General features: G+C 37.7%; 2 protein-coding genes and 2 long non-coding RNA genes across 11 annotated transcripts; 3 read left to right on the top strand and 1 right to left on the bottom strand.

The window, feature by feature from the left end:
• Positions 1-1852: 1852 nt before the first annotated feature.
• LOC113098428 (receptor-type tyrosine-protein phosphatase epsilon) lies at positions 1853-21647 on the top strand. Of its 3 annotated transcripts, none has more exons than XM_026263495.1 (21): positions 1853-1969; positions 12718-12895; positions 13766-13837; positions 14148-14244; positions 15788-15861; positions 16003-16136; positions 16259-16349; positions 16523-16599; positions 16803-16839; positions 16956-17053; positions 17215-17334; positions 17548-17711; positions 18485-18620; positions 18707-18856; positions 18995-19088; positions 19242-19318; positions 19571-19705; positions 19810-19935; positions 20026-20177; positions 20315-20450; positions 20619-21647. In XM_026263495.1, exons 3-21 carry the CDS (start codon positions 13768-13770, stop codon positions 20691-20693), a joined length of 2043 nt encoding a protein of 680 aa, XP_026119280.1. In that variant the 5' UTR covers positions 1853-1969; positions 12718-12895; positions 13766-13767; the 3' UTR covers positions 20694-21647. The 3 variants fall into 3 exon arrangements, with proteins under 3 accessions (XP_026119280.1, XP_026119279.1, XP_026119282.1); XM_026263494.1 differs by having other exon boundaries at positions 12702-12895; XM_026263497.1 differs by lacking the exons at positions 1853-1969; positions 12718-12895; positions 13766-13837; positions 14148-14244 and adding an exon at positions 15590-15712.
• A 514-nt stretch (positions 21648-22161) lies between these two features.
• LOC113098444 (uncharacterized) lies at positions 22162-27477 on the top strand. 3 transcript variants are annotated; one of them, XR_003289026.1, is made up of 8 exons: positions 22162-22464; positions 22982-23035; positions 23197-23242; positions 23389-23462; positions 23566-23609; positions 23747-23826; positions 23933-24072; positions 24805-27477. It is a non-coding gene; the product is annotated as an uncharacterized LOC113098444 (long non-coding RNA). The 3 variants fall into 3 exon arrangements; XR_003289025.1 differs by having other exon boundaries at positions 23389-23609; XR_003289024.1 differs by having other exon boundaries at positions 23389-23826.
• A 60-nt stretch (positions 27478-27537) lies between these two features.
• Positions 27538-229591, bottom strand: ush2a (Usher syndrome 2A (autosomal recessive, mild)). The gene is made up of 73 exons (XM_026263516.1): positions 229207-229591; positions 227477-228129; positions 225889-226054; positions 216266-216401; positions 214471-214534; positions 214035-214329; positions 211330-211514; positions 209029-209250; positions 207092-207185; positions 203565-203760; positions 202503-202633; positions 200519-200714; positions 197407-198054; positions 193285-193468; positions 191133-191296; positions 189881-190039; positions 187691-188188; positions 186016-186294; positions 184762-184931; positions 183147-183291; positions 176059-176289; positions 162911-163041; positions 159698-159824; positions 159145-159246; positions 158878-159066; positions 158646-158776; positions 158064-158340; positions 157508-157711; positions 155363-155443; positions 153230-153415; positions 150029-150142; positions 148643-148804; positions 145048-145207; positions 140642-140804; positions 139626-139773; positions 137494-137645; positions 136499-136646; positions 131439-131627; positions 125103-125250; positions 121626-121768; positions 113186-113814; positions 109939-110267; positions 108728-108850; positions 107963-108126; positions 107610-107819; positions 103555-103757; positions 103090-103202; positions 100523-100721; positions 98887-99055; positions 98514-98735; positions 90051-90274; positions 88741-88993; positions 77709-77906; positions 76687-76841; positions 75265-75463; positions 68802-68909; positions 68350-68533; positions 64363-64520; positions 62030-62188; positions 61762-61924; positions 48520-48874; positions 38363-38590; positions 36764-38283; positions 35547-35868; positions 32586-32792; positions 32219-32457; positions 31802-32019; positions 31489-31665; positions 31292-31375; positions 30515-30750; positions 29382-29447; positions 28612-28821; positions 27538-27734 (listed from the first exon to the last, which is right to left on the bottom strand). The coding sequence occupies exons 2-73, from the start codon at positions 228007-228009 to the stop codon at positions 27645-27647; spliced, it is 15765 nt and encodes a 5254-aa protein (XP_026119301.1). The 5' UTR covers positions 228010-228129; positions 229207-229591; the 3' UTR covers positions 27538-27644.
• LOC113098442 (uncharacterized) lies at positions 78339-83738 on the top strand. Of its 4 annotated transcripts, none has more exons than XR_003289020.1 (4): positions 78339-78407; positions 79325-79481; positions 79660-79729; positions 83246-83738. It is a non-coding gene; the product is annotated as an uncharacterized LOC113098442 (long non-coding RNA). The 4 variants fall into 4 exon arrangements; XR_003289022.1 differs by lacking the exon at positions 78339-78407 and adding an exon at positions 78604-79030; XR_003289021.1 differs by lacking the exon at positions 78339-78407 and adding an exon at positions 78604-79138.
• Positions 229592-237508: the final 7917 nt, after the last annotated feature.

Genomic DNA, 237508 nt, shown 5'->3' with positions numbered 1-237508 from the left:
ATAATAGCTAATAAACTTTCCTCTCTGTGGATTTTATTTAAAATTAATCTTTTCATGTTGACCTTCTTGAAATATTATTGTGCTTTATTTACCAAAATTATTCTAATTTAAAATAGTTTGAAACCAACATACAATTCATGAGATGAAAATTATGCACAGCTAATGAAATAATGATATCATCGTTGTATGGTATGGCAATGCTTGTCAAAGTAACATCATTAGAAATGACATGAACTCAAATTTAATAGAAAAAAAATGGATCTATAGATTTGAAATTGAACAAACAGTAATGTATTCAGTAATAACATAGTTATGACTCTGACTAGTTATCTTTCTTCACCAAAAAGTCTGTTAGACAGACTGTATAAATCAGCAATATTATGATCTGCTAAATGAGTTTGCTGCAGGGCCAGTATTGTACCGAATTCTGTGACCCACCAAATTATATGACAAGTAGGTGCTATATTGAGCTAATCCAATGTACTCCCTCGCTACAGTGCCTACTAGATCACAGAATTTGGTGTAACAGTGGCTAATTAACTAAAGTCTCGCTCAGACATAAGTCGTTCTTTCCAAGAAAACTGAATTTTTAACCGGAATAAACTAGAATATATTGAAACAAATTAGGTTAATATTTCAGCAGGGTTACCAACAGGTATGTGTATTGTTAGGGGTAGGTCAGGACGATAATAAGGCTAAATGTATAGCCTACAATTAAACAACTAATTACTTAAAAAGAATACAAATACAGAGGGAGTCCATGTTTTGGGAGTTCATTTTTAGTCCATTTTGAGATTTTAAAAGAAAATCTGCTTAATAATTATGCAGACCTAAATATAAAAAAAATTTCACTTCCAGCCTTCATGAATAATAATATATAAATTCTAAATGATTAAATACAAAATTAATAGTAGTCATTAAGACTGATGTCGTATGGAATTGGTAAAATGTTCTAGGAAAAAAAAAATATGATCAGAATATCAACTTGCATAATATCTATGCATGCATAGTAGTTTACTCTTGTGGTAATGCAAGGAATGTTATGATTGGTTGTCAAGGCAATACATTTTGGTCCAAAAATAGCGAAAACTACGACTTTATTCAGCATTGTCTTCTCTTCTGTGTCTGTTGTGAGAGAGAGAGAGTTCAAAATACAACAGTGTAGTGATATCCGTTTCACGAACTAATGTTTCGATGTAACCGGATCTTTTTGAACCAGTTCAAATAATTCATCAGAATACTTACTCCTGCTCACTCACGCCAAAAAACTCCCCGCTCAAGCTCGCTGTCTCTGCAAGATTAACGATGGCAGTTTGCACGCGCACAGCCACTTAGAAGATTTACACCTGTCAGACAGGTTGCTGACGTCGTCAAGCTTCGTTTGAGTCTGCGCGTCAGAAACGGAAGTGCTAAAAAACGCTAAAAATGGGCTTCACTTGTCTCAATTGAGTTCCAATGGGTTCGCTGTGTCCATTTCTTTTACTGTCTATGTAGGATGCAGCCTTCAAGTCCCCCCCGCCCCCCTCCCCCAAATATACCCACTGTCCAACTGCAAACAATATTACTATTTTATCTATTTTGTCTATTTTTTTTCTGATTTCTACATAAAATATATTTTACAGTTTTAAAAATGATATTTTTACAAATCTAAAATGCATTCATGTCTTTCTTTTTTTCAATAAAATATTTCGCTGTCTGTCCAGCGTCTAAAATATCCACATTATTTGCAATGTTCCATATCTAGAGTAGGCTACCTTTACATGTAGTAGACCGATGACTGAGTTGGGAAAATATTTTCACCACAAATGAGAGTGACGCACTGACGGCGCATCATCATCATCATCATCATCATCACACTGCACCGGCGCTCGAGGAGGAGGGACCACTATCTGCACAGCATCCTCAACACCCATCAGCACTGAACGCTGGATTTTTACTGACACTTTACATGGACCGGGACATCACACTGGTAATACTAGCTACAATTGCATCTATCAGTTGCTCTGTTAAAAGGATTTTTTTTAACGGTCTCAATCACGGTCGTGATGATGATGAATTCGAAATAATACATTCTCTCAATATCGCCCATTTTGTCGTTTACTCGAATTAACGTGTTTATCAAACCATTTTGCTTTTTTATCTAAATGGTTAGGCTACTCTGCATGCAATTACTCTAGATTTATTAATTGCAAGATTTTTTTCTTAAGGAACACGCGTCAGTGGGTTGTGTTTCAAAATCTAGTGAGCTACCAGTCTAGACAGCATTTAGCGTGGAGCAATGTTTTTTCAGTCTCGTACCGCACCTGTGTTACCCAAAAATGTTACACACGCCTATGTTGCTCAAAAATATTGTCCAGGCAGCTCGTTTACAGATATTAACCTTAAATGGTTTCTGTATTCTAGGAGACACACGTGACTAAAATATACAATACAAAATTATAAATTTACAAAATTAATCTGAAAGTAACATGACAGAATGTTGATATCCTTACGTGATTTTCATATTTCAAAATGGAAAATAAAAGCAATATTTTTAAGAGCACCACAAAACGTGAGTACTCTTATGCTGGAAATTATTAGTTTACAAATTCTATGTTTAATTTTAAATGTAATTATTTAATGTTCCTGCACATGTGATAAACAGTGAATGAGAAAATTGTTACTGCATTATTGGTTCAACATACTGTTTTTATACTAATGATATATGGATGAAAACAGCTGACTGACCTCTTCCTCACTTATTCTTTCATGCATATATTAATAGGACATAAAAAGCTGTATAAGGTAATTCTCATGAGTCTGTTTGTGTGGATGTGACGTTTGGAAAAAGAGGCCGATAGATTTTGCCCTGAGGGTCAGACAGAGTGCAATTGGTATACTCATCTCCATTCTTTCCACAAATGCTTTAGAGACACTGTAAAATATGTTTAGATGTGGAAACATGTAAATTAAAAAGTTTTTATTTAAGTCCAAAATATTATTTTATATGACAAAATCAACCAAATTCCATTCAAAAGTAGTTATTAAGGCTAAGGTCAAGAGTAATAGCTCTATACAACTAGACTTTTTATACTGTAATCATTTATACTGTACGTTTGCTTCAGCACCCAGATTAAGTATTATACATAATGTGGTGAGCCACTGGACTACACATACTAAAGCAAACTAAAATACATTCATAATATAAACATTAAAATGTAATGATATTACTATAAACAGTCAAGTCAAGTTGAGCTTTATTGTCATTCTGCTATATATGTGGACATACAGTGGAACGAAATGTCATGTCTCACAGGACTGCGGTGCTACATAAATACAGACATACAACAATGTAAAACAGTATAAACCTATTCACAAACTAACTTACTGACAGATTTTAACTATAAATATACTATATATAAATGTTTACCTATACATTAACTAAAATAAATATGTGCAAAGAGAAACATTGTAAGTCAAGCAGCTGGCTGTGGAACAGTGCAAGATGATTTGTAATGCATGAGCATCTAAACAGTCTTTTTTGGGAATATGTACACACAGCAATGTGTGTGAAAAGTGTCTAGTGCACATAGAGGAGAGGGTTGGGAGGAATAGGTGAGATGTTACAGGAGGTAGGGGGTTTGTGTGGGGTTTCAGAGGAGGGCGGGGTGATTTGAGTTCATGGCTCTCACAGCCTGGGGGAAAAAGCTGTTGAGCAGTCTGGTGGGGCGGGCTTTGATGCTCCGATACAGCCTTCCTGATGGTAGTAGCTGGAAGAGACTGTGGGATGGATGGGTGGGGGGCGGCTCCTTCACGATACTGTTGTCTTTGCTGGAGCATCCTGTAAGGAAAATATCCAGGATGGAGGGGAGAGGAGCACAGATGATTTTTGCAGCTGTGCTCACTGTCCGCTGGAGGGTCTTGTGGTCTGCTGCACTACAGTTCTGGTCAGCACGCTTTCTTTGGTGCCCCTGTAGAATGTGGTGAGGATGGGTGGAGGGAGACTTGCTCTTTTCAGCTGGCAGAGAAAGTGTAGGTGCTGTTGGCCATCTTGGAGAGTGACATGGTGTTGGTGGTCCCGGTGAGATCCTCTGTGATTTGCACCCCCAGGAATTTAGTGCTGCTGACTCTCTCCACAGTCAAGCTGTCGATGGTCAGGTCAACAGAGTTTCTCCTAAAGTCCATCACAACATCCCTTGTCTTACTCACATTGAGGGACAGGTTGTTAGTGCCACACCATTCAGCCAGCTGTGCCACTTCCTCTCTGTAGTGCGTTTCATCGCTGTTGCTGATGAGACCTACCACAGCTGTGTCATCCGCAAACTTGATGAACATGGCAGTGCAGTCGTGGGTCAGCAGCTTGAAGAGCAGCGGGCTGAGAACACAGCCTTGTGGAGCACCTGTGCTCAGTGTGGTAGTGCTCGAGGTGTTGTGGCCGACATGGACTGACTGAGGTCTTCCAATTAGAAAGTCCAGGATCCAATTACAAAGGGAGGCATTAGGGCCCAGCAAGTTTAGTTTATTAATGAGCTGTTGTGGAATTGAAGTGATAATGAAATGATAAGCTGAAGTCAATGAACAGCATTCTAACATAGGAGTCTTTATTCTCTTGGTGGGTAAGAGCCAGGTGGAGGCTGGAGGAAATTGCATCGTCTGTAGATCGGTTTGGACGGTATTCAAACTGGAGTGGATCAAATGTGTTGGGTAGGGTGGTTTTGATGTTGTGCATGACTAACCTCTCAAAGCACTTCATCATGATTGGAGTCAGTGCTATGGGACGGTAGTCGTTTAGATAGTACACAGGCGATTTCTTTGGTATCGTCATGATTGCTGTGGATTTGAGACATGCGGGGATGACTGCCTGGCTCAACGAGCTGTTGAAGATATCTGTTATGACATCTGTCAGCTGTACAGCACAGTCTTTCAGTACATGGCTAGGTATGTTGTTGGGACCCGCGGCCTTGCATGGGTTAATCCTAGATAGAGTCTTCCTTACATCGGCTGGAGACAGACAGAGCACCTGGTCGTTGGGGAGGTGTGGGCAGTTTTGCTGCATGTCAAACCATGAATAATAGAGGTTGAGTGTATCCGGGAGGGATGTGTCGTCATCACAGGCCTGTGGCAAGGGCTTGTAGTCAGTGATGGTCTGAATGGCTTGCCACAGGCTCCATGTGTCTCTGCTGTCTGTGAAGTGATTGATTTTTATTTTGAGCATATGACTGTTTTGCATTTTTGATGCCACATGACAGATTGGCTCTTGCTGCTTTGAGGGCTGCTTTGTCTTCTGATCTGAATGCTTCATCTCTGGTCTTTAGCAGCCCACGAACCTCTGCTGTCATCCACGGCTTCTGGTTTGCAAGTGTGGTGATTGTCTTGGTGACTGTCATATCATCAGTGCACTTTTTGATCCAAGCAGTTACTGTGTACTCCTGCAGTTCTGTGTGGTTGTTGTAGGTGGCTGCCTCTTCAGCAAAAGCGCAATTAGTTGTAATAGAACACCCTTTGATATAAACAACATTTCTCCATCCTCACTTTCAAAAGTAAAATTTTATAACTTACATTCAAGACCCTATCAAAATAGACCTGCAAACCATTTTCAGGTCACTACCCACCAGCTGAGAACCACTGTGATCTACAGGCTATTTTCAACTGCACATCCACTACATAGTTTTCCAAATTATTAATTGGTAACCATTTTTGCAAACATCTTCAGTCACAAAACTTTCCATGATCCCTCTCTTGCATTTGAATATTTTCCAGCTTTTAGCCTTTTTATCTCTCAAAGATTAGAGCAAAGTGGTTTTAAGATTAAGCATTCCATAGAAAGCATACTGTGTAATTGAATCCTAATATTGCAATAAATAAATGTTTAGAATAGCATATCTCACAAAAGCATTTTTTTGAAGTTTATGTATTATGTATAACAATGGTGTGATGTGACCTTGTTTCCGGTAGAGAGAGAGAGAGAGAGAGAGAGAGAGTGAGAGCACAGCCGACAGGATTAAAGCAACATGCACTTAAATGCAGATTAATTTCATAATTACTTGTGCACAGCACTCTAATCTAAAAATGTAAGATGTTGGTAAACACTTTGGTTTTAAGAGACTAGTAACTGACAAGGCCAAGAGGTCAGTATAAATGAAATGGCAGATTTAAAATACTTAATGGACTCTAATTCATTATCAGTTCTCGTTCCATAATGTGAACTCAGGTTGTAGATATTTCACAAGAAACAAATGCCTCTGACCTTTTCCACTAAACTGATTATGTTTCAGGTCTCTCATCGATTTAATCTAATTATAGGACATTTGGTTGCATGTGAGTAATACGAAGTTGTTACAAATCATTTTGCTTCTAGAGAATCAGCTAATATTATGGATTTTCGGTCTATATCGGTTCAGGAGTTATCCATTACTGATGTGGTAAACCACATTTGTGAAGGTTAAGTGAACCTTAGATATCATTTATAGGCTATAAGTCACAGACTGATAATGCACATAAAAAATTAATAGAAAGTAGAATCTCTCATAGCTTGTGCAAGAGGCTTTTTACTATGCATTTGCAATTGTTCTGCATTAAATGCATCTCTCGAACTTGAAAAATAAACAGTGGTAGTCACGTTCTTGCATAGAGGTCAGTTATAGTGCTGAGTCAGCCTTCTGTGTGCTGGTCAGCATCTCTCCATGCGCAGCTACCACCTCCATCCAGTCTGTTTCCTACATGGTTACTTGGACATACAATAATGTCAATCCACTGTTCATGACTGTACAACTGCTGAATATAACAATTCATAATTATGAATAAAAACGAACACACTGATTTCCAGGATGTGCTCTGAATGCACTAGTGACAAATTACACACTAAAAGGTTCTGGCTGTAGTTTTGGAATATTGTAACACTATTCGAATATGATGTTATTTTGTAATGTCTTGAAAAGCAGAACATCTCAGTGACCATTTACACAACGTTTTCAGCCAAAAATAGGAAACTTTTTTATGATTTTGGCCTGTTTGTTTATACGACAACTGTGTTTTGGGGTTTGAAAACCCATATTTTCAAATTAAAATAAAATAAAATAAAATGAAATTAATGCATTTAGCAGACGCTTTTGTCCAAAGCGACTTACAGTGCATTCAGGCTATCTATTTTTACCTATCACAGGTTTTAAAGTGCAAGTTGAAAACGCCACAGTTATTGTTTCCGACATTTGCACTACCTGTTGATTCTAAAGGCAAGCGTGAACAAACATACACAACAATGGCAAAGTATACGGTACTGTTGTTGCTGCTCAACAGTGGAGACGCATTATATACAACACATAATCGTCACTTCCCTACAGGTACTGTTTACTAACAAGGTGACAGCGCCAACTACAGGCCTGATATAGGTCATATAGCATTTTAGATGTTTTCACGAATATGTGTAAATATGAATCGTTTTGAAATCTTTGTCGTACATACGTGAAACCTTTTAGAAACGCAAGGGAAAAACTTTTCAGTTTTTGACTACATTGTTGTCGTGTAAATGTAGCCTTAATGGATTTTAAGCAACAATCAGTTAAAGGGAGTAATGGGAGGCTACATCCTGAATATAGATTTAAAGCCCCCCATTAATACTGGAAGTTTATTGGATTTGAAAGCTAAAATCTCTTCCTGTTTTGTACTCAAAAGTTCTGGTTAGTGAATAAAGGAGGAGCTAATTGCGTCTCTTAGAGACAGAAAAGTGTGTTCTGCTTTCTTCTATGAATGATTGGCAAAATGTGTGTCTGAGATGTATGTAAAATACATACACGCATACATACATAATGCTAACAAAGAAAAGCAAAGGCTGGATTATATTAATGTAACAGGCACTTTATTCAGTGGTGCTCTCTCACATTGTTCTTTATTCAAACTATAAGCACCAACAATATGCATTCAATTTCCATATGAAAGATCTGCAGAGTGCAGCAACATACATTTCTCAAGGTCACAGCATGTGTTGACAGTTAGATCAGGTTTTACTGCTTGAGATGCTGCTTGTTCCTTGTGGTGTCAGAATGTTGTTTCATCTTTCAGGTGACTGTTTCAATTGGTGTTGCCTGCATGATTTTTTAATGAGAATTTGTCATGAAGGCCATGGACTCATATTAACAACAGCTTCCAGATTGCCACAGTTATGGAAGCCTCTTTGTTGACTGAGCAGTGCAATCCAGTCCACAGTAAGCTCTTATTGTCACGGTGCAGGGTGCCGTCTTAGCTTCCCCTGTGGTCTGTGTTGTCCTGTCTGTTCACAGACATCCCAACCTGCAAAAAGTAATTTCAGGGAGGTATCCCGAAGAGTATAAATAAGCTAAAACAAAATAAATAAAATGAAACAAACCAAATAAAAGGGACTCAGCATATCTGAAGTGTTATTAAATGTTTATACAGTTTTTTAGCCTGGGCATTCTCAACCTTTATGAGACAGTTTTGGAACAGCAAAAGTTCATTGTTTCTAGATAGACATAACTGATTAATTTTGTATGGGAGAAGCGATAAAAGCCCGCCCACACTGACAATTGATTGGTTGATTTGCAGAAACAGGCAAATCAGGATTCTCTCTGTCTGACATGCGCTTCGCACACACGCACATTAGCACACACACGCAAGGTCTCTCGCTCCCTCTCCCTCTCTGCCTTGCATGCGCTACACGGTTTGAAACACAGTATCTGTTTCGCATGCGCGCTTTTGCTCACTCTGTCTAGATTCTGGGAGATTTTAACTAATTTGCGGGTCTCAGGGAGCCGCTTTCAATATGCTGGAGACTCCCGGAACTTCCGGGAGACTTGGGATGTCTGTGTTCAGTAGCTCGTGGTCTGGGCAATCAGTGCTGATCATGGCGGGGTTGTGCAGATCACGAGCTGATTCTTCCCCACCTGTCGCTTGTTCCCCCACTCCCTTATATGTCTCTGCTTTTCTGTCTGTGGTCGTGAGTAGATTGTTTTGTCTTTGCCCATGTTTTGCATCATTCTCAGTATCAGTCTCACCTTCTGTTCTTGTGTCAAAGGATCCGTAATTCGGAGATCCGGCAGCGCGAGTGGTCCGCAGTGTGCCGGCCAGCTCGGAGATCTCTGTGTGCGCCAGAGCTTTTAATTATTGTTTATGTTATTTAATGTTTTGTGGCGAGAATAAAGATTCTCCTTTTTCTTTACTCTGCATCTGAGTCCTCTGTCCAGTACGCACCCGTGACTCTTATATGAAGACCATGAAAAAATAAAGAATAGTTGAATGTCTCAAATAAGTTTGCCAGGTGACTTTACATTTGCTTTTGTTAAATGAGAATTTATGGCCATCCAGAAATGAATAAAAGTCACCTTAATGGATAAAATTGACTGTAACTGTCACACCCCTGGACTCATTATGTGTGTTTTTGCCCCTGTGACCCAGTTTCTGTCTTCCATGGTTGGTTAATTTGATTCCAAGTGTGTCTAGTTTCTTCCCCATGTGTTCCATGTCCCCATTAATTTAGTCATTCCTCTCATCTGTGTTTCTCTAATTATCTTATGTAAGGTCCTAGTCTGTTTTTGTCGTGTCTACAAGTCGGTATGTGTGTCTTCCTTCTGTGTTCCATGTTGGAATTACCCGTGTTGGATTAATAAAGATTCTCTGGATTATTCTCGACTCCGTGTTCCTTTCCGCACAGTAGCGTGACAGAAGACCCGACCAAAAAAGTTAAAATTGTATGTCTGCCCTCCGTTTGTTTTCCTTTCATGGATCCCTTCATTCGCCCCGAATTCCTCTTCCTCTTGCTGTTGCAGGAAGGAAGTTCTCTCAAGGTCCATACAAGGCAGTTCCTGTTGCTAGCTAAAATCGCCAGCTACCTGGACGACACGCTCTGCACTTTCTATAATGCTAGCCTGAATGCCAAGTGCAGAGCGTTGTCGTCTGAAGATGGTCTTCGGGAGGAATTTGCCACCTTTTGTGGAGTGAACTCTGGTGAGAAACAGGTCGCAACTTACCATCTGTCCCATGGAGGATTAATAAAGATTCTCTTGATTATTCTCGACATGTTCCTTCCGGCACAGTAGTGTGACAGAATACCCGACCAAAACAGTTTAAATTGTGTGTCTCCCCTCCATTTGTTTTCTGTTTTTGCTTTCCATTTTTTTATTTCCATTGTGGATCCCTTCCTTCGCCCCAAATTCCTCCTGCTGGAGCAGGAAGGAAGTTCTCTCAAGGACCATACGAGGCAGTTCCTGTTGCTAACTAACATCATCAGTTACCTTTCTTCCGGCACAGTAGCATGACAGCAACCAGATTAGGGCTGGTTACAGTCAAAAAAATTCAAATAAATTGGATTTCGAATACTTGTTGAATTTGTTGAAAATCCACACGTTTTATAATTGCAAAAAAATAAATAAAATCCAAACATTTTTGCATTCGATTTCTAGGTCTGCGTCAGCCATTAGTGGTGCACGAATGTACGTGTCATTTAATTTTAATGCTTTTGTTAGCCTTCCAGTTGAACCCACTAGATGCGACGCTACCACGTTGTTCATTCAATATATTGCGGGAATCGAGAGCATCAGTGTGGAGATGTTGTTTACATCAAAAATGAAACCAAGACGTTCACACAGAACGCATATTTATCACATTTTCTAGAGGGACATTAAATCAGCATTGCACTTGCGTCTCGCACAAAAGAGTGGCATGTTTAGAAAGCCATGAAACATTTATGTAAGCTCAACTTTTAAAAAAACATGACTCAAGAATTGATGGCGGTTTTTCCCAAGCGGCAAACTCCTGCTCTCTCTCATGAAGTCCATAGGGAAGTGACTTAGGGTGCTTTCACACCTGCCTCATTTAGTTCAGTTGAATCGTACCAGAGTTTGTTTCCCCCTTTGGTGCGGTTCGTTTCGGCAGGTGAGAAAGCAGCAATCGCACTCAGGTGCGCACCAAAAGCGGACCAAACAAGTGTACAGAGACCTGCTTGAAGAGGTGGTCTCGGTACGCTTTCAAACGAACTCTGGAGCGGTTCGTTTGTGGTGAGAATGTGATCCGACCTTGAACAGACCCAGCTGCAAAAAGTACTGATCATTTTTGGACTAAACCAGCTGCCGTAGTCAGCTGCGTTGTGCATTATGTGATGAGGAAGTGTTTGTTGACAATTTGCACTTTAGCATGGCAGCTCGTGGACCAGTGATCCTCAAATCTGGCTCGCAAGATCCAGTTTCCTGCAGAGTTTAGCTCCGACTCCAATTAAACACACCTGCCTGTGATTTTCTAATGATCCTGAAGACACTGATTAGCAAACTCATGCATGTTTGATTAGGGTTAGAGCTAAACTTCGCAGGAAAGTGGATCTCGCGAGCCAGATTTGAGGATCACTGTCGTGGACAAACTTGGAGTAGTGAGGAGGGGCGGAGCTTCATAGAAATTTGGTCAGATGACCATGAGCATGTCAGAGTTAAAAAGAATTAATGCACGCCTCAGCTTGACTTTACGAGCGATTTCCGCTCGCTGATTGCAGTGCATTAGAACATTATTTTCAAGCCTCATCCACGCTTCATTATAGAAATAAATTTTTTGCATTTTTTGGTGTATACAAATAATGTATTAGATAACGGCCTGGGACAAAACCAGCTTGCACAGTCGTGTTGTCTCCATGTTGTTTGCTGGCTTTTACTGAGCTAGGTGGGCATGGCTTTAGCAACCAGCTCCCGCCTTTTTGCCCATTTTCGATTATCCGGGAGTGACTCGCTGTGATGTGCTGCCAAAATGGCGACAACCGCCTCCACCCATTTTTGGCTTCAAAAATGCTCTTGGTTTTTTCCCATTCCCCTGTATCCAATGTTATTAAATTAAGAAGGTAGCTTAGTCTTTGTGATTGGTTTCGGTTTTGTATTAAACTATAAATATGGTGCTTATTTTGAACATTATGCACTTTTTTTTACAGAGATATTCACGTTATTTTATTACACTTTGAAGAAATGTGCATTATATTTGTTGAGAGAAGTCAAAAGCTTTCCCCCCAACTGAAATTATGACTTTTAAATTCAAATATGATTTGAATTTTGATAATATTTAAAATCACACCATATATATAGTAAATTAACCTTAATGTACGCATGTAATATATGGCTAGACACTGTCATTATTCACAATAAATGAACGTAAAAATAAAGTTTGGCTTTCAGTGCTGTTATTGCCTGAGTAACTGACACTTGGTTTTGATTGACAATGTTCTTGATTTGATTTTCTTTCATGTGATCCAGTCAGGGCGCAGGGATGACCAAAATGACTGACCTAGTTTTACACAGTATATTATGAACAGGGTTGTTGCTCAATATTTATGGGTGGCTTTATCTCATATTTATAAAAATATATATATACACACACACACACACAATTGCAAAATAATACAATCTAAATTATATTGATAAATGGCAATTCAGCATCATTCGTTAAAAGCAGTATAGGTATATCAGACTATAAATAATAGTCTACAAGGTCTATGGATAAGGTTAGCCATTCTTGAACACAGATTGACAGAGTTTTTCAATAGGAGTAGATCTTCTCAAACTGATTTCTGGGTGGCAAATCTCCAGGCACAATTCTAATGAAGAGATTTAAAGTGGATTTTTTTGCTTCTCTCTCTCCACAACCCCTTCTGGCACTGCCTGTTCTCTACACATTTTATGAGGTTTTTAAAAAAAGACAGTTCACTCTCCTAATGTATCCTTATCCCTTGTTCCTTCCAGGCAGTGGCTATCTAAGGATAGCCCACCAGGAGAGGACAATGAAAAAACCTGGACTCATATATTATTGAAGGACAGAAGTGCCTTGACAGATATCATGACTCCTGGAGACCTTCTGGAATAGAATCATAATTAATATCTCCTCTCTTGAAAGCTATGGACTGAGAAGTTGCCACAGAGTGAGATATTTCACATTTGTGAGTATACCTGTAAGGCTGCATTAATCTTTCATGTTTTCTTATCTAATCTCTATAGACAGAGTTCATAAATGTTTAGTGGCAGGTAGATTTTCCGCTCCATCTTTTGAAAGGATTTATATGTGAAATCTCTCTGTGTTGGCATTGAAAAAGTCACAGGGGATCAATCATGTGACAGATTTTCTGAGTGGGGTGATTTCTCACAGACTGGACATCTATAAAAAGTTGTCTTATCAAACCACATTTATTTCTATTTAAATTATTTTTTAGGGAAAAAATATATATATTTGGGTCCAAACGTTTAAGACCACAGCTAGCCCTCTATACAAATGATCAATGCCATAAATTTGATTATTGTCCTAGAATTAAAGTAGAATCGGAAATGCTTCTTATTCATTAAACATTGTGACTTTGTTTTATTTTTATTTTTTCAAATATTTTCAAATCATGTTGTCTTTTGAACCCCACTGCATTTAATCATAAGTTTATTATATACTATATGTCACATAGAAATTATAATTTTTGAGATGTATTTCCATACAATACATTTTTAGATATAAAAGCGTGACCATATTTGGGGTAAAATGTCTTGTCCTAGTTTTCTCAGTTGCTGCTGGTTGTGCGCGGTAGATGGTACCATATCTCCAGAGACTGTAACTCTCTGGACCGTTAATTGAAAGTAATTTTAGATTTGTTCATGCAGAGTGAAGATTTTTACTTAATGGCATGCGAAAAAGATAGATGGTTTTAATATAGGTTAATTGAATCTTTTGTGAATCTTTTGCTCATTTGAGTGTGTTGCAGTTATATAATCTATTATCTGGAAACTCCAATAGCTGTCTGTCTGTTGTTTTCTCTTTTTACCTGCAGCCATGATGGTCCTGTTTCTAGTTTCAGCAGCTCTCATTTCAAACAGTTCCTCTCATGGAAACCTGACCACAGGTATATCATCTCCAGATATCTGTTTTTCATTCAAAATGATTTACTGTATAAACAGGCAGACACATAATCTGTACCCATAGAAATTTCCAAAGAATGTCTGGAATTGGAACGTGAAAATGCTTGCATCTGCCAAATTGAGTGAAGTTATATCCAGTTTATATAACTTGTTATGCAGTTGTGATCCATGGCCATGTTATCCAGTTTAAATTCATTTTGCAGAATTTTTCCTTCTTGAACAAATCCTGCAGATTCCATCAAGCCTGTGGAGAATCTTTCTTCGCTCACTTCCATTGTCTTTCTCTCTGTTCAGAGTCTCCACAGCCTCAGGGCTCACATGTCTTAGCCTCAGGTCTCGTCACCTCTCTCCTGCTCATCATCTTTCTTCTCCTCATCGCCTATATTCTGAGGTAAGAAAACACTCATACCCAAAAACATTCTATCTGCAACAAATAACACCTTATACATTATATGCAGAGATACAGTGGAATATATATATGAGTGAACAGCCCTTTTTTGACCCCCACTGTACTCAGCTCTAGGTTTTTATAAGTCTGGCCTGTAGTGTTGCCAACTGCTGTACTTCCATTCCTTTATTAAACCTTTTAGAGCAGCTAGGCCTGTACAAATATCTGTCTGTAGGCATCTAACGTCCCACTCTCTTTACATGAAAAGCATTCATTTGTCTAAGCCAGAAATATCTGTGGTGGAGCAAAGCTTAAATCATTCTCACAACATCAGCTCAGCAGTTACAAATGAAATAATAATCATACCGCTCATAGATTTATTTTCTCTAGGGCTCCTCTACTACTTGTTTGAAGTACTAACAAAAACTCTCACCCCTCATTGTTTCTTACCTGCACAACTAACTCTTGGTCCCCTCCAGTGTTCTTCTAGAGCTGTATGTAAAGTGCCAATGACCTCCGTACTGGATAGTTTCAAACCTATCCTGTCATGTAGACCACACAAATATTAAGCAGCACAACAATAAGAAATCTATTTGCAAAGATAGTGCAAATACTTTAATACCCTCCATCTGGAATATTTACATTATTATATTATTTTTGCCAAAAACATGAATGTCCAGTACATGTTAGTTTTTATCTTGTACCATTTCCTGGATGTGATATACTCAAACATGCCATTTGTAATACATTATATTTTATATTATATTACATTATTTGCTAGAGATGACGTATGCCATTTCTGGGCATTCAAATATAACTGCAAACATAATTGCGGGGGCCAGTCGCATTAAACCTAGCTTCTATGTTAAGACTTAAGAACTAGTCTGCCCAACTAGCATTTACCAAGGCGTAATGATGTGTATTTTTTGGATTGATATTACACCAGTCTACATTTTTTTATGTAACTGACTTCAAGGATGACAAGCCAAATTATATGACTAACTTGTAAGACTAGTCTAAGCATTTTCAAATCAGGTTTCTGTACACTCCCGCTGTCCACCATTGGTCGGTACAACAGAGAGCCCTATTCCAATCTCACACCACTGGTTGTGATCAAACAAACAAAGCAATGTTTTGAAAGATAGAGCATTAGAGGCACAGTGTTTACCCATTTTTTAGGGAGTCAGCCTACTTATAGCTTATAGTTGTTGCTGCCTTTTCAACTGAGAGAGAATAACATTTTTAACATAATAAAATAGCACACTTCACCTTTAAGAGTATGTGTATGCGTATGTGCGTGCGTGTGTGTGTGTGTGTTTATGACCCTGCTGTGTTGCTCAAGCAGCAGCTGCATGACTAGTGAAATGTGAAAGCAGTTGTGATGGTGTGTGTCACAGACTCATTCTCTCTCAGCTGCTTTGAGGAATCAGAGCACCAAACAATCTCCCATGAGAAAGAACTTTAGATTTTGGTGTGTATTGTGAACCTTGTAATTTGTACTTTTTGTTTCATCTCTCTGTTTATGTCTAACTTCAAAATCTCTCAGGTTTAGAGAGCAAAGGAAGGATCTTGTCACCTCGGTTGACAAAAAGTTGGCAAATGGCTTTTCGGAAGATCAAGGTAAGTTTTGATTTGTCTGATTCTTTGCTGTCATTTTTGTTTTAAGCCTATATTTTTAGAACAAAGCTTTTAGAGGGCATCTGCTTGAGAGATAGACAACCGTCTCTTTCAGTCTGTGTGTTTTTCTTCCCTCTCTGTCAGAACAAACGGTGGTGCTCCTCCCCAGATCACCCTCTCCATCAAAGCGTTATTTCCCCATTCCTCTGGACTCCCTGGAGGAAGAGTTTCGCCTACGCTTGGCAGATGATGGCAAACTGTTCAGAGAGGAATTTAATGTAAGAGCCTAGACGCACAAAAACTTCATAATTCTCCACATGCACCTTAACTCTTAACTAACTAAATTTAGTATTCTTATACTTACGTATTGTTACTTTCTTCTGCTGCTTCTCTTATACAGTCTTTGCCATGCGGTTTTGGCTGTGGTACCTTTGAAGAGGCGAGCAGAGAGGAGAACAGAGAAAAGAACAGATATCCCAATATTCTGCCCTGTAAGCATTCCTCACTCTTTCATGAGCACTTACAAACTTTACAAACAATGTGACAGCGGTAGTTTTGTGTCATTGAGGTTTGGTATAATTTTGTAATAGGGACTGTTAGGATTTGAATGGAGGAAGTTGGTCCCTAGAGTTTAACAAAAAGCATCTCTTTATTTCCTTCTCAGATGACCACTCAAGAGTGCTGCTTTCACACATAGATGGATATATGGGCTCGGATTACATAAACGCCTCTTATATAGATGTGAGTACTTTCTCCATGCTTTTGAAAAATAATAATAATAATAATAACCCTTCCTCTGATCTAATACTTTATGTAAAATATTATTATAAGACTTTAATACCTTATATATATCACCTTACATAATGCAAATAATACCTTATATCTTGACATTGTACATTTTACTTTCCTGAGTCTCAGGATTGATTCATTAATCTTTTCTATAGGGCTACAGAGAAAAAAACAAATTTATTGCAGCTCAAGGTATGCACAAATATGTTCCCTCTTTCCATTAATAATAAGTAAACATTCTAACATTTGAAAGGACCTTTCATGTATCAATTTTTTTTTTAATGTTTCTGAATATTTTGTTTTTTCAGGCCCAAAACCAGAGACAGTGGGAGATTTCTGGAGGATGGTTTGGGAGCACAAATCTGCCACTATAGTCATGTTGACCAACACAAGAGAGAGAAAAGAGGTAAGAGGAGACATCACAAAGTAACAACGGAGACTAGGTTGATAAGTGTTTAACATGCAGCAAGTTGGAAAAAAGGAACATTAAAAAGAAATTGAAACAAAACACTACTAATAAATTGCATTAATCGAATATTTGGTTAAATATCTGTGTGTGAAATGCAGGAAAAGTGCTATCAGTACTGGCCTGAGCAGGGCTGCTGGATCTACGGCTGTGTGAGGGTGGCAATGGAGGATGTCACAGTGTTGGTGGACTACACAATCAGGAAGTTCTGTGTGCAGCACGTGAGTGGTCATTTCCCTTAGAAACATTACAGCATCAGTAAACAAATGCTCTGTAAGCTATACTGATATACCAGTACACTAATTCTCTTGACTGGTCTGTAATTTAGCATCCAAGAATATTTTACACTCTTGTGGAATCAGCCAGGCCATTAAACTGAGTATTTGCTGTGCTATTTCTACGTGTTTTGAATGCAAACTGGTATGATTTTGCAGCATGCTGCTGATGGCTGCAGAGCTCCAAGGTTGGTCACTCAGCTGCATTTCACCAGTTGGCCTGATTTTGGCGTACCCCTCTCCCCTATTGGCATGCTTAAGTTCCTCAAAAAAGTCAAGACTGTGAACCCTGCCCACGCTGGACCAATCATAGTGCACTGTAGGTAAGACTGCTGCCAATTCTTCATATATTGCCTACAGACTAAAGGGTTATTCACAGAGATTGAATTTTCCATTTCCCTGTACTACTTTTCCACTGTTTTTCTATGTAGATGGATGAGTTGACCATCTTGTGTCTTGTGTCTCGCACATGATGTAGTTAGGTTAAAAGTAATTTAAAAGTTAAACTTTAAAGACCTTTTGTTTTTCCCATTCCATTGCCTCTGTCTCACATGTTTCAAAGCCAAAACAAGTTAGGTGTGATAACCCCTTAGAAAAGGAATGTTTATAACAGAAAAGTGCTATATACAACAGTCAATTCAATCTATAGGGATGCCTTTGAGCATGCTTGTGAGTTAAGGGCTACTTGTTGGACAAAGCAATTGAAATGGTGAACATTTCAACTATAAAACAGTCAAGTATGCAGAAACAACCACCAACACACGGTGTCTTAAGGCTCAGCTGTTAAACGGCCCCCTCATGTGGGATTGTTAACACCTCAGCCAGAACCACAGAATGTTCTACTTGTTAAAGTGTGAAAAGTGTCTCATTGAAGTGAAATGGCAAACTCTTTTTCTGGTATGATATACAGCAAAAACCTGCAATGTTCACAGCATTATGAATGTTAATATAAAATTGATCCCATGTTTAATTGAACTGAGATAATTATCTAACCCAAAATAGTAATTCAAATGGAAAAACCCTGCACGTTTTACTACATTATCTCATTATCCCTCATTTCATGCCCTACTTCACGTTTCATTTTCTCTCTGTATAGCGCTGGGGTCGGCAGGACTGGGACGTTCATTGTGATTGACGCAATGATGGATATGATGCATGCTGAAGCGAGAGTCGACGTGTCCGGCTTTGTGTCCAAAATAAGAAAGCAGCGCTGTCAGCTCATTCAAACAGATGTAAAGCAATTTCTGCAGTCCCTCTGCTGTGTTTTGACTCATTTGAGCAGTGACTAGCCACTGATATTCCTCTCTTTCGCTCCCAGATGCAGTATTCGTTCATTTACCAGGCACTTTTGGAGCATTACCTGTATGGTGACACAGAGTTAGACATTGCTTCTTTAGAAGGCCACCTCCACAAACTCCACAACACACACACACAAATGGACCGAGTGGGTCTGGAGGAAGAGTTCAGAGTAAGATCCACATCAGTTACACTTATCATAGGATTTGCTGAGCAATAGTATGGAATTATCTCATGATTTACTATGAACATACAATGACAAAAATGAAGTGTTCTTTTTAACACATTGTTTTGTTTGGACTCTCCTCAGAAACTGACTAATGTCCGCATAATGAAAGAGAACATGAGAACCGGAAATCTGCCTGCCAACATGAGAAAGAACCGAGTACTGCAGATCATCCCATGTGAGAAGAGAGATATATATTTTTCTAAAAAGATTAATCTCTTTCTTTCTTTCTTTCTTTCTTTCTTTCTTTCTTTCTTTCTTTCTTTCTTTCTTTCTTTCTTTCTTTCTTTCTTTCTTTCTTTCTGTAATCATTAACCTGTCTTATTACCAGATGACTTCAACAGGGTAATATTATCAATGAAAAGAGGGCAAGAATTCACAGACTACATTAATGCATCTTTTTTAGATGTAAGTATATGTTTCATAATTTTTTTACATATTGCCTATAATAACAAAAACAATAAAATAGTATTACTATTGGTTATATTTACACATTAGTATAAGTTTTATATTATTATAAGACCAAATGCCTAGGATAAAAACTATAAAGAACATGCTATTTGTTCAGTACTTGTTTTGCATATGTATTTTTATATATTTATTGCTAATTAAACAGAACATTGGGAAATGCACTCATACTACTATGGTTTACCTTTGCAGGGTTATAGGCAGAAGGATTACTTCATAGCAACTCAGGCACCTTTGGCTCACACTGTGCAGGACTTCTGGCGCATGGTATGGGAGTGGAAGTGCCACTCTATTGTCATGCTTACTGAGCTGAAAGAGAGAGAACAGGTACACTGTAATAATTTTTAATATTTATGCATTAATCAACATAAAGAAAATTTCTCTGTCTGAAGAATTCACCACTCGTTCCTTTCAAATAATTCTCACTTTAGGAGAAGTGTGTACGTTACTGGCCAGGAGAGGGAAGTGTTTCATTCGGAGAGTATGTACTGGAGCTGAAGAGAGAAACACTTTGTGAGACTTTCAGCATTCGAGACATGCTGCTGTCTTATGCATCAGTGAGTTAAACGTAGAGTCCATCAAACGCTCCACTTAGGAGCTTTATCCTTTATTTTGCTCACATTGATGCGAAATTGGGCTGTTTGCAGGAAAAACAGACCCGTCTAGTCAGACAGTTCCACTTCCACGGTTGGCCAGAGATTGGAATCCCATCAGACGGAAAGGGAATGATTGACATTATTGCTGCAGTGCAGAAACAACAGCAACAATCTGGAAACAACCCAATAGTGGTGCATTGCAGGTACACATACACTCTTTATTGCTCCCACACTTACACACACACACTTAGTCTGTCATACTGTTCAACGAAAAAAAAAAATTTTTATATATATAAAGTTTGTAAAAAGTATGTTTTTTGGGGGGGCGGGGTGACATCAGTGCTGGTGCCGGTCGGACTGGAACCTTCATTGCCCTCAGTAACATCTTAGAGCGGGTGAAAGCCGAGGGGTTACTGGACGTATTCCAGACCGTGAAGAGTTTACGCACTCAGAGACCACATATGGTCCAAACTGTGGTAAGAATGTGAAACACTATGCATAGTTCATATAGATCTGATGGCTTCACTATTTTATTATAATATGGAAAATAGCAGTAATAATAAAATCATATAGAATGAGTAGTTATTTTGGTTTTTGACTGTCGTTGTGTGAATTATGATGTAACGTATCATTTGTCTTTTCAGGAACAATATGACTTCTGCTACAGAGTTGTGCAAGATTTTGTTGACATCTACTCTGACTATGCTAATTTCAAATGAGTGCAGCTTACCAACACACATTTATATTATATTTAAACTGAAGAATTTTACTGTGGCTTAGTGACCTCCATGCACTTGACATTTTCCTATCCTTGTTATATGCAGTACGATAATATTTTGGAAATAACCAGACTCCAGTGGCTTAACCACGTCAAGTCTTTTTTTAATTCAGTTTTTGTTACATTTGATTAAGTGTTCAGTATGATTTTTTCCTTTTAAATATGACCATACTATTTAATTTGTACATTGACAAATTTTGTTTTCTACAAAATAATTTTTTCTTTAAAAATTGTGTCCACAAAATTGTAGAGCATTCCATTTTCAGTATTCATTCCTTCTATTTATCCTCCAGCTTGCTTCCCAGAAAAATTCTGCATGGTTATTTGTGTGTACCAGTGTACTAAAACGAATTAAGTAACTTTCAAATTTGAATTGTATGGCAATTCTTGGCCAGACTCTAATTTGCATCAGCCCTGATAATTCACTTATGCTATACTTGCTCTTCACCTCAATGTCACCTTCACAACCTGACTGAGATCCAACCACTTTATGAACTTTTAGCAGTCTTTAAAGATTCTGTGATGATAATGCTGTTTATTCCTATGACTTTCCAAGCCAATAAAATACTCAAGAGGTTAAAACTGTGACAGAGATACATATATCGATTAAAGCATTAAAAAATTCAAAGGAAGTAATAAATCCACAATGATATAAGGTTGAGGAATAAAACCATAAACGGGTTTAGTGACATCTGTGAAACAACAACGGAATAGTTTTCTTTCAGTTTTCCCTTGTGTGATTTTGTCAGCTTGTTTGAACAAGGTCAGGTAGAAAGAAAAAATAACTCATCTTTGCTGTCCCTACAGTGACAGGGTGAGAAATGAGAAAATGAGGAAAGACATGCCTTAATACTGAATAACACCGTTTTCTGCAATAAATGTTTCAATACTTGTGCCTGGGTGTGTGCGTGTAAATTATTTTACTATAAAAAGTTAATATAAGCAGCTTTTACTAGTTTTGCAGGTTGTAATAAATACCACTTTGCATTTGATATTGTTAATGCACAACAGGTTTGTAGTGCACACTATGTAGTACATCAGCTGTACTGTAAATTAGAAATGCTTACAGCAATTTTTCCCTCTAATAAAAACTATTTACCCATTAAGAAATGATAAATAGGCTACATGAAACATGTTTAATGTTCACTCACACAAGATGGAAGACTCTTCATCTAGTTTTTTTGTGTCTTTTTAAATGTCTTTTTAATTTAATGTCTTTTAATAATTACATTTTAAGTGTTGCTAATTTCTTTATTTGTAAAAACGTAGTAATTAGCAAAATAATAATAACAATAATAAAAGTGAGTGCACCTTTAAGACTGTAGATGTGAGAAATACATCTTTCTCAAGACACGCACCCAAACACTGGGCTTGGTCTGCGTCCTGTGATGATGATGAGGCCACGGCGTTCTAGCATCGCTCAATGGCGTCCCATACCCCAAAGGCTACAGAAAAAAGCCTTTGATAGTTGAAGGCCGTGTTTTGAGTTGTGTATTAAAGCTATGAATATGGAGAACACTGTGTACGAACAGGTCCATCAACGTCCTTCTCGTGACGCATAATTTATGGATGGCTGGGTCCCTAGGAAGATTAAAGAGAATTTTGAGGACTCCAGCTGGATCGATGCACCAACAGAAGATGTCTGGAATTAATGGGAACAGTTCAACATCTGGAATGGGTGACATCATCCATCTGAATGTCGGAGGAACGAGGTATGCTGACGTCATGACTTCTTAACATGAACTCGGAGTCAAAACTGTTTTATTTGAGATCAAAGGCTTTGTGACTGTGCGGCAGATTTATAATGTTATAATGTAACGGTAACAGTATGTGTTCGTTAATCATTTTGAGCTCAGCCTAACGTACATATTACCATAACTGTTAATATGTTACTTTAATGCGAGCAAGAATATTGAGTTCCTGGTTTCATGCCCAGGTTCACATGTTCTACAAGTTGTCATAATAAAACCACTAAAATCCCATAATAGTTAAATCTATATAAACAAAAGAAGAAATATCCTAGATGTTCAAGCAATTTCTACAAAAATAGCATAGTTATTTGCTACTATAAATAAAATGTTATACTTTAAATAAATGACAATGACATTGAACGCTCCTTACTGTAACAATAACTGTAAACTGTAAATAACTGTTAAATGCTCACCCAATGAAATAAAAATGAGAAGTGATTGTATCTAAAATCTTATCTACATATTTACATATTTTCAGATTTAGCATGTCAAGACAGACTCTGACCTGGATTCCTGACTCTTTCTTCTCAAGGTAAGATAAGATGTCTGAAGCAGCAACACCACACAGAGATCTTCTTTGTATGCATATTTTTTATAAACCTCTATCCATTCTTCTTGAATAATCAAACTAATGCAGTTGTTGTGTTATAGACATTACATAGCTTTGTTGGTGTAAATGTGATTTGTGCCCAGTTTACTAAGTGGAAGGATATCAACACTACGGGATGAAACTGGAGCTGTGAGTAGAAGTCCTAAAAAACAACTATACCATTTATTATGGATTGTTTGTAAAAAAAAAAAAAAAAATTTTTTTTAAGTTTTCAGATGCATTCAATTTTACTAATTTTATCCAGCTCTGAATTAGATCTTTTTTTTCCCTGTAAGATATTCATTGACAGAGACCCAACAGCATTTGCACCCATTTTAAACTTTCTTTGAACTAAAGAATTAGACTTGAGGTAAGATACATCATATGCTGAATTGTTATTCATCACATATCCCTGAAATAAATAGTTTGACTTGTGTCATATTCCTACTTTCTCTGACGGGGGTTAACATTAGTATCCTGCGCCATGAGGCTGAGTTCTATGGTATTACACCCTTAGGTATGGTACAACTGGAGTGAATATATTTATAAAAAACAGTTGACAGTAAAACCATATGTGAGTGAATTAGGAGCAGCAGATAATTTAAGCATGTGTAATTTTTACCTTCCGTTTCTGTTTGTCATCGATATGGTTAGTCGACGCTTGCTGCTTTGTGAAGAACTGGAGCGATCATCATGTGGAAGTGTGTTGTTTCATGGCTACCTCCCTCCACCAGGTAGGGTGAGAGTAGATCTGTTGAAGAAAGAGAAGAAAGAGTGAGCGTTTCATCCTCTGTGTCAAGTATAACACATCAAAATGAGCCTGTTATTTTTGTCCTTCAGCTCTCCCAGCGCGGAGCAGTGTAGCTGGTGGCAGCCTGCAGCTGTTGCTGGTCCCAGCGACGCAGAAGGGGGTTACCCATGTTCCTGCCCTCAGTCTTCTCTCCCTGGACCCTCTGGGGCAGATGGACCTCAAAGACTAGGTGAGTAAAAGATGTGTATAATATACTGTTTTATATGTATATATATATAAATGCCATCTGAAATTTTCATCTAAAATTGGGATTTTTATCAGGCTCCTATATTTATGTTCAGTTATTTCACTTTAATAGTCTGGCAAAGGACCTGCAGATTGGCATTAAAGTAAAATGACTCAACCTAAGCATAGTAGCTTGATAAAAATCCTAATTTTAGATGCAAATTTCAGATGGCATTTAGAGGCTTTTCAAACAGCACAGGTCTTCCTTTTAACCATTTTATTGCATTTTGATGCATTTATATATCACAGAGTTCACATCACAGATACAATAATCAATGACAGGGGAAAAGAAAGCAGTTGAATAAATGATTTCAAAAGTGAAGCGTTTCAGAATGTAGATGTGAAGGTTTGGCAGGATGCCAGCTGGCAGCTTAAAAAAAAAGAAACCTCACTCACTGTGGACAGAAGGGAAATACACAACATAAATGTCAGTTTCACAGGTCTGTTAATCGGTTGAAAAATGTATTAAGCTTTCGTCAGACAGATGAAACTTCCACAATATGGACCTAATCCTATCGCCATTGATTTTTTCATGCTTAAATATGAGATACATTTACTTTTCATTCCTTTGAGAAAATTAACAAAGAGGAACTACATTAATTATTCAGCCAGTTAGACTTTAGCTTGTTACACATGTGCCTTTACTAAACATTTGTATTGTTTTTGTCCATTGAAGGGATGGTCCACCCTAAAATGGAAGCATAAAGAAAATTTGAAAGAAGAATTTACTCACCCTCAAGTCATCTAAAACCCACAGGACTTTCTTTTGTGGATCAGGAAAGGAAAAGTTTAACAGGATGTTTTGCTGCTCTCTTCCATACGATGAAAGTGGATTTAATACTTTATATTCAGAGCTGAGTAATAGAATTAAATGCGTTACTATTGATAATATTTTCTTGATAATCCTTCTTGACATTTGCTTTCATTGTATAGTAAAGATCAGTTTGGCTACTTATGTGTTTAATGAAAGAAAAAAAAAATGATAGTGGTCGAAAGACTTCATATTTTGGGTGGATTATTGTTTAAATGGTTTGCTATTCTCTTGTAAATGAAGTTGCTTTTTAAAAAAGTAGATTAGCATGCTGATGCTGGGGGCCACTAACAGTATCTTCAAAACACTGCGATGCACTTTATTGTCTGTTCTTATGTTCATCCGTTACATTGAATGAACTGAACAGATGAACTTCATTGATCAGGTTCGACTAGACTGTCGTGAAGGCGGCAGGAATCAGCAGCCTTTCACAAACTCTTTCTAAATCCTTTCAGACGGGCTGCGCTCTCTGAACTTTCAGCATGCATCTGCAGGGGAGATTTACTTGCTCTATCCGTTTTTGGGATTTATTCAGTGCCTTTTGCTAATTTGGATAGATACTGCTGTGAGAAATCGAAACAGATTTAACTTCTTTTTTATCTGTCTTTCTGATTCAAGTGAAGCGGATTCTGCTTTACTGAAAAATAAATTCAATGAAAACTATATATTTTACAGACAGTTGCCAGATTTAAAGGTAATATAGGATTAAAATTTGAAAAAAAATATGAATGGATATATCATGGATTATATTATATCCTGGATTATATCCTGCCAGAGAAAATGTAAATGGAATCCTTTAACAAAGTACTTCTATATAATGGAAATGAGATCTCATTAATGCTATGCAATCAGTGTTAGCGCTGACATGGCCTGAAACTGAATAATGAAAAACAAAAACTGCATGGAGCTAGAAAAATTCATTCTGATAAATATAATAATACAAATAATAACCCCTTGGAAGATCTTCATGTTTCAGTTATGTTGCATAAAATACTTCCAATTGACTTTTTAAAATGTCCTTTGCTATGACTGGTTCGCTCCCAGTTATAGTGATCTTGGAATCAAAATACGCATATTAATGAAATGCATATTAATTAATCAGCTACTTCTGTCATTTATTTGCTCTCTGAGATGTTTCAGTGTTGGGTAATATTTAGTATTATTCGTTATGCTTGCTTTCAGAAATACTGTCACAACCTGATGTGTGTTTTCAGTCTGGTTGGTTACTGGATGATTTCCTCTCCAGACAAGAGACCATACCATTTCAATATACGTAATAGTTGTGTTTTATCTAACAAAGACGTTCTGCTGCACAGATCATGATTCAGCTACAAGAGAAAAGTTTGTTACATGAAACATGGGAGGGAAAAAAAGAATATTGTACATGCAGTAAATATTGGTACTCAGCTTCTGGACATTTCCAGTGGCACAATAAAACAGAGCAGTGTCTCAGACTATTTCATTTTTTATTTATTTTTTATTATTAAGCATGGAAACATCAGCATTACAAACACAACTTTTACATTTCACAACTCTCTATAGCAACAATTGTCCATAACCACACAAACCTCTGATTAATCTTAGAGTGAGCTCTGTTTAATGGAGAAAAAATATATCATTAAAAATAAATTATTGCAACAATAAATAATACTGACAATTGAAGTTCACATAAAACTTAGTTTTTTAGGATAGTGCTGTTTAATTTTTTTCCCATTTTTTCTATGTGAAATAAAAATGCATGTATAATTACATATATATTCACACTTAACAGGTTTAAAACAACCTCAGATAAAAAAACAAAACACATCCACATGTAACAATGATGCAAATATTTGGAGTTGAACATTCAAGACACTTGATCCATTGGCATCATCACAAATGTGTTCACACTATTGCTCAGTCTAGCAGGCACAGCACAACATTAGCTAACATTTCCATTAATACAGACAGTCTAGGAGATGTCTAATGGATTGAATATCTTCCTCATTCATGTGTCTGTAGAGACAGAAGAGATAGACTTCCTCTCTATGTTGGCATGAATAATTTGGAGACTCAGTTCATTAATACTTTATGATTGTGCTAATATTTCATAGCTACACAGTCCACAGCCCAGTCATAAGACTCCATTTAAAGCTAGAATAATACAGTGCTATTTTCAGAACAGTTTGCTTCCTCTCTGCATCAGTGCTAACACATATTACAGCAAAAGATAATCTATGTCCGATAATAACATGGACACATATGAAATGTGACTAAACTAAACACTATTTTAAAAAAGTCAAGAGAAGTATATGCTGCTTATCCTGTACCGTAAGCCTTCACGTCCTCTAAAGAACTGATTAGGTATATGCAGCATTATTATTATTATTTTTTTTTTTTCAGGTGGCACCAGTGGAATATCTGCTGATAAATGACCATTACATCTCTAGCTAGTAATAAAAAACAAAACAAATCCAGCATTGTGAAATACAGCTAATTTCTCAATACATTCCACTGCAATGTTTTGTCATGGTCAAACAAACCAAACGAAGGTGATCTCCAAACCAGTTATTTTATATTTGATATATATATATATATATATATATATATATATATATATATATATATATATATATATATATATATATATATTCACTTTTAAGACATAAGACATTGGGAAAAAACTATATTACCAGGAATGTTTTCCACAGTTGTAGGTGTGTGTTTTACAAGTGAGTGTCTGTAAACATGGTTTGCTGCTCCTTCACTGAGCTGCAGCTTTTAATCGTCTCCCCAAACTCCTCATCCCCCACATACTGCAAAAAAAATCAAACCAAAAAACAGTTATCATCAGCTACGATAATTCCTTCACCGGACGACTCTTGGTATACATCAGGAATATTTATAAAAGGTACATGTAAATGTACAGAAGTTGTTTGCAAAATTTGCACTTTTAACATGATTGTGGTTTGTCATTTGTGGCATTCTCGAGTTATATTTTACTAAATATTTTTGTAAAATGACCACTGTCCATGAAAACTATTTTCCCACACTAACATTTTGAAGGTTTTTATGTTCACCAAGGCTGCATTTAATTAATCAAAAATACAGTTATGAAATATGATTACAGTTTAAAATAAGGGGATTTCCATTTTAAAATGGAAATCTTATTTCTGTAATGCAAAACTGATTTTTCAGCAGTCATTCTCCAGTCTTCAGTGTCACATCATCCTTCAGAAATCATTCTAATATGCTGATTTGCTGCTTGGGAAATACTTCTTTTTATAATAAATATTGAATAAAAAGTGTAACTTAATATTTTTATTAAATCTGTTTTACAAGATTCTAGTATATGAATAGAGTTCAAAAGAGCAGCATTTATTGGAAATCGATTTTTTGTAACAATGTTAAATCTTGACTGTGATTTTGATCAGCTGCATCCTTGCAGAATAAAAATATAATAATAAAAATAAAACTCTTGAACAGTAGTGTACACATCTATTGAATTACTCTGTATAATGCAATATTTTATTGTAAATAAACATCATATCCATTTATTTATAAGTAGAACCTCTTTAAGGGTAATACAAGACCTCTCTACATCACTTGTTATTATTTTTACTCACTGTAATGACTGTCTGACTGTACACTACCCCTTATGACAAAAACTGTACATCATCATCATCATCTCACCATGCCGCTGTCAGTGCCGTGCAGGTCAGCGTCCCATGCTCCACCGCCCAGAGATTTCTTATCCTGCGTGTCGATCAGCTGACTAACACTGCGATGCAAGGAATTCTGGGAAAAGGCATGGCTGAGCTGGCTGTGGCTGGGAACACGCAGTACTGACATGCTGGCCTGATAGCTGTGGTTGCTGGTGCCGATCTTAGTGTCAGTCAAACCCTGATCATGAAAACACACGTGATATCAATATAAAGCACAAATACACCCATAACTGCACACTCACATGCAGCAGAGACAGTCACTTCCAACTGATGAGCAAACTTCAACAACAAGCCACTGAATGAGAAGAGTTGTGCATTAATACATACTGCAACCATATACTGCATGCAGTGCCACTCAACAGCAAAACAAAACCCAAAGCATAATGGAGAGTGAATGCAATCTATAGTACGTTTTGAATATTTTTTTAATTAAATGAAGAGGGTGTTGAAAGTACAAATAGGCAAAAGGAAACAAAAGACATTTGTGTCTGTAGCACAAAAACGTAAACATCAGTATTTGTAATTAGAATAAGAAACAGTAATAGTGACAAAGTGGAAAGTACCACTAATGAGGAAAGGGGCAAAACATGCCAATGCAGCAGGCCATAATCTATTCTGAAATACATCCCAGAGAGCCTGTACCTCCGTGTGCATGGCAAAACGCTTTAGTGTTATACTGCAGGAGGAGTCCGGTATATTGTCAAACTGGGAAGAGAAGAAAGAGAGGAGTGGGCTTACCATGGGTGCATCAGGCTGAAGCAGAGCAGTAGAAGCATGGTTAGAGCAGAGTTCAGAGGAAGGTCTCTGGAGCAGCAAGAACAGCGCAGGACAGAGAGAGTTAAAAAGACACAGCAGATTTAAAGAGAAAGGCCACAATTTAAAGGGATAGTTCAGCCCAAAATCCAAATTGGCTGAAAATGGTGTCATTCTCAGGCCATCCAAGATGTAGATGAGTTTGTTTCTTTATCAGAACAGATTTGAAGAAATTTAGCATTATATCAGTTCACGGTTAATTGATGGACTGGAGCCGTGTGGATTACTTGTGGATTATTGTGATGCTTTTATCAGCTGTTTGGACTCTCGTTCTGATGGCACCCATTCACTGCAGAGGATCCACTGGTGAGCAAGTGATGAAATGCAATGAAATTTCTCCAGATCTGTACTGATGAAGAAAAGAACACTCATCTACATCTTGATGGATCCCTAAGGGATTTTAAACACATTTTCAATCTTGGGTGAACTATTCCTTTAAATGTTGGAAGTGTTTATCTGGCTCTTAGCAACCAGACAGCAGCCAAGGCTCAATTTATTTGATTAAACTTTACAGAAAAAAACATTGAAATATTATTACAATTTGCTGAATTTTCAGCATCATTACTCCAGTCTTCTGTGATCCTTCAGAAATCTTTCTAATATGCTGATTTAGTGCAAAAGAAACATTTCTTACTATTATTAATTTTGAAATTTTTGTGAATCTTTTGTAACTATAAATGTTTCATATTTCAAAAAAAAAAAAGAAAAAAAGAAAATTACTGACCAAATACTTTTGAATGCAAGTGTAAAAATTATAAGAGTAATATGCTAATCTGAACATAGTCATTGTTTTTATAACTATGACATTGCCATACAATTGCAGTAGGAAGAGCAGTGTTATATCTCCCTCTTCTGGGCATCTGAAGGAAGTGCATGTTGCAGCTTTGAGTGCAAACATTTGGGCAAGCATAATTAAAAACATCATTAAAAAAATCATATTTTGAATTTCACCTCTACAATCTAACATACACCTTTGCAAAATTATTAGAAACTGGTAGAATGTTAAAGCATGATTACCAGACCTAGTGAATTTCCATTAGAAAAGAATGTTCTCTCACCAGATAGGTGTCATTAGGTGGATACTTGGTACTTCTCCTCTGAAGGGGCATTATTGGAGGTCTCTCCCTGATGAAGGGGGGCTTGCTGAGGGCTCTTCTCAGCACCAGACCCATTATCAGAGCCAGCAGCAGCAGCCCCAGGAACGCCATGAGAATGATGAACCACAACTCTGTATAGAACTTGTATCCAGCTCCATACAAACCTGTTTTACCTCCAGAACTCGACTCCACAGCATCTGTGGGGAAAAGATAAGATGCTCAGATAAGAACACAAAGAATGGCTAAAAACATTACAGAATATTTAGTCTCAAATGGAAAGAGTTTATCAACTACTCCACAGCTAAGATAGTTCTCTTTTATTCATAATTAATAACTGTTTTATTATTAAGAGTAAATTGAGATATGGATTCAAGTAACTCACAACCTTTTTACATTCTTCCATTAATAAAATATTATAATGTGCACCACATATGATTCATAAAGAATATATATTTAGAAATTTTCCATATTGCATGGGAATGATCTATTTTTACATAGCATATCTTCAACGTTTCACCACATGAAGGTCTGGAGCTTTGAAAGTAGTTCTAATGCTTACAACGAGACAATGCTACATCCACAGATTTAGCTGTATTCATCCAGTGTGACTTAAAGCATTTGTTACATTGAAAAACCAATGGTGTGAACAGCACTTCGAAGAAGATTAGGAGTTGCAACACTGATATTGGAATGTGCTCAGAAAGAGAGATGACACTGCCAAGGCTGGAGTAAACGTACCTACACCGGTGGCTGTGTTGTATTTAATGACAGGAGAGCTGGCACTGCCGCTGTCTGTGGTGCAGGTAACTTGAAATGCAAAGGCTGAGGAGAAAAGCGACAGATATGATGAGAGAAGGGCCCAATGGAAGAGAACCAGTGAGCTTCACAATAAGACAGGCCCAGCCAGAGGTCAAAGTACAACCATATGGGCATACTTTTATCAGAGGTGCGTGGGATGTGCAGAGAGCTGTGGAAGCCGCTGTAGATGCGCAGGTTGTTCTCGGTTAGGCTGTATTCCCTCAGAGGCCCATTCAAAGAGAAAGAGGCGCTCCAGTCCACAAACACTGTGGTAATGTTACTGTACACCACAAATGGCTCTTTATATTGAGGAGCTACAAAGAAACCGCAAGAGAGGGGTTTGATTTAGGTGCCATCATTTCTTTAAAGAATGTTAGTAAAAGGAATGACTTTCTAATTGGTTAGCAAAATATAATCAGAGACATACAAGAGTCCCAAGAGAGCCCTTACATTCTTTGAGCGTGGTGATGGAGATCCAGTCGGACGCAGTGCTGCCCATGTTATTGTACGACACTACACACAGCTCATAGTTGGCATAGGGCTGTAGGCCAGTGATGTTGAAGCTCTGCCTCATTCCAAAGAACTTGATCTCCACAGGGCCGACGACACAGGTTACAGGGACAGGCTGCAGCGGCTGAGGACAGGACGATCGCACGTGGAGCTCACAGCTACAGAGATGAAAGTGAAAGGGACAAATATGTGTGCTACAGTACTACCTTAACCACCGCCATTCAAACCTTTGGGGTCAGTATGATTTATTTTAAAATAAATGAACAATTTTATATAAATAATTATATATAATTCATTTATATTAAGTTATCTGCTTATCACATTATGCAAAATACATATTTTCTGAGAGATCTGCACCTTTCAATGATGCCATTGGGCTGAAGAGGCATGTCCCACTCCACCAGAGCTGAGCGGGAGGTGAGGGCGACTAGACGTGGCAGGGGCTGCTGGTCTGGGGCAGAGGCCTGGGTGCGGAGCTCACTCAAGGGACCTCGGCTGCAGCACAGGAAACAGGTGCAGGCCTCCACACCTACAGAATACACAGTGAAGGGCCTGAGACCGTGGAGAGTTTGCTGGTGGGACGTCCCCTCAGACAGCTGCAGGCACACATATGAAAGCGTTAGTTCCAGTTTTCTACTATAAATTCTAATAATCTAAATCCTCAGTTGCTTATATGTAGTTGGTATATGTATATGTAAGAATACATATATTGTACTTGATGTACCAGCTGGTATGAGTCTTTGTTTTGTGCGAAGACTCTGTAGAGGCTGATAATGCCATTTGGCTTGGTGGGTGGGCTGATATCCACCACAGCTGAGGTGGCGTGGATGTGCAAGAATTTAGGTGGGCTTAACCCCTCTGGAGGAGCTGGACCTGTGCGACCTTGAGCCCAGGGGCTACCAGCACGACCTGCTGAGTTTACAGCCCACACCTAGATGATGCAAATTAAACAATACACAAAGTCAGGTTTTTAATTATATATATATATATATATATATATGTGTATATATGTATATGTTTATATATATATATATATATATATATATATATATATGTAGCATCATTTTTTTTCTGTGCTGTCTAACTCACTACCTTTTTTTTGAGACCCACTGGTATAGATATGCACGAGAAAGAAAGGAAATGTAGTGTGCAAAGCTACAGGTGTAAGTGTACCAAGACACCTGTGGTCCTTCTCACATCTGCAGGGCAGATACAAGACTTGATCTGATACCGACACTGGCTCTGAAATGACCCAGCAGACAGAATATAGACTCGGCACCATCCTCCTCTTAAAGTGGAGTCACCTTCACCTGATGAACCCACCTGGCGCCTTCTGCAAAAGGAAACTACCCATTCAACTACTTCGAGGAGTCAGTAGTCTTGCACTTTCAAAGCCCTGCTGTCATTAATAGCCAAAACATCAGCATCCATATTACAGCCTGAATCTACATGAAAATTAAATTTCACCTTCATCGAGGAGTAAATGAACACATGGAAAGGTTGAAGTAATCTTATTTACTAGACGAGCTATTTGTATAATTACACAGAAAGAGTAGGTAAAGGTCAGCCGGGGTCGATATTCGCATGAGTAAGTAATTTGTAGATCGTCAGTTACAATAGCAGCGGCAGATGGATGTTCCTGAGGATAGGGTTAAATTAGCCTCAATAATAGGCCAATTACACCGTGATCAATCCAGATGATAGATCTGAGTGGCAATACACACGGACTGCACGAGGCACCAGCCGATTTCACATTCCCATCCAAACCCGTTCCACTGCCAAAGTGACGACTAGACGTGTCGAAGCGCAAAGGGGGTGACAGAGGTATTTCAGGTTGACAGAAGAGAAAGAGGGCGGTCATGAAAACATCCTCTTGTCACCCAAAGAGAGAAAAGGTCACGTTGGCAGTAAGACAGTGAGCATGAAAGAGTGACAGTTGGCTTGTGCCGAAAGTGTCGTTATGAATGAGCACAGGACAAAGAAATGTGATAACCTTAATTTCTCACTGATAAATCATGCCGATTGCCGGATAGGAATTTTGAGAAAAGAGATATGGGCCGCTACGTTTTAAAGTGGAGTCAGCCAGGACATCCTCATGCCCTTGTATGCGGTGCAGACTTTTTATCGCCACCGAAGTACTTGCATACAGAGCTGTAATTAACACGGGAAAATAAAACTATTTCTTGAGCGAGCTCTAATGGATGTGGGTGTACACCACTAGGACTGAATCTGCCCGGAGACAGGTCCTCATTGGCTGTGGCCACGCCCCCAGACATGGACACGGGGCCAAGAGTTCCCTTTTCTGTTATGAGCACTAGGCTAATTAAGATTTGACATAAAAGTGTCAATAAAATATGTAGCCTCTTAACATGGGATGGGTTTGATTTCACAGGGACACATGCCCTTGTGTGAGAACGAGTAAAATGAAACACACTGAATGGTCAACAAACGTCATTTATACTTTTAAATAAGCAGATATAGAGATAAGTTCAATCCTGTATAGTTAGCAACCTCCTCGGGGAAAGCCAATAGGTATTAAAAGGTCTTTTCAATACTCGTACATTTGGGAGGCCTAACAACTAATTCAGTGGCTTTGATCGTAATCATCAGCATTCAGCCAGGCCCAGATTAATGGCCCTGTCGCTTGTCCGTCATCACTCAGCTCCGCCCGCCAGCTGTCATAAATTACCGCTCATAAATAAGATGGAACAATCAGGCAAACTCTATCAATTTAGTCCTGATCAGCCCACGCCTCTCAGGCCTGACAGTCAAATGCTAATGTTGTTTTGCTCCAAAGGCTAGGCTGTCAACTAAGAAAGGTCTCGTAAGGCGATGGCGATGTGATGAATATAGTGAGTTAGATAATGCCTGTATGTGATCAGAGTAGAGCAGAACGTTAAACAAAACAGCAACAGATAATCATGCTAATTAATATATTCCTCGAGGACAAGTTTATATGGCAAATTTAATCATGTTTATTTGCATGATTATGCTAAAATATTATGTATCGTAAGAATAAAGTAGGCTTGAGGGATGGTTTTATATTTAGGATGCATCATGCAATAGACTGACTTGCAGCAGTGTTTCTAGTGTTAACTAAAACTATTAAAAATAGTTTTTGTCAATTAAAATAGATCTGAAATAAAATAAATTACATAAATATTAAATGAAAAATGTAAAAATCTTAAATGAAAATGCTGTCTTGGCAACTAAATGGAAATAAAGCAGGTTTAAGATACTAAAAAAGTACTAAAATAAACTATATATATAAAAAATAATAATAAAAAGCTAAACAGAACTAGTTAAAAAAAATTAAAATGTCAAATACACCTAATAAAATGACTAAAACTCTAATTGAAAATATCAAGCTAAAAGCCTTATTAAAATCCTAATAAATACTATAATATAATATAAATCATACAATGTAGTATTTATAATAATGTATAAATAACACTGACTTAAAGCACCAACCTAGCAACCATTCAGAACACTTTAGCAAATGTTTGTCAACCCTTTGTCAACTATCCACAAGCTTACATACAAGAGTCTGTATAAAAAGTCTGTTCATTCTTTGTGTAATATAATAATTTAGGTATAAAAATCAAATCAAATTCACCAATGACAGTTGATTCTGAAATAAGGAGTGTAAAATACATCTGAATGAAAGAAGAGACAGCGGTGTGACCTGGTATTCGTAGGATGTGTAGGGCAGGAGTTTGTCATCATGGCAGGAGGTTGAGGAGTTGCGGTAGACCAGTGTTGTTACAGATCGGCTTTCCTTATCTAAAGCGTGTTTTCGGTATAGCTCGTAGTGCAAAAGTTTCCCATTTGGCTCAGCAGGAGGAGACCAGGACAGCAGAAAGACTGTCTGTATGCCCTTAGGGTTAGTTTGCAGCTCCAGCAGCGGGGCAGGTTGTCCAGCAGGAGGCGACTCAAGGGTCTGTATAGAAGACCAGTCACCAGCAGCGCAGCCTAACAGGGTGCAGGCCTCCACTCTTACCTCATACCTACAAATAAATATCAAATAAATAATATTTAAAAACAAAGAATAACAATAGGTAAAAAAAAAAATATTGATATGGCATATATGTAAATCAATAATACATTACGGCAACTATATAAATAATAATAAAACACTTTTCCGCCTCAAAATATCAATGTACAATGCTTTTTTTTTTTACCCCATTTTTATCAATTGCATTTTTTTCTTCTTTTATTGGATTTTGAATATTTACGAATATAAACAATGTTTGTGCTTAACCTAGTAAAACGCGCTGTTGTTTATCAATAGTATACACAACGGACAGTTTCCTCCTTCAGAAGGTCACCAGCAATGGAATGAAGGAGGAAAGGGAGAGAAGAGAGGAGAGCAGGAGAATAAAGGCAAGGTCGTCTGAAAGAGGCAATGAGTGGCGAGTTGATAATGTTGATGAACCGTTATCATCACCCCACTTATCTAGATTTTCACTTCAACATACGTACACAGCTCCAGACTTTAGTCATCCCTCATCTGAGCCTCCTCCATCTGACCGTCTTTGTCCATGCCAAGGATGGAAACATTAGAAAAGGCTCAAGGTTGACTCCCTCGCCCTCTAAGACTCTCTCTCTCCTTTTCTTCCTTCTCTCATTTGGTTTTATCAATGTATCTGTCTTTAGCGCAGCAGCAGAAAAAGTCTAACCAGCTAATTGAGATAAAGATTTGCAGCTAGATGTATTTAACATGTATTAATTAAAAACAATGGCTACTTACAATTGTATTTAAAGATGCTTTAAGTAATCTGTTAGTTGTTTATTTATCTATCTTCAGCCACGAATGCTAGGGTTTGCCTTACAATATACCATGCATGCCTGAATTCCCTTCCCCCGAGTAAACAGTGTTATTGCTGCTTGTTTGTATTTTACCTGGAGTAGGGCTTTAATGCAGTAAGGGAGAAACTTTGGCTCTGAAACGCACTGTGGTGTGAAGCGAAAATGAAGTGTTTCACATCGGGCTCAGCTGGGTCCCGTTTGTAAAGCGAGTAGTTGATGATGACCCCGTTAGGTCGTGCAGGGGGGTCCCACTGCACCATAATGCTGAATGGCCCCAGAGCCTGCAGTCTGGGGGGAGCCACACCAGAGGGCGCCGAAGGCTGCGTCCTGGCCACAGTTGGCAGACTGGTAGTGGCTCCTTGACTGTTATTGGCAGTGATGGTGTAGCTGTATGTGATGCTTGGAAGTAAGGTGAAGTCATGGTAACGGGTGTCCATGCCAGTGTAAATGAGGCTCCCATTTCGACAGAGCTCGTATCCTATGATTACTCCATTGGGCTGGGTGGGCTCTCTCCATGTGACCTCAACCGATTCAGGGCCCGTGACTTTTAGAGATGGAGCGGGCATCCCTGTGGGTGGTGCTTCTCTTGTCAGTACTGAAGTAGGCGAACTGGTAGTGCAACCGCCATTGGTGCAAGCCATCAAGATTAGGATGTAGGAAACATGTGGCTGTAGATCCAAAACCTGTGCACTTAACCTTTTCCCTCGGTAGACCTCCTCATCTTCAATTTTGAGAATATACACCACAATCTCACCATTCTGGATGGATGGAACAGACCATGACACATTAAGTGAATAGGAAGTGACATTAGACACCCTAGGTGGCTCTACGTTGTCAGGGGGGGCTTCTAAAGTCCTGATCTGCGTAGGCTCACTGGTAACACACCCAGCAACGGTGCAGGCAATAACTGCGTAACTATAGAGAGTGTATGCAGTTAAATCCACATCAGTGTAGTTGAACACACTTGAGTCGAAGCTGAAATGGAAACCAACGTTGTCCCTCTGAATCCTGTAGGTCAGAAGAACACCATTGGGCTCCAAAGGAGGCGACCAAGCTATGAAGACTTCATTAGGCTTGCCCTCAACATGACTGACAGCCGGAGGAGCCAATCCTCTAGGAGGAGCTTGTTTGGTTTGAACTGTGAGCCACGGGCTATTAGTATATCCTGCCGCATTTGATACGCGCACTCGAAACTTGTACCTGCTCCAGGGCAGAAGGCCAGACATATTATAGGAGAAGCTGTTAGCCTGGGTGTCATTCTGGATGAACACAATCTTGGCTCTCATTGAGTCATCTTCATCATTCCGTACCCTACCGTCCTCTAGACTTACAGCCAGAACCTGGTACTGCAGGATCCTGCCGTTGGGGTGGGCAGGTGGAGACCAGCAGAGCTCCAGGCTGCGGGATTGGACCTGCTGTACCGTAGGAGCCGGTTGAGAGGACGGGGCGGCCTCCTCGGTGGTTATGCGTTGAGGTGCAGTCCTTGTACAGCCCGCTTCGGTGCAAGCTTCGAGAACGAGCGTGTACACAGTGTAGGGTTCCAGACGGCGGAACAGGAACTGACGTGCAAGCCCACTGAACTCCAAGTTTTCCTCATTGAAGATATTGTACATCTGTGGAAATAAATATGTTACATGATGGCAGATTTTGGAGAGTGATATTGCAATGTTACCATCATTGAGAGGAGCATACTTTGATGACTCCATTTGGAGAGGCCGGTTCAGCCCAGTGTAGTAGCAGCGCTCGGCCATGTTCTCTCTTCTCCACGCTGAAGTTAGCCAGGCCACTTGGAGAGGCTTCAAGGGTCTGAACAGTGGTCCAAGGACTAGACACCTGACCTGCTCCGTTAACAGCTTCTACACGCACATTATATGTGGTGTATGGCTCCAACCCAAACACATGAGCCTGAAAAATGTTACCCTACAACACAAAAGACACAAATATAGTTAGCATATGTTATATACAGTGAGTATAGAAAAGCATCAACCTCCTTTAATATAATCAAATTTTGTTGCTTTGCAGCCTGAAATGAAGAAGATGGACAGTTTTCGTTTTATCCAGCTGTATTTACTCAGAGCAACTTATAACATACAAGTCAAAGACCAACATGTCAGGAAAAAAAAAAAAAACCAACACTGGATCACTGAGTTGGAAAAAGGATCAACCCTCTCCTAAAAATGACTTGTAAAGTGAAAGTGACATTCAGCCAAGTATGGTAACTCTCATACTCAGAAGTTGTGCTCTGCTTTTAACCCATCCAAAGTGAACACACACCGTGAACACACACACAGAACAGTGGGCAGCCATTTATGCTGCAGCAGCCGGGGTGCAGTTGGGGGTTCAGTGCCTTGCTCAAGGGCACCTAAGTAGTGGTATTGAAGGTGGAGTGTACATGCACTCCCCCCATCTACAATTCCTGCCTGCCCAAGACTCGAACTCACAACCCTTTGATAGCGAATCCTACTCTCTAACCACTAGGCCACGACTTCCCCAAAACTCAAATCAGGTGTAGCTAATGACCTTCTCAATGGCACACAAAGCTATTTGACTTTCAACTGTGATCATTTTGATTAGCTCAGCCTGAAAAGAGCTTTCCTGGAGCATTTAAATCCATGGCAGTGCAAATGAAGCAAACAATCAACTATGGGTGGCAAGGCACTGTCAAAATGGTTGGCAGGGCTCTGTGGACAAGCACAACTTTATCCCAGTGATTATTTTCTATACCCACAGTACATAGCCATATTAGCATTATTATTGATCAAATTAAGTAATAAACAAAAAATAAACTTAATTATAGAATCTTTTTAATGCATTATTATCTACATAATACATCAAGTAATGTATATATCAATAAATGCATTTTATACATTTTTCATGAATGCAGTACTCATGAATAGATCAAGATACAAAGGTGGACAAAACAAAACAAAATCTTTTAAAATCACTATAAAAAGCCTAATCTGAAATGATACTTAAACAAAGGAATGCAACACTGTCAGCAGCATCCATGGCAAATTTTAGCTTTTTAAATAGATGTTTGCTTTTTAAACAGCAGAATTATTCATTCCTTGAAAATAAAATTTCTTTTGACCAGAAAAAAACAGCACATAATTTTCACCATCAGAAATAAAACTACAGACCCATCTCTACTATCCCCATGCAGATATTTACAATCCAGTCCATTACATCGCTGGGAGGCATCGAAGCATTTAAAACACTACCTTTTTATGTGGTTGAAAAATTGAGAACATTTGGACTATAAACCAGCAAACATATGCACACTGTCAATAGAGACAGCTGCTTCATTTCACTTTATTTCAGTACAGAGACCTATATCCTGCCCCTAGATGGCAATGCTATCAAACACTTTCCTAAACACAGGCACCCAGACATTAACAAGCGGGCGCTCCCTCATCCAGGATACTCAAGGCAGCCATTAAAAAGCAACTAAGAGAATTTATTTTTGTTATAGATTTCCAAATAAATGTTTATGGCACAGATTCCTAAAATGAAAAGTGTTTAAGTTTTGATTAAGAGAATTGGTTATGCTGCCTTTTGGGATCCACCATACATCAAATTCTCAACATTACAGAATTATCTTATTTCTTTCATTTCTTAGTCAGGTATGATATAAAACACACTTTAAATTCAAAATAATACAACTTGCTGTAATTGAGGCAGAAAGAGGCCTCACTGTTTTAAACATTAAAGAGGTTTCAGAGTCAGAAGCATATTTAGCGTTAGCTCAGGGAATCAGTCATTTGTAAAGGGGAAAGAAGTCTTTTAAAGCCCCTTTTCTTTCCTCTTTTCCTCTTTCAAATGAGCACAGGTCTCCCTTGTCTCATGAGCTGCGCACATATGTGTTATTTCCTGTGACAGCGCTGGGGGCTGCTTGGGCCAGGGGATGATTTTAATTAAGAATAACCATGTGGATTTGTCACAACAATTATGCTGATTAGATGAAAGTGAAGATCCCTGACCCTTCAAAGGTGTGGTACTGCTTCATTTGCATACAGCAGACATACTGTCCCGGCCTGCCACTGCTGACTTCAGCCTGAGCTGGATTTTATTAGTATCACGCTAAACAGCTTCAGGGTCCTGGAAATGCCTCATCAAAAAACATCAAATGGAGCCTTTGGTCGTGTTTTAAGTAACCCACACTCAAACTCTGTCAGAAATGTATGAGAATTTTTGGCAGATAAAATGATGCACTGATGCATTTGGTTGTAAGCATTCATCTCTGAATATCCCTGAATGTCTAACATTTATTTTTTCATACACACAAAGATGACTGAATAAAATGCAAATTCTTCTCTACACTGACATTTTATAACCAACTAAAGGAAAGAAATTCATGGTGCACATTCCCTGTGCTATTAACAGACTGTTCATCCAGTAATTAAAATTCTGTCTTCTGTGGAACACAAAAGGAGGTATTTTAAAGAATGTTTCAAATTTTGTCCACACATTGAAAGTCAATGGGATCCAAATAACAATAAACTCCACTGACTTTCATTGAATGAACAAATGTAATTTCAATCTTTTGTGTTATGCAGAACAAAAGGAAGTCATACAAGAAGTTGTGAGTAAATTATGACAACATTTTCAGTTTTGGTGAACTATCCCTTTAATACTAAAACCGCCCCATTGCTCTCATTCCTTCCAGCACCTTAGTTTAACTGTTGAGAAAGTCTACAGACTTCAGCGCATTTCAAAGAATTTTTCCATTTGTTCTGCCATACTAACAACTGACAACCAGTTCCTGAGATGCCTTGACACTATTGATTATTTGTGGTTTAGATGTAAAGTCCTGTTCAAGCCAAACCTCAATCAGATGGAGGGCTCTTGAATCACAGAGCTGTTCTGGTGTCTGATGAAGGAAACCCCTCATGTGCAAACGCACACATACAGAAACAGATGAAAGTACCGTTTACCTCCTCTGAATGTGGCTGAGTGTGTATGACAATCAGGACTGTGAATGATGGAAGCTGTTTTCAGAAAATAAAAGCACACACAGTCAAGTATGCCACTAACTTAAGCTCTCCAAATAAGAAATTAGATTTAACAGGCTCTCTCAGAGTGTTTGCTTAGTACTACAATTTGAAAGCAGATTCTAGACAATGTAATGGCAGACTAAAGCTTTTTCAGTATACCGTTTGGTTAACTGTCCATTCAATATCTTCTATATTACAGAATAAAATAAATAATTCATTATTTAAAAATAAAACATATTATAAAAATAAAAAAAATTATATTATTTAAATATTTTGTATATATTATATCAAAAGTTTAAGTGACACCTATTGACATTTTTTAATCTTTCTGCTACACAAATAAAATACTCAGAAGTGTGTCAACAGCCTGGTCTGAAACTATGAATGCGATTAAAGTTCGTGAAAGCTCAGAGGAATCCACCAATCAGAACCCACAGACAGTCGGATAGCTCCCCTATGTGTGTCCTTTCAGCAAATGAGTACAGGTTCAACCAGGGCCCAAACGAGCTGCTCGCGGTTCTGCTCGGATCATTCTGCTCCACTTCAACAGTGTGTATACAGAGAGTCTACACAAAGACATGGTCCAATGCGCCATCATCATGTTTATGCACTCTTCAATGTGTTCTTAATGATAAACTAACAGATTGTAAACATGCTGCCGAAGTTTCAACCCCTTCTTTTTTTCTGTGCATTTTTTAAACAATGTCCTTCATGTTAGAGTGGTAATAGGCAGCAGAAGGACATCATTAGAGCCATGGTTAAACTGTAATTTACACCATTAGGAAGGCAGGAGCAATTTTTATTGCCTAGTAAATTTCAGCTCTGAAATATTTGGACCATATGGCTCAATTTGTGTAATAACCTTAATTTCGTGCACCCTTCAGGTCCGCCTGCATCTCCGCTTGCCACTCCGACAGAGTCAGGCTTCTGTGCGCAAAAGGCAAAGCGTCTATAGAGCGGCGGTGGAGATTAATAAGGTGTCACGTCCTGTTTGGGTGAAGGCATTGGAACAGCAGCCAGATGGTATCTCTGCAAATGACTGTCAGGGGTCCTGATCTAATCAATAGGATGTATTAATACATATCCCATCGCTGGGGTTCTCCTGGGGATGCTGAGCAACATCTGGAAAGATCAGGAGGGGGTTAGAGAGAGAGAGTAAGAGAGGCAGAGAGAGTGGTGGAAGCTACGAACAGAAAGCAGAGGAAAAAGGCGATAGCTTTAGGGGGAAGAGAAAGTGTGAAAGCAGAAAAAAAAAAAAAAAAAAAGGAAGGAAGAGAGCAAGGGATGGAACAGGTCTGGTGCTGGCTGTGACTGGGCCTGCCTAATCTCTCATGTAGGCTTGATAAGTGTTCGGTAATGAGGGGCGTCTGCACACATGGTGAGGGAGGAAGCTTTTGGCGGCTCAGACCGCCTGTGCTCCGTAGCCTCATTCAGTCCCGCCACCATGATGTCCAAATTAATCACATGCACTGGCACGAGGTACGGCACACGGCACAGCCAGGGATCAATAGCAGCCCCACCCACCCACCAAAAAAACAAAACAAAGGGGATGGCCATGCTTAGACCACAAAAGACCACAAGCTCTACTCTCTGCTAAAGCGCTACTCAGAAGCATCACACCATCTGCTCCACGATCTGACTCGCCTCCACATACTATGTGTCTAAGCAATGGTTTCTAAATCAAAATCAAATACGAAACATCTAGCACAAACTCTTTGGATTGATTTGTTAACTACAGCATGTTTACCTGACAGGATTTAACAATATGTATAACGACCCATATGTTTTTGCGTTTGCATTTGGTTTTAAGACATATTTTTGAAAAGTACTGTTTATATATATATATATATTAGTGCTGTCAATCGATTAAAAAAAATTAACTAATTAATCGCAATTAAAAGACTGAAACTTTTTGGATATGTAAATGTAAAATGTAAATAATTAATGTAAACTCAAGACAAAGAAACTATTTAAATTCAAAATATGATTGTTTATTGGAATTTTTGTTTAACTTGTAACACAGATTTTCTCATGTAAACAACATACCTGCAATAAACCATCAATATCCTCCAAATTAACTGTTGGCTTGAAAGCCATATTTATTACAGAAATAAAAGCACAGGCATGTAAGTACCATTTGAATTTCAAAACAATCAATGCCAATAAAAAACAAAAATGATTTCTGTTATGTTGAATTCTAAGTGGACTGCAAAAAAAATCCAAAGTATAGTCATTGCCAGTGCTTTAAGTGGGCCAGTACACACTGGTACTCAGTACCGCCACTTCCAAATATAGCTCTTGAGCGTACTGCCACCTCTCCGTGCGCCCAGAACGTGCTTGTAGCGTACCAGTACGCTCATCTGGACATCTGTTTTAATAGAGGTTTTAATCTTTTACCTGCCCTGCCGATTTTCAGAGCGCCCTTCACAATGCAAGCTTCCTAATTCATCCCACCCAGAGCAGAAACTACATTACCCATTCACCCTTAAGTTATACAAGTGAATAGCGCATGTGTCGCTTTTCCCACTGTTAAGTGTCAACAACTCAACGTGGCCGGAGAAGGTGTGTGAAACTCGTTGTGAGTTATACTAAAGCAAAATCTTGAGTATTTATTGTCTGATAAACATTAAAAACTGTCTGCGGAGGCTGAGTCGTCCTGCAGCCCCCCGCTGGCTGTTCATTGGCTGCAGCATCTTTTTTCTAAGTTCTAAAAAAATACCGTAGACGGCAAGGCACAAATTTAGATATTCATTTATCTAATTAATCTATAGCCTATGCACAAAGACAATATGATCTTTTTGTCCCCTTTTTGATTTAAAGCTTGATGAAGAGACAGAGCGCAAATTGCTGCAGCTGAGGAGGACAGTGATGCACGCGCACAGGAGTGAAGTTCGCGGCACTGTGTACAAAAAATACTCCGCTACACAATTATTTCCTTATTTTCGTTTAAGCTTATTAACGTTAGCGTTACAGAAAGGTCTGATTTACGCACTGTTACAGTCATTGTTGTTTTTTTTTTTTTTTAAACAATGACATTTGAGTTCATGATTTTAATGTTGCTGTTTCTTGTGGCAGATTGAAGAGTAATCCGGCAGAGTTTTATACTGAAATTTTCCGTCTAAAAGTCCTTCCTTGGTCTTATCCATATTTCTTTGCACGTTGAACACACATGGAAATAAACTGGAACCTGGAACTGGAAATAAACCACAACTGGAAATAAAAAAAAACTGCAACCGCGTTAATTGCGTTATTTTTTTTTAACGCGTTAAATATTTCAAATTAATCGAATGCGTTAACGCGCTAATTTTGACAGCACTAATATATATATATATTAGGGCTGGGCAAGTTGTAACCATCTTTTCAGAATCGAGGGGGACAGAAATATATATACATATATATAAATGTGTGTGTTTGTGTCTGTAAACATTACAATATAATATAAAACATTACAATATAACATTTCTGTGATCTATACAGCCTACCAGCCAACAGTTTGTGAACAGTAAGATTTTTAATGTTTTTAAAGAAGTCTCTTCTACTCATCAAGCCTGCATTTATTTGATCCAAGGTACAACAAAAGCAGTAATATTGTGAAATATTTTTTAATAATTCAAATAACTTTTCTATTTGAATATATGGTCAAATTTAATTTATTCCTGGGATCAAATTACCAGCATCATTCATTACTCCAGTCTTCAGTGTCACATCCTTCAGAAATCATTCTGATAATGCTGATTTGCTGATTATCAATATTGGAAACATATAAGTAAACATTTTCAGTATTTTTTCGATGAAAAGAAGGATCCAAAGATTAGCCTTTATGTGAAATAAAAAGCTTTTGTAACATCATACACCATATTCAAAAGCTTACAGTCAGTATTTTTTTTTTTCTTTTTGAAAATAAATTACCGGTATAGAAATACTTATTTAGCAAGGATTCTTTAAATTGATCAGAAGTGATGATAAATACATCATTTTACAAAAGATTATTATTTGAGACAAAATTTGTTTTATTTTGTATAAAAAAACCTGAAAAAAATCTACTCAGCTGTTTTCAACATTATCATGTTTTTGTTTGTTTTTTTTGCAGCAAGTTTCTGAAGGATTGTGTGACTGGAGTAATGATTTTACTGTTTTGCTGTACTTTGTGATCAAATAAATGAAGCTTGGTGAACAGAAGAGACTTCTTAAAAAAAAAAACATTAACATGCTTCTGTTCAAAAACTTTTGACTTTAGGCAACTTTAATTTTTCTTTAATTTCTAGCTTTTAACTGGCTTAGAAATCTATAACTGCTGGACAATAACAAATAATATTGATTTGTTTATATAGTACAAACACTTTTTTTATCACATAATAAGGCAGAATATTTTCTATACTGTAATAAATGATATGTCAATCAGCACTGCATTGTTCATATACTTTATCACCTGCTGAAGATGAGTAGTAAAACCACATAATGTTGCAAGCATATATTAATGTCTTTGTGTTTCCAAAAGTGTCTGTTTTTCTGTGAAAACAACCTCTATGTGAACACATTTGACCAAAAAAGTGCGGGGGATGGATTTCCGTGATATTAAAAGTGGGGGGCAATCTACGCCCCTGATTATCTTTTTATATATATATAATATAATAAATATTAATATATATATATATATATATATATATATATATATATATATATATATATATATATATATATATATATATATATATATATATAATACATATTAATCTATTAGTTATTTAGTTCATAGCTTCATAAAATGTAATATAATAACTAAAAATAAATTGATATAATATTCTTACTATAATACATTGCTTGTTGAGGATTTTTGTCAGATTTATAAGTGCATGTACTAGCAGCAATGACAAGTATTTTTTTCTCTGCATAATCCTTCATTCTCAGACATGAAAACAACTTTACTCCACCAGAGAACATTAACCTGTAGCCACTCAACAGTTGGCAACAGCTGAATCAATATGATGCCCCACTGCAGGCCAAATATTGACATGGCAGCGGACAGCTGATATAGCACAAAGTCAGTGTCCAAAAAAAGATTTTGCAGGATCGATGGATTATAAATGTAGCCGTGAGAAATAGAAATTGCACTAATGCCCACATGGCAGCTGTTATGCGATTGGGCAGTGTTTTCAGCAGATGACCATGGAAAAACACAGAGCAGTATGGGTGAATGAACCTTTATATTGTAAACTCCTTAATTTACATTACAAACAATTAGCCTGGTTCTATCTTCTAAAAATCCAAAACTGAATATACTAGTGCGATTTCTCAAGCAGCTTCAATAAGTAACGAAACATAATATTTATTCCCAAAATGCATTCTTATAAAATTTACATTATACATTAAATACTTTATAAAAATAAATGTTTTAATCATAAGTTCTATAAAAATGAAAAAAAAAAAAATTGCTAAATGATAAATTTGCATCAGCCATTAGATGGCAAGGGTCATAACTCAAGAGGCCTGAGGACACGTGGAAAATTAATTACAAGCTGATTAACTGCTATCTGACGTCACACTTCACCACTGAAGCCGACCTCTGGAGGTCAAGAAAACCTGAAAGGACTGCCAAGAGAATAGAAGTGGAACTGTAAATTACTCTGGGAGAAAAGAGGGGTGCTGATAAAAGGCCTATCCTGGACGACGTTCATTAATTGCTATCAAAATAATTAATTTGTCTATTAAGCAGGCATCTATCTGGTGCTCTGTGGGAGAAGCTGAACCCCTCAGTGGGTCCTGGATTCTTTCCCCTATGGTGTTGTTGCTATCAGGGGGCAAGCTGGCTCTGTTCACACTTGTTTTAAACAGGAGCTCAAGCTGAAGCCTTTAATTTGGCCATGATGCAGTCGGGAGCATCTGCGAGGAAAGCAGCACATTATTTTTCCTCGGTGTCAAACATGAATAACAGCGGCTACTTTTATAGGTGAAGACATCAGCGGATGAGGAATCTGTTTAAACATGCGAGCAATGGGCTGATTGCTGATTAATGATCTCAGACAGATGCTGATTCTGGAGACTGGAAATTTCAGGAGCTGAAGCTGAACATAGAACTAAAAGCAGTTGCAGACAAAAACACAACAAAGGTTTAACGCATACTCAAAGTAGGCTCAAAATAACTCTAAATTATAAATCTAACCATACTTAACTTTAAAATGAACTATAATTTCAGTTCAAGATTGCAGGATTTTCCTTGCATTTTGTCAAGCATTTGAAATGTTTATGAATTTACTGTTCAAAGGTTTAGTCTGTAATATCTTTTTTTTTATTATTTTAAGCTTACATTACACTTATCAAAACTGCATTTACATGATCAAAACTATACTATAACAGCAATATTGTAAAGCATTATTGCAATTTAAGATAAATGTAATCTATTTTAATATCTTTAAAAAAGTTTTTTTGTCATCCTAGAATGACAAAGCAGTAATTTAAATAAAAAAAAAAAAACTTTGAAACAATAGTCTATACAATTTATTCATTAAATATTGTATGTTAATATTTGTTCTGTGTAATATATTGTTTTGTGTTTCATTATTAATACACTTTACTGAAGAGTGTACAATAGGTAGATGTGACAAAATGACTACAGCTTTTAATGTGTTTAATATCTCTTTGTGTTCTTTGATGTTATTTCTGTTGTTTCTTTAATTCTGGTTTCTGTCTAATAATGGGGAAAAAAGTGTTGCCTTTTTATTAATTTGATAGATTGGTGTAAAATCTTTTTTTGAGGGTGCTATTTCATGGAACATTACTCAATCGTCTTGCTTCTTTGCAGATTCATTTATAACTTCTCACAGAATGTATCAAATTGATGGGAGAAATGATTGTTACCAGAACTGTAAGAGCAGTAACAGTTGTGGAGTTGAACGTAGGATCATTGGGTAGTTTCTGGTACACCACTCTGTACTTGGAGATCACTCCGTTGGGGATGCTAGGCTGGGTCCAGGTCAGCAGAAGAGAGTAGGCACTGGCAGGACGGGCCGAGGGTGCGTCCATTCCCTGCGGTTCTGCCTCTAGAGTTCGGACGGAGGACCAGGAACTGGAGGCAGAGCCTTTAGAGTTGTCTGCGGTGACTTTGTATTCATATTCACTGAACGGTAGAAGGGAATCTGAGGCATCGATGAATTCTAGGGGACCTTCTGCCCAGATGAACACCAGCAACTCCTCCTGAGTTCCAGTTGGCCGTCTGGAAGAGACAGAATTATGATAACATGAAAAAACTGAAATCCTTCATATAATGAAAGACAGGAAAAACATGACAAAAGACACAAAGTATCTTCTTTAAAGACCTTTCAAATGTCGTTGCAGTTAAAAATGAGGCCGCAAAACAAACAAGGGGGGGGGGGGGGTGCAGAGGAAGGATGCAGAGATGAGGAAGAGCACACAGAGAAGCATGAGGAGCAGGGGAAGAACACTGGGCTTTGCTCAAGCTTCGTTAATTCCTCCACATTAGAGGCCTGGCTTCCATGCTGCTGAAGAAAATGACATTCACTCCTCTAATGTGGCCCCTGCCGGCCCCACTCGCACCGTAACTGCCTAATCTCACCCACTGCATTAAAATAAAGCCAAACAGAGTCTGGCAGGGGAGAGGAACGTCTCACACCATGGCGCTAAACTACAGCACACAGCTGCAATCAGCTGTCTTTTCCACACACAAACAGACACTGCATCTGGAACACTTGTTGTCTTTTTTTCATCCACTTTTTTACCATTGGTTAAAAAATTTAGGTAAAGTTATTTATCTTCTTTATATATATATATATATATATATATATATATATATATATATATATATATATATATATATATATATATATTATATATATATATATATATATTAAGACTTCCCACTATGAATTTTTCAAATTAAATGGCAAATGTTTGCTGCTGTTCCTTTTAACAGACATCCACTTCATATCTAAAATGAGAATCAGGACTTCTTCACTTACACAATGCTTTAAAATACTTAAAAATACAAACTTTCAGCCACTCTTTCATAACTCCAGGCACGTGCACAGGTGGGGCTCAACCTGTGCAGAGCACATGCCCCCTTTCCCCTTACACTCTGAAGTGAACCTTTTTTGTGGTGTTTTTTTTCTTCTTTTTTTTATGCCTCTCAATACATCAATGCTATTAATCACCCTTTATGTCCGTCTGTTTTTAAAATATTTAGCTAATGAAACATCAAATACAGCTTCTGACTAAAATCTTGTTGGACCCGCTCAGACTGTCAGTAAAACCTCGTAACTCCACCCCCTCTGTCTTGATTGAATTAACTGAAGCTCCCGTGCCCGGCACAGCAGCTGAACGAAGTCTTGCAATGGTAAATATCTTCTTGTTTGAATAATGTGGCGAGTGGGGCGGGGCCGAGAGGCGTGGGAACGAGGGGTGGGGCGCAGGTGTAGCTCATCTCCAATCACTACACCTGGCCTCACTCCTCGTTCCCACGCCTCTCGGCCCCGCCCCACTCACCACAAATAAGTACAGTGTTTTATTTACATAATAAACACTATGTCTTTAAAGGCTCACATCTGAGGTATTTGAGGTCTGAGACAGGTGGGACTGGAGAGAGAGGGCTAGCATTTGCCATAGTCATAGCCAATAGCCTAACAGTTACACTAGAATAGCCGGTGCATAAAGACAGCAGCCTAGCAATTCATCTTTAATTAAATGAGATTTTGGCCTAACGGATTTTCCAACTGGAAAAACGGAGCACCCATACAGCTACAACAAGCTTTGTAACATGGTGATTAAAATGTGTTTTAATGACGAATTAAATGCTCATTGTTATTAATAGGAAATAAATCTAAAGCTTTTGAGACTATTATTTTATTATTTTAATTATATATATTATTTCATTTAATTTGTCATTAAGATGTGACCATTTAAAAAAAAAAAAAAAAAAAAGGTTTGTGCATGGCCCTGTATAACACTAGGATTCATTGGACAGAAATGTAGGGCAGCTGGTGTTACACACAGCCAGGAAGAGTTTTCCAACATTTTAAAATGAAATATCTATCCTATCTATCCTATACTTCCTTCCATATGAGGTCAAAAATCCAGAGACATTTTAGTTGATTAGTTCCAATTCAATCTATTTGCATATCAATAAATCAAACTCTTTTATTTAAAAAAAATCAACAAGAATTTGATTTATCATGATATGACCCATTTCAGAAGTCCAGCATCTTGAGGCTGTAACAATATAAGGAGTTATAACCTCATAAATGCTTTTATTGTCTCACCAGCATCTGCAGCAACTGAATGCATGCAATATGAACATAATGTATTCATAGGAACTGATTTACAATAATTCTGTACAGCAGCCAAGGACTATCCCAGGTGGGATTCTCCTGTGTAATATAAGTTAAACGCGTGGAGGACAAACATCCCTGAGGAGGGGACACTCACTTCACAATCTCAGATAACCTCCAGTGAGCTGAATACATACACAATAGCACATTAAACCGATTACATTTAGCGCAGTGCTGATCACCGGTATTAAGATGAGCAGATAAAATAATACACCAAGTCCTTTAAGCCACGAGTGAATTCTCTGCCCCCTGAATGTGATGTATTTGCCAGAGTTTATCCCGCTTCCAAATCAGGGCTAAGATGAAATCCAGTCATGCGTTTGTCAGAATGTACCGGCATCTGTGACTATGCTAATGGTATTTTCCTAAGATTTATGCAGGCTTAGGCTGATCTGACCGTGCATATGAATGACACTGGTCAACAAGCCACATCGCCCTTGACTAAAATCTTACCCTGTTGCTAACACACACACAATCATACTTGCATAGAAGCTGTGAACACTGTTTTTGCTGCCATCCAAGAGTGAAAACATTGGGAAGACATCTCATTATATGGTCTAATCCGATCATTGTCTGGAATCTGAATGGTTTAAATTGGCCTTCACAATGTGCAGCAATAAAGGTTCAAACACGGCTGGCTGTGTTGTTTGTGAACATAAGGGCAATGATGGCAGCGTAATGATAGAGTTAGCTACTCCCTGGCGCATCACTCTCCGTTCTCCTTGAAGAATTCTCCTGTAACAGCAGAGTAAAGCATTCTGATGTGATCGTGCCATGTCAGTCTTAGCTTTATTTCCTCTGTGCGGGGTGCAAGCATCATGACATTCTGTTTCATATTGCTCTCAAACTGTTCTGAATGTGCCTGGAATATTCAAAGTCAGCAGGGCAATGTCATCTTCCATTCAGAGCTGCCGATCAGCTTCTCTCTCTCCCTCTTGTTTGCGCTCAGATACCTCAGTCACTGATATCCACATAAGCACTCCACACTCCATTCAGCATTTTCCTGCTGTCAGTTAGACAGGAAGTAGAGAGGAAATGTTGAAAAGTGTAACCAGCAGTGATTGGCCTGTTCACCTCAAGGTCACAGCATAATTACCGTTTCTGTTCGACTACGTTTCTGGCTTTCCTTTCAAACATTCCCTGACATAGACTCACATGCACATACACATTTATCCCCATGCAAGCTCTGCTCTGACATTAGTCTGACAGCATCTCTGTATGGAAGTGCATTTGCAGAGATTGAGAGAGAAGTGTTAATAAATAGTATTGGGTTTCATGTCCACAGAGCCAAAATGCGTCTTTAAATGTCCCTATGCTGATGGAACCAACTTTATTCAAGTACCGACAACTAGATGTCATGCTAATATAGCATACTTTGAATATTCTATTCTTATTCTGATGATTCTTGATTTCCATCAAATTTTTAATGATTAGTCTGTTTTTCCCCCTCATTGACATTTCTGTAGCTCAAAAAGTACAGCATGGTACTAGCGCCAAAGTTATGGGATCAATTGCCAGACAATGTGTGAATGGAAATGCTGAATTATCAGTGAACATTTCTGTGCCAAATGTCTCTTTCCAAATGTCTTGTACAAAGCTTTCGAACCTAGTGGTTCATGATGGAACTGCAGGGGACTTAAAAAAGATTGTGACAGAAACAGCAATGCTAAAGAAAATTCTAATAATATATATGTAACCTCTGTGTTATGTCTTCTGCCTAATATACTCTCTCGGACACCGTCAGGTTTGTGGTAACAGCAGGTTTATTCCACATCTGCATTTATGACAAAGGAAAACAGTGTTGAGTAGTCATCTCATGTGGATAAACAGCGCATGATCTCAAGGGAAATCCTCCATTACTTTTTGGATTACCCATATGTACTACTCTTAAAGCTCTTCACAAAATTAAAATACAGTTTGACATATTGATATCCCTCTTAATCTTGCAAGGAGGAAAACAACAAAATGTAATTACACAGATTTCCTACAGTTACCTTTACATTTTATGTTAACAGTCACTTATGTGTAAACAATCATGTAACTTCGTTACAATTCAACATACTGGAGGCAGACAAACAGCATAAAATACCTCAATCATATGTTCAAACATTACAACACTTTCTATCAACATATGGTCACATACCTGCATTTATGACAAAGGAAAACAGTGTTGAGTAGTCATCTCATGTGGATAAACAGCGCATGATCTTTTTGGAAAGACGGCATCATTTTAAAGTTAGCTTGCTATACTTGAGCTTTTAAAGTGAGTTAACACTGTTTAGTCCACGGACATTCATAGACCCGTTACCTCAAGGGAAATCCTCCATTACTTTGAGGATTACCCATAATCCTTCGTCATTACTAGCGTTCGCTGCAGGTACACTTTGTGACAGTAGGTGGCACCATACTCACATTTAGTAGGATTTAACCTGAACCTTTTTAACTATGTTACATACACCCCCCTTAAATCCTGCTAAATTGGGTACAAAACAACAACAAAAAAACAAAATATAAAATATTAGATACCAACAGTTGTGTTGCATTAGGAGCAAATGTGTTTCAAGTCAGTTAGAAACTCTCCACCTGGGAGAAAGTCAGAAAGGGGGTAGCTAAGCCCCATACCAACAAAGACACAAAAGATGCCGTGTACACCTCTCATATTGTAAACATTGCTCCTTAGCAGATTATTGTCAACTACTTCAGATAAACTAGTGTGAACACTCTTAAGAAATATACATACACAACAAGCAATCTATCCAGAAAGCATGTTCCTCACAAAAGAAAACAAAGAATCAACTGTTGAAGCTGAGTCATCTACAACCTGTTCATTCATTTCACAAATGAGTCTAGCTGGGGGCTTAACAAGTCTACCTGCCCTAGTGCAGAGTGGAGGTGGCTGTTTGCAAACTACGTGGTCCTGTGCTGATGCACCTGGCTGTGCGTCACTAGCATGGTCAGGGGAGGGGACACAATGAGCTCTTTCCACTGAGGACGGGGAGGGTTCTACCTCGGACACCACACATTCTACAGAGGGTCTAGGGGAAAGTGGTTGCGGAGCAGATATTGATGGAACAGATGTTTGTAAAATCCCACTCACAGCATGTGGGACTATATTCACTTCAGTCTCTGGGAGAGAGGCACTCACAGCTACAACAGGTGAGCAATTGGAATGGCTGACTGTAGCATCCTCATTATTAGTCTCATCCATTTGCAGTAACCACTCAAGTGTCTTTGTCTCACTGTCCTGCACGTCAACAGGAACCACAGGGACACTTTGTGCACTACCATTATCTGATGAGCAGCTTGACTCCAAAATGTCGTGACCTCCTGCTGGGAGGAAATTCACCGGGAGTAGGAAGTTTCTGTGAACAACTTTTTCTCTGGATGTGACTGGGTCACTGATACGGTACACGTTGATTCCAGGTTTCACAGACTTAACTTCAAAAACTGTGGATTCCCACTTGTCTGCTATTTTCCTCCTCCCTTTCTCACCACGATTTGCAAGCAAGACTCTGTCACCAACAGTGAGGGGAGACCCTTTTGCTTTGCGGTTGTAGTTCTTTGCCTGTCGAGCCTGCTCCGTCCGACTGTTTTCACAGGCAATGCGTGCAGCTTCAGACAGGTCACGTTTCAAGTTAGAGACAAATTCACGATGGCTAACGACAGCATCGCTAAGGAGGGTGTGCTGGAACAAAACATCAACAGGTAGACGTGGAATCCTCCCAAACATTAGAAAGAAGGGCGCAAAACCTGTCGTCTCATGCTCCGTGCAATTATAGCAGAATGTCAGCATCTGAAGCATCTGTGGCCACCTGGCTTTGGAATGGGCAGGCAGGGACCTTATCATGTTCCCAAGAGTCCTGTTGTATCGCTCGACAACTCCATTCCCCATAGGATGGTACGGTGTGGTATGTGATTTCTGGATACCAGCCATCTCCAGGAGCTCTTTAATGAGTCGGCTCTCAAAATTGGCTCCCTGGTCCGAATGAATGCGCTTTGGGAAGCCATATATGCAAAAGAAGTCATTCCACAGACGACGGGCCACCTGCTTCGCTGACTGATTCTTGCAGGGGAATGCATGTGACAGCTTCGAAAAGTGATCCGTAACAACCAGAACATCTACACACTTCTTGTCCGACTGCTCAGCAGTCCAAAAGTCGATACACACAAGCTCCATCGGCTCAGAGGTGCAAATGCTTTCAAGAGGAGCACGGTCATTGGGCTCTGGGGTCTTCCCAACCACACAGCGAAAGCAGTTCCTCACATGGCTGATGATGTCATGTTCCATCCCTGTCCAAAAGAACCTCTGCCTGGCGAGAGAGAGTGTGCGAGCCTGTCCCTGATGACCAGCTGAATCGTGGAGGCCAGAAAGAACCTGAGCCTTGAGGGAGTCTGGAACAACAAACTGGTGGATCGCCATGTTCATTTGCCTGTCTTTCTTTACTTTGTACAACATACCGTTTTTGATGGAGAGCTTGGCCCAGTGTCTCAACATTTTCATCACCCCACGAGACTCACTGGCACGTTCACGTCTAGTGGGCCTCCTGTGACGCTGGATGTAATAGAGAACTCTGCCCAAGACATCATCCTGTTCTTGGAGATTAACCAGTTCACTCCTTGGTAGGGAGGCATTCTGATCGATACTGACAAGCTGAGGAATAACTGGTCCCGTGCCTCTCACTCGGCTAACACCTCCGGAGTCATGCGCTTCTAGCACAGCTGAAACTTCCTGCAGGGAGAGGGACCCCTGAGGAGGCAGCGGGGTGACAACAGCATCATCTTTGGACTGATCAACAACTAACTGGCAGTTAGCAGCAGTATATCTAAATGCATCTTGTACTGTATCATCCATCATTCCACCCACTTGGTTCAGCAATGAGGCATAAGGTTCACTTACAAGACGATGGCCTATGCATGACTGTACAAATGGCTCCCTGCTTAGTGCGTCTGCAACCACATTCTTGGGGCCAGGCACATAGCGCAGATCAAAACTGTATGCTGCGAGTTTTGAGACCCATCTCTGTTCACATGCATCCAACCTAGGCTTAGTTAAGATGTATGTTAACGGATTATTATCCGTCCAGACTGTGAAACGTCGTCCTTTCAGCCAGTGGCTAAACTTGTCGCAGACCGCCCATTTAAGAGCGAGAAACTCCAGCCGATGTGCTGGATAGTTCAGCTGGGAGTGCGATAGAGTCTTGCTGGCGAACGCCACTGGTCTGGCAACAGCACCATCGGGAGGCAACTGTGAGAGGACGGCTCCCAGGCCATCAAAGGAGGCATCAACAGCGAGGATGAATGGTGCATTAAAATCTGGATGGGCCAAGGTGACACTATGCACAAGCTCATGTTTCAAAGTTTTGAATGCTTCCCTGCACTCAACAGTCCAGTCAGCTGGAGACAGTCTAACATTGCCCTTCTTGAATTTTGGTTTATGGGCTCTACCTCTTTTGTGTGGTGTAGCAGGCTCAGCAACAAGGCTGAACAGTGGCTTAGCCTTAGCAGAACATCCCTCGATGAAATGGTGGTAGTAGAGAACCATTCCCAAGAAAGATCTGATTTTCTTAGCACTTGGTGTCTCCATATCAGATTCCATCAGATCTGTTTCCTGCACATCATTTATAGCTTGCACTTTACTCGGGTCTGTCTTAACACCATCTCCACATATGATGTGTCCCAAGAACTTAACAGACCGGCGAAGGAAGTAGCACTTCTTAGGTGAGAGCTTCAAGTTGTTGGCAGCAAGACGTGAGAAAACCATCTGCAGACGCTCAAGTGCAATATGTTCAGATGGCGCATAGACCATAAGGTCATCTAGATAACATAGCAGACTTGTAAAGTTCTCATCACCAAAGATGGACATCATCATTCGCATAAAGGTAGCAGGACTGTTAGTCAGGCCCTGGGGCATCCTATTATATTCATGGAGGCCAAATGGGGAGGAAAATGCTGTGTATTTTTTGTCGTCTTCATGCATTCTGATGTTATAGAATCCTGACGTGAGGTCCATTGTTGAAAAGAACACATTGCCACCAAGTGCAGCGAGAGCATCTGTCTGATGAGGCAAAGGATGTGCATCTTTCACTGTTCTTGCATTCAACCACCTGAAGTCATTACAGATGCGAAGATCACCACTTGGCTTGACAACCAGGACGAGAGGAGATGAATACTCGCTCTGAGATTTACGGATTATCCCCAATTCCTCCATTTCATTTAGAGCAGTCCGAAGCTTATCATAATGGCATGGTGGAACCCGCCTATATGGAAGTCTGAAGGGCTTGTCATCCACTAGGCGGATTCTGTGTACAAAATCTGTTGCCTCACCACAGTCCATTTTGTGCCTCGAAAATATGGACTCATACTGCTCAATGATCTGCAGCAGTTTATCCTTCCACTCAGAGGAGACTTCACAAGAAGAGAGGTTCAAATCCTCCAAGCCCATGTCAGTCAAAGTTTGTGATATTTCATTCTCTGACCTAGGTGAAGGTGATGAGCTCTGTGTGAACTGTGCACTGGATTGGATGCGATCTGGCTCAGGAAATTCCTGCACAGAAAGACAGGATGACACATCTGCAACTTTTGCATTCTTTTTAAGGGTGAGTGGCTTTTCAGTAGGATTGACTATTTTGACTGGAACCCAGCCATCTCCCCATAATGAGGTGACAACTCTCCCCACCAGAATTTGAGCAGGCCTGGCTTTGGACTGAGTGGGTTCGATGATGACTGTACTTCCCACAGCAGAAACATCAGATTCACGGAGTTTAGCCCACACCAAATGTTCAGACATCGGTTGTAGTGCGACACATCTCTTGAGCCTTGCCGTGCCAACTTTAAGCGGCATTGCACCACATCTGTCTGAGGAAGACAACAGAGATATCAATTGTGTAAAGTTATTAGCATGGGCACTACTTACTGGGGACGTGATCATTTGGCTCCCAACAGTGTCTTTCATCTGTGAAATGAGCCACTTGATGGCGTTACTGCCAAGGATCATGTCATCGGTTTGGCCTGGCACAACTAGAACAGGAATTATCACTTTATAGCCATAAACTGATGCAGTGAGGTCATACATGGCGGAAGGTGTGACCAGGTGACCCCCACAACCAACAATAACAAAGTCCTCAGCAGTTTTCTCTCCAATGTTAGGAATAGACTGTGAAAGTTTTTTGTTGGCTGTTTCACTTAGAGTGCACGCCATAGAGCCACTATCCACAAGTGCTCTAAGAACATGACCACTATCAGTAGACACCTCTGTGTAGAATAGGCTGTCAGTTTTTGAGAGTCTTTGCAGGCCTTGCACAATCAGTGTTTTTTCAGGTGGCACTATGCTGCTATAGGTGAGACACAATCTTTCATAATCATTAATGTCTGTCAAATCCAAGGTGGGAGGCTCATTCAATTGATCTGCGCTGTCCTCCCCTGTGCGCAGATCATTCAGTTTCCCTGCTGAAAATGTTGAGGAGGACGTCTACCCTCCGGGCAGTTGCGTCTTGAATGGCCAGGTAAGTGACACAGGAAACACAGTCTGTTCTCCTGACAGTGTGTGAGGGCAGAGTGTGAGCTGTCATTACATATGGAACATGGCACGTCTCTTAAGCCCTCAATCTGTGGAAGTCTCCTGTTAGTGTAGGGCTTTTTATTGGCTTGAGCATAACCTTGTCCCTGAAGCAACACTTTCTCTAACATTCCAATCAACCTCTCTAGAGTGGAGGTGTCTTGACTTATAGCAGGTTTCTGTTCTGGGATGTCTGAAACTAATGGAGTGTTAGGGCTTACCTCGACTTTATTCATGCTGATTTGTCTACTCCTTTCAGTAGAAGACCTGAGTCCCTTCTCTAGGTGGTATTCATCTAGCACTTCCTGAACCTCACGGGCTGACCACTTATCAATCGTCTTTGATCTAAAGGTAAGAGCTAAATCTCTACTGGGGCAGTGTCTGATGAACATACGTGTGACTTCAACACTAGGGTTGTCAAACGTTTTACCCTGCTCTCTAAGGCAGCTAGCAGCATCATCAGCAGCTCTGTTCAGTCTAAGCCAGTACTCATAAGGGTCCTCTTGGTCATTTGGCAAGGTAGAATAAAAGTCAGCTAGGGGCATTGAGGAGAAATGGCTTGAGCCAAAATGTTTGCGCAGGAGCCCGTAGATGGCCTGTGGGTTATTATGGACATCAATTTCACCATTTCTTATCCCAAATCTCACAACATCCTTTGCTCTGCCTCTCAGGTGGACAATGATTTCCTCAGCTTGATTTTCCAGCTGAACATTGCTTTTTCTTATGTAATTCTTCATTAACTCCTCCCATTCATCGACAGCCAGTGCATCTGAACTCTCTCCTCGGAAAACGGGTGGGTCTTTGACTTCTCTCCGAGTGATCAACTGGACTTGAGATAGATCTAGCGTGTTAATGGGGGGAGGTGCTTTTGTATTGTACGTTTCCTCAGGACTTGCATGCACAGTAGCTGTAGGGCTAGATGTGTTGAGGTGTGACATAATGCTATCAGCTAGCTGCTTCCCTATCTGCTGCACAATGGTGCTCATTTGGTCAACCAGTCTCACATCATCAGAGGGAGGTTCAGGAACTGATGTACTAGTGCACTGTGGTGATTGTAAATCAATCATAGGCTGATTTTCAGGTGCCACTATATCCCTATGTCTAAAAGGACTGTGGACAGAATCCTCACCAAAATATGTCCTATGCCCCCCTAGACTGTCACCCAGTGAGAATGGAACAGGTGTGCTATGTAGTCCTCTACCTCTACCAATACCTAAAGGAGTCATTTCAGAGGTAGTAAATTTACTAAAACTCATACTGGAACCCTTACTTAAACAAAATGACAGTTTGAAGTAAATATGGCTGTTAATAACTAAATAAACCTGCCAGTCAAATACACTGATGGAGGAAGTGCAGTTCCACAACGATGCAGCGATAAGAAGACATCAGTCCCGGTCCGGCGTAGTCATGGACGAGTCACGGCACCAATGTAACCTCTGTGTTATGTCTTCTGCCTAATATACTCTCTCGGACACCGTCAGGTTTGTGGTAACAGCAGGTTTATTCCACATCTGCATTTATGACAAAGGAAAACAGTGTTGAGTAGTCATCTCATGTGGATAAACAGCGCATGATCTCAAGGGAAATCCTCCATTACTTTTTGGATTACCCATATGTACTACTCTTAAAGCTCTTCACAAAATTAAAATACAGTTTGACATATTGATATCCCTCTTAATCTTGCAAGGAGGAAAACAACAAAATGTAATTACACAGATTTCCTACAGTTACCTTTACATTTTATGTTAACAGTCACTTATGTGTAAACAATCATGTAACTTCGTTACAATTCAACATACTGGAGGCAGACAAACAGCATAAAATACCTCAATCATATGTTCAAACATTACAACACTTTCTATCAACATATGGTCACATACCTGCATTTATGACAAAGGAAAACAGTGTTGAGTAGTCATCTCATGTGGATAAACAGCGCATGATCTTTTTGGAAAGACGGCATCATTTTAAAGTTAGCTTGCTATACTTGAGCTTTTAAAGTGAGTTAACACTGTTTAGTCCACGGACATTCATAGACCCGTTACCTCAAGGGAAATCCTCCATTACTTTGAGGATTACCCATAATCCTTCGTCATTACTAGCGTTCGCTGCAGGTACACTTTGTGACAGTAGGTGGCACCATACTCACATTTAGTAGGATTTAACCTGAACCTTTTTAACTATGTTACATATATATATATATATATATATATATATATATATATATATATATATATATATATATATATATATATATATATATATATATATATATATATATATATATAAAATGATTAAAAATCTATTTAATTTTTTAATACATCATTGTAATATTTAAAATAAAACATTAATATTAAATTATATTCTGATTTATACAAAAATAAGTCATTAAATGTTTCATTATATGTCATTATATTTATTTATACCATGGACTGTCTGAATACACAGCTCTGATTAGGTCTGATTCATCTTCAATTCCGTATATTAATATGTTGCTTTCATTGATGCATACACACAAAGAGAGAGAGAGAGAGAGAGAGAGAGAGAGAGAGAGAGAGAGAGAGAGAGAGAAAGAGAGAGTTGACAGTGTGTGTGAATTACCTACATCTGCATTTCTCTCTACAAACATTGAAGCTGTGTTAATTTACACACAAAAACTGTCATTTCTCTCTCTCTCCCTCTCTCTCGATCGATAATTAATTCAAATAAATGCTATAATACATTCCAATAAATGTGGGCTTACTGCACTAATTTATATCTTTGTCTCATTTGAATGGGGCAAAATGATAGAGCTAACGAGCCATAACTGACGAAAATAACTCCCTTCTGGTCAAATATTGTGCTGCAAACATCATTAATAGTATTAAGATGTTAATGCTGGCAAATGACCATAGTATAAGCTTTGTGTCGCCTGGTTCTTGGCCTCCAATGCATTATCCCATACTTAGATGTTGCAATTTTCACAATCAGGGGGTGATACAGTAAGTAAATATTTAGGCTGTACAGATTAAGTTTACAAAATGACCCTGTTCTAGGAAACAGACAACAATGGGTACTGAGGTACAATTCTACAGCCTATCAGACAAACATCCTGATGACCGAGTGTGTAGAATGATGAAATCAGTCTTATGTTGTGCAGTGAGCAGTATGGTATGAGATGCCAGGATGTTTGGTTGTTCGTATGTGAGATTGAGTGCTCTGTACCTGTATATGAAGTAGCTAGTGATGAGGCCATTGGGTTTGTTTGGTGGACTCCAGCGGACCTCGATAATGGCCGCACCGGCAGCTGTGAGAACTGGAGGGTCCTGAGCTAACGGAGCAGCTTCCGGGGTCCGAACAGACACCCCCTGTCCTACACCACAACCATCTGCAAATATTTAAATTAAACCATTTGATACATAGTTAAAATCACAACTAATACAACATATTTAAACAGAGAGGAAGGACAAATTGTAAATATGTTTCTTGGTACCTGGCTGACAGGCCTGTATTTGAATGTGGTAAATGGTGTAGGGGTCCAATCCTTGCAGTAACAGGAAGTGCTCTGGTCCAGCAGGGCGGATGAGGGGCCGCTCAGTGCCCGCATTGAGCAGGACATTATATTCCAAAAGGGCACTTGAATTATATACACCTTCAAGGAAAACAGAAATATAAAGTATATTTACTTGTTTTTACCAACTGATATCCAATCTCATCTCATTATAAGCAGAAAAATGATAGTTGAAATTTGAAACCAGGGTTGCCAGGTTTTCACAGCAAAACCCGCCCAGTTGCTACTCAAAACTAGCCCAAAATGAGCCCAATCACTTTTCAGGGGCGATAAAATATATATATTTTTTTTGCTGGGGTTCCCCAGGTAAAAATGTCATTGCAGGGTTAATATCATGTTATTGGGGTCGCTTCAACTCGTGGACATAAAAAACATCATGTGGCAACACTGTAAAAGTAGCCCAATTCCGTTGGAAAACCGCAGACTTCGCAACACAAATGCAACCATTTACTAAACCAATAACTAAACTGACATGCTAACTGAAAAGATTAGTGCCAATCCACCAAGAAAACAACACACACTCAGCTCACCCAGTCCACAATCACAATATACGAAGAGCCGTATGTACTCGTAATACAGTGCAAGTACTGACATACAGCGGATCTGACACTTTAGGAAGCTTCGCCCTTGATTCAAGATCCTACTGGGCAAGTAAGCACTTCCCCCGTTCCGTGTATCCCACCACTGTCCAAAACACACAGACACGCACACAGTCTTCAGTAATGCGTTTGAACTAAAGAATGTAGAGTCCCGGCATCCACGCTTTGTTAATATTCCCATCACTAGCGTCTTTCATAATTTACGGCAACTGGAGGCTGATAGGTTATTCAACATTTATGAGACCCAAGATGTATTCAGAATGGGCTGATTATCTTTACAAATGAAAAAGTTAAATTATTCAACTTCCTTCATTGCGTCTCCCTGAGCAGATGTAGTCTTTTGCCTTAGACGCAAAAACCCGCTGGAATTAGACGGCGCTTTGATCAAAGCTTCCTGCCTGAGAAGTTCAATCGCACAGGTCCCTAAGTTCTATTATTTACAACTAATCACTGACTTTGGAGTTTTTGCACTTTCCACATGAATGAGACTCTAATAAGAAATAATGGCACAAAGGAAAAGAAAAGGAACATGCTATCAGATCTGATCCATCAAGCACAGGTGCAGCTTTAAACCGTGCCCGTTTCTGCATTCGGACTTAACCAAGCGTGAGATATTGTAGTTTGAAGCCATAGATTTTTTGCTCGCCTCTCTTGGAATGTAAAGTCAATAAAAGATCTGGTGTATGTAAATGTTTTCTTTGGGTATCAGGGCTGTTTAAGGGCTCTTATGGTGTAATTGAGGTTGTTTAGGGGGATCCTCTCAAAGGAGAAAGGCATAATGGGGCAATAATAGCAAAAGATGGACCATCTGAGGCAGACAATCAGGACCGCTTGAATGTAGTCTGTGAAATCACTCTTGAGTGTGTGAATATGCACGCACACGCTTTAACATTCACTCACCCACCCACTCATACCTTCTTGAGGGAAAACAAATAAAGAGCATGCAAATTCACTTTGGACACATGACCAGGTGAACACATACACAGCTCTGACATGCAAAGGGTAGATGCTGCACATATGTGCTCTCTTGCATATACGTGCAGCGGGTGGGCTGGATAGATGCTGCAAGCACGTATAAGAGCAGTCTGGGGTGCTTGAGTCTTTGAACTACCTCATCTAATACCACAGGGTGAAAGAGAAGGAGAGAGAGAATTTGCATTTGCTCTCCATGTGGGAGAATGTTCAGTCCACATGCACATCGGCATGTGCAGAAGTTCCTGAAATATTATTAATCTTCATTGCTCAAAATTTGAAGGAATATTAGCTGTGGGTATAGCACTGTTTTATAAACGTTTTACAAAATAACCAAGGGATTTTTAACAATACCTTTTATGATGTGGAATGAATGGGACAGGATTGGACAGTGATGGGAGAACACGCAGGTGAAGGGCAAGCGCATCTCAAACAACTCTCCCCTAAATCACACTAGGTAGTAAAAGCTGTCACTTAGGTTTGAATGTTAATTGATTGGTGGGACCCATCTACGTCCGTCCCGCCCTGATGCATGTACACTACGATCATGTTAAATTACACACACCGCCACTCGTAAATCCCTGCTTGTGTGCCTTCACTCTCGCAGGCCAGAGCAGGGATAAATCAGCCTTGCATGAGTGCGAAATAGAGAGGCTACATAGCGCATTAGCTTGTAAACATTACCTGGGGGTGACCAGGCAACAAAGACGGAGCGAGGGCCACGGAGGCTGACATTATACGGAGGAGGAATCCTTTCCGGGGAGGAGATGGGGGTCTGAATGACGTATCTATCACTGAGAGTGCTCCCGCCGCTGGTGTTGGCCTCCAGCTCGTACACATATCTGTGAAGCCAAGAAGGATAGGAGAAAATAAGTCAACTGCAAAACTAAATTATGCTATTAGCTTAAAAGTCTCCTGTCACAGAAGTTAAATTTGCCTCTGTTTCAACGATTCTCCATTTCAGGTGGGAGACAATGCCACGGTTAATTATTCATTGTGTGTGAGAGAGGCGGGTGCATTGACTCTGCCATTAAGCCATGTCTTTCACAGAGGATGTGCGTCTTTCATTGGAGTCCTCAGAATTGATGCATGAATGCCGGTGTAACAAACCAAATTTTATTTCAAATCATGAATGCAAGCTAAAAATAATCGCACAGCTAGTCCAGAATGATGCGCTGAAAAAAACAAAAAGCTGCTTGATTGTGTGAGTGGTGTTTTATACATCACTACACTATTTAACACTCTGTTCTGCATGCAAAATTTTGCCAAAATTTTACGGATGTTAATAAAAAATAGTTAGCAACTGTAAAGACTGTAAAATAAACTGGCAGTTTTTCAAACAAAATGAATTTAAAAGACAACTTTTCAAAGAAGGTTTCACTAAAACGACTAAAATATAAACACACAAACCTATCTAAAACTAGTCAGCTACAGACCATCATGAAATGTACAGTTTTGTTTTTCATGTAAATAGAGAAAAGAAAAGGCTCAGATGACTGAGCCATAGAATTCTGCTTTTACATTATACTTGATTCATTTGGAAAAATATGGATCAATATGGTGTGATACTATTTAACAGATGACATTGTTAATGCAATGCTGATCAGCCCCTCCACTGTGATCTGTGACAGGCCTGACAGATGCTCTGAAGAGACATGCATATGTATAGAAAAGTGTGTGTGTGTGTATGCGCATGTATTAACGCCTGATGTTGGTTATAAAAACACTCTGCAGAAGGCTCTTTTAAGACATACATGACTTCACAAGACAGATTTGCCTTTTAAACAGAGATGGGTGTCAGTGCAAAGGTGTGCATTAGCAATGTATGTGGGTCACGTTGAACATTAAAGGCTTTTAATTTGCCATAAACTCCATAGCCAGCCATCAATACCTCCACATGAACTATTGTTCCAGCACTATCCATTTAAAAAAAAGTCACATCAGTTATTATATACCGTGCTCATCATGTGTAATAAAAGCATTAGCTAAATGAATCAGAGGACACACACATGAAGCGTCTCACCAGTGAACAGCTGTGCATGTTGTGTATGTTGCATATTTTAAGTCAAATAAACATGATGAGGCGAATTTAAAGAAGGTGGCGAGCAGCTAACCTGTTTCCCCTGAGGGAGAAAGGTTAATATTTCACTTGTCAGAGAGACTTTCTACGATGGCGAGGTAAGTGACAGCTAATCAACATTGTCATAAATAATCGATGAGCAGGAGTGTTGGCAGACCACCCATAGCCCCCCCCCCCCCCGCTTAACTGTTTCCCACATCAGCCTATAGCCTCTCCGGATAATGAACCGCTCGTCTGGCTCTGTAACACTCCTTACTGGGCTAAATTGGAAGAAGAAAGGGAAAGGGAAGAGCACGGGAAAAGGGAATGCCTTTTGGCAGGTCCTCTGGAATTATGGCAAATTAAACGTCATGGCTATCCTCGACTCCATTTGGAGATACAGTATAAACAAAAGCAGCAGAGGTACAGTGAGAGTGGGGTCAGGTGAATGAATGACCTGTCCAAACTGTCCAGTCAGAAGACACATGGTTTTGAGTTTAAATCAGTGTAGAAGATATAGATTTACACGCTGAAAAAGGTTTATATATTCTTTCTCTCTCTCTCTCTCTCTCTCTCTCTCTCTCTCTCTCTCTCTCTATATATATATATATATATATATATATATATATATATATATATATATATATATATATATATTTATATATGTGTGTGTGAGAGAATGCAGTGAACAATCTACGAATCACTGATGGTAAAATAATGAAACAAACAGATTTATCCTGCCTTAAGCTGCTTATGAGACTGAACCATTGCAAATATTTACACAACATATTGCACAAACTAACCAATTATTTTGCACACACAGGGTCCCTGTGTGCATTTTTTGATTACACACCAACCAATAGATTACACAGATGCTAAGCTCGAATATATTCGTGAATAACGAGGCAGTAACAAAACAGCTAAATTTCTACAACATCAAGATTTTTAAAATCATAATTAAGTTGAACATTGAGCAGATTTTTTCTTTCTTATTCAACACATACATTTTTGTTTAAAACTACAATTTAAATTTACAGATAAAATGTGTCTACAAAACTGATTACAAATACAAAATTTGATATTTAAATATTATAACTAATAAATAGATTTTAATTATTTAAATACTACTATTTATATGATTTAATTACAATGTCCTACTTTAATTATATTAAAAAAAAAATGTAATCAAATAATAATAAATTATTATATAACTGTGTTGTAATAACTATAAAGGGCTCCAAACAAAAACAAAAATAATAGAGTAAGAAGCCATTGGCTTCTATAAGGAAAAAAAACGTTGGCGAAAAATTATTTTAGTAGGTGCCACACAATAAACGTGTTTTATTTATTTTATTATTATTATTATTATTTTAAATTTTAACATTTCAAACATACTGTATTGTGTTTATGTCTCATCTTTTCTTGTAGGGCTGTGCAAAAAATCAAATGCTATTTTCATGCACATCTCATCAGTAAATAAGCTCCTGTAATTTGAAGTAAATCTCCAGCACGTGCATTCAGATCAGGGTTGCCAGGTTTTCACAACAAATCCTGCCCAGTTGCTTCTCAAAACTAGTCCAAAACCAGGAGGTTCCATGATAAAAATTGCTTCCCGGGGTTACAATATAAGTTTTTTAGCAGGGTTGCCTTTGTAAAATTTGCATTTTAGGTGCGAACAACCACAGACTTTATTAGTATTTCAATCCATCTTGATTTGTAAAAGCAGGCGCCAGTGGTGACCTCAGCAAAAACTTAATTAACAATTTAGTTTGGAACCCCGCTATATATATATATATATATATATATATATATATATATATATATATATATATATATATATATATATATATATATATATATATATATATATATATATATATATATATTCACGCTAAAATGAAAATTGTCATAATTTGTTCAAGATTTTCCAAATTCAGTCCTTGATTCAAATTCCTCATAAGCTTAATTGATTTAATCTAAAGAGAGAAGAATTAATTATTATTTTAATTTGAAAACTTCCTATAAAATAGCTACCAAAATACATTTTGGTTACTACAGTTGGGGTAAAACTATTGACTAAAAGTTGACAAAAATGCAATGACTTTTCGTCAACTAAAACTAGACTAAAACCATGAAAGACTCAAATGACTAAAATGTGACTAAGACTATAAAGCATTTTCGTCTCAAGACTAAAGACTAAGACTAAGACTAAAGAAAAAATGCCTGCCAAAATTAACACTGATTGAGAGAGACATTTTACTTTTTTCAATTATATAATAATATTTAATTATTAATAAGTGTACGAAAAAAAGGAGAAAAATTCTATAACAGTCTGTCTCATTATCCATAAACAGCAGAAAAGCTGTGTTGCTGTCCTATCCTGAGTCACAAGGGGAACGTGATCAGTGTGACTTTCCAAGCCAACACTGCTGCTCATTAGCAAGCCTTGCTGCTCACTCCTCTTAAAAACTTCTAATGATTTGGTATCATAGCAGCTCTGTTACTGAAGAGCTCTGTTGTTGTAGTGTCCAGGATTCTTTAAGTCACATAGGATTAAATGTCATCGATAATCAAGTGCTAATGGCTTGTTAAAGATCGCTGATAGATAGAACCTGGTGTTGGGCTGAAGGCCAGTGTCTATGTAGCTCATGTTTCCTGTGTCCCCGGTGAAGACGACCACTCCGTCACGCAGCAGCCGATATCGAGAGAGCATGCCATTGGGTTTGAGAGGTTGGCTCCAGTGGAGCTCCACTGCTGAGGAGTTCACCTGGATATGCCTGGGCACTGTCCACACGTCTAGAGAGAGAGAGAGAGGATGACAGAGGGAGAGGGAGAAAAAAAAGAGGACAGGAATGGGCAAGTGTTGATAAAACGGCAGAATTATTTTTCATCATTTGATACATATAGAGCTGTTGAGAAGGCTTATTGTGAAAAGATATATATATATATAACAATGATTATGCATTGAGAAATCAAAAGAACTAAGGTTCTGAAATGTTTTTACTGTGAGATGACATGAGATGAGTGAGCGTGAGTGTAAGTGTGTATGTGCCTGTGCATTAACCTGCTGGTGCATCTTCCAGTGTGCGGCCCATAGATGGCTGACTTGCTCTGCAGCCGGCTGCAGTGCATGCAACAACAATGAAGCTGTAGTTGGTGTGAGGCTCCAGACCTGCAAAAAGTCATACAGGCAATAAACAGTATTGCCTTTAAACTCCACACAGAATAAATACATCCTCAATTACTGTATATATCCATAGGTGCTAATTCATTTATTATTAAACATACAACAATATAATTTATTATTATTAATATATTATTTTTATTATTTCCTTTATTTAACCAGGAAAAGATATTTCAATCTTAGACCTGGTCAAAACGTTACATACTATTAAATATGAATATAATGATATATATGTAATACTTATATTTTCACACATATAATTTCTTTATAAATATAAAAAAACTAACAATGCTAATTTAGCTGATTTAAATGTATAACACCTCTTATTAAATGTACTTCACAAGACAAGAATATTCATTCCATAATATTCTTGGACTGTTTAATGTAATATTTTAACCAGTGGAGTAATGAACTGCTAAATGTATAAATAACATATAAATGTATAAAGCTTTTTGTTTAATTAAAAGCAGTGTATACATGCTATTGTTATTATAATTTGACAAAAAATAGAAATAATTTCTAATTAAAATGAGAAATATTAGGCTTATTATAACTGAATGAATGAATAATTAATACAAAACGTTTGAGTAATTTGGTGTCTAACACAGCACCTGTGACAAAGATGCAGCTTCAGCAGTCAGAACTCTAGATCTGGTTCTAATCCTAAAGCACTTTAAATCCCGCTCTAATCCTGAACTCTGTGCACCCCGTAAAGCCGTGCCTGTGTCCATATAGCACTGCCTCCACATCTGGAGGAACGCACGCTCCTGCTTAGCATGCATGACAGCCTACTCTCATTTAACCCAAACACAGATCAATGTTAAGAACGTTGAGCTGTGTTTGGGTTAAGTAAAGAATTCTGTTGAGCATGCTAAACACAGGGGACAACTGCTGAATGCTGCCTTTAAAGCTTCACTTTACACATCGCCATGCAAAACATGTCCAGGTGTGTATTCTAGAAGAGCTAGGTTATTAAAGTGTTAGGGGTAAGTTATTAAAACATTAGGTGTTCAGAGGGGTTGAAGGCATTTGCAATGCGTAAATCCAACCTAATTGAGAGATCAATCTACTTGGGAAAATAATAGGAAGATTAAGTTATTCAGAAAAATCTTTTGAATGATTAGTCAGAATTAATCTTAGGAAGGTTAGCTTTAGAAATAATATTAGTAAATGCATTAATATTGCAATTTATTATTACTATTCCTACTACTACTACTACTATTATTATAGGTAGGAAAGGTGACACTAAATTTATTTAATTTAATATTTTACATGATAATACTATTTTTATGGACTCAAATCTGCATTTAAAGGAATCATATGTTGTCTAATCACAAGCAGGAATTCATAATTATTAGTATGCATGCATATTATTCAAATAAATAATAAACAATAATAATAATAATAAAATAAATATAAAAATCCATTAACAACGTCACTCTCAGTAAGATTTTGAATTCTCATGCAAACTGAAGGGGGCACTCTTAGCCTATTAAAGACATATGCACCTTTAATCAAAATGGCAAATAAATAAATATATAAATAAACAGGAGTTAAAAAATATATATTTATATTTAGCTCTAACCCATCTAAGCACACAGCGGCCCATTTGTAGCACATGGCTAACACAAAGTGAAACAATGTCGTAACTGTCATCCAAATTGCTCTATACAGCAACGCGAGGAAGTGTGAGGTAATAAATGATATAAAAAGGTATTTTATCGACAAGCTGCCATTTACTGTTTGCATGGAGGATATGAGAAGATGATAGGTGCAATCCATGAACGTGGAGATCTGATGAGAAAAGGCCTGCAATGCTTACTCACTTTACCTGCCACATTGATAAAACCTCTGAATAATTAAGTGCCCACTTCCTGTCTACAATTACTTAATGTTTTTTCTTCTGTCTGGAGGGGATTATGAAGTGATCTGTGGGCTCCACGTGTCGGCCAAGCTAGGAGACTGCCCCTGATGCCTTTTATAGGATCAGTTTCCTCTCGCTCACACATAATTTAGGAGGCAGAGGTTCTTCTCTTCTATCAGGACTCGGGCAGACCTCTCTGAACCCTGAAAAAGCAGCTGCGCACAGGAGACAGATAAGCCAGGTAGAGGGAACTCGGGATGATGCTGGTGCTTGTTAAAAACCAACTAGTGACTTCATACATTTACATAAGATGGTTGCTTATTAAATCTCTCTGCTTTTAACTGTGTAAATTACGTTATAATGCTTAGAATACTTTTCTAGCATTACACTTTATTAAGATTCACTGAAGATTTGCACTCTAGTGGGAAATATAAATATAAATGCTAGTACTACTGTATATTAATAAATTATTAATTATTTTGCAAATGTCCAATTGATCGCATGGCTTGCAACAGAATTTATATAATTGAGAGCAATCATACACATCAGTTAATGAAAAGCTATACATATTTTATTGGAGATTTGATAGTTAATTTAACAGAAGCTAATATGCAATGAATACACAATATTATAGAGTTTCACAGGCATGTATAATTTAGATTATTTTTAATAAATGTTTTATGCAAATACTTAAAGCACTGCAATTTCGTTCATATTTATAAAAATAAATAAATCAGATTTTTCTTGCTCTATTTAAGGCATTTCAGGTGTAATATACAATCTTAATTATAACATCTAAGTAATCCAAATTATATTAAATCCATTAGGTTAGGACAACCCTAACACTTTTTGTTTTTAGTCATTTCGTTTTCCTTATTAAAAACATAATCAACAACAACATTCAAAAGGTATATATATATTATGTATATATATATATATATATATATATATATATACCTTTTTACTAATGCTTTAATTATTGATGTCTTTAACTTATTCGTTCTCAATTCATAACAATAATAAAGGGGACAGGAACTCTCTTTGTCACTAGGAGTGCTGTCATATGAAAGGACCGGCTCTCACAGTGTGTGTGAACGTGTGCACAGGTCCTGTAGCTACAAAAGGGCAGCAAAGAAATGTTTAAACGTGATCATTTTCAATTCCTTGCCTCACACATCTTCAGTCAATTTCAGTCTTTGATAGCATGGGCAGATGTGAACTCACACATATAACAATCGCAATGCAACTTGCTTTGAAATCAAAGTTTTAGTATTAGTTGTTTCAAAGGTACCACATAGAAAAAAGCTAAATCTCTAATCCAGTGAGTCTAACGTGGCGGCTTTGTTGCCACAGCGAAAACAAGCAGGAATCTTGTGCTTTGGTGTGTGTGTTTGTGTGTTTAATCATGTCAAGTGAGGGAGGGTAAGAAGTTTGGAGGTTTTAAGGAGCACAGAGGTGCTTCCCAGCAGCAGTCTGTGCTGAAACACAGACGCCCCGGCCGGTCGAGTTAGCACGCACCACAAAACACTGGTAGGATTTACCAGATCCGCGCAGAGGGACATGAAAGTCTCAACGTGGCTTTAGAGCCTTTTCAAAAAGGAAACCCCGAGCAAAGGCATTTGCAGCCCCTGCCAGCGAATCACATCCCAGCCAGCAGGTCTGCCTACTCCTGCCATCACCCCCAGCCAAGTCTTAAACACGCCACACTGCCAGCCAGCCAAATCTGCCATCGGATCCCCTCCCTCCCCGTTCACCCCAGGATCCAGGACTGGCTGATTCATTTGGTGCGCTCCTTCACTGCCAACTTCAGGGCCTTCAGAGGAACAGAGAGAATTACGAAGCCCCTTACCACCGCTGCTTGCTGCAATATCTTTGGTCGACAGCGAGTTGAAGAGGAGCTCCAGCCATCTGAAGGTCCCTGCTGTTTTCAAGCTTATTTACAAAAGATGTGGTGCTTCCCAGCAGGCCTTCTAGAGTGCACAGACAGACTGTCAGTGGCTGAGCACAGCTTAAGGCAGGGAGGTCTGTGCTTGTGCTCGGAGAGGAAAAGTAAGAACTACAGGGCAGGAGATTCCTTGCTGTTTAAACATCACTTGCTTTCGGTAAAACTCAGCCTACGAGATGTTTACACAGACTACATAGAATGGTCTCAAAAACAAAACACATACAATATATTGACTTAAATGAGCCTGATTTTCTCCGGGATGAAGCGAGGATGTCATTCTCTCTGGCGTTATCGGATGTTCCCAGAGTCAGCTACTCTACGTCTCAGAGAAGCGGCTCCCTGCATCCGATTCATTCAGATTAATCCTGACTGGAAAGATATCAGATGCTCTTCAAAATGATCTGGCGACTCAGGTTTGATTATCATGTCAGTGATAGTCTCGACAGGCTGGAGAGAGAAACATTCTCTTTTTTTCTCTCTGCATGAAATATGCGTTTCATATGGTCTGTAGAGACAGACACTTATGCCACAAATGTGTTATCTGAACAAAAGCCTGTTCAAAAAGATTAAAAAAAAATCTATAAATTAAAAGAGAAATATATAATAATAATTATTATTACCACTGCTATTATTTTTGCTGCCAACTGATTATCTACCGATTATAATAAATAATAATATTAACAGCAGTTGCGCATATTAATATTTGCTAAAAAAGCCTCAAAACATTACATCATTATAGCAGAAATTATAAAAAAAATGCCTGTGTATGTGTGAATTATTCTAATCATCATCATTATTATCATTAAGAAATAATAATAATAATGCCTCCAAATGATTACCTGAATTTTACCTGAATTGAATTTCATTATATATTAATTATAATAAACTATATTAATGCATGCATTGATATTTGATGAGAAAATTCTCTAAAACCTCTAAAGATTACATTATTGTTGTATAATTAGTGGCTATGTTAAGATGTGTACAAAAATGTAAAACAAAAACAAAAAAGGATTATTATATTAATATTATGATAATAATAAAATAAATAATACAAACTTTTAGTACAAAAACAGATAAAACAGATAATGCTCAAAGAAAACGTAAATCTTCCTTGGAACGATATTTGTGAGCACTTCATCTAAATCCCTCTCTCTGTGTGTGCTGTCCATTGCCATGTGCTGGGCTGTGCAGAGTCAGGCGGCACTGAAAGGGGGAATGCGCCATGCGTGTACCCTTGCGGTGGAGATGGATGGCTCAGGGCCAGGGACACTGCTCCTCTCCCAGGCAGATAAAAGAAGCCCCACAAATCAGCGGAGGCCTCAGGAATGATGGGCAGGCCGGCTGCTCATTGCGGGAATCAGGTGTAAATTCAGTCATTAGATTGCTTCCAGAAACAGCATGCATAAATAAAGGCAGGGCATGTGGAGGAGACACGGCAGATCCTCACTCTCTTACTCTCACTGCTGCTGCCGTCAGGGCCAGCATGGGGCGGCATGTAGGGGGCAGCTGCTCTCCGCTGCTAAACTGATTCATCACTTGCTCTCTGACACTCCTCTTTATTTCTCTCTGTTGCATTCAGTACTTTCGATACCTCATTATGTTAAAGTTCAACATAACACTGATTGTTGCTGCTTAATAGTCTATAAGTAAAAGATACAAGCTTTTCTTCGATGTTAATCGGTTTTACAGTTCAAAATATACTCTGCCATTACTTAACACAATATATAGAGATATTCATTATTTATAATTCACCACATGAAATTTTTATATTATTTATATTATGGTCCTAAAACAATTGATAGAAATACACACACACACACACACACACACACACACACAGACACACGCACACACACACACACACACGCACACACACACACACACACACACACACACACACACACACACACACACACACACACACACACACACACACACACACACACACACACATGTATATATATACAGATCATAAAAATAATCAATCAAATGTAACTACTGTTTATATATAAAACAAACAAAATAATATTATATATTATTACACTACAATTTTTTTTTTTGAGTTATGCCTCTTATGCTCACAAAAGCTGTATTTATTTGATCAGAAGTCCAGTAAAAACTGAAAAACTTTACGGTTAAAATATATATATATTTTTCTTTTTTAATATATTTTAAAATGAAATGTATTATTGTGATGGTACAACTGAATATTCAGCATTCATTACTCCAGGCTTCAGTGTCACACGATCCTTCAGAAATCCTTCTAATATGCTGATTTGGTGCTCAAAGACCATTTCTTATTATTATGAGTGTTAAAAACAGTTGCTTACAGTTACAGTTACATTTTTGTGATTTTTTTGTTTTTTTTTAATTCTTTGATAAATAGAAAGTTCAAGAGAACAGCATTGTAATTTAAAAGCATAAGTCACATTAGACCTTTTTTCATGCAGACTTGCTTAATCTTTTTTCTTAAAAAAAAACAAGACAAACACACTGACCTCAAACTTAAAAAAGAAGTGTATTTGTAATACCTGTGACATTAAAAGCCATCTCCCCTTCTGTATGTGTGTGGATGACTCCAACGGTGCTCTGATTGATGCGGTACTCCCGGATGATACCGTTCGGTTTGGCTGGAACTACCCAGCTGATCCTTAGGGCCCTGGGCCCCAGCGTGCTCACCACCGGAGCAGCGATTCCCTCTGGCTCCCCCTGGACAGTCACTGCCACAACCTGCACACACACCAAAAAGAATTACAGAGCAATTTGCCCTAATGGATGCTTGGATATCCTGCTCTAATAGATTGTCACTAGTGGTTTCAACTCTTGTCTTTAGGAGTGGCAGACTATTAGGAAAGGGCTGCGAGAAGTGGTTAAGGTGTTGTTTTTTTCGGCTACGTATAGGCTGGCCCGGCACTGTTCTGATGTGCTTGTGAGCCTGCAGAGTGTCTAGAAAGATTAAATCAAGTTCCTCATTCCCACCGACAGAGCTGGCTGAGCAGGGTCCAGCTGAGTGGCAACAGGGTGCCCCGTGGTAATTGCTCCCTTATATTGGGTTGGACAATTATTGCAGCTGTTTGGGCAATGCTTGCAGGTGTACGAGTTAATCCTGCTCCACTTAAAAATGAATGTGCAAGGGAGAGAAAGAAAGAAGTACTGGATCATTGGTGGCCAATTGGTCTGCCGGGCAAGACCCCGAAGGTGTGTGGAAAGAAAAATGGACCTAACGTCGCTCTGGCAGGTTCTTTTTTACTTTGCCTCTAGCAGATCTGTGTGGTTATTGATAATCAGATCCTAAATTAGACATAAAAATAGAAGATAGACAGGTTAATTTGCTCTTTCATCAGCTGAGCCACTGATAGCTATTACAAGGAGACAACAATTATGGCAGGAAGTCTGTTGCTCTGTTTCCATTACACTGGCATTAGAAATCCTGTTTACTTGGCCCTAGCGACATAATATCAGAATGAAAGGGGGGAGTAAGACTCCTGCAATCCTTTACAAGCATTTTGTAGCTCTTAGACAATGCTCGTAATACTTGCAGGCAGGACTATAACAAAGACGAAGGACAACAGGAAAATATGCAGTGATTATTATATGCATATAATGGTGCACCATTTTTCCACTTGAAAAGTACCTTCAACAATAATGTTCAAAGTCATTTATACTCATAACAGATGTTAAAATATTATCTGCTGTCTCCGTTTAATGAACAGAAAACAAAAAGTCATTTGTAGAATTTCACAAAAAGTGTAACACTGTCTCTTTGGTGGTATGGCTTATTTGGTCAACAGATGGTAGGTTGTGTCTGGGAAACCTGTATGAAAATAGTCAGTATTGTTGCAATACCATTTGGCACCAGCAGAAGAACAGAACTAATACACTTTACTGTTGTACTGTACATGATTTTATGTCTACAAGGATTAAGATGAGAGGCAGATGAGAAACAGACTCACTTTTGGGCTGTCTGTGCAGCCGGCGGCAGTACAAGCTCTGAGCTGGTACACGTACTCCTGAAAAGGCCGGATGCCTCCCGCATCAGTGAAGCTATGATCAGTGCCACGGTAGCGCTCCTGTCCATCACGCAGGATTACATAGTGACTTATCTCACCTATGATAGTACAAAGAAAAAAACACAGGGTCAAAAAGTAGCTTCAACAGTTATTCCACTCAATATAATAGTGAAACCGGTGGACTAACTTTCAAAAGAATGACAGATTGGGTGGCAAGCCGTTTGATTAGCACACAGAGTGAAGTCCTAATGAGCAATCAGCTTGTTTCTTTACATATTAAGTGGCACAGAAGTTCCCTAAAATGGAGCTTGTTATTCTCACTTAGTGTTTATGCACATGTGAATATCTTCATAAATTATTCTACCGAGCTATGCAGATTACGCTTAATAACAGGCAGGTCTTCAGAGGAGAGATGACAAAACAATCAGCTAGTTCCACTCTTTCATATCATTCCAGCCTGAAGAAAAAGCGTGTTTCCAGTTTGCTGAGGGAAAAACGAGTAAATCTTCTAAGAGTCACGACTTCAGGTATGGATTACCTAAACTGTTTCACTCCGTGATTAATCATTTACATAACCAAACCTTCTACTGAATAAACATATGACCATATTAGCATGACAGCAAATAACCACAAAAATTGTGTGCTCTGATTTGAGGGAGAAAAATAAGGCCAAAAATAAGGTTATTAATTCAAAAAGTTTGTAACAGTGTCAATAGGACCTCAAATCAATCTCATAAATTAAATGTATATTTATAGTATATATTAAAATATATTGTAAATAAAATATATATCTTTATGAGATTAGGAGAGATTGGTTTCATCAGGACCTCAAATCATTCTTAAATTCATTTATATATAATATTACATTGTAAAAAAATTCATATGTTTAAAGGACAACAGATTGGTTTTACTCTGCAATATAGAGATGTAATATAAGTCAAGCACCACCTTTTTGATATAATTACCATTGGGTTTGTTTGGGGCTGACCATTCAAGCTGGATGATGTCATCCCGCAGACCCATATGGCTCCAGTGAGGAGGAGACACAACCCAGGGAGCATCTTCTTTAGTAGTGACACGAGAGGAGGGACTGAACCCACGGCCAAAGCTGTTCCAGGCACCAATCCTATACTCATAACTGGTGTAAGGGTCCAGTTCAGTGTCTGCAATGACACACCAGAAAACACACAGTCACCAGAAAACACACACATTCCTCTGAATTCCCATGAAACCTGTTGACAGCACCACAGGAGAGTTTCTATAGAGTCTCATTCCTCACACTAAAAGGACTAAAGTTTAAAGAGTACACAGAGACCCTGCATTTACTGTAATGCTCTTTGTTATCAGAAGTACAGTGGTTTGTTGTAAACGAGTGTTTGGGGAGTCATGGGTGTAAATCTCTTTCATCAGACACACTCAAAAAAATGATTTTTGCTCTTTGTTCAATTTAATTAATTAAAATGAGCACATACAACATAACTCTTTGTAAAAATGGTGTCAACTTAATTATATTTAACAGAAACAATGTAATTTTCAAAAAATTAGGTTTACAAAATTTTTTTTAATTGAGTCAACAAGAATATTTTTTGTTCGTCTTAACCGGATGCACGTCACCAACGGAAACGGATGCAGATGGATTGCTCAGCAGCGAACATGTGAGTTGGGTAAGTGGCCTTTTTTTCTTATCACCGTCCATCTAATTTTATTTATTTAACAAACTAATTAAAATATGCTTTCTTAATATCTTGTTGCATACCATAAAGTTATTTTTCTATAAGCACTGTATGAATATAGCTCTTAAATGTGTCGTTTGTAGCTGATGTTAGGTTTCTGGATTCAGCACGTGGTGCAGACTTTCTTTTTTTACTAAAAGTATCAAATAACGTTAAAATGAAGAATCGCGGAACAAGAGAGAACAGAAAACCCTTCAGTACCATGAATTAATGTATAAAACCAGGGCCATAAGACACGCCCGATAAGTAGAAATTGCCAAATTGTCCCCTAGGATTTTAAATTCTTACTCTGCATTCAGCTGTTGTTAGGGTGACAAAGTTTCAAATGTATATTTTAGGTCTTCCTCATCTATATTTAATTTATTGCTCGTCATTGTTAAAACGATTGAGATGCCAATCAAAGCGCACAGCAGCCAATCCAAGGCTTTAGATTAGTCACGCTTGTTAAGTTCACGTGCTCGTGACTGAATTCACCGCGTTCACGGAGTCTCTCGTCTTAAACAACAAATAGTGTTTTAGCGACGTAAGTATTACATTTCGCTGCTTCAGTAATTGTAAGTGGAGTTTTTGCATTTCTTCTGCTAGCTAGATTATGGTCATGGACCGACATTATGTCTGTGTAGTCAGCTAATAACGTTTTGTTTCTCCAAGCGCTTGTATGTGTAAGTTAATGTTATTCTGTTACTTGCGATTAATATATCAAGAGGAATAATCGAAAATTATTTCTGTCATAAATAAGTTGTCACCCTGACCGTGTACTAAATATTTTGTTTTCTTTGTAGCATTTTAACCTTTTTTGTCTTTGCTGAATTGCCCATAAACAAGACCTCTGTAACTTATGTCTTCAGATAAATGATGAATTTCATCGGATCACAACCCTTCCTTTACACTCCAAAATTCATGTCCAAACTGGATCTGTTCTCTGATGATCTGCTAAAAGTGTTAACCAAAAAGGGTGGAGTGTTTAGAAAAAAGATTCAAGATGTGATGCTGTCAATGTCTCAGGTAGTATTTTTATTTTATTTATTTTCAGTTTTTTTTATATATTGCTTTTTAATACAAGCTATTGATATAGTGCTCTGTAATGCATAATGGCTCAGAGATGTGTATTGGAGGGTGTCATGTATGAATATCAGAAACTTGAAAAATGTTTTGTCTGTTTTCATATAATGCCACCATGGAGACCAAGCAAGAGTGCATTCTCAAGGGGCTATGCATCTACCTGAATGAAGATGAATATGATGGAGTATTTGGTGAGTTCTTTTTCGTTACAAACAGTTATCACAAGTAATAACAAACTTGACCTTGCAAAAGACGTGACATGAACTGCGCCTAATTTTTTCAATTTAAAAGCAGAGACACTTTCTTATATATATATATATATATATATATATATATATACACACACACATACATTTGTATGTTTAAATATCAAAAGACATTCCCCATCAAAACTGCTGATGGGTAAAGAGTTAATGTACATTTTTTAATTTTAAAATATTGAGTAAATTGTAAAGCTCAGATATGAATTAAATGACTGATGTTAACTTCTCTTTAAACCTTTGTACTCCACACAGCCACTGGTTTAGGTTTACGTGATATCATCCTGTTTGATAAGCACAGTTCTTGATAGTCAATTCGATTCACCTTTATTTAAATAGCACTCTACACAATACACATTGTCAAAGCAGCATAATTAAACAGGAAAATAGTTTGTCGGTAATGCAAGAGGACAATAACAAACAGACAGTTTTTGTTTTGTTTTTTAAGAAAAAGTCAGTTCATTGATTATTCAGTGATGTCATCATCCAGTTCAACTCTCTTCCAATAGTGTCTATGCAATCAGTCAAGCATCCCCATTCGCCAAAGGTGGCAGTGGCAAGGAACCAAAACTTAAAGGGATGGTTCACTTTCAAATTAAATTTTGGTATGTTTTAGCTTACCTCAAGGACTTCCAAGATGTAGGTGTCTTTGTTTCCGCAGTATTTCCCATTTTTATATTTTTAGGTCAAACTGTTCTTGTCTGTGACCAATATAATGGAGGTCTATGGTCACCACCTCAAAGAGCATAAACAGAGAAGTCCAAATTAAACAATTCCCCACCGTAAGTACACATTGATGACCTAAGACACGAAACGAGCGGTTTGTGTAAGAAAACAAACAGTATTTATATCATTTTTACCTTTTGTACACAACCACGTCCAACTGATGTGAGGGCGCGAGTGCTTCCTGTTGTGTGACGTGTGCGCGCTCTGGCTTAGTCTGCGCAAGCACGGAAAGCACACTCATTGTTTACGCTTACTGTTTATGGTTTACACAGAGATTTCCTTACACTGTGAAGATGTAAACATTTATACGTACAGGAAATTGCAATGGAAGATGATTTCAATACATCAACAGACAACGTTGAATTTGTCACAGCCATATTTGAACCAGAATACACAGATAAAGTACTCGGGAGCGATCATGGAATCATCCGCTGCGGCAGCACGTCTTCAAGCCTCAGAGACCGAGATCTCTTAAAAATTGGTGGTGTTTTAGTAGCAAGTGTTGAGAGATGCCGACAGAAGTGGACAAGGACATTGACAGTATTGCATCACACACCTGCCTGACTGATGATACTTGATTTTCTTCGCTGTTGAGCTGCAGCGTTTTGCACATTCTGTTTAGTTTGCCACGTATAAACTGGAGGCGACGTCCAATGCCAGAGGGACCCAATGGCACACTGTCAATAGAGTGAGTAATGTGTTGTTTATTATAATTGCAACGATTATAGGGTGCATAATAAACAAATTAATAATTACAGTTACTGCATTATATTTCAGACAATGCAGATTGGTGGTGTATTGTGTGGTAAACCGTAAACAAGTGATGTACACGCGCGATAGATTGCTTCCGGCGCTTTCCGCGCTTGCGCAGACTAAGCCAGAGCGTGCGCACGTCACGTCAGGAAGCACTCGTGCACTCAGATCAGTTGGACGTGGTTGTGTACAGGAGACAAAACCAAAATAAATAGTTCATTTTCTTACACAAACCGTTTGTTTCATGTCTTAGGTCATCAATGTGTACTTACGGTGGGGAATTGTTTAATTTGGACTCCTCTGTGCATGCTCTTTGAGGTGGTGACCATAGACCTCCATTATATTAGTCACAGACAAGAACAGTTTGACCTAAAAATATCAAAATGTAAACTACTATGGAAACAAAAAACACCTACATCTTGGATGCCCTTGAGGTAAGCTAAAACATACCTAAATATAATTTGAAAGTGAACTATCCCTTTAATTAGTGACAGAAATGGAAAATAAACTTTGGGAGAAACTTTACTTAATCTGGGTGCCAGTTCTCCTCTGGCCTGATGAAAACAGCAGTTTAATTCCAGGCTTCATGGGGAAGTTGTGGCCTAATGGTTAGAGAGGCGTACTTGCAATCTAAGCATTGTGAGTTCTAGTCTCGGGCCGGCAGGAATTGTGGGTGGGGGGAGTGCATGTACAGTTCTCTCTCCACCTTCAATACCATGACTTAGATGCCCTTGAGCAAGGCTCTGAACCCCCAACTGCTCCCCGGGCGCCGCAGCATAAATGATGAACACTGCTCCGGGTGTGTGTGTGTGTGTTCACTGCTGTCTGTGTGCACCTTGGATGGGTTAAAAGCAGAGCACGAATTCTGAGTATGGGTCACCATACTTGGCCGTATGTCACGTCACACTTAAAAAAATAGATAAATAAATAAATAAATAAATATATATATATATATATATATATATATATATATATATATACCTTTAACATACAAAGTAATTACATTCCGTTTGTTCAGTAATTTATATATTTTACAATGCGCTCGTTTAGGTTAATGGCATTGCATCCATGTATGTTGGTTTGAAAATAAAGTGACTAATGATTTTATAGATGAAATTAAAGTACACAAACCTGTATTTTGGCAAAGATTTGCACCAATTTGGTGGTGCCAAGGACTGCGCTGTTCTTAAGAAAATTGAAAAAAAAGCTTGTACTCAGTAACTCAACTGTTTTCAGAGAATGAGGGAAGGGTGTGCTGTCAGCAGTTGTTTTAATTGTGCCCAGTTTTGGTTAAAGATAAGTAATATTGATTTGAAATTAGTATTGGTAGCATTTTATAATAATGGTCCATTAGTTAACTGCATTAGTTAACATGATCTAAGCAAGAACAATCCTTCTACAGCATTTATGAATCTTAGCTGATGTTAATTTCAACATTTACTAATGCATTATTCAAATCAAAAGTTGTGCTTGTTAACATTAGTTAATACACTGTGAATTAGCATGAACTAACAATGAATAACTGTATTTTCATTAAGATTAACAAAGATGAATAAATACAGTAATGTATTGTTCATTGTTTGTTCATGTTACTTACTGAATTAACTAACATTAACTAATGGACATCATTCTAAAGTGTTACCGAAGTATCAATGGCTCTTGAGAATATCTGGTATTTTATAAATGTAATTTGTTAATGTCATCTAAATTAATTAAAAATTTTGAACAGTCACTGAGTGATAGAGATTTTAAGGAAGCATAGTTATTCATTGTTGTGATATTGACAAAGGCACTGTATTATTTTCCATTATAAAGTGGAACACAGTCTGCCAAAGGTGTTGAGTTGGGTTGTGATCTGGTGACCCAACACCATAGCAATGTTTTAAGATGGCTCGTGACTGTATGAATGTGCTGTGGAAGTAGAGTTGTTCACTAAAAATAACTTTTTTTTTTTTTTTTTTTTCAAAGGATGATGACCCTGCAAGAACCGAAGCGGACATAAAGAAGACCTTTTAGGGATTCTGTGATGTAAAGCATGAATTTGCTGATGCAACAGAAGACCCTGAAGATATCTGCATTGTGCTGGAAGATGTGGAGGTGCTTTCTGGTTTAGGTAATGTAGCATTGGCTACAGCCATGCTACTTGGACTAATATACTCTTTAAATCTTACTCATCCACAGGAGATCCATTACACTTTTAAGGTGCTCCAAAAATGATTCTCGAGCTGAACTTGTGTAAATTGTCTGCCAAAGCACAGGCGCAGAAAACAAAACTCTTCACTTAGGTGTGTGGTGTTTGAGGATCCCTTTGTGAATGCTGTGTTTTATTTCCTTGTATGCTCATGTGATTTTGTTGTATCTGAATTTTTGCACGATGAGCAGAGGTGATTACGTCTCTCAATCACATTTAATATCATGTTTAAGAAAACAAAATAAAATAACATTTTGTTATATTCTTATATGCTCATGTTTTATTTGCATTGTCTTTTTTTTACTTAATGAGCATGTTTAATTGCCATATTTGCAGTTTTAAGCAAGAAGACACTCAAGGTTAAATGTGCTCATGTTTTAAATAAAGGTTTTTACTAAATGGATTGACTTTTAACATATTGACTTTCTTCACAGTAGACTATAGGTATACAGTAAAAAGGTTTTAATGTAATAGAACACAATTATTTCACTTTCATTTGGAAGTAACTGTAGAATCAAGTTAGATAAGTGTAATGATTTAAATTGTTTCTAGTATGCAGTACAAAAATGTTTGTAGTTGACATTGCATTGTTAGATATAGTAGACATGACCAAATTGAATGTAGTTAACATGGCATTATTTTATATAGTAGGCATGACAAAATTCAGAGTAGTTAACCTGACACAACTTTCTCTATTTGGCATGGCTAAACTTTATCTAGTAGAATGGACCAATTTTCTTCTTGTTGTCTTGACTAAAATAATTTAAGTTTACACAACAAGATTACAACAAATAATTTCAAACTAATTCGATATTGTTTGGAAAATGTAATTCAATTTCGTGGAAAAGTTTACTCAAATTTTTTTAAGTTCATTCAACAACTTTTTTTTTTGAGTGCAGGTTGAGGCACTTATAGGAGTGACAGGATGACAAATTACCCTTCTAAAAGGACAAGACACAGTCTTAAAGTTGATCGAATGAAATTATTATTATTACGCACACACACACAAACATTATTATTTATTTTATTTTGTAAATATAATAATAGTAATACTACTACTCCTACTACTACTACTACTACTACTACTAATAATTACATTTAACCAAACAAACTTGTTTACAAAAAATAAAAAATCAACATATATAAAATTCTACTTAATTACACAAAACTAAAATTGTATATACAAGTACAGAAGTAAATAAATAAGTACAATTGCTAAATTATGTGCATTTGCTTGTACATTAAGAAATACCAATTTGCTAATTTTCTTTTCTTTTGTAAATACAAAACATACTACTTCTACTAACTAATGACTAATTAAAGGGGTTCAATTAAATTTCAGTTGAATTAGAACTGGATTAAGCCAGAATTAATCTTAATGGAGGAAGTTAGTACAAAATAAAATTTGCAACCCTTCTGTAATTTTAAATATTTTCAACAACAAAAAATGTATGGTAATCTATCAGTAACCGGTTATCTGCAGAATTTTAAAGCTCAATTCTAAGACTTTTAAAGACCTTCAAAAATAAAATGAATACCATATGAGTGGTGTAAGGCAATGTCTATGCTAACATATTAAACTGTAAAATGACCGAAAAAAGCATGATTTACAGTTTAGGTACAAGTTTTCTCAAAAATACATTTTTATAAAATGATAAACTTCACATTTCAAAACTAACAATTATTATATTAATTTAAATAATTATCAATCATTATATTAATTAAATAACACATAAATATATTTTACTGTCTTAATTGTTGAGATTTTTATAATGAATTATCTTCTTGTCGAACCCTTGGTTCACATTTACAACTCTGCGTCTTTGCAGTGTAAAAACATGGGTTGATTTTCACATTGGTCTGAACAAAAACAACAGGCGGACTTATTGAAAATGAAAATTAATTGTCTTAAAGCAATTCTTGTGTTTCCATCCTCAAATTTAAGACCTCTTGTAATCATAATCAAGACTTTATTGTACCATTTAAGACGTTTTAATGCCTTAAATTTAATACAACAGACTTTTTAAGGGCCTGCGAAAACCCTGTGTAAAGGCCCTGATATACTTCAAATGAAATCGAAGAACAAACTGATATGACTTCATTTCAAATGATATCAGGCCAAAACATTTGTTTCGCAGTTCGAAACAGCTGACCAAAGTGAACTTTCTGGTGGAATTTGTTTTAGCTCCTAAACACCTTTGAGCTTTCATTGGTCCATGGCAGTTATGCAATCGGTGGGTGTGTCCTGAAACTCCACCTTCTTTAATGTGTGATCAACCCCCCCCTACCCCCCCCCCCCCCCGGTTTGTTTCTCATTCAATGGAGGTCAGGCAAGAAAACACTTCTCCAAGTCACTAGCAACATAAACACACTGAAGTGTCGAATAACTGAGCTGTCACAGATATAGCCGCACATGTATGATTGCTCGTGAACTGACTTTCAGAGAGATATGCAAATAGCGACACAGAGAAACATCCAAGAGGAGTTTTCCAAAGCCATGAAAAGAATTAAAGGAAAGAGTAAAGATATAAGGTAGCAAGTACCAAATACATGTCTTTCAAATAAATGTTAGACCATACTGCTGCTGTTGTTCTTTCAAGTCGAGTCATGTTTACATTAATCTAAACCTCGCCTCCAGCAGCGCAGGGGGGTTGGAATGTTTGAAAACATTATACCGTCGCTCAGCTTTATCAAACTTCTTTTTGCCCCCAGACGAAAAATGAAAACGAACTTCATTTGAAGTATGTCAGGGACTCAAGGAACTGATTGGATTCTATAGTGAGTGTTTTATTCTAGAATGCAGCAAGTTGGATTTTGGAGGAGGGTGTTGTAAAAACAAAAAAAAAACAAAAAAAACAACTCCATTTGGATGTAAAACATTTTTATACCATAGAATGGTCACAACACAATAGGCACAAAATGATAGATTTAATCAGGGTTATTTTTGATTTCATGCCGGTGTTTGCTACACAAAGTCAGGAGGAAGTGAAATCGTTCATATTTGTGTGGCTGGCAAATCAATGCTTGTGCAGCATTTGTCCGAGAGCACTCAGTGTCATCTTTATCCGGGATGCGGGTATGGGGGCGTGAGAAACATCTGGAGGAATGCAAGGCCACGACAGGTTTATACGCTTCTGCCCAGATGGTGGCACAGCACTGACTAGAATCACTCTCCTCGTGCCAGCCTGCCCCCTCAACTCCGGCATTAGTCTTGATTAAACAGACGTAACTAACTAAATAAATAACTCCTTAGATGAGGTTCAGCCAGTGAGAGGGGCCAGCATTCCCCCTTGAAAAATAAATAAGTGTGTGAGTTAAGGGTGTGCTCTAAACACCCTTAGGGCCCTATTTTAATGATCTAAACACAAAGTGTAAAGCGCACGGTGCAGGTGCACTCAGGGCGTGTCCAAATCCACTTTTGCTATTTTAACAATGAACGGTCCGTGTGCCGAGGCACATTATTTGGAAAGGGTTGTCCCTATTCTCTTAATAAGTAATGGCCGTAACGTTCATCACCCATTCCTTTAAGAGAGAGATAAGCTCACGCCATGGCGTATTGCTATTTACATGGCGGAATTTGTTGGCGGAAAAGCTGAACTCTTCTCAAGTGAAGAAACCGATCTGCTCGTGCGCGAAGTTAAAATGTGCAAGCAGATCATTTACGGGACAAGCAGGAATCCACCAAAGCTTCCCGAGGTGAAGGCAACGTGGGATGAAGTAGCAGTGCATGCTTTGAAATAGCTCCGCACGGTGAGTCAGTTAATATATGCGTGTCTGTATTGGCACGATTGTTCATTTAATTAGCCAATTTCATTTATAATTATAAGTAGTAATAGGCTGAATTGAAAATAGGTAGTCTAATTAAAAATAATACACGCAATGACTATCCATCACTAAATTTTTATATTTATGTAGCCTACACAATAATTTTGTTTTACAACTGTAATCCTTTTGTTTTTAATATTTGGCATGTTTGTGTGATGTGCATCCCTGTGTATAATAAGCAAAGCCAACGTGCTCCGTGGACCCGCCCAGAGGTGCATTTTTTACCAACGCGCTCTTTAAAAACCAAAACAATATTGCACCATTGACTTTAGACTTTATACCAGGTTTGAGTTGGTCTATGGCGCAGTCTATTTTCAGCTCCTTAAAATAGCAATGCTCCAGCAGTGCGCCTGAAAACACCTCTTTTTTAGACCAGCATGCCAATGGGCGCATAAATGGGCGCAAATGCATTTGCTAATTAAACGAGGTGGCGCTAGACCGGAAAATGCTAACGCCTCCAACTGAAACTAGCAAACACACTTGCACTGCGCCTTGTGTCGCATTGTGCTGGGTATATGATAGGGCATTTAAAGTTTTAATGATGAGTTTGAAATAGCAGGTGAGATTTATGACTCAAAACAATTAATACACACTAAAGCATCTGGTCTTGTGACCACATAAAATGTGCAGATGTTTACAGTGTGAGGAACATCCCTGACAATTTGACTGACAATTTCCTTTTTTTGTGTGTGAATTAACCATTCAGTTTGATGTCTTAACATAAAAGAGCATGTTGGGGATATACCATTTCTTTTTATTGGATACATTTATTTCTCATTTACAGGGCTGTTGCTTAAATTCACAGGGCTCTGGAAAAAAGCGAACTGTCTCTCCTCTGGGACCAAGAAGGCTGTTCACAGAATGGGCCTCCTTCACCCCCTTCCTCTTGATGATGGCCCTACTTTTATATTATTATATATTATTTATTTATTATCATTATTATGCGACCCTGGACTAGCCAAAGGAATAGCCAAAAAAACATTGTATGGGTCAAAATTATACATTTTTCTTCTATGCCAAAAATCATTAAGATATTAAGTAAAGATTATTTTCCATGAAGATATTTTATAATTGTCCTACCCTAAATATTTCAAAACTTAATTTTTGATTAGTAATATGCATTACTGAGAATTCATTTGGACAGCTTAAAATTGAATTTTCTCACTATTTAGATTTTTTTTGCACCCTCAGATTCAAGATTTTCAAATAGTTTTATCTAGGCCAAATATAGTCCTATCCTAATAAACCATACATCAATGGAAAGATTATTTATTCAGCTCTCAATTAAAAAAAATTACACTTAAGACCGGTTTTGTGGTTTAGGTTCAAATATATATATATATATATATATATATATATATATATATATATATATATATATATACATGTGAAAAGAAAAAAAAAAAACACTGCGTGTAAACGGATGCAAACTTGTTGACCTATTTACCTGTGAAACTGTATCGGTTTGCCATTCCACTGTATATCATCTCCTCTGAGGATGGGCAGAGCTGGCTGTGAGTGGCGGTAGAAGGAGCTTCTCTTTGGGTGGCAGCAACAGCAGAGGGAGATAAAACGTGCATAGGGACCAGTTCACCTGGTACCCATGTACAGACGGACTGTGCCGGTCTAAAATCACACAAGCCACAGTACGCTCCTGCAGCCACCGACACAGGACACACCGTACCGGGGCGGCATTTTTCCTAAAGGATACATCCGCACACACACTCTCATTAGTGACAACAGTCATCAGACAACTGTTGTGTGTCAAAGTACCACTGCCTGCAGTTGTGTATGGAGTCCTCTGTCTCAATAAATAGCACGGATGCCCATTAATGACATAATTACAAGCTAATGACCGCCATCCCAGTTTTCTTTTCTTGGTCTCTTTCTTTTCCTTGTGAGCTCAAGCTGGGTGCGTGATGAGTTGTGTTACAGCGAGCAAATCTGATTAATGAAGTGTGACTGTGAGTGTCTACTTCCTGAGGAGAGGAGCAGATACATCACTGCTCTGTGCCTCATATTTCCAACTTACACTTCACATCATGACGACTTGAGTTTAAAACTCTACTACTTTACTAAAACACCTATCCAGCAACAGCATTTAACCTGATAATTTATCAGCACTAAATCTAACAGCTAAATATATTTTTTATAAATCATCCCGTTTACATTTTTCTAGTCTCCTCTCACAGTCTCTTTGCTGATTTTCTGATGAACACTGAATATAAAAGTCTGGATCAGGCAGCTCTAATCTGATTGGGTGGCATCATGCAATTTCCAGGATTAAGGCCAAACTAATTTTTTATAAAATTTGTGCTTAAAAGATACTGAATTACTACAATGAACACGTTTGAAGATTGTATAGCCATTTGATTTGTCAAAAGGTTTGCCATGTTAGTGGCATCAGAGTTTGGTTTAAAAAACTTGAGCTACTTCCCTCTATTATAGTGGGATCAATGATTTCTGATAAACCCGTGCCTAAACATCAAAAAATAATAAAGAAAATACAACAAAATAAAGAAAATATATCAGTGGCAGTTCTTAGCTAAAAAGTGGACCAGACATTTTATCAAAAGTCTAGCTACACTGTACTAATCTCTCCATAATCTGTTTTGGCAAATTATGGCTAAAACAATGCCATAATCTGAGAAACTGGCGTGACACTACATAACAGTCTCCACTATGTCTTCCTTCTAAAGAGCTATTGCTGAACGAGCATACAGTGAATATGTCGCTCTGAGTGAAAGGGTTAATTACCGGGATGAGGATGCTGGCCGGGGCTCTGTCAGCACACACAGATGTGAGCGGATTGAAGCCCACTCCATTACAACACTCTTCCTCCTGATCAATCACCTCTGACCAGCAGCACTTCAGCGACGCCATCCTGTTCTCCACCACATGGACTTTAGACTCTCCGCCGGGACCCGTGCAGCACCAGGAAGTAGATGTGTTGATGTAGTGCTCTCCACAGCAGATGAATCCTATGTACAACAAATTCATACACATGAAAAATGTTGACATAAACTGCTTTTTAAGAAGGAAGAGAACCCTAATCATCAAAATCCGTTATAGTAGTGCTGTAAAGTTATGAATTGCAGTTTAGAACAATGTTTGAATGGCACTTAGAATTTATTCAGACTTCATCCTTGTACTTCACTTCAGCACTGTTGCCACAGGGAATCTAATAACGAATAATGCATGTGAAACATCTTTGACATATAAACATGACTGTAGTCAGCACATTTCTTTTTAATGCAACATGTGGCCATAACAGTTCATGGGAGCTGTATGCACAGCTGACATGTAAAAGTTGCAGACAGCCATACTGCATGAGGAATCAGCTTCACCTGGCGATTTTTGCCACTGTCTCCTCCATCAGCACTCAGCACCCATATCTGCATTCTCTCCTATTACCCATAAAAGCATCACAGCATTCTATGAGGCCTGACACAACATACACACACCAGTATTGCAAATACAGCTATGTTTGAGGGGGAATAAAATATGTGCATTACACCACCATTCAAAAATTTGGGGCCCGAACGGATTTCTGTTTTTTTAAGCAAATAATTTTACTATACTGTTATGTGTTTTGTGGATTCTTGGATGCACAAAAAGTCCAAACGGACAGCATTTATTTAAATATAAATCTTTTGTAATATTCTGTTCATCCAAGAATCCCCCAAAATAAAAATGTAACACAGTTTCCACAAGAATATTAATCAGCTTTCAATATTGATTATAATAAAAAATGTTTCTTGAAAAATCTGCTTTGCCATTAAAGGAATTAATTACATTTTAAAATACCTTAAAATACAATATTTTTAATTGTAATAATATTTCACAATATAACTATTTTTACTCAATTTTTTTTATAAAAAATAATGCAGCCTTTGTGAGCAGAAGAGACTTACTGACCCCATATTTTTGAACGCTAGCACACATTGACGGTCAGATTACTTAGAATACATATTAAGCAATATACATTTTGAGAAAGGTTTGCATTAATATGCAAGATATAAAACTGTATTTTCAGGCATATGCCAGGAACTGTAATAGGACCAAGAAAATGAAACTGTTCGAACACACCATAGCATTAGAGATCGTGACAGAGAGAAGAAAGAATAGATATTTTCTGAAAAGCTGTTTAATATTCTTCTAAGAGGAAGTGACTCCTGGTTTATTTCCTTGGGTAAACCATCACTACTTTAAAGGGGGGGTGAAATGCTATTTTATGCATACTGAGTTTTTACACTGTTAAAGAGTTGGATTCCCATGCTAAACATGGACAAAGTTTCAAAAATTAATATGTACGTTTGAAGGAGTATTTTGGAACAAAAATACTCCTTCCGGTTTGTCACAAGTTTCGGAAAGTTTTTTTCGAGTATGGCTCTGTGTGACGTTAGATGTAGCGGAATTTCCTTATATGGGTCCTAAGGCACTTCTGCCGGAAGAGCGCGCGCTCCCGTATAGCAGAGCACTGAGAGGCTGAGCACAGACATTCATTCACTGATCAGAGCGAGAGCGTCGCGAAATGTCACAGAAGTGTGTTTTTGGTTGCCAGGGCAAGACAACCCTGCACAGATTACCAAAAGAGAAACAGCATTAAGGGACCAGTGGATGGAGTTTATTTTTACAGAGCATCAACGGAGTTGTGCAAGTGTTTTTGTTTGTTCCCTGCATTTCGAAGATGCTTGTTTTACAAACAAGGCCCAGTTTGAAGCCGGGTTTGCACATCGTTTATTTCATAAGCATAATGCAGTCGCAACGAAAAAGGGTCACGATCGTGTGTTGGAACCGCAGGTGGTGAGTAAAACTGCTTCAAATATCTCTGTGTTGTTAACTTAGCTATCGGCGCGTAAGCACATCAAGTAAACAACATGCGATGTTGTCATCAAACTGCACTTTCCACATGTACAGCTTAAAACAAAAAAAAGACAACATAACGTGGAACTTAGCCATTTTCCAAAACCGCTAAGCAAATATATGCCACATAGAGACGTCGTTTGCTGATGCTGCTCTTGTTAAATTTCAGCCTCTGGATCTGTGTCACAGCTTCCAAACGCTCTCAATGCAAAAGCCTACTGGCGCTCGTGATTCTCTAGCTCCGCCCACAGATCACGCCCCCAGCCTTTCGTGTTTTTCCGGGAAAAATCGGTACAGACTATCTTTCTCTTATGAATATAATAAAACTAAAGACTTTTTGGAGTTATGAAGGATGCAGTACTACTCTATAGGTACTCAAGATTAACAGGATATTGAGTGAAAATGAGCATTTCACCCCCCCTTTAATTACCATCAAGCCCCAGTATGATAAATTGCTAATTGTTTAATACTCTAATCAGCGTTCATTCTTTGCACAGATAAACTGTGACAGCGGCATTAATTTAAATAGTAATTTCACTTAACAGCCAAAATGGTGCAGCAGATTTTTATGTAACATTTTCTAGAGGCAGCATCCATCACAGCTCTGCAGTGACATAAAGATGTCTGACGTGCTCTAACTCACTTAGGGACAGCAGATGTTGCAGCGCTGCGTTTGGTGGCAATTCCCAGGGTGCATTACTACTGCTCCAATGACTTGCAAATAAACAGCTCAACAAATTTTCCAAAATAGCTCTGCCATCCCATCCCTGCCCTGCTGCATTTTTCATGATATTTCATTTAAAGACCAGTGAACTTTGACTCCCTGACCTCTTGTCCTTCTATTTTGTTTCCCGCACTTGACCTTGGCCTGTCAGCCAAAACAATTCATTTTCCTTCATCTCCACCTTTGTTCCGCTATGAATAGGAACATGAGGGAAAGCCACTGCCCCTGTAAATCTAGTGTAGGCACGGCACAAAAACATGAGCCCCCTTTTAGCTCATGCTTTGTTTTTTCAAGCACCGCAAAATGATTTAGCTAATCTTCAGATTTATGATGGATTTGCATACATTCATTAGAGTGCGAGTGAACGCAGACGAGCATAAGGTGCTTAGGGTGTGTGAATTAAGGTTCATTCACTTAATGACAAGTAAATATTTAGCATGCAATGAGCAACTGATTAAAATGTGTGCTGTAGCTTTGGATAGTAAAACTAAAACTTTGAACAAACAAAAGCCCTTTGAAAAAACAATAATGGCTGAGCACATTCAAAGTCATACTCAGAGCAAATTAACTTCATGCTCTAGCTTTACATAATGAACATTACAATTGTTTAAAGAAAATGTGCTTTTTTGCTTTTTTTATCTTTTTTTTTTTTTTTTAAATGATCAATTGCAAGCATTTTTAACTAATTTGTCAGTTGCATTCTACATGCTACAGTATGTATTTATCCTGGTCTAATAAAATATACTTTATCCACTGGAGAAAAAAAATTTCAAGTCAGTTTAAAAAACATTGTTCCCTTGCTGTTTTATTAATTTATTTATTCCAAGCATTCCTGAGGGAGAGGTGAAAGGATAGCACATTAAACTGACTTTCTTCATTTCATCCACTGGCTATGGTTGCATGTGACAAAAAGTGCTTGGGCAGCATTAATATTTTCACTGCTCTTTGGGGTATCTGAAAGGAGGAACAAAAGGTAGAGATTCAAGTTTGAACATAAAACTTTTAATGCATATGACAGAAATGCAACAAATGGTACTTTTGAATATTACTTGGTTGCTATAGAATGTGTATTTGCATTCCACTGCACTGCCTTTCCATTGTTTTTCTATTTGTATTTGGATGTATTTGACCATGTGCAAGATTTTTTTTAAAGTAGTGTTCTGTACACTAGATGCTTAGTTTAAAAGTTCAACTTTAAAAAAAAACAAGTCTCTAGACCTTGTGTTTTTCATTCCACTGCCCTGCATCTTGAGTTATTTTTTTAAATGCAAAAAACAAACAAACAAAAAAAAAACAGCCACAACTCAATTTACAAGGTTCTATATATTAACATATTTAATTTTAATTTCTATCCATCCATCCAAATGAATATTTGAAAAACATTTATCATTAACAATTAATGATCATGACTGTCAGAACCGTCACCATCAGTGGTCTGACGCCACTATTCCTAAACCAAACAAACAAACAAAAAAAACACTACTTTTTTTCAACTACTGATTAGTAGTTGAGCCATGCAGAATGCTTTAATTGCTCAAGGATATTAGCTGAGATTATTAGGCATAATTAAAGTAAGAAAAGCTATCATCATAACTGCTGAAATAAAAAAAATGGTCTTAATCAGTATGATCTCCAATCCATCTCAGCAAAAAACATCCAGACATGTGTGCTCAGAATGATTCCCTTTTTGGCATTCACGTCTTGTCATTTGCAAGACAGTTTTGGCAGAACCATATGTGGACATATGAGCCATGATGAAGCAGTAACAAATACAACACAGACACTGATGCATTCAGCCACCGGGATCATTTCCACTCGCAATCGCTCATGTCCTTGGGAACATATTTAATAATTGCACATTTTGACATCATCACAGCTATTTCCACACCCACTCTTATGATCCTTGTCTTTCTCACACACATACACAGCTCTAAAGCTTTTAACACTTAAATGGCATAAAATATTCAGATATAACCTTGACTGTGATACAGGCACTGTGCTTTTAAGCAAAGCTCTGTACATAAGCAGGTATTAAAAGAGCTCTCCGTATGACACCAAGCCTCCAGATGCAGAAAACCCTGTAATCCAAATCTAAACTTTAAACAGGACAGCGGGACATTCACAGAAATACCCTGCATTACTCAAGGCTATTGTCTAAACTGTTTCTCGTGTCTCAAATGGAACTGGATTGGATTTCGACAGTTTAAAGGCTTTCGTAACTTGTCATGGTGGATGATGAAATGTTTCACAGTTCACCTTCAAACAGATGTCTTTGTTTCTGGAACTGTGTGAAATCTTGCGTATAATTTGGGTTATAATTAAGCAGCATTGATAAAAATGAATGATTGTAATGTGTTCTATTTGGTTATGATGTTTTCTAAGCCTGTGTCAAGAGAGTAGGAAAACTGTTAGAAAGTTTGATAAAATTTCATTGCTTCACTCAAAAATGTGCAACGATTCTACAATTTTTCATATATTAAAAATTTTAAAATAAATAGTTATTTCATGAAACATACAATATCTAAATGATCAGAAAAATATTTAATAAAAAATTCATGCAGAATGTAATATACCAGTAACAAATAATATTTATGATATCTAACATTTTATTATAATACATTATTTATCACAATATACTGTGATACAATAATATTTATTTTGAATGTAAACAATGGCAATTATACTATAAAATTTGGTTTAAAAAAAACCTCTGTAATCATACATCAAAAAGCAAAATACTATAAATTTTGTATGGCACATAATGCTGTTTTAATTGATTTATTGATCGAGTGATTTTTTTCCTTTAGTGATTTACACACCGAGCCCAAAAGGTGACATTGTTAATTTTCTTTTGTAATTTGACTAATAGCATTTCTTTTGAGACTGGTTAAGGGATTGTTTTTTTTTTTTTTCACAGGCAGCTTTTCAAACAGCTGATGGCTGTCTCTAACAATTCCATCTCCGCTGTGCCGGAGCGCTGCGAGTCCTGACAGGCTAGAGTGTAATGTGTGACAGATCGCACTTTGGGGACCCAGTAATCACATTTCCATCGGCCATCAGCTGGATCTCAGTGGGACATCCTCAGAAAACCGCCTGTGATTCTATTTCCACAATCTGGAGAAGCACGCGCAGCTTAAACACAATGTCACGGCATTTCTAAACAACAGAGTTCAGAAACACAAATAGAAAAACAGACAAATTTCTCTCTGACAACTCACTCTTGAGACAGGCCTAAATATATATAGGATCTAGATTTAAAAATCTATTCAAAATGAACTATAATTTCCAACTGTTACTCCGGGTCACATGATCCTTCAGAAATCATTCTGATATACTGATTTAGTACTCAAGAAACAGTTGAACAGTATAATTTCTGTGGAAAATCTGGGATTTTTTTGTACTCTTTCATTAATAGAAAGTTAAAAAGAATAGCCTTTATTTGAAATTGAAATGTTTTGTTATATATAGTTTTTGTGATATTATATATAATATGCCTGCACTTATACTTTTAACTAATTTAATGTGTCCTTGCTGAATAAAAGTATAGATTCCTTTTAGAAAACAATAATCTCAAAACAAAAAAAAGTATTTTGCTGTTGTTGGGATCTTATACAAGCAGTTAGAGAACAGAGGTCATGCGTTACAGTGATTTAGGGGAGTTAGACACTTCACTTCATGGTAAACAATGGTAACTAGTTTAACTAGCAACACAGTTGGTAAAATTCCATTTCCAAGACTTGGTCTCACATTTGATTTATGATCACCATTAAAAAAGAAAAAAATAAGCAGCCAGATTCCTAATAAACCTAATTAAGCCCCTATTAGGCTTTCCCCAAAATCTGCAGCACATTTCAGCTTTTACTCACATAACATCCTCCTTAGCCAATAGAAGAGGATGGCAGCTCATGGCATATGCTGCGTTATCTGTCCATTAGCTTATATTTGCAGAGACACTCACGGCCGCTAAAGGAGACAGAACCTTGAGGGAGTCGGGGTGTCTTTATCAAGGTTAAGTAGCTCATTCAATAATAGAGCAGGCTGACAGAGTGAGGAGCCAGCGAGGAGCTCGCGGCGTGAGCCCCCAGCTCTGCACACCAGCCGTGTGGCTACCAGGAAAATGGCCTTTAGTTATCCTAACGGTACGATCCATCATAACATATGCTCTCCCCAGGATCCACTCTTTAATGAGCGATGACTTCTTCATCTGCCTTATTTCAGTAAGATGAACCAAAGGAAGAGAAAATCAAGTGAGGTAATGTGAGCGAGCAGTGTGGCGCGGCTTGTTTTAATCTAGAGGAAAATGTTTTTTCTAGCTTCTGAAATAACTCCAGGTATGTAGTGTAACGAATGAAGTGATACAGTTCCCTAGAAAAGGGGGACAGCTTTGAAAAACTGTATATCAAGGGCAGGGTGATTAACCAAAGCTTGAAAATGATTACTGGACCCAATCCCAGGATGCTAGCGAAGCCACCGAACGACTTAGAAAGTGTGTTTGTTTGATAAATCCACTGGTGCCACTGACCTCATGGTGGCCATTAGTTCTGTTGCATCCTGGGAGCCTGCTGTGGACTTGGCACTGCTCTGGTTATTGCTCAGATAGACTCAGCTCCATCATCCAGCCTGACAAAGATGGCTGACACCAGGGCCAGTGCCCATCCAGCCCATCTGTGCCCAGGTGCCCACTTTAGCAGGGCACTGCAGGGGAGTCTGGGTGACCCTAAGAGGGTTCAGCTCCTCTGACACCCACCACACTGTGTCATTAGAAAGTCACTAAGGAGTGAGGGCTAAACTTAGCCACAATGACGTGGCCATACATGCTTTGGCCCATTTAAAGTTAGTGCCACACTTTTGGTTTTGCAGAAGGAGAAGATTTTAAGGCAGCCCTAACAGTATAATTCTGCTCTCTGACAAGCCGCTGGGATAAATGGATTGCATTATTATAAGTGTGATGTGTGAAATGCAATTGATACTTTATGTCATCAATAGTGGTTCACTTCTGTGCTGGACTGCGACTGCTGATCAGACATGGCTGATTGCTTTTAAAATATCAGGACCGGAACCAACTTTTCTCTAAAATGCACTACTGTTCAGAGTTTTTGGATCAGTAATATATATATATTTTTTGAAAGAGTGAAAAAAAGAAACCCTTTTATTCAGCCTATTCAAAAACTGATCAAAAGTGACATTACAGACATTAATAACATAACAATAGATTTCAGTTTGAAATGCTGTTCCTCTGAGCTTTCTATTAATCAATGAACCCTGAACTAAATGTAATAATAACAAGAAATGTTTCTTGAGCAGCAAAAATGAGCCTTTTAGAATGATTTTTGAAGGATCATGTGACAATGAACACTGGAGTAATGGCTTCTGAAAATTCAGCTTTGTATCACAGGATAAAAAAAAAAAAAAAACATTTTAAAATATATTAAAATAGAAAACAGTTGTTTCATACTGTAATAATAGTTCACAATATTATGGTTTTATTGTGTTTTTGATTAAATAAACGCAGCCTTGGTGAGCATAAGAGACTTTACTGACCCCAAACTTTAACGGTAATCTAAAATAAACTGCAGTTGTGACTAAAAAAACAAAAACACTGTTCGACAAGCATGTTTCTCCAAGCTGACCTGATACATGTTTATGGGGCGTCCCCTGGTGATCATCCCCACAGCACACCGTCTCTCTTGGGACTAACTGTCCTCCACAGCACTGGGAGTTAAAGCCATCATAAAGACGCCCCCCACAGCAGATCTGACCAGCTCCAGACATGAAGGGACTCCCACCACAGCATGAGTCCCCAAGACCAACAGATACACGCCGTTCCACAAAGTCCGGACAACAGACCTCTCCTGCAAAACACATAGAGAACAATCAACTACTCTATGTGATATAAAACAAAAGAATGTTAAAAAAATTAAGAAGAAATACTGAGATTGATATTTTTATTCAGCCTAACTTGAATTCACCTTTGGCTGTGTTAATGCTGAATGCAGTGCATACCTGGTGGAACTAGTATGTAATATCCTCCACAGCACTGGTGTTGAGGCATAGGCTGGAAAAACTGACCTCCACAACACAAACTCCCAGAATCCTCTAAAGCTGGAACATAACGCTCTTCACAACACTGATGAGACTGATTTAGGCTGTGAACAGTCCCTGCACAGCATACCTGCAACATTAAAACACGTATAAAAATAAATGCAATTTAAATACATTGTCCATACAATGGATTGCTCTTCAAGACCATTAGGAATTTAAGAGATGGCAATGCCTCAGCTCTGAGGGCCCACAGAGGCACATGTGAGCGCAGGTAGAAATCCAGCCCATCTTTTCGCTCCACAGCAGCGGGCTATATTTAGCCAGACTCCGCTGCCTTCTTTGGCGAGAAATCAGGGCAGGATAGATTCTCTATAGCGCTGAAATGATACTCTTGTGGAGTCTGAAAAATCTGTAAAGCCCTGAGCAACTGACATTGTCCTTACCTTCTGGCCCAGCTTCCAGTAGAAAAATGGCATAGAGTAAATACCTTCTCTGATGTGCCTTTGAGAGAGGTCTTAACTTTTAAACCTACTTGAACCTGGTCCGTCAAACCCCTGAGAATTACAACCACTACATGTATAGGCAGTGCAAAATGAAAGCTTGCACATAAAGTATGTAATTGTCCTTAAAAGACAATTTCTGACAGAGTTAAAGGCTTCTGACAAGGTATCTAAGTAAAAAAAAAAAATCCATCGGTTGTTTATTGGATGGATGCAGATATGTATGAAAGCTTGCAGTACACTGTAAGAACGGGGCAGGGATTAAATGATTGGAAAAGTCTGGAATACATCACCAGATATAAGTGATGCATTGATGAATCTTTCACAAGTCCAATAAACATACATTAGGACATATATAGTGTGAATTTTCAATTCATGCTGACTTTAAATGTTTAATTTAATTTATTATATAGGTTGATTTAACATTTTGATTAGAGTATTGGGATATAGTGTTGGACAATGAGGGGCCTTCAATTAAAAAGTGTTCAGATCCACTGGACCAGCTTAAATTGCCCAGGCAATAGGAAAATGACCTATTGCAGAATGTTTAAATCTGTTAACTTTTCTACCCTTTTTATAATTAAAATAACACATTAAATGTACATCTTTAATTATAGCTGATATTTTAAATTAGTACTAATAAAGAATTAAACAAAAACCCCTTTCACAAGGTGTTAAACTGGACAATGCTGAATTCAAGACAAGCTCCATTAACACATTATCACAATAGTGTGTCATGTTGCCTCTGTGAAACTCATTTTTCTATTATACTGCTTTACAGCTTCGAGAGCTCTTGTCCTTATCGGAGTTGTGCTCTTTTTTTGTGCTTGTCTCTAGTGTATTACTGTCCGATTTAAGCTGGTGGAGACGTATGGCCTGTGTTTGCTTGCCAAGTTGGCTGTGTTTCAATAACACCAGGATGGCAGCAATTGCAAAAGACAAGATAATCTTTTAACTGAAAACAATCACAGGGACTGTGCTTCATATATAAGTACCAGCCACTCCAACTGATTCATCACTGTTTCTTCATGGAATACTCTACTATCAAGACTAATGATCCAAGTATAACAGTTTAATTGAGGTTAGTGAGTAGTTACCTGTGTCTCAGGCTTATAACAGGTCTTGCCGCAGAAGTCTTGTTCTGCAAGGCACTCCAGGTACGAGCAGTGAGCCTGAGGAGCAAACACCTGCTGGGTCTGCAGCTCCTCGCACCGCTGCAGAGTCCTCCGCCACACGTCATATCCTCCCAGAATGCCATTGGGCTTACCAGGTGATGTCCATTCTAGTTTAACTGATCTAAAACATACAGAATACAGACACAGCACAGATATTACACCTTCACAAATACTGCTTGTCACTAGACTGTCAGTCTGGTTTTAGTTCATACTCTGTTTTGTTCCGTCACTGTCAAGGAGAAAGCATGTAATATAATAGAAAAATGGTGATAATTGCCTCGTTATATAATGCTTTCTACAACTTGATATACTAGAGCCAAATAGATGTGCTGTTCAGTATGAGTTATGATATGTGTCATCTTTTCTTTTTCTGATGTAGTTCTTGTATTGATTTTCCTCTCCACTCATCATGCGGCAGAGCTGGCTTTCCACAGAAAGGAACAATCTTTGTTCACTACTGCTTACTTTGAGATATTGGATAAAATATTGAGACCTTTATTGTGTCAATAAAATATTAAGTTGCATTACAAGAATTTTACTGTTTCACATTTTGTAATATTTAGTAATAGCAACACATTTATTTACTAATCACATATTATCTTGTATTTTAAGGTATGATTATGAAGTTTTAAATGACAAATACTAGGAATCCTGCTGGTTTATTAGCATTATTTAATAAATGACTAAATAAGAAACAAGCAAGCAAGTAAATCCAAAACAAAAAAATTACATTGGTATCCGCAGCTTGGTATCTAAAAGAACTGCAGACAGGGAAGGACCAGTTTTTGGACAAAAAAAAACAAAAAAACATTTGCTTCTGGCGGCACACTGCACAGTGCAAACAGGAAGGAAAATCCAAAAAGCCATTAAACAAGCCTTATTTCTTTCTTAACTGTTGCCATAACCTTATGGAAATGTGCTTTTGTTTTCATCATCTTTTCATCTCCTCTCCACACATGATAATATCCATACCGCTCTGTGATGTGGCTTCCTTTGCTTTTTGCTCATCACTTTTATGTTGTGCAAATCTCCTGTCACACACGCACGGTGTAGAGAATGACATAATTACGGTTTGCAATGGATCTCTCTCCTCTCCTCTGCTGCCTCCCTGATGAGGAAGCTAATTGATAGTGAAAGCCTCTGACGACTTAAAGCTGACAGACCTTAGTGTCTGATTAGGAATTCATGAAATACAACAAGGCTTCCTCTTTTAAAGTACAGACAGAAAATAGTTTGGAGATTACTGTGGGCTTCAAAAAAAAAAAAAAAATCATGATTACTCTTTTTCTTGATGGGTCAGGGATGAGGAAGCAGCTTTCCCTTTAACAAATGCGTAAGTATTATATTACAAAGGGTGCCACTGCTGTCCACAGTTAATCCCTCACGGAGAGAAATAACTGGAATTCATATTGGGCTGCAGCAGTGGGTTAGCCATCGATTGCAGCACTTGTCATATTTCGATCAAAGCTTAATCCAGCCGCCGATTCCTGTCCCCAGCCCCCACATATAGCACCAGAGACAGAATTAATGAATTAGCTATTGATTAAACTCCACTCGAGCAAATCTAGCGTGGCAAATAAATGAACTGTTTGGGGCATGTGTAGGCCACGGCCAGCCATGTCGGGCCAATCGATCAGTAGTTAGTATTCTACGGGGAGTGAGTACAGCACACTGGTCATATGGCATGAGGGTGGGAGACAACACGGCAGGAAATGTGTGAATTATGGCTTATTATGGCACACAGAGCCCTAGTGCCGTCAAGTGCTTACACTGTGTTACACTGTAGTATGTGTAAGGTTGTCTTATATTGTGATTTCAAGCTGCTGAAGTCATCAAACGTTCACTAATCTCCAGTTAGCAAAAGTTCAACAGACAGTAGACAACAGTAAAACATATGAAAACTATATATCCCACTTTATTTCCCAGTGCAAAACTGTAGATATATAGGAGATATATATAGGAAAAATATGTTTTGAAATTATTCATAATGATTTTATAAAATAATTGAAGGAACAATTAGGGATGCCAAATGTTCCTTCAATTATTTTATAATGAGATGAGAAATATATATCTAAAGAAAGTTTGAAATGTCAACATTAAAATGAACCAATTCAAATAAAAAATAAATACTCTATGTTATCTGTATGAAAGGCTCATTTCTCTCTAAATGTGCAGCCACTGTACTGTGGAGATGGCGAGTCCACTTCATCTTTGCAGCCGACACACTGCATTTACATTTAGTCATTTTGCAGATGCTTTTATCCAAAGCGACTTACTATTGAGGCATACATAAAGTGATTCTTCTTAAAAAGGCAAACTTTGAAAAATTTTTCTTGCTTCTTCTTGCTATTTTTCCCAACAGTCATTACTTTTGCCGGTGATTTGGGCCAAACTTTATTCATTTTGTAAATATACTATATAAATGGTTTAATTCCCCACCCCCTGTATATATTTAATTAATTAAATGAATAAATCGACTACTGACTCACCTAGAGCTAAGCAGCTGAATCTGAGGTTTGGCGATTTCAGTCGGTGTGTCCTCCACAGTGGTCACCTGAGTGCTGTTACTCTCCACACACGCGTACACGGTACACACCTCCAACTAAACACAGAACAGCAGACCCACTGCACAGGTTAAATCCAAAACAAAGTGAGGTCCAAAATCTGAGACCATTTTACGAATGTTTTTTTTTTTTTATGTTGTTTTTTTTACAAAAAAAAAATTGATATCAGCACAAAAAATAAGTAAAATGATTTGTGCATTATTACAGAAACATAATGATCCGTTTAGGATGTCAAATCCTTGTTTATTTCACGGAATCACTTTTATATACTTACCCATGTTAAATCCAAAACCTTTAGATCCTAGATTTTCAATGTGGTCTCAGACTTTTGAACTTTTAATATGTGCTAAATAAAACGATGTATTTGTGTGTTTTGATAGAAGGCCAGACCTGAATACTGTGTACAGTGAATGGCAAGAGTCCTCCCACTTCCAGTGATCCAGTTGCATTGCTAGTGGACTCATAGAGATGGCCATCAAGATAGATGGAGTACTTTGTGACCACACCATTTGGAACAAGAGGAGCCGTCCATAGCACCCTCACTGCTGTGCTGTTTAGGACCACCACCTCTGGAGGAAAGACTCCTTCAGGTTCTGCAATACAGAGAGAAAGCCACACTAAATCACTCAGAAAGATGGACTGGGGCCCACATGAAAACATAGGGTCACAACCGCAGAGCTCAATCCTCAAGATTTGTCTCTTTAACCTCTGCCCAAGATGAAGCTCAGGAAAGGCTTGAGGTCCTCAAGTCTGCAGTAGTCTCTACAAAGAATACAACAACATCTACAGAAAAATGCCTGGAGAAAAAGCAGTTTTTCATTCTTTTTTCTCTTTTTTTCCCCAGACCAAGATCATGCCAGCAGTAGCATAAACACAAAGCATATTCTACTCTGAAAAGGCTTTGGGCAGCACATTTATTTCTGCCTTAGAAAAAGAGCATGAAAGAGAAACAGAAAGAAAGGGATAAACAAAAAAGAACAGGTATTTTCTTAAAGCTGATCTGTGTATTTTTATTTTATTTTTTTTATTTAAAATATTATCCTCTCCTAGCTTAAAGTATTGAGATAAGTGACAGAATAAGTACACTTTTCATATAGAAATCATACAATTTTAATGCTGTATAAATTATAAGAGAAATTCCCCTTTGACGGTAGGAAATGTAAAAAAAAAAAAAATCTTCATGGAACATGATCTTTACTTAGTATTCTAAGGATTTTTGGCAAAAAAAAAAAAAAAAAAACTATAATTTCGACCTATACAATATTTTTTTGGTTATTTCTATGAATATACCCCATCGACATAAGACTTTTTGAATTTTTTTTTTTTTTTTTGAAAACATAAGTTTTGTGGTCCAGGGTCACACAGTATATATGTATATGTATATATAACTATCCCTCAGTTGTCTAATTCAAATAATAACCAATAATAAAGCAGCAGAACACGTGTGTCGGTTTGATGTGTGTTCCTGAGTGCACTCATGTGTATAAATAATGTAATTTTATATGTACATCAGGGAATGCTGACAGCATTACATCAGGAAGGGCTGGCAGAATGAGAAAAGGCTGAGTGTGACTCTTTCACTTTCCCTCTTGCTTTCGGGGGTTCCCGCAGATGGTTTGTGGGCAAATTGAATCAGTCCTGGAGAAGCGCGCAGGGATTGGAGTGCTGCACCAGGGGCAGAGGGGGTTAACTGGGCCAGTCTGGGGGATACTCTCTACAGCTTGAACCATTTTCATCTGCTTTTTCACTTTCCCCCTCCCTTCCTTTCCCATGACAAATCACACTGAGATACAAAAGAAGACCAGAGAGCAAATTTTTCAGCTCGATGTGACTCTAGTAAACAGCTATTGTGACAACTTTGTAAGGCTCTTCTGAAAGAATGTAAAAAGGGAATGATTGATAAAGCTTTCTTTTCTGAGGCTAGTGAAGTTAGTTTGTGAAAGAGAGCTGAAAGACATGAGTGTAGTGCTAATGACAGCTGAGAGATCAAATATCTCCGCAGCGGCTTTGAACAAGCCATTGGCTGACATGACGGGCTGGGGAATGAATTCGATACAGAGGAGGGGTCCTGACACTTCCCCTCTCACTAAAGAATATAACTGCTGTTCTTCCTACTCAAAGCCTCAAAAAGTCTCCCTTCAGAAGATATCCTGTTCACACAAAGGTCCACAAGTGAAGTCAACGTTAAAGTGCTTGGACCTTTACAGCAGATCTTACTGTAGGTTTGTGAGGGCCAGATACATGTTTTGGTATTGGCAACAACTAACAGTAACCTAAATACCTTTGGTCATGCAATAATGGGTGATATGTCACTTAAAAGGATGGTCAAACAATGGTTCATACAGGCCTTTTTGTGTATAAAATTTTAGTTCAGGAATGTGGAATGAAATAAAAGCAGAATCTAAAAAAAGGTTAAGATACTGCAAAATACATAAGATGTGAGTGCAATGATCAAATGTCCATCTAGTTTATGTATTTAAAGTTAATAAATTATAAAATAAAAATAAAAGAATGAATGAATGCATGAAACTGTGTGAATGGACCCTAACATTTCTCTTAATGAACTAAAATTCAAGTAAGGATTGTTACTAATCAATCAAATATTTCATCAGACACTCAATCAATCAATCAATCAATCAATCAAAGAAGTGTTGGAGAAGCTACAAGTTACTCACATTTTAATACAGTCAAACAACAAACGAAATATTCTTTTTAATAGTAGTTAGGTGCACTAACTATATCAAAGCTCCTGAAATACAGTATATCAATAAATCTCTCATACAATTTTTAAGAGCAGAACTAAAAGTACCTTAATAAAGGGAAAGTTTGAATAGATACAGTTACACTAAATTAAATCAAATAAAAATAAAAGCACCCTAATATACAGTATAACAAAAAAAAAAACAAACAAAAAAAAAAAACGCAATGAACAACACTATTTAGTATTAAATATTTCTTAAAAAGCAAATAAAACTGTAAAATCAAGTGCAATAACTCAGATGAATCAAATGAATCGGTCAATCATTTGTCAAATGGGTTCACTTTCAGGAACTGTCTGAGCTAAACAACTTCCCAACATGCTACTTGAGACACAGGAGAGCTGAGAGCACATTTGGTCATTGTCTCAATTATTAAGCAGCTACATTGAAAAAATTGGAAAAAGTAACTTATTACTTGAAAAGGCTAGACTGTTTAGAACGCAGCTTTTAAAAAATACTTAGTGCCCGCTTGTTGCTCCCCATCATTGACCAAAAGAGCAATGAGAAATACTGGTATGTGACTGATATCAGTGCTCTCCTGAAGCGTCTCTTTCCATGGGATTTCTGCTGCTGTATTATTAATGCAAGACTTTGCATGGACAACCTCGTCTCCATTCCAGTTTTTAATTAGCGGGCTCTTAACATATACACTAACATGCAGCATAGTGTGATCTTTTAACTTCAACTGCTTTTAATAAGCTGACCTTTAGGTTGTGCAATAATTAAGCTACCACTATTAGCTCTTTGGTAAATGACTTATAACCTTTATTTAGGAGCAAATGCTATTCTAATGTTCTTAATTATACTGATAGGAGACAGAGATAGAAGTTGAGGTATGTTATGGAAAACCAGTTGTTTAGTTTTTAGTGTGTAAAGCACAATTTAACTAACACTGCAGTGTGGGTCTCTGTGTGTGTGTGTGTGTGTGTGCATGCATAAGAGGTTTGCTGAGCTTTCATCTGTTTCCTGTGCTATCACTGCATCAGTATATTAACTGTGTAAGAGGACAGCTTAATGACTATTGATTATAGCACAGAGGTCAAGATATCAAAATTTTGGTAAAGGAAAATATTAAATCAATCAGTTCTTCTCCTCATCCGTTTTTTTATCTCTGAGAGCAGGGGCTTCTGGAATGATATGAGAGAGGCAGGCTGACAGAAATCACAGGAATATTTGAAGTGTTGACAGGAAAACCATAATTAGCCAATATCTTCAATCCAAATTTCATCCAGTGAAACATATAGAGATGGTTGTGGTCTAGTAAACATATTTTAGTTAAACCACTTTTCTAAATATAATCTAAGATGCTTTGCAAACTTTTACATTATTTGCGTAGATGCAGAAAACATGATTGTACATATAAATTAAAAGAGTCTAGACGCCACCTGGTCTTTTTGTTCTAGAATGTGGCGAATATATTTTGATTCCATTCACATATCAAGAAATGTATTTTTGCAACTGAATCACTTCAATACAGACTTTGACTGCCTACACGTACTTAAAGGGCAAACAAGAGTATTATAAACGGTTCAACCAGTACATGCACTTAACAATAAATACATTTAATACTTTGTTTTATGCTAAAGATTCAGTCAAAACAGGTAGGTTAAACAACAAATCTGGGGCCCTGTGGCTTGGCAGTCAAAAAAGATGTGTGTATCAAACATCTATGTAGAAAACACTCACCTCCATCTGTAGTAGTGCAGCTGACCTCAGGACTGGTGATGTTGTGAGCGCCATTGGATACAGTCAAGGAGACCTTGTACTCTGTGCTGGGCTGCAGGTCAAAGATGACCACAGAGGTCGCAGCGGGGTCAAGTGTAAGAGTCTGCCTGTGCTGGGTGGACAGAACCATAAGGATGTAGTCCTCCACACTTCCCTGCAAATCTTGCAGAGCTGGGAACATAAAATAAAGAGAGAGAAACAGGACGCACTAAAGGTCAAATCTCAGAAACAAGTTGTCTTAACAGATTCTTTCCTGAAATGTATTATCGGTCAAGGGTCAGGATGAGTTTAATATAGAGATTCTAGCCTCTTACTGGGGGTGGACCAGTTGACCAGGATCGCTGTATGATTGAGAACTTGGACGGATATGCTGGTGGGGGTGAGGGGTTGCCCAGCCAGTGTGACCCCTGTGGCAACCTCCCCTGAAGCGTGGCCAACATCATTGTGAACCAGAAGTTTGTATTCGTACCATGTGTACCTGTAACACATTTCAAATCATTATGCACAAGGACATTTTTTGGAGCCATAATCACAGAATCTTATAATATAGAAATATATAATTATTTATACCATTACATGTACATATTAAATAATTTATACTGTATGAAACTGTATTTAAAAATATTTTTAATGTATTCATATATTTAAAAAAATATGAAAAATACTTAAATACATTTGATTATGATAACTATTCTAAATATATCCACTGAAAAGTGTGTTTATACGAATGAGACTGTATAATACTAACAAAAGCTGTGATAATACTGCATTAAATGTCAAGTATTTAAATATGCTGCTTAAAGTCAAGCTCAAAGTTAAATGAAGTCAGACATGAATCTAAATGACAGAACCTGTGATACATTTGGGGAAACATGAGAAACATTTGGGGGTTTTATGTTGGAGTTATTTCAGCGTACACACAAGGAGTGCCAGAGAAAGATTAACCGAAAACAATTTAATTCTATGGAATATTTGCTCAAAGTATCTTTGAAAAGCATTAAAAAGATGGCATCGGTGCACAAAAACAGTTTTGTACACAAAGGCAAAGTTTGCATTAAAGCTAATTTCAGTAATCTCACCTGCTAAGGCCTTTATCTTCATGAAACAATTTGGTTCCTGCGTAAACATTGTACCACAGATTCAAATCTTCGGGGGGACGGGAGGCCAGGGGCTGCTGGGTTTTCCGTCTCAACAGCTCAAATCTGAGGGCAGCGGAAACAGCCAGATAATCAGAGCCCGCTCTACTCCCACAATCCTCCTGCCATTTCACCCGCACCGCTGTTTCGCTGGGTTTGTGCTTTTGTCTTTTCTCTCTCTCTCTTTCTTTCTCCCTCAACAGTAATGCTAATTTCGCCTGTAATCAGGAGAGCTCAGCTTAATGTGCGCTTTATAAGCCTAGTTAAACAAACAGAGCAGCAGCGGGAAAAGTAGTCATGAATTCTAATCATCCGCCGTGAACAGACCTTTATTTACCACCTAATCAGCTCAAAACAGACTAAAATATACAGTGAGAAAGAACAAGAACTTTTACGTTGTGCCTCACTCTTCACAACCTAGGGAGACTTATTCCTAATTATTATTAAGACATTTTAGAAATTCCTTTACCATATGAATTACAATTTTGGTTACAATTGAATTTACTGAAGAATGTAAACATCCATTTTATCATCCTTTTCATCCATACCTATATACATCAAATATAAATAAATAAATAGCTAGCTAGCTAGTTTGACTGACTGATTATACTTTGAGGAATGTAAACATCAATTTTAACATACCGTATTTTCCGGACTATAAGTCGCACATGAGTATAAGTCGCATCAGTCCAAAAATAGGTCATGATGAGGAAAAAAACATACATAAGTCGCACTGGACTATAAATCTTATTTATTTAGAACCAAGAACCAAGAGAAAACATTACCGTCTACAGCCACGAGAGGGTGCTCTATGTTTTCAGTGTAGACAGGAGCACTGAGCAGCATAGAGCGCCCTCTCGCAGCTAGAGATGGTAATGTTTTCTTTCTTGGTTCATTTCTCTCGGCTCATATCAAATTAATTTTGATAAATAAGTCGCACCTGACTATAAGTCGCAGGACCAGCCAAACTATAAAAAAAAGTTTGAATTATAGTCCGGAAAATACGGTACATTTTTATAACCATATCAAATATAGTAGTTATACTACTAATTATTACACATACACAAATAACAAGTAATGAATTCAATAAGTAACAATACTTAAATTTGTCAAGTAACTAATATGTTGTACATCGATTGAACATTCATATGTACCTTATGTTGGGCCCATTCGGCCTTGATGGGAGTTGCCATGAAACAGCTAGGAAAGATTCACTGATGGCTACTACTGACAGGGATGGCAGACCTTCTGGGATTGTGGGTAATGTAGTAACCAGCGTTGGAGAGCTCTCAGTGCAGCCTCCAACATGGCCTCCACCTCCTGAGCAGGCGAGGACGGTGATGCTGTAGTTGGTGTAGGGCAGCAGATTGGTAACTGTATGGTTGAGTACAGATGTATTAGTGTGTGAGATGCGTGGATCAGGCATGCGGATCTCATACCGCTCAACTTCTCCATTGGGCATGAGTGGAGCGGTCCATGTAACCTGCAGTATGCACAGGACACATACGAACCTGTCAGTATCACTGAAGAATTTGACATCAGAATCTAATGGTGTTGTTGTGGTCATGTTTTTATAAACTAAAATGGTTTTACAAACATGTCTAAGGCGGCAGAGAAGGGCCAGAGTCCAGTGCAATATCACAACACATCATCTCAGGCTTTTATATCGATGAATTTGAGGAACCGACGTCATGTGATGAAGCGAAGGCACCCTGACTTTGACCCAAGACAGAATATTCCTTTCATTACATTTAAAAGAGGCCTCAGCCCCTTGGAGATCATAATGAAATCCTAATGGAATTGCATAGGAAATGCTGCTTGTTGCTGCTATATACTGTCTCTGGATCAAGGGAGGCATCAGCATTTGGCGGACACATTAAACATATTGTGCATGCCTGGGGAGAGGAGATGAAATGGTAGATTGGCTAAATGTTAGAGTTACGATTAATTATGACAGAAAAGTTATAATAATGGATATTAAAAGGTTAAGCAGGAGTGATCCAACCTAATTTTAAGTTTAACTTTCAACCCGCAGGTCCCGCTTTTATGAAATTATTTGGTCCGCCCCAGCCTGCCCTGCAAATAAAGTAAAATTTCTTTACCCACCCCAACCCGACCCATGGGGTCCGCAGGTTATGAGATGATCTGCGCATCAGGGACATCACGCAAGTTAAGTTCCATAAATGGATTTTTTTTTTTTTTGCCTTTTTAATGACCCGCCCCAACCCGCCCAGGAGATAAAGTGACAATTTCTATACCCGACCCGTAGGGTCCATGGGTTGAGACGACCCGCGCACAACTATCACCTACTGATGCAGCACTGTAAAGCATCATAGTCACAATCCCGACAAAATAAAAAAGAGAGAAATGTTAATAAAATTTAATTAATTTAAAAATGTATCAGTAAAAGTATTGATAAAAGTAGTTTTGTGTAATTAAAAATAATTAATTTTATCTGATTTGTTTTATGATTTGTTATGTAGTGTAACGCCTGTTAGCTTAGCAACATGCTACATTTGTTGAACTCCACCGCACATTGAGTCTCCTGTGCGAATCAGCTCCATGATGGGGGTCAACTCAGTGCTGCCTTAGAAGACAGCTGCCTATGCAGGAAGCATCTCACTGAAATGAAATCATCCTAACAAAGGTGTTTGCCATGAGCATCACAGAGACTGCTTGCATCTCAACAGGAATTTAATATAGCGTATGCTAATGTGAACAGGTTTTTTTTTTTTTTTTTGGCTTGTTTTTTGTTGTTTACATGTAGAAGCGTTCTCATCCAGTTACATACAAATGCAGCAGTTAACAAATTAATTAAATAATAATGGCATTACAATACACTAAACCGGGGGTTAGGGGAAAATGAATAATTCAAGTAAGTTTATGCAAATGCCGCCTTTGTTTGAAGTGGTAAGCATTTCTGTCCATGTTTCTTGGCACTAGCACACAACAAATAACAGAGAGAAAGAGAGGGGGTTATTTACACACTGCAGGATCTAAGCTGCAAAGCTTGTTTGGTTACATAAACGGCCCTTAAATCCAACCTGTAAACCAGCCAAAAGACTGCAAGCTACCTAGCCCTCTTGAGTATTGTGTCTGTTGAATTACAGGGATGTCGATGCAGTTTGCCTTGAAACACTCAAATCTCCTTTGTCAAAGAGTTATTAAGGTCTGGCATGCTTTGTGTATCCTACATAAACAAAATAAAGAAGTAAAATCTTTAAAGTGTTAGCTAGATGACCAAGGGCAAATTCATGAGGGGTTTCCACAATACTCTGACAGACTTAAATGGTTGGTCCTTAATGATCAGCTCTGAAATTTCCCGGAAACCATGCATATCATTGTTCTCATAGCATGAAGGTGTCACTGGAAAAATGATGGATGCTCTGAGGAAGAAATACAGTAGCTTCTCACTAACAATTACAACAGAGATCTCATTTGCACCTTATTGGTGAAAAACTTTTTGAAAATAGTTGTGCTGATTAATATTTAAGTCAAAACTGTGATAGATTTTTCCTTTTAAGATTGTTTGATAAAAAGTTAAAAAGATCAGCATTTAGTTGATTTTCTTTTTTGTAACATTATAAATGTTTTTAATAATACTTTTGATCAATTGAATGTGTCCTTTTAACCTTGTTATTGGACCTCACTAATTAACAATAATCAATATTATTTTGTAAAATATATATATTTTTTGTGATTTTTTTCTCTCTAGCCTAAAGTACTGTATATGAGTCAGTTCTGAACAATTGTCTTAATCAATTAACTATTATAACTTAACTTGTAAACAAGATTGTGATCATTTTGTTAATATTTTTGATAGTCAAATTAAAAATAAATATTTCAAAAGGTTTATTTAAAATTATTGTCACACTTTTTTTTTTTTTTGCAAACATAATCTCCTTTAACCCTTAAATGCATACCTTGTGTGTTAAGCGACCCAGGACAACATTCACTAACCTCAACCTTCTTAGTATTCCTTAGTTTATTCATTATAAACAATATCAAAAGAAAAAAATAATACAATATACAAGAACGTCTGCTGTCTGATAAATTTTTTGCAAAAAGTGTTTAGAGTCGCTAGCAGCCTAAGGTATGTAATAGTGTAATTATATTTTTCTGGGGCAACAATAATTAAATAACTGATGATTATAAACTTAAAAAGTGCAATTCACCCATCACTGTTTGTTAGACAATATTTTTTTTTTTAAGTTTTAAAAGATAACGAAATGTGTTTCATTTTGTTCTTTTGTTATTGCTATTAAAATATCACGAGAACTGTATGCTATTGCAGCAGTTAGAGATCCATTTGTGTTTGATATGTATGAATATGTAATAATGATTGGGAAAACATCCTTGCATTTAAGGGTTAAGTAACATGCAAACTGACTTTCCATGTACCTGTACTGACTCTGGTCCCAAAACCAGCACATGAGGCGACTGCAGTCCTGCAGGCCTTGATGGTCTAGTGGTCACTTTCTCCCACTCACTGCTATTAGATCCACCCAGTCTTGTGTGCGCCACAATGCGGTACTCATAAGTGGTCCAGGGGCTGAGTGTAGCAGAGCTGTCTAGGTAAGTGAGTGTCTGGTTGGGCTGCAATGTGGCCACAGTAGAAATCTGTTGTGTGCCAGTGACTCTCCTCTCAATGGTGTAGCCGTCCAGTTCACCGTTGGCATGACGTGGTGGGGCCCAGGACAAGAGCACTGACGTGGGGGTGTCTGAGTAAAGCTGTGGGGGTGGGACGTCCTCTGGGGGAGCTGGCGGGGTGCGTGTGGTGTGGGACTCAGAGGAAAGAGTGCAGCCGGCTGCTGTGCAGGCCTCCACCACTATGGTGTACTGCTGATAGGGTGTAAGCTGAGAAAGAGTCTGGCTGGTGCTGTTTCCTAGCACACTGACACTTAACTGGTGGTTTTGGTAGATGTTATAATGGGTGATGATGCCGTTGGGCTGGGACGGAGGAGACCAGGAGACAGAAGCACTTCTGGGTTGGATGTCAGAGAGTAAGGGAGGGTCAATAGATCCAGGCCCTGAAGAAAGATAATTAATATTAAATAATTAACATAATTAATATGCAATAATTAAAATGATTTAATTAGTTGTGAAAAACTCATTATTTTTGTGGTTATTGCTACTAAAGGTGCATAAAACACACACACATGAAGGATGTAATTTAGTAAATAAGATGAAAATTATTCTACTTAATGTTCTTATTATACTGTAAAGTAATAGAATCTTTATTTATGTACAAAAAACTCAGCTAAAATTTCAAAAAAATAAATATTAATAATTATGAATAACTATGATGGAATATTAATCACACAAATTATTCTTATTTTCAATAATGATCAATACATCTATCAAATCTGTAGATATAACAAATATTTTAACATGTAAAAATATTGTTATTATTATTATTGTTATTGAATGCAATCAATACATAATATAATCATTCTGAATGCATTACATTTACCAGTAAACTTTCAAGATATATCATATATCTCCATTTACCCATATATCCATTAATCTATCCATCACTACATATATCTTAATTTTGCAATTGATTTTGGCTTTAAATGATCTGAACCCAAGGAATGATGAGCCTAGTCAATCTCCATGATCTAGAGAGATGCAGCTTCTCTCTGACAGCACAAGGACACCGTCTGATTGGCGCAGCCTGATTGTCTGGATTAAAATGTAGAGCAGGCAATGTGCAAATCAGTTCATTTGCTAAAGAGGACAGAGTCAGCCGCTGCATATAGCAAGCAAATCTGAAATTATATTTATGGATTTATTCGTGTGGCGATGTGGCTAAGGGATATCAGCAATGTGCGAGGCAAACCTCTTAAGGGTCTGTAGTGAATTGAAGGAAATCACTTGAATTTCTAGCCCAGTCATTTTCTCTGAGTCGTTACAACAACAGAAGCCATGGCAACACTAACATCAAGAAAACCTTCATGGATCTTCAGCCCAGCACAGGTCGAGTCATTTTAATAATTACACATCCACATACCAAAACACATGCCAGCATCCCCATGCACTGCTTCCCTCTTTTACTTCTGATGGCTTGTGCCAGTATCTCCTTGGCTATGACTGGTATAAAACAGTAAGAAGTTTTGAACTTAATTTCAATTAAACAGAATATTAAGTGATGTGTACAGGAACCTTCACACCACATGCCTTGCACAGTGTTTGAAAAGATTTTTTATATTCCCAACCCTGATATATGGAATAGAAATGTTGTCATCATTTACTCACCTACTTGTTCTGATCCTTTGTAACATACAGAGACACACAAAATATATTTTCAAGAATGTTTGGGTCTAAACAACATTGGATCCCATTGACTTTCATTGTATAAAAATAAAATAAAAAATACAATAAATAAATAATAATAGTAATACAAATATATATCAAAACATAATCTTTTGTGCTGATGCATTCTTAGCATCATGCCAATGGCAAATGCAGCATTTCATTTGAACACAGCTGAGGCATAAAACCAAAGCTTACCCGAACATCTTTTGCTGCTTTGCAAGCACTGGTATTTCCTTCAGGAAATGCAAATAGAGAAAATACTATTTTGATGATTTGTCCTTATTTGCTGTGTGGAGCACTGCTATTGGGTTTCAGAATAATGCTGATCCAAAATGTCACATTGGTTTATTGCATTTTTTGTGCTCATTCTGTGAGGCCTGATATATGGATGCAGATTTACATTACAGTAATTTTCCATACCATTTTTCTGACAGAACTGTTAGGAAACTCCAGAAAAAAATGGAAGAATGATAAGTAAAAGAGCTTGAACATTTGCTGAAATGAAAGGAGTTAGGGGGATATATGAGCAGTGGTAATTGAAGAGAAGTTGTTTTGTTGCGTTTTAAGTGTCTCCTGTCTGCTCTGTAGCTTGGGCAGTCTGATTTATATTTGGGCCCTATGAAAGCTCATTTGAAGGTAATGTTTTCCTCCTTCATTTACATCCCACGGTAGCACGGTAATGGCGTAACGGCAAGGGCATGTGGATCAAGGTGACTGGCTCTCTCTCTGCCGTGCTGGGCTGCTGATGTCTCCCCACAGATGGCCCACTTTCCACCTCCCATCACCATCACCTCCCAACTGACTCACTATGTATAGAGCAGACATAACCGAATACATGTATGCTTTCTCTCCCCAAAGCTCAGCGGCCACCACAACAAACATCAAGATAATGACTAAATGACAAAAAAAAATGACATCACACAGAATAAGCACACAGATGAAGCAAATTCACTACACAGTTGTACAACTTTTGAATGTTAAGCATAAAACCCTGCATCTAATTCACTAAGCACCCAAAATTCACTTAAACAGATGCTAAACACACTAAAACAGCATAAGACTCATTTGTGTACACTTCCATTAAAAAGTTCGGGGTCAGAAAGATTTCTTTCTAATCATCGAAGAATGCTGGAAAAATACATCATGGTTTTCACAACAATATTAAGCAGCATAACTGTTCTAAACCTAAATAATAATAATAATAATAATAATAATAATAATAATAAAAATAATAATAATCATAATAATAATGTTTTTGAGCACCAAATCAGAATATTAGAACGACTTCTGAATTATCATGTGAAGTAGTCTTCACATAAGTAGGTGGCTACTGAAAATTCTGCAATTCATAAAATGTTCAAAAATATAATAAAATAGAAACATTTTAAATTCTAAAAATGTACTAATAAAAGTAATAAATATTACTGTATTTTTAAACAAATAAATGCAGTCCTGGAAAGAGTAAGAAGCTTCTTGAAAAAAAAAAAAAAAAAACATTACAACAATCTAAAATCGATCCCAAATTTTGAATGGTAGTGAATATTTTCTATTCATCATGTCAAACAGATATTTATCAAATGAATGAAATGGTGGCGAACAGTACAATTTTCAGCATTTTTAAAAGCAGATTTAGGTGTCTGGAATGAAATGGAGTGATAAAGGAGCGATAAAGTATGACAAATTCTGAAGTATGCTGCATCTTCCATACCAAAACATTCAGAACTGTCCTGCTTGCACCATGAAAATTGTGTTCAGAAAATGTTTTTGTTCTACTAACTGATCTGCATAATTCGTACACTAAAACAACACAATCAGTTGGTGTAAATTAACAGTGCTTTCTTCCGGAGCAATTCATTTTCACAAATGTTTTATAAACCCAAGTGTGTTCAATATGTAGTACAAGTAAATTCACTACGATTAACTAAATAAACCGACCTTTACCATAATAACTCTGATTACGGAATGACGTCAAGAGATAAAGAGGTTTAATTCTCATTAGTCATGCCTAACCCTATACTCAACCTTCATCCATTTTCACCTCACACAGCCGGCCGCTGCTTATGAGTCCGACTCAGATTTCTCCATTCATCTAGTAGCTGTTATTTTTGGGGGTAATTTTTATTGTGTCTGTGAATGGGCCCTGCTGATTTCGCTCCCTCTCCCTCCTGATAAATAAACAATGCACAGATCTGACCTTTGGGTTAACAGGTTTTTATGCTTGCTCTACTCAGCACTCTAACTGATTCAATTACCACAAAGGTTCAGGAGCATCCATGAATACTGAAAACGCTCACGGCCGCTGCCACTGCAAAACGCCTGCATAGGTGCTCGCCTGCAAATCCAATGTGGATCTCAGGAGAAATTCCTTAATTGTAAATAATTTTACCACATGAGACAATCAAGTCTCCTTGAATGTGAACCACCCCTCCTTACTTCATCCCTGGCCAGCCTTCCTTCCTCGGCTTAGCTACCCGGCCTTTCGGTCTGCAGAGGCAAAGTGTTATTTAAGCTTTACTGGTCTGCGTTAAATTCCGCAATTTGAAGGGCTGTTAAGTTTTTCAATTGAAATTTCATTTAAGATGCAGGTGCTTTTGATTTTATTGATGCTTTACTGCTCTCAGGGTACAAGCAAGAACACAGTGCAATAACAGCAGTCGGCCTCAATCAGGCATCAGCAACAGCTGTAATCTCAGGACATTTGGAATACTTAGAGAGGCCTTTCCTGGGCCACTATAAATCGCTACAGCAGAAGGGAAAACAAGAGCACGGGCCGTCAAGCCTTAAATCACATTTATAAGGATTTGGTTAGCATAATAATAACACAATCAAGTGACAAGGCAAGGAGGGAGGGACCGGGGAACGTGAAGGAGAGGATTATTTTTAGCATTGTAGAGGTCCTTGTGACAGTATGATAGCTTTGAAGGTTAGCGTGGCTGATGTCAACTAGGACGGATGCTACTTTCAAGAAGCAATTTCCTTTTAGTGTAAAGGAGATTGAAAAGATGAAAAGGGGGAAAAATACTCTTTATGAAAGAATAAGTTTGATTTTGAACTAAAATTTGATGAAGTGTTCACTATTGTCAGTAACTTATTTCAAGGTGAACTGTACGGCAATTGTTGTTCTACCCACATTTTTCTAACTACAAATGGGTGATAATCATGGACTGTATAAAAACATGGACGTAGTGACCGTGACGTCACCCGTAGAATCCTAAAGATAGTTTTTGAAGCCTAAAGTGTGTAGAGCGAGCGGTCGCCATCTTGGCAGCGCGTCACCGCTTCATCGAAAATGGGCAAAAGGGCGGGAGCTGGTCGCTGAAGCCATGCCCACCTAGCGCGACGGCTGTGACAGCAGTGGCAATCCACCTGTCACTCAAGTGGCCACGCCCTTAATTATGCAGAACTTTAAGGCTTAATATAATTTAAACGGATGAGTTATAAAAAAATTCACCCCCTCACAGTTGTCATGAAGGGCAAAATTAGCTATATAGACCAAAATCTTTTTTTTGCACCAGGCTGAAAACATGTTTTTTGCTGCTGTAAAGTTGGACATTTTAACATGGGGAGTCTATGGGATTGACTCTCTTTTGCAGCCAGCCTCAAGCGGCCAGTCGATGAATTGCAGTTTTAGTCACTTCCTTATTGGCTTCTCTAGAGAGAGCGGGAGGTTGCCGCTCGATGATAATTAAAGGAATAGTTCAACCAAAAAAAAAAATAATAATATATATATATATATATATATATATATATATATATTTATAAAAAATTGCTTAAAAATACTCACTTTTAGGCTATCCAAGATTTAGAAAAGAGTGTTTCCTTATTGAAACAAATTTGGAGAAAATTACCATTACATAATTTCTTTACCAATGGATCGTCTGTAGTGAATGGGTTCCGTCAGAATTTCCAAACAGGTGACAGGCACTGTAATATCTTAAACGACTCTAGTCTATTAATTACATCTAAAAACAAAATAGAAACACTACAAAAAGAGAGGTAGTCGTCTGCAAAAAGACCAAAGGTGGTTTCAGTTATTATTATTATTTGCCAAAAATGTAAAAGTTAAAATGTACAGCTCATTTATACAACAGATTCACAAGGAAAAAAATGGGGGCACAAAAAATGCCCCTCTAAATTCTTTTATGTATATGTCACTCCAGCACACAGACACATGAGCTTTAGCACAGGCAGAGAAGACAGAGGAAAGAGCTCTTCTACATGGCAAAGTTTATGTTCACAGAACCGCCTGTCAAGTCTAAGGGGTGAAAATTCATGGATTGAATTACATTAAAAAGATGGTTATAAAATCTTAATGGAATGATAAAAAGGAGAGGAATGAGGGCCTTTTGAATACTTAAAATGCTCATACATCTTCACTAAGGAGATTTCTAGTGGTGTTCTGACATACTGCAGCACAAAAGGAGCCAAACAGACAAATCAGACAAATGTTTCCGCCATAGCTCCATCAGTCTCATGCACTTGACCCTTGAAATTGACATTTCAAACTTTCCAGATACCTCTAGTTTAAAATTGATGTCACAAAATAAGTCTCATCATGTCTGAAATTAAAGAAATAGAAAAATAACAATAATAGAAAATCAATGTTAAATCAAAATAAAATGGCAAAAGATGTACATGTATTTATCAGACACTATTTGTGATCGCTTACATAAATACAGAATGTGCGTGTTTTGTAGGGCAGCTCGTGCACACAGCCTAGTGTGTGCTGCTGTGAACATTTCACACAGAGGTGGAGAACTCTCTCTAGAGCAGATTTCTAAATTAGAGATGAAGACGTGTGGACAGACTGGGGTCCTATCAAAAAAGAAAGACGTAAAAAAAAAAAAAAAATTATATATATATATATATATATATATATATATATATATATATATATATATATATATATATATATATATATATATATATATATATATATATATATATATACGACATAAGTTTCTCTCCTCCTATTTCACCTTGCCCATCCTTTCCTCTTCCTTTATCATGCAGCCGGCCACATTATTTTGAAGAATCTCCTCAATTCTTTCCTGCTGTTAATTTAGTGTGGCTTTGCCGGGTACTATTTCACATTGATGGGGCAGCTGATATGATGAGTGAGAGTGTTTATTAGCAGAGCCAGGAGCCACTAAAACTCACACTTTTCCCATAATCCCGCCACAGAGTGCCGAATATGCCATACTGAGGCTCTTCGCAGCCCATTTTGGAAAAGAAATAAAGGGCTTTTCTCTTTAACAATAACAATCATTTCTCTCCTGCTTGGTAATGCCCACCTGTTCTCAAAGTCATCACCCCTGCCGCGAAGAAAGAGATGTGTAAACAGAGCTGGAGTGAAGGGCTCATTTCTGCTGCCAGAAACATGCAGATGGAAAGTGAGGAGGAGGATGGTTTTGATTTATATAGCATGCTGATGGGGATTTGACATGTCGCTTGTTTGGGATTAAAGCGACTTTTAGAAGAGCTACTAATAAGGTGCATGCTGGGTCATCGCAGTTTTGGCATATGGTAAAGTACATACGTGAAACCACCAGTTTCCTTTGTTGCAATGCTCAACAAAATACAGTATTTAAGTATTTAAATGTTTTTATTATTAAAATATTCGATATGAAAATATTTATTTATAATTTTTTAATAAAATATCAAAGCATTTAGCTTTTTAGGTAGCACTTTATAAAGTGATACTGTCTATCACATAATATCTTAATCAAAAACCTTTTAATCATCTTTAATCTAAGCATAACAATATACGATTAAAAACATCATAGCCGCTAAAACAAGCTTTACTAAGCAAAAGCTTAAGCTTAGTTTTCATTCATCTCTATTTAAACTACTTGGACATATTCTTCATGGCTCAACAGTGCAGATAATACAGAGATTCTTAAATGCATGACTCTTAGTGAAGAATACAACCTATGAAAGGAAATACTAAACATAAAGAATACTAATTACAAGTTGCTAAATAAAATATACAGACACATAGTGCAAAACAAATAGACCAAAGCAGCAAGACAAGAAATTGAACAAAAAGTCTCAATGAGGCTGAGAATGTTACTCAGCTCATGTAGTTCTGCTCCCAAACAGAGGGAAAACACTTCCCAAAAGCGGAAATTGTGAAGTGCTGCAGGGCATTGTGGGGAGGGGGATGTCTCTAAGCTTGATCATGAAGAGGTGGTGGTCCATAATACAGTGCAATCTGAGGGTATGCGAATACTGGCTCAGTAATTATAATGCATGTGCTAATAGGGTGAAGTATAATTAATGTATAACTTAGCAGAGAGTGTCTGTTATGATCCTTAATATGATTCTATTACAGTAATCAGTCCAAAATGACACCGGCAAGGTCATGTAGAAGAGGCGTACCCTTTAACTAGTGATCTCTGTCCACTGCCCCCCCACCTGCTCTTTCTATGGGAGAAGCCTCACAGAGGAACCGCCTGACATGTGTGCTTAATGATTTTCTGTTGTGTTTGTGGGCATTGTGTGTGTCAGTTGTGGAACTCACTGTCTTGTGCAGTAAGAAAAGAGACCCATGAGCTGCTGGTTTCTCCATGGCTGTTGGACACCAGCAGTCTGAAGTGATACTCGGTAAAGGGTTCAAGATCCTCAACTGTGTGACTAAATACAGTTGTCTCATCGTCCATTAACCTAAAGATAGAAATAAATGTACACAGAACACATTACATTACATACTACTGCCCAAAAAGTTTTTTTTTAAAGTCTCATATGCCAAGGCTGCATTTATTTGATCAAAAATACAAATAAAAAAGTAATTTAAATGACTGTTTTATACTTGATTCATTTTAAATGTAATTTATTCTTATGGTGGCAAAAGTTAATTTTTCAGCAGCCATTACTCCAGTCCTCTGTGGGTAACACTTTAGAATAGTGTTTCTTACTTACTAAATAACTAATAAGGAATTATTGAAGAACTAACAGGTGATTATTAATTAACACTTAACTCACTACTGCTAACTACTAAGAAAGATGTGTTAACTAATCAGTATGTAATATAATTTTATGATTATGTTAAGTAACAGTTAGCTAATCAGTAACTAATATATTCTGTGATACCTCCTGAAGAACTACTATTAATTATCTACTAGTTAAGGTTCAAGAAAAATAACTATGAAATAACTACTACTGAACAGTTATAAGCAAAAAAAAAAAAAAAAAAACACTATAATAATCAGGCTGTGTCCCATAAATCAAGTACTTGCGTAAAAGTACAGATACAGTGGCAACTTTGTACAGCCCACTTATTAGCCTATAATGGAAATTAAATATGGATTTTGTTTGCTTCTAAATGTTTAACTTTTGATTATGAAATGTTTGTTAAATTAGTTAAAATGTGGGCAGTATACATGTTAAAATGGAATAAAATATGCCGTATTAAGAAATGTTCTCATCTGAAATAAACAGATTAGAGTATTTTACAAAGTTTATGATTACTTTTATAGCTTGTTTTTAGTCAAAATGATGTAGTTTATTATTATTTACTAATAGGTTAACTTTAGAAATCTGTAAGTCCTGCAAAATTATCTGATAATTCTTTATTAATTACTAATGGGTTCCCTATGTTTTCACTTTAGAATAGGCCTAATGTTTCAGGTTCAAAAGAAGTCCTGCAGAATTATTTCATAATTAATTATTAATTACTAAAGGGTTCCCTATGTTTTCACTTTAGAATACTGTTTCAGATTCTAGGTAATTCTTCAGGAATTATCTGATAATTCTTAATTAATTACTAATGGGTTCCCAATATTTTCACTTTAGAATAGGTCTAATGTTTCAGGTTCAAAATAAGTCCTGCATAACTATTTGATAACTAATTATTAATTACCAATGGGTTCACTATGTTTTCACTTTAGAATACTGTTTCAAATTCTAAGTAATTATTGAGGAATTATCTAATGATTTTTTTATTAATTACTAATGGGTTCCCAAAATTTCCACTTTAGAATAGGCCTAATGTTTCAGGTTCAAAAGAAGTCCTGCAGAATTATTTGATAATTAATTATGAATTACTTATGGGTTCCCAATATTTTCACTTTAGAATAGGCCTAATGTTTCAGGTTCAAAATAAGTCCTGTATAATTATTTTATAATTCTTTATTAATTACAAATTGGATACCTGTATTTTCACTTTTCCTCAGGCTTTGCCTTACATACAGAAATTTAATTAATGGTAATGTGGTATATGCTGATGAGGCACACATTCAGTACTGTATATAAAATATAAAAACTAAGTTATCACAAGGCACTGGAGTCATGGTGGGGTTCCTATTGGAAGCTGATTTCTTACAAAACACACTCACAAAACAATATACTACACAGGTAAAACCTCTATAAAATGTATTGCATTTATTAATATTGCATTCACATACTACTACTATTGATAATAACATTTACATGAAAGGGTCACAATTCAATGTAATTGTGTAAAAATGTTCATTAGTAGTTACTTCATAGTTATTTTTCTTGAACCCTAACTAGTAGACAATTAATAGAAGTTCTTCAGGAGGTATGACAGAATACATTAGTTATTGATTAGCTAACTGTTACTTAACATAATCATAAAATTATATTACATACTGATTAATTAACACATCTTCCTTAGTAGTTAGCAGTAGTGAGTTAAGTGTTAATGAATAATCACCTGTTAGTTCTTCAATAATTCCTTATTAGTAATGTAGTAAGTAATAAACAGTATTCTAAAGTGTTACCCCTCTGTGTCATATGAGTCTTAATTCTAAATCATTTCAATATGCTGATTTGTGCTCAAGTGTTGTATCAGTGTTGAAAGCAGTTGTGCTGCTTAAAATTTTTTTCGGAAACCGTGACACATTGTTAAAGGATTCTTTGTTTCTTTGGATTCCATATTAACTAGTTGTTTATTAGCTTATTAGGACATTACTAGAGTATTGGCTGTTTATTAGTACTATATCACTTAATCCTACCCAATACCTAAACTTTAACAGTTTACCTTACGGACTATTCATAATTCATGATTAGGAGTTTCCTGAGGTAAAAGTTGAAGTTAATAGTTAGTTAATGGTGAGAATTGATCCCCAGTGTCCAAAAAGTGATTTTTTTTAGCTGTTTTTGTTGATAAAGACTTCATTTTAAATGTTTATATTAGCTAAAGCTAACTTTGACAACTCTTAGTAGTACACAAGCTTATAGATTCAAACCTAATAGGGGTTTTAAAATGATTAACATATCTTTTCTGTTAAGTGCTTTGCAAATCAAATCAAAAGTGATCTTAAGATTGAATGAGCTCATCAACTTCTATGGTTAGAATATGACATTATTCTGGTGAAAATGCAAGTGGGCATTTGTATTGAACTGAAATGAGAAATAGATATAATCATGCTCATTAAATGCCTTACAAGTCCTGCTGATAGGAACAAATCTTTGCTGGTTTTTTAAGCAGCATCAGCTTCCACAGAGCCCCACGATCAAATTTACCATGGAGTATAATAAATAAATCACATGAACAATGAAATACATTTCAAAACAATCCCAGGAAATGAGAGTGATGTATAATACATGCGCCTAGTCATTTATTTATTACAACAAAATGAGAATTCCCCTATTTCTGATTAAATTGCAATTTATTGTCAGGGAGCATGTAATGCATATATATTAGATAAATCATTTGTTTCTTTTTTTTCTTTTTACAGAAGCAGATTTTTTTTTTTCCCATAACGACAGCCCTGGTCTAGGCCTACTATTTGATATTCCTGTACATCTGCTCTACAACAGTCTAACCAGTACTTTCTTCTCTTTAGATCAAATACTGATAGATGTATCCTGTTTTCCAGATTCACTGCCTTTTGTATTATCAGTTCAAAAGAACTATTGTTCACTGATGATTGCATGTTTGCAGTAGTAGTGATGACCTATATGTGTTTGTAGTGTGGAAAAGTGCATGTGTACACCGTGAAAGGTCTTCATGGCTTTGTTGCTCTGAGCTTACTGGTGAACTTGTGGGGAAGCTGAAGTCCTCATCTGGAGCTGGTAGCGCAGAGGTCCGGGAGCGTTGTGACGGGCTGGAGCAGCCCAAGCCACCTGCAGCGAGGTGGGGGTGGCAGATGCCAGCCTGGGGGGCAGGAGGCCATCTGGAGCTGTATGTGGAGAGGATGCAAAGGTGAAGTGGAGCAGAGAAAAGACCTGCACAGTGCAGCATATGCTAAGGAAAATGGGTAGAAACATTGTTGGGGATGGGAGCATTTTAGGGCTGTGAGACTTTGAAAAAGCCCAGCTTACTGTATATAGTACATCACATGCTGTGTTATGAGCTCTCACAATGGCACAACCTACTGTATGCCCTGAGAGGTTCTCCAGAAAGCTTTTAAAGGATTTTAAATTTAAAAGATTAAATATTCTGCTGGAGAAGAATCATGTAGCCATCTATAATATTACAGTTTGGAGAGAGAGAGAGAGAATTAATCTGTTTTTAAAGAGAGAGTCAAGAGACGGTGGAGAATGGCACCTGTGTAATGGTGCGGTCAGCTCTCTGCGCCTCTGATTTACAAGGACTTCCTGGTCCCTTCTAAGCCTCCTCGCCTCACTTCAAACCCAACGCACCATCAACTATGCAGATAATGCTCCGGCTTCTATTTACTGTGACATCATCTGCTCTCAACACAATCTCACTGGTCAGGGCTTACTTACACACATACCCTTATGCACACATATTCAAACAATATCTGAGTTTGACAATATTGATACTTTACATTAAGTATTAATACTGAGTTGTTTATATGAAAAATTGTTAGATAAAAAAATTGACAGTCAAATAGAACATAATATAATATTTCGTTTTAAATGTTTAAAAAAATGGTACAATAATAAAAATAAATACATAAAAGTAATACTAAATAATAATTAGTAATAAGTAACTGCAATGTGGATCTAATTATTTGCTAATTTCTATCGTCAAGACATCGAGACTATATTACTAAATTGCCTGGAAGCACATGAAAACATCTCACCAGTCAAGAAAGCCAACATCTTGAATCTGTGTCTTTTCTTAGTGCTTAGTGAGGACTCCAGGCAAATATCATCTATTCTGAGGAGCTATCTAGTCAGCATCAGCTTCAGTAATACAGCACTCCAATGCTCCAAGTGAAGTCCTCTCCATAAGTGAAGTCTCCTTCTCAATCAACCCTCCTCTTGTCCAGCCACAAAAACTCAATAACTGTTGATTATTTAAGTCATTTCAGCCACGCTGAACTAGAATCACCTCAATAGAATCCAAATTATAATTGAATACGCCCGTGGTGGTCGAAGCACTAAAAGAAAAAGAAAAAAGTTTATGAGAGCGATACTGAATTCCTGGTTCCGTGGTCTCTGGTGTACAGGGAACAGACTAAATGAGATCAACTCATTGACATTACGGCAAGAAAAAAAGATGTTAATACTTTGATTGATGAGCGATGGAACTGCCAATTATGTCAATAAAGAGTATGGATACGCCAAGCTGTTGTGTTCAAAGCTTGACGTCCCCATGCGTCATTAAGGAGGACAGGGTGACAGTCTTGACTGAACGGTGAAGGAAGAGATGATGCGGATGTCTGAACCCAACGCTACATAGGCTGGCATGCGGGAACAGGGATGTGGCTTGAGCTCAGCAGGGGTCAGTCTCATCACTCAAGTCAGCGCTCCTAAATTAGTTTTACTGCCAAGCTGCAATTTTCATAATGTCCATGTGGCTTGTATTAGGAAAGAAAAAGCTCGGCAGAGGGACGCTGCTGCTTTGAGAAGAGTGGATAGGGCTTTGCTGGACAGACTCGGGGATAAAAGCCATTTCACTCTTTGTCTCCATCTGCCTTTGCTGCTATGGCTTTTGGGCAGGAATAAACAGCGAATGCCCAGCCAACCAGTCATCAAAATAATGATGATGATGAGCATATGGAGAGGTCTACAGATTGCCGAAGCTCAGAGATGCTAATACTACTTCATATATTTTGGACCTGAACACCAACACACAGCTCCAATGGTGTAACGCTGACTGAAGAGGTTGGCATATTGTGAATTTATCAAGAGACCACCAACTGCACACAAATATTGATAAACAGTGACAAAAATTCTTATTTGTTAGATTCTGTCTCATGTAAAGCATACTTCTAATGTGTCAGTGAAGTTTCAGCACAAAATACCCCACAGATATTTTATTACATTGTCAAATTTGCCCCTCCTTTGGTTTGAACAAAAACACGCTGTTTTCTTGTGTGTGCCTTTAAATTCAAATGAGCTGCAGCTGCTGCCGCCCCCTTTCCAGAAGAGGGCGGAGCATAAATAGCCAAAATGTCAAAATATATTTATGATATATGCAGACAGTGATTGTTCTCCGTTTGTAAATTTGTACATCTAAAAACAACATTTAAGTGGCACAGACAATATTAAGCCTAAATAGGTGCTATAGCAGTGGTTCTCTACCCATGGCCCGTTCAAATGCAGCCTATCATGCTGAACACGAATAAAAGTTTTACAATTAATTTCAGTTTTTACATGAATTAAAAAAAAATAATAAACTAATATATGCGATAATGTTTTTGTTATGTAAAATAATTTAGTTTTTCATATATTATTTTCAGACATGAGCAGACCTGTACACACGTAATTTGTTACGCATTTAACGAACACTTACAAGACAGCACTTTGGCAGAATTCATTCAAATAGTCATCAGCAGCCATTAGTTTGGTAAAATTGAGCATCAGAATAGACAAATTTGTTATTAAGGGAGAAAAATGAAATGTGGAAAATGCCAGCGAAGGAACCCATACAGACAAGAATAGTGACAGTATCAGGAGTAAAGGTAGGAGAGTATTGGACTTTTGGTTTGCCCCGCCACTCACTGCTCAGGCAAAAGGAAACACTCATTCTACATAGCAATCACCCTTAATCATAAAACATCTCTGGGGAAAACCTCAGATTATTAATTTCGAAAGTGCTTTCCATTTTTGCATCAAATAGGATACATGTGGCACCATTTTCTACAATATTGTGCGTCAAGTCACACTTCCGTGCATGTCTTACAGAATGCAACTTACAATCGGAACTTCATTGAGCTGTTACTCCTTTCGGCTGAAAAAACAAATCTTAGAAAACTTGGCTTTATTCAGTGTATGCAAAAACGCTGGTGTTAACCTGCATGTTCTGCACAGTGAGGAATGAACAACATGTTCAAAGCATTTGATTTCTTCTCTAAAGTTTGTAGAGAGAGAGAAAAATAGAAAGAGACAGGAGAGTCTAATGAGAGTAAGACACCCCATTGACAAAAGAGTTAATTCCTCACAGCCCTATTTCATCAAACAGTCAGTATAAAGCGTCTTTGTTTCACCTCCCTCCTTTCTCAGGTATATCAAAAGTGTCACTAATCATTTTAAACTATGCACTTTTATGTTTCGTCTGTATCCTAAGCCTTCTACTCCGTCTGTTCTTTGATATAACAAGGACAGTTTGAGACAAGTCTTCAGTTCAGCTAAGACAAACCAAAAGATCTACCGAAAGAAGTTGAGGGAAACGTGTGGTATTTAAAATTTATACTTTTTGTGTCTTTGTTTTGAACTTGAACAATTTGGCAGAACTTTAACTTGGTGTGCTGCTGTTTTTTTCACAGGGCCCTAGAAGAGCGATTGGTCTGTATTTAAAGGCTGGGCATTAACATGGAGTGGCGTTTACAGGTCAGCCTCATCATCTAAGAACATGCAAGGCCATGTCCCATTCCCCCGAATCAATCCTCAATCCATACACATCCCTCTGGGAATGAGCGTTCCGTTCACCTCCGTGAGAGATGAGACAACGGTGGAGCTCTGGGGTTTCAAATGCTGATGTTTGTTCATGAAACGTGTCCCAGCAACTTCATTTTCTTTTCCCTAAAGGAAAATTATCTTCCTTTCAGGTACAGACAGAATGATAATTGTCACAGAACGTTTAAACAAAGCAAAGGGGGTTATCAAGTTGAAAGACATGTCTTGTCAGTCTCTTGGATCATGAAAAAGGTGTGTGTGTGTGTATGTGTGTGTGTGTGTGGGAGGATATATAGGTCATGGGGAATTTCGAGTTGCCTGGGTCTGGTCATATTACTTTTACATACGAGTCAAATGGGATCCAAGTGATTGTCTAACGATTCCTCAGGTAAAACAAATATTAGAGCGGTTTCAATAGCTTTAAAAGGGATAGAAAGATCTAAAATAGAAATAAGAAAGCTTTGAAAAAAATTAAAATACTTTAGCCATTGTGTGTGTGTTTTTTATCCAAATTTAATCCACATTTCTTTTATCCTCACCTTTTGAAATTTTTTATGAAATCGAATAAAAATACATAAATCTCTCAATGGCTTACGTTTAGAAATGTTTACTGAACACTTTATAATGACACAAATTAATTCTTCAAAATTCAATTGTAATCATGTTAAGAAAATACTTACCGCTAAATTATAGTATTTTTAATAAGCGTTATTCAAGAAAATTTGGCAACATTACTTTGTGCAACCTTTATTTGAAAACATGCTGTTAAATTCTCTACCAATATCTCTTTTTTAAGTTAATCCTACTTTATTTTTTTTCAGTGTAGGACTAAGCATTTATATACTGTTGTCATGTTGCACCTGGTTATGACGTGGTAAAACATGAAAGGGAAATATCAAAAATGAATTAAAAAGATGTAAAGTTTGCACTGAATAGTCACCCCCATCTGAAGAAACACTGGTCCACTGACCCCTCTTTTCCAGGTGTTGGGAATAAGGCAGAAATCAGTAAATTGCCTTTTTTATCTCCTCCATGGTATTTTACCCTTCCCTTAAACACATATAACCCAGTGCAGGTTACATGCTTCCCAACAGCCATTCTCTGTAAAAATCAGCTTAATAAGTTCCCACACCATTAAGTAAAAGGAAGGATAGACTAAGGCCTATTTAACCAGTGAGTTGTTACCTTTCATTTGTCTGAGAAGGTCGTAAAAAATAACATTCTGGAACCGTAGAAGTTTAATTAAAATCAACAACAATTTAACAGTGGGAATGTGTGGCCCCTTAGTGTGGCAATAAACTTATAGTGGCTACACTTGTGTGCATACGCTCTTATCTGCCATTGCCATAGATAGGAAATGGCATGTCTTTAGATCACCAGCAGCGAGCATTGTTCTCTGTCAGCCAGCAGATTTCCAATGTCTCCCTGCTGGCTCCATACAAAGCAGTGTTACAGGGCCCAGAAGATTCAGCCTGATCAAACAGCTCGCTCTCCATCCATGTGGAGGCATGTGATTAAACATTAGTGCAGAGAGACTTTAGCTCTGTGTCAGATATGATGAGCCAGGGCTGAAGTTTACAGGCTGTCTGTTAAGGAAGAACATGGCAATATCATGGAAATAGAGCGAAATTGTATATGTGAAAAAAATGAAAATAAAAAACACACATTTTACTTATGAAAGTACCAAGTTTTGGAAGGAAAAAAAAAATCAATATCAGATGATTGCATCATATTGGTTTGTGTACAAAATGTCAGTGAGTTACTGCATATTGATTTACAACTAACTCCGCTAATCATAATCTTGTCAGCTTTCTGGCAGATGTTGATGTTTCAGCCAGTTGACTTTATGAGATTTCTGAGGATCATTTAGATTTCATAACTTCCAACCTATTCCTATTTCATTACCTAATAATTGTATTTTCTCACCTAAAAAAGGGCCACATTTCTAAAGACAAAGTGCACTATTTGTCACATGCTGTAGATACATTAAGCTGTGCTTATTCAAATGAAACAGGTTCAAGTCTGGCCTGCAACATGGCCTGATTTCATTACTGCTTTCTCTTCCTAAGGATTTATAGCCATGTCCTATTTACACTCTATATTTAATAAAGCAAGCACCCTTTCTACCCCAAATAAATGAAATAATAATAATAATAATAATAATAATAATAATAATAATAATAATAATAATAATAATAATAATAATAATAATAATAATTAACATTCAGTAAAAGCAGATTATTAATTTTTCATTAAAAATAATTAATTAATTAGAAAATTATCAGGGAATGCATGAACTGATGAAATGTGTATCTTGAATAAAATAGCAAAATGTAAAAGCAACTTTGGATAAAAGTCTCTGGTAAAAAAATAAAAATAAATAAGCAAATAAAAAAAACAGACAACTAAATATTTGTGTACTGCAATAATTCTCTGCGGGTAAGCTAAGATCAAACCTATATAGCAAGAGAACATAATCTTCATGTGCTGCATGTCAATGTCAAATACAACAAATGTAAATGGTGTTCTATTACAGAAAGCTGTGTTTGGTACTGACCTCCTGGTGGGAGAGAGACACTGGTGGGAGAGCTCTCCACACAGCCCTGACTGTTACAGGCTTTCACCAGCACTGTGTAGTTAGAATAAGGCAGCAGTCCTTCTATAGACACCCACTGGCCCTCTTTACCAGTGCTTAGCAGCTCTCTCGTCTCTGTGTCTGGTGTTTCAAAACTGCTGAAGTTCTGACCTGAAACACACAGAGATGCAATTTAACATCCACATAAAGCCCCATCAAAGGATCAGAGCCACGCTGACCTGAAGACGTCTTCAGGAACTTGGATGATAATCACTTTGTCGATAAGCTTCTAAATACAGATCCAATTTTCTTGGATCATCGACAATGAGGTGTCAGCATGATACATGCCCATTTGGCTCACAGATCAAACTTATCCTATAAATTCGAGGAACCTTATTTTCTTAAAAAATACTTTTAAGCACATTGACCCTTTTTAGACTGAGAAGATGCTGGACAGTCTGTTGCACTCTCTCTCCGTGTGTGTGTGTGAACCGCAGTGCCCTGCTGACACAGGGAAGCCCAGACTTTGGCTGTATGGGTCTTAATCCAGAAATGGGGATTGATTGCGCTTCCAGCCCAGACATTGATTCAACACACAGGAAGCTGGATCCACAGGAAAAAAAAACAACAACACAGCAGCTAAAATAGAAATAGATTTTTATAAATAATGGCACAAAACAATAGTGAGTGAGCATATTGTCAATCTGGTAAAAGCCTAATAAAGAGCTGTATTAAAATCAGGAAACAAATAAAATCCATTAAAGATAACCGAGATGCTCACATACTTACTTAGCTGTAATAAGCATTATCGAAATAAAACACAGAAAAAGGAATCAGAAATTTTCCAAAGTGAAATGTGTTTGTATTACAAATTCACAACATGAAAAAGACTTACGGACACAGGGACATCTGTAAGTGTGAAACTTTTTTTGTATTTAAATTTTTTAATCTTTTGGTTATCCTACTTAATCTGCACACACAACACAGGTCAGGTTAAATTTTAGTTTATTCATCCAAAAACATGGCTCTAAAAGATAAGGCACCAGAATTTAAGTTTACAGTTCATTACCGCTCATTGGCTGTAATGCTTTCAGTCAGGCCCATTCATGTGTTCACATTAACCAAGAGGTCAAGAGCCAAGCCTCCAAGTCCCCAGCCACCACCACTTACTGTAATGCAATCGACCGCAGGATATACGGCCCTGCTTGCAAATTAAAAGGGAATTAATTCCCCTAAGTTCTCACCTCTCACCAGATAGACTTCTACCATCACACAAGAGGAAGAAGGGAGACGTGTGTGCAGGCCGAGTCCATAACCTTCACCCTTTCCCCATCTAAAGAGGCTTGAAATGCAACGTCATGAAGAAATCAATTGGCATGAAGTGCCCCAACGACTTGAAGCCTACAAATGCATCTCTCCTAAGTGTTTAGCAGACATTTTACATTACTGTGCAGTGCAAGTGGAAGAAGAAAAACACACCCAGTGCTTGTAAAAATTACCTGTTTAAGCAAAACTAAACACACTTAATTAATTTATCTGAGCTCTATGCCCTTAATGAATCATTCTCTGTCCTCTACTACAGTACGCCTAGCTTTTTTTTTTTTGTTAAATCTTATAACTGCTTCCAATTTACTTATTCCGCTTTTGGCGGTTTATAAAATGAACTGCCACAACAGCATCTGTCTCATTTTTTAAGGGCAAGAGCTTTTCCCCCATTTTCAGCTATATGCCGCCAACATACACTTCATTTCCAAAAAGAGATAAATGGAAGGGTTTGGAGACTAAAGAATATATAACGGTTAAAAAGTCACTTTTTCCCTGAAGCTCTACATAAATCACAGGAGTAGTCAATATTTAATAATGCTAGCCTCGGTCCACAGTCCCTTGATCACCCCTGTCATGTGTAATAGCCCCCACTCCGATTCTTTTGACATAAAAGCTTGGCTTTACTGCAATACTAACATGTAGAGGGGTCATTACTGATCGACATTTCCCTTAATCTGTGATAGCCAGGCAGCCGCCGATAAATTCTCCAGCAATCCACTGAGAGAAATCGCTTAAACTTCTCTTCTGCCACAAAAGACAGAAAGCTAGAGAGAGTGAGACGCCTGTGGATCTGACCCTGCTAGCCTGGTGCGAACAAACCCTCCCTCACGAATAACACACTCTGCAATAATACAAAAATAAACTGTGCTGAACCCTCCAGAGCCTCAGAGCCAACGATATAATCAAAGAAAAACCATAAAAATACTACTTCACACTCAATGTAAGCTATCATCTCTATCATAGAAACAGTGACAAGAAATGTACACGTATCACGCATGGCACGACAAAGGGAAAACAAGAGTTTGGTTGGAAGAGTCCACTGACGGTGATCTCGCTCTCTCAAATCAATCTCCCTGCACACCATAATCTTGCTCTCTCTGCTCAGAAGAATACTTCAAAGCTCTTGCAAAATTGAGAGAGGGGACGTGGCTGCCTTTGTGAGAGGTCACTTCCATCTGCTTGTACTAGGAGATTACAATCTTGAGTCCGTAAGCTGCTCGTCCTGCTTGTCAGATAGTTACTTTTAAGGCTGGCTGGGCTGCACACTACCTCAGACTGGCCTGCAGGCTGAGAGGATCCATAGCAAACCGCTGTTTACTCATTCAAATGACCAGCAGAAGTAGACAAAGCAAGGCCTGTGTCTAGCAAAGTCTAATATACAGTTTCCTCAAATAGTAGCATGTTTGAAAATGTCTTCATACTTTAGGCACCACTGAACAATCGAGTTTTATTAATTTAATCTCAGAGTTTTATTAATTGTGCCTGATCATTAAAGACTTCATTTATAACTGAATGCATGCCATTAATTTATTAATGAGAATTAATACTAATGATTTAAGGAAGAAAAAAAAAATGTTTAGAGCTGCATCCGCATTTAATCAGAGACTATATAAGGAGGTGTATTACTGTAAGTTACATATTCAGCAGTATGTAAGTCAATGACACAAAGAATAAGAAAAAAACGACAGCTGAACAATAAATCTCTGACCAATTTAATTCCTATTTATCCATACGAGCAGCAGAAGTGTATACACAGTAAGGCAGCGTCCATCAAAGCAGCCGGCTGATTGCTTTGTAAGCAATCTCCAGCAAATATTAACGACCAGGTGAGCTCAGCTTAATTAGATGCTGACGGAGTAATATGGCAGTCTGTAAATTAACCTCTGTTTCTGTATTTTTATTTATTTTTTAATTTTTTTACAAACAAGCACATTATGGGTTATAATTTGCTGATGGTGGATTATGTGGTATAAAAATGTCAATGTATTCATTTAAGTAGGCTATAGTGAAACACACACCCGGTAACATGCACACACAGATCTGTTGGAAGGATTAAATGTGTCAAATCGGTAAACTGTACAGATGAACTCTTGATTAATAGAGAGAGACAATCTATTCTACTGGCCTGGCAGACAAGAAGAAGTGCTGACACATAGAGGTGCAGGTCAGTCATTTCATCTTAGACTGGCTGGACTTTGACCAGGAATACACAACGTTTTGGATGCCTACCAGCAGGATATGTGAAAGAAAGAATGGGGGACACGGGGTTCAGCATTACACTCAATTCACCCACATACTGACAGTATATGAATGCAAATTGAATCTTAAAAATAGATAAAACCAGCCCTATGGGGCTATAAAGGAAAAAGGTTGAGTTGGCTGTACACACACTGTATAATGTATTATACTGTACAAACTGTATATTCTATGGCCCTACACCAACCCTACACCTAACCCTAACAGGAAACTTTGTGCATTTTTACTTTCTCAAAAAACTCATTCTGTATGATTTATAAGCGTTTTGAAAAATGGGGAAATGGGTTGTGTCCTCATAAGTCACCCTCTCCTTGTGTCATACCCATGTCATTATACAGAGTTGTGTCCTGATATGTCACAACACACACACACACACGCACACACGCACACACACGCACACACCCACACACACACGCACACACACACACACACACACACACACACACACACACACACACACACACACACACACACACACACACACACACACACACACACATATATAAAATCATTGTTATATGATATTATCTGTTCAAAACAGTTGTTCTCCAATGAGTCATTGTTTTTAGGATTTTTTGAAGAATAAAAGGTTAAAAAGAACAGAATTTACTTGAAATACATAATGTCTTTAATGCCACTTTTGATCAAATTAATGCATCCTTGGCTGCTGAGAAACAGTATTAAATTATTAAAAAAAAAACACACACACATACACACACACACACACACACACATCTTGCTTACCCAACTTTTGAACATTCACGTATATTAATGGTATTTTTTTGGCCTCATGATACTTGCATGTGCACCAGAGCTCAGTATGCACTAACCATATTAGATGACAGTCCTAATAATGCTATATAGCCAATGACATTTTGAATGCATGTTCAATATGTACTGTACAATGTAAGTGCACACTCGTAATGTGTTTGACAAGCATTTGCATCTGCATTTCAGTACCTCTACAGAACCGAACTGATTCATGAGCTTGACAGATTCACATAGAGAATGTGTGTTTGCACCCCTCACCCTCTCATTACGGCAAACGTTTATCCTCTAACTAACATAAGAGAAACTCCAACAGAGATCAGATTGGCAAGCAGAGGGAGATTGTTTTAAGGGTGCCATTACACTTTTAACCAAACCTGTTTAAAGAAGAATGAGAGGAGAAGAGTGTGTTTTGAGCATGGGTGTCCTCCTGTAGCCCTATTGGTCCACGATAGCACCCAGCAGCCACCTCGTGCAAAATGGAGGCTGACCACAATTAATTTTAGCCCATTACCATGTGTTTGCTAAGGTTCGCTGACCTTATAGCATTTTTGTTTGGAAATAAACAAAAGGAAAACAGTAGAAGCCAATACAAGGAGCAGAGGAAGCATGCAGTGAAGCAGTGTTGCGTTTACTCAAAGGAACTAAGGGAGGATGTGGAGGTGTGAAGGGAGAAGTTAAGTTTGATTTACCTGGCCCAGTGAATAGAACTGTGTAGGTCAGGTTTCCGTTGGGTTTAGCTGGGGCCTCCCACTTGACTCGCACTGAGTGTGGAGTCTCACTGAGGACATACAGGGACATGTGACCAGCGGGAGGCATCTCTAAAGTCCTGCCTTCCACCTGACAACAGAAATAAGATACTGTCCACTTAAAACTAGAAGTAAGCATTTAGTTTTACTTAAAGACAACATGAAATCTAAAGGATTCAAGGAATGTATGTTGAGAATTTTTATTGTAATTACAAAACACGCCACATGAGATGGAACGAAATTTAGCACTGATGTCCGGTTAAACCCACTCACACATAAATACACATGCAATATCCAGACACACACACACACACACACACACACATAAACACTAGAACCTGAAATTTAGCAGCATAGCAAAATAAACCAATATTACTTACGAACATGGCAAATTTAGTACAAGCATTATTTCTATGAAAAGTATTATTATAAACTGTTTCTATTTATCAGTGCATGTTAGTCCAAAAACAGTTTGTCTTTGTTCAATCAAATATAATTAATAATTAATAAGTCACAATTCACATTGTCTGAGCTGAAATTTCTTAAACTCACTTAAAATACATAATTTGAGACAGTTCAAAGAGGCATTACTTTAATAAAAATTCTCAGCCTGCACTATTTTTCCCCACCATCTGTCCGCTGATGATCAGACACTTTGTGGCTCAACACTACAGCCACTCAACCTCTCACTGCTTGCTCCAACTTTTGCCGTGTCTGCAGAACCGGCTATTTGACTAAATATTGCACACATATTGGAAAAATGCCCAAATATGGCCCATCAAAGCAGTAACCAGCCCAGAGTGGCATTTATATCAAATGTCAAGCGTGAGCAGAAGGTGCTTTATTGAACAGGCTGAATCGATCACCTTTATGATGTTGAGCTGCCATCTGACATGCAGAGGAGGCATTAACATAATGTAAATGTGGTGGACTCTCACCAGGGGTCCCAGAGCGCAGCCCTGAGCCGTGCAGGCCTGCACACGGAAGCTGTGGAGGCTCCATGGGGACAGATCACTGACCTCCAAGCCCATAAGGGACGAATTCTGCACCAGCATGCCATCCATCCAAAGACCATAGCTGCTAATCACACCTGTGTGGAGGAAATGAATACACATTTAGTATGTGGGCAAGAGCTATGTGATAGCGTAAGCGGGAATAGAGGTTATGCTTGACATGTAAACCTCTCGTATAATCAACAATGCAATAGATGTCTCTACAGTAGCAAAATAATTGTTGACTGCAGTCAACATTTCAAACATAAATAAAATTAAGGATATAACCTAAACATCAACCAAAATAAGATTATAAAGAAATTAATTAATGCCTGAAAATCAATAAGAACATGCAGCATTCACTGTACTTCTGCTGAAGACTAAAATTGCCCCTCTATCACAAACCCTTTTTCCAGGACACGTTTTTATACCCAAACACTGTTTGCTCCACTGATTTCCTCACATGCCCCTGATGTAAACTGGCCATTTTGTTTAAAGCCCTCTGTTAAAGCCGACCATTAGTGAAAGAGTGCTGTAAAACATGTAAACACAACCGTATACTGCTCCTGCTCTCTTTATAGCTGCTCACGGGACACACCCCTCAAGATGGACCGGTCAGTTAAAAGGTTCAAGAAGGACAACTCAGCTTGGCCCAATCCACAGAGAAATAATTAACTCTTTTATTAAAAGAGCTTTAATTAACTTGAATATTAAATAAATACTTAATATTTGTGCATTTTTATTGTGCATTTATTTTGCAATAGTTCTATAATAATACACTGAGTAGGTCTTGAGATGCAAAATACAGTCCATTAAATTATAAAAGCTATGCATTTTCTGTAATCAGTGCATATAAAAAAATCAATTTCATCTATATTTTTCAGATAGTGTATGTAATTTAAAAATAAGATTTACAGTCATTAATCTGTTTATTTTAATAAGTTTTAATTGTAAAGATTTATTTTTTAATTCAGTATTTGAAAATGTGAAAATTTTAACCATTCCTCAAAATATACAATGTTTAAAAAAGTATTAATTTAAATAAACAATTTAACTACATACTCTGTATTGTTTAATCAATTGTGTCCTATTTAATTGTTTCATATATATATTCGTCCCCTTGGAATTATGAGATTCTATCTGACATTTTTGTCAAAATTGCATTATTAATTGTTATTGTGACAAATGATTTATATTATGTGATAGATTTTTTTTTAATGTTGTATACATTATGGGATTTTTATTTAAAAAACAATAAGGTTCTATTTACACAGTCGAATGGAATGAGAAAACGTTGAAGTTCAATATCTCAAAACTACTCTGAATGCAGATATATATATCAATTTGATTACAGTTATAATTATAGTTTACACTAAATTATAGTTTATATCCACACAAGACTAAAGGGTATGAAATTCCTGAAAAAGATAATATATCATATTAGAATATATCACACCATATTAGAGGCCCTTTAACTGTCTTATCCCACCCTTGACCTAAAAAAATATTATATATATATATATATATATATATATATATATATATATATATATATATATATATATATATATATATATATATATAATCGTTTATATATGAAATATTTAGTTCATTCACTAAATAACCCTTGATGGATAAACAAAAAATAGTAAACTATTATAAATACATACATACTTGATAGATATAGATACAATAGATGTTAATTTAATGGGAATTAACATTCACTGAAATGCAAAAAGTGTAGGACTGAATTCCAGAAGCACATCTCCTAATCTGCATCTGCTCTCAAAAGCAGGGGCGGCAGTGGTGTCCCTCATCCAGTGTTCAGGCCTGCAGCTGCGCTAAAGCTGCAGTTCACAGCATCAGTCAAAAGGGAGCACTTTTCATCCACTTAAAACGCAGCACCCTCTTTTCCTTTGTCATGCGCGTGCCCAGTCGCACCGCCACACAAAGTGCTAATTTTTTCCTGTCCCCTTCTCTGTGTGCTAACCCATCATTAAACCTGAAGCACCCTTAACTAAATGGTCATTTGGAATATGAATTCACCTTTGCTGGGCATTAGTTTTAACCCCACTCACCGTTGGGCTTTCGAGGGGGGTTCCAGGACACATTGAGGGAATATGGGGAGAGTGACAGGATGTTGGGGGCAGGCACTTCCTCTGGTGAACTCTCTTCAGTGTGGGCGACGCTGGGGTCACTGAGGGTGCATCCACCTCCCGTGCAAGCCTGCAGGTCAAGAGACAAACTTTTCATCAGTTATACATAAAACATAAACATGATTTAAAAAGATTTAAAAAGATTCTAAGCACATTTTATCAAGGGAATTCTGAGATATTCCCTTAAACTATAAGCTCTAAAGATGTGGAAAAATAAAAATGTACAAAGTTGACCAGTTGATATGCTGTCTACTCTAAATCAGTGTAAATATATAAGCAACAGGCAGTAAGAAACTTTAAAGTCTGTAGGCTGATGTAAACACATTTTACCATGTTCAAATCAATTAAAAATAAATAAATAAATAAATAAATAAAATAAAATCCCCAAATTAATACAGAAAATAATATATAATATAAAAAAATAACTTAATAAATAATTAGCAGATTACATCTGGGCTTGTGTATAAATAATACACAAATAATTATTTCAAAATGACTTTCATATTATTAAAATATAATTATAAAATAATAATAATTCCAACAAAATAAAAAGTAATGAGAAAGAAAAATCAAAGCAATGTAAGTTTCTTAAACTGGCATACAAATAATACAAACTTTGTCAAAAAAAAATTATATTCTGTTAACTTTATTATAATACAAGTTTCTTAACACAATTAAGAAATCAATAAAAAAAAGAAATACAAAATTAAAATGAAACAAGAAAGCAAAGTTGTAATCTGAATCAGAGTCATGAAGGTGCTGATGTGGCACACAATGATCCTTTTGCACTATATTCAGTATGACTATTTTAAAAAGGCACAACTTGATAAATTTACCAAGGACAACATAAACCGAAAGTCACAGTGATATGATATTCTGCATTCTGAGCTCTCCTTTACTCATTTAGGTGTGTGTAAGGTGAAACTGAGCGTACGCACTGCTATCTGAAACAGGTAGATTGATCCAGGGACGAGGTTCCGCACTGTATAATCCTCAAAAAGCTCAGAGCTGTTATAGACGACGACCGGCTCTTCTCCTACGGCAGACTGGTACAGCATGTAGAACTCCAGCAGGCCGTTCACCTCCACCGGAGCAGCCCACCTGAAGAACACCAGAGACAAAACACTGAGTCTGATATCCTGTCACATGACCCCTGCACTTCCCTTGTGAGAGCTGCATGTACACCCAGAAGCAGCAGCAGTCGTAGGAAAAACCAGTAGACCACTCAGAACAGACAGAGCCTGATAAACCTGATCATGACAACTTTGTCCGAGGATGTGCGGACAGAAATAGGAAAGCCTTGTGGGTGAGCGTTTCACTCTCTAGCTTGACTTTCTAAGGCTAAATTTAGAACAGAGGACACTGCTATCTACCGAGGAATCTGAAAGACAGGATCACACAGGACAACTGAGAGGAGAAATGAAAAACTTAGAGAGAAAGAGTCCTTCATCTTTGTGCGTGTTGTTCACTAAACATATTTTGGCTGTTTGATTGTTTTTTACTTTCATGCTGTGTTTCAGATACATCTTCTGATTTGGTGATTAATAAAGTACAATTTTATAAATTGTCTTCTATTAGGTAACAGGGCAGACAGATTTATTAGCCCATTTTTTCCTCTTCTGGAAAAAATATTGGGGGGTTATATAATTTATTTTACTTTATATTACTTTAGAGTGGGAAAATTATGTAAAGGTTAGTAGATTGGCAACAACCTAGGAACAACTCACATTTAAATATAACTAAAATCTAAACAAACACAGAAAGATAAAGACAATGTAGTAGCATTTTATTCCTATATATTTCACATTAATTCATATATATAAAAAAAATAAAAACACAAGACAAGGACAGACCTAAGGGTGGAAAAACACAAAGACATCATTTACGTTACTTGATTTGCATTGGTGTTTTTAGTAAAACTACTTTTAGCATAGTAAAACTGTGAATAAACTGTATAAGCATTTATTGTCAAGATAAGATTCTATTTATTTATTTATTTTACACGTATATGGGGAGCACAAATAGCACCCATTTTGTAAAATGACCTTTATATCTCTGTCAGAATTGTCCCTGTTAAAGGTAATGGTGTCAAATCTAAGACAGAGCTTAAATCATTGTTGTTTTAAGAGGGAAATAGGACAGTAACCTCCTGTGTAATGGGAAGAATCATCAAGCAACTAAGTACAATGAGTTTGACCTGATGTTTCTCCGACCCTCCTTGTTTCCTTAATTTAGTGCGAAGCTCACAAGGGCCTCTTGGTCCACACGGAGCAAACACACCCACAGGTGACCTTATTCATTATTGTGATTAATTGAGTTTAGGCATAAATTAAATAGCATTTTAAAAGGCAAACGACAACAGCCATTAAGATGTTTCAATGCATAATTGATAAGCAGTTGGTTATAGTATTAATAACATGACATTTTAATCAATTATAATACTTGAACAACAAAAAAATATATATAATTTTTGCAAGACTTGGGAGTATATTGCACTTCGGTTATAGCATCACAAAGAAAACACTGAACTATGAACTGCATAATTTTGGTACAGAACCACCTAAACATTTGCAACGGTTGAAAATCTTGTTTTGAACGTCACTGTAAAGGTGGTGAGAAGTTAACATCATACTGAGAGCAAATTTCTAATTTATTCAAGGTGCTGTATAGTTTCTGCTGATATTCTGTTTGTGCATGTCCTGCAGTCCGGGGTCTTGCAAGCTTTCTCAAAGGCAAATCGCAACACAACAAAAGAGTATTGAACACGTATGATCCTTCACCCTCTCCTATTACGATTCTGCTAACAAGGCAATACCTTTCAAAGGCATTGTATCTACAATTAGACCCTGAGAGAAAAAAAAAAGAGAGAGGGAGAGAGATATCATCTGTAATGTCAAATTACAATGCTGCCTTTCTACCCCCCCCCCCCCAAACTCTCTCCTTCTCTCTCTCGCTCGCTTTCTTTCTCCCTCTATCATCATTGCAGCTCCTCGTCCTTTTCAAATTGAAATATCCAATGGAAATAAAGCAATAACCATTTCCCCCTCTTGGCGGGTGAAGACAATCATTAAAGTGAGTTTCCCTCAGAGGCGCTGCCGTCAGGATCGAGCAGATACATAATCAAGTTATGAAAATCGGTGATGAGACAAAGTGGGTCATATACATCTTTTTAATTAAATGGCTTACAGAGATCACAAGCTCTCCGCTGCCATTAATACAGAGGTAGTAGGAGAATAAAAAAAAAGGCTTGTGTATTTTTTTTCTTCTTCAATGCCTGAAACGAGTATAATTGAATGAAAGCTGTTGAGGAAGACTGCTACTCAGCCGAAGACAAGAGAGAGATTGAATGTTGTGATCCAGGTGGTCAAGGCTTTGCTGGTTAACTCGTTAATAATATATTTTATATTCTATTTTAATATAATTTATTCCAGTGATGGCTAAACTGAGTGTCACATGATCCTTCAGAAATGATTCTAATTAATTAACAAATTAATTAACCTCAGTAATCAAACTAATTAATCAAAAAATATTTTATTATTATCAATGTAACAGTTTTTTATCTGAGCACTAAACTTTTGAACTAAAGTGTAAATAAATAATACTTTATGTATTTATTTAAATATATTTATTTTTAATATGTTATTTGTAAATAGCAAATAATGAATTACGTTATAAAATGCATTACATTTTTATTAAACACATATTGTATATTGTAATATATAAAAGTAGAGGTGTTACCAGTTCCCAATTCATTTTGAAACCCTAGATTCTTTATAAAAGCACATCTCAGGATAGTTGCTTGTAAAGGGTTTGGGACTGGGCGGATGCCAATCACAACTGTGATAACATAATTTATCATATTTACATCTCAGCTGACTGGTCAAAACATCCTGAGCACAGTTAAGCAAAGATGGCAGATTTGAAATCGCATGCTTTCGGGGAGAATGCCATTGAGATTAATAGGAATGCTAAAGGATAGCTCTCTCTCTCTCTCTCTCTCTCTCTCTCTCTCTCTCTCTCTCTCTATCTCCAGGTACTGTATTACTAGTAAAGGTGTAGTGCTGGGAGTAAGTTAATTGCAGCTTTCTGATGGAAGTAAACTGGTGGTGAATTTTGCCATGGTGTAGGTGACAGCTCAAATATAAATTCTCCTCGTGGCCTTCTCCTTCTCGCTCTCTCCCCACCTTTGATCATTCAGTAAAGTGATGACATTTTCTTTGTACCGGAGCGCTTCTGTCATCTTTCTTGGCTTAAAACAAAGTGTACATAAGTTCAGTTTTCCCAGTGCTCCTTAACTCTCTTTCAGTTCTCTCTCGCTCTTCGTCCCCTCGTGTTGTTGTGTGGCATGGTGCCCTCTCCGGATAGTTCTTAAGTGATGGCGCAGGGCAGCTGAAGATGAACCTCTAAAGGCTTTCAGATAGATTGCTATAGGCCCAGGGTGCAGGCTGCTGGGAAGAATCTTGTGCAGACTCTCTTTTTTTCTTCTTCTTCTCTCTCTAAGTCAAGCGGTAGGGGTCAAACGCTGGAGAGATTTCTGCATGCTAAACAGGCTGGAAGAAGGTCGGACTGGGCATTTTCATGCAGTCCAATGAGATGGTCCAGTGTGGGGGCAGGAGTTGAGAATTAGCCCCTAAATCAAGGTCTGCTACGCTGCTCCGTTCCCCTGGTTGCTCAACTGCAACCAGAGGACACACAAAGACAATAAGGACAAATAGCCTATGGCATGACTGGCGGAAGGGGCGTACTTTATGATTATATGGAAAACACTCAGCTGATTAATGTACCCATGCTGTGGATAGGGACAACTTCTCAAATTTGACATACGGGTTGGTCAGATAAATCGCCCCTACTGTGAAATTTTTTGTGTGAGCACTTTTCTTTTTAAACAGGGGTTACATTGTATCTACAGAGGGTTATGATTTGACATGCAGAGCTCAGTTTTAGTATAATTGTGAGGAATAACAAGATCTGAGATGTGTTTCGTCCCCTTACAGAGGACCAAATGTCCGTCACCTCATTAGCGTATCTCTTTGATAAAACATTGTCATATGAAAGGTGAGAACGACCACCTTCACTCCCGTTCATGGCTCGTTAGTGTGCACCAGTGTGTTTTGTCCAAGGACAGACCTTGTGAGGGTGAAACGTTTATTATTATTTATTTATTTATTTTAAAGAGTTTAACTGCATTGTTTCTAAAATAAAATCCCTAAAATGCTTTTAAAATCATGATTTAAAAACTTTACAAATTCAGACAAAACAAACCTTTATTTAATTATTAAAAAGATATATAATAATATTCACTGAAAATGTATATATATATATATATATATATTTTCATACTCACTGTACGTGGATACTGCGGGCGTCCAGTGTGGTCAGGATGGGTGGCTCTACATGCGTGGGGGGTAACTGACCTGTGAAAAGGGTAACCTGGGAACTGTTGGTGCATCCCGCCTCAGTACAAGCACTCAACATCAACTTATGAGGAGTGAAAACACCAACACCTGGACAGAGGAAAAAAAAAAAACCTTCAGTATCGCTTCAGAAAATGATTAAAGACTATATAAATCATTTTACAAAACATAAAAATAAAAGGCTGAGAATGCAACATATCATCATATTTCATGATGCTTATTCCACAGAGAAAATGACCTGCAATTGTAAACAAGTTGTCGTTTCGTTATCTTTAGCTGACATCTGTATCCCAGCTCTCTGAATTTTGTCACTAACCTTTCTATTTGGTCACTAACCTACACTATACTTCATGTAATTCTAATATGACCTGAAACTGTGATCTAATCTCTGGTACTGGAGTATTTTTACATGTTTGGGTTCTTTATGTTGTTTTGATGATCAGTGAGCTCCTGGTTCTCCCTTCCTCACACACAGCAGCCCCTGCTTCCACATGACTGGAATCATGTGTTAATCATTTGTACTTGGAACAAAGTCGCAAACACTGCCTGAGAGTGGTTCGTTTCAAAAACTCCTCTTGACAGGAAGGAGGATCTCTCCTTGAAGCGCTTGAAAGCAGTTTACTGTCAAGGAAGGAGGAATAAAAGAGGTGAGATATTCCAAAATCACAGCAGGGGGCAGCTTGGAAGCTGAGCCAAGATATCCTGAAAGAAATTGGAATCCCCGGGTTTGCGTGTGGCGGGGTGAAGGGGAGAGGACAGCAGCCACAGCAATGCAGCGCTCCATAGCTTCTTATCACATCAGACATCTGCCTTTACAACGACCCACAATAAATACAGGACACCCCACAGAGCAGACTGAAAATAACATCCTGCCACACAATGTGTCTTATGAGAAATGCTCTCTCAAAGCCTTCGGTACATTTTCTTCTTTGGTTTGGGGTTGTAATACATATGTAGTCAGGCATATCTGTAGCCATTCAGGAGAGAAGGTCGGGCTGATCAAAAAGAAGGAGATGTAAACGGAGACCCCGGTGCGGTGCTACTGAAGACTTCATGGCTCTTTACACAGACTTAATGTGATATGAGCTCAGGTATTTCTCTCGGAGAGTGGACTGAGGACATTGACTTCAGTGTGACCCTTGTTTATGTTGGTTTGTACGGGACCAGCAGAAACTAGACAAAGTTGAGTAAAAAGAGAGCTCACATTGTGACAACATCAAAACTGGTTAGGTGCTGCAATAAAATTATATTTGGATACAGATCCCCAATGATTATACTCAGGCAAGCTGTAATTTTCAATCTGGATGTGGAATAAGACCCTGGTCTCACTGATTTGTTGGTACCATTATGAAAACCATGATTTTTTTACTTTAAAAACAAGCTGATTATTGTTTTGAAGCCATGAAATGTTTGGTTTTGATCACTCTTTCTAATGAAGATGTATAAGAAAATCTTGGATTTTTTTTTTTTTTTTTTACTAAAACTTTATTAATTGTACTTGTGTCACACGTTTGATGTTAGATTCTCTTTCATATATCTTTATCTTTATAATATATACACACAACATATTATAATTTTATTACATTTAAATCAGAAGTTTCTGTAATTTTAACAGGATGCAATGTTTTAGCATGAGACAAAAAAAAAAAAAAAACTCCATGTTGTTAAACTTAAACTGAAGTCATATTACACTGTAAAAAAATATTTTTTGAAGTTGTAAAAAAAAATGTTTTATAAGACAATTAATACTATATGTAATATATAATACTCTACTTCAAAATGTAATGTTTAAGTGTTACTTGCCCTTTCTTTTTAGTTGTTTGTGAAATTTACTAGCAAAATCTGAGTGAAAAAAGCTTTTGCACCATTTTTTTTAAATATGTCACTTTCTAAAGGATGATGCCATTAATGCATGCTTACAAAATATTACAAACTACTTTTTTCATTACAAAATATTTCAGATAAACGCTGTTCTTCTGAGCTTTCTATACATCAAATAATCCTGACAAAATAAATGTATCTTGGGTTCCACTAAAATAATAAGCAGCACAACTGTTGTAATAATTGATAAGAAGTGCTACACTTTATTTTAAGGTGTCCTTGTTACATAATTACTGTATACAATTAAGTACTTAGAAATATTAATTAACAACATTTGCTTATAAGGTCTTGAGTGTACTTTCTTGAGCACCAAATCAGGATATTAAAATTCAGCTTTGACATCACAAGAAAAAAAATATACATTTAATTAAAATGTATATATTATAATTGAAAACAGTTATGTTTAGAATAAGTATATATAAAGGAAATTATGTATACACAAGTCACAAGGTTTTTTAGATGCTTGAGAACTCCTTTCAGTCCAGTAGTGGAAGTGCCTTTGTCTATGAGTGAGAGTGTGTGTGAGGGAAGGAGGGGGCTGACATTCTGAATGATTCATCTCAGTGAGAATATACTTGTCCTGAGTGTAAATTGGCCTTTTGGGGGCTCCATATCATTTAGGCATGCTTCTCACCCTGGGTCAAACGGCGGCTGGAGCATTGGAGCCTTTTAATAAAACATCTCACAATATTCCTGCACTACCGCCAAGAGCAGGGGCTACTGCTACTCGCAAAAAGAGCACACAGGGAATAGAAAAAAGAAAACAAACAACAAACAATGGCAGGCTGTTGCCCCTGACTCTACTGGCAAGATGAAATACAGTAATACAAGTGACGCTCTTTAGAGCAGAGCATCTGCTTCACCTATTCACTGCAGGATTTGATTAAATCAAGAGGAACATGGACAGCTATTCCTCTAGTTCAAGTCTGGCCAATGGGTCCACCATGTGGTCTGAATGTTTTTTTTTTCTTTCTTTCATAAAAAGGTAACAAGATTTAATCTCTGCATTCCATTTGCTTTTCATTTCTGTTCTATTCTCTTTTATTTCTAATCATAATTGGTAAACACTGAATTAAAGCACGAATGATGAGTTGATTAAAGTGTACATATCACATGGATACAGGATACACATTATTTGCGAACTAATTTCCATAAAAAAAATAAGAAATAAAAAAAATGGATAATAGACAATTGGTTGTGACCGTATTCTGTATTTCTGCAACTTGAATTGGCATGACCAGGTGAACAAGAGTTTGAACTAGGGCAGTACACAGAGGCTAACCAATCATAAGAGAGGTCATTTACATATACTGTGTACAATACCATGTCTTAATGGTACAGTAACAATCCGTTCAGTTCTAGGGGTCAAAAAGAGCATGCTTGGTTGTGTAAAATTACATTTGAATAGTTTTTGGCTCAATAAACCTCTAACATTGACATTTTTCTTTTTTTTGTGGTATTCAGTATTATGGCACAAATGCTAATTATATGGTTTAGCTTGTAATGAACCCAGAACATTCCTTTAATGAATGAGTAAAGGTCCCAAATCTAGTTAATGCATACTTGACCCTGATTGAACACTTGCCATTCAAGCAATGGATACCAGATATCATAGGCAAGTCTTGCATTTCAAGTCTTGCTTACCTGTGATATTGAAGCTGGTTAAGTTGCCTTGGTACACAAAAGTATTGTCTTTGTAGAGGATATATTGGATGATGATACCATTGGGTTTGAGTGGAGGGTCCCAGTGGACAGACAGACAGTTGGGGTAAGAGATCGCAGAAGGTGAAGGAACCTCCTCCGGAGCTATTAAAAATAAGACATTAATAAAATGATCAAACAGTTAATTACACATGTTAGTAGAGACAGCAAAAATAAAATAGGATAAAAATATTATTGTATGATTATTATATATTCAACAGGTTAAATCAATACTACTACTACTAATAATATATATTTTCATATTTTACAAGGTTTTGCACTGACAGAGAAATACTGCCTCAACGAGCAATTTAGGTCAAACATGTTCTGATCAAGAGTAAGATGAGAATAAAGTTGAATCTGTAAGAGGTATTAAAATAATGTTAAAAATTTCCCTCATGGAGAATCGATACTGTAATTTGAGTTATTAATCAAGTCCACATCAGATCGATTTTTTCACTCCACGATGACCCTTAATGTCATACTATCCTTTAAACAAGGCAATTTATCCCAACTTAGATAAAAAAAAAAAAAATATATATATATATCTACATTTTTCAACCTCTGTACTCACTGCTAAAAGAGAGAAATCAGCTCTTTTTCTACAATCATACAGAAAAAAAGAATTGCTGCTGACAATTAATCTGTTTTTGTTCTTGCTGTTTCATGTAGGAAAAAATCTCTTGTTCAACAGACATTAAATTTTTTCCCTCTCTGACTGAGGAAGAAGGTTCTTTGTCTTGCCTGTGTGGTCAGATGTGAAGGCAATAAAGAATGAGCCTGAGCGAGAGGAATGATGTTTTCCGTGGTGAGCTCATGCCACAGGAGCAAGCCTCACCAGATTGAACGAGATTGGTGGAAATAGGCCACTTGTCTCTCGATTTCATACTTTTCGGCTCCACAATCAATTCTTTTTAGCCCAAACTGTCTTTAGATTTACTCCTCTGCTTGAGTGAAATGAAGAAGCTTTCAATAATCTTTCAGATGCCGTACATTAAGACACGGCTCTCGCATGAACAATGTAACAGCAATTAAAAAGCCCATTAATCTGCATTACAGCTATTACAAATGCATGTCATTAAAGGGGAAAGAGTTCAATGCCGCACTTACCCCTGTTCCTAAAACCACTCTCTCCGAAAACGGGAATAAGAACGAGACGGGGAAATAAAAAAATAAATAAGATGGCGCAATTACAGCCTGGCATTGCACTTTGTCATCAAATTAGTTTGGAGTTTTCAAGCAAATGGCTCGGCACTATTTGAGTCCCTCTCGTCACTTTTATTATTCATCAAAGAAATGTGGGAGTCAGGACCTTTTAAATGACTTTACCCTCTTGTGGAGTGCTGAAGCCGATGGCAAACGGGCTCTCGCTGCACCCGGCCTGAGTGCATGCCGTTAGGGTAATACTGTAGCTGCTAAAAGGAGCCAAGCCACTTAAAGTGCCTGTGAAAGAAGAGAGGAAGAGAACGTTTCAGAGAGCAAGAGGTAAATGTCATTCTTTTTGCATCCATATTTCAAAAAGTGGGCCTCCCCAACTCCGCTTCCTTAATGCAATGGCTTTTCAAACACAGCGTAATATAACCATCACTTCTGATAATAGGTCTGGATTTAAAAAGGTCTTTATTATCAAACAGTAATATCTCCTATTAATCAGATGGATGGAAAGTGATATTGCCTTTGCTATTCAGGATATGGGACACTAATGATGTTATTTAATGGATAAAGTGGCTGATGCTATTTAAAGGGGGTTTCTTGCACGCTATGAAAGTCACTATCCAGCTGTGCTGTGATCGATATACCTCTGAATTTAATTAATCGCTCAGGACTTTTACCACTTAGTGATTGTTTCTGAAGATGTTAAAGACGTGACCTCAGTTCAGCAATGTTTGTTCGGAGCTGGATGACTGCTGGTCTGTTTTGATAGGATCACAGACATCCAATCAAATTATATTCTGACACATGTTCACTTGGAAGTCAGTCAAATTAGTCACTCATTCTCAACAGACAGAAGCAAAAACTACCTAAAGTAAAAGAAAATATGAGCCATATTACATTAACGTTTTCTGTCAGTCACAATTAGTTATGCACTTTGAAATGTTAGTTACAGAGTGCATGAAACCATCTAAATTCGATTGACATTTAAAAACCAAACATTCAGACTATAAATATTGAATAAACAACAGTTCTGTAATTATTTATGAATCAGAACAGATGACCTCAGCAAGTACTGCTTTTAATTAATTTGTAGACTTTAAAATTGGATGTTTTTATTTTTTTGTCATCAAAAATAAAGGCAGGATCCTTTAATGGAGTGTATGAGTGAATCTTTGGCTAGCTTCCACTGTATCCATGTAGCAGACAGATCTTGGAAGAGTTGGAAGGTAAACACCCCAGCCGAGCTATAACTGGCAAGGTAGTGTAATTTTTTTTTTTTTTTTGTCAGACGTCTTTTAATTCAATTAAGAGCCTGACCTGCTACTCCTCGTTACCCACTCATTTGCTTTCGGAGTTTTTATCTGCCTGTGTAATTCTGCTTTTGGTGTCACGGCTATCATAAATTAGTGCAGCTTTGGCTTGTACAGGTTGAAGCGTGCCAAGAACAAGGCAAAAAAAAAAGGTCTTCTTGTTACGCTTTGCCCAGAGACAGAGTATAGCCATGGTGATTGGTCATCTGAGAACGTAATCGTTGTTTCAAGATCCTCATTTGCTCTTTGCAGTAATTTCAAGTAACCAAGCAGATTTTCAGTCTATAAACTTGCAATGTCACATAGGGAACACTGCCGTGACTACAGACTGTCTGGAGCATTAAAGTGACAGTCCACCCAAAAATGTGATGTATATCTGCTTACCCCCAGGGCATCCAAGATGTAGGTGACTTAGTTTCTTCAGTAGAATGCAAATTAAGATTTTAAACACAAACTGTTGCAGTCTGTCAGTCTTAAAATGGAGGTAAATGGGAATCACAGCTAAAACATACAATAATAATAAAAAAAGCAAACATAAACAAAAGCAAATTAAACCCTGCGGCTTTTGATGATACATTGATGTGTAAAGACACAAAATGATCTGTCTGTGCAAGAAACTGAACAGTATTTATTTATTTATTTATTATTATTTTTTTTTACCTCTGATTCACGCAATGTGCAAACTGTTCAAACTCTCCTTTCCTCTCCTTACTCCATTACCGCCACCTCAATGTTCTACTTGAGAGATAGGTGGCGGTAATAAAGTCTGCGATCCACCATAAAGCAAGAAGAAGAAAACGCCTTACGCGCCTGGTTGAGAACATGCTCAGAAGGATGTGCTCAGGAGATTTCTGAATAAATACTGTTAAGTTTCTTGCACAGATTTATCATTTTGTGTCTTTACACATCAATGTATCACCTCGAGCCGCAGGGTTTAATTTGGTTTTGATTGGGTATGTTTTTTTGTTTTTGTTTTATTGTATGTTTTAGTCATGATTCCCATTCACATCCATTATAAGACTGACAGACTGCAAAGGTTTGTGTTAAGAATCTCAGTTTGTGTTACTAGGTGGTCGGCAGATAAACATCAAATTTTAATTTTTGGGTGAACTACCCCTTTAATAAATTTAGCTTTTAAAGGGATACTTCACCAAAACAACAATAATTTCATTATTTAAATAACCTGTCATTATAAACTTGTATGACTTTATGCCATCCAAAAACACAAACAAATGATATTCAGCAGGCTGCTCTCTTCTATACAATGAAAGTGAATGGAGACCAGTGACTGTCATGCTCTAAAAAGAACAAAAAAAGTTCTGAAGTCCATAAAACTTGTGCACTTTATTCTGAGTCTTCTGAAGCCACATGACGTTCCTCACTGTGAGCAAACTAAAATTAAACACTTTTTTTACTTTTTCACTGAAAATATTGATATATAGTCCTGGTCAAAGTTGATTTAAATTGTATAAAACAGCTTGGACATTCTTTCACCCCTTGTTAAAAAGTGTGCATGATTATCTTTAAAATTTGGAAGGTTTCGAAAGATATGGGGCTGAAACAAAAAGATTGTAGTGAATGTTACAGACATAATTCACCATTGTTAAGTGTAGTTCTGTACACTGTGTTCTGCATAACTGTTCAGGGATCGTGGTCCCTTTAAATGATCAGAATGCATGATGACGTAACACGCCGGTCAGCGCCATTATTCTGTTATTCTGTTTTTGCTTAGAAATAAACGACACACGCATTCGTGTGCTCAAAGTGAGAAGTTGTCTCTTGCAAATTACTGCAATTTCCACAAGATGATATTTCCATTTTTGGATACATTATTCCTATAAAGTGTTTTCGAAATTTTGCACAGGTTATAAAATAATAGCAAATTCAAAATCAAATGGTTATTTTCCCTTCAAATTCATGACATCATTAAGAATTAACCTGATCACTTCATGTTAAGTATGCTTTCAAGCTATTAAAATGGCCCTGGGGTAACTGAGACCCCTAACCAAACATGAGGGTTAAAAGGTGTCAAAGCCAAGCTCCAGGTGGATGGTATGAACCTTACCTGTCAGGTGCTGAGAGTCGGGGAAGGTGGCGCTGATGGGGGGCGAGGAGGGACGGTCCCGGCTGTATGCTTTCAGTACGTACTTCTCAATTACACCTCTGACCTCCGCCGGCTCCTCCCAGCTCACCTCCACGCTGGAACCATTTACACTCCCAACTCTGGAGGGAGGCAGCACACTTTGTGGAACTGTATAGGAAATAATAGGTGAGAGAGACATGTGGAGAAGCAAAGCAGGAAAAAGAGAGAGCAAAAGAGGCAAAGTAAGGGGGAGGAGAGGAATGAGAGTGTGAGAATCCAGTTGGGAAGGAAAGAAAGTGTGTGTCAGGCCAAAGAAAAGCAGCACACACATTCCTCACTTTTAATGGACACAGTAAATCATATCTAACTATTAGCATAAATACAATTTATTAGAGTTATAACTTTTTCAGCATTGATTTAATATGACTGTACATGCAGCATTCATTCTGGGCTACGTTTCATGCCCATCAAGCAATGGCTTGCTTTCTCTCCAGGATTCCCATTTTAGGAGGTATAAATAAAACAGTCAAACATATGCAGAAATGCAACAAGCATCATTTACGATGCGTCACAGACTACAGAATCTCTTTAACCCTCATTAATACAGTCAAAACAAGCCAGACAGCAGATGTGCGTGATACAGTGTGATCACTGAAATGCTGTTCTGACCTATAATGCGGTGTGTACACATTTAAGTAGGAAATCTTTGTGATTCATGATCTACAAATGTGAACTGTGAAAGTGAAAGTAAATGTGCAACTATACAGAGAGTGGAAATTTAAAATTAAATCAAAATTTACCCTATTTACTTTCTTAATGGGTATGTTACTTCAAAGAAAATACATATCTTCTTAATCTTTATTCAAAATGCATTAAATTACATAAATGAAATGGGTGGCAAATGGCAATTTACTTTGACTTTAAGGTGCATTGTAGTAAATGTCAAATACATGTATGTCATAAAAAAACACACATTTATAATCATTTAACGTGTTTATACATAAACTGAAGCCATATTTCATAGCCCAATGTAGCTTGCAAAGTCTACTGTTTTATATGCGCATAAGTAATATGCATGATTAAATAAAATATTTAACCATCATTTGACATATCTGAGCCTTTTTGTCTCAAGGACACCACCACTTCTCTCTCCCTCTTTCCCAGACAGCATCTTCATCTGTAATAAGGCAGTGTGTGATGCACGCTCTTACCAAGAACTTCGCGATAAGCTAATCTTCAAGCACATCTCATCTCCTTGACTGCTACATATATTGTGCAGATAAGAATAAAATGGGTTGGCCTTAAAACTATGACACAAACAAATAGCAGTATGGAGCCTGTAGTACTGGCTAAGTTGTAGGCCTTTTTTGTCTCAGTTGAAGGAGTAAGAGTGTTTGTGCTCAGTATAAATTACTGTAAAGTACAAATAGTAGCCAGACTTTAATGTTTTGGGACCATAAACTGTACTTTATGTATTTACCTAAATACATATAACATTACTGTAAATTATCGTTCAAAAGATTGGCGTCGATAAGATTGTTTTAAGTTTCTGTAAGAAGTCTCTTATGTTCACCAGGTCTGAATATATTGTATTTGTTTACAAATACAGTAAAAGCAGTAATACTGTGAAATATTATTTTTACAATTTAAAATAACTTTACTATTTGAATCCTTTTTTAATGCAATTTATTCCTGTGATGGCAAAGCTGAATTTTCAGCAACCATTACTCCCGTCTTCAAGTGTCACATGATCCTTCAGAAATCATTATAATATGCTGATTTGGATTCATTATCAATGTTGATTATGTGAATATATTTTTTAAGGCAAGTGCGTACATCAGACCATAGGATTTTTCCAGTGAGAACCAAAGCCTAACTGCTGACATTTGACTGCCTATTGCAGGCATAGGCAACTCCAGTCCTGGAGGGCCACTATCCTGCAGAGTTTAGCTTTAGCCCTCATAAAAACTCACCTGACTGTATCTATCTAGTAACCCCGAAAACACTGATTGCCTTGTTCAGGTGTGTTTAATTAGGGTTGGAGCTAAACTCTGCAGGATAGTGGCCCTCCAGGACCGGAGTTGGCTATCCCTGGCCTATTGGCATCTGTCCTACCTGTCTCTCCACTGCGCCCCCGCTGCCATGGCCCGGCTGTCCAACCTCCTTCTCCTGATGCCATTACTCTGTACAAATACTCTGTACACAAAGAGAAAAAACTATTTAAAAAGAAATGTGCTTTCTCTATACTAATCAGTATATATATATATATATATATATATATATATATATATATATATACATATGTGTGTGTGTGTGTGTCTGTGGTGATGTAATCAGCCATCATAGGGTTAATTCCTAAATATGGTGTTCCGTGAGTATAACAAAAGACACGACAGACACCTAAGGGGTGGTGCTATTCCGGGTCATGATGTCATCATGGGGCGCCAGTTTAGGTTCAGGAGCGTGGTTGAACACGGAGTGAACGCTTATTATGGCGAATCGTTTTATTAGCATGTCCTTGAGTGCACTCTGCAGTTTGAGTTATTTACCGCTGTGGTACAAGGCATGGAAATGTTGCAGAAGGCTTAGTAGACTTTGGAGGCTTTGAAGACTCAGTCGGCCCGTGCTACTTCCTGTAACCCTTATCTGTGTGTCACACTGAACGACTACGGGTGGATTGGATGGTGTTTCACTTACAGGTCATTGTTCGAACTGTGCAGTTTTGTGAACTGGTATGTGAATTCTAATTTGACAGTGTGTCGGTCTCCACCTGGTGCAAGGCGACGTCCGAGTTGATTAAGACACGCGTCGGTGTACAGCCTGCCAGGATACATCTAAATTGGTACTGTGACGCTGTTCCTCGGTTGGTGGACTGCGGATGGGGGTGGGATAATCTTACAGTGACGAACATCTATGGGTGTCACCCCTTATGTTTGGATGTTATGAATAATGTTTGGGTTTTGTACTTTTCTGTTTGTGATTTTTGGTTTATCTGTTTGTCAAGAAGTAAAATAAAGACAGGCATCTTTTGGTCAGCGTGATTTTATGCTTCATTGTGTTTTTGTCTTTCCCTTCATAATCTGGGGTACCCATGGTTCCTGTAGCCTTCTGGGTGTGGTGGTGGCTTGATTGATAGTTTGTAGTGTTCACAATGGGTGGAGTGTTGTGAGAGAGCACGAGTGGTAGCTGTGATCTGATAGTCAGGATACATTTTCTGAAGTGGTAAGTGTTTGTGTGATGTGTGACTTATACTATTTTTCTTTTATGATTTATTATTACTGATCGTGTCGTATTTTATTAAATGGTGTTCTTCGGAATAAACTGTTTTGTATTATCATTGTTGTCTGTTGTCTGACTACGTATCTGCGTGCTTTGTGTATCTGGACAATCTGTGTGTTCCCAGATTTTTCGGGTGCGTAGTCGGACTTAACCTAAAATATAGCAGTAATGCCACATTCTAGTGACTGTGGGGGCCATTTTAGTACAGTGAAATCATTGTCATGTTCAAGAAACCAATTTGAAATGATTCAAGCTTTGTGACATGGTGCATTATACTGCTGGAAGTAGCCATCAGAGGATGGGTAGATGGTGGTCATAAAGGGATGGACATGGTCAGAAACAATGCTCAGGTAGGCCGTGGCATTTAAACGATGCCCAATTGGCACTAAGTGTGCCAAGAAAAAACATCCCCCACACCATTACACCACCACCACCAGCCTGCACAGTGGTAACAAGGCATGATGGATCCATGTTCTCATTCTGTTTACGCCAAATTCTGACTCTACCATCAGAATGTCTCAACAGAAATCGAGACTCAACAGGCTCATGGATTTTTTCACTGAATGTTAATACGTAACCCCGATCACAGTAAGTCTATTGTGGGAACACAAACTGTTTCTTGCTTCATCTCCATTACTCTTAAGAGAGGTGACTCGGCTACATTTGTCTGTGTGTATTATCTAAATGCAGTTCTCAACAGTTTTGCTGATGAAGGGGAGAGCAGTTGCTGTTCTAGATATGACCTCTCCGTGCCCCTGGTGTCGCGTCTGCACCCATTGCTGGGCTGGACATTTTCTGTTGTTCTTCTGTTTGGTCTTTACAATAACAAACCCCAAGCAGAAAGGACAAATCAGGCCAAACATTCGCCTGAGAGAGACACAAGACAGGCAACGTGAGGCCAAAATAGCTGCGGGTCAATGAGGCTTGGCTACCGTGCTGGTGGGGATGTGCTTGCGAAAAGGGGTCGGATGCTGCTTTTACCCGTGAAGGGCTGCAGTGTCAGGTCCTCTGCACTCCTGTCTCTGCCCGTGTACACCAGAATGGAGTCATTTCCCCTGCAGTTAACGCTGGTGTCAGCTGACAGGCATCCATCCAGATTGACTCTGACAGCACTGCTGGACACGGCCGCCAAGCTTACGACAGGCCCACGTGCGAATCTAACATCCCTGATGCAGCCGCCAAAACCTGCAGCGTAGCACAGAAGAGGATGAAAGAGAGACAGAGACAGAAGAGACAAAGGGAGAAAGATATTTAAGTTACATTCTGAATTGGCCGGATTTAGTAAACTCCTGATAGATTGAGTACATTTTGAGAAAGATTTTATCAGATCTATATATTTTGAAAACCACCATAATTCTGTAACTATAATGACTCAAATAGTTTACTGCAGAAATAATAATGAACAATCCAAGATTGAAAACAGAGCTTGCACTCAAGTCAGAGAAATATATCAGAGGGCACTTCCAACTTTATTTTTTTGGTTATTTATAGACGTTTTCAGAATAATAAACCTTCAAATAAACAGCAAGTAACTCACTGTGCAGAAGGCTGTGTTTGTTCAGGGCTGGGTGCTTCACTCCTGGTGGGACTCCCCCTAGATAGAGTGGAGAGCTGATGGTCAGAGGGCCACCTATGCCCTTCCTGTCCTGTTCATATACGCCATTGAGGCCAGCACTCGCTAACAGGCCTCTCTTCAGCACATTTAAAGTGTTCCAGCCCCCATCACAGTAGGACAGGCCAACCCATACGCTCAACTCTGCCGTCTGTTCACCCCAACGCAACACCCAGAAAAGAACTCCACCCTGCAGCTCCGCCTGGATGTCATGAGGACACAAACAACAGTTACAAGGATGTTTTGGGACATTGCACAAATGTATTTCTGTATATATTGTTGATTAAATTATTTAATTTCACTAAATCAGATATCATACTGAGGTGGTACCTCAACAGCAAGAAAAGTGCCATAACTAGTTAGAAATCATGAAATCTAAATGTATACAATTTAAATACATTTAATATGATTTTTTTTTATTGCAGAATTTTGGTTATTAATTATTAATAATATATATTAAGTGCAAGTAGACTGATATCCTTAATGTTTAGATTTAAGCAAACTTACCAAAATGAAATCTTTCCCATCTATATCATAAGCGAACAACAGCATTGCATTAAGCTGATCAGTTTTGAACTCAAATGATATTTCAAAATAATCTCCTCCAGCGAATATTTCAGGCTTGACCTTCAGAAAACCTGAATATTAAAAAAGATGAAAGAAATACACTCTTAGAAAATTTCTACATCAACATTACAAATTATCAGACCGTGTTAAAGAAGACTAAAGCAGGGCATACCATGTCCTAGGAAGTACGCCCCATCTTCAGAGACAGCAGGACAGCCCTCCCAACTTTCATAGGTCTCATGTTTTTCAAGTGCTGAGTCCCAGTCCAGAGGCTCCCATGCATCAGTAGTGCCACTGGATTTCTGCACCATCACGTCTCTCAAACACCCAGCAAACCCCTGCTGCACCAGCTTTGCTTGACCTGTATACACATAACAAGCCCTTGCAACTCTTTGTAGATACACTGACACTGTCAATCAGATTTTAGGAAATAAACTACCAGTGTCTTCTCTAAGAATGGTAAAATTCTCTGGAATCCCTCCTATGAAGACACCCGTGTTCTGACCAATGATGGTGTTCCCACTTGTGGCTGATGCTGATCCTGTTGGAGGAAAAAAAAAATCTTTTGATACTGTTCCTGGATGGTCTAATAATCAGAGCAGGGCACAGCAGTATTCTAACAACTTTACTGTTATATTCTAATGGTTTCAGTTGGTGCTCCAGTGCAGATAAAGTCATATTACTCCAAAAGAGTGACTGAGATTAAGCAATCCTCCCTCAAGTTGGAAAAATCCCCTGAGACCGCTTTGAGACAGGAAGCGGGAGACTCCGCTTCACACCTCTAGTCTTAATTGAAATGCAAGTTCAGGAAAGGAGAGGCTTCTTTGGCCTAATTATTCTAATCACACAATGAATGGCAACAATTAACCTTGATAATTCCTTTGCTTGAAATCTGTTCAAGTGGGGGGCTTTACAGGCACTGAATAACCGAACAGGACAGAAATGAGGGTGTGTGGCTGGCCTATGAATATCATATGCGTTTGCGTCATTACCGCTGTATTGATTGTCGACAATGATTTTTCCCATGGCCTGTTTCCTGGTAGCAATCAGATGGTGCCACTGGTTATCATTATAGCGTCTACCTCCATCGTTGTGAGGGCTGAGGGCCACGGCTGAGGCCTAGAATCAAACGCTGAGGGTTAATCACTCGCTCATCATGAACACATCAAAACACAACACACACACACACACACAAGTAAACATTCAACTCCACAGTCAGCATTAAAACGAGTTTCAAGCTCAATAAAAGTGCAGTGTCACTAGATGTAACAGGTAGGCACATTTAGTTGATAAATATTGTCACACTGACATATACCTAAAGCTAACTTTGACCATTGACGCTGCAATATCTGAGATTACAGAGGAGAAGTTGGAAAACCAGCACCAGAATCTCTCTTGGCACAGAACTATAGCCGCTGAGGAATTCTGCCCGGAGATAGGACATTCCCCAAAGCAGTAAATTTCAGGGGCTGGCACCATCAACATAAGATGGGGTTATTGTCCTGCTAAAATATGACATCATTCAGGTTCATACACTTAACAGCCTGACTGAGTGCTCTCCAGTGAAAGCACCGAGACACAAAGTATCGCATCTCCTCTTTGTGATGAAGATTTAATGATCAAATCAATATCTGTGTGGATGCTGAGGGAAGTCAGCCCTGTGATATGCTTACTGCAGAGAGCAGGAGAGAGAGAGAGAGAGAGAGAGAGAAGGAGGAGAAGAAACAGCTTTAGGGAGAAGTCAGGACAGAGACAACACTGCATTCCTATCCCTCCTCCCTTTGAAAGTATTCAGTGGAGCTTCTTTACGATGGGAGATCAATTCTGCCACAGCAACTAAAAGCCTTTCTGAATAAAATCGTCTGCCAGCAGTTTAACAGTTAACTTTAATTATTCCTGACCAAAGTGTGTTGTCTGAATTAATGTTTAATTTAGATTTTTTTTTAAATGCAATAAAATCATATCAGTCGTGTTAAGTGAGAGGCAGACCTGTTCAATGAAAAAAATGCATTGAGGGGGGAAAAGTAGTATTACCAATTTTCATAATTTGTTTCTTCTTCTTCTTCCTATTATTATTATTATTGTTTTATTTTTAGCATTATCGTCACTTTTTATTTTTAATACCCCTTTTTTTCATCCTGTGAAAGTCAACCTGTGGCCCCATTGGACATTGCTGATAACCCTCAGTGAGCCCCAGAACCACTTCTTTAAAATGATCAGATTCACAACAGAAATTATACAGTCAATACTTTTGAAGATACTGAAAATTCTCCCTTTAACTATAAAAACTAATGGTCAATGGAAAACAGTGAGCAAGGCACAAAGAAATTACGTACTAACACTCCAAAAAGTTAATTAAATATCTGTTCGACAACTGTCCTATGGAAGCTGCTATAGGTTTTGGTGATGTAGTGTGAGCCATTAACATAGTGAGCAGCGTACTCTTGCTTAATAGCCCTTGAGTTTGTTTAAGATGAAATGGGCGCTGTCCATGTTACTAATGCAACTAATCATGCCCATGGGCTTTTAAGAGACGTTCTCTCCTCACTGTGCCTGGAAACCACTCATCAGTCGCGTATATCTGAGACATTGGGAAAAAACAGCATAATTTGTGACAGCCTTTACAGGAACTAAATACGCTTTCATAAGACAGTGTTTCATAAAATGCTCATTAATTTCATCATTAGAAAGAGTGTGTGGGGAAGCATACCAGTTCCCTGTGTCATGCTCAATTAGCATCCCATGGTGCTAATCCCATTAGAATTGTTGAATTCGTTAATGGGGGAACTAATGGGCATGCTATCAGGGGACATTAATTGGGCATGACACCACGTTTAGTTATAATTATCAAAATGTGTTTACGAATGCAAAACCGGCAATATTCAGCAATGGCACTTATTGGTGGGGAGAGTTTCTCGGACACTAATGTGAAATCATCTTTCATGATTGCTTTCATCATCAGAGCAATAGACTCAACCCTGCATGCTAGTTCTGCAGTGTGCATAATTAGCATGCTATTGCTATTCCCACTCATTGTCTGTGGTTAACAAGTTAATTGGTCCCAAACAGTCTTTTAGCTGAAAAACTTGATAGTTCTTCCATCAAAATGCACAAATTTCTGTCTAAAGCAGGTATCAAAGTAGATATAAAAATTCTGACTGATATGATGTTGTCCATTATTTATGTTATTACAAGGGATGGGTAAATCAATTCTGCAGTACTGATATATTGATACTCACAAGCTACTTATAGCAGTATAACGGTATAAAAGTATAACAGTTTCCAAAGCTACTTATAGCAGTATAAAAGTATAAAAGTATAACAGTTTACACAAAAGCAACTTATTTGGTGTAAATGCCTTGAAAATATCAATATTAAAACGTGGGTTTCTGCATCACTTTAAAATGTTTTCTGTAGCACTTTATTTTACAGTCCTGTTTCCCATGTACATACTATGTACTTATTATAGTAATTACAATAACTATGTAATAACTAGGTACTAACCCTAACCCTAACCCTAACCCTTACCCCATGTAGTTACATTGAATTACCAAAACTTTCTTAGATAAATACACTGTAAGTACACTATAAGTACATGTTACTACACATACTGTAAAATAAAGTGCAACCATGTTTTCAGTAATTTTGTTTAATGATTGTGCCCAAACACCATAGACATTCTTTCTTTCTTTCTTTCTGTCTTTCTCTTTCTTTCTTTCTTTTTAATACCCATTTAAGAAATTATTAGAATTTGTTTCAGTATTTTTGAAATTGTAACAGAAAGAATCAGTATTATAATAAGGTTTGGTATAGTCAATCCCTAATTAATACCACAAAATAAATCGCAATATTACATTTAAACTAAATTAAAATCAGTCATTGTAAATGTACTGTGCAATGTGAAAAATTATTTGCTAAATAATTGCTTAAGACTACATTTATCAGTGATAATACATTTTTAGAGTCTTTAAACTTTGACTGAAAATGTAATCTAACTATAAAATGCGAACATGAGCATGCACTATTAAATATTAAATATCAACTGATATCATTAAATGAAATCGCTAATGTCAGCCGATAAACAATACAGTACTGATATATAATACATGCCTGCCTGATGTAGAGGTCGGGATCTATTACATTTGAAGGTTTGAAGCCTTTTTGTAGCATAAACAAACACACAGCGGTTCATGACAATGATGTACCTGAGGGTCAAAGAGGAAGTATGGACGGCCGTTGTGTATTTGCAGAGCGACATACTCCTCCTGTTCTCCAGGGGAAACTGCAAATAGCAATAGCCCCTCCTCGAGGCGTGTCCGGAAACTCAGCTGCAGGCCTGGAGAGACAGTCAATGCATGTTGCATATTAATCAACTGCTTTAATCGACAAAGTACTGTACAAAAAACATTGTAAAGCTGCATAAAAGCATGTCAAAATGCATAAACACAGCAAAAATTACATTTATAAGAATGCAAGAGCAAAAGCCAAGATAAAAATGCCTAGAAGTGTGAGAAACTGTTCTATAAGATTTTAGTGTGAATGTGTTTGAGTGTGTAATGCCTGTGAGAACAAAACATTGAGTGGTGCCTGAGCAGATCTACCCTCTAAAGACTTTATCCTAACCACATTTCACCATCTGACCTAAAATCAGACATAAAAAAACACCTTTGAAGTGATATCCCTCTTCAAAATAAATTAATTAAAATGTTGAGGACTGTGACTACAAACCCACTCAAATACAGACTGCTTAGATGAAAAAGATTACACTTAATCTATCTTTGAATCTCCGGTGGATTGAAGGGGTTGTAAGTCTGGCTGACCTCATGTAGAGCAGCAAGATGTTTCTTCAGGCTTCAGATATATAAAACTGATACAAGGATTATACCATCCGAATATCAACCCTACAGGACTGACTCTATATGCTGGATTCAACTGGTAAAACTATTATATATTACATTATATAGGACATATGAAATGATTAAAGTGACAGTGAAGACATAAGACAATGTTGCAAAAGATTTCTACTTCAAATAAGCGCATATTGTTTGTATTTTAAATGCATCAAAGAATCCTGAAAAAAAGTATAACAGTTTCCACAAAAATATAGAGCTGTTTTTGTCATTTTTACCATTTCTGGCATTTATAACAATATTGATAATGTTTCTTGAGCACCAAATAAGAATATCTAAACAATTTCAATTTCTTAGAACAATTTCTGTCTAAAAAAGACAACAGTAGTGTGTATGTATATATATATATATATATATATATATATATATATATATATATATATATATATATATATATATATATATATATATATATATATATATAAAAATGTGCCAAAAGTCACAAAAAAATTATTTACATGTATAAACTGCATAGTGTTACAATTCCTTACATATATATAGCACTTTTCTGGGCACTAAAAGCACTTTATATAGAAGAGGGGAATCTCCTCAACCACCATCAGTATTACAAGTGTGGTGGGTAGAAATATGTTATTTATATACTGTACATACCTTATATTGGCAAAAATAAAATGTGTATAATTTTTTTAAACCCTCATTAAAAATGTATTTGAAATGTGAATGTCTGAATTATTATACTATTTTTATTCAATCACATATTTACCATGAGAAATATATGGTTGACTTTATCATGGGGATAGAACACTTTAATCTAGCCCTCAAGAAGGTGTTAAGAACACAGAGAGATCTTGTCTCATGCTGACCAGACAGTCTCAGTCCTCGCAGGGAAGAACCTGGATCAGAAGTTATAGTTTCAGCAGAGCAGATCTCTCTGGGGTGATCAGCTATGTTTTTGACAAGTACTTCATATCCATCAGAACGTCTGGTCCATTACAGGAGAGGGAACATGGAGGCTAAAGGGACATCTGTGGGATTTGAGATCCCAGAGGAGCAGTGTGGTGCTGTACGCACTGACAGGCTGGTCCAGAAAAGCTGTGGTCATGTGCAGGGCTGGTCTGAGGGAGCTGATGAGGAATGAGATTCACCACTGTGGGTCTCAAGACTAACGCTAAGACATGGGAAAAACGTGAAGCACTTTTACATGAGGACTGCATCAGCACTTTAGGACACAGGGTAATGTACCCACCAAATATGGAGACTATACATATAGGCTAGTGACAAATGGTCAAAAAGTGCTTTAGTTTTCGAGATACCCCTACCGGAGGTAGAACTAAACCCAACAATGTTTTTCTTAATCTCTAAGGTCTCCCATAAATGAAATGGATTCTTGGCTAAAAATATTTTACTGCTAAGATTGTTAAATTAACAGATATTGTTATACACCACAAAACCAATAAAGGACTAAAATTTAGCCTGTCCGTATGGGAGTTAAGGTATATAAACTAATGCAGATCAATCACACAAGCTCTGAGAGCTTTGAAACTTGACATGTTTGTAGTCAGGAAGTTGATTTAACTACTAGAAAAGACTGGATGTGAATATCTTGATGTATGGAATAAATAGACACATGTAAACACATATCTAAAATAAGCGGACATGCACAAATTTAATATCTATGCAGAATGTTTTCATTTACTTTGTGTTTGCTTTGCCTGGCATTATCATAGAAACACATATGATGGCTTGTTGGAAAGGTGGGGTTGTACTGAATCCAGCAATACCAAATATGTAAATATATGATAAAAGAGAAGTGTTCTGTCACTCAATGTATGAGGTGTCCAAAATGAATGAAAATGGAACACTGACATAATTGAATCCAAACCCATTCATTATCAGTGGTGAGAAGAATGTTGAGAAATTCAAATATAAGAGACATCAAAAAATATTAAATATGGCACCTTGTACTATATGGAAACAAAGATTGAAATCAAAAGATAACACCTTACCATAGCACAAACAGGAGACCAGGAGTTTTAACTTTTAATTTTTTTTTTTTTTTTTTTTTAATTTTTTTTTAACTTTTTAATAAAACTATAACTTAACTTCACACAATACAACTTAAATTATTAATATGTAAATATATAATAAAAGAGAAGTGTTCTGTCACTCAATGTATGAGGTGTCCAAAATGAAAGAACGATGGACAAAATAGCCTCAAGTCCAAATCACATTAACAGTGGTAAGAGAAATGTTGACAAATTCATGGTTACTGCAAAGTAACTTACATTAGTTAAGTGCTGATCTATATTTATGATACATTTAATAATGATACATTTCATAAGGCACAGTATACTATACAATTCATATGAACCACAGATCCAATTGAATCAGGTTAACACTGGAATGGAACACCTTTATTAAAATATCGTCACTGACGGGCAGAATCCTCGCATGTCCAAATTTTGTCTATTTCATATTATTTCACAATTCAATGCTATTGGTCAAACCCCACGTGGTAAACAATCTAAAGTGTTGAAAATAGATTGAGAGCAAATCTCTTAACTCCATTGGACACTTCAACTGTCTGAGAATCCTCGTAACGCCACCTCTTCTTCACTCCGCGGCAGGAACTTCCACACCATTTTGTGTCCTCAGGATTTAAAGTCGCAACGATTGAGAAATCCTCATCGAGCAACACATAAAGCAAGCCTTAACTCTGATTTTATCTATTTTAAACTATGATATCAGTTATTGATGTATTTTAAATGTCTACTTATTACTAGGCACGGCAAGGCAAGTTTATTTATCTAGCACATTTCATACACAATGGTAATTCAAAGTGCTTTACATAAAATAAAGTAAAATAATCATGAAGAAAAATAATAAAAATAAAGACAAGCAATTTTAAAACTTTTAAAATTATGAAAAACACTACTTAACTAAAATGAATTTAAAAACAGTTAGAAAATGATTTTACATAAAAAAAGTGAAAATATAGTGCAATCAGTTCAGACATTGCACAGTGCTCATTTAATAAATGCACAGCTAAACAGATGAGTTTTGAGTCTAGATTTAAATGTGACTAGTGTTTTAGCACATCTGATCTCTTCTGGAAGCTGATTCCAACTGCGGGCAGCATAGTAACTAAAGGCAGACTCACCTTGTTTTGTGTGAACCCTTGGTATTTCTAACTGACTTGATCCTAGTGATCTGAGTGCTCTGTTAGGTTTATATTCAGTGAACATATCTGCAATATATTTCGGTCCTAGGTCATTTAGTGACTTATATACGAGTAAAAGTACTTTAAAATCAATCCTATATTTAACTGGAAGCCAATGTAAGGACCTGAGGACTGGTGTGATATGCTCAGATTTTCTGGTTCTAGTCAGAATCCTGGCATTGCATGAGTGTGTTCTGCATGAGCTGCAGCTGTCTAATGCTCTTTTTGGGAAGGCCAGTGAGGAGCCCATTACAATAGTCCACCCTGCTGGTGATAAAGGCATGAACAAGTTTCTCCATGTCTTGGCTGGAAACAAAACCTCTAATTCTTGCAATGTTTTTGAGATGATAGTATGCTGATTTAGTTACTGCTTTGACATGACTACTGAAACTAAGGTCTGTCTCCAGAATCACACCAAGATTCCTGACTTGATTTTTAGTTGTTTGACCCCTAGAGTCAAGGTATGCATTCACCTTGAACACTTCATGTTTGTTTCCAAATGCAATGACTTCAGTTTTTTCCTTGTTTAGCTGAAGAAAGCTCTGGCACATCCAACTATTAATTTTATCAATGCATTGGCAAAGGGAGTCAATAGGCGGATCTTTTGTGACGTCATTGTTTATGTTTGTCGCGTTGCATCATGGGAATCGTGTGGCAGGAAACACCGCTAGATACCTGTAATTTGATTGTTTTGCACGTTTGGAGGAGGATTTAGAGAAGAGGATGGTTCACTCTTGCTGTGTGGTCGATTGTACGGTTAGTTGGGGGCCTGATAAAAAGTTTTTTCGAATTCCCTCCGAAAAGGATAGCGAAAAATGAAAGAAATGGTTGCGTGCAATTAGGCGATTGAACCTGGACGTTCCGAAGAAAGCCTGCAGCTTCTGATCGAGTTTGTGAGGCACATTTTGTTCATGGTAAGTCTTGGTGACTATGTATTTATAGAAGATTGAATAAAAATAAATAAAACTGAGTCAAATCAACCGAGTCATATGTTTTCGCTTTCTGATTCAGGTGTCCCAAACCGCAATCCACAGCACCCAGACTATGTTCCTCACATCATTCTGTAGCTGTGCTTTGCTGCAAGCCTCACTAGTACATGCAGCATTTGTAAGTCCTATCCTGACAGCTGCTTCTACTTTAAACATTAAAGCTGCTACACGACTGCATGTTTCTCCAAGACTGGATTTGAAAGAAGGAGAAATGTGTAAGCTGTGATATACAATTTTTCACCATTAGTACAGACGCCATTGAAAGTCTCACACTGAAAACAATTGAATTGGTACAACAGTCACTACATTTTCAGTAAATAAATAAGTAAATAAGAACACTGATCAATGAAGACTTACCCGGCTTTGCAGTCACAGTGAGCAGTGATTATTTCGCCGTTCTCTTTGGCGATCACCCACGGGAGATGCGAATCATGCTGTGACTCTGCTTGGCCAGGTCTAACCTCTGCTTTTAGCACGATCACTGCTTTCTGTTTGGCAGAAAAGATTGGCCCAACTTTACGAGAAACAAAATAATCATAGGCCTTCAGACTTTTGAAAGCCTTTAATCTTTCATGAGTGAAGGGTCCAGGGGTTTCTATTAAATAAGAATAAATGTCTCCCCAGCAGATTGGTGGCCAAGACACGGGCGAGTCGGACCAACGTTTTTTGTCATCCCAGATTTCATATGGGCTTTCAATAGCTTCGATTTTGTCACCAATACAAATTTTGAGCTTCTCTCCAAACCTCCTCCGGTCTTCAGATGTGAAAGTGCTTATTTATTGAGGATTTTGCCCGCTAAAGGCCATTCACACCAAGCACGATAACTATAAAGATAACGATAAAGATATAGTTCTAAAAATCGTTCTCAATATTAAAGAATAGCAGAGTCCACACCATAACTATAACAATAAAGAAACGATATCGTTGGAATCACTTTCAGAATGATTTTCCCCCCTGATGAACGATAAAACATTGCCAACCAATCAGAATCAATCCTGCTGTAATGAGCTCGAGAATTTAAAGCAGCAGACGTGCCGGTAAATCTGGGTATCATCAGCATAGCTGTGATAGGCAATTTGGTTCTTTCTCATTATTTGACTTAGTGGAAGCATATACAGCCTAAACAAGAGCGGTGCAAGAATTGACCCTTGTGGCACTCCACATCTCATGGACGTCCACTTAGACTTATGCTCTCCTAGACTCACATAATAGCCTCTCCCATCTAAGTATGACCTGAACCATTTGAGTACCATCCCAGAAAGCCCAACCCAGTTTTCCAGTCTCTGTAGAAGTATGTTATGATCGACAGTACTAGGGTTATTATTACTAGGCTTATTATACATGTGCATTGAAGTTTTAAAATGTATCTAATTTCTAATTCTACTTGTATTGAATTAAATGTTTTGGATACCAGCATTAAATTATTGTTTTTATTATTATTTTACTGACTCAAAGTTGGCACTGTGCATGTAAAATGCCCCAAGTAGGCCAACAGGTTTTATTTATGGGAGAAAAAAGGTCTGTCTACTGGCGCCAAGTAAGCCTATCTTTGCATAACTCTTTTTCATTTCTTAGAATAACGAATGAAAATCGTTAGGTTAGATACATTTGAGTAGGCTTGTTTTGTTAAAAATCCATAGCTGTAATGCTTCGGTAATGGTCCACACAGCTGTAAGGCTCCACACAGCTCACGCTGAAAAGCGACGCAGTGCCTTACTCGGAGACTGGCCCCATTCTCTCTTGCACGGCTGCTTCGCTATCATCATCGGATGCCTATCAGAATCCGGGAGTTAAGACCGCAGTTTGAGCCAGTGGCTTGAATTGATATAGCTCAGGCCCTGGCCCTGTGTCCTCAGACACCTCGGCATCCTCCACTTCAGGTGAAGGTGGGGGAGAAAAGTCCTCTACTTCAAATGAACGCTCTGTAGCAAAACTACTTGCGTCACTAGAGTCACTCTCCATTTTAGCGACTCTAACAGCAGCTGTCAATTAATCTGTCACTGAGGGTCTCAGGTTCACGCCCCACCGGCTCAGCCCTGCCCTTGGTTTGTCCCCTCTATCTCCGCTGGGCTCTGCCCACTTTTCAGCATTTTTCAAATATTGCCAGTGGGTGGAGTCAGGCTCTGACCAGGGGTTTAGTTACCCCTTAAAGCCTTATCTCTTGTCAAAAGGCTCGACACGACCGCAGACTTTGATGAACACTGCTGGCAGCAGCGACGTCTGTGTCTGTATCATTCTTATCAATGAGTGCATAACCTCGTATCTCCCCACTCCCAAGTCATAAAAACTCGTATCTCAGATTAAACATGATTTTGTCCCACCCTCTTTGTTTTTTGATGATGGAAGCATAAAGAAGACAACAGCAGCTGCCAAGTGTAAAAGAACCATCAGCATATATCATTGATGGCATGGATCTTCTTCAAATGCTCAATGATTCAGCCTTTCAAACGTACAATGACCTGGGTGAGTGTGTCTGTAAAAGATCGCAACTTTAATGGGAAAGGAAGGTAACAGCTGTGTCGTTATAGTTTTTGATAGATATGACCACCAACACTCAATCAAAGATCTTGAAAGACAAAGAAGAGGCACCAAGATGGGCATCCTAGCACCAACCTGGATGAGCTGAGGTGTCAGCAGCAAATCTACCCCCAACAGAAGATGGCTTCCAGCAACATGTGCTGAGAGACGTGTACCAAACAGCAGTGTGGCATCACAGCCACCTGGCCAAAACTCTTCTCTGGAACCCAGTTGGTAGAGGATGGAGGCTCAGAGAAGGTGGCTGCATTTAATCTGTGATGTTCCAGAAGGCACCAGCACCTAAAGGAGTTAGAGACCTCACCCACCTCTACTGTAAAAACGAAAACTGCACCGAAGCCACCAAATGCCAGTGTCTTTCTGTGGGCTTGACCTGCACAGGGTTTTGCTCTTGCCCTGACTGTCCAAATATGACCCACTTTGTCACTGATGACAATGTGGATGAGTGGTGTGTTGCAGTTGTAACATCATGGGGAGTTGACCCCATAATGTTTCAAGAGGGTCTGGCTGTAGGCTTGTACTTGCACTCTCAGACTTGCACACTCAGACATTTGCACTTCCGCTAGTGACATCACTTGCAGTCTTTATTTTTTATTTTGTTTATTTTTTTTATTACTTTTCGTTTGAATTTCCCAACATTTTATAAAGCCAGGTTGTGAAGACAAGAAAAAAGAAACTAAATTACAATGTCACTTGCAATTGCTACTTGAACTCTCCGCTACCTGTGACTTCACTTGCAGTCAACACAAATCGTGCATGTTGCCAATGGAGACAAGACGCTGTGGTGGTGATTAAATTATTAAAACTAATTTAGTACTATAACGTACAGTGTCCTGCAAGAAAAAGACAAGATCGGCAAATCCATGGCCAGAACACCAGAATATGAACATTTGCACAAAGTCTCTAGCTAAGCGTAGAAAAAAACACTTAACATGGCTTAATATATTAAGATGCTATTAAAATATCAAATTAAATGTACAGTTCATTAATATAAGGAATATGTATATAGTATTTTCCTCACATACCGCAAAATGTGGCATAATGGACATAGATGAGAAAGGCCAAACTCATGCTTCTCTACTTTATTAAAATACATAACTAATATGTACAGGCAAGCAGGTGAGCCCAGAATAAACGCAACACGCAAAGTTTCACATTAAGCATTTTTCCATATAGAATAAACTGTCTACAACTTGTTTATGTCACTGTCTTTGTCCATTAACCTACATTATGTGTTTTATTTATAATGATTTTCTATAGGAGGAAAATGTTTAATGTACAATTTAACGCACTGCGTTCTGTACTCGTCTTCTTGCCTGTACGGAGTTGATCCTTTTAAAATCACTTAATGCATAATGCCCGTTCATATTTGCTGGTCTGTATATACTTAGAGTCAACAACAAGACATATAGGCTAGCCTAGGCCTACTAAATTGTCTTTATCATCTTAGTCTGTTATTAGGCCACATTAAGCGTTATGTTGTATGGGAGGACAAAGTTTGCACATTGTGTTCATAGCCATCTGCTTGACTTGCAGTACATTGAATAATAACTATATATCGAATTTGATCTTTTTATTGAACTTAATGTGTCTGAATACATTATGCCATATTAAGTGTTAGGTTTTTTCTACAGGAGGAAAACGCTTAACAAAAGACTTTGTGCATTGCGTTCATATTCTGCTGTTCTGTGGCCAAGGTCTGTGCTTGTCTTTTTCTTGCAGGACCCTGTACGTTATAGTACTAAATTAGTTTTAATCGTTTAATCACAACCACAGCGTCTTGTCTCCAGTGGCAACATGCACGATTTGTGTTGATTGCAAGTGATGTCACAGGTAGCAGAGAGTGCAAGTAGCGATTGCAATTGACATTGTAATTTAGTTTATTTTTTCTTGTCTTCGCCACATGGCAACTGTTATAAAATGTTGGGAAATTCAAAAAAAAAGTTATCAATAAATAGAACAAAATAAAAAATAAAGACTGCAAGTGACGTCGCTAGCAGAAGCAGTGTCTGAGAGTGCAAGTCTGCAGCCAGACCCTTCTCCAACGGTTCCCAAAAGCAGTTGATGTTCCAAATGGTTGCTGCTAGAAAATAAACTAAACAGCCTGAGAAGACAGGGCTCATTTCCCCGAAGAGTGTTTGTTTCTTTAGTTAGATTGCCATTTGTTTTATTTAAGACAGTAATTTAGGTTGTATTGTGTGAAGTTAAGTTATAGTTTTATTAAAAAGTTCATTAAGTTAAAACTCCTGGTCTCCTGTTTGTGCTATGGTAAGGTGTTATCTTTTGATTTCAATCTTTGTTTCCATATAGTACAAGGTGCCATATTTAATATTTTTTGATGTCTCTTATATTTGAATTTCTCAACATTCTTCTCACCACTGATAATGAATGGGTTTGGATTCAATTATGTCAGTGTTCCATTTCATTCATTTTGGACACCTCATACATTGAGTGACAGAACACTTCTCTTTTATCATATATTTACATATTTGGTATTGCTGGATTCAGTACAACCCCACCTTTCCAACAAGCCATCATATGTGTTTCTATGATAATGCCAGGCAAAGCAAACACAAAGTAAATGAAAACATTCTGCATAGATATTGAATTTGTGCATGTCCGCTTATTTTAGATATGTGTTTACATGTGTCTATTTATTCCATACATCAAGATATTCACATCCAGTCTTTTCTAGTAGTTAAATCAACTTCCTGACTACAAACATGTCAAGTTTCAAAGCTCTCAGAGCTTGTGTGATTGATCTGCATTAGTTTATATACCTTAACTCCCATACGGACAGGCTATATTTTAGTCCTTTATTGGTTTTTGTGGTGTATAACAATATCTGTTAATTTAACAATCTTAGCAGTAAAATATTTTTAGCCAAGAATCCATTTCATATATGGGAGACCTTAGAGATGAGGAAAAACATTGTTGGGTTTAGTTCTACCTCCGGTAGGGGTATCTCGAAAATTCAGGGGCATTGTCACTAGCCTAATATTACTATCATTATTCCAAATTCTACGTTTATTGAATTATTTTGTGTGAACAATAAAAAAAAAAAAAAAAAAAAAAAATGAAGCAACAATATATTTGGCAGCTGGTGGATAATGGGAATTGATGGGAACATGTTCATCCCAAAATATTTGCATCTTCCCCAAAAAAAAAAAAAAAACATTATATCAGCTATAAGTAAAACAAACATGGCTATTTTGATTTAATCTGCTTAGTACGTAACCTAAATTACTTCAGTCATGTTAGTATTATTGCGGCATTAATCAAGTTGTTGCGTATTAATGAGTTTTCAGGAAATGCTAATTACTGTCATAGATTCTGCAGCACCCCATTAGATATACAAATTACAGAATTAAAGAGCCAGGGCTTTTCATGATTAATCTTTAAATGGGGAAAACTAATGATGTCTGTACATACAGTAGTTTCCCTCTGCTTTCCACTGACTGAAGCCATTTGACAATCAATCCAATTAATTAAGGAACATAATTTGTATCATTTAACATTTTGTGCTACAATAGCATGTAGTCTTTGAAAATTGCTTCATTGCTCCCATTTTGGGAAACTGTACATTTATTCACAGCCAATGGAGAAATGAAAATAGACGGACTTGAAAAGAAAGAAATAAGTAAAATATATGAATACTACAGACAATGGGCAAACCAGACAAGCCTGAAATAAAGTAAAATAAAATAAAATAAAATGTTCTGATATGATTTTCACTGGTACTTTAACGCACACACATTTTACATAAACAGAAAAAAGAACACAATATATGCAGCTATATTTCACTGACGATCAAAACTCAAGTCAATTCACCTCAACTTTATTACATTTTTAATTTAATTTTACTAAAGTCATTTCAAGCATAAGATTAGATGACCATTGATTTTGCTTTATTTATTGCTTTGGCTATACATTTCAATACTGTACAAAGTATTTGTCCCTGAGCATGCTATCTGTTCATCGCTTTTTGCTGTTGTCATTATGCCTCATTTCAGCCATTGAGCTTTTCGGTCCGATGTATCCAGTTCTCGAAGTTCAATAAACAAGCAGCTTATTTTCAGCAGGGACATCTTTGTGTTTTGGGGTAGTGCATCACAGAAATCAACAACACAAGCATTTGAAATAAAACTGGAAATAAAATCAGATGAACTAAAGGTGTGGAAAGTGTAAAAAGAAAAGTTGGCTAAAAGGGGTGTTGACGTTCTGGTTTGTTCTTTGAGTTCCCTCATTAGTTGGTAGCCATTTATAATCCCAGCAGGCCCAAGGACGAGCTCACCACTTTGACTGCGGCCATTGATCAATTAGGGAGTGAGCTGAACTCAACTCAGGGCTTGATTTATAAAGATTTATCCGTTTGTCATTATTTAAGGGAAAAAAACTGGAAATTGCAGTGCTAAATGTTAATAGAGTTAGAGGGGGAAATGGCCATTTATTTCCTGAAATTGCAAGGTCACAAAGGGTCACCCATTTATATGCACGCTCTTTAAGGAGGCAATTTAATGTCCCCAACTTCTTAGGGAGGATCTACTAATTGCCTCGTTTTATTATAAATAAAGTCAAATTTACAAGATATCTTACAGAAAAGTGCTCGTGACATGACATGGTTTCATGTTCGTTTGTGGATTAGGCAGCACAGAGAGACTGGGGAATGGAGAAGTGAAAATGGCATAAACCTTGCATAAAGCACTTCTACACTGCACATTCTCACCAGTGAATCACTTTTCATGCTAAAGAATTTACCACATAGCACAAAAAAACTAAAAAAACAACAACTCATAAACTTTATTCTCATGTCATTCAGAAGAGGTCATCTGTTGTTTGCCTCCTCTGTCACATCACACCGACCATTCTGATAACGTAAAGCAATGCCTTCCGAGCTTTTAACGCAATTAAAGCGCAAGTAATCTAAACAAATGGCAAGCTGAAGGATTTTTGCATTAGTAGATGAACCGGAACCTGTATTAATTTGAAACTCAATTCCCCAATTATGTTTGTAAACAAAAGTATAATTGCCCTTTGTCTAATCATGGAAGTCATTAATACATCAGTATGGAGAAGAGTGAGGAAAGCAGTGAGTGATGAATTAAGAATGTTTAGGGTGTAGCGATGGGGTTGGGGTGGACACATGCTTTCGGAGTGGAAAGAAAAGTTAGCTTGGAACCATCACAAATCAATACAAATGCAATACAAGATTCAAGATCAAGTTTACATTTAGTCATAATGGTAATAATTGCTCATGCTGTTTTAAACTACATAACTGTTCATTAGCACCAGCTTGAAACATGCTGCCAATTAAGGCACTTGTATGATTCCACATTATAATGGGCACACATAAAGGTGATTGTACTCTATTTGTCCCTGGAAGTCTTATGTTGAATTATTAGTGTAGCAATCAACATTTATTGAATTATTTTCTGCCAGCTGATCATATTCAATAATAATTGTTTAAGTTCAACAACAATTTATGTATTATTTGACAATAATTTTCATAAATTTCAAATCACATCAACAAATTTCCACATTTAACTTTGTTTGGTGAAATGTCAAGTTTGAAATTGAATGTTTGAACGTGGGCAAAAATCGTGCATAATTTTTTTTTCTGAGTGAATATCTGAACTCTCCTGAAAATACACCATATTATGTAAATAAAATGGGTACTGATCTGCATTTCATGATCAATCATGCATTTTGAGGCACATAAAGACGTTGAGATCCCGTACCTGTGAAGTCAGTGTTGACAGGCAAAGCAGAGCTGGGAAACCTGAAGTAGCCATTCCCTGTAAAGCGTCTCCCCCTTATAACCCGACCCTGGGTGTCAGACAAAGACACATCCGTCCGCTCCACATGGTACAGAGGTGGAGGCCCGTTGAGTTCCGCAGGGGCATCCCAGGAAACCTTCATCACTGTCATATTCAGCGGCCTTAATGTAGGGGTGCTCAGACCTGCAGGAGCTATCATAACAGAAAAGAGGAAAGTATATAGAGATATGAGAAAGAAAAAAGAGATGTGCATTTATAGTCATCGTTCAGTTTCATGCATGCTGCTGTAATGATCTAATGGGGCTCTCATGTAGGCTGAGAGGAGGTAAATTACTTCGGCCTGACACATCCTCTGTGCATTTAGCCCACTCTGCCTGTCAGGACGTCCACACCAGCAGTGCTAATAAAAACCCTCCATAGGGAATGGACGTGTTGTCTTCCAAGGCCCATCACGGCACACAAGTCATAAATTATACTCAATCAATAGCTCTTGGGTCTATATAATTGAAACTCTGATATCATTTCAAATCCCTCCCGCTGATTTAATAGGATTTGTGTGAAGTCTCGCTGGACATTTATCATTTTTCCTTAAAACATAAGGCTGTAAAAATGAAGTGTGACTGACATGGCTTCATGTGCCCTTAAGTACTACAAAGTAAGTGATTATTCATGAAGAGTCTCCAGGTGGTGGAAACTCGTTAAAGGGACAGTTCACCCAACAATGAAGATAATTCTGTCATCATTTACACAATCAGCAATTTGTGAATAAATTGTTCCTTTAATAGCATCTTTTTAATTAATCAATTATTACAGTTCAGGAAACTTGGCCACAAAGGTTTGAGATGACATGAGGGCAAGTAAATGATAGCAGAGTTTTCATTATTGAGTTTTAATATTTCTCCAGTAAAATTCTAAACAAAATTAAAACACAGTAGCGCAGCTTGGTAAAGAAATTTATATTTTTCAAATCAGTGTATTTAATGTTGTGACATGGCTCACAGGCTCAGCAAAAAGGTTAATATTGTCTTCATCATATTATTGACTAAGTCAAAGACAGACATGTCTAGAACCAATTACAGCCTGGCTTGAGTGTTTTCTGTATTTATACAACCTGACATTTTCCGTGGAACTAAAATACTTATTTCTGTAACAGGAAAATTATTGATTTATGCATAATTGTCTAACTCTCTCAGATTGGGGGGTGGATACATGCACACCATATTTCGAATCAATGAAGTGTACAGGCGGGGTACACTTGCTCAGCTTGTCTTTATGGATGTAATATACATAAAACATTACCATCAACTCTTGATTAGCTGTTCACATTTCAACAAGATCAATAATGGCAGTGTGCTTCTTGTTTAAAATGCTACAGGCTTATGTCCTCATCAGAGAGGGCAAGTACTCTCAAATGAGAATTATGGTTCCTTTTATATAGAAAAAGGAGAAGCCTTTTGGAGGAATTAATGAATATTCGAACTTTTTTTAGCAGTCTAATGTAAAATATATGTGTGTGTGTGTGTGTGTGTGTGTGTGTGTGTGTGTGTGTTATTTTACATTAGACTGCTAAAAAGAATTTCAACAAATATTCATTATATATATATATATATATATATATAGATAGATAGATAGATAGATAGATAGATAGATAGATAGATAGATAGATAGATAGATAGATAGAGAGAGATAGATAGACAGAGAGAGAATAAGAAAATTCTCTTAAAATGAATCTGACAGCTCTATAAATTGTGGATTTTATGCATTTGAACCAATCACTGCAGCTTGCCAACCAACAATTAAATGGATTGTGTACAGTGATTTTGAATAGTTACTCTCTTGCTATGCTGATCTGTGTCACATACTGCCTTGTTGATTAATGTTATTTTCATTGATTATATGGAACCAAAACCTTGACGGTTAACAGGAGCAAAATATCAAATATTGTGTTTGCTGAGATCTTTCTGGTCTGTTTAATGAAAACTGATATTGCAGTGCATAGCAAAGCTAAATAAAAAAACAAATATTGCCTTAAATAATGTGAAATTAAAGACAAAATCTGAAACAAACTGTTTATTTTGACTACTGTGTTCTATATCAATGAGAAATATACATTTACAGATGAACCGTTCTGCTATGAAGTTGGTGAGTGGGTATAGAAAAGAATCACCACCTTTTAAAACAATCACATTTTATTTTACAGCCTGATATGAAGACGTTCACAGTTTTTGTTTTATCCAGCTGTATTTACTCAGTGCAGCTTATAACATCGAAACGAAACATACACCAACTAGGTCAAAAAAAAAAAAAAAAAAAAAAAAATTTCACCGAGTTGGAAAAAGGACCACCCCCTCGTATCAGTATTTCATCAAACCACCTTTTGCTTTAATTACAGCCTATAGTCTGTTGGTATATGTCTCTATTAACTTAGCACATCTAGACATTGCAATATTTGCCCACTCTTAAGTTCGGTTAAATTTGCTGGTGACCGTTTGTGGACTGCAGTTTTCAAGTCTGCGCTCTGACTAGGCCATGCAAGGACATTCAACTTTTTTACGAACGATTGTGTGGTCAGTTTTGCTGTGTGCTTTGAGGCATTGTCATGTTGGAAGGTAAGCCTTCTTCCTATTGACAACTTTCTGGCAGAGGGCAGCAGATTCTCCTCAAGAATTTGATGGTCTTTTTCAATGACCACTCTTTGTCATAAATTCCTGCAACTGCTTCAGAGTTGCTGTAGGCCTCTTGGTTGCCTCTCTGACCAGTTTCCTCCTGGTTCTTTCATCCAGTTTGGAGTGACGTTCTGATCCAGGGATGGTCTGTGTTGTGCCAAATACCTTCCACTTCTTGAAAATAGACTTCACTGTGCTTCTAATCATTGATTAAGTCTTTAAACATTTCTGTATCCTTCTCCTGACTTGTGCCTGAACTTGTGCCTGACCACAACTTTATCCCGGAGTTCTTTTGACAGTGCCTTGCCACCCCAAGGACTAAAATGTTCCAAGAAAGCTCTTTTCATGCTGAGCTGATCAAACTGATCACGGCTGATCGCATCTGAAAGTCAAATGGCTTTGTGTGCCATTGAGAATATGAGTAGCTACACCTGATTAAGTTTACGATTAATTTTTAGGAGAGGGGTGATCCTTTTTCCAGCTCAGTGATTCTTTTTTTGTTTTGTTTTTGTTACATCTTTCATCTGGATGCTATAAGTTACACTGAGTAAATGCAGCTGGATAAAACAAAAACTGTGTCCGTCTTTATTTCAAGCTGCAAAGCAACAAAATGTGATTATTTTTAAGAAGGGGTGATGCTTTTCTATTCTCACTGTATAAATAACTTAAGTGTCTTGTTCATTTGAGTGGTGTGCTATTTTAAAGCAATTTGATGTCATTCCACTCAGAGAAAGCAGATGCTGACTTCTCAGTTTGAACAGATGGTAATTCTGTCTAATAGTGCATTGATGTAATAGTGATGTGCATTGTGTATACAGACAGTCATAAAACGGAGGTAAGGCTCAAATAAATTGCAATCATCAACATTAAATCCTGGCAGAGAAGTGGGTGAAAACAAGGCTTGAGGGAGACATAGTCTTGAGTGGTCCAGACAACAGGTTGTGCTGTGTTAGTCAGCGTGCTGTTTGTTCAGACATACAGGAGGTGTGCAAGGGCATTAAAGGTACAAGATATTGTAAGATATTTGCAGTAAAATATCCAAAAACTACTAGGCTAGTGTTATATATTTTGTCCAGCTGATAACTAACAATATCTCTCATTTATTGAACATAATTTCCGTTTACCGTCTGCCGCTGGTTCTGTTGACAAGGACAGCTTCCGTAAAGGTAAGCGTATGGGCTAACCAAACGACCCAAGAAAAGTTTAGGACAATATCAATATCGGTGTTGCATTTTCTAAATGGAGAGAGCTTCGCGAAAAAACTTCAACTAGAAAGAGATGCAGATCTCGCTAGTGCTTTACTCGACAGGTAAGTTGTTTTGATCCGTATCTTTACAGAAAACGTATGCTATTATAACGGTCAACAAGATTAGTATTATGGTGCATACATGGCAAATGCAGGGTCATCGCGTCTCTAGACCCATGCGAGGAAGTGTCTGATCCATAGTCTGTTCACGTCTTTGCATTGACTTTGTATGTAATCTACTCGCGCAAATCGTTGAACTCGCGGTTGCTATGTATGCCAATTATTGTGTTAGAAGACAACAAATCCCATCATTCCACGCTTCCTCTTAGCATCTTCAAACCACGCGATTGTTATTGTTTTGGTAGTGCGCCTTTTAGTGGCAGGTCCTACAACATGTACCTTTAAGAGCAGCTTGTGTGGAAGCAGAATTGTAATGAATTACAAATTTATCTTAAGTGGTCATAAAATGAGCTTTCATATGAAAAAAAAAAAAAAAAAAAAGCAGCACAATTGTATTAAAACACACACATACAATGAAACGGAAGCACAATTCCATTCAAACATCAACAAAAATCAAAGCAAATATTTATGTCCTTAAGTATAACAACTGATACCCTATGCTGACGAAAACACTTCAGTAATAACCATATAAATGGAAGCAAAGCATTAAAACTCTCCAACCATGTAGAAGAGCCGATGACATCGGCAGCTCCATCGGCTGCAGCATTCTGAGCTGACCATATGTTACAGCGGCGCTGCAAGCCTGACCGATTCATGCCCATCACATTCCACTCTATCAATTAAAGGCCCTTGAAGGCTGCATGATTTGTGCCCCTGTTATTAAACCCTGCTAATTCATCCTACTTACATATTCCTTATAAATCTCCGGGAGTGTGCAGTGATTCATGGCAATCGGGGAGAGCGCTACGGCACATTTTTCTCCTTGTAATTAACAGTAAATTGTTTTTACTGCCGCACAATGAATTTCTCAGCTTGGGCCACAAATGAAGTAGTACCAAACGGAGTGAAGAATCCTGACTGAGGGGTTGGTTTAACTCATTAAGTCATCACGTGAGCTGATGTATAGGCAAAATAAAGGCAAAGGAGAAAAACTGAAGTGGGAAATGAGGCTGGGCATTGTCAGGATGTATATTGCCATCCTGTACAATTAAGAAAAGGACAAATCTCCAAAGGCTAGCTGAGAATACATATACAGGGTAAGATGAGCCAGTTTCATGTATTTTATAAATCATATTCTAATACAAGGGTTTTTAACTGCCTAATACAAGATTTTGCATAACGCAGTGGTTCCCAACCTTTTTCAACTCACTGCCCATACAGCCAAACACATATGTTTGCACGGCCCACTGCAAAAGAAAAAACGAACTCACCCCACTATTGTTGGATTAATAACTTAGTACTCAGAAGCTAGATTGTTAACTGTATTAATTGAATAAACTACGGCTGTGCGATATGGGCAAAAAAATAAAATAAAATAAAAAATAAAAAACCTATGCGATTTCTTTGATCAATTTTGCGTTTTTTATTTCAATTATGATTTTTCCAAAGAGAGCTCGAATAGTGAAAGCATATTTACAGTTTAATATTTATTTTTTGTTATTTAATTATATATATGAAATTATGTTATGACTTAGACATTTTTACATACATTAACAATATTATTATTTCTTTTAAAAGTAATTGGCGGCCCACCTGCAATACCATCGAAAACCACTGGCCTAACGTTTAATCTATGTGTTATGCTGCAGGATGCTTGTAAATGCACACTATTTATGCATTTACAAATTCAGTAATTCAATTCAGTTTATATCACCTATCATTGCTAAACATATGAAGTTGACTGTAATACTGATAAGCGTTTGATCTTAAAGGGTTAGTTCATCCAAAAATGAAAATTATGTCATTAATGTCTCACCTTTGTGTCGTTCCAAACCTGTAAGACCTCCGTTCATCTTCGGAACACTGTTTAAGATATTTTAGATTTAGTCAGAGAGCTTTCTGTCCCTCCCTTGAAAGTGTATGTACGGTATACTGTCCATGTCCAGAAAGCTAAGAAAAACATCTTCAAAGTAGTCCATGTGACATTAGAGGGTCAGTTAGAATTTGTTGAAGCATCGAAAATACATTTTTTAACATTGTCTCCTCTTCCAGGTCTGTTGTGAGTGTGACTGCTGTGACAGTTGACGTATGACACTGCTGACTTATAATTTAATTTTTTGGGTGAACTAACCCTTAAGAACTGTTTTTAAACAATGTATTTTGTACATTTTTGTTACTGTGTAAAATCTGGATCCTCAAAGCAAAAAATTGAATTATATTTTATATATGAGTAAAAGATAAAATCTATAGACACTATATAAAAGGTGGCAGCAAGAGTGAGAAAAAAAGAGCCAGAAAGAGAAAAAAAAACAGACAGAGAGAAAGAAAAAAAGCCTGATAAAAAATAAAATGGTGTTCTTGATGAAACACTTGCAGAAATTGGGCAAGGAATGAACCTTCCTTTCTCTGACTGGATGGCTGTTCAAAATTCATCAATTTTAAAGTAAGAAAATAATAGCGATAACCTGAGAGTGAATCTAAAATAGCTTTAGTTTGTATTCCTTTGAGATAAAATACTTCCTCTCTCAATTGAGAGCAGGGCAGACCATATGTGCTCCAGTTCACTGATGGGTTTACATACACAATTAAAGGTGGTCTGTCCCGGCCTTCACTGAGGGAGACCTATTCAACAAACTGACTATGAGCAATGACAGACACTTTCCATTAAAAGCACTTCATTAATATTAACATAAGAATTAACACCTTTTCAGATTTTTCTCCTTTTAACGACAACATATATCAGAGGACTCAAAGCGTAATTGGATGTTGAGCGCTCACACACACATACTGTGTGTGTACACCATTATAAACCGTTAATTTTTTTAAAGTAGAACAGTTGAGATTAGTTCATATAGTCTTGTATCAGGGGGGATGTAGCATTGCTGAAAGATCATTTTAAATCAAACAGTCAACATCTGAACATAAATAAGAATGAAGGAAATCCGCTGCAAAGATTCAGAACGGAGACCTGTGACCTGTATGGTACACCAGATGAAGATTATAGGAATGGTACTGACCGGAAGGCAGAGTCCGGCCTGATGCAGGTGGACTGCTCACACAGCCCTGTCTGTTGCACACAGTTACAGTAAAACTGTACTCCTCATAGGCCTTCAGTCCTCCTGCTGTGTAACTCCGCTCCTGTGCTGATCCACTGTACAGCACCTTAAACATACAAACACACATACAACACTGAGTATAGTTTCAAATATATAGAAATAGATATAGATAAACACAGCACTAACATTTGCAAGCACACAATTACACACTTACTGTAAAAATGACCTGAAACAGTATTTAGGCACTTAAACGAAGACCCAACGTCTATTTGTTAACATTTCAACCATGGTGCTCAATGAAATACTTCAGAGAGTTCATGTAATGTGCTTTTATTGTTTTACACCATAAATCATTATAATTCATACTGTAGTTTCACTTCCAAAAAAACTATACATTTGATTATATTTTACGTATAATGTGATGAATTACATAAAATGTGATGTTAAATCAATTTACAATTTTACATATTCTGACTTTAGCATTTCCATAGCATTTTTCCTTTAAAATGTATTTGTTTTTAGGTAAGCTATTTATTTAAAAGGACAAACTTTTGAGTGGTGATGTACAGTACAAGCATTGGTGAATATACTGTTTGCACCTTTTCACTGACATTTTATCAGAATAAACTATAAGACACCGTTTGAAACATCAGTTTGCTAAATAAATTGGTTTTCCCAATTGTCCAAAGTAAATAGAGGAAGAATCTAGAAAAGCATGTTTGATTATTTCCTCATATTGCTCAGCTGTATAATAAGGCAGAATAACCCAATGTAGCATTTAGAAAAGATGTTTTGAAAACAGCGGAATAGTACTTAGTACATGCAAGGATCATCATACCTATCATACCAATGGGAGTTCTTACAACCGCTAATAAGAAGTAGACATGTAGACATGCACTGCACAGAACACACTTTCAGAACTTTCAATACCTGCCTGACCTGACATATTTATTAAAAACGTTCATATCTGCAGGTTACTGACTGAAAACATCACCAATGCTAACATACACTTATCCAACTAATTAAAATCTAAGATAATGAAATCCAATTAAAAAGAGGATTGTTCAGGAAAAGTAATAAAAAAAAAAAACATCCTTGAAACATTTGCCACAAAGACAGGAAAGACGATCCTGATATGGAAAACAGTGCTTTAAATACAGACTAAGTTGGGGGAGATGGCACTACTTTAACCTTTAAAGGTTTGCTACCCGAACGAAGAAAAAAACACAACAAAGATTCACATGAGTAATAGAGGAGACCTTTTTGGACAGTTTAGCCCACGCCACATGCATACTGGGACACAAGGCACAAGTTATGAAAATATAAATCTGGAAAAAAAATGAAGGTTACTGGGGACAAAAAAATACCCCCTTTTCATTTCAGTGGAAACATATTAATGAAAGTGAGAAAAAAAGTTGAAAAACTGGAGCAATAGGAAGTCTTCTGTGTGATGCATGAAGCAAAGAACAAGACAATATAGCCACAGATGCTTCAAAGCTGTGCGCCAACACAGAATTGATTCTGGCAGTGGCCCTTTTCTATCAAGAAAAAAAGTTGAATGTGCTGAAATGGATACCTGTGTTACTATAGGTGGAGCATATGGGTTGGACATTTGTTCTTGGTAAAGGTTGACTCTGTACTCAGTCACTTCGCCCCTGACGTCTTTGTCCTGTGGCATCTCCCAGCTCACTCTGAGTGAGGACGAGGACACAGGGGACACGTGAGGAGGGGGCATGTACTCGGGCACTGTGGAGCAGCACAAATAATTCATCAAAACAACAAATCCTTTTCAGAATTTCAGAATTTTTGTCTTGTTATCCAGCAAATGAATCCATTGGAGATAAGAATTTTATTTATGTAGAGAATATTGCAATTAGGTTTCTTAATTTAGTTTTTAGTCTTTTTTTTTACCTAACAAGAACTAATAAACAAATAAATAATAATAGTTGAGATATATATATATATATATATATATATATATATATATATATTTATTACCCTAACCAGCTACTATACAAAATGGAAAAAGAAAATTACAAACAAACAAATAAACATGGGAAAAATACTGATAAAATATAATTACATTTTTTTCATTTAGGATAAAAGCACAATGTATACATCTTAATTTCTTTATTTCTAAACTGACAAACTGATTCTACAGAGCTCTACACTGACTTCTTTCAAACAGCTGTTGGGTTGTCCTCTTAACACAACCTTTGACAGGTGAAATCCGCAAGCTCAAGTGCATCTCGTCAAACGAAAACATGGCGAGAAATAAAAACAGTAAACTACATCTCCCTCCATGTGTCAAAACATAGAGAGGAAGTTGACAGAAACACTAAATGGAACTTCAGCTGTCTTCTCTTTAAATGAAATAGAAAGCCTGGGTAAGCTCCTTCCTGTGAAGCACTTGTGGTGAAAATTTATCCCACATAAACAATCCCTCACATGTTTATGCTAATTCCCAGTTTCCGTTTTTCAGGAACTGTCATTCTACGCCGTAACACTAACCACCGATTCTTTGTCTGCTTAATAAGCATCTCCTCAAAATCAATTCTCCAGGACTCCCATCTAAATAAAGACAGAAGATACAGCATTTTTTCTGTGGAATGGAGCTGCATTTGTGGACTATGAAATGCAATACTTGTTTATTTCAAATTGTTTTGAATGTTGTTCTAGATAATTTGCAACCAAACCAAAGTGATTTTTAAAATTGAATACAAAGTTTTGTAGAATTTTATCGTTACGATCAGCATAGCTTGTAAAAAAAGAAAAAAGAAAAAAACCTTTAAATGGTTTTCTTTGATAATACTAAGTTAGTTCAACTGACCTCCTTCTGCAGTTCGGCCCATGGCCCACTCTGACAGGGTACTGCCGGCCATGTTAACTGTGAGCACTCTGAAGCGGTAGGTGGAAAAGGATTCTAGATTGGACACAACCGTACTGTTCTCAGGTGGGTTTAGAGCGTTCTCATTGGCCGAGCTCAACGACCGCCGCGGGTTCTGCCATCCACTACTGAGGAAAACTCTTTGCTCTGGACCGTAACTGGTGGCGTTTCTCTGCGACTCATTCTGCAGCTGCATAAAAAGCTCATACCTGATAATTATGCCTGGAGAGAGAAAGAAAGAGATGCATGAGACATACATTTGCCAATACCTTCTTCCGCAATTCCGTATTAAGCCTCATACAGAAGCAGATGATATTGAGCTGTAAGACTGGCCATTGACAATACACAATTACAGCTTATGCATGAAATTATTTAGAAAAGAGAGGCAGAAAGAGAGAATCAGATAGACACAATTAAACGGAGAGGAAATTCATTGAGAGAATCCTCTAAGGGCACTTTATAATGGTCCATGTTAATGAGCTAATTTGGCATAAAGCATGATAACTGGCATTAAAAGTCATTGATATACAGAGGGCTACTTTGCGACGCTCTCAATGGCGCGAGGCACAATACATAATTGTATGCAGCAATCAACTGTTTTAAATGTGAAATGTTTCTTTGCGGTGCGCAGCTCCTTCAGTTTATATTGCGAAATGAAGCGTGAACTGAGCCTTAATCAAGCCTCTTGGTTGTAGATTAAGGTTCGGGAGGAATTAATTTTCATCCCGGCTGAGATCAAATGGCATCTCTATTATAGTATTTCTCATTATTGTAATGATCCTGCTGGAGACAGCTAAAAAGGAAGATACAGCAGAGTGGAAGAGCATTTCATCTCTGCCGTATGCATTTAAGAATCTCTGTTAAATAAAATCATGTCGGACAATATTACTACTCCCTCCAAATAAAAAATGCGAGATAAATTTGGGGACTGATCAGAATATTTAAATAAAAAAGACAACGTTACTTTCAACAAGTTAACATCCTAGTACAGTATCAGCATGGAGTTAGGAAGTCAAAAGCTGATTATTTTAATTTATTTAAGTTCTTTCAGCTTATTAGATCTGTGGTAAGACAAAAACTGATACAAAATGGAAAAAATGACCACAAAAATATGTAAAAATCTGGGGTAGCTATCACTACAAGAACATATACCCTATTAATATTTTAAACGGTTTGGATATTCCGGTGGTTCCTCATCAAACAAGGGAGTCGCAGGATTACTTAAAATTATTTAATTAAAATGTAAAAAAGAAAAAAGAAAAAAAGAATTATGTGTAAATTGAATATTGATCTCTTTTTTATTTTCTCCTCCAAGACTATTGTGTTATTAAAGTACAAAATGTTCTTAAAACCTATGGAATGAAAAATAAATGTTATCAGTTAATTTAACATATTGACTATATCCAGTTTCAAAAAAAGTTTGAAAACATACTACAGCAGCACATACCAAGATATTTAGAATATTATCATAGCTTACATGAGTGGCCCAAAGATATTGTGTTAGATTTCATTATCTTTTTTCAAAGTGTCCCTAGCAAAAATATAATCTAAAATAGCAAAAAATGTTATCAATATAATGTATATATTTTTTTTTGTTAAATGAAAAATGTGTCAATACCATTAGGTAACACTGGCGGTTCCCAGTCCACTTGGAGTTGAGAGGCCCCTAAGGTTGTGATTGCGGGTGCAGGCTGCTGCTGAGGAGGTATTTGAGCGGTAAGTATGATCAGATTCTCGCTGCGAGCGCAGCCTCCGTTAGTGCAAGCCTGCAGACTGAAGTTGTATCCAGTGAAAGGTTGCAGCTCCTCAGCGGTAGCCTCTGTTTGAAGTCCTGTGTAGTGGATCCTCTCTTCTCCAGTCAGATCCTGTATCGAGCTCAAGGTAAAGCTCTCCACTGGACCAGTGGTGTTCAAAGGCTCTGTCCAGTTAAAGGAGGCGCTGGTGGGCTTGGCTCGACCCACAAGGGATAATTGGAGTTCCTCTTGCTCAGGTACACCAGACAGGGTGCGTAAGCTGACCGTGGCACTGCTGGTGTTAGCACGGATATTGCTTGTGATGAGCTGGTAAGAATATGTCGTGTAAGGAGACAAATCAGCATCTGTGTAATGCATAGTTCCTGTATGAGAAAGAGAACAACAAAGTTATCAAACGAATTGTGCTAATGATGACAATATGTTAATTGTCAATTAAATAACAATAATGTTCAAAATTTGGAGGTCAGTAAAATTTAAAAAATATATATATTTATTCTCACTAAAGTTGCATTTATTTGAAAAAAATAAATAATACAGTAAAAAATAATATTGTGTAAAAATATTACAATAAAAAAAACAGTTTAAATGTTTTAAAATGCAATTCATTCTCACTGTAATATGCTGAGTTGATGCTCATGAAACATTTATTTTTATTATCAATGTTGAAAAAAGCTGATGCTTAATATTTTGTGGAAACTACTTTTTCAGGATCCATTGATGAATACTTCAAACAAACAATTATTTGTAACAGAAATTTTTGAAATGTCTATACTCTCACTTTTGAATTTAATGCATTCTTGCTGAATATTAATTTTATATTCAATTTAAGGTATTCATTTTAATTTAAACCACAACCAGTGTATGTGTAGTGTATGTTCACAAAATAATAACAATAATAAAATAAAAACTTTTAATGCTCATGTGCCACATTCTTAGAAATGTACTCTTTGCAGGGGCGTCATGCACTCATTATTTTTGAGGGGGCACAAGTTTGGGGGGGGGGGGGGGGTCATCATGTGACACCTACATTAGCACTTATGTTTTATTAATTAATTTTATTTATTTATTTATCATGAAATATCTTGATTCTCACCTTTATAGATTATGTTGATCTATGATGGTCAAAGTAACCAAATATTGTAATCTATTAACTATGCATAAAAACCTGTCTGTTTACTTAATTAACAGATATGAGTGTCATGCCATAACATATACAACTTTTTAATACGACTTTATATTTTATATTTTATGTGTTTAATTTAGTTTATATTTAATGTGAATTTAACTTTGACAGTTAATGTAAATAAAAGCATTTAAATTAGGCTACTAATCATAACACTTTAATTGTACGGAAAGATAGCAAAGAACATTTACATTATCAAAGAACCTTTTGACAGTCTAGTTAGAGCACTCCCAAAAATTCGTATTAAAATCACTGAAGCTGTTTGAACGCAGATCAGAATTGAGCAGAGGATGATATGACTCGCTGAACGTTTTCTTTTTAAATATAGAAAATATTGATCGCTATTTTTTGTCTTTGGGAAGTTGCATTCAAAATCCACTTGGCTCACAAATGGGCATGACGCCTCTGACTCTTTGTATTTATGTTTATTATTGTATAGTTTTGAAAAACTTTCATACGTTTATTTTCTCAAGTTTCAGTTTAATTACTTTTTTTTATGTCATGAGGTGTCATCAAGTAATAAGTAATTTCTCCACACTTTAAAAGTGAGTGTACACATTTTTGTCATAATTTTTAAATATGTAATTTCTTTTAAAAAAATATCATTAATAAAAAAATAAAAAAAATCATTATGTTTTTTGGGAATTGCACCACATGATATTTTTCAGCTTGGACTAATCTTTCCTTCTTATAAAAAAGTCAAATTTACACAGTAATATGGGTCTGCGTGACTCATTTCTATGACATCATTTCTTCCACCACTATTATTATGTCGCATTGTTTAGGACATCATAGTTTCATTTAATTCCAGAACCCAATCATATTTTATATACTCAGACAAAGATATTATGGATGCACCATAAACACTAACCAAATGGGTGCTGGCTGTGGCTGATGTGGATGATCTCTGAGTTTCGAAGCAGTGTGTACATCAGTTCATTACTGTTGGGGGAGTCAGGGGCTCTCCAGGTCAAATCTATAGCCGTGGAGTTCAGAACCTGGCCAAGAGGAGGAGGCTGCTGTTGGGGATCTGAACAGGAGAGGGAGAGTGTAAGCCGATACATATTGATAATAAATCTGCATTGCGAAACAGAATTAAAGAGGTGGAAGACACAAGGTTAAAGATTCAAAGCTGCAAGCTAACAAGGAAACTGTACTATGGATATACTAGAGCAACAATCATTTGTTACATGTAAAACATGCTAACTTAATAAAAAAAAACACTGAACTGGAGGGGTACATTAGGGTTTTTAAGAGTCTCTATGAGGTTAAGTGCTGTATGTTCTAAACACATACAAACCCATAAACAGGTCACCTTACAGAAAAAATGCTAAATGTTTATAACGTAGATATGCAACTGAACCCAGGAATGGCATAAGATCATGAGAAAGATATACATCTATATTAAAATGAAATGCTCAGCTAAAACATAATGATGCAACATGATTAAATTTGAGTGTCAGCTCCTGGGCAAGTATTTTGAATAAAGGATGTAATAAATTCCACAGTCCAGCGTAAATACCACAGCAATTGAGTGACGCCGGTGAGTTCTGACCTTAGGTATGCCTCTCTTGCAATAAACTTACAAAGCAATTTGACTATATTGGGAAAATCTGCATTTAAATTAAAGTTACTACAATAAAGTGATGTGATGTGATCTACAAGAGGCGTTTTCCTGTTTTCGAGCCAAATGAAGCATTCAAATAAAGCTCCTCAAAATTATATGATTTCATTTTTCTTTTCTATGTTAAAATATTTCCTAATGAAACTGAAGGCTGTGATACATCAAGGTGCTTGTCTTTTTATAAGCTGATAATCTTTCATTTATGCCAAATTTTGATATCATGGAATCAGGCTGATAAATACATTTACATTATACTTCAATTTAGTCATTTAGCAGATGCTTTTATCCAAAGCAATTATAAATGGAGACAATAGAAGCAATCAAAACCAACAAAAGGGCAATAATATGTCTATATATATATATATATATATATATATATATATATATATATATATATATATATATAAATGAAATATAAATAAAATGCTGTAATAAAAATAAAAGCTAATTAAAATATATAAAATAATGTTACTATTCATACATATATATTGATTCAAACCTTTACTGCAGCCCAGGTAGTTGTTTGGATCCATGTGACTGGCTCCCTCCACACAGATGTCACATTTATCTCCAGTCACATACAGTTTGCACAAACACTGCCCCGTCTCTGGGTGGCACGTGCCATTGAATCCCCCGACAGGATCACATCCACAAGGCTCACACCTAGACACATGCAGATCACAAGAGACACGAAAACCATTTTAATAAGATAAAAACAGTATCAGTTCTTGTGACATTGTCCATGTCTTTAGAGTACATGAAATTAGGTAATTAACCAAAAGTAACAAGTCCCGTTCTATTTATAAAAAGCTGTGAACCTTTCTGACTGGCTAAGATGCGAAGAGTTTCAAATATTGAATGTATACGTGCGTGTGTTACTGTTAAGGATGGCGGGGAGGGGCACTTTGACTAAATGGAGGCATTTACAGATAAACCTGTCAGTAACACATTTGGGAAGGGTGTAAGGGATGGAGGAGGAAATGCCCTGAGGGGCCAGCAGTGGGTGATGTGGGGGCCGAACACCTGACACCCTCGAAAACAGCTGATAAAAGCCATAGACTCTTAATGAGCTGAAAATTTGTTCTGTCAACTAGAGGGGCGTTTTGGGCTAAGCCACCCGTTTCCCAATGTGGTTCGACCTTGACTCCTCGGAAAGACACAGGACTTTTTTTTCTCTTCGTCATGCAAAAAGGAAGCCAACTGTGTTATCAAATTCTGTGATCAGTACCAATATTGCTAAGTCCCACATGTTTACATTCTCCATATTTGAAATATTCCTATAGCTTGCAGCTATCAAAGTAAATGACTCCAGATTGCGCCTCAATGTTTGTCTAGAACAGGTGTTGCAAATAGAGCTGGAAAGTTTGCCGACAATGAATTAAACAAGTGACTAGCAACAGAAAAAAAAACAACCTTAAATAGATATGATTATGACCTATACTTCTGTAAAATGAAACTTGCTTTCTCCACCCAATGTTAAATGATTAGCCAAGCACCCCTTTCCATGTAGCCTATGCCTGTCATTTGCTATGATGGCTAATCTTCCCTAACCATATTGTGGGTTTTTAACTATTAGGTGGTCCGCAGTGAACGACCCAATATAAGAAAACAAAATAAGATGCATCGTCTTATTGATTCCGGGGCAGACAAATGAGTTTATAATATTTAGATAAAGAAATCTTTATTGTGTAGGATCTCATGATGCAGTTCAAGCTTCCCCTCTAATTAGTTTAAATAGTTCATTTTTCATCCTTACTGGGTGAACGAGTGCAGCTGAATGGATTGTGTATGCAGTGATCTATCAAAACTCATATGGATTAACAATTTGTGATGTCCAGTAGCACTGTTGTTGATGCATTGAAAACACACGCTCATGCTATTTGCATCTCAGCAGCCAACAATTAATGCTCTCCCTGCCTACTGCGCATCTCAATATAATTTTTTTTTTGAGGGGGGGAATGCTTAAAAGGTAAACAGTGGTTGACATGGGAAGCGTTGATGACATCCCCCACTGTATATTTTATTCACCCAGCGTGGCTGGAGTAGTTAAATATTTCATGCAGGCCTTCAGGAAGGTCATTCAATGAGACTTCAACCAAACCAAGACTTAAATATAAAAATCATCAAAAGAAAATCTGCCGTGTGTAGGAAAGGGGGGAAAGAAGAAAAGAAAAATAATTATCCCATCCACTGACTCCTGAGAATGCCAAGTTTTCCATCCCCAACTTAGGCCATATGTTCAAGCTGGGGAGCTGCTTTGGAGTATATCATTAAGACAGCTAACATATGATGTATTTACAACCTAATTGATGTATCCACAAATCAACTATGCAGAGAGTATTAAAATGCAGCCTTGTTTAGAGGCGGGAGACTTTAATGGCTAATTTGACCTTTTTTGGCTCTGTCTGAACCCGTGGGCCAGTAAGCAGCTAACTGGCTCAAATCACCATGAAAAGTGATGAGCATGATTTTTTAATTGGGCTTTATTCACTAGTGTTCAGTCTCGGTGATGGGAGGGAGGTCTGGAGTAATTTTCGACTGTGATTTACACTGTTCTTTTTTACTTGATGATATATCTTGCTGAATGGTTATAAATAAAAACGTCTTTCTTGAACATGTGAGAGATAGAGGTGTTAGACTATAGCACTGACCTGCCAACACTTGTATTAAAGCCAAAGAAGAGATCCTGGCACTGATCACATCTGCGACCGGTCAGTGATGCGTGAGCACACACACACTGCCCTGAGTGGGCAGCACACACCTGCCCCACCGCTCCAACCGAGTGACATTCACACACTTCACACTCGCTGAGCCCCGCCTCAGACAGGAAGAAACCTGCAATGACACATGATGCGAGGAAACACAAACAGACTCATTATGCATTTTATTGTTAGCCCTCTGATTTACTTCCTCTTTTGCTATTACCACAATAAATAAATAAATAAATAAATAAATAAAGTAAAATAAAATAAATCAATCCCTTAAAATTTTAAATAAGTATTTTAGCATACCTTTAAAAAGGATTATTACGGAAATAACATACTTTAAAATAATATACTTAAACGTGAACTGAATGCAGTGTTTACGGATACTTAATTTCATGTTATTAGCAATTAAGAGAAAATATATTTTAGTTTAAATATATATTACATGCAATTAGTTGAACTTAAAAGTGCTTTTTTAGCCCACCTAAATAAGATTTAAATATTTTACATCTTTGTTTGTAATTTCAAAATACATGTCACAATCTGTGCTGGGAGGAGCGCGGAACAAGAAGCAAGGAGATGAGGAGTACATAAACAGTCTTTAATCCTTGCAAAGATGGGAATTACACAATTTCCAACAAGTAGAACCAACAAAAAGGAGGACTGAACAAACCGGAACTTAAATACAAGGGATAATTACTAAACACAGGTGTCAAGGAATAATAATCAAACTAAACGAGAACAGGAACATAACCGAATAAGGAAAAACAGAAACAGGTAAAGACGGCACAGAACAGTCCATAATCCTGACATATCGCCCCCTTCCCGGAAGGTGTGTCCTCACACTGTAGAAGGGTGGGGTGGGGGTGTGGGGGGGACTAAGGAGGCGGATCAGGAGAAGGATGGAAACAGGGAAGGGGCTGGCAGACAGAGTCCAGGGAGGAGACAATGGAGTGAGGAGCCAGGGAGGAGACAGGAGTGGCTTTGAGCAGGACAAGAAAAGCTGAACCCAGGCCTGTCACTGAACCTGACTCCAGGGCGGCGGAGCAGGCAATGGAGGAGCCCGAGGCAGAGAGCCGATGAGCCTGGGCAACAGGTCCTAGGTGGAGCAGATGATGCCGGCGACTGACATGAAGATGTGGATCCGGGACGCCACGGTGGAGTTGGAGCAACAGAGGACTGAGGAGGAGCTGAGGGGATGAAGGAGCCTGATGGAGTCGGATGGACAAGGTGAAACCAGAGTCGTAAGATGGTCGACGCCAGGCCGAGGCAGAGCTGGAGGGATGAGGGAGCCATGGTGGAGCCAACTAGTCCACAGGCCAAGGCGGAGTCCAGGGCTTAGAGGCTAGAGGCGGAGTGAAGGGAAACTCCAGGCAGGGCAATGCTGGACGATCGCAGTCTCACGGAGCTCAGACCACATAGATGGTGTGCTGAGGGCAAGCAGAGGGGATGCAAGATGACAGCAAAGGAGGAGGCAGGAGTGGGTGAGAAAGCAGGCATTTCTGAGAAGTTCCATATTGTAGTTCCGCAGAAGAAAGTCAAACAGTTTTGGAACAATGTGAGGGTGAGTGAATGATGAATTCAAATTTGGGTGAACTGTCCCTTTAAGGGAATAAGTACAGTACAGTATCATCTTTTTCTGTGAGAAAAGGAGCTGTTAAGATATTATGCCTAACATCTTCTTAGAGTTACTTAAGTAGTAGTGATGCGGGTCCCGCTTTTATGAAATTATTTGGCCCGCCCCGGCCCGCCCCAGCCCGCCCCGCAAATAAAGTAAAATTTCTTGACCCGCCCCGCCCCATGCATCAGGGACATCATGGAAGTTACGTTGCTACTTAGACCTTAGTATCGTAACCTTATATATATCAATATATATAAGCTATAGTTAATTGCACTATGATGGTTAGTTCGTGAACAAATCTTTTAGGTGAACGAATCGTTCTCATTTACGTAATCCACTGACCATAGACAGTAAAAGACTCATTTCTGTTCAATGAAGTTCCTCCCACAGCAGCGCGCAAGCGCGGCGCTATTAGCAGTGCATGCGCAGCTCGTGAACAGCTCTGTTAACTGTTTCATCCTGTCAAAAAGAGTTACTCAAGATGTGACAGACCATGTGATTTGTTGAATGTAGTGAACAAATGCGTTCTTCTTGTTCGTGAACGAGTTGAATGAACTGATACATCTCGTTCGTGAATGAAATGAGAGTATACAGGGTCAGTGAGCCAAGCATGTAAATCTTGATCAGCAATCAGCAGACACAAAGCGCAGTTATTGATGCATATACGCTTGTTTTCATATTTGGAATACAGAAAATAACTCCATGTTTAATTCCTTAATCTGACAAATTTATTTTGACTATTTATTTAATGCGACCATGCACACACTAACAAAGCCAAATCAGTTTTTGTCACAAGTAAATACGTTCGTTGACTTAAGACATAACACATAAGACACTCTTTTTCGCCAACTGCTGGCGTATTTGTGTAATATGAAGAAATGGTCACTGAACGAATCAGTGAATGAATCATTTTGGTGAACGAACTAAAAATCAATGAATTTCCACCACTAAATTCCATGAAACAAATGGATAAAAAAAATGTTTGTTTTTAGTGAACCGCCCCAACCCGCCCAGCAATAAAGTGCCAATTTCTTAACCCGCTCTGCCCCGACCTGTGGGTTACTCGCGGGGCCCGCGGGTTATGAGACGACCCGCGCATCACTATCAAGTAGGTATTCTTTTTGGGTGAAATGTTCCTTTAAAAGTGTCCTGGTCCACTTTCCGTCTATATCTTCTTAACAATAAAGTACAAGTTGAATCTCAAGGGCTCCGTCAGGCTTCTGCGAGCATCAATCAGACAGGGGGCGCTGAGTTTGAGATGTTTCAATCACAGTCTGCTTCCCCTCCAGTGAAATACGACAGAGTGGCTGCGTGAGGGGAGCCGGGGGAGGGCCTGCAGAAACACAGTCATCAGTCCCCCACCCTCCTCCACATGGATCTACCCATGCTCCCTGTGCTTTCAATTTACTCCTGCCAGCCCCACTCTCTGTACAGATGCTTTATGTGCCGATATGGGTGGCTGAGACTTTGGTGAGCAGCAGGTATGCCTGCGTTATTTCATCATGTGTGGGGAGGCACAAGCTAGGGGAGGGGTGGCCGTACATCCTTGTCTGATTACCGTGTGAGCCAAGCACCCTTATATGCATAGGCTCATTTGTGGATGTTGGGCAGCATTTATTAAATGACACTAGCATACAGATGACCTCAAGCTTATACACATATACTAATATGCACAAAATTTCAAATGTAAATCATGTGGTCTCTAGCAGGTCTAGACTAAGTTGTTTTATTAACAGGGTTTAAGAGTTGTGTTCAACTTTTTTGATGAACAATACAGTATTAGGATAGGATCAACTATCAAAATTACAAATTGGGACATGTCTTTACAGTACTCTATAGGAGTAGCAGCTTGGCTTGGCGTGCAAAAGTGCAAGTTGGTTTAACATTTAACAGTGAGGGTTAATCTTTATTATGAAGACAAAGGACCAAATGGTACAGCTCTGACTCTTGAGCCCCTGGCAGTGCACTTCTAGCACTTACTATGCTGCAAAGAATAAGGCAAGTGCAAACATTTCCACCCCCTGAAGTACACTTGAGTCATGAGGCCAGTGCTGGCCCAACAGCCACTGAGGGGGTTGATTGAGGGTACATGAAGAATGGCCTGTAGCTATGCTAGTTAAACAACTTCGGCCAAAGTGACTGCCAAACACACTCAATTCCCAGGCACGATCTAAAAAAAAAGGAATAACAAAATAATGCAGCAGCTTGCAGAGCCAAGAACAAAATGCAAGGGAGTCATTAGTTAAGAAAAGGAAGAGAGTGTTTGTAATTCAAAGATGTTTACGCAGATACTTCAAATGCGATGCGCAATGGATAGGAATCATAGTAAACAACTAAAGTAATGACTTCACTGGCATTGCCAACACAGTATAATGAGTTTACAATTACACCGTCTACCTTGTAAATACACACATCACATAGTTTCACACCAGAATGAAACGACCAACCTGGTTTACAGGTTCCACAGTCTCGGCTGTAGCGTGTGGGCAGGCAGAGACATTGACCGCTAACAGGGTTGCAGACGGTTGCAGGCATGGTGCCCATGTGATCACAATGACATGGTTGACATCCATGCGTGGTGTTGGCAGAACTCAGGTTGTAAGTGTGAGATGAGCATCGATTACAACGTAGTCCCTCCACGTTGTTTTTGCACATGCATTGGCCTGTGGTCTTGTCACACACATCTGAGCCATTCACCGTGCCTCTGAGCTCACACTGGCAAGGCACACAGCCCAACGAGTTGCTGCTGTCCAGAGTGTGGTAACCATCCCGGCACATGTCGCACCGTTGGCCCTCTATGTTAGGTTTGCACCTACACTGTCCAGTTACCGCATCACAGGAGGTACCAGAAACGGATCCGTTTGGACTGCAGTCGCAGGGCAGGCAGACTCCACTACCATTCAGACTGTAGAAGTGAGGGATGCAGGTGTCACAGAGGAGGCCTCGTACGCCATCTTTGCACTCACACTGGCCGGTGAAAGGATTGCAGAACTGGTGTAGAGAACCTCGTGGGTCACAACCACAGGGAATGCAGCCATCAGGATCTGTGCGATTGAGGAATTTGAAGCCGTAGTTACAACGGTCACAGGTTAGACCTAAGTATAAAAAGAGGAGACCACTATCAGTGCTATTCCAAACCAGGACCCCAGGAGGTACTTAAGCAGGTTTCAGGAGCTTATTTCAGGAGAATTAGCTTTGTTAAATTTATTGAACAAAATTAAATCTTTACATTTTAAAAAGATAAGAGCTGTGGCCATTGCCAATGATTTTCCATTTCCTTTTTATACTTCAGTATTTTATTTTATTTTTTTTATGGTTATGGTATGGTAATTATTACCAGGATTCCATTTCATTAAACCCTGCATTGTACGTAACCATTTTTTGCCAAAATAATTTATGTAATTGCAAATTTCAAATAAAGATATTTACTCAATTTCACAATAACAATTCAAAGGCCTACATTTACCTTCCATTACCTTCCATTTCTGAAAGAAAACGTGGTGTAAAAATGTGAAAGCCATTTTACGTGGATAACCCTATATATATGTGTGTGTGTGCATATGTATTTTCTTTTTTTCAGATTGTAACATTTCATTTATCTTTGTTCAGCTAAAGCTACTGAAAACCATCCACAAACCAGTGAGATGATTTGGTCTTGGCCTTTACATCATAACCCACATTTAATAACACACTGTAGTACTGTACATAGTAAACAGCTACAACAAAAAAAAAAAATCTGTGAAATATTACACAAGGAATAAAAAACTAAATTGGTAATGTCATCATTAAGTGAGCTCTTTTCCCAATGATGAATGACTTACCTCGGGCATAGCACTTAAATAAATTAAAATACCTAAGAAAGGCAATGGGAGGAAAAAAAGTAAAAAATAACCGAGGCTAAAAAAGAATTACAGCTCATTTGGAGATCCTAAAAAGTGGTCTACATGGAATCAAATCATATCAAGTTTTTTAAAATGTGTGCGGTGCTTATTTGAATATGCCATACATATTCCTGACAGGTAATCTATTCCTAATGTTGCTGAGCAGAGCCTACAGGGCAAACCGTACTCAAGTACTGAGAACTCCACATTCCTTAACTGCTATGTACTCCGCAACAGAGCTCCACATTAATGAATTTAGATATGAATATATTGGTCCCTACCCACAGTTAAACCTCATTACAACATTATGTTAAATTTACAATGTGACACAGATGAATACCCCAATAATATCACGCCAAAGGTGTCGCAATTTGTCATTGTGTGCATTGCTGGTGGATGTTGGAAAATCTGTGTAACTCTTGAAACGCAATGGTAACTGTGCCATCCAACTGTGAATATAAGAAGAAAATAATTATTAAATCTAACAAAAAGTACAGGTAAGTACAGTTTGATCAACTGAATAACTGTGTATTTGGTATATATATATATATATATATATATATATATATATATATATATATATATATATATATATATATATATATATATATATAATTTTTTTTTTTTTTACATATTTGACTGCCACTTGGTGCACCCATGGAGTGGAATGTGTATAAGTGCAGCCCACATTTTATCAGTAATGCTTTTCTGCATAATATTCCCATACATTAAAATTTCAAATCACATTGTGTAAACAGAGTCATTTGGAAGCTTGATAAATCTTGTCCTTATGAAGCTGTGACTGGCCTCAAACACACGGGAGGTAATAAATTGCCTTAATCTCTAACATCTAATTTCTGAAAAATACCTGTGGGAACTACAAATGAAGAAGCAACTCTTGTAAGAAGTGTGAAAAATAAGGAAGACAGCAGCAGTTTATTATAATCAACTTGGCATTGAATTACAAAATTAAAATGAGGTGGCCCTTGATATCCTAGCTTTGCAATGCACATGATCTTCTAAGTAACATCATTTTGCATTTCTTAAGAAAACTGTCCAAAGAAAAATGGAACAGATTTATCGCAAAGGACCTAGAATGCCTGGAAAAGCTGGAAGAAAAATTATTTTGGCTTCTACTCACAATACATTAGCGGGGAGAAAAAGGGCTTTGCCAAAAACTAAATAAAAATAAACAATGAATAAATATTAGATTTAATAATTTAATTTAAATACACAACACAGCAGGGTGATCACTGTATGTTTCATATGTTTTAATTTTAGAAATTAAAAAGTGCAAACAAGAAGAATTTGTTTTTATTTTGATTCATTTCTAATATAAAACGGCATTTAAACTTTAATATATTTAATAATTTAAAACATACTGCAAGACAACATAGAATTTTCTTTTTGAGTTGATTATGTTGATAAAAATGAAGACCATGGGTTTTTTTATTAGTTTATCTACATAGAGACAGTACAAAATACATGATTCCAGCCATACTCATTTATGTATGTATTTATTTTTTACTCTGTACAGCGTATCAACTTTGTGGAAATTAACAGGGAGAGACAGAGAGAAAGGTTGAGAGACAGAAAAAGAAGTTTGAAAGAGAGAAAGAGAAGAATGGGAGAAGAAAGCGAAAGAGCGATGGAGGGCGCCATGCTGCTTGATACGTACCGATTACGTTTGCCTTGCACTGGCATTGACCTGAGTCCTGGTGACAGGTAATATCTGGCTGCACGGTCCCGGCGGTATTGCAGTTACAGGCATGGCAGCCATCAGCCAACGCCGACTGCAGCTTGTAGAATCCGTGTTGGCACTGATTGCACTGTATGCCAGACACATGTCGCTTGCACTTACACTGCCCCCCGATCTGCAGAGGAAGGAGAGCGTCACGTGACTGTGCTCCAATTAGTCAAATTGAGGAGGCCAGTGTGAGTGTGTGTGAGTCATGGACCGGCAGCTCTGCTCTGTCTCTACCCCACACCCCGATGATCCCCATTGCTGGCTGCTGGGAAGCTTTTCATCTCCATTACAGAGAATGGAGTGGCTTGGGATGAGGGGGAAGAGGTCACAACACCTGAGCTCAAAAGCCGCCATTGTGCAGTGTGGTCTCTTTTTTTGGGATGGACTGGAAGTACCAGCTGTTGTTTGGATGTAAAGAGGAAATATTTGATACTACTAACATGAAAAGCTACCGTGATCCTTGTGGTAAAGTTCAAAATGTCAGAACTTCGGGAAAAGAGACTACATATCCCAAATGACTCAAAGCTTAAAGGGAGAGTTAAACCAAAAAATTGTATTTTGTCATTATTTACTCACCCTCAAGTTGTTCCAAATTTGTGGAAGGGTTTTTATTTTTTTTTTTTTTTTTTATTTTTTTCTCTCCCCATTGACTTCCATGGTATATTTCGGTACTGGAAGTTAATGAAAAACAGCAACTGTCTGATTACCAACATTCTTCCAAACTATCTTATTCAATTGAAGAAAGTAACTCAGGTTTGGAAAATTTTGAGGGAGAGTAAATGATGACAGGCTTTAAATTTTTGGGTGAACTATCCCTCAAAGTGCCGATTCAAAAGTTAACAAAACTATATAATATAATATAATATAATATAATATAATATAATATAATATAATATAATATAATATAATATAATATAATATAATATAATATAATATAATATAATATAATATAATATAGCAGTCGTAGTAGTAAAAATGTAATTAAAATATGACAAACATTCAGTGTTTCAAGAGTTCATTCATAATATTTACTGGAATAAACTAAAGCTTTTTGCATTACTTATTGGAAAAAAAAAAAAAATCTGCATCAGAAAAATACTATCAAATATTGAATCATTTATCAATAATGTTAATAGGATAAAACATAAGATCCAAAAATTCCAACCATGAACCAAGAAGGCTCAATCTCTACCCAGCACCAAACAGAAACAACCCAACCTACAGTGTGAAGTCATTACCATATGTGAGAAAATAATCATTATGATAATTTAAATAGTGTATCAATCCAACATGGGGCTGACCCAACCATTGATTCTGAATTTGTCATTCACTACATCTGTGGACATGGATTTGTTCCTCCAGAATGGCTTTCATGTAGCTAAGATAAAGGAAAAGGTGGGGGAGAATTCTCCCGAGAGAGTCTCTCATCACGACACTTTTACATACTCCCTACCGATCAAACCACTGATAAATGCAGTTGTGAATACTAAAGTCCTCAGCCAATATATCAATGCAACCCTCTCGAGAGGGACTGGCCAATATCGTTATCCGAATCTACAATTCTCAGGTCCATTACAAAGCTGGGGATCAAAGCCTCAGATGTTGCCGTTGCATATGCAGAGAGTTTGCCTTGATGCCTTGAAATTCAGAAATGTATCTAATGTCTCAAATATATAGATCAGAAAATAAAAAATAATTTCTGCATGGTGTGTTAACATGGGATTTAAGTTCTATTAACTATTGTAGAAATTAAATTAATCAAAATATTTCATATACACATTCGCAAATACCAGGAGTTAAACTTGGTGAATAATGGGGTTCGTTATCTGCTTTGCTTTCTGTGGGTTTTTATTTATGAGAAATGTATACATTTTTTTGTGGATGAATGTGTATGTGTGTGTAAGTCTACACTTACTGGCTCACATTCTAAACTGCCATTGACGGTCCCAGCGCTGTGGCACTCACATGGTTTGCACACGTCCTTGGCCCACAGGAGTGCACCCACCTCCCTGTAGAACAGACTCCGACACCGCTCACAGTTCCTGCCTTTAAACCCAAAGAGAGTGAGTCTGCGTGTGCTTGTAGAAGGAAATAGGTGGGGGATGTCAACCTATTAAAATTCAATCATATCATAGGGCTATGATTTCAAATTAAAAAACTGCAGTCTTGGAAGAGGTCTGGAGCGAGATGTGTAATTTTCTAAGGTGTCCATTTTAATGTCCTCTTTCATCCCTACCTGCCACTGTGCCTGATGCCCGGCATATGAAACAATGAACCTGTTAGCATGGCCTGATTTACTTCATTAAATGTCCATCTGTTTTCGCTCTGATGCATTATTTCGATTTTTTTCTGCTCTGCTTTTTGATGCTTCCATTATATCACTACTATTTCTCCAGCTGTTGTAATGAAAATATCTGGGTTTCTGTTAGATATGGCATATTGGAACACTACAAAATGATTGTATAAATCATGAGACAGAAATAAGTCTTAGAGGTTGACCAACATGTGTTTTTCAATAATCGACTGGGATATTTAAAGAGCAAGACGACTGATAACCAATGCATACTGATAATCTATACATATGTTGAAACTTTTTTTTTTCTTTTTACAAAATATTTACTTAAATTTTACGTATCTTTTTGTCAAATATTTGAAACATTTGAGATATGAAACCCCTATGGAAAATAATTCTATTTTACATTTTTTTAATAATTGTTTTTAAAGTGTAATAAATTATGAGTGTAACGAGAAAGAGGTTCAACTGAAAACTTACATTTTATTTTACTTCTTTTATACAATTTTTTTTTTCTAATTTACTGCAGAAAATTCTAAAAACCTTTAGGTTTCACTACATTTGCAAATGTAATTTTACATTTCAGATTTTCACTGTTTCACGAATAGAAACATTACAATACAGTCACACTCTAAGTCTGAGAAAAAGAGAGAATAAAAAAAAAAAAACTTGAAATGCTGTTACCTGTGGTATGATGTGTACAGTTATCACACACCCCTCCTCCTCCTCTAAAGTGATCTTCAGGGTGAGGATCCAAGCTGGAATTGTAGTGGCAGGAAGAGGCGTGGCCATAGCACTGGCATGGGCGACAGTTGTACGCCTGTACCTGATCTCCAGCTTTGAACGGCTTGTCATTGAAGAGAGGAGAGCAGCTCTCGCACTGTTACAGAGAGTGAAAGATCAGAACACATCTAAATATACATTTATCAGCAATATCCAGAAGCACATCAGGGTTCAATTATAAAGTCCCAACAGTCACAAATTACACAATATTTCCAAAGACAGAGTAAACTCAGCTCATTCATTATAAGTGACTTTCAGCAACTGAACTATTTTAATAAGACACTTTCAATTAACTAATATCTCATGATAGAAAGAGGACGATGTATTTCATTTTTGTGAACAGTCATTACAAATTACTGAAAAAATGGGAGGCATCAAATGAAATGATAACAAATTTATTATAAAAAGCAAAGGATTCCCCAGGGACTGCTCAAGCTGTGGCTAAGGTTCTCTGTGTCAGACTGCTGTTTGGGCAGCCGTAGTGGGCCGTGAGCCCAGAGGGAATTGCAAATTCAGCAAGCTGGCTGCTGGAAGAGCCAGACACAGACCACCCGCCACTACAGCCCTCTATGCCAATGAGGGATCTGACAACATGCCACAGGGATTTGGAGTTTTACACATTGCGGAATGCAGTTTCAGAGAGAGCATCTGTAAGTGCAACAGTTTTGCAAAACTAAAGTATAAATAAGCCTATAAAAACACATCCCAGATTTAAATAGGGATTAAGAGAGAATGCATTTTTCCTTAGGATTCAAACAGGGATGAATTTAGAAGCCACCTAACACTTGCTCTTCCACCATACATTAACGTCATCATTTTTATCCGCTTTGGAAATCGCCACTGTTTATTTTGTGTCACCATACTTACTCGTGTAACTACTCATGTAACCGTCTTTACCTTAAATGTACATGTTAAAAATACAGTTTTTTATATATTTACTGTATAGTCACTCTAGAAAAAAAAGAAGGGATTGCAATGAGGCTGGTTACACAACTTTAAATCATTAATTATAGTGGAAAGGACACTAACATCTCATAATGCTGATGTGATTATGAATATATGTGACGGAGTTAAATTTTCTTGAGAAAACACCCTTCCACGATTGTTTATATACCTGGTAAATGAATTAGAAGCTATTAAACAAAACCAAAAACTACAAATAAATGAATCAATACATTAAGAATTATTATGAATAATAGTAATATTATTGATATTATCAATTTTATTTTATATTATGGTGACAGCATATACATTCAACAGATACATACACTAAATACAGCTAATTAAACTACACATAATTCTACAAATTCTATAGTAAAGTTCTAAAAACAGCGATGAACATCGACAATGTTTAGCTAAATATTTACCTACTAACACAGACATAAAATGTCTCACAGCATCCCAAATAATCATATAATCATTTTAATCATTCTAAAATCGTTTCTTTCAGGTGGTTCAGGTGAATCAAATGGTTCACAAAAGGTGGACATTAACGTTCAAACAAGGGTATTTATTAAAATGAATGCTACATATGAAGAGTGACACCACTTTTACCCAGCTACACTCCTCTCCATGCCGGTAATAGATTCTGACCTCAGTGGCCTAAAAGACACACTCTTACACAGAGACAGAATATGAAGATGGAAGATTTGCTAATAGACATCCTCTGAATGGCTGGCTTCTGAGGGCTGAATGCTGTGGAATGTGGCTGAGGCATTCACAGGACACACTGAAATGTTCTCTGTGGAATGTGAATGACATGCATGTCCCACGTCACAAACATCCAACACTCCAACACTGCCTTCCCCACTCAGTGACAATCAGTTCAGTCAATGTGCACTGAACACAAGAAGTGAGACACCAGCAACACTTTTACAGGCTCTGGCTGGAATATTACGAGGAAGCAAACATTTGTAGTAGGGCAAGCCTAGATCTGTGCCGGAGTAAGCAAACACAGCAGATAGCTCCGGGGCAGGGGGCAGTCCCTCCTCGAAGCCAGGTGTTTGGGTCTAGGGGCGTTTAAGGCAGTGAGACAACTCATGTTTATCATATTTACACACAAACTTTTCAGCATGTACGTGTTAGATGTAGCTCTTGTTTGTTTCGGTGAAAACAACAACAGTAGCAGCGGTAGAGAGAGTGTGTCGTGTCTGGCCCTGAATAATGCATGGCATCTGGTGAATAATTTAAATCACCAAACATCAGGTCTAAAAGTTTAATCCTGGGACTTGCTCCCAATGTTCAGAATTTTATGCAGCAGTCTGGACAGTGAGCGATTCCAGAGAAGATGGAGAATACTGTAAAGACTACTGGCTTTTATTTTGCCATGAGCAGTTCTTCAGATATAAGAAGTTTAAACCCAACTACGTTTTTCAGTAGAGTGACAGTTACTGCTACAAACAATGTGGCTTGTTTTGCCAACAAAGGTCTGTCTAAGGCAATCAAATGTTACAAATTTGCTTTTAATGTCATATTGTATTGCACACACAGCTTTGCTGAAGCTATAAATCAAATTTTATCTCCTAAATGGTCTTTTTATTTCAAATTTAGTGTAAGAAGGTCTGCTTCAGTCTAGTAATTAAGTTCACTCTAAATGGACCCGTCTATTGAATTAGTTTGTCTAAATGGTCCTGTATATCATATGTAGTACAGTAACGTCTGACACATTTTAGTGAATCTGTTTGCCTAAAAAGGCCCTCTATCTCTAGAAATCTGATTCAGTTTAGTGAACCGGTTTACCCCAAAATTCTCCTAAATGTGGTGTCGTAAAAAGTTGGATTCATTCAATTGCATTCTTTCAAACGCATCACTGAAAATTCTAGTAAATCACTCTAAACTCCATTCTCCCTCATGTATGTAGTGTGAGAAGGTCTGATTCATTACAGTTAATCAGTTAGGACTCACTGAACCTAACTCTAATATTTAGCAGCAGAAAATCAGAGAATCAGTTGCTCTCTGGTTAATGAAAATGTATACACCATATATATATATAGTATTATATCTCAAGGAACATGGGCATTTCTGAAAAGTGTGAGTACTGTAGTCTTAGGTCATCAAATCTTTCCTTGAGATATAATTATATAATTATAACCTATAATTATAACCTTTCTGGACTCATCACCAAGACACCCAGGGGCTGATGGGACAAGACGATTAGAGGATTGCTACCCACAAAACCACTTCCTTCTCTTCTTCCTTTTCCTTTTTTCTACTACTTCTAGCTCTTTTCATAGGGAAACCGGAGATAAGGGTGAATGATCTTTTTGTCTCTTGTTTTCCTCTTCCTCCTCCTCCTGTCTTACAGCTTTTTTTTTTTTCTCTCATTCCATTAAAGCCTATTTTTGAGAGTGCTGTTCATTAAAGAGGACTCTTGCACGTCATTAAAGGGAAGTGGTTAATTAAAAGGGGACCTCCCCTGCGGGACTCACATTAGCTCCATGTGTGTGGCTCTCTGGGAGGCAGGCGCAGCGGTACGGACTCACACTAGTGTCACAGCTGTCTGCATGGCCATGGCACTCACACCTACGGGGACAAAGACACACAATTAGAAGTCACGTCCTCCTGGAGAACCTTTACTGATGTTCTTCTCATACGGTTCACAAGTTAAAGTCTGATTCTGGATTTACATTAATACAGTAAACGGAAATTCAAGGCAGGACATTATTTTAACATGACAATCCTTCTTCATTTCTTCTTTTTTTGGAAACAGCATTCAGTGACCATTTTAGGACATATTAAGAAAAATCTCTATGACATATCTCTATCTATGACATGAAATTAGTCTGATGTCAAATGAGTTGCAGGAAGTGTAACCTCGAAATTATTTAAAATATACATATATTATAAAGAGAATTTCTATTGTTAATTTTAACTTAAATGTACCATTTTCTGTTCCATTTTAAGGCCTCTTGAAAACACACAGCAGTTTTCAACAAATCAACAGGGTCAGCAAATTCAACGGCATCTGAAAAAATCTTTCTCTTCTCTTTTCACATTCTCTAGATCTCTCTGTCAGTCTTTCATTCCTTCATTCTCTCTGTGCTTGGTTAATAGGACGTTGGCATTCAACATTTATAAATGCCAGTGGAAATATCATCGGCGTGTCGTAATGTACAACAGCAGACCTGACAGGTCTCCATCAGACGGAACACACACCTGCAGGTCATCGCTTTAATTATTCATTCTCAAGGGCCCTTATTCGGCATTATCATCCACCCATCTTTACACGGCTCCCACTAAAAGCAGCACCCTTCAGTTACTCAAACAAACAACGTAAAAATAAACGAGAGGAGGAGAGTGTAAAAGAAAGAGGGTTGTCGTTATTGCTGGAGGTTATTACCGTATGACCGCAAAGCAGACACTAATGCTCCCAGACACAGCTTGACACCCTGTCAGAATACCTCAAAAGCCGGATGTATGCACATTTTAGTCCCCAAACACACGTACATCCTCTTCTCAGTTTGAACTGTCAGTCTCCCTAAGAGGGTGACTCAGAATCCACTTCTGTTTACTTTCTACCTTTGTTTTTCAGGCGAAGCTGTTGCGTTGTCTCAGAGAGCAAATGAAGAGAGTCGTACAGGGGGGACAAAAGAGAGAAAAGGTGGGGAGGAAGGGGGACACCTCTGAATGTCACAGGATGATGAGATTTCACAGTCCCTAAATCTCGATTTCATCTGTGCCAGTTTAACTAGCTCTTAATTAAAGCTGCCTTCTCTTGCTCACTCAGACACATTTGTACAGCGAGAGCGAGCCAAGTTACAGCTGCCAGCATAATGACATAATTACCATAGTCGTAAGAACAGTGGCTGTTTAATGTTTGAAGGTATACATGCATATAACACCATGTCTCGGCTTCTGAAGGGACAAAAGAACAGAATTGATATTCTTGAGAGACGCAGAAGAACGTCTGATTAGCTGAAGCTTCCGAGAGAAGGAACACAAGTACTGAAGCCCACAGTGTAATTACAAGACCATTAAAGGGTTAGTTCACCCAAATATTAAAATTATGTCCTTTATGTCCCATTTTTATGTCCTTTGAAGACAAAATCTGTGTTACACATGGCATTGTTCTCTGTGGTTAATAACAGACATGTCATTGAGCCCCTAGTTGTTTCAAATTAGAAAACATCATTTGTCTGCCATCCCCACTTGGTCTTGAACCTAAGAAGTCTTTCGCTCTCATCAAAGTCTGAATTATCCTGCCTTATCCGCATACTGATTTTCTCATCAAACACAGAAATCCAATTAAAAAAAAATCCACAACATTATGTTCAGTTTAGTTACTGGAAATAATAATTATGTTATTATTGTGTTGTGTGACAGTTGATTGGGGTTGACGGGTGTCAGGGTGCTGCTGGGCTCGGACCTGCCGCTGATGGTGATCTCGTCCACAGCATAGTAGCGATGACGGAAAGGAACCCCAGGATCTTGGGTGTGGTACTGGCCATGGAGGTGGATTCTCACATGGGTGGCTCTCACAAATTCCTGAAGGGCGACACTGTTGTAGAAGTCATTGTAGCCCGGTCGCAGATTCGGCTCGGGCGTCAGGATGCTAAAGGTGATATTTCCACGGGAGATAGGTATGTTGCTGATACAAAAGACAGACAAAAAAACACCAATTTAAGTTTGCAGTTGTTAAAAGAATATCCAGGCTGCCTTTGAAGCAGTGGTTCTCAACCAAAGTGCCAGGATTCTTCCAAAGAGACCACAAAAATGGCTAAAAAATATTCTATTGTTTTCCCTTGATATTGTAAAGTTTTTAAATTGCACTTTCCAATGGAGCATTTTTATATTGAATATAATTTGAAAAGGTTATGCAAAGCTCAAAAATACTTTTCTATTTATGTGAATAAAAGAATAATAATAATTTTAAAAAAATCTTCGTTTTTGGGGTGCATGACCCCTTTAAAAGTGTTCCAAAAATTAAATTCACCCTATATTATCCAACTGACTAAAAAAAGAAAGAGAAAAAGGAATAATATTCCTGCATCTTAAGCTTTGAGTGATTGAAAGAGACTTTCAAGTCTTGCCATAGCAGGGTAACACGTTGTTAGGTTGAAATGAAATGTGTCACAAGCTACTGAAATGAACAAACATCAAAGAAATGGAAAAAGCAAAGGTCTTTTCTTTGCATCTCAGAACTACTGAGAGGAAATTTCACTAATACAGGTTTAAAATATAGTTTGGGGATACAGAGTTTTAAAGGGAGATTCTCGGAGGGCAGGAATAAATGGGGTGAATGAGAGAGTTCTCGAGGTCTTACCAGGGGGCAGGACAGGTATAGCCCCTACTGCATTATTCGCTCTCGAGAAAGATTCACGGAGCACTTCTGCACGTTTCATCCCTAATACTGGTAGACTTATCCAGGACAAACCTGTGTGAAGACAGGCTTTTGTCCCCATCTCTCTCTCCTTCTCCATCTACCAGTGCTCTCTGTGTCTCTCTTTCCCCACATGCTCCGATGTGACACATCTGAAGAGTCTAAGTGCAGACCCTTATGCCACTGGGCTGAAGCTTTTGTTTGTAAACTAAAATATTCAGACAGGTAGTGAAACATCTGGCCAGTATGGCGTTCAGGACCAAACATAGCAGGATGTAAAGCTAACATTTTAAACTCATCATGACCCAACTTAAGATGTAGTGTGATATAATGATATATTCAATTAACTATGATTAGTTTTGTGATTCAAGAACACTGAAGAAGAGTTCTTCAATAAAAACAGTAGTAATTGAGGGGGAAATTAATATGATTTTATTTAGATCCCAGTATGATTTTATTTGGTTTGATTATATTTTATGAATAAAAAAAAATCTTAATTTAAATGTTTTTAAGTCATCCTGCAGCTCTTGGAACTTTGCTGAAGAAACACTACTGTAGACATATAATTACACATTTAAATCAGTTAAAGGAGTCTTTAACATTTTTATTAATTTTATGGTCTACATCAGTTTGTTTCTTTCTCTCCCAAAGCAAAAGTTAAAATTTTGTATTACTTTACATTTCACATGATTTAGAATACTACATTTGCAAAACTTTCTTGACTGACCATATATGACCAAACATGCTATACAGCAAAGCTCTTAGGTGAGCCAAACGATTGCCTAAACAACAAGGCAAATAATGCTTACAATGCTAATATCTAATGGTTTTATGTAATTTGAAAAGCAGTTCCTTAACCACTTCCTTTCTCTAATAATTTTGTAAGGGACAATCATGCATGTTTAATGAGTGGTGTCAAAAAAAAAACAAAAAAAAACATGAACTGTAGTTTGTTGTCATATATAGTTACGATAACCCTCTCAGCCCAAACCATACAAATAACTGTCCTCATTTTCTCTTTCATGTGCATGTGAAACCAGGTGCTTGTGTGGTCCATAACAGCTAAGTGTCTCTGCTGTCTTGAATGCGGCCAAAGACAGCAGATATCAGATCTGAGCAGCCTGGGCTGTAGCCAAGAGCAGCATTTCCCACCCCATTCTCCTCTTAGATCCTCCAAAAGCTCACGAAACGACAATCCGCTGCTTTTATCACAGTAGGAACTTGTCTCAACCCACGTTGATAAAGCTTACCTGGCAGGAATCATTAGTTCAAGGACTGTTATAAGATTCAAAAGCGCCTGTGGATGGACTAACAGACATATATAGCGTGTGAGCGTGTATACACTACCTGGGCAACTGTAGACAGTTTACAGAATCAGGACGATCCAAAGGCCCGTTATCCTTCATTCCAAAGTAGCTGCAGTTCTTGGCCAAGAATTGCCAGTCCTTCCATTCGGAACTCACGGTTGTCTTCCTTTGAATGCGGACCGCTTCAGGCTGAGCATTGAGGAACTGGAGTATCACGTAGAAAACCTGTAAAGGAAGCATGTAAAATTACATGAAAGGGTGAAATATGCATGAAACACTCAACAGCAATGGATTATCTATTATCTGCACAGCAGCAGTCAATGCTCTGCTGCCTCCTAAAGCATGCCGGCACTTTGAAGAACAGCTTAAAGTGCCGCTTTACTCTTCCCTTTCTCCCTTTGTGGCTTCATATTGAGGAGTTTGTTGAGAAACAGGTTGCAGCTTTGACTAAGTGGACACTTCAAAGTCTGTGTGGTGGTGTGTTTTATCTGGTATTGAGAGGAGAGACTGAGGCAGAGCTGCATAAATCCTCTACTTCTTTACAGCTGGACTCTCTGCTCTGCTTGGCTTAGCCACATGGATGACTGGGCGACTCACTCAGACATACACAAAAGACTTTAGGTAGGCTTTAGTGTATTCAAATGGAAAATATGCTACCCAGTGTATGGATTTGAGAAAGCAGCCACACAAACAGAAAATATCAGGTTGAAGGTTACTTTAAATCAGCAACCTTTCTGGGGGCTAATAAGCCCTAAAATGTTTTTGTAATAACATAATTATAACTATAATGCCAAAACATTAAACTGACATTATAATGAACTTTTACGGTTATTCATTTGTATTACAATTGGATTTCACAGACAGGGTCACATATAGTCTCTTGATGCTCTTTAAAGGGATCGTTCACCCAAAAATGAAAACTAATCCATGATTTACTCACCCTCAAACCATCCTTGTCTTTCAGACAAATACATTCTAAAATAATCCACATGGCTCTAAGGGGTTAATAAAGGCCTTCTGAAGTGACGCGATGCATTTGTGCGAGAAAAATATGAATATTCACAACTTTATAAACCTCATCTATAGCTTCCGCTAACTGTTGTATGAGAGAGTGGCATCCAGCGGAACATGGTGACTAATGCGAAAGTGACAAATGTGGAAGCGCAGACGACAAAGTGAAACAAAACACTGGAAATAATAGTATAAAATTAGGATTTGTAAAGAAACATGTTGGAGGAATTCGATATAAGCCAAAAGGACACTGGTTTTCTTTGATGTAAACAAAACACAGGAATTCTTTGAAGACGTTTAACAGCCGACAAAGGAACTCTAAACTGGAATCCCTATTTATACACAGGACAAGACACATGGGAGGATGAGGAAAACCTGGGACTAATGAAACAACACAGGAAACACCTGGATCAAATTAACACAATACACGGACACCTGGAAAGAAAATCAGACAAACAAAACACGCGACAGAGTCTGCCATAGCGCCCCCCTCCGGAAGGCGTGACCTCAAGCCACATAACAGGGAGGGGGTGTGGGCACTCTGGAGTTTCCCTAGAACAGACACGGGACCTGTTTGTATTTGGGGCATGGAGCCCTCCCTGGGCTTGAATGGGGATCAGGAGCCCTCCCTGGGCTTGAATTGGCATTTGTGGTTGCTCTGAAAGGCATTTACAAGGAGTGGGCACTGGAGTGAGCTTTGGGGCTGGCAGATAATTGTACTTTTGGCTTGCCACATGAACTGGCAGTGGGCTTGGGTGAGCCGTGGACGGTGGAGGGCTTGACTCGGAGATGGCCAGCTTATGGGTCCCGGATTGGGATCAGAGGCTCTCCAGACAACGGATGACTGCCTCCTTCCAGCCGAGGTTGGTGGTGTCTTGGAGCTCTGCGGGGTGGTAGTAAGTCATCCAGAACAGCATCACCAGGGTCTCCCTCTCGAGGGAGCTGGTGAGGGGCACAAACGGCCTGGAATACTCGTGAGCCATGGCGATGAACTTCGCTTGTTTATCCATAGGGCATGGCGGGAAAAGGAAAACAAAAGACTTTTACAACAAAACAAAAACTCAGGAAAAGCTGCACCGCTTACTGTTCAATCACGTTTCACAGGGATTGAGGACCAAGGAGAAGCTGGAGATTTCTTCAACACTGAATTTTTATTAAAAGACGTGGAAAGCACAGGAATTCACAGAAGACGTTTAACAGCCGACAAAGGAACTCTTCTTCTTCTACTTCTTCTTTGGTGTTTTATTGGCGGTTGGCAAACCAGCTTATAGGTGTATTACCGCCACCGACTGGACTGGAATGTGGGCAAAGGAACTCTAAACTGGAATCACTATTTATACACAGGACAAGACAACTGAGAGGACGAGGAACACCTGGGACTAATGAAACAACATAGGAAAAACCTGGGGCAAATTAACAAAATATGCGGGGGGCACCTGGAAAACACAAAACATGGGACAAGGTCTGACAACCATTATAAAGCATGGACATTATTTAATATAACTCAGTTTGTATTCATCTGAAAGAAGAATCATATACACCTAGGATGGCTTGAGGGTAAGTAAATCCTGCAGTAATTTTCATTTTTGGGTGAATTATCTCTTTAAACTAAACTTCTATGAAGCAAAACTAACTGTAAAGCCTAATAATAATTTAGGTCTACTAACGTAGGTGAGCTAAGAGCCTGGTCCTGGTACAACATCCCCATAAAGCCAATTATTGGTGGCTATGTACCTGGTACTGTCCATTCTCCAGGTCTATGGTGATGGTTATTCCTTTGTCCAGCAGCTCTAAAGTGGAAAAGATGGAGGAGATCCAGGTGGTTCCAATGTCATTGTCATTGATGTAATGCAGGGGGTGGGCATCCTGGTTCAGACGGAGAATTTTGTTATGGGTGGTATCATTGGCTGCATTGGGGATGCAGTACCTCTCCACGAGGGGGTGCACTCTGGGGTGGCTGGCAGGGCAGCGGCATGTCGACTGTGTGTGTAGGCGAGGGAATTGTCCAGTGTAGACTTCTTCAATCTCTCTGAAATACAGAAATGCATGGTTTAAAATTGTTCTTTCTACACTGGTTTTGCTTCAGGACCAAGATTAAATATAGTACATCTCTGCAAAAACTACTTCTTAAGCTACATCTGCTGTTAATGCCCTGTGACCTAATACTTACCTGTTGGTTAACGTCTTTGGATAAAATCTAAAATCCTGCATCCTTCCAATGAATTGATTTGTCCCTGGGGAGAAAAAGAAAGGAAAGTCAATGGGTGCTATTAAAGACAGTCTGCAGGATCCATAGCAACTAGTGGATTACCTTATCTGTGTCTTTATTTGAGTTAAAGAGACACTTGCGGCATGGTTGGATCTATTATGCTTATTTACAGATTTCTGTGAACATTAATCCCACTGACTGGATGGGTGGCACAGATCCAAACCTAAACGTGCAGATCCATCTACATCACCAGATAAGATATAATCACTTCTATTCTAATAACTGGCTATGATTGAGACATCATTTATGGATGTTTGCCCTGAAATCTTTTCAACTTGGTGTGCCGAGTCTGTTTTATATACAATACAGCCTAGTCGTATTCATATAGTGCATTTCATTAATTAAAAAAAAAAAGTTAAAAGGAAAAAAATAATAAGGAATTTGTATTCATAATTGTATGCAAGACATGCCAAGCCAAAGAAAAGTTTAGAATGCATGCATAATATAATAAATGCATTTCTTACAGACAACAATGACTCAACAAAGCAGATATTATTAAATACTGATTCACATAACTAGATAGATTTAAACTACTGATTAATAGTTTTTTATTTATTTTTTATGTTTTTGAAAAAAGTTTATTAGTCTGTTTATTTAATCAAAAATACAGTAAAACAGTGATACTGTGAAATAAAGCATTATTACCATTTAAAATAAATATTTTGTATTTTATTTTTGACATATTACAATGTCTTGTGCTACTTAATATTTTTATGGAAACCACAATGCACATATGCTAAATATGGCCATTACATTTAGAAAATAAAAGATTTATATATATATATATATATATATATATATATATATATATATATATATATATATATATATATATATATATATATATATATATATATATATATATATATATATATATATGTATATAAAAAAATTCTAATGGCATGTTTGTTTGAACCAGCCTTTGACTTTATATCTAAGAATTCCCTCTATGCTTTGTCCACATGAGTTCTACGTAAATCAAACAAGCATTTCAGACCCCTGGGCTCTTGATAGAGTTTGAAATGTGTGCAAAATGGATTACACAGACTGCAACTTTCATGTGAAGCTGTTGTGTGTTAGCATGTTTGACAGTAAATGAGGCATACACTATTTGAAGACTATATCCAGTACAGTGGGTTGCTCCCTTGTAATTCTGTGCCATTTAGGAAATAAGAAACTAAAAGAACTGGTAACCAACCTACTGTGTCCCCTAAGAGATATGGACAGAATTATTATCATTTTTTGCAAGCAAACACAACACAATTGAGGATTAAAATGAATGCAGAGTGAACTTAAAGAAACTTTAGTAAGTCTATGCTATTTATGAATGTGTATCCAAAATGTACGTGTGTGTGTGTGCACAAACATGTGTGTGATTGTGTGTGTATTTCATTCCCTAGGGGTATTACAGAAATCCCATCTCATCTCATTTATGAGGAGATTATTTGTTGCCATATGGTCACCCTTGACCTATATAAACTCCAACTATGATTAGTTGCAAGCATATGAATATTTCTATAATGGAAAAATGTAACGTCTGCAAATTAGTCCCTTTCCGCACTCAATTTGAGTTATAGTTAATCCTGAGGAGAAATACTGTTAGGTGAGGACAGCTACAGCTTGAAAAAAAAAATCAAATATATAAATGTGCATATTAAAATCTGAAAGAGCAATGTAGGAGTACAGAAATCATTACCATTAGAACTTGTACCGATCCACAGAGCACCATCTGAGGTGATGTCATCAATTGGTCCTGCCAAGGTTTGTGTGTCTAAAGCTGTGCCATCATCCTCTTGACCATTCAGGAACAAGCTCACGCTTGTGTCATGTATCTATGAATTCATTCGAAATAGGACAAATCAGTTACAAAATGCATGATTCAATCAATTGTTTTATATATATATATATATATATATATATATATATATATATATATATATATATATATATATATATATATATATACATACAATAAAAGCAATATGGCTGCCAACATAAGAAAAATATTAGAGAAATACATTATACCCAATATTTGTGTATGACATGTTTTATAGCAACATGCTAACATGTAACTCTTCTGGAGTTAGGGGTGTCTCCAAGTGGTGTCTCCATTGTTTGTTTTGTAAGAAGTATTTCCCTATCGGTAAGGTTCCATAACATTTAGGATTTCATTTAGGCAGCAAGGCAACAGACCTAATATTTATGTTTTATATGGCTGATGATTGTGGGTACTTTTCTCAGATAACACCCCTTCATCATATTCATATTTGCATGTTCTTTCACAATCTCCTTTAAAAAAGGTGCATGGAAATAAGGCACTAAAAAATCCATAAGGATGAAGGCAGCATTAGACTGGAGGATCCTTAAGCTGCTCTCTTTCATGGCCGCTGATTGAAAACTGTAGAGAGGCTATTCTTGAAATCTCTAACCGGCCAATGACATGCAGCTGAGATTTGAAGCAACGTCACAGTGATGTAAATGAATCCTGAAGTGCTTCTTCCATTTACCAGCCCTGCAGACTCTTGAAAGAGCTCTGGTGCTCCTTTTGTTGCATTCCTAGCTTTTATTTACTCTCCTTCCATTCTAGTAACTTTTGCTTTTGGGATAATATGTGGGTATTTTTTCCACCTGTTTAATCAAGCCTTTTTGTAACATCAAAACTGTTAGGCAACTTTTTATGAGCAATGTTTCCTGGGCACTTTCCTATTTTAAAAAAAGGATAACAAATTTCTACATGGATACTTTAGATCAGTCGTCAGCCCTGGGTTGTTGGACAGTTAGTGGTGGTCTTGTTGAAATCGTGCAACTTTAGTTTTAATAATTTCTAAATCATTCTTTTGAGAAGATTACCTTCATGAACAAAATGTAAGAATCATAAACTTTTGCTGGTCACACAGCTTATTTGCTGCAATAATCCAAGAGCGTGCATCTGTGTGTGTGTTTAAGGTGGGGGGGAAAGTGTTTCTTGATTTGAACTGCTTGTGCCCTAAGTATATCACTTGACCAGCTCTTATTGTATTAGAATGCAAGTGTGTGTTGGTAGTGTGGGACTGGTCTGACCTGTCTGGAACGCTGCCTATGAGATCAAACCAGTGTGGAGCAGATTAATAACTGGCCATTCTGTGGAGCTCTTAGTAACATACTAATCAGCAGGTGCTGACATCTTAAAAGCTCCTCTCCACTTTCAAATTGAAAATGGAACATTTAATCTGCACAGGGATTTACCAGAATGTGCAACAAATGTATGCCATTATTTATATAACAATGGCTATTAAGCAAATGTCTCACTAGAAATAAAAACTCCTGAAACATTTTTTCCACCTAAACTATTGTGCCTTTACATTAAATGGTTAGTTCACCCAGAAATTTAAATTAGGCCATAAATTACTCACCTTGAAGTCATCCTAGGTGTATATGGCTTTCTTCTTTATCATACGAATCCAGTCAGAGTTATTTAATTAATTTTCTTTGATCTTTCAAGTTTTTTGATGCCATTCAGCTGGTGATGCACTGCATCAGTCCAAGAGAATTTAAATAAAAAGCTAATCAATAAAAAAAAAGTCTCACATGCGCAAAGCTGACCTCATCATAACCCCGGAACTGCTTCATTTACAACTCTTTCTTTCAAAAACGCATCGATTAGCTACAGGAGGCCTTTGTTTACCCCCAGGAGCCGTGTGAGACACTTTTTGTTAATGGTTGCGCTTTTTAACAAACTTCTCAAGGACTGATGCAGTGCAACACCCGCTGCGTGGCATCAAACAGCTTGAATGATCAAAGACAATTTTTTTTAAATAACTCCAACTGGATGCGTCTGAAAGAAGAAAGTCATACACACCTATGATTACTTCAGGGTGAGTAATTTATGGCTTAATTTTCATTTTGGGGTGAACTAACCCTTTAAGTAGCCTCATAAATACATATTTTGGAAATGGTGGGAAAATAATTTGATTAAACATTTTTCAGTTTTAAATCTGTGGGAAATGACAACACTAAGAGTGTTGTAAGACACCACAACACAGAGCCAAAGATGTAACATAATCACTGGCTGACATTAAGAAATAGTAATACTAGCTAACTGCTAAAGGTCTTCTGTCCATCAGCCTTGTAGAGGTCAATATTAAACAAATATTAGCTAGCGTTGTTGTTGTTTTACATGTGGCAACACAACAAGATCTTTAAAAGGGTCACAAATGAAAAAGCTAATAATACGTCATCATTTAAAATAAAGTTTATGAACTAAAAACACAACTTAACATTTATTTAAACCGAGTCGCAAAAACAGCTTGTTTTGGAAGGGTTTAACACTTTAGACCATTTGCACTGAAATCCTGAGAAGGAAACAGATTATTACACTATATTAGACTCAACAGCAGTCTGCACTTTGCCTCCAAAGGTCTGAGAGAAAGCAAAAAAATGATCAGGGAAAAAGTAAATTATAGCTGTATTTGTAGAAAGAAACCTCTGGGGGGAAAAATGAATAAACTAATAAAATACGGCCGCTTTAAACTGAAGCAGACCATCTGACATGAGATTTAAGAAAGACTTGAAACTCTTTTTGTTTTTGTTCTAAGAAAACAACAGTGCACAATCTTTCTAAAATCTAACTGGGGGCTTTTTATAGCAGCGATTTCATAATTCATACCAAAAACAAAGTTGTGATCTTTGGGCTTGAACCATAAAGCAGGGGCAGATACAAGCTTAACCTGAAGCCAAGTCGTCTGCAGCAGCGTGAGAGACAAACCATTCCATGATAAAGCCCTTTCCATTTCAGCACTGGAGGAGCTGTCAGGGCCTCTAGAAATATTCCACTCTGGATGAGGGTATAAGCGCAAGCAATCCTCCTCTTTTAATACTGATACCTGCTGAAGCCCTGTCCTTCTATCTGAACACACACTCTCTCCCGCTACCTCATACAAACTCACACATACATAACCGCAAACACATGAGATGTTTTATTTACGGCTCATAGCTAGGCCTCCCTGTGACTCCTATCATTTAACTGAAGCAAAAAGGTTTTCCTATTTGTAATTTGTTACATTATCACATGTTTCATAATGCACTCAGAGGCCAGTGTGGTGATGTGAAATATAACAGACAGGAAGTTTGAGGTGCTGCTATTGACGCCAGAGGCTCTCTTCACTGTCCACCAATACAATGCGAAGAAAACTGATGAAAAGCCAATTTCCCCTTTATCACATTAACACAGCCATGAGGGAGGAACATTTGTTCTACTCAGGTACACTAAAGATACAATTGCCAATCTCACATATACATGTTTTATATCAGCCTTTTTCCTCCTGCTGTAAGGATGGCAACAATATATTAAGACTAGCGTGACAGTTTATTTAAGAAAGGAAAATTGTCTCTGTGGAGCTGGAGAGGGCAGAAATATATAAGGCAATGTGTCAGCGCTTTTAATAAAGGTAATAACTCTTGAGAGGCTATGCTTTACACGGAAAGCATATCTTGAGTCATAACCCCCCCCCCCCCAACACACAAACAAACACACTGTTCACTGTGTCCGAACAGAATATTTTACTAACTAGGTTCTCAATATAATGTAATATTACTCTATCTATTCTACAGTTTGGGTCATGTGTCCGTAAAGAATGAGCCTCTTCACATAAAGAAAAAGCTTGAAAAAGTTTGTTTATGATGCTAAGGACCCTGTAAAATCCAGGCAGAAGAGAAATGGTTGTACCTTAAAATTACATATTATTACAAAATTACACATTTCCAACAATAGATACATATTTACCATATGTTAAAGTAGTGACTGTGCATTACAGAACAGAGAGTGCAACGAATATATTGCAGCTTTGACATTTTATACTGGGAAATTAGCAAGTATTCATAAACACCAGTCTTTGTAATCATATGGAAAAATTGTTTTACTGGAAGCTGTTTGGTTTTATAGTATCATTAATGGTCTTCCTGCTGGGGTAACTGCTGATGCAGGAATATCTATGTTTGTGATGAATTACAATCTTTTTACATCAGGATAATGATTTCAAGTGGACTGTTTCTTGAAAACATGACATTTACAATCAATTTACAAGTGCAAATGTTCCTAATTGATCCGGTTGTCATTAAGGATATTAATCAAGCATTATCTCTCACCAGTAAGCGAGGAAGGTGAATTCAATGAGGCTTCAGGAATGAAAAGAGCAATGTCTGCAAGTGATTTTCCTGTAATTTACCTTTTCTCTCATTTGTTTATGATTTTGAATTAATGGAAACACAAAGAGAACTCCAGCTCTGGCTCATTTATGGATCAAAATGTTTAATTTCTCTATTTTAGCACCTGACTTATTGCAGTCCAGCTTTATTTATGTAGTGCAATGAGTCCTGGTGTGTTAATATGACTTTGCTGTACACTTTACAGATTGTGGATACTGGGACAGCATGCCACGAGCTACCCATCCATCTCCTGACAGGCCTCAGATCCAGGATTGTACACTTCATTTTTCCTCTACCCACCCCTCTTGCGCCTTTCACTAGCAATAAACACATGCTAACTAGGCAGAAGGACAGTGGAGGCTAAACAGAGGAGACGTAATCAGCTCCGCCACATCTGCAAAGAGCCACGACCCTGCAGCTATGACAGATTACAGGACTCCAATGCAGCCACACAATGCATTTGATCTGTCTGATCAGTGCGGACGATTTCCAGGATGTTTTTTGCCCCTTGGTCGTATGCTCGTCTGTCATTGTTACTCATGCCCAGTCTGAGAGACATAATATACTGTGAAATTGCTCACATCGACTTATGGCCATTACCAGTTTCGCAGGAAGCACTGTCACTCAGCATTGCCCCTTTTGATATATATCCATCAGCCACTGATCTTCTCAGACTTTAATCTGAATAAAGACTCCTGATAAAACTTGCCAAGGAAAGCCCATCTCTAGGCAAATGTTTAATTCCATCTGACATTGATGTGCTGAAACACATATAAACACCTCAATGGACCAGATTAAACAATGCTCTGCACGTCATTGTTGGGGGTTCTCAAAAGGCCAGTGTATTTTCCTCTCGATACAACACATAATTTAAAGCCAGTATATTCACAAGTGCTGCAAGACGCCCATGTCCTGTAGAAGTCAACTCCAAGAACTTAAAGCTGAGAAGACTCTAATTTCCTGTCAACACTTTGGGGTGATTTATTCGCCACTCGTGGCCTCCAGTGCCTGTGGACAGTGAGCTGGGGAAAGGTGGAAGCTCTCCTTGCTTCCATCCACCTTGCTTCACCTTCACTTGCGCTGCCAATCAGTCTCCATCACTCTGGGTGGCATGAGAAGCTCTGAAAGTTCAGCTGACCCGCTGCCAGCTCCCCTTCCAAAGCCAGAGGGCAACTTGATAGCAGCGCTGATGTCTCCTCTGCTAGAGATTTACTCCTCTGCTTGTGCAAAGTTTATTTACAGCACACCTTTATCTACAAAAATAAACATCTGCGTGACATTGTCGATATTTGAATTTAGAATTTGAAGTGTGTTATCCATGTGAAAAATTATAATTTATCATAATTTACAGCAACAGGAAGTAATGGAAGTGAGAGTCTATTTGTGTTAAAGACTGTATTACTACTGAGAAAGCGAGCTGCCTACAGGATTTTATCATCCTGCATTATCCTGCATTATCTTTTTCTTTCTCACACATATAGTTTGACTCGAGGCAGCCAGATACCCTTTTCCAACCCCACCACAGCACCCCGGTTTTAGTGGTCCTTTGGCTCAAAGGGCCCTTGGCCACGGGCTGGCTGGCCTACTTATCTTTGGGTGGGGTGAAGTTCACTCAGGGTGATGAGCCATGTGCACATTCGGGTTAAGAGCTTGAGACTCGGCAGCTCTTGGCCAAAACAAATGTCCCCGGAGAACGAGCGTCTGCCACAGTGCAAGCCTCTGCGATCGAAATGGCATGGCCAAGGCCTAGACCCTTGTGGAAGCTCTAATTGTGCGTGAAAATGTTCATTAACTTGTGGGATTCTCACGAACTTCGAACAGCCAAAGACAACATATAAACAGCCACAAGAGCACAGTTTCAGACTGCTTCCCACAGGAGCTGCAGAACATAGTGTTATAAACAATACTGTTCAATAATTGAGAGGATAATATTGAATAAATTAAAAGCATTTTAGACACGATGTTGCTACTTAGCGCCAAATGAAATCAAGCAGAATTAACAGGTGCATGTCTCTGAGCAACACTGAATGAACCAGTTGAGCGGTTAATTCAAACGATTCACTTATAATTGGTTTGTCTTCTGCAAGAATCATTGTTTTTTAGGGAATCCATTCATTAAATACCATTCAGTGAATCACTCATAAAAGTTTGTTTTCAAACGAAGGAGTTAACAGATCGAAGACTCACTCATAAAACAACCAATTGTCAACCTGCAGAAAGATTAATTGAAAAATCATTTTTGACTGTTCATTAGGGCTCTTGAAACACCCTCACCCAAACAAATTAAAGAGCTGGAACTAACTAAATTAATATTCAAGACTTTATGATTTTACTCATTAGTTTATGATTCTACTCATTAGTTAAGAAACTGAATGAAAAAACACTGTCATTTCAGGAAATTTAGAATCAATCGCAAAGGAAACTGATAATGGTTTTATTTCAACTTCTAAATGAGAAATTAAAGGGATAAATAAGTTCTCAAGAAGCATAACTCAGTTCTATTTGACCCAATAAAGGTCTAGTCGCTACCTGGTATCACAGCATCTTTTTAAATTTTAACCAAAAATGAGACCTGAAAGTAAAAGCAGACAAAACAAAGTCTGTGACATGGATACCATCAAATGGACAATATGTTGATGTAATGATCCCCACTTCACTAGAGAAGAACTGCATCAAAGTTCCAACTTTCATATGCAAGAACAAGAAGTTTTAACCATTCATAAGAGTCATGACAGGCACCTGACACGCATTGATATGATAATTCAGATTTACGTTGAGGAGTGGCTGTAATCACTGTTCCTCTTTGGCATTTACATTTTCAACTTTCCCCCTTCGACAACTCTTTTCATGTGTCGAGACCTGCCAAGGCTCATCAGCTACGCTGTGATACGTTCACGGTTTTGAACTGACTTGCAAAGAGACAAAAAGAACGCTGTTGTAATTTTTCCTCCCTGCCGAGTCTCGATACTTGCTTGATCTTAATTACAGCCCACAACTTCATAGAGACAAATTACCCACAATAAGCAGCACAACAAACAACTGACAGGAGCCCACTGTCGCTCCTCATCGTCATCCAAGTGGACAGCATAAAAGGCATATCACTCTTCTCTTCTCCTCCGCTGTTGCTCTCACTCTCCTTTTAAAGTAATGACTATGGACAAACACCTGCAGACCAACTCCTCTTTCTTTTTCCCTGAAGCCTTTCTAAATGCTGTAATGCTGTATTCCTTTTGAGTGTTTCTTTTTTCCTCCACTCTCTTTATCTTGGAGGTTTTTTTTTTTTTTTTTTGACCATATACAGGATTCCTCAAAAGCAGGAAGACCGTTACCTGTAAGGGTGCTTAATTATTTGGTTTGCTTTTGACAAAAACTAATGTTAACAGTATGAATGGGACTGAATGGTATGCTAGTGCAGTGAATCTCTATTCAACTACAGTATAGTAGAAACGTAATTTTCTGTAAGTTGCTTTGCAAAAATTTGTATCATAAAATGCGCTTTACATATACACTTGAATTGAACTGAATTTAATTCTTTATTTTGGAAGCACCTTTACATTTTAGTTTGGTGTTGATGATTCAAGTAATAAGACAAAAAAATGTTTGGGAACACTTGCCTAGTTCACTATTCAGGTCGACTAGTTGATGATTTTTTTTGGTACTTTGTAACGAATTAAGAGATTTCTCAGAAATGGGTTTCTTACAGCCTTTAAATGGGAATAACAGACAGATATTAATACCTGTCATTTATCTTATTAAAACAATAACATATCCCTGAGAAATGCATACTAAATCTTAAAACCTAAATCAGCCTAAAGTCCAACTACATCATTCATTGTTCAAGAAAAACCACTAACTAGTCGATATTGAAAATATATAATTTTACAGTTAAAAGGTCTGTCTGTCACTTAAAAAAAAAGTCAGATGAATAATCATAATCATATTCAAGAGATAGTTCAGTACTTAAGAAAAAAAAAACATAAAAGCTTGCCTAACACCAGGTACTTAGAGACGGTGTCAGTAATAGTCTTCAGCAAGTAGACCACCATGAAGAGTTAAGGCTGAAAATAGGCTAATTTTGTCCCTAGAATACAATGTCCGGTCTGCAGTTTAAAATTCCTAATGGGCACAGAAAATATATCTTATAGTCCAAGTCAAGGCTGTCACAGCAAGGCAGCATATTACCTGTGAATTTGTGTGAAGGATCTCATTATCATAATAATGTTTTCTGTCCTAGAAGTCAACCTGCTATTCATAATCTGAACGAATGCAATTTAAAGCCATAATAATCACTACTATTGTAAGGTAATACTCTCCACAGACAGAGTACTCTGTTTCCTGATGATGGCCAAGTTTATCCTCTGCTGCTTCTCCTTTCATTTCTGACACAGAGATACAGGCTGCCATTTCCAATGCCAGAGAGCCGGTCCTAATGGGACTGACTGGTACTTTGTCAGTGCAAAGGACTCTAAAAGCTGAGAATGAAACATGACCCAGCAATTCCACAGTTTTGTGCTCTTCATGTTTGCTAGCTGATCTGGATGCGGATCATTCTTTGAAGACAAAGCAGAGGCAAAAGCAGCTGAATGTTTCTGACAGGAATGATGCAGGAGCGACTGGACCTGGTGTGTGTGTTGATATGTATTCAGAGCGGGGTGTATGAGGGGTTGACCTGCACTCTTCCCCCTTCCTGCCCTCACAGCTGCAGGAAAGCAGATGTTTACCACTGTAATTAACACCTTCTATTCATGCATTTTGTCCAAAGTGGAAATCTGTTGTGACATGGTTTCAGCTAAAACCTGCTGTGGGTTCTCACAACACAATATTAATATCAATATTTTTCAGCGGCTACTCAAATGAAATCAAGCTCAAATATGAATGGATGGTGATTTATTGTTGCCAAAGCAACACTACATGACACCTGACCAAGCTTACATCATATGATTCTGCCACAAAGCTAGAAACTCGTTTCATCCCTACTGACACCTAAGCAGGAAATACTTCATTGAACACTAAATATTCAGTTTAACTTTACAGTTGGATATCACATTATGAAGATACATGCTGTAATGTTGTCTTGAAGAGTATGTGATATAAATAATCATGGAAAGAATAAGAGAATAGAAACATGATGCCTACCTGTAGAGACATGTGTGTCCAGACGCCTATGCTGATATGACCTGCAGTCTTCATGCTTATAGAGAAGTTTTGTTTGCTGTGAATGCCGTAGTGAATCTGAATGTCTTCCTTGGAGACTGTCACCAGCAGCACCAGTCTGCCCACAGCCCTCTTTTCCAATAAAGTCCTGCACATTAGGAAAACAAACATTAATAATTTTGCTGAGAGAAATTCAAGTGCTCAAAATAAGCCACATAAAAGAATATCCAGAACAGGCCTAAATTTACATAAAATATGTTGAATTGCCTAATGCATCTTCATATGTAACACCTCATTGTTTCATATAGTAAACAGTGAACGATATCAGTAAACAATCAATACACCTTCAAAATATACCTTTAAAATAATCCAACTCGCTTTTACCGTGAAATTTGTTGCCATCTAAAATGAACATCACTCTGACATTTATGCATGTCGTATCAATATTTTCCATTTGGCTTTTCTCGTTACTCGAAGACACACTCATACACTGTCATATGAAACACCATTACAGACGTTTTACAGGAAACAGCAGCATTTACGAACACAAGGCCACAGCATCCAATAAATCATAAAGCATTTGTACTCAGGTTGCGGCTGGCCCCGGAGTCAAAACATCTCACCTACAGCCAAGCTTCTGCTGCCTGCTCTACTTGCAATTAGGCCAGACTTCTCCAGGGAATGCAACATTTTAGTATTCAATATGTCTACTAAGGCAAGTGTTCCAAAAAACTACATCTGAGCGGTGTATATTTTTATGTCATATTACCAAGGGGATCTTAGGCAGGTATTAAACACAGGCCAATTAATTCACTAAGAACAGAATAAACACGCAAGCCTGTTGACTCTGCCTCACGCCGCTTCAAGGAGAAAATGCGACAGATGAACCGCCTTGACCGCACAGACTCGCTTATTTATTTTTCAACACTACTGTACACGCTTGTGGCTTTCTCTCTCTTTTAATGCTCTGCACTTGATATAAAACGCTGAAACAGTTGTTCTTCTTCCACAGCCTCTCTGACTCCATCCTTTCATCCCATCACCCACTTTCAACTATATCATTTTCTGTGCTGTGGAAAAACAAAGTGTCCTTTGAGTTGATGCTTTTTTTTGCCAGAGCACAGGAGAAACACTGTGGCAATTTCATTTCATTGATCTAAAACTGGCCACAGCTGGTGTTGCCGGAGCAGAGCAAACAGGGCTCAGAGCTTTTTCAGCTTGGCAGGACTCCTCACAGAATGTGTTCCATGTACCAACATGGTTTCAGAGTGGAGATACAACAGAGGAAATGTCTGAAAATGAGGTGAGGACAACCAACAGCTGAGTAGGGATCAACTACGCAACTATAGATTGAATAAAACCAGCTCTGGCAAGGCGAGCAGCTGAGCTAATCCATATCAGGCTTAGATCATACAGCGGTGTTCTAACAAGTCATTCTTTTCCTGGAACGGCGCAGGTATTGAAACTGATCCGGTTGATTAAGTAAAATATTCACTCTCTAAGTGACAGAAACACTTGCACTGCCTCTCTGATCTTCTTAAGGGAAAATTCTGGACGTGTGTCTACTTACATTACAGTGTCTTGCTCGAGTTTCAGCCACATTGTTAGAGTAAATGAGCTCGCTGGGCCGAAGCTTAGAGTTGACGGGGAAGCCGGACAACCTCTCGGGGTCGGAAAGATGAAGCTGGTGAAATCGGCCTTTGCGCCTGGACGGTGGTCCCGTGCATCACCCTTCCAGCACATGCCCGCACTTGTGGCGAGGATGTCGGTGTAGTCTAGCGTAGAGGAGCTGTACGGACACTCCTGGATACAGAACTTCTGGAAACAGGTGTGAAGATCCTCCTGAACCTGGCCGGCTTGACAGAAAGTACTTCTCTCGGGAATTCCACATGTGGCCCTCGTTGGCATGGTGCTGACAGATTTATATGCCCCTATGTTCTCGAGCCTGGGAAAGTTGCCCTGAGGGGCAGCCAGGCCAAGGGAGGCATAAAAGCCTAGGGTGTACAGTAATAACATAGCACCTTTGTGCCCAAGGAGCCAATTCGTTGTTGGTGGCGAAGTTTCCTTCTGATGTAGTGATCTTAAATAAGTAATGATGGTCATGCCGGTGGTGACATTTTTACAGTCCAGTGCCTTGGGTAAGGCAGCGCAGCTTAATGGCACAATGTCAAAAAGGAGGACAAAGCCTTCACATGATAGATAGGATTTGGGCCCGTCAAAGTCCTGTAGAAAACCAAAGTGAGAAAGCAAGAGCAAAATCATATGTGAAAACATATTTATGAAAAATATTATACCCTGTCACCCTTTCTGAGGCTCTTAAGATTCTACTTGATGCAAGAAAAGCTTAACAATTACTTTTGCTGGTGCATTTGGATTTATGTCACATCTACCCTGAATTCAGCTGGCATTGCAAAGAGAAGAATTATAATAACCTCACTAAAATGGTCTGCACATAAAACCTATGCACTAGAGAGGTGAAAACCAAATCAGGTTTGTTTATACTGCCTTATCTACAAGATTGATGATTGAGTACGAACTCAACTGTCGTCAGCCTGGTTCGTGTTTCAATCCCAGCGGGCTATTTGCCAGTACTTTCAACGGTTTTCTAGAGCCAATCTTAATGACTTTGTATCAGACTGAATGAAAAGATCAAGAAAACCCGTTGGAAATGTTGTCCTCTTCAACAGTGTGACAGTTATACAATGACTTTTTGGGAGTCGACGTTTTAAAGGCATTTCTGTCGGTAAAATTCTTCTTGACCGCGTGATAAGAATTGTCTTTAGCTACCCATCAAATACAATTTCAGCTTTGTGATTATAATTTGTAATATATAAATCTGTAATTCAGTGATAATGGCACTTTGTCTTTTTCTCGTCCGACACTTGACGGAAAGGTCGCGAGCGGCAGACTGTTACTATGGTTACCTCCTCGGGTTAACGCGACTTCAGTCCCCGCGTCTATTTAACCTTAACGTAGCCTACTCTGACAAACTTTTCTGGTAACTGAAACGTTTGAAAACGCTGTTAAAATAAATATACAACTATACGTAAAAGAACACATACTTTTAAGCCCCAACGTTTTATTCTGACTTTATTTATAATTAGTCTGAAAACCTCACAGTGCGTCCCTTCGCTTCTATGAACAAAAACACAGACTGTTTTGTATTTGAACGTCTTAATAAGTCTTCAATGAATAAAGAAATATGTCACTAAATTAATACATACAAGCAAATATAAACGAAACAGAGGCACATTAAAAATCCATACGTGACACTGAAATCCATTTCTGCTATTTTCTTACCTCGGCGCATGATGGATTCAAGGAGCGCGTGGCAGCTCTGAGCAAAGCAGATTATGAGTTTGCCATCTGCTCCTATCCACAACTTGAGCGCTCGATCACTCTAAAAACAACTGACCGAAATGCTGATAAATAACATGCGTGCACATATCCGCCACGAGTAAAAACAAAACACCTGTTGGCATCATTGATCGGTCGCTGGAGGAAGATGTCAGTGTTACATTACGTCTCGATTTAACAAGTGGATCTCTTGGCTCAGGAACGCCACTCGACGTCGCTAAGCAACCCGGCACAGAGTTGCACATTCAGGTGCTGGACTCTGGGAGGGAAAAGCAGGACAAAGGATTAAAGAGAGGGGGGCTGAATGAATGCACTATCTGGGGATGTCTGAGTATTATTATGGTCCATGACGCAATGGCTCATATTGATGACTGGGATGGCATTACTTCGGCCAAATGTCGCATCCTGCTTTGTGCGTCTTAAACTTACTTGATATGGGCCCTGCATTAAACTCTCAGAGACCCAAACACTATTATTGTAACAATGGCATTAATTGTTTAGTTTATATTCTTTCTTTCGTTCGTTCTTTCTTTCTTTCTCTCTTTCTTTCTTTCTTTCTTTCTTACTTTTTCTTCACAAAAGTGTTTTTGGGGAAGTCACTGGTCATAAAATTCATTCATTTAGATTTGAAGTGAATTTTGGTAAAATTGCAATGAGTATTCAGACTTAAAATCACCATGAATTAATTATTCAATTTATTTTGACTTGCTTGAGAAGCATTACCAGTAAGGAAGTCGAAATATGGATACATTGATATCCTTTCTTTAACTCACCGATCCCCTGTAAAATATGCAAGCACATTTAGAGATCTACAGCACACTTGCTTTGACTAATTGAAAGTCAACCTTCTTTATCTAAAATCTTCATCTCTGAGCAGTCACTTTATACATTTCTCGGTAGTTCCATTAGGCTACAATACAAAGACTAAAATAGTCTAGAGTAATGTCATTGACAGAATGGGCTTTGTTGTGTGAATACAATTTGATATATTATTCACATAACATTTTTTTTTTTTTGTCAAACCATATAATAGCTACAAATACCTTTACCTGAAACTTAAAGTTAATGATTGTCAGCTAGTCTAATCATTCACACATTCAAGTTATTATATGCAATGCAAACCTACAACTTTTAACACAATATAGGTTCATTTTCAAAACCCAACAAGTCAGCAATGTAGTTCCAGCAAGGAAAACATCAAATTCTCCAAAACAAGCCAAGCTTGAGATTAAATGTAATTTTTGAAATCACCAATGATATCTGACAACAACTGTCTAATAAATGTTGTTTCTTTTGTTCAAGTAGTGTTTAAAAAAAAAAGCTTATTTTTCAGGCTTGACCAGCCAGTGTGCATGCGCAGGCCTGATCGCACGTATCAGGATGCTGACTGTTTTTATAGCAGTTGAGACTTCTAATGGCAGCTGCAGTGATGAGTTAACTTTACCGATAAGTGATTGGCTCTTTTACTCTAAAGGTGGGGCTTCGTTCGGTAGAGCGGCTATTGAGCATTGCATTTTCCACCATTCAGAATTATACAAGTGACACATCTTGGGTATTCTATAGTCAATATAACCAAAGAGTTACTAACATAATTAGCTACTTTTTTTATGGAGGAACGCTATATTGTAATGCATTTCTTTTAAAAGTAACTTTCACCAACACTGCCTAAAAACACATTTTCTATATCTTATTTATTCTCATAAGAGTAAAATTTAGGATCAAGGCCAATGCAACTATTTCCCAACACTGACTACAGTTTCCTCATGTTTTCCTCTTCCTCTGGACTGAAGTAGACATCAGGTTTGGATTTTAATTAAATCGATTTATCTTAAGCCTCCTGTCTTGCCACCTCTGCTGCACACAAATGCTGAGAATGTTGAAAATGAAGAGCAGTATTACAATTAGCCTTAGCATTATCTTAGCTTTTGTTCATATAGCATGAAAATGAGGCTAACACATCTATCCTCTGCATTCCAGTTACTCTGGAGACAAAGCTTGGCAGTTTAACCCAGCTGTGGCCGGGACTCTTCCTCTAATTAATGAAACTCAACAACTACAAACACAAAACATTATAGTGTTTCAATTAGACTTTTTCTGTCTTTGTTTTACCACTTAAATATGTGATGCAAAATTAAAAATCCATGCTGGACTTTATATTTTCACTGTTTTCCATATTGACAAATTAACATGAACCAGCATACAAATTATTCCTATTCTCCCTGGCTTTACTAAAAGGAATCCACTGGCAGGAATTTTGACTGTTAAACTGGTATATGGTTTGTTTTACAATAAGATATGGGACATGTTATTGTCATAGATGTAATAAAGCCTGAAAGTCATATCTTGAGCTTTATGCTGCTGATGTGGAGCTCTGTGGTATTTTCCCCCAGGGTTCCATAGTGAAATCCCGGTTGCACTTTATTTTACAGTACGTGTACTAACATGTACTTATAGTGTACTTACAGTGTATTTATCTAAGAAAGTTCTGGTAATACAAGGTAACTACATGGGGTAGGGTTAGGTTTAGGGGTAGGTTCAGGGTTAGTACCCAGTTGTTACATAGTTATTGTAATTACTATAATAAGTACATAGTATTTACATGAGGAACAGGACTGTAAAATAAAGTGCTACCGAAATCCCTGTCCTGCTGAGATACATATGATTATATCACCCTCTTACTCCCGGAGCAGGAAGAAAGACCTGCCACAGTTTGGCAAACGTACAGATATCACTACGCTTTTATTTTTCAGCAGACCTCAGCTATTTTTTTTTTTTTTACTTTTTTTTGTTGGGGGGGGGGGGGTGCACTCCACATCTCTACATTTTACTACATTTAAAGCCTCTGACACTGTTATAGGTTTAAGGACATGCCATTTAAAATAATTTAATATATTTATTTATATTTTTTGTTGTTGTTGTGTTTTGTTATAATGTTCTTTGTTGCTTTTTTTAATCAAATACACAAATGTCCTGCGATCCTGGGAAAGAAGAATAAAATGCCGGCTGTTCTGATGCACAGTATGTGGAAAATAATGTGTTTTTTGAACCTTAAACTGCATAAACATATTCCATTAAACCAAATAATGTTATTTTTAGCAAAATAATTTGACCCCTTTAATAATTGAGTACACGTGTGTACCGAGATTGTAAACAAGTTGCCGTGTGAAGTAGGGGGAGCAGAAAATGTGGCCGATGTGCATTTTAAGACTGCTGTCGTGCTTGGATTCTCTTTTGCTGTCAGTGAAAAAGATGGACATAGAGGGACTGTGCCAGTGCATCATCTCTCAGATTGCTCCTCTCCTGTGTAGCGACATGGCTGTATATTGAGTTGTCAGATGTGACACTCCAGACACCACACGCTGGCTCGGAGTAGGAACTGGAGATCACTGGGAAGTCAAGTCGCAATGGGCTCTGGAGTGTTCGGTTGCCACACACACACACACACACACACACACATACACAGTCAGTCACTCAGCTCACAGCACCACATGGGGGTGAGATTTCAGCAGACACAAACACCAGCTCTGGATGGACCGAATTACAAGGTAAAAAGGATCAGAAGAGAGAAAAAAAAAAAGAAGAAAATAAGAAATCTGTCAGAGGTTTATTATTAAAGCAAAAACAACTACAGAAAGAAAATAATAATAGTTTAACATTTTAGGTACAATATCTATACCTCTTGCTTCATCTAAAATTCACTCAGAGGAATCTCTATATAAATCCACACATTAGTTCATTTTTGTGCTTTATGTTATTTATGAAGGCCTCCCCTAAGTAGTTCTCAAGTGCTCCTAATTCAAACCTAGATGACACCCCAAACTATTTATAAAAGTGCACTAACTGAATTAATGGTTCATCGAATGTAGAGTAAAACATTTAAGTGCAAATAAACGTGCAAGTGTGACCAGCTAATGCTCTCGATGAGCCCGATGCCATCTGATCCATTTTATCCCATGTATTAAGGAGATGATGAACTTGCATTTAAAGGGATGACAATTAATTGCTTTTGAGTGATCTACCAGTTACATTAAGTGTTAAGTAGTTCTAAAATTGAAAAAGGCTATTCTGCTGGAGATGAGTCATTATCAGCCTCAGTAGAACAGTGGGGATGTGGTGCGTGAATAAAAGAGAAAAAGAAGGGTTTGGATGGGAAATCAACCAGTTTGCTAATAAGATAAAGATGACTTCTAAAATACTAATAATGGAATTTTGAATAGTTTTACATAATGTCTTATAATAAGATTTTTTATTCACCTACTCTGTTCAGTTTTTATACTTGTGCTAATAAACCTATACTTGTTCTAAAACATTGGCTGTGAAAGATGGAATCTGAAACAGTAGAGGGATAGTACATCCAAAAATGAAAATTCTGTCAACATTTACACACACACCCTCATGTTGTTCCAATATCGTATGACTTACTTTCATGTGTGTAACACAACTATATATTTTGTTAAATGTCTCAAGTACAAAAATATATTTTTATACCTGACAGATGTCCATATGTTTAGATGATAAAAAAAAAAATCAAATTAGAATACCTAAAACTAAAGTTAAAGGCATTAAAGCAAGGAAATCAAAAATCAGTTAACTTTAATACATTTGGTTAACCATTCCTTGAACTCTCTCTGCAGACCCAGGTCTTTAGAGATCATCTGGCAGCTCCTTGCATCTGGGGTAAACAGGGTCTCAAGAGGGACAAGCCCAAAGCTGCCTTCTTTGCACATTGTCACGGCTCCACAGACTTCCTTCTCTCTTTCTTCACACACATATCAAGCCCCATGATGTCTCTAGCGGTGTCGAGGGAGCAGGAGACCTGTGAAAGGCCATTACCACAGTGTGGCCCTGTACATCAGCACACTAAGACCCAGGAGGGTGACCCTGCTCTCACACTGAGAAATAAATTGGGTGGACTCACTGACCAAAAGCCATCAGGGCCCAACTGCACACATTAGCACTTCGCAGATGATGCCAAGCACACCCGTGCCACCAGTCGAACTTCATTCCCATGGCACACTGGGGACACCACAAAACATACCGCTCATTGGACACAGTAGTTTGGTGTATGAAATGACCAGGAAGTTGGCCTATACTGCATTTAACTCTTCAAAACCTGCAGCTGACGATAAGCAATGTGTTTGGTTAGATTGAAAGCCATTTTGCTTTCATTGATCATCACCATCCTTGTAAAGTAGACTGGATAAATTAGTTGTTAAAATGAGCTGAAGCAACAAACGTCATTAAGATTTTGTCACAACTAAATATAATGTTGTTCAATCCACTTAAACATGTCCAATTTAAATTAATTAAGAGAAAGACAATAAGACCGAAATGTATGTTGCTTCACTCAAAGAGCAACAAATGTGCTAATGCCAGTTCTGAGACCAGTCTGGCTTCCTTGTTCATCATGTGTTACATAGAGCTCTAATTGTTTTTCGCATGTGACCCCTGATAATATACATTGGCCACTCTTTTTTTTTTTTTTAATGTCAGTTCATACGGTTACCAGAAACCATTAAACAGACGTGAGCAGGACAGAGGTCATTTCAAACAGCCGTATCAAGATCAGCAGTTTAACTAATATGTCTAGAATAGATCAATTAATCTAAAACGAGCTTAACTTTGAACTAAAGCTTTATGGGGAACATCACAATTCCCAATTGGACTGTAAGGCACTTTCCCGCTCTGGTTCCAAATTGCACCAAAGGGATGATCCATAAATTGACATAATGGAGAAATACAAATAGCCACGCATATCCCTCGTCATAGCTTATATCAGGCCTCCTCTGAGGGTCCAACCTCAGTGAAAACCCAATTATAGCAGCTCCACATTTCAGGCGTATAACACGGAAGAGCAGAAAGAGTTAAAAGAGCCATTACAAATGCCATGGAGCACTTTTAGCGTCTCGCAAGGTTAATGATAACGGTACTTGGCAGCTGAAATGCTCAAGTAGCTTTTATTGTATCATAATAATGAATCAATGGCATAAAGATAAAATAAAATAAATGAACTCCAAAGTCAATGAGTAAAATGTATGTGCCGCAGCACAAAAAAATAAAAAAATAAAAAAATAAATAAAAAAAAGGGCCAACGGGGGCCCTATTTAAGTAATATCTTATGATGTCATCTTCTTGAAAAATATTTGCCTTCAGGTCACTGCTCTCTGCCTTGTATGCTTTTGTTACAGAACATTAAATGTCTCCCCACATTATATGATACATATTAGCGGCAGATGATTTTACACACAATGCTATCTTACTATATAGTGCTTTATTTCCTTTTCAAGCCTATAAATTGCCTTAATATTTCTCTTCTCTGTCAAATCTATTATACAGTAGGGTGCCAAATATTTAGGTTTGCTATTTAGGTATCCTAAGAGCTTTCCTCTTGTTGATGTTTGTGTCTTCTGCTCCTCATTTGGCCCGCTGTGTCTTATAGGAGAGACAAAGTGGATGTGGGCAGACCATGAGACTGTGCTGATGTTAGGAACGTTGTCTTACATCAATGTGTCTGCTGTAAAGCCTCAGGGCATAGCGGCTGATTACCCTCTGAGTGGACATGCCTCAAACGCTGCATCAAGTTGTCAAGAACTTTCTGCTCATCCACCATTTTTCTTCCCCTTTCCGACGCAATAATTTTGTAACCACTACAGAATGAAGAGTGGCTGTGTGAAGATGCCAGTGCAGGGAAAAAAAAAAAAGAGAAAAACTGCTCTTGAGAGGAAAAAAATGTCAAGTAGCCAAGCAGAAGACTCTATTGCCTGGATACTAGTATCCAGCTCATCAGCTGTTACATTCATTATTCATATTCCATAAGTGATTTTTTTTTCTATAGGAAATGCAGGACATGAATAAATACTTTGTCATACGAATTTGTATGGAAATGTTTCTTATGTGCCTCGCAGATGTTTTGAATGCCACTTAAGCTCACCAAGGCTGGAATTGTTAGTTCAGTAAAAACAGTAATATTAAAGAGATATTACTGCCATTTAAAAAGACTTACTTCTATACATTTTTACATTTAATTTCTTTCTTTAATGGCAAAAACTTAATTTCAGCAGCCATTAGTCTTAAATGTGACATGACCCTTCTGCTTTGAAATTTCTCATCAATGTTGAAAATGATTATGCAGCTTAATATTTATATGGAAACTGTAAAAAAAAATCATGATTATTGGATAAACAGCATTTATTTGAAACAGAAATCTTTGTAACATTATTAATGTCTTTACTGTACTTTTGATCAATTTAATGCATCCTGGCTGAATAAAACTATATAAATAGTCTTGAGTCTCATAATGATGTACTACAGAGCACTAAAAATAAAAAAATAAATTATACTAATAAATAAATAAAACCCACAATGTGTTACGATTGAAAATGTGTTGTCACACAGTAAAACACAGGGGAAGTCAAAACTGGAAGCATGTTTAATATTGCTCTACTTTTATCCTGAAAGGCATAATTGGAGTTACACATCTGAACTGATCGTAGTTACAGAATCATAGGTCTCTCTTTTTGCATTTAACAATATATACAATGTAAAATAAATACATTTACACAAATGGACATATTGTTTGGAGCACACTGTAATGATGCACATCACAAAAATATACAGTTAATAGTTTTACCGATGTGGAGCACATCTAAAAACTACAGACATGATTCTCACTATAGCTTGTTTCAGCAACTCCTGGGTTGAAATATATCATCATCATATTGATCAAATGCTTTTTCATTTCATTTCCCCTTTTTCCCTCTGGATCTCGTCCTCTCCCACACTTGTTTCTGCTTTAGACTGCCAGGAATCTAGATGCGTTTGGCAGACGCGTCAATGCATGAATAAATACAACCAACACCTAAAACCTCTTCAACATTTAAGAATAGCAGTTGTTTGTACATTGTACATTGTACATAATTTGCAAAATAGTTCAATAAATACAGCATTTGATCACTAATTGAATTAAATTGTACAACAACTGTACGTCGTACCGTCATATTGCTTTAAATAAGAAAATATCTCTAAAAAAAAGTCATCATGGGTATGGATAAATTACACTTTGATTTCTATGCTGGACAGATGAGTGTTAAAAGACACAGTAAAATTGTCTTCAATGGGTCGAGAGTGCTGTGTGCCGTTTAGTCCAAAATTACACATTACATAAAAGTACTTTGTTTTTCATTTTGTGCACTAAAAGCAACTTGGAAAATGCATATCTGAGTGTAGATCGGAACCACTTGCTCTT

The sequence above is a fragment of the Carassius auratus genome, unplaced genomic scaffold (assembly GCF_003368295.1).
Source record: "Carassius auratus strain Wakin unplaced genomic scaffold, ASM336829v1 scaf_tig00216558, whole genome shotgun sequence".
NCBI lineage: Eukaryota > Metazoa > Chordata > Actinopteri > Cypriniformes > Cyprinidae > Carassius > Carassius auratus.
Note: the sequence above shows the minus strand (reverse complement) of the source record. Positions and strands in the feature narration are given on the sequence as shown.

Coding starts and splice junctions, on each gene's coding strand:
- ush2a (XM_026263516.1), bottom strand. CDS start 228,009: ATGACCATCATTACTTATTTAAGATCACTACATCAGAAGGAAACTTCG. Junction 159,247..159,697: donor TGTCGACAATCAATACAGCG/GTAATGACGCAA, acceptor TTCCTCCAACAG/GATCAGCATCAGCCACAAGT. Junction 29,448..30,514: donor CACCTAATGACACCTATCTG/GTGAGAGAACAT, acceptor TTGCTGCTCCAG/AGACCTTCCTCTGAACTCTG.
- LOC113098428 (XM_026263495.1), top strand. CDS start 13,768: ATGATGGTCCTGTTTCTAGTTTCAGCAGCTCTCATTTCAAACAGTTCC. Junction 16,840..16,955: donor CAAATTTATTGCAGCTCAAG/GTATGCACAAAT, acceptor TTGTTTTTTCAG/GCCCAAAACCAGAGACAGTG. Junction 19,089..19,241: donor AGTACTGCAGATCATCCCAT/GTGAGAAGAGAG, acceptor TCTTATTACCAG/ATGACTTCAACAGGGTAATA.